This window comes from Balaenoptera musculus, chromosome 13 (assembly GCF_009873245.2).
Source record: "Balaenoptera musculus isolate JJ_BM4_2016_0621 chromosome 13, mBalMus1.pri.v3, whole genome shotgun sequence".
Lineage (NCBI taxonomy): Eukaryota > Metazoa > Chordata > Mammalia > Artiodactyla > Balaenopteridae > Balaenoptera > Balaenoptera musculus.
The window spans coordinates 51,199,872-51,486,408 of record NC_045797.1 but is presented as its reverse complement, the minus strand read 5'-3'; the positions used below and the strand labels follow the sequence as shown (position 1 = coordinate 51,486,408).

At 47.3% G+C, this 286,537-nt stretch overlaps 4 protein-coding genes and 1 long non-coding RNA gene across 9 annotated transcripts; 1 reads left to right on the top strand and 4 right to left on the bottom strand.

Annotated features, from left to right (window-relative positions):
- Positions 1–24,202: 24,202 nt before the first annotated feature.
- On the bottom strand, positions 24,203–33,763 carry MCFD2 (multiple coagulation factor deficiency 2, ER cargo receptor complex subunit). Its single transcript, XM_036873057.1, has 4 exons — positions 33,662–33,763; positions 28,043–28,203; positions 27,081–27,240; positions 24,203–25,706 (listed from the first exon to the last, which is right to left on the bottom strand). Exons 2-4 carry the CDS (start codon positions 28,189–28,191, stop codon positions 25,578–25,580), a joined length of 438 nt encoding a protein of 145 aa, XP_036728952.1. The 5' UTR covers positions 28,192–28,203; positions 33,662–33,763; the 3' UTR covers positions 24,203–25,577.
- A 35,761-nt stretch (positions 33,764–69,524) lies between these two features.
- On the top strand, positions 69,525–210,490 carry TTC7A (tetratricopeptide repeat domain 7A). Of its 5 annotated transcripts, none has more exons than XM_036873050.1 (20): positions 69,756–70,011; positions 92,022–92,185; positions 97,400–97,568; positions 111,931–112,061; positions 114,590–114,705; positions 129,040–129,118; positions 129,925–130,082; positions 130,711–130,774; positions 140,662–140,799; positions 142,395–142,478; positions 146,309–146,413; positions 155,052–155,169; positions 156,649–156,706; positions 157,894–157,966; positions 160,634–160,794; positions 173,175–173,291; positions 176,678–176,775; positions 178,497–178,631; positions 184,479–184,681; positions 198,037–200,291. In XM_036873050.1, exons 1-20 carry the CDS (start codon positions 69,828–69,830, stop codon positions 198,256–198,258), a joined length of 2,577 nt encoding a protein of 858 aa, XP_036728945.1. In that variant the 5' UTR covers positions 69,756–69,827; the 3' UTR covers positions 198,259–200,291. The 5 variants fall into 5 exon arrangements, with proteins under 5 accessions (XP_036728947.1, XP_036728945.1, XP_036728946.1 ...); XM_036873051.1 differs by lacking the exon at positions 198,037–200,291 and adding an exon at positions 209,272–210,490 and having other exon boundaries at positions 69,828–70,011; XM_036873054.1 differs by lacking the exon at positions 69,756–70,011 and adding an exon at positions 99,199–99,256 and having other exon boundaries at positions 92,046–92,185; positions 198,037–198,258.
- LOC118905965 lies at positions 143,157–144,502 on the bottom strand. The gene is made up of 3 exons (XR_005022389.1): positions 144,353–144,502; positions 143,605–143,747; positions 143,157–143,192 (listed from the first exon to the last, which is right to left on the bottom strand). It is a non-coding gene; the product is annotated as an uncharacterized LOC118905965 (long non-coding RNA).
- Positions 210,491–214,006: 3,516 nt separating the features above from the next.
- On the bottom strand, positions 214,007–253,903 carry STPG4 (sperm-tail PG-rich repeat containing 4). Its single transcript, XM_036872568.1, is given in 9 exon segments — positions 214,007–214,026; positions 214,029–214,128; positions 216,766–216,870; positions 236,387–236,441; positions 237,252–237,316; positions 250,591–250,848; positions 251,990–252,046; positions 253,106–253,125; positions 253,852–253,903. Coding segments are annotated over 9 exon segments (732 nt in total).
- Positions 253,904–258,320: 4,417 nt separating this feature from the next.
- On the bottom strand, positions 258,321–272,767 carry CALM2 (calmodulin 2). The gene is made up of 6 exons (XM_036873056.1): positions 272,415–272,767; positions 266,486–266,516; positions 260,473–260,616; positions 260,272–260,378; positions 259,718–259,853; positions 258,321–258,973 (listed from the first exon to the last, which is right to left on the bottom strand). Exons 1-6 carry the CDS (start codon positions 272,415–272,417, stop codon positions 258,945–258,947), a joined length of 450 nt encoding a protein of 149 aa, XP_036728951.1. The 5' UTR covers positions 272,418–272,767; the 3' UTR covers positions 258,321–258,944.
- Between the last annotated feature and the right edge of the window lie 13,770 nt (positions 272,768–286,537).

Genomic DNA, 286,537 nt, shown 5'->3' with positions numbered 1-286,537 from the left:
GATGGAATCGGAGATGATTTTTTTTTCTTGCTTATTTGTACTTTCTATCACAGCAATGTTTTACTTATTTAATAAAGAAACAGAAAGGGGTTTTAATTTTTTAAAAAATTCATTGTCAAGATTCTCTTGGAGAAAAGAGTCCCCTCCAGTGTTTCCCAATGTCCCCAGACACACACACACACACACACACACACACACACACACACACACACACACTATGACAACCTGGCTGTAGGCAGGAGGGAGCAGAGCATCTCAAAAACATCCTGCGACCTTCTAAGGCCATGAAGAAAGGCTGGGGCCAAGCTCACCCACAGTCAATTCTCCCACAACAGGCCACTGGCCTTTGAGGATGTCCTAGAGCTACTGCTGGCCTCTTTCTCCCCCAGGAACCTGACCTCCCCCGACTCAGGCTGGCTGTCTCTGGCATAGACCCTCAACCAGCCAGGCCCTGGGGAAACAGCTGGAACCAAATGACTCCAGCGTCTGTAGTTAAATGGCCAGATCTTCCAAAATAAGTAAAGGGAAGCTGAGGAAGACAGAACTGCCAGCATCAACGAGGGAGTCAGCTGAGGGCAGTGGAAGGGTGGGGTGGGGGTGGAGGGAGGCAGAGCCTGGGAACATATGGCTCAGGGAGAGCCAGGGCAGCAGCAGGGGCTGATCCAGGAAAAGGGTAGAAACTGGGGGACAAGATGGAGGGCAGGGCAGGGACTTCCCCCACTACACCCACATCCACACACATCTACCAGAATGCATGCTCGTTTGGGACTTCTGCAATATATTTAAGGCTTAGAGGACATGCAGTATACATTGGATGGATGGATGGATGGATGGATGGATGGATGGACGGACGGATGGATAGATGGATGGGTGGATAGGTGGATGGATGGATGGACGGATGGATAGATGGATGGATGGATAGGTGGATGGGTGGATGGATAACTGACTAAACAAAACAAAGAATGCATACATTGATGGATAACTAATAAATAGGCTTGGTTCCTTTAGAGGTCAATGATACCAAGGTGAATCAAGAGTCATAAAAATGTTCTTTCCATTAAATACCTTTCCACCTGATTTTTAACATAGCTCTACAGACTTACACATTTTAAATTCTTTTATTACTTAATATTATCTCAGAAATAGTGTTACCGTTTTTTACAATCTCATTCTGGTTATCATTTGAATGGCTGCATAATATAACATTTTACCATAATTTACTCATAATTTACTCAGCCCCAGGTCATCACTCATTTAGGACATTCTGGTGTTGCTGCATTAGAAGTAATGCTACTACAAACTTTTGGGGCCAGAGCAATTTTCTGCCTCTGAATTATTAGAGTGAATTCACAAGAATGGGATTAAGGACTCAATGAGTGTGAACATTTTTACGACTCTTGATTCACCTTGGTATCATTGACCTCTAAAGGAACCAAGCCTATTTATTAGTTATCCATCAATGTATGCATTCTTTGTTTTGTTTAGTCAGCTATCCATCCACCGATCCATCTATCCATCCATCCATCCATCCATCCAATGTTTACTGCATGTCCTCTAAGCCTTAAATATATTGCAGAAGTCCCAAACGAGCGTGCATTCTGGTAGGTGTGTGTGGATGTGGGTGTAGTGGGGGAAGTCCCTGCCCTGCCCTCCATCCTGTCCCCTGCTCCCTGGAAAAAGACCAGTAAATTCAGATTCACTGAGCTTGGAGTACCTGCTGTGTGTTGGTGCCTTCAAGGACATTTTAGGTTGATAGCAGACATGAACATAGTGTTTGCTCTGGGCCAGGAACTTTCTTTGAGAGCTTTCTTTGTGTTAACTCAATTAATCCTCTTAACAGCCCACTGAGATAGATACTATTATCCACACTTTAGAGAGTGGAACACTGAGGCCTGGAGAGTTTAGCTGGGCCCAAGACCACACGCTGGTGACCAGAGAACCAGGATTAGGAACCCTCAGCACCTCTCACACACTCTCCCTGACACGCCTGCTTCAGTCTCCTGAGATCACCATCCTAACAGTTTCAGACCTGGAGTCACAATGTAGGCATCTCTAGCTCCACTGCAGGGCTCTTTCCCTTGGCCATTTTTTTCCTGGTGAGTTGGTGCCTTTGCTGCACTGAAGCAGCAGACCCGGCCTGGACCAACCCCAGGTCCTCATGCCCCACCCTTCCTCTTCCCAGGCACTCTGCTTCCCCATCTCCAGTCCTTGGATTTCTCAGTTCAGTACCCTGACCCTGGGGAGGGGGCTCCCAATGCCAGAGTTCTCTCTCTCTGAGACTCCACTCCCAGGAGAACCCAGGGGGCGCCCTCACCCCCAAGTCCAGAGGGCAGGATCATCGCTGGGCACCAAGCCTGGGAAAATGATTGGAACAGAGGAACTAGCTCTGTGACCTGGACATGTAGCTTAGCTTCTCTGAGCCTGTTTCTTCCTCCGTCAGGAGGAAGAATGATAGCTGTTTTGTTCCTGTGTCTACTTACCACACAGCGTCCCAGGTGAGGTGAGAAGGCGGCCTGAGGAGTAACGAGGGCACTTCAGCCTGCCACTAGGGGGCTCCCGTCTCAAGGAGGGGGCGAGCCCTGCGTCTGGACTGTGGGCCCTGGAGAGAGGACGGGCTTTTTGGCAGGTAAAGGGAACGGGCCTAAAATCCCCTAACAGTATTATCCTAACCTCCAGCTGTTTGGAATTCAGCTCACAAGTATTTCGCAGCTCCTGCTGCAGGTAAAATGGTGTCTGTGTGTTTGGGGCCCTGTGGGGAAACGGAGGATGATACAAATGGAAGCAGCAGTCGGGCGGCTTAAATGAACCATTACCTGCTACGCACAGATTTTTCACATTCACTGCTTCCTTTAACCCTCACAGTTGCCCTAGGAAGTAAACACAGTCACCTCCTTTTACAGACGAGGAAGTGGAAGCCATTCCAGATTTTTCCACCCACCTTGGTATAGTCTGAGCGAACTGAGGGACGGGGTCAGGAAGAGATGCTCTCCAGGGACTCGGGTTCCGGCTGAGTCACCTGCCTGCATGTCCATTTCATATGGCCTCTCTGTTACTCACTGACCAAGAATATGACTTAATTCCCCGTGGGCGATACCACCAGGCACATAAAGAAATGGATGATGTCTGTGACCCAGAAGCTAAAAGCCTCAATTACCCTCCATGACAGGAACATGGGACATTTTTATGAAGAGAGAAATTTTTGCCTCGTAAATTGCACTTGTGAGAAATCAGCCCATGCCGCTGGTGACTCTGTCACGTCTTCCACAGCCAGAGGCAGCCTCACAGATGGCGGGGATCACCTCAGCCTCACCCCTGCTCATTAAGCCCCAGATATGTGTTTTGAGAGAGCGCTTAGGGGTCAGCCAGGGCCAGGATTAGGCCGGGATAGGCAGCCGGAATGCAGGTATATTCCCGACTCTCAATCTGGCTCTGCTGGTTGGTATCAATTGTGGGGGATGGGCATAAGGGAGGGTCTTTAAAAGGTCTTCTTGATGGTCCCACCCCGAGAGATTCTGATGTAATTGGTCTAGGGTGCAGCCTGGGCACTGGGAGCCGTAATAGCCACCCAGGTGATTCTGATATACAGCTAAGCTGAGAGCTAAATAGACCTTACCCCACCCTGCCAATCAATGAATCAAACAGCAAGCTTTTAGCAAGTGTGGGCTGGAAGGGGGACCAGAAATAGGACACCGTTTGTGCCCAGGCTCATTTACATGAAGCGTACTGCTGACTCCCCACACCCCGTAGGCAACAGAGACCCTGGGAGGATGCCTGGGTGCAGGATGTGGTACCGTGGGGAGCAGCAGCTGCACCTGATCCAAGCCCAGAAGCTGAATCTGTCTGCGGGCTCCCAACAACGCACACAACCATTGCTCCCCGCCCCATACTGTCATGACACGTGCACGCGTCCTCTCGGCCCTGCTTTCTTGCTCCTCTGACCTTCACCAAATGTCCTGAGTGCAGCACCCCCAGCTGCCTGAGGATCCCCTTTCATTCCTCTTACCAACGTTTGCTGACCACCTCGGGCACCAGGACTGCGAGGGGCAGCGGGCTGGTAGAAACAGGGACACGGGCGGCAACAAGGCTCCTTCAAGGACACAGTAGTTCTTATCTCTAACAGGTGGAATCCATTCATTTGATGCGCTGCCTCGGGCGGGGCGGGAGGTGCAAGCGGAGGCTCAGAAGATTCTCTAGCAGCTCACGTTCCTCCAATGAAATCGCAGGTGGGTTCCATAGCTTTCCACTTACTTTTGGGTATAAATAAAGTCCTATTTTCTGTAATCAAAAGCCAGTTCACTTGAATATCAAAGCCCCAAACTCTCACCCAATTTCACCAGCTCCCCTTCCCTCGGCCAGGGGATCAGCCCTGAGGTGGCTAAGGGGTCTCAGGGTCCATGCTGACACTCTGGGGGAGAGTCTGTGCGCTCTTCAGAGACTTTCCAGGGCTGGGTGGGGGGGTGTCCCCCCGAAGCTGACACGACAGCAGAAGCCCTGTTCAGCAGGGCTGTTTACTTACCCAATATTCAAACTTCTGTGGGTTGTTGATGTTTCGTTGTTTGTTTTTTTTACTTTTTAAAATTATTTTTTAATTGAAGTATAGTTGATTTACAATGTTGTGTTAATTTCTGCTGTACAGCAAAGTGATTCAGTTATACATATATATACATTATTTTTTATATTCTTTTCCATTATGGTTTGTTGATGCTGTTGTTTGTTTTCTTTTTTTTTTTTTAAAGATTTATTTATGTATTGATTGATTGATTGATTGCTACGTTGGGTCTTTGTTTCTGTGCTAGGGCTTTCGCTAGTTGTGGCAAGTGGGGGCCACTCTTCATCGCGGTGCATGGGCCTCTCACTATCCACTATCGCGGCCTCTCTTGTTGCGGAGCACAGGCTCCAGACGCGCAGGCTCAGTAGTTGTGGCTCACGGGCCCAGTTGCTCCGCGGCATGTGGGATCTTCCCAGACCAGGGCGCGAACCCGTGTCCCCTGCATTGGCAGGCAGATTCTCAACCACTGTGCCACCAGGGAAGCCCTGTTGTTTGTTTTCTAATGAAGATATTTAAGAATATGAAATTTCATCAGAGTACATCTTATTTTTGTTCATTAGCATTTATTGCTCCCCCTACCCTTCAATAATAAATAAAAGTATTTTACGTTCATTGTACTATTTCTATTGATACAACCCAGAAAAGCATTCATTAATTCATTCAACAAATATTCAGCCAGTGGCTCCTGTATCCCTAAAATCGTTCTTGCCACTATGGACACATCAAGAAATACATCAGCATGGACCCTGCATTCAGAGAGCTTACCATTCACCCAGAACTCAGAAAGTAATAATTATGATATCATCTGCTGCAGAAAGATAAAAAGCACGTCACCCTTCATCTCAAAGCCCAGAGATTTCCAGAGTTCACATTTCAGTACATGACTTTCTAGTACCAGCATTATCATTTATACACAGCATTACATTGTGAATAATTTTTCCGTATCAACAAATATTTTTCCACAAAATGATTTTAGTGTTTCAAGATGTGGATGACTCATGAATATCTTAATCATGGAATCTTTAAAGCTGAAAGAGTCCTTACCAGTCTCCTATCCTGTGGGTGTGTGAAGTGGGTGTAAAAATCAGGAAAGAGTGAGAAGTATGAATCGTAGCGGCATTTCCCTCCTAATGGCACACACATTTTTGGAAGGGAAGGGAAGAAAAGTTAAAACTCTGCATTGGCCAAACACATCATGTGCAAGATTTAGCCCCAATCCCTAAAACACCACCCCTTCACTGAGCCACAGATGAGGGCTGAGAGACCCAGAGGGCTGTGTGCCCAGGTGGCCCTGGGGTGATATGATCAGGACAGCTGATGGTCACCATCATGTTACACCATGTCCAGAAGCTAGATGGCCGGGTCCCCCCTGCTCTCTCTGGATTCCTGAATTATTTGAATAGTTGCCTCTATCTTCTCAGCAAAGCCCAAGGCTGAGGCAACCAACGTTGGAAGCAAACTATTTCCCTTTCTAAGGGAAGACATTGTGCCCCTTGCAGCCACAGGGCTGGACCCTTGAACACCTTCTGAACACGAAGGCTGAACTTGACTCAAATTCCCTTTCCTCAACCGCAGCCAAACTGCTGCTGAATTTCAACTTTATTTAAACTTTGGAAAGGTCTGGTGAGTGTCTTTAGTTGGAAGAGGTTTTTTTTTTCCTTCCTTTTAATCAGCTCATAAGTCAATAAGGAGCTCGGGCCATAAAGTTCATACTTGGAGAAACCAAAGACTAAATCACCATCTGTATTCACACCCAGGGTGGAAAGCCTCAGCTTTCAAGAATCTAGTGTTTGTCTTGGAGAAAACCAAGAGCCTAACTGCAGCCAAGGCAAAGAGAAAGGCCGCCGCTCAGCCCCGAGCTCGGCTTCTCCCTGCAGACACCGGAGCAAAGGTAGCAGAACCACAACACAGTTGAGAGACACCGTCCAGGGGAGCATCTGTTCAGGTTTGTTCATCTGAAGCTTCTGAGATGGTCTTGCGTCGCCCTCCATGTGTTTGAGTATGTGAATTCACCAAACCATCCGCTGATGGCACCTTTTGCAGCTCTGCTTGGTCATCGTTCCCAAGTGATTCCCTTGTGGGTGTTTTAGGTTTTCCAACTAAACTTTCAGCTTTGGGCAGGAACCTTGTGGGGCTCGGGGGTTTGGTTTGTTTTACTGCCACCCACCTCCCTGTCCAGCCACGGCCCTTCACACAGGCTCTGTTGTAATGCGATGGGGAAGAAAAAAAGTACGTCAAAAGTCGTGGTTCCTGTTTCACTTGCAAGCCACCTGACACAGAATCAGTCACTTCTCGGAGGCTCGGTTTCCTCATCTGAAGAATGGGGAGAGCAGTGTCTGCCCTGGGAGGCTGTGCCACATTAAATACAGTTGGTTAAACTATAAAAAGTCATATAAAGTTGATTGCTATTATCCTTACTGTTAAATGCTAGTTACCCACATGGAGATTTGAATTGTCTCATGAAGAATGTTCGTTTCACTTCATTCTCTCCCTGGTATGTTCCCAAAGAGAAAACATTATAGGAAACTTCTGGAGCAAAAGAATAAACTGCAAATTGATGGAGCCTAGCCCTGGGCGTGATGCTTTCTCATGAACTCGTTTATTCCCCCACAACCCCATGAGGGGAGAAATACAATTATCCCCGTTCAGATGGAAAGACAGGCTCACTCAGAGTGGTTTTCCATGACCTCCTCCCTCAAGGTCACCCAGCTCAGGAGAAGTTACAGAGTGTGCTGGTAAACTGGCTCTCTGAAGGAAAAAAAAAATTTAAAAAGCCTCGGCTGGTGGGTTTGCCTATTGCTCTGGTGTAAATGCTCCCACCGTGGCTGATTCCACGCTAACCGGCATGCAACAGCGTCAGCACACTCCTGGACGAGCAGCATCTGGAAGCAAACTCAGGGTTCTCGGTAAAGAACCTTTCCTGAGCCCACAACTGAGATGCTCCCCTCCAGCAAAGAATCCCCTGGCACCACGGAGGGACCAGGGATGGCTGAACCACCTGGGGCTCCACTTCCAGATCCCCCAGGGCAGGGCCTAAGGGCCTGCGTTCTAAACACAGACCTGTATGTGCACTGGAGTTTGGGTACGGCCCAGCCCTCAGCTGCCCAGAGGTGATGAGTCCAGTCACCCAAAGGCCCCTCTCACTCCTGTGCTCCAAAGGCAGCAGGGGAGCTGACATATCAGAGGAGAGAGAAGACAGCATCCTGAGTCACCTGTACTGGGATTCTGGGTCTGAGTGTCGTTTAGAGGCTGGATCATGGTGGAGAGCTGATGACTCTGTCTTTATGATTATTACTTGTTTTCACCCACTCTAAGATTTCATTGATTGTAGTCACACCATTAAGTCACACCATTATTCCATTTTCATTTACCACCAAGAAAGAAGAAGGGTTGCCAAATTCAAATATGTGAAAACACGAAGGTGTACATTTTAGAATCGATGTAATATATGTGGATGTATATACATTCGTAGGGTCTCACTTATCTTTATTTATGGCCTCAGAGATCCATCAGATTTGGTTGAATGAATCCATGCCAAGGAGCATATTGATACATACAATTTATCCATCAGTTATCAATAAATGCCGCAGGCACTTGACACTTAATTTCCACAACAATCTTATGAAATAGGCACTAGATTATCCACACTCTACAGAGAAGGTAACTGAGGCTCTGAGAGGCCACCCAACCCCTAGAATCCTGACCCCGTTCAATCCTGGCTCCTGAGAGATGTTCAAAAATGCTGTCTGAACTGACCTGTAGAGCCCTGTTCCTCAAGGCCTGACAATAAATAAAGCAGTTTGAGTTCTCTTTGGTGCTTGTGTTACTAAAGGATGAGTAACATTTCTAAAAGCAAAGTTTTCTCACCTCTGTTGGGGTTTCAGCTTTCTTAGACTTTTTTTTAAAATATATTTATTTATTTATTTATTTATGGCTGCGTTGGGGCTTCGTTGCTGCGCGCGGGCTTTCTCTAGTTGCAGCGAGTGGGGGCTACTCTTCGTTGCGGTGCGCGGGCTTCTCACTGCGGTGGCTTCTCTTGTTGTGGAGCACGGGCTCTAGGCGTGTGGGATTCAGTAGTTGTGGCGCACGGGCTTAGTTGCTCTGTGCCATGTGAGATCTTCCCGGACCAGGGCTCACACCTGTGTCCCCTGCACTGGCAGGCAGATTCTTAACCACTGCACCACCAGGGAAGTCCCTCTTAGACTTTTTGAAGAGAAGTGTGGCAGGAGGATTTTCTCAGCTTTGGTAACATCTGAGGAGCTTGCTGGAATCAAACCTTAAAGATTAAGGTTAGGATGTAAAGACCAGGGTGCAGGGGACTGACAGAGCTCCCCCCATCCCCATCTCTCCCTCAGAGTTTGGCTCTTTCAATCTATCCCGTTTTCCAAATCCAGGTTGCTTCCCATGAATCCCCATGCCTCTCCACCCTCATCCTCACAATGTGGCAACCTCTGGGGTGGCCTTGCTCCCCTGGAGAGCCATCCTGATTGGAGTGGAGGGGAAATTCCTTTTCTCCTTGGCTGAGCTGCCATAGGGTGGAGATTTTTCAGAAGACGTTTGTATTAGGAAAAGAAAGCACAGTGGCACAAAGGTTGATAAAGCCTAGATTTCATACACTGCTTTGGCCTGTTCAGAGTTTACTGGGTCCACAGCACCACCATCTCTTCTTCGCATCCAGGTCATCACTTCCATTGTTTGGGGAAAGGTTAATAATGCCTTTCCCCAAAGTAGTTCATTCTGAGCAGTTTCATTCTCTTCAAGTTCTTATTCATTTTTGAATGGATTTGTTGTTGTTTTTATAGTGTGTGTGTGTGTTGGTGGTGGTGGTGGTGGTGTGTGTGTGTGTGTTGGTGGTGGTGGTGGTGGGGTGTGTGTGTGTGGTGGTGGTGGTGGTGGTGGGGTGGTGGTGGTGGTGGTGTGTGTGTGTGTGGTGGTGGTGGTGGTGGTGGTGGGGTGTGTGTATGTGTTGGTGGTGGTGGTGTGTGTGCATGTGTGTTGGTGGTGGTGTGTGTGTGTGTGTGGTGGTGTGTGTGTGTGTGGTGGTGGTGGGGTGTGTGTGTGTGTGTTGGTGGTGGTGGTGTGTATGTGTGTGTGTGTGTGTGTGCGTATATGTTTTAGAAGAAGGGTTCTAGTGGCCATTTGATGCCGGCAGATTTGAAGAGGAGTCAGCTTATCTTTTTGCCCGTGTAAATGATTGTGTGGAACGGAAGGCAAGTCACCTCCAATTAAAAAGACCCTGTGATTCGGCTCTGCTGCTCAGGAATACACATAAGCATTTGATGTCAGCCAGCCTGCTGCTTGGATTTGAAGATTAAAAGGCTTTTGTTCCACCTTGAAGCAAACAAAGCTGCCGACCCCACAAGGAAACGTTCTGTGTTCTTGTCAAGTTCAGTGACCCAAACACAATCTACTGTAAGGTTTCTCACCAAACCTGATTCATCTAAGAATAGCATGTGTAATAGGTTTGGGGCTAGCTTGAGGTCTACTTCTTACTAGGATCATCAATGATATGTTCTTTAATGTTTTTATTTTTTAAATTATATAATGGCAATGTGACAGAGTTGTTTGTATAGAGAATATTTCATATAGACCATCATCCTTCAACTGCATCCCAGCTACTGACTTCATGTTTGCATGTCACCTTCGAGGCTTCATCCACATACATATTTTAGCTTCGTTGCAATCAGAGTCTCTTGTAACTTACATTTCCCAAATGGAGTGAACAGCCCAGTGAGAGCAGTACCGCTCAGACCAGCACTGGTTCCCACTGCTACTCTAAACCGTTCTCCAACCTCCCCGCCCAAAGACCACAGCTACTCTTTTCCTTCATTCTCAGGACATGGCCACACATCTGTGACAGGGACAGTGTATCCTGTAAATGAAGCATAGCATTAGGTCTGACACATAATAGGTGCCCAGTAAATGCTGGTAGGAATTGAATTCCCCAAGCATACCAGTCAGGTCATTTTGTACTGACCTTAGACAGTCTACCTACCTACCCACACTCTTCCACTTTTCCCCACCGCGTTCCCACTGGAGGAGCAAAATAATGCAGTGACGACTCTGTCTGGGAAATCCACATGGGTCGGGGGAGGTGAGGAGGGTAGTGACCTTGGATTTTCCAGGAGAGAAATAGAACTGACTCAAAAAATAAATAGCCCTTGGATGGGCGTCTAAGGGCTGGGAAAGGAGATTCTGTGAGATGCTGCTGCCATCTAGTGGTGCACCTGCCAATGACAAATTTTGCATCAAGAGACCTGAGGCGATCAACAGGGTAGATAACAAAAATCACAGAATCTTAAAATATAGACATTCAAAGAGTCATCACAGGCAGAGTCAATAAATGCTGATTGAGTGGTCCTTCTTGGCCCAGCCTCTGCTGTGCTTTCAAGTCGGCGTGGTGGTCCAGCAGACAAGAGAAGACAAACTTAGATCCATCGAACACAGGACCCTGCCAAGACAATGCCACGTAGAAGAGAAGCAAACCCCAGTGAAGGGCAGGCAGGCAGACGGAGAAGTGATGGGGCCTGGAATCTTACTTTAATACACATCTCTCTGGCATTTTAAAAAATACATTATTTCAATGGCTATAATTAATTTATTACATGTTACTGACCAGGTACTTTCTAGGGCAAGGGTTCTTAACCTCAGGTCCACCAACCGTCCCTAGATATACTTCAGGGGATCCATGAACTTGGGCAGGAAAAAAAGTACATCTTTATTTTCACGAAACTCAAGCTGAAACTTAGCATTTTCTTCAATTATGCATTAGGCAACAAACCGCGCTGGTGTTAGCAGAAACCGTGACTTCGTCATTCAGAGGAAATTATAAAACGTTTTCCTATCACAGTGCAGTTGTTGCAAATGTCTCAAATCACTTACTCATCACAACTTTGAAATTACTTTGATCTTACTAATGTTAATTAAGAAGCGTATATATTAAGTCGCTCACCCTTTAAAATATTTTGATATCTGTATTTCAATATAATTGGCTTCTTTGAAATCCTTTGTCTTTTTTTTTTTAATTTTATTTATTTATTTATTTATGGCTGTGTTGGGTCTTCGTTTCTGTGCGAGGGCTTTTTCCAGTTGTGGCAAGCGGGGGCCACTCTTCATCGCGGTGCGCGGGCCTCTCACTGTCGCGGCCTCTCTTGTTGCGGAGCACAGGCTCCAGATGCGCAGGCTCAGTAATTGTGGCTCACGGGCCTAGTCGCTCCGTGGCATGTGGGATCTTCCCAGACCAGGGCCCAAACCCATGTCCCCTGCATTAGCAGGAAGATTCTCAACCACTGCGTCACCAGGGAAGCCCCCTTTGTCTTTTATTTTATGCATTTGCAAACATTATTCTGTAAAGGGATCCATGGCACACAAAAGGTCAAGGTCTGCTGTTCTGGAGGCTCAGAGGAGGGACAGGTGACCACGGGCTGGACTAGTCAGCGGAGAAAGGATGAAGGTCTTCTTCAATACAAGCCTTTCCTGGGGAAGCAGAACCAGGCTTTGCCAAAATGTGAACATGGAAAAGTCTCTATGACTTCTCTTGTGTCCAGCCCAGCAAATGATCCCTTTGAAAAGAATCCAAGAAGATAACTTTGTCCTAAAGGATGAATGGCTAAAATCATTTTCATTTGGGGAGGATTTTCACTGAACGTGACTCAAAGCATCTATGAATACAGAGGACTGACTGTCTGTTGATGGAATTCAGTTGGTATGGCAAACTGGGTCAGCCTGTCCTTGAGGTACACTGTCCCCACCGACTTGTCCCTGTGCATTGGCAAGGTTCTCTTGGTCATAAACAATATAGAAACCAAGTTAGCCGGACAGAAAAAGGCAATTCAGTGGAGGCCACTGGAATTCGAGGGAGAGTGGAACCAAACTTCCCAGAGCAGCAGATACAGGGCAGCTCAGGTCTCCTGGCAAAAGGTGTCTGGGGACCTTCTCTCTAGAGCAGCTTCTCCAGTTTAAATGAGCATACGAGTCACGGGATCTGTTAAAGAGCAGACTCCGTCTCAGCTTATGTGGGGTGGGCATTCATAAAGTGCCCAGGTGATGCTGCTGGCCCATGCCACACACTGAACAGCAAGGGCCCTGCACATGCCTCCACCACTGTGCCTCCCTGCTGCTGTGTCCCTCGGTCCCAAGCATCAAGTCCCTGGGAGGGAGAATGCACTGGCCCAGCTTGAGTGGGTATCCAGGCCTAGCTCTGAAACTATGATCAGTATGGCCATACAGCCTGGGTATGTCTGCCTTCTTGGGGGGGGGGGGGAAATGTGAGAACATTCCAGAGGGAGGCACACCTGCCCGAACTATTGGCTAGAGGTCCCACCTTGAGGCAGCCCTATGGCTTCATCATCTGCCTCTTCTCCTTGCCTGCCCCATCTACACCATCTTCTTCCCATCCAGTGACCTACTTCCATAACCCAAGGATGGGTTTTGATGAAGTTGCTGTTGATGGGGCCCTGGGCTCCCATAACCCACAGGCTACACGAATGGGTACTTTCAAAACCCTTATCCCTTCAGATATGGTCCCTCCCATTCTATCTCTCACCCCAGAGAGCTCATAGAATTTAGCTATGGATGCCAGACCCTGGCCTGTGGATGACCCCCCACACGCACACACACACACACACACACACACACACACACACACACAGACACACACACACACACACACCATTTCCCACACTCTGATTCCCTGACATCTGTGAAGCTCAAGGTCTTTCCCCAAGATCTCCTCCATTTGGACACCTGTTGCATCTCTCCTCTCAGGTTCACCCACTACAGCCACACCTCCCCCCACTCCACTCCTCTTTGGCTGTACCCACAGCCAGGGACAAGGGACACTCAGCTTCTTCAGTCCTGTGGGACTCCAGCCACTTAGGTCAGCCCCTCGTACCCCCCTCCACCGAGGTGCAATGACTTCCTCACCCTTCCTCTCCCCTCCCTGGGCCTCTTAGCCTTGGCAGGAGTGACCTGTACATCCTTCCCCAGCCACCCAGTGGGAAGCAATTAGAAATTCATGGACAGAAAATGCCCAGCGCAATGTTTCTGGCAGAGCAAAGCGAATTCTCTGAAAGCCTCTGGAAAAAGGCTCTAATTGTGAGCACTGCCAGTACAGCCCCTGGGGCACTAACACCAAGTAACAGGCCTATTCTAACACTGTCTCAGAGGGCCCACGTTTAAAATTGCTCTGGTGGGGCTGAAAAGACTATGTCTTTCAACATTTTATTTTTTAATTAAACTTTTTATTTTGAGATAATTGTAGATAACTCACATGCAATTGTAAGAAATCATAGGGAGATCCTGTGTACCCTTGACCCAGTTCCCCCCAGCGGTAGCACCTTCCAAAACTATAAGGCAATATCCCAACCGGGATTTTGACACTGATACAGTCAAGATACAGAGCATTCCCATCACCACGAAGATCCCTCCAGCTGCCCTTTTATAGCCATGACCACTTCTCTCCTGCTCCCACCCCCTCCTTAATTCTTGGCAGCCACAAATCTGTTCCCCATTTCTTTAATTTTGTCGTGTCAGGAATCCTATATAAATGGAGTCATGGAGTATATAACCTTTGGGGATTGGCTTTTTTTCACTCAGCGTAATGCTCTGGAGATTCATCCGGTTTGCTGCCCGTATCAATAGTTTGTTCCTTTTGGTTGCTGAGTAGGGTCCCATGTTATGGATGTGTTATAACTTGTCCCTGTTGAGAGACCTCTCAGTTGTTTCCAGTTTTGGGCTATTATAAACAAATCTGCTCTGAACATTCACAGGTGGGTTTTTTTGCAAACATAAATGCCCAAGAATTCCATTGCTGAGTCATGGTTGTTACAGGCTTAGTTTTTTAAGAAACTGCCGGATTATTTTTCAGGGAGGCTGTATCATTTTACTTTTATCATTTTACCCGCCTGAGTGAAGTACAGAAAACTCACCTTTACGTTGTTTTGCCCTCCTGCATTTGCAATATAACAGTCTTAAATATTTTCTCTACATACATTTAGAACCACATCAGACTGTATTATAATCTCTGCTTCAACTATTAAACATAATTTAGAAAATTCGAGAACAGAAGGAAAGTCTATTGTATTTACCTATATTTTGTTTACCATGTTATTTCTTCCTGCCTGCTGTTCTAAGTTTCCTTCTTTTATTGTTCCCTTTGTGTTTAAAGAACTTCCTTTAGCAATTCTTTTAGAGTAGATCTGCTGGTGACAAAGTCTTTTTATTTTCCATTGTCTGCGAGTATCTTGGGACTTCTCCCATGGTTCAGTGGTTAAGACGCCACGCTCCCAATGCAGGGGGCCTGGGTTCGATCCCTGGTCGAGGAACTAGATCCTGCATGTCACAACTAAGAGCCCGCATGCCGCAACTAAGAGAGCCCGCATGCTGCAACTAAAAGATCCCACGTGCCGCAATGAAGATCCCGCACACAACAAAGATCCTGTGTGCTACAACTAAGACCAGTGCAGCCAAATAAATTTAAAAAAATTTTTTAAATAAAAAATAAAAAAAGAATACCTTGATTTCCCCTACATTCCTAGGGGATATTCTCACTAGATGTAGGATTCTGGATTGAGGGGTGTTTTTTTGGTTTGTTTGTTTTTACGGTACTTGAAAACTATGTGCCAGTTCCTTCTGGCTTCCATGGTTTCTGATGAGAAATGGGCTGTTATTCAAGCTGCTTTTCCCTTACAGGTAAGGTGTTGTTTCTGTCCCGCTACTTTTGAGATTTTTTTTCTTTGCCTTTAGTTCTCAGAAGTTTGACTATGATGAGTCTCAGTGTAGATTTCTTTGGGCTTATTATTCTCTTTGGTGTTTGCTCAGCTTCCTGAATCTGTAGAATTGTGTCTTTTGTCAAATGTACAAAGTTTCCAGCCACTATTTCTTTGAGTACTTTTTTAGCTTCAGTCTTCTTTTCCTCTTCTTCTGGGACTCTGGTGACAGGAAGAATGTTAGATCTTTCATGACAGTCTCACAGGTCCCTGAGGCTCTGTACACTTTTTTTTCAGTTTGTTTTCTTTCCATTACTCAGACTGGGTAACATCAATTGTTCTGTCTTCCAGTTCACTGAGTCTTTCCTCTCTCCCCTCCATTCAGCTGCCAAGCCTAGCCACTGAGGTTTCTATTTCAATTATTATATTTTTCAGTTCTTAAATTTCTATTTGGTTCTTCTTTTATAATTTTATTATTTTTTTATTTTTTAGAACTCTGGGCAATTTTATCAGCCAGCTAGTAGTTTGACAAGCAATTTTTAAAATTTTAATTTTATATTGGAGTATAGTTGATTAACAATGTTGTGTTAGTTTCAGGTATACAGCAAAGTGATTCAGTTATACATATACATGTGTGTATTCTTTTTCAAATTCTTTTCCCATTTAGGTTATTACAGAATATTGAGCAGAATTCCCTGTGCTATATAGTAGGTCCTTGTTGGTTATCTTTTTTTTTTAATTTTTTTATTTATTATTTATTTATTATTTTAATTTTTGGCTGTGTTGGGTCTTTGTTTCTGTGTGAGGGCTTTCTCCAGTTGCGGCGAGTGGGGGCCACTCTTCATCGCGGTGCGCGGGCCTCTCACTATCGCGGCCTCTCTTGTTGCGGAGCAGAGGCTCCAGACGCTCAGGCTCAGTAGTTGTGGCTCACGGGCCCAGCTGCTCCACGGCATGTGGGATCTTCCCAGACCAGGGCTCGAACCCGTGTCCCCTGCATTGGCAGGCAGATTCTCAACCACTGCGCCACCAGGGAAGCCCCTGGTTATCTATTTTAAATATAGCAGTGTGGACATGTCAGTCCCAAATTCCCAAGCTATCCCTTCCCTGCCTTCTCCCTTTGGTAACTATAAGTTCGTTCTCTAAGTCTGTGAGTCTGTTTCTGTTTTGCAAATAAGTTCATTTGTATCATTTTTTTAGATTCCGCATATAAGCAATATCATATGATATTTGTCTTTCTCTGTCTGACTTACTTCACTTAGTATGATAATCTGCAGGTCCATCCATGTTGCTGCAAATGGCATTATTTCATTCTTTTTAATGGCTGAGTAATAGTCCATTGTATATATGTGCCACATCTTCTTTATCCATTCATCTTTCAATGGACATTTAGGTTGCTTCCATGTCTTGGTGGTTGTAAACAGAGCTGCAATGAACATTGGGGTGCATGTATCCTTTTGACATTTGGTTCTTCTTTATAACTTCTGTTTCTTTGCAGAGACTTGTTTTTTCCATTTGTTTCATGCATGTTTGTGATTGTTTGTTGAAGTACTTTTTTTTTGGTATTAACATCTTTATTGGAGTATAATTGCTTTACAGTGTTGTGTTAGTTTCCGCTGTATAACAAAGTGAATCAGCTATATGCATACGTATGAAGCACTTTTAAAAATCACAACTAGTTTAAAATCTTTGTCAGATAGTTCTATCCCATCTAATTACCTAACAGCTAGTACAGATATCTAAGAGATAACATCTGTTACCTCAGTGTCAGCATCTTTTTTCCTTCAGTTTGACGTCTTCCTGGTTCTTGGTATGATGAGGGATTTTTTTAATTGACACCTGGACATTTTCCCATTATAAATGTGACTGGATCTTATTTAAACCTTGTTATCTGGTTTCCTATGATATCACTCCAGCAGGGAGCTGGCAGGGTGCTCCCTCATTACTGACAGGAGGAGGGAGAAGTCCAGGCTCCCCACTTGGCCTCTGTTGATACCCAAGGCCAGGAGCTCCTCATTCCTGCTGGGAGGGGTGGGAATTTGGGCTCCCTGCATGGTCTCCACTGATACTGTGGTGGGGGTGACCTTGTTATCACTGCGCAGTGGTGAAACCCCGGCTCTTTACTAGGCCTCCTCTGATACGCCCAGCAGGAAGGCGGATGGAACCCAGGTACGGGTGGAACTCCAGATCCTGGTTCCCTGTGTGTTCTCCACAGACCTAATGGGCAGGAGGAGGGCCTTGGTACTGCCTAGGGGGTGGGAGGAATGAAAGTCCCAGCTTCGTACTTGGGCTCCTCTGGCATCACCTCAAATACAGGAAGGAGGAGGGGCACCTCATTACAGCTGGCAAGGGAGGACATCTGGGCCCCACTCAGCCTTTGCTGGCAGGGCCACAGTTTTCCCTGGTGTTTGGCTGGAGTAGAGCAGTTACTTCTAAAAGTTTTCTGCTTTGTTAGGCTGCTCTTTTCTTCATCCTTGGCTAGAGAGAGCAGGTTTTCTTGGGGGCTTTTTTATGTCTGTGCTTTTTGGCATTTCTGGGTTGCCGGCTTCCTTAGCTACAAGTCTGGGATATATGAGGTAAAAAAATGAAAACAGAAAGACAGGGGGGCTTCCCTGGTGGCGCAGTGGTTGAGAATCTGCCTGCCAATGCAGGGGACACGGGTTCGAGCCCTGGTCTGGGAAGATCCCACATGCCACGGAGCAACTAGGCCCGTGAGCCACAATTACTGAGCCTGCGCGTCTGGAGCCTGTGCTCCGCAACAAGAGAGGCCGCGATAATGAGAGGCCTGCGCACTGTGATGAAGAGTGGCCCCCACTTGCTGCAACTAGAGAAAGCCCTCGCACAGAAACGAAGACCCAACACAGCCATAAATAAATAAAATAAATACATAAATAATTTAAAAAAAAAAGAAAGAAAGACAGAGAACTCACCACTACGTCGTTGCTGAGGCCCCAAGTCCCCTGGCCAGCCTGTCTCTTCTCTCCACCTTTCAGAGTCTTCCTATGTTTGTTTTGTGCTTAATGTCCTGATGTTTTGTTGTGCTTAGAAGAACAGGGAGAAATGCGTCTACTCCATCTTCCTGGAAGCAAAAGCCCTGTATTTTTTTTTTAACATCCAAAACGTACAGATATAATGCTCATGGTTTCTGCAACTAATTCCCTGTTGAAATGCTAGATGTTTGGTTGGGTCCTTGACATAATGGGTTCCCTCTTGATGTTGAAATGTGATTTAGCTTTTGCTTTTATTGGAGGTGCTGTGCAAGAATATTTCTGTGTCCCCCCTCAGCACCTTTAAGGGAAGCCTGGCCAACGACAAAAAGCCTTTTATCTTTTTCTCTTCAGCAGGAGTTATTGAAATCCAGAAATGAAACCAGAGAGGTTACATGGTAAACACACAATACATATACAATGAGTGAATCAACAAATGAACAAATGGTAGATACATAGCATTGGTGTAGATTGTACTATTTTGAGCAAAAATTAAAAAGCACTGATGTTTGGTCACTCTATGTTTAGGGAAACTCGTTGGGATATATTGATACTCTGGGTCTAGCTAAAGGAAATGGGCTCTTTATATACAATGGAGATTAGTATTAATTAACCCAACTCTTCTGGACCGCAATTTAGCAGTGCTTACCAAGGCTTAAAATTATTCAAACCACACTAATTCAATTTCCTCAAGAAATAATAGTAAAGATAGAAATGGCTTTAGGCACAAAGAGAGACATCGCGATGTAATTTTTAACAGCACAAATGAGAACATTCTCACTTGTTATCTAGTTCCTCAGTAGACAAATGGATTGACACCATTGTCTATCCATTCAACGGAATAACCTGCAGCTGTTAAAAGTGAAGTTTACAAGGACCGTGTCATAAGACATGAACATGCCTTTGATAAAAACATATACAAATTATATGAATACCATGATTAAAACTATGTAAAAAAAAAATACTAAGAGGAAATACACCATTGTACTGTGGCTCTATTGAATGAGACCATTTTTTTCCTCCCTCTACTATTCTGGATTTTCACATTATTTTTAATGAAAATGTATTATATTCTTATAATAAAATCCCAGCATTCTATTCCTATAGCACCAAGAGGAAGAGAGTGAACTGTGGTTGGGTACATAGTCAAGCACAGAGTAGGAAAATGAAGCTGACACATTAATACATATTAAAGCACATTAAAACATTTTAGAGCACATTATTATGAAATCAATTACCTTTGACATCCAAACTCCCCGCCCTTGAGTTCCCCCTGCTGAAGGCTTGTCCTCACAGACCATCCCTTGGACTCCCCCCACCCCGCATTCGTCCTCAATTCAGTTCCCTGGTCCCCCTGAGTCCGGACCACAGACTGGAGTGTTGCCGACCTTCCTATCGGCCCTCTCTCTCATTTCTCTAGCCTCTCTTTTGTGTCCTTGACATATTTCCATTCTCTCCTCCTGGCTGTGGGACTCGGTTACCTCACTTCTGTAGGCAGATCTGTCTTCTTGTTCAGGAAGCAGCCTCTGAGGCGCTCCGTCGACCTCCTGGCTGCAAGGCAAACACTCATGGTTCCTAGGGAACACCTTGGACAGGAGGAAATAACCCCACTGTAGATCCAGGTGTTGAGAGGTGTAAATTGGTTCAAAGAGCCCTACTGTGTGCCCTGCACAGCTGAAGATTTTTTTTCCTAAAATGGTGTCAGACTGGACCATGTCTGAAAACGATTATTTGCTCTTGGGAGGTGAGTGTGAGTGATTCCAGGAAGTCAGGGTCCAAGTTGGATGATGAGGTGCTGACAGAAAGAATACAGAACACAGCTTCCCCTCATGCTGGTAATGGAGGCCCAGATGGGAACAGGCAGGGAGCTGTGCTTTCAAATAGAGAAGTATTTAACTGTCTCAGCAGACCATGAGGCTGGGCCCCTGGCTGGTGAGGAGTGGGGAGATTTCCTTGAAAGAAGGGACAGTTCCACTGCCAACCATCCTAGGGCATGCCGTGTAGAGCTATCCACCTTCCTCTTCTAGAAATTGTATCCTGATTTCCTTCGCAGAAACACTTCCTCCTCACTGTCAGTCATTTTATGCTAGTAGGGCTCCAGCCCCTCCCCAGAAGTGCAGCTATAACCAAGGCCTGAGCCCAGCAGTCTGTCTGGCATGGGCTTGGCCTCAGTGACGGGTTCAGGGATGGGCTCAGGATAATAGTTCTGGCTGACACAGACAACGTGTGCAGGCTCCGTGCTTAGGGTTTTGCCTACGTTACCTATGTGTTACCTCAATTGCTCCCCACAAGAGCCTCATGAGCTAAAACCATCATCATCCCTGTTGTCAGATGAGGAAACGGAGGCACAGAAGCATTAAGTAACAAGCTCAAGTGACACAGCCATTAAGTGGCAAAACCAAGACTCACGGTTAGGTAGTCGGATGCCATAGTTCACGCTCCTAACACCATGCCATAGGGTCTTCTAGGTCACCGTCAGGGCACAGGTGTGCTGCAACAGAGACAGGCTTTCTTCTCTGCTGGGCTTGAAGCCGAGGAGGAGGCGGATGCTCTGGGGCTGCCGCGTGGGACCCACAGGTGAAGCACACTTCACAGGGGGCGGAGCTGAAGATGGGAGGAGAGCAGGTGCTGGTGGCCGGGGGAGCCCTGGGATTGGCCACATCTGAAGCCAGTTTAGTTAATGTGACCAACACATCCTCACATTCCCCACATCCCTCGCCCATTTTTTCCCCCTTATTCTAAATAGCTTGAGTTGGCTTTTGGTTACTTCCTCCCTGTCATATTTTCTGTTTTCTCTTTCTAAGAACTCCTATTAATTGGGTGTTGGATCTCCCCAGTAAATCCTCTTATTTTCTTATCTTTTCTCTGCTATCACCCATCTATTTGTTTTTTTGTTCTACTTCCTGGGAAATTTCCTTGACCTTAACTTTTAACCCTTTTAATGGAAAACATGGTGGGGGTGGGGGGGTGGGGCGTTTTTCACTTCTAGATTCTGTAGTATCATGTTTTTCACTTCTAGATTCCGTAGTATCACGTTTTTCACTTCTAGATTCTGTAGTATCACGTTTTTCACTTCTAGATTCTGTAGTATCACGTTTTTCACTTCTAGATGCTGTAGTATCATATTTTTCATTTCTAGATGCCGTAGTATCACATTTTTCATTTCTAGATTGTTTTTCCAATTTTTCCTTTTTCATGGCATCCTAATTATGTTTCATGGATGTGATCAAGTCTCACATCTCTGAGGACACCGATTATAATTTTTTTAATTGTCTGCTCATCCCTGCATTAATTCGGTTTCCCCAATGTTCCTTTTCTCAGTTTGTTTTGGTTACTGTCTCTCTCTGGTGTTGAAGGTTTCCCTGAACTGACTTATGATCCTAAGTAAACCATTCATATTTAAGTGTGACACTAACAAGCTGATTGGCAGCCATAGGTGTGTGGACGGGTTCCACTTGGTGGTTGTCTGCTGGGGGAGCAGGTGGCCAGCCTGATTTTTCATTAGGAACCCCAAAATGTTAGTAATTGAAGGTCTTGGTGGGGGACAGCTCAGTTTCTCAAGAGAATGAACTTGTCATTCATAGGGAATGCAAGCCTGGCTCCTGGCTGTCTGGAGCTATGTAATCATGTGCAGAAGTGCATTTCACTTCTGTTTTTAGCGTGGTCCCTCATCCCCACTCTTCTCCACTTGGCATTCCCAAGACGAGAGCATCTCTGGCTCACCTCCTTCAGAGCCAGCCTGCAGTATTCTGGGGAGGCCAAATGGGGGATGCCCAGATGAGACAGACTGGGCCTGGCCGGGTCGATCCCCTCTTCTCACAGGGTTGGAATAATCCCTGCCTGTGGCTCCCCACTTCATGTCCACCTCCCATGGTACCTCGTTCCTCTAGCCCCTGAACCTTTCTAGAATTCTAGGGGACAAAGAAGCTGCCTCCTTCAGTGCCACCCCCATTCCTTTCCTGTCAGCCTACCTACTACTCTCCGCCTGCTTTCCACCCTCACATCTGGCAAACCCAGGTCACTGAAGATGGAATTTGGTTTTTTGTTCTTATTCTTGATTTGGGACAAATTACTTGAGATGGAGATATAGATGCTTTCATTCTATCAGCTTGTAGTTGCCATTTATTTTAAAAATCCTTCTCTAGTGCTTTCTTAAAACTACACACCTCCAAAACTCTCTTGGGGAACCGCAGGTGAAAAAGCAAGTTTGGAAGCAGCTGTCCTCTGGTGGTCTCTATCCCCACAGCCCTGCACACTTGCTGGTGCCTCTCTTCTCTTTTCCAGATCTTTCTAAGGAGGGAGGCATAGCTAATGGCTTGGTGCCTTCCGTGTGCCGACTAAGGAGCTGTGGGAGGTGGTCAGTTCTCCCCTTTCTCAGGGGGATTAACTGAGGCCCAGTGAAATCAACTGTTAGGAGGCCAGGTGAGAAGAAAACTCCTTTGGTCTGATTTCTATTTCAATGCTTTTGTGTCTTTCACCATTGCATTTAATATGACCCTTCATTTCTTCTCTTCTGAGAATTCATTCACTCATTCACTCACTCATTCATTCAGCACTTAGACTGAGCAATATAAGAAGCAGAGAAGAGGGAGTTCCCTGGTGGCCTAGTAGTTAGGATTTGGCGCTTTCACTGCCGTGGCCCGGGTTCAATCGCAGTCAGGGAACTGAGATCCCACAAGCTGCGCAGTGCGGCCAAAAAATAAAAAAAAAATTAAAAATTCAGATTTAAAAAAAGACAAGCAGAGAAGACCCTTTGATGCCAGCCCCTAGGGGTCTTACACTTCTGTCCAGCCCCTCCAGCCCCACTCTTCAGTGAGAAGGGGCCCTGACTCTTCAGCCAGGCTGAGGAACAAGGGACTGACCGTGTTTAGCTCCTACTCTGTGCCAGCCACTTGCTTGATGTTTTATGTATTTTCTCTCACTTTGTTAATACTCTTAACCACTCTGTGGGTTAAGCTTCATTATAGTTTTAGATGAGAAACTGCAGTGGAGAGAACTTCAGAGCATAGCTCTGCCTGAGTCCAAGGCTTGTGCTGTTATGAGGCGGCCTCTCTCAAGTATACTTATCTTCATTTTAGAGATAAAGAAACTAAGGTGCAGAGATGTTTCTTATAAATTCTGAGAAATCCTTGAGGTGAGCTATGAGAAGGCCAACGCCTCACAAAAGGGAGAGGAGATAAAGGAGGTATGAGACGGAAGGGTAGACCATGCTCTGCCCCTGATGGTGCAGGCCCCTCTCCCACAGGGAAATTTCCTAAGAGGAGAAGTAGGCTAACAGAACCGCAGAGGCCAGCATGCAATAATTTCAAATAGCAGCCAGCTGTGGAGGAGGAAAGAGGTGTCTGGTCTGGGTGACCTTGTAAGAATCGGCTTCTTGCTCCCCAGCTGCCTCACTCCCTAGCTGCCAACAGTGTGAGGTCCTTTCAACCGCGAGCCTGCTCACTAGATCCATCCAGAAGGGCAGCTCTGGATGAAGAAGGGGTTTCAGGCAGGGGGTGGGGCAGGCAATGGTAACTTCTTCCCTTGCTCACTTTTCAACTGGCAGAACAAAGTGTCATTTCCAAAAAGCCAGGGAAGACTGTGCTTTTTGCTTGGGCCAGGGAGGCTTTCAATAACACTATCTAATTAAATTTTCTGGCAAAGAAAAACCAGTCAGTCACCAGACTCAAGGAGAAAAGCTTGTATTTTCCTAAGCTAGAGAATGCGGTCATAATCTGAACTTGGCCAGAGAAGGAAGGTCCAAAAAAGTGATTTCATTCAGAGGAAAAAATGCCTAAAAGGGGAAAGTGACTGTGAATCCTGGGAATCTACCCCTGCAGAAAGGAACAGGGTTAGCGCCGGGGAGGGCCCCAGCACCTGGGATGGAGAAGGCACGTGTAAACTTCTGCATTAAACCAACCGACCCTTCGTGTGGTAGGAGAAGCAGCCTATGTGGACAAAATCAACTGCTCTTTCTTTTGTTTCATCAGTTTTATTGGTCATATATCCAGAATTCATTATATAAATCTTTCAAAATAACTAGATATTACAAGAATAGTTTACAATTCAGCTCTGATTGCACAAATACTTGACACGAAACCATTTTTACAAATACTTATTTTTCTTATAAGAATACTTTGGTACAGAAAATAAGTCTCTATATATCTTACAGCAAATTTTATGCAGTTTTTTTCCCATTCAACCATCATTTCAGGTTTCCTATCACAGCACATGCGTCACATCCCATAAACCAAATTATAATCTGCTGCCGCTGCTTGTTTTCAATTACTATTGAAATTCATAATGTTAAGAGTTTTTAGGCTTCTTTTTCTAATCTTTCCTGATCCGAAAGAATTCATGTATTCAGGCTAGAAGAGGTAATTTAAACAACATTCCTTCTAAATCTAACTTGCATTGAGTTAATCACTGTGTTTGGTGAAGAATCTTTACACTTCTCACTTACGCTAGACCAGCTAGTAGTTCACCCCTGCTGTATCAAGCAGAAGGGATAAAGTCCTTATATTCCTAAGAGCTTCTAAACTGCAAAACAAAACCCTAGAAACAAGAGTTAAATACACATATTTAGAAAGCTGTAACATTTGCCAATGATGAGAAGTAGAGAATACTTTTAGACTCGAGGTCTCTCCTAGGTTGAAGAAGACATAAAAGAAAGCGTAAGGATGTGGCAGTAGTTTTATAAAATATTGAAAAACTGAAAAAGGTGAATCACTTAGGTCAGTGGTGTGTTGTTTCCAAAGTGCCAGGAGACACAGAATCTTAAGACTCTGTGGCTAGCTGAACTATTTGACATTCTTCGAAACAGATGCTGTGGCTTTGAAATAGCCTAATAAATACTCCCTTGGCCAGAACAAGTAATCGTTTAGGCCAGGGGAACTTTACAGAATACTGACCACGTTTCCTGAAGAGACAGGACCCACCAGGGGAAACATTTGGCATTCATTCCATTCCTTCAGTTGCTGAAAAGTGTGTCCAGTTAGCAAGAGCTTGTCTTACTCTTCAGGTAGCATGAATTAAAACCAAGAGCCTGGCAGCATTCTCCAGTCTAGTTCCTGAGTGCTCAGCTCCAATTATCCAATATTCTTAAAAGGATTCTTTAATCAAGCCCTTGTCCAATAAGAGATTTAATAGTACTTGGGGACTACAGTATGTCCCATTTCTCTGCTTTTTGATTTCTCTTGATTTCTCTTTCTCACCCCAGTGTAACAATTTGCTACAGGTTTGTACCAAAATACCGTAGCAGTATTTTGGAAATGAGTTATTTTGCATTACCGAAAGTGTTTGATCACATTATAATGATTCACATTTGCATCTAACTGGGAGGTGGCCACATCGTGTCTACTGCAGTGATTTTGCGAACTCGGCATAGTCAATGTATCCGTCATTGTTCTTGTCATCGTCTCTCAAAACACCATCTATTAAGTTGATCAGTTCATCTTCGTTCATTGGCGTCTGTTCATTCCCTTCCTACAAGGTACAAATTAGACAAGGATGAGCGGCATCTTTTACTGGAAGCGCTTGGTTAATGTCCAAAATAAAATGTCAGTAAACTCCTTCAGATGTAGTACTTCTACTTCCAGGAATCCACAAACCACATAACAGATCCAGAGTCAATTCATAATAATCCAATTTAGAAATGATTTTTGGCAGTTAAAGGACGATACAATCAAAGCAAGCCCTTGCTTATTTGTTTTAAAAATTACTTTTCATTCTTTTCTCATTACAAAAGTCATACGTGTTCATTGTAGAAAGCTGGGTCCACACAGAATTCTGAGCTTCAGAGATTCCAGGACCCGCAGCCCCATGCTAGAGAAAAGCTCACAGCCCAGGCCCTCCTGAGGGTCAGCTCTGCTAAAGTGGAAACAGTCCACGCTAGACAGCATCTCGGGGTCAGAACAAGAGGAAGAAGGCCCTGCCGACCAGTAGACCCCGTCGCCATCTTTGAGGTGAAGGCGTTTCTGCTCCCAGTGCCGAGTGCTGAGTTACTGCTGTTCACGTCCTCGGCTGATTCTTCCCCTGCCTCCTCTCCCACGTCCCCCTTCCCTCTCCTGCCGCCACCAGCATCCTCCCCTGCCAGGGCTGCTGGACCCCAGTCCCTCTGCCCGGCGTCCGCCCGTATGCCTCCCATAGCAGACCCTGCGCTCGTCACGCCAGCCTCCTGTGCGAGCCCTAGCGCTCCCTGCAGCCTTCAACGCAAACCCCGCCCGGCTCAGCCGGCAGCCGTGCGAGCACACGCCCTCCCCAACTTTGCCTCTCCTGCTCTCTAGAGATTACAGTGTGGCACAGTGGGACAGACATTAGATCTGGAGACATAAGATCTGAACTTCAGCTTCCTCACCTCTCAAACTGGGGGCAATAACAAGGCCTGCCCCTTCCTGCTCCCAGGCTACTGCAGTGATCAAACGAGATCTCTAACCTGCCGGAAAGTGCTTTGTAAACTACGAGCACCGTACTGTATCACCCAAACCCTCAATTATCACCAAATCCCTCGAGCCCTTGGTCCCCTGACTTGCCATTCTTCCCAAATGAGATAACTTCTCCCCTGTTCTGCATTTGGAATGTGGTCTGTCTTTTAGCTGGTTCTCAGATGCTGGCATGCAGCAGAAATGCCAGCGGCACTTGCTAAAGATACAAGGAAAGCTCTGGGGCTTCTGCCTCAGCCCGTCACCCTGTGTGAGAAGGACCGCTGAACAGGAAAAGAGGCAGAACAGAGGGTGAGCAGAAAAAGGAGAAGCAGCAATAGTGTTGCACAAGGACGGGGGAGGTCATCAAGTTCGGGGACTGAGTTACCGGAGGGAGGCCTTTCCGAGATGCTGTCTACTGAGCCATTGCCTGACCTACCTCCTTATGGACATGAGTGATGGCTGTGGAGAGTTCTAGGCCGTCAAGCAAATTATTGCCGTCATAATCATGCATTTTGAAATAATGGAGCTGCAGTTCTTGTGGGGACATCTCTGCCTCTGGTTTGTTGACGACACCTTCTAGATGCTCCATGATATGCCTAAAGACCAACAGTGAGACTCAGACCACTTGGTGGTGATGCTGGGATCCTACCAAAATCTTAAGGACTCTGAAATGTTCAAGATCTTAAAGTTCATCCATCCCAGAAAAACAAACATCAACAGTGGCAGACCACACTCAAGGAAGATAGATACAGGCAAGGCCCTGAAAGGAGCAGGGGAAAACAAAAATCAAATAGTTCATCTATTATGCTGGCAAGATTATGGGTGTTTTTCCTTTTTATTATTAGAATATTGTTATAGCACTTTGGGGAGCCATTAATTTTTTTTTCTTAAACCAATTTAAGGATAACAGAGTATAATGTGTGGGGCTAACTGGCCCAGGGCAAAAGTGGCAACAAATGAGTCAATGTTTGAACATGCCAATACAAAAGAAAAAGGTCTTGTCAGAAGCAAGAAACCTTAGCTCTATTTTGGACTCTGCAAGTACGTGTGTGTGTGTGTGTGTGTGTGTGTGTGTGTGTGTGTGTGTGTGTGTGTGTGTGTGTGTGTGTGTGTTTGGACTCTGCAAGTACGTGTGTATGTGTATGTGGTGAAAGAGACAGACAATGAATTCAGGCAAGTCATTTATCCCTTTTGGGCCTCAAGATCCTCCATCTGTGATATGATGGTGAAAAAAGAATACCTAACTTACAGGTGGCTATAAGGAATAAATATCATCCTTGGAAAATGTTAAGGGGTCGTACAAATAGTAGAAGGAAAGTTGGACTGCGCGTGCCTTTGCAGCTGGCTGCAGCTGCAGATGGGGAGGCCCCTGGACCACAGCCCCGGCTGAATACGTACTCTTGGTCATGCACTGTGCTCTTATCCAGGCCCACGCTGCCAGGATGGGAGAAGCTGGCCCCGGGCTCCTCGGCCCTGGCACCCAGGGCACAAAAGGCCCAGAGCAGGGCGCACAGGAAGGGGGTTCTGAGCAGCTGCAGAGATCTCATGGTCACCGGTACCTGGGAGGTGGGGAACACAGAAGATGAAGGTGAGAACACCAGAACTGAGGTTCTTTCAAGACTTGACACAGCGCACTCCTGGGAACCTGGGTGAAGAAGCAAGGCTGGGAAAGAGGAGGACTGGGCCCAGGCCAGCAGACTGCAGGATGACCTTGTGTTCTCCAGGTCCTCATCACTCAAACGGGAAGGCAGGTCCATGACATTTCCTGAAGCCCCTTTGGAATGCCAAGCAACTTGATGAGAGCTTATAGGGATTTGGAGAGTACTCCTGCCTACAAGCAGCTTACAGTCTGGTGAGAGAAATACTTCTTACTGAGAGCACGAATCAAGGCACAAAGTGAGGTGTACTAAAGAAAGATTAAACCCTCTGAGAGTTCAGAGGAAGAAGTTTCCTTTGGGCGAGGGAAAGCCAGAGAAGGTTAACAGACATGGGGATACTTCAGCAGGGCCCGGATGGATGGGCACGCAGTGGATGTGCAGGGACTGAAGGACAAAGGGAAGGTGGGAGCAGAGGGGCAGGTGCAGACAAGTGGGAGAGAAATTCCGTGTGGTTTAGTTAGGCTGGAGCTTAGAGGGTATGAAGTAGACGGAATGGGGGACAACAGGCTGCAGAGGTTGACCAGGCCGTGCTGGATGTGGCTTTGCCTGCTAGGCCAAGGGGGCTGAAGTTTCCTGGGGATAAATGGGAACCACTGAGGGTTCATGAATGGGAGACGAGATCAGAGCTTGGTTTCACATTGGCTCAGCTGGCAGCACAGTAGGGAAGGTATTAGGTGGAGTGAGTCCAGAGACGGGGGTTGAGGGAAGCAACGGGGCGGGTCAGATCAAGGCCCGCAGTGGTGGACACGGAAAAGAGGACGTTAACCCTTGCCTTGTCCACCTCCCAGGGCTGTGACAGAGGCAAGTAACTGAACCAGGTGAAAGAGCACTGGAGAGGAGAGTTCCATAGGAATTAGGTTCCATCAAGTACTTCTGGGGTTTGGCTAGACTTGGAATCGTGGTCAACAAGAAGACACAATTGGCTACACAGCAAGCTCCCTGAGGGCAGGAGTGCTTTGTTCCCACCCATATCCCCACCAAGGCTCAGGCCTTTACTAACTGCTGTTAAACAGAAAGTCCTGGTCCTTCCAGGGGCTTACAGACTGACCTCAAAAAGGAAGGTGAAGGACAGCCAGGAGACCTCCATACAACACAAAGGAAACACCTGACTCACACATTCACTTCCCTGGATAATAAAGGCCAGTGATTTCTAAGGAGCCAGCTGCAGCCAAAAAACCTAGAGCAGCGAAGAGAAAGCATAAGGTACTAGTCAGACCCTCGCACATGCCACACAGAGCTCAGCTCCGAAGCTGCCGCCATCTCCACTGAGGTGTTACAGCCCCTCTCACCCTCCCTGAAAGGCTCTGTAGGGTAGGACCCTGGGAGAATGCCATCCCCACAATGTTTAAGAAAATTTCCCAAACCCGCTTTGCTGGATATCAGCAGTATCCTCTCTAAGAAGACAATGGTCACTGGGATGTATAACTTCTACAGTGTAAAAAGAAGCATCTAGTCTCATAACTGAATAGGGACATCATAATGCAATCGTCATAATTCATAACAGAAACAGAAAAAAGATGCTCAATATATACCAAGAGAAAAAGAGCAGGCTACAAAAGTCTGTAAAGAATAATTCATTTTGGGGGAATTCCCTGGCAGTCCAGTGGTTAGGACTCAGTGCTTTCACGGCTGTGGCCCCGATTCAACCCCTGGATGGGGAACTACGATCCCACAAGCCGCGTGGTACAGTCAAAAAAAAAAAAAAAGAAGAATTCATTTTTGTAAAAACCAAAACAATGTACGTATATTTCTCATACACAGAACAATGACTAAAAACTATTAACAAAGATTATTTTCTGAATTATGAGATTAGGAGTGTTTTTTTTTTTTTTTGCCCAGGCCATGTGGGATCTTAGTTCCCCGACCAGGGATCTAACCCACGCCCCCTGCAGTGGAAGCTCAGGGTCTTAACCACTGCACCACAGGGGAAGTCCCTAGGAGTGACTTTGATTTTTCTTCTCTTTACTTTTCTATTGCTTCCAAAATTTCTACTATAAACATGTTTTGTCTTTACAAATATGTATTTAATGCAATTCATCCCATAATTTTGTTCCAGACTATATGGATGGAATAAGAAGGGGGATTCCAGTTAAATCTCATCTCTACAAAATAATTCAGGAACAGCCAGAAACTACATCCCAATCTGACCAAATAAAAGTGTCCAGACCCTGATGAGGCCACTGCCACTGTACCTGGTACCAGAAAACAAGGTCTCAAGTTACTCTCAGCAGACTGCCCCAACTAGAGCAGAACAACTTGTTCTGACCACGCACCACAGAGTTCTGGGACAAGAGGGACCAGAGAGGGAAGCCAGTTCCTCCCAAGCCTTTCAGATTCATATGCATTAGATGTCTCTTTCTCCAGCAAGCCTTCTTCAATTCCAAGTCTGGCTTAGGCGTTCCTCCCATATGCTCCTAAGTGATTCCCTTCAGAAGGGTCCTGTCCATCGCTGACAACAGCTGTGCACATGACCTTGAACATGCCTGATTACCTCTCAGTACCCCCTGCGGAACTGGGCTCTGTGAGGCCGGGGACTGCATCCACATCCCCAGCATTGGGCACAGTGCCTGCACAGAGGCTGGTGATTCTCAGCCTGTGTGCCATGGTCCTCAGGAGCTGGGGGGATTACCACCTTCACAGATAACGCTGCCAAGTTTTGATGTCAATGTAACTGAGGATGAAACTTTTTTTGGAGATATCTATCAGATAGAAGAGCTGAGTGGTCATCGGACCCATGGCACCATTTCCTATAACTATGTGGTTGGATACTTAGTATATCAGATAGGGATGGGGTAGGCGGGGGAGAGGTTCTATTCAAATAACACCAAAAAGCAACCAAGTGCTTGAGTCCAAATTACCCCCTCTTCATAGGAGACAGGATAAAGGTCAAGAACCATACATTTTGGACTTACCCCATTTTGGTCTGCCGTGGCAGGTTTCTAACCATTAGACCACAACAAGAGTCAAATCTACAAACACAGAAGAGAAACTCCCTCCTACAAGTGCTACAAGGAGCACAGGGAATCTGACTGCCACTTAACAAATTAAACTACTCACATTGAAAAGGAAATATTAGCAAGTCCCTTCCACCGAAAGAACAAGTTGCATCATCCACACTCCAACTACTTAGCTCAAGGCCATGAGCAAAGACCTTGGCAGATAAGCCCCAGGAGTTCCTGGGCTCACTGGCCTCTGAGAAATTCAAGGCTAGGCTGGAGAAAAATCCAGAGGAGAGATTTCTGAGAGAGTGGAACACAACCATTGAGACACCCTTCACAAGGAGAAGCGTCATTCCTGGGAGGAAGCGCTAGACCACTGATGGTAGGGAGCTCCCGCAGTGCCCTGACTGTAACAGGGCTTCCCTCACAGCTCCAGCAGCCTCTTCCAGTCCCAGAGCATTTGTTCCCACTGTTTCCACATGTCTGTCCTCCCTGTTCCTTCCAGGCCCAATTCAAATGTCACCTCTGTGTTCTCCCAGCCAAGACCAACTGTTCCCTCCTCTGACCTCAGTCTGCAGTCGCTCACACTCACTTGGCCTTAACATATGGTCACATATTGTGCTCCGTTTGTTTTTCTCTTTTCTCTCCCTCTCTGAGGATAGGGAACCTATTTTCTCTGTCTCTCCTTTACCCTAGTGAATTTATTTCAAAGTGCTGAGCTGACCTGGCATAGCACACCTTCACTCTGAATCAGGGCAGTGGATCCTGGAACCTAGGTGTGTTGTTCCCTATCACAGAGGATCTGACTACGCTAAAAAAAATAACTTCCCTTTGGAGCCATCCCGCCAGTGGTTTGGCCTGGCCCACGATCACTGTGTCTTACCAACACCTAAGAGTTTGCAGCGAGCCTTCCTCCCATAAAAACCACAGCAGCTGTTAGCCACTTTTCTCTCATGCTGGGGCCCTCAGCTGAGAATCAACCTCAAAGCAGCCACACATCCTGTAGCCAGAGGCGATGCCAAAGAAAAACCTGACTGGTATTTCCCCATCTAAAACTACCATGGTCCTGGAAAGCAAGAAAAGAACCAGGTTCCTAGGCAAAGAAACCTCTACATGGGTTGGGGATTGAGAACTGGTTCTGAAAAAGCAGGCATTTAATAACTTGATCTCTTTGTTCATTTGGGGAGCCCAGGGAGCTGCCATGCTTCATTTATACATTTAACTAACACTCTTTACTAACAGCTTGGTGCTGCACAAGGTTCTAAGGATAGGGCTGTGAACCAGACAGGCTCCTGTCACACAGATTACAGCCTGGTGGAAAAGAAAGACCAGTTAATGCGACAGCCCTGGGGTACCACAGAAGCCCCAACCACACCTGGGTTAATGCATGAAGGATGATTTTTTTTCAAGGTGCTAAAGGAAAGCACCTCAGGTAGAGGGAACATAATGTAACAAACACCTAAGCCTAGAAGGAACTTGATCCAATCTGGGAATAAAAAGCGTTCAATATGGTTGAAGACACAGTATAGTGGAGATGGATGAGTTAAAGTAAGAAGAGGACAGGTCACGAAGGGCCTTGTAAGCCCTGTTAAAGAGCTTATAAGAGGAATGGGAATCCACGGAAGGGCAATAAGGGAATGGGGAGAGAGGTCTGGTGACGTGATCAGATTTCTGTTTTAAGACCATCACTCTGGCTTTCCACTACATAACAAACTACAGAGGATGGAGAAGGGATACAGGGGACCAGTCAGGAGGCTACTGAGTAGTCCAGGGGATAGATGAAGGTGGCCTGAACTAGCTAGAGCAGAGGAACTGGGCGTGGAGAAGTGGGTGTATCCCAGAGAGATTTGTGATGGATTCGATGTGGGTGGGTAAAGAGTGCAGGAGGTGAGAATGACGCCCAGGTTTCTGCTTGGGCAACTGGGTGGATGGCGGGTGCCATGCCCAGACAGGGAATACTAGACGGGAATACAAGCTTCCCCCACCTCCCCACTACCTTGGCACGGCCTGGCCAAGCTCGCCCGCCCGACAGGACCTGTTTATTGTCTCCCACAGAGGGAGATGGGATACAGGAGCAGATGGAGAGCTACGACTCAGGCCCGCGCGCAGGTCCTCCAAGAGGGCAGAGATCGGCCCTGGTCGAGCCCATCAGGCTTTAAAGCCTCTACGGGCATCTGCCCCGGGGGAGAGGCTCTGCTCCTAGTCGGCTAGCTTCCCGGGCCGACTCGGGGTCCGATACCCTCACCCAGGCCGCTCCTGCCTCCCAACCTGAGCCAGAAGCCCCGAGCCCACCGAAGGGACGCCGGGATCCCGCCCCGCTGCGGACCCCTGAATGCCGCCCCACGGACTTCCTCCTCCAAGGTCGGGTCACAGGCCTCACAGGCCGCAGCCGGATTGCGGCTGCTCCCTGGTTCACTCACCCTCGCAGCCAGCAGCAGCCAAACAGCTTTCACCGGACACGAAGCCCTACGGCGTGAGCCTCGCCAGCACCCGTCCTCAGACAGCTTTTTCTTGGCCCCGCCCCACCCCCCCGTTCCGCTGTGCGCACGCGCGCCCCTTCCGCCCGCCCATTGGCGCCGCGGGCCCCGCCCCTGCCCGGCGCCTGGTAGTGTGGGCCGCTGGGGTGACTCCGCGTGTAACGGGCTCGGGCCCAGTAAGGGCTGGGCGGAGGTATTTCTTCTGCCTACCTTCCCGAGGGCGACACTCGGTTAGGCCACCCGAACCCCCAGAGTCCCCGCAGGTTGCTAGGCAACCCCGGAAGCCCCCAGGGACGTAGTAGGGCGAGGACCTAAGGTGGCGAAAGCGGATGCAGTGGGTGTCAAAACTGGCTTTCAGCTCCAACTCCACCTCCACCTCCACATTTACAGGTTCCTGGGCTCTTCTGACTGCAAGTTGGGAAGAAAGATAATAGCGTAAAGAAAAAAAATGTTGCGTGCCATTCCAGTTCTACAAGGATCAAGCCATTAGCCACTGCAATTGACCACCAACAGTGTGCCCCGAGGGGAATTCAGGATGGAGGAAAACAGGAAACTTTCTGTACTTCGGATATACTGATCCTTAGATAGGTAAGATGCATCTCTAAGGAAAAATTCCAAATAACCCCAGGAAATATGGAACTGCTGGGGGCTCAGCCAGGGACTGAAGAAGATGCGGGGACTTGGTTGAGAGGACCATGTTGGGTGTCTGGGAACTGGGAGAACAAGGCACCCGGGCTTCCTGTCTTTTTATGTGTTGGCAGAATGAAGAAAGAAACATGGATGGTGAAAACATGGTCTAGAATCAAGAACCACTTAATAGCTTAATAGCCCAGAGAAGGCACTGTTTTTCCATTGAAGTTCAGAAATCTTTATTTCCTCCCTTCCCTGACCATTGTGGCAAGAGAGCAGGGGCTTTGTAGGATAGAAGAAACCCTATTAATTCCAGGCTCCTTCCCCTTTCCTTACCCTGAAGTTTGAGTTAGTTAGATCTAGTTCATTTTTCAGCTCTCCCTCTGCCATCCGTCCATTCTTCCATTTGCTCATTTATTCATTAATTCAGTAACATTTCTTGAGTACCTCCTAGGTACTAGGCACTGCGCTAGGAGTTACCAGAGAAACAAATACAAACAAGATATGGTCTCTTCCTTCAACAAGCTCAGTGTCTGATGGATAAAGCATTCTCATTCTATTTAACCAACGCTTACACTTTTTCTATGGATCTTAGCCTATGTCCTCTGTCTCTCTCGAATCACCAGTTACTCCCCCTCTAATAGCCCATCCCCACGATCATGTAATCTTGCTCTGGTTTCTTCCCCACTACACTGCTGAAACTACAATCTCCATGCAAATTCAGTGGTGCGTCTCCTTCTCTGTTTTTACTTGCCCTCTCAGTACTGTTCCTCACAGTCAGCCATCCCCACTTTGAAACACCTTCTTCTCTTGTTTTCTGATGCCATGTACTCTTGGTCCTCCTCCTACCTCATTGACTATTCTTTCTTGGGTTCTTTTCACTGACTTCTCATCTTCTGCTCAACCTGTAAATATCAAAGTGCTTAGTGTTCTATCTTTAGTCCCCTTCTTTGTCTCCCTACCCACTCTCCTTCTGTGATTTCATCTAGTCATATAGTTTTAGCTGCCATTTGCAAGCAGATGACTCCAAAAGGTAGATCTCTAACAATGACCTCTGCCTGTAAGTCCTGACTCCTCTAAACAACTGCTTACTTGACATCTCCACACGAGTGTCTAACTGGCATCGCAAACTTAACTTGGCCCACCAAAATATTAATTTTCACTTCCAAACGTGTACCTCTCTATTTTTCCCATTTTAGTGAATATCACTGCCATCCATTTAGTTGTTCAAGCCAAATTCGAGGAGCTATCCTTTTTGCCCCCTCAATTTTATTGAGGTATAATTGACATCCAGGAAACGATCATCTGCTACCTACCTTCATTCTTGCCCCATTTTAGTCCGTGAGTCAATTGTTTAAGCCATTTATAGGTGAGCGTTCTATAACTTGTAGCTGAACCCATTCCTAACAGGCAAATAACTTGGTACCAGAAGTAGGACACAAAAAAACAGATACTAAAATGTGAAATTGGCTAACAGAAGGTTAAGGTAGCCAGTGGTAAAGACTCTATTCCAAAGAAAGTTGGTGACCAACATGTTAAGCAGCAGTTAAACTGTTGAACTGCTGTCACTTGCTGGACCTTGGGAAAAACCCACATTCCAACCAAAGTTGTATTGCAGGAGAAATCTCAGGAACAATACAGAACATTCGTGACTGTTGGCTTTTTTTTTTTTCCCTTTATTAAGTAGCTTTCAGCAAAGTCCTTCAAGAGCGTGGCAAATCCAGATTAGAGATAACTGATTGGAAAGCAGAGATGAAAGAAAATAAGGCCTTGGTGGGAAAGGAACATCTTACCTGCAGTTTACAACCTAAATTAGCTGAGTCCCACAATTTGGAGACTTGCTGGGTTGAAATAAACAACTTTATTTAAATACCCAAGCTGAAGCCAGCACAAATGGAGACAGGGAAGAGGCAGCTTTATCAGGAGAGAAGATGGAGGCCCAAGGTAGCAAAGGTGGACTATAGGTGGCTTCTCTACCTGCTTTGTTTTGAATTGTCTCCACTGCAATTAAGCACACAGATACCAGCCCCTAGAAGACTTAAATATTCTAATAGTTGGTTTTGCTTGTTTTGCAGAAAGAAACATTTGAGGTATACACAAGAAACTAATAAAAGAGAACAGAGGTAAGAATAAGACCTCATTTTATATCTTTTTGTTTGGCTTTAATTTTTTAAAAAATCAAGTAAATATATTAATTATTTGGGGGGAAAATATAATCTTTCATTAGAAAACCATTTAAAGACTCCCTAGATAAGTTTTTTTGATTGTGATTACTCATGTATGGAATTGACCAGAAGCCTAACAAATGATTGAGGGAATCATGTGTCCCTAAAATCTCAAGCCTGGTCAACATTGGTCTGTTCCTGTTTAAACAAGGGAAGGGCTGCCAGATTTCCCAACAAGAACTTAATACACTGCCACCGACTGGGGGATACTACGTATTTTCCATTCTTTTTTTCTGAAAGGAAGCATTTATTTATTTTTTCACATTGTGCATTGAATGTGTTTCCCTTATTTTTTGTTTGGTTTTGTTTTTTACATTTTATTGACACACGGTTGTTTAGAAAAAACACACTTCTGTTTCCCTTTACTCACACACACAATACTTCTGACAGCAGATGTGTGGTTTTTCCCCACACCAAGCAATTCCTTGCAACACCAGCTGAGTGTCCTACAATGCAATTCAATTCTGACACTAACTGAAGTTAGTACAGTCCCCACAGGTAAAGGGCTCAGACCCATAAGACTGCCGCCCACTTCAGATGCCAAGCACAATTAGTAGGTCCCCAGGTTACCCATGACTTTTGTCCGACTTTACAAATTGAAGGCTCCCATGACTCCCTCCGGGGATTTGATCACTTGCTAGAACAGCTCACAGAACTCAGGGAAACACTTACTTACATTTACCAGTTTATTATATAATACAGGATATCATAACGGGTACAGATGAACAGTCAGATGAAGAAATACATAGGGTGAGGTCTGGAAGGGTCCCAAGCACAGGAGCTTCTGTCCCTTTGGAGCTGGGGTGCCCCATCCTGCAGACACCTGGATGTGTTCCACCAACCCAGAAGCTCTCCGAACTCTGTACTATTGGGATTTTTATGGAGGCTTCCTCACATAGGCATAATTGATCATTAACTCAATCTCCAGTCCCTCTCCCCTCCTTGGAGGATAGTGGGTGGAGCTAAAAGCTCAAAGTGTCTAATCATGATTTGGTCTTTCTGGTGATCAGACCCATCCTGAAGCCATCCAGGGGCCCACCAAGGGTCGCCACATTAGAACAAAGGACACTCCTATCACCAAGGAAATTCCAAAGGATTTAAAAACTGTCAGGAACCAGGGTCAAAGGCCAAATATTGGAACAAAAGATGCTCCTAGTGTTCTTATCACTTATGAAATTACAAGGGTTTCAGAAGCTCTGTGCCAGGAACCAGGGGCATATATGTAAATATATGGGGTTTTTTCTATTATTTCAGAATAGTATACACAAAAGTACCCATACAGAAAAGCATACAGCTCAATAAATTTTCGGAAATTGAACACCCCCATATAACCAGCTCCCAGATCAAGAAACAGAACATTACCAACACCCTAGGAGACCCGCTTGTGCTCCCTTCCAAGCACCACCCTCTTCCTAAAAGGTAATTGCTATCCTGACTTCTAATACCACAGAGCAGTTTTACCTGTTTCTGTATTTTCTATAAATGGAATCACACAGTACATACTCTTTTATCTGTGGCTTCTTTTACTCAACATTATTTTGAGATTCATTCATAGTGTGTAGATTTAGAGCATTCATTCTCATCTCTGTATGCTATTCTCTTTTCCCTTCTACTGTCAGTGGATATCTGGGTGGTTTCCAATTTTAGGTTGTTATAAATTATGCTACTTCAACATTGTAGAACATGTCTTTTCTTGCACATCTGTTCAGGTATCTGTCAGGTATTAACCTAGGAGTAGAACTGCTGGCTCCTGGGAACGCAGATGTTCAGCTATATTAGATAGTGCCAAAAGTTTTTCCAAGTGGCTGTGTCAGTTTACACTCCAGCAAGAGTTCTATTGGTCCCCATTCTCTCCAACACTTGGTACGTCCCATCTTTCTCATTTTAGCGGAAAATGAACTTGTCTTAGCTTAAATCATCCAACCATGAGAAGCCACATCTGGACCTGAAAGGGGCCTGCACAGTACACAGAGTACCTGGACTCCCAGCTGTATGTAGGAGCTGGCTGGGACTTTAGGATTACCTCCTTTATGGAGTGAGCGCCCCGCATGTCAGATGTGTATGTGAGAAAGAGGGATGCGCATGGGTTTCAGGTAACCAAAGGGCTACACCGGGCCAACGCTGATGAGTTTGAGTTGGTGGTAGCCCAGTTTCCATTTTCAACACCCTTCTCTCTTGTCTGTCTCCACAATGAAGGCTAGAAAACGTTAAACACTCACTTCCCCATCTTTTCTGCAGCTAGATGGCCAGGTAACATAGTTCTGGGCAATGAGACAGAAGGGGAACTTGGGAAATCTTGCTTTTCTGATAAAAGAGACAAGTGACGGGTGCAGACCTTTCCCCTTCCTCCAGCCCTGAATGGGGACGTACCGTCTCAGCAGTCATCCTCAATCATGGATGGAAGTGGGAGAGAATTTAGAAAGGCTGCCCTAACGCTGTGGGCCACTGAACCAGCACCAGCAGCTGCTTACTTCCAGATATCCTGTTATGTGCAGAGAACTCCTATTTGTTTAAGCCACTCTAAGACAGTTACTTGCAATCCAAAGCATTCTTAAGTGATACAGAGGTCAAGCAAGATGTGGACTCAGATGTGAACTGGATTTATCAGTGTGAGGTCACTGGGGGCTCAGAGAGCAGTTTATGTGGAGTGCTGGGCAGCAGCCAACGTACAGGGGTGGTGAGTGGCTGGTGGGTAAGACTGGGTACAGCAAGTATGGGCAAGCCTTTCATGCTTGGCTGTGAGGGAAAAGAGAGTAGCTCTCTTTTCTGGGGACACAGCATCCAGAAGTGTTGTCTTTAAGGTGGAGGGCCTTGTGCATGTTTAAATCCTTTTGGGAAGGAGCCAGCAAAAATGAGACTGAGAAGAGCAGAATGGACAAAACTGAAAGAACAAGGTTATTGAGGAGGCAGGAGAGAATGGATACAAAGCCCAGATGGGTGTTAGCCTGAAATTTGGGAGGCATGGCTATTTTCTAGAGTGCCGTGATTGGGGGAAGGGCAGGTAGATTGAGTGGGTCAAAGTTTGAAATCATCATTGTGTAACTGGGAAAGCAAGCTGCCTAGAGGAGATAGAAGACTTCCCGGCCTGAGTTGAAGGCTCAGTTGAAATTGGAGATTGTTCACTTAGAGTGGTACGGTCTGCATAATTATTTGATTATATACAACGGTTAATGTACATTTCATGAATTTTAATTAAAATTTTTGCATCTAAGTTACACATGGATGTGGCTAGAAAAAAGTAGAATAGAAAATTGTCTAATAAAAAACCAAGTTCCTCTCTCTCAATCACCAAATCTTCCCCATCTCGCTAGCTGCTGTTTATGACCACACGAGGGTTGAGTAGGGGGATGGACTGGAGAGTGGTAAGGGGGATAAGGAAGTTGTTACTTAACTGGTACGGTAAGTCGGCTCTTCTTTCCCCACTCCATCTGACTGATGTATAATGCTGAGTGCCTTTGTGTGGCTCCCCTGCTGGACCCCTCACTGCACTCCCCCTGACATGGGCAGCACCTCTCTTTTGGAAGGCTCCTGGTCCTCTCTCAATATCTGGTTTTCCCTAGCAGTCCAACAGATACTCTTTTGGGCAGAATCCCTTTAAAAATGATCCCAAGCTGGTTCAAGGGCTTGTGACTTGGGTTAGGTTTGAGAGGAGACCAGGGTAGAGTCCCCACTTTCCCTTGGGTGTTTTCTAGGAGATGGCAAGCCCCGTGGGGCCCAGTATGGAACCTGAACAATGGAGAAGCAATTCTGAGAGTGATGTCTAGGAAGATGGGCCTGAGAGCCTCCTCAAGCCCTCTAACCCCAGCATGGTTCAGCCAAAGGAGGCAAGACTTCCAAAGCCCTCCAAGAGGGCTGGGTGTGAGAGCAAAGCACACCAGATGAGACCTGGGATGAGGAAAATGCAAAGTAGATCCACCTGACAGAGAGAGGCCATGGCAGGACTTTGGACATTAGTGGCACATGCAGAAAGCACAGGGGTGTCCTGTCCTGGGCGTATTTGCCTCCAGAGCCATTCCTCACTCTTCCCCTCTTGTGTTCTGCATCACAAGCGGGCTGACCCCAGTGGGTTGCATTTCCTAGCCTTCCCTGTCAGCTGGCTTCCTGCTGGCTCAGCTAATAGAGAGTACCAGCAAGGGATCAGAGGATGGAAGGAAGAAGCTGCCTCTCCTGGGAAGGGAGACCCAGTGAGTTTTAGGAATGCCAGGTACTCAGATTGAAATCCATCTAGATTCCCCCATTCTCATTCCCAAGGTCCCATATGTTCTTCATCAATGCCATAACTTTCTCATAAGAGACAGGATTCGTTTTGTAAACAAAAAGAACGAAGGGTGTCACTCATCATCCCCTTATACAAAGGGTTAAGTCGTAACCCACTATAATTGTCCACCAGTGGTGCGCCCTGAGCAGAATTCCCGACGGGAAAAACAGGATGAGACATTCTGTGCTTTGGATACACGGGACCCTAGATAATTAAGACGCACATATGAGGAAGAATTTCAGTGACCCCAGATTCTTGTATCTTCCCAGACATAGATATCCGTTCTTTGTCATTAGCAGTAATCTTTTACGAAAATGTATGCTTGACTATAGGTATTTCCCGGCTGAAAAATTAATATATATATATATATATATATATATATATATATACCGGCTCTTCCCTCCCTCTTCAGGGTAGTCCCCTCAGAACTACTTAGAGGCCATTTCTCAGGCTATAGTCCTCAGTAAGTTCCCTGAATAAAACCTAACTCACAACTTTTTTACGTTGTGCATTTTTTAAGTTGACAGTTTGTAAATTCATCTTACGTTATAATATAGATTACCACAGTATCAGACACTGCATCTGGATTTTAGCTGCTTATGTTCAGCAGCTCTAAGACAAAAGAGATCTTTTAGGACATTTTTAGAGGCTCTGACTCGTTTGAGGCAAGATTTTTAAATTCTGGGTGGGTGATTTTTTAAATTAATTTTTAAAAGATTCTCCATTCATTCATAATGACCCATCACTGTTCATACAGAGCATGAGTACTAGAGGGTACGTGCAGATATTCCAAGGGTGCTCAGGCACAGGTAGTTTTAGAGATTACTTTCCAGCTTGTCCGTTTTTCTATGCTCTCTACTAAAACTGACCTGCCTGATAAGGACCTGCCTTAGAACATCACGCCGTTTGTCCCTTTCACAGTCATGTTCCCTCCACCCTTTAAACAATGAAATGCCACCCTGAATCTTACTAAGATGCATTGTCCCAGGGTATAAGAACCTCAGGATAACCACAAAGGGGGCAATTCAAAATACTGATGTCAGTAAAATCTGCTTAATCAAGGCAGTGGGGTAGGGTTTTGTATTTCTCCGTCTCTTATTCATATTTCTGATAAGGGCAAAACATGGTGCTAAAAGTTTGGAATTCTGGCTTCTCTTGGGATGTTCTTTTTCAGATATACTATAAACTGGGGTGGTGGGAATGATACCCATCGGTATTTAATGACCCCACTTCTTCCATCCCTGACTATTATCAAAGAACACATAACTCCTGATGAAAATTCCCACAACTGTTGGTTTCTTAAACTTCTAAGTTTCTTTAACTTCTAAGTATATATACCTTCCTCCTAACAAGTCAAATGCATTAGCATTTTTTAACATCCCTTTTGTCTCCCTCTCCTCCCCCATCATGTTGTTCTTGTTTGGAATTTTTGACATTAGTTATTTTGGATAAACATTATCTTCTTTAGTCTTAGCTTTTTAATTTTTTTAAACAGCAATAAATTTATCAAAATATTTGATCACCCTGACATCTCATGTCTCTTGAAGGTTCTCCTGGATTTGTTTCTCTTACATAAACACTTCTTTTAAAGGTATTTTCATTGTGGATTTTTGTGTGTTAAACTTCTGAGGCCTTGTGTGCCTGAGAATGTTCTTATTACTTTCTCTCATTGAAATGAAAATTTGGCTGTATTGTATATAAAACTTCAGGTTCAGAGCTCTTTTCCTTCAGTATCTAAATAAAGAAATAAATACATTATCGTAAGAAAAGCGATCTTACGATCATCTGAAAAGATGAGGAAAAAAGGTGTTTGACAAAAGTCAATACCTGTTCATAATAAAAATGTTCTGCAAACTAGAAACAGAAAAGTAGTCTCTCAACCTGATAAAGGGCATCTATTAAAAACCCACAGTTGGGACTTCCCTGGTGGTCCAGTGGTTAAGACTCCATGTTCCCAATGCAGGGGGCCCAGGTTCGATCCCTTGTCAGGGAACTAGATTCCACATGCCACAACTGAAAAGATCCCGCATGCTGCGAGGAAGATCTCACATGCGGCAACAAAGATCCTGAGTGCTACAACTGAGACCCAGTGCAGCCAAATAAATAAATAAATATTAAAAAACAGAAACCCACAGTTAATGTTCTTGTAGCAGAAGACCGAATACTTTACCCCTAACATCAGGAACAAAGCAAGGATGTCCACCTTCAACACTTCTATCGACCATTATACTAGAGCTTTAAGCCACTGCAAAAAAAGATATAAAAGCTACACAGATTGGAAAGGAAGAAGAAAAATGGGTCTTTACTCACAGATAACATGATCATGCAGATAGAAAATCCTTCTAAAGAATCTACAAAAGAACTACTAGAACTATTAAGTAAATTTAGCAAGGCCACAGGCTTCAGGTCAATATACAATAATCAATGTTATTTCTGTATGTTAACAATGAACATGTAGAAAACGAAATTTTTAAAATACCATTTCAACAGCATCCCAAAACATAAAATACTTAGGGATAAGTCTAATTATTTTAAGCATACTTTTTAATAGTCTTGAAACTGAGGGCAGTCATCAATTAGAATCCTTGAACTATAACTTGCTTAATAAATAATAACTTGTAACCTGCCTTCACTAATCAAGCTTGCTTTAATTGTTCTTGCAAATTGCATATGCTCCAAGCTTCACTGTAGCTTGGGCAATATATCATAAGATTCCTTTAACCACCCCCTCCAGATAAAACCTCTGACATATGGGTCGCTATAGTAATGGTTTCTTATTTTATTTTTTTTTATTATTAAAAATTTTTAATTTTTTAAAATTTTGTTTCATTTTTGGTTGCATTGGGTCTTCATTGCTGCATTCGGGGTTTCTCTAGTTGCGGCGAGCGGGGGTTACTCTTGGTTGCAGTGCACAGGCTTCTGATTGCAGTGGCTTCTCTTGTTGCAGAGCATGGGCTCTAGGTGCGTGGGCTTCAGTAGTTGCAGCATGTGGGCTCAGTAGTTGTGGCTTATGGGCTCTAAAGCACAGGCTCAGTAGTTGTGGCGCATGGGCTTAGTTGCTCTGCGGCATGTGGCATCTTCCCAGACCAGGGATCGAACCTGTGTCTCCTGCATTGGCAAGCAGATTCTTAACCACTGCGCCACCAGGGAAGTCCCAGTAATGGTTTCATTTTTTTTTTAACATCTTTATTGGAGTATAATTGCTTTACAATGGTGTGTTAGTTTCTGCTTTATAACTAAGTGAATCAGTTATACATATACATATGTTCCCATATGTCTTCCCTCTTGCGTCTCCCTCCCTCCCACCCTCCCCATCCCACCCCTCTAGGTGGTCACAAAGCACCGAGCTGATCTCCCTGTGCTATGCGGCTGCTCCCCACTAGCTATCTATTTTACATTTGGTAGTGTATATATGTCCATGCCACTCTCTCACCCTGTCCGATCTTACCCCTCCCCCTCCCCATATCCTCAAGTCCATTCTCTAGTAGGTCTGTGTCTTTATTCCCGTCTTGCCACTAGGTTCTTCATGACCTTTTTTTTTTTTTTTACCTTAGATTCCATATATATGTGTTAGCATACTGTATTTGTTTTTCTCTTTCTGACTTACTTCACTCTGTATGACAGACTCTAACCCCATCCACCTCACTACAGATACCTCCATTTCGTTTCTTTTTATGGCTGAGTAATATTCCATTGTATATATGTGCCACATCTTCTTTATCCATTCGTCCGATGATGGACACTTAGGTTGCTTCCATGTCCTGGCTATTGTAAATAGAGCTGCGATGAACATTTTGGTACATGACTCTTTTTTTTTTTTAACTTTATTTATTTTTGGCTGTGTTGGGTCTTCGTTTCTGTGCAAGGGCTTTCTCTAGTTGTGGCAAGTGGGGGCCACTCTTCATCGCGGTGTGCGGGCCTCTCACTATTGCGGCCTCTCTTGTTGCGGAGCACAGGCTCCAGACGTGCAGGCTCAGTAGTTGTGGCTCACGGGCCTAGTTGCTCCGCGGCATGTGGGATCTTCCCAGACCAGGGCTCAAACCCGTGTCCCCTGCATTGGCAGGCAGATTCTCAACCACTGCGCCACCAGGGAAGCCCATGACTCTTTTTGAATTATGGTTTTCTCAGGGTATATGCCCAGTAGTGGGATTGCTGGGTCGTATGGTAGTTCTATTTTTAGTTTTTTAAGGAACCTCCATACTGTCTCCATAGTGGCTGTATCAATTTACATTCCCACCAACAGTGCAAGAGTGTTCCCTTTTCTCCACACCCTCTCCAGCATTTATTGTTTCTAGATTTTTTGATGATGGCCATTCTGACCGGTGTGAGATGATATCTCATTGTAGTTTTGATTTGCATTTCTCTAATGATTAATGATGTTGAGCATTCTTTCATGTGTCTGTTGGCAATCTGTATATCTTCTTTGGAGAAATGTCTATTTAGGTCTTCTGCCCATTTTTGGATTGGGTTGTTTGCTTTTTTTGTTATTGAGCTGCATGAGCTGCTTGTAAATCTTGGAGATTAATCCTTTGTCAGTTGCTTCATTTGCAAATATTTTCTCCCATTGTGAGGGTTGTCTTTTCATCTTGTTTATGGTTTCCTTTGCTGTGCAAAAGCTTTTAAGTTTCATTAGGTCCCATTTGTTTATTTGTGTTTTTATTTCCATTTCTCTAGGAGCTGGGTCAAAAAGGATCTTGCTGTGATGTATGTCATAGAGTGTTCTGCCTATGTTTTCCTCTAAGAGTTTGATAGTGTCTGGCCTTACATTTAGGTCTTTAATCCATTTTGAGTTTATTTTTTTGTATGGTGTTAGGGAGTGTTCTAATTTCATACTTTTACATGTACCTGTCCAGTTTTCCCAGCACCACTTATTGAAGAGGCTGTCTTTTTTCCACTGTATATGCTTGCCTCCTTTATCAAAGATAAGGTGACCATATGTGCGTGGGTTTATCTCTGGGCTTTCTATCCTGTTCCATTGATGTATGTTTCTGTTTTTGTGCCAGTACCAAACTGTCTTGATTACTGTAGCTTTGGAATATAGTCTGAAGTCAGGGAGCCTGATTCCTCCAGCTCCATTTTTCGTTCTCAAGATTGCTTTGGCTATTCGGGGTCTTTTGTGTTTCCATACAAATTGTGAAATTTTTTGTTCTAGTTCTGTGAAAAATGCCAGTGGTAGGGATTGCATTGAATCTGTAGATTGCTTTGGGTAGTAGAGTCATTTTCACAGTGTTGATTCTTCCAATCCAAGAACATGGTATATCTCTCCATCTGTTTGTATCATCTTTAATTTCTTTCATCAATGTCTTATAATTTTCTGCATACAGGTCTTTTGTCTCCTTAGGTAGGTTTATTCCTAGATATTTTATTCTTTTTGTTGCAATGGTAAATGGGAGTGTTTTCTTAATTTCACTTTCAGATTTTTCATCATTAGTGTATAGGAATGCAAGAGATTTCTGTGCATTAATTTTGTATCCTGCTAGTTTACCAAATTCATTGATTAGCTCTAGTAGTTTTCTGGTAGCATCTTTAGGATTCTCTATGTAGAGTATCATGTCATCTGCAAACAGTGACAGCTTTACTTCTTCTTTTCCGATTTGGATTCCTTTTATTTCTTTTTCTTCTCTGATTGCTGTGGCTAACACTTCCAAAACTATGTTGAATAATAGTGGTGAGAGTGGGCAACCTTGTCTTGTTCCTGATCTTAGTGGAAATGGTTTCAGTTTTTCACCATTGAGGACAATGTTGGCTGTGGGTTTGTCATATATGGCCTTTATTATGTTGAGGAAAGTTCCCTCTATGCCTACTTTCTGCAGGGCTTTTATCATAAATGGGTGTTGAATTTTGTTGAAAGCTTTCTCTGCATCTATTGAGATGATCATATGGTTTTTCTCCTTCAATTTGTTAATATGATGTATCACATTGATTGATTTGCGTATATTGAAGAATCCTTGCATTTCTGGAATAAACCCCACTTGATCATGGTGTATGATTCTTTTAATGTGCTGTTGGATTCTGTTTGCTAGTATTTTGTTGAGGATTTTTGCATCTATGTTCATCAGTGATATTGGCCTGTAGTTTTCTTTCTTTGTGACATCTTTGTCTGGTTTTGGTATCAGGGTGATGGTGGCCTCGTAGAATGAGTTGGGGAGTGTTCCTCCCTCTGCAATATTTTGGAAGAGTTTGAGAAGGATAGGTGTTAGCTCTTCTCTAAATGTTTGATAGAATTCGCCTGTGAAGCCATCTGGTCCTGGTCTTTTGTTTGTTGGAAGATTTTTAATCACAGTTTCAATTTCAGTGCTTGTGATTGGTCTGTTCATATTTTCTATTTCTTCCTGGTTCAGTCTCGGCAGGTTGTGCATTTCTAAGAATTTGTCCATTTCTTCCAGGTTGTCCATTTTATTGGCATAGAGTTGCTTGTAGTAATCTCTCATGATCGTTTGTATTTCTGCAGTGTCAGTTGTTACTTCTGCTTTTTCATTTCTAATTCTATTGATTTGAGTCTTCTCCCTTTTTCTCTTGATGAGTCTGGCTAATGGTTTATCAGTTTTGTTTATCTTTTCAAAGAACCAGCTTTTAGTTTTATTGATCTTTGCTACTGTCTCCTTCATTTCTTTTCAATTTATTTCTGATCTGATCTTTATGATTTCTTTCCTTCTGCTAGCTTTGGGGTTTTTTTGTTCTTCTTTCTCTAATTGCTTTAGGTGCAAGGTTAGGTTGTTTATTCGAGATGTTTCCTGTTTCTTGATATAGGCTTGTATTGCTGTAAACTTCCCTCTTAGCACTGCTTTTGCTGCATCCCATAGATTTTGGGTCGTCGTGTCTCCATTGTCATTTGTTTCTAGGTATTTTTTGATTTCCCCTTTGATTTCTTCAGTGATCACTTCGTTATTAAGTAGTGTATTGTGTAGCCTCCATGTGTTTGTATTTTTTACAGATCTTTTCCTGTAATTGATATCTAGTCTCATAGCGTTGTGGTCAGAAAAGATACTTGATACAATTTCAATTTTCTTAAATTTACCAAGGCTTGATTTGTGACCCACGATATGATCTATCCTGGAGAATGGTCCATGAGCACTTGAGAAAAATGTGTTTTCTGTTGTTTTTGGGTGGAATGTCCTATAAATATCAATTAAGTCCATCTTGTTTAATGTATCATTTAAAGCTTGTGTTTCCTTATTTATTTTCATTTTGGATGATCTGTCCATTGGTGAAAGTGGGTTGTTAAAGTCTCCTACTATGATTGTGTTACTGTCGATTTCCCCTTTTATGGCTGTTAGTATTTGCCTTATGTATTGAGGTGCTCCTATGTTGGGTGCATAAATATTTACAATTGTTATACCTTCTTCTTGGATCAATCCCTTGATCATTATATAGTGTCCTTCTTTGTCTCTTGTAATAGTCTTTATTTTAACGTCTATTTTATCTGATACGAGAATTGCTACTCCAGCTTTCTTTTGATTTCCATTTGCATGGAATATCTTTTTCCATCCCCTCACTTTCAGTCTGTATGTGTCCCTAGGTCTGAAGTGGGTCTCTTGTAGACAGCATATATACGGGTCTTGTTTTTGTATCCATTCAGCCAGTCTGTGTCTTTTGGTGGGAGCATTTAATCCATTTACATTTAAGGTAATTATCGATATGTATGTTCCTATTCCCATTTTCTTAAATGTTTCGGGTTTGTTATTGTAGGTGTTTTCCTTCTCTTGTGTTCTTGCCTAGAGAAGTTCCTTTAGCATTTGTTGTAAAGCTGGTTTGGTGGTGCTGAACTCTCTCAGCTTTTGCTTGTCTGTAAAGGTTTTAATTTCTCCATCAAATCTGAATGAGATCCTTGCTGGGTAGAGTAACCTTGGTTGTAGGTTTTTCTCCTTCATGACTTTAAGTATATCCTGCCACTCCCTTCTGGCTTGCAGAGTTTCTGCTGAAAGATCAGCTGTTAACCTTATGGGGATTCCCTTGTGTGTTATTTGTTGTTTTTCCCTTGCTGCTTTTAATATGTTTTCTTTATATTTAATTTTTGATAGTTTGATTAATATGTGTCTTGGCGTGTTTCTCCTGGATTTATCCTGTATGGGACTCTCTGTGCTTCCAGGACTTGATTAACTACTTCCTTTCCCATATTAGGGAAGTTTTCAACTATAATCTCTTCAAATATTTTCTCAGTCCCTTTCTTTTTCTCTTCTTCTTCTGGGACCCCTATAATTCGAATGTTGGTGCGTTTAATGTTGTCCCAGAGGTCTCTGAGACTGCTCAGTTCTTTTCATTCTTTTTTCTTTATTCTGCTCTGCAGTAGTTATTTCCCCAGTAATGGTTTCTTAAGTTGTTTTTCAGGAACATGGAGCTAGTCTTGCCCAGTTCAAATTGGTCAAGCACACTGACCATTCAACTGGGCCTGTGCAAGTGTCGGATGGATAACCTATTGTTGTCTGAGGGGCAAAAACTCCATCATCAGATCATGCTAATGCCACCATTTTCTGAACACGTGTCTCTTGAAGAAGCATGTAACTCAGATACACCTGCGCAGAACACTGATTACTTCACCTTTTTCTTATCTTCAACCCCCTTTCCCCATGCCTCAGACCACCCTGCTTCTTTATCCTGTAAATATCCCAAGCCCCTCACCTTTAGGTAGGCGGATCTGAGACTTGTTCTCCCATCTCCTCGCTTGGCTGTCTCGTGGATAAACCCTTTCTCTGCTGCAGACTTCCACGTCTCAGTGTTTGGCTTGTTGCGGAGTGGGGCAAACAAACCTGGTTTCGTAATAGTCTGGTAATTCTATTCAATATTATCTGAAGTTATTGTGGTCTCGTCCTGCTGTTGTGTTTATTCTTTTGACTCTGTGAAAGCACAGCTCAGAGACATTTAGTTATCTGCATGCAAATGATATACTTGCTTATTTTAAGGAGAATAGTCATTAGGCTGTTGTCAACAAAAAGGGCTTTATAAGAGAAAAGAAAAAACTACAGACACTCTAAGCACAGTAAGTTTTTGGATTCTTTCCATTTGATATTTGGGTTGGGGGAGGCTAATTGATTAGCTGTCATCTAGCAGAGTCTAGTCTGTGAAGTGTGCTCCTGAACGGGTTGCTTAGGGTAAACAAAGGAAATAATTTCAGCCACTGACAGATTCTTCTGACAACTGGAAGATTTTAACTGTGGAATATTCATGCCAAGCTGAGGCTACCATGTTAGGTGAGGTCCGTACCACTTCCCTCCGCAGAATTTCTCAGTTCTCACTCATGGTGATTATTTCCTCCTGCATTTTGTAATTTTAGATGATGAGCTCATCTTTAGTGGGGTTTTGTCTATGGGAATCCTGTGTGGTCCGAGTGGAGAGTATATTCCTTTCAAAGAGATTTTATATTTGCTTCTATCTGCTTGGTATCCATTTTTAAGTTAATTTTTCAACTTGTGGGCCCCTGGTTTCTATAGGTAGTATGAGATTGAGCTGAAGACCTGAGTAAGGGCAGACTATAATTTTAAATTCTCAGGGGAATTTTTTTTAACCAAATCAAGAGGCTCCACCAGGAGATTCTGTTTCCTTGTGCATTTCTGCAGTTTTGTTTCTGGTACACACTTTCACCAAAGGTACAGCCCTGCAGAGTTCTAACTTTATGTGACAGCATCAAGTCTATCTCTTCATTCTTGTTAACCCAAGGTCTCTTTTGTTGCTATATGTCCATTAAAACTCAAAGTCCTTGGATCCTGAGACCAGTAAACCCCAGGGAGGCCTCCGCCTCAGCTTATCTGACACTCTCGCTCTCCCCTACCCCACAATTTAACTCCCTCTTAATTTTGTGACCACTGAGAATGTTCCCTACTTTCTTGTGAGCTTAGCTTTCCAATTAACAGAAAGCTTAATTTATTTTACCAGCATTTTAAGGTGTTTTGAAAGAAATAGAAGTGAATACATTTATGGAATATATTCATATACATGAAGAAAAATATATTCTAGAACATATTGAATACAAATGTTTTAAATTAGAATATGTGACAGTAATATCTTGAAGACTATCCTGAATAACACATATTCCCTGTGATACTCATAAAAAATACCTTAATATTCATTGGATATTTTCAAGAGTAGTCTTAAGTTTTTGGTAAATCACACATTTGGCAAATTGGGAGTAGCTTGGACATTGAACTAACTGATCCTTCTGTGAACTGGCCTTTAGGGATCTGGGCTGCTTCCAATCAGCTTCCAGTACTTTTTTAAAGTACAGGTCAGTTCAGTACACTGCACTTGTTTTTCAGTAAAATGTTGACACGTGCCTGCTCAGAATAAATTGATTTGACTATATCAACTGACTTACTTGGTGGAAAAAGACAATTCACAAACCAGTTCCTATGCTGACTTTTCTCCTGTCTTCCCCCCAGATTCCCACCATTATGGTTTAATCTTCTCCATGTAACATTAATAATTATTTTCTTTTCTCCACCCAATATCTCACACAGTTTTAATAACAATAAATGAAGGGATAGACTAGTGAATGAAGCAGTTAATCAAATTTTTTCCTATCTACTTAGTATTTTTTTCTTCCAGTTTTATTGAGATATAATTGACATAGAGCACTGTATAAGTTTAAGGTGTACAGCATAATGATTTGGCTTACATATACCATGAAATGATTATCACTATAACTTTAGAGAACATACATCACCTCATATAGATACAAAATTAAAGAAATAAAAAATGTTTTTTCTTGTGATGAGAACTCTTAACAACTTGTCACATATAACATACAGCAGTTGTACATCACGTTGTACATTACATCCCCAGTACTTATTTATCTTATAACTGGAAGTTTGTACTTTTTGATAATCAATTTTAAAAGAATGGTAAACTTTTAAAATTTTATTTATCATAGTGACACCTGTTGTCCTATACCTGAAATTCTGATTATTATAAATATACTGAAGAATGCAATGATAGAAATAGAGAAAAGAAGGACGAGGCAAGAGAAGCATTTTAAAATGTATTAAATTGAGTATTGTACCTCGTTAAAAAAAAAAAAGACATTGTAGGAATTGAATATTGAAAGCCAAAAGAGCTGAACTGTAGGACACAGACAATATTAAAATTGAGTTCAGAGATGAATGAAAGTGAATTCTAAAACCCAGGTGGGAGGGGAAGGCTTTACAGAGCAGGTGAGTGTTGAGCTGGAGCCCCTGGGTATTGATTCAGGAAACTAGGATCCTTACAAGCCATTGGCTAAACAAACCCAATAAACTATAGGTTACAGCCTGACTATTCACATTATAAAAGTCTCCTCATATAGAGGGAATTTTCTATGATGATCATTTCTGCTTTTCTAATAATATTTAATTTTACAAAACTTCAATTGATATGTTACTTTCCAGCATCGCAGCCGCTGCATGAACGGAAGTAGTTACTTGTTCTGGAGTTTTCCCAGCCACAGTGTTTACTCCAAGCATTAGCTCAAACCCTCTGCTTAGTCATCAGTTGGTTCACTATTCTTTGTAAGTAATTAGGATAAGTGTTCTCAGGGTCAACAGTACACTCACACCACCCTTGACATGGATGAAAGGAATGTGTTAAAATTAAAGGGACTTCTTTTGACAGAGCATTCTTTTTCAGAAAAGGGTAAAGGTTTGAATCCTTCTGATCCTTCTGGAAGAATGTTAGATTTTAGGGGCTGCCTTACATCCAAAGAACCATGCAGAGTGTTTACATGAACCTCTCTATACTGATTGATGGCTCATCCTTTACTGTTTGGAGGTAGAGTCGGGGAAGAGGAGATTAAAGCAGGTCCATTTTAGATGCCATCCTTTGGGTTTATTACCAGAATTGCCAAGAGGATTTTAATAAACAACTTTCTCCCATCCAAGTTTAAGGAGAGAATTCACTGTAAAATGCTGTTGTGTACTTTGTCTTATTTTTCTTGGAAGCTCCGTATAAACTTGCTCCATATCTGCTCAAAATGCTTCAAGAAATGCTCACGGGCTTCCCTGGTGGTGCAGTGGTTAAGAATCCGCCTGCCAACGCAGGGGACATGGGTTCGTGCCCTGGTCTGGGAAGATCCCACGTGCCGCGGAGCAGCTAAGCCCGTGTGCCACAACTACTGAGCCTGCGCTCTAGAGCCTGTGAGCCACAACTGCTGAGCCCGTGTGCCACAACTACTGAGCCTGCGCTCTAGAGCCCATGCTCCGCAACAAGAGAAGCCACCGCAATGAGAAGCCTGTGCATTGCAACGAAGAGTATAGCCCCTGCTCTCCGCAACTAGAGAAAGCCCACGCACAGCAACGAAGACCCAATGCAGCCAAAAATTAAAAAAAATAAATAAAGAAAGAAATGCTCACATACTTTTTATCCTTTGTGATCAAAACCTTTCCTCTGGTGTTCTGAGTGGCTTGGCGAGGCCAATCCAGAGTCTATCAGAGGTATGTATTATCTACACCTGCAACCTATGATAGACGGAGACCACATCTATGTAAATACTGGGGATGGGGACTTCGCTGGTGGCGCAGTGAATAAGACTCCACGCTCCCAATGCAGGGAGCCTGGATTCGATCCCTGGTCAGTAAACTAGATGCCACGTGCATGCTGCAACTAAAAGTTTGCATGCCACAACTAAGGAGCCCAGGTGCCGCAATTAAGGAGCCCACCTGTTGCAACTAAGGAGCCAGCAAGCCGTAACTAAGGAGACAGCAAGCTGTAACTAAGGAGCCTGCAAGCTGCAGCAACTTAACACCAGCACAACTAAATAAATAAATACTGGGGACACAAGAAAGTGTGAACCTGGAGCAGAGCTGAAGGCACTGCAGTCTTCCTGTGGACTGGACAGCAGATGGCTGGGCAGCCCCTGGCTCTCAGAGTCAGGCAGGGTGGCTGCAGCTCCAAGGTTGGAGCCCCAGCTGCAGGAGGGAGAGGTCCCTGTGTCAGGGGGAACAGCTCCTCTACTCTGCCTATCTTCCTCTCCCTGCTGACTCAGCCGGGTTTGGGCTTGCCCAGGGCTCAGTTCATTACCTCCTTATCTTTACAACTTTAGTTCCACAGTTTACAAGCAAATTCTTTCTGGGTTTCTTAGCTGAAATCCCTGGGAAGAAGAATCTGGTTGAGGCCATTTTTTGTGTCAAGCCATCCATAACAGCTAATTGGTCCATGAGTGGCCTGGCTTCCCTTGGAGCAGGAGCCCCCTCTTCTGTCTTGTGGTCACTCGTATCTAAACTCACAAGGTTCCCTGGCATGGAATGACCTGCTTAGGCATAGTTTGGGGCTATGAATGAGTGGGGCAGATTCTCCTAGAAGGGAGGAGAGTGACTGATCAGGCCTGAAGCAGCCCTGATGGTGGCCTCTCAAAGTCCCTTGGGGAAGTGTCTCCTTCAGCCTTTACTCCTGTCAGGGCCCACCTATACCCTGGGGCCTGGGGAAGGAACAGGCATCTCACAGTCCGCTCTGGAGCCCACTTGTTTTAGCCTGGATTCTTTAAAAACTGAGCCTGGGGCAAAACTTAACTAAGATTTTATTGGGAAATCAAAATGGAAACTTGGGCAAAAAGAGCGTATTGCCTTAATAACTAGCATGTGTCATAACCTAATGCAAAATTTGCTCAACATTGTTACAAATCAAAGAAAGGCTTAATTCTTAATTTTGGCTTATTAGACTGGCAAAAATGTAAATATCCAGTGTTAGGAGGGTATAGGGAAAATGTAAGAGAGGGTGTACTCTCACAATGGAAATGCTTACTAAAAGCCTTAAAAAGGTGCATACTGTCCGACCCAGCAATTTCATTTGTAGTAGGGATTTGAAAATTTACATGATACTCCCTAGTGTGAAACACAAATGCAGCCCTTTGGTTTTCTACAACTGATCTTATTTCCTCTAAAGCAACTATCTTGATGGAAAGTGAGAGAAAACTAAATTTAGTCCACTCCACTAAATCACAGTTTAATTAAATAATGTAAGCTGTCCATTTAGATCCTCAGTCTATCCAGGGAATTGCTCAGTCTCTTAGCTTTTCTCTCTTCTCCTATTCCACTCCAAGATACTTTTAGGTATATAGGTGATGGGAGGGCTTACATATCCTTATGCTGGAAGGGAAAAGGCTCCTTGGAGTTCATGTATGTTACAATCCCATTTTAGTTACTAACAAAGAGTGCAAGTGTGTCAAAGAAAAAAAGTGTAAAGCTACATAGCAAAATCCTACCTTTGAGTTATCTCTGGGAGGTGGGATTGCCCTGGGTCACTACATTCTTTTACATTTATGTATTAGTTCAATTTTATAAGAAGCATACATTAATTTTATAATCAGAAAGAATAATCATGTTTTTGTTCCAATAAAAAACAAATAAGTACAACGAAGGATGTTAAGTGGGAAATTTTGATTGAAATGCCAAGATATGATAGTTACTGATCATCAAAGGTGTGAGTGGACCACAAAGATGCAGATCTTCAAAGGAAATTTTCAAAATCTGGTTACCTATCTCTTGGTCCTCTCATCTAGGGAATCCCTCACCCAGAAAAATGATATAGGAGAGTCAGAAGAAGAGAAGGTTGCAGGGGGGCAGATTTTGAGGGTAGGATTTCTTTGGGAAAATCTAAGGAGTCACCTGCTCCCTCCACTCCAGTCTAGTGAGAGAGGCCTCAAGGAGACTGACTACTGCAGGAGCTTGATGTGGCCTCTGTCGCCACTGCCTGGCTCTGGAAAGCTAAGCAGCCTTGGCAGACAGAAGAGGATCTGGGCATGAACTGCTCTACCCTCAGAGTACAAGTCAAAGGAGACAAGAATTCTGGGGACCAGATGAGGAGGGGGCAGAGGCAAGGTCCACCTGGGGTGAAGCCTGACCAAGAGGGTGGCCAGTCTCTCAAAAGAGACTCAGCCGTTAGAGGCCAGGAGGCAACTGCTGCAGCAGAGGCTGTGGGAAGCAGAGGAGCAGGAGGAGAGGGAGCTGGGTCTGAGGAACCCAGAAGGGGAATCTCCCAGGAGTCTCCCATGAAAGCCCCTAGGAGTCAGCTTTAAACATCTGCCAGGAATCTATGGGTCCTCAGGTGTAGAACTTATAAATCCATTCTACCAGGAACTTTCCTATCCCCCTTCCCTCTGCTCCTTTTCCAACTTCAACCTTAAAGGTTAGAAGCAGCAGCAAGATGAGGAGGAAGAGAGTACGAAAGAGAAGAAACTGAACACAGCCTCCTCCAAGGCTGCAGACCACCCACCTGCCATTGACCCTAGCTTTGTGGGAGTGGGAGAGAAATATTATCTTTGAATGAGGATTTAAACATTGATTAATTAAGTCCGCATTTGTGACTTAAAGTGACCCCTGGACTTTTACCTAAGGATGCACAGAAAAATTTATGAGCTTGACAGGATTTTTACACATGGCCAGGAAAAGACCATCCTAATCCCCACTGGAAGTGATTAGAAAGCCATGGAAGGGGACTTCCCTGGTGGCGCAGTGGTTAAGAATCTGCCTGCCAATGCAGGGGACATGCGTTCAATCCCTGGTCTGGGAAGATCCCACATGCCGCAGGGCAACTAAGCCCACGAGCCACAACTACTGAGCCCACGTGCTGCAACTACTGAAGCCCACACACCTAGAGCCCATGCTCCGCAACAAGAGAAGCCACCGCAATGAGAAGCCCATAGACCACAACGAAGAGTAGCCCCCGCTTGCTGCAATTAGAGAAAAGCCCGCGCACAGCAACAAAGACCCAAGAAGCCAAAATAAATAAATTAATTAATTTTTAAAAATGTAGACACAAACTTTAAAAAAAAAAAAAAAGCCATGGAAGGGATGGACTTGGAGGGTATTATTATGCTAAGTGAAATAAGTCAGAGAAAGACAAATACTGAATGATATCACTTATATGTGAAATCTAAAAAATAAAACAAACTAGTGAATATAACAAAGAAGAAGCAGACTCACAGATATAGAGAGCAAACTAGTGGTTACCAGTTGGGAGAGGGAAGGAGGGAGGGACAAGACAGGGTTAGAGGATGAAGAGATACAAACTATTATGTATAAAATAAATAAACTACAAGGATATATAGTACAACACAGGGAATATAGCCAATATTTTATAATAACTATAAATGGAATATAACCTTTAAAAATTGTGAATCACTATGTTGTACACCTGAAACATATAATATTGTACGTCAGCTATACCTCAAATTTTTAAAAAGTCAATGGAGGACAAAAATAAAGTAGCTTTGACGAATACAACCCACAAGTCCTGTGTGTTCAACATACTGGTTGTACAAGATTCCTTTCTTAGAAACCACTCTGCCTTGAGTTCCTAGATACACTGAAACAGTACCACTTAGATGTCAGCAAGAGTCCCTCATTTGGAGGTCTGGGTGATTCCACAGCCTGGAAAAGTTTGATCTTGTCCAATAATTTCTCTTCATTCCCAGAAATTTACTCACCTGAGATGCCCCTAGCCTCTTATTTCTGTGTCTATTTTGCTTTCCACTCTTTCCTCTCATCAGCCTGGATGCAGAAATAGCAGCTCTTAGCATTCCCTCCATAGAAGAGTCTCCTCACACAAAGAGCAGTTGTGAGTAGTGGAGACTTAACTGAAGTTTTTCCATCTCCTCAAAGTGGGGCAGTGTTTGATGGTCAAGGAGGTTTCTTTAGTAAAAGTTCAGTTGAGTTCCACAACATTTATTGAGTGACTGCTATTACCAGGTACTGTGATAAATGCTGGAGACACAGAGTAAATGATATTCTCTATCCTCAAGATACTTATAGTCTAGCTGGAGAGAGAATGTAAGAGAACATGGTAAATGCCTGTTAGAGCCCAGGTTGCCATGGCAGCACACAGTGGCGGCAGGGGCATGTAAACAAGCCTAAGGTGATTATGGGGGGAGTCAAGGAAGATGTCCCTCTGTGATAGAATAGAAGAGTGATAAAATAGCAGACTGGAAAGAGAATCAAATAAAAATTTGAGAACAAAAAAATACAATAAGAGATGTTAAAAACTCAAGGGATGGGTTCAACAACAGTTTAGACACATGAGAAGAAAGAGTCAATGAATCAGAAAACATGGTAGAGGAAACTATCTAGAATGAAGTAAAGAGAGACAACAAGAGAGAAAATACAAAAGCAAGGGTAAGAGACACAGAATACAGTGAGAAGGTCTTACTTATACCTACTTGGAGTCTACTTGGAGCTGAGAATGAGCAGAGACAGTATTTGAAGATAATAACTAAGAATTTTCCAGAACTGATAAAAGACTTCAAGCTCAGAATCAAGAAGAGCAACAAATTCCAAGATAATTTAATTAAATCTGTTCTTGGAACATTAAAATAAATCTGCAAAAAACAAAACAAAAAAATATTAAAGATAAGCAGAAGAGAAAAAATATTATTTTCAAAGGAGCAACAGACAGCTGACTTCTCAACAGCAACAATGGAAGCCAGAGAACAGTGTAATATTGTCTAAGTGATAAAAGAAAATTGCTAGTCCAAAATTCTATATCCAGCTAAACCATCCTTCAAGAATAAACATGAAAAAGTTAAAAAAAAAAAAAAAAGAATAAAGAGGAGAAGACATTTTTTTTTTTTTGGCCACACCGTGTGGCATGCGGGATCTTAGTTCCCTGACCAGGGATTGAACCTGTGGAAGTGCAGAGTCTTAACCACTGGACCACCAGGGAAGTCTGAGAAGACATTTTTAGACAAAAACTGAGTGATTTATTGACTAGCAGAAACACTCCATTAATTTTCTATTTCTGCATAACAAATTACTACAAACTTAGCAGCTTAAAACAACACCCACTTATTATCTCACAGTTCAGGGAGAAGTCCAGGATCAACTAGGTTCTCTGCTCAAAGTATCACAAGGCTGAAATCAAAATGTTGGCCAGGGCTAGTGTCTCATCTGAGGCTCAAAGTCCTCTTCCCAAGATCATGTTGTTGAAAGTGAGGTCTAAAAAAAGTCTGAGATTTGAGAGTATACAAATCATATTGTCTGATACAATGCAATTACACTAGAAAAAAATATTTTTTAACTCCACATTTACTTGAAAATTAAGAAATACTTCTTAATAACACATAGCTCAAGTAAGGTATCACAAAGGAAATTAGAAAATATTTTGAACTGAATGTTAACAAAATTTCTATGTATAAATATTTGTGGGATACAGCTGATAAGGGGAAATTTATAGCCTTAAATGAATATATTAGAAAATAAGAAAGGTTAAAAATTAATGGGCTAAGATTCTACTTCAAAAAGTTAGAAAATAAGACATGGGATACTATATTATTATTCACAAAGATTCACTCCCTCTCTCTGGGCACTGGCATCAGGTTTAGCTGTATTTCCTGCTCTGGTCAATGGAATGTGTACAGAAGTGTTACATGTCACATCTAGGCAGAATTTTTACATATGGTTCACCATCCTGTCTCTTTCCTCTGCCATAATGATTGTCAGTGCTCTAGACAGTGGCTGTTCTGCCAGCTTGAGCCACAAAGTGAAGACAATGTGGAAAAGAACCCAGCTAACCTGGATGGAACAGGCAGCATGAGTGAGAAATAAACTATGTTTTGAAAGCCCTGAGAGTTGGAGGGGATTGTTTGTTACTGCAGCCTAACTTAGCCAATCCCGACTCTTACAGAAGTACAAAAGAAACCCAAATATAGTAAAATAAATGAAAGAATAAGGATAACAGCAAAAATCAGTGAAATGGAAAATAACATGCCATAGAGAGGATCAACAAAATCAAAAGTTGGTTCTTTGAAAAGACCAATAAAATTTACAAATCCTTGCAAATTATCAAGAAAAATAAAAAAAGAAACACAAATAATCAATGCCAGGAATGAAAAGCAGATATCACTATAAATTCTATAAACATGAAAAAGATAAGAGGATTTTTATGAATAACTTTATGTCTAAAATGTGAAAAACTAGATGAATATATTTTGTAGAAAAATACAACTTATTAAATATTGATCAAAGAAGAAATAGAAATTTGAAGTCCTATAATTTTTAAATAAATTGAATCAGTATTTATAAACCTCCCCATAAATAGCTAAGGGAAGAATAATGCTTACCATATACAGACTCTTTGGGGAATACAAGAAAATGGCATACCCTCCAATTCATTTATAAGGCTAGTATAACTTTGATACCAAAGCCAATGAAGATTGTTCCATAAGAGAAAAATTAGCCAAATCTCACTCAGGAACATGGATACAAAAATCTTAACCAAAATATAGTGTTAGAAAATCAAATCAAACTATATATTAAAAGGAGGGGCTTCCCTGGTGGCACAGTGGTTGAGAATCTGCCTGCCAATGCAGGGGACACGGGTTCAAGCCCTGGTCTGGGAACATCCCACATGCCGCGGAGCAACTGGGCCCATGAGCCACAATTGCTGAGCCTGCGCGTCTGGAGCCTGTGCTCCGCAACAAGAGAGGCCACGATAGTGAGAGGCCAGCGCACCGCGATGAAGAGTGGCGCCTGCTTGCCACAACTAGAGAAAGCCCTCGCACAGAAACGAAGACCCAACACAGCCAAATAAATAAATAAATAAAATAATAATAATAATAATAATAATACTCCCTTACTCAACCTGATGTGGTCTCTCCCCGCTTGGAACCCTTAGCCATTAAAAAAAAAAAAAAGGAAAATACAACCAATGTCAGAGACAGAATGGCCCCAAAGATGTTCACATCCTTATCCTCAAAACCTGTGAATATCATCTTACATGGCAAAAGGGACTTCGTAGATGTGATTAAATTAAGGGCCATGAGCTGGGCAGATTATCTTGTAATATCCCTGTGGGCCCAATGTAATCACAGGAGTCCTTATAAGAGGAAGGCAGGAGGATCAGAGTCTGAGAGATGTGACCATGGAAGCACAGATTGGAGTGATGAGCTTTGAAGATGGAGGAAGGGGTCACCAGCCATGGAATGCAGCTGGCCTCTAGAAGCTGCTAAAGATAAGGAAACATGTTCTCCCCTTGAACCTCCAGAAGTGCAGCTCTAAGCCAACACCTTGATTTAGCCCCTAAGACCCACTCTGGCCTTCTGACCCCAAGAATTGTAAGATAACAAATGTGCTAGTTTTAAGCCACTATGTGTTTGGTAATTTGTTAAAGAAGCAATAGGAAGCTAATACTAGATTGATCTTATTCTAGAAATGCAAGGATGGTTTAACATTTGCAAATCAAAGTATTTCACCATATTAATAAATTTAAAGGAGAAAAATTATGACTATCTCAAAAAATGTAAAAAAAAGTATTTGTAAAAATCAACTTCAATCATAATTTTTTAAAAAATTCTTTTAACTAGGAATAGAAGGAACTTCCTAAATCTAATAAAGGATATCAGAAAGCAATGGAGTAATTACCATAAAAGCTAGCAGTTACCTTTACGAGGTCTGGGGTTGTGTTTGGGAAGGGATATAAAGGGGGACTTCTAGCAAGCTGGTAAAACTCTATTTCTTGACTCTAGTTGGTGGTAAACAAGAGTTTGCTTTAGTCTAGCACAGGGAATATAGTCAATATTTTATTATAACTTTAAATAGAGCATAATTATAAAAATATTGAATCACTATGTAGTATACCTGAAACTAACAATAATATTGTAAATCAACTATACTTCAATTTTTAAAAAAGGTGCTTTATAATAATTATGTTTTAGGTACTTTCCTTTAATTGTGTTATTTTTCACAATAAAAAACGTTTTTAAACAGATAGAAAAGAAAGATTTGAAAAGCAGATAGAGCAAAGCTGTTGTTTAAGGCCTAAAAGTGCTATAATCACTGAAGGGCAGACACTCAGGTTGGCCTTAGGAGTGGTGGGGCTTAAAATCAGACCAGCTAAGGTGAGCTGAAAAGGCTCTGGTTGCTGGTGGGTGAGGCTGGCTTCTCTCCCCAGAATGGCAGTAACTGGGCAGGGAACCAGTACTGACCAAGGCTAGGAGGAAGGATGGGCCCCCATTCTTGGGAGGGTACCACTGCAGCAGTCCTGCAAGATGCCACAAAAGCCACCAAAGAGAAGCAGGTGTCACCTGGGAGCCCAGGGAACAGAACAGACAGGCTGATGGGAGGGAGTTTCGTGCATGGAGGGAGGTGCTAGTATCTCAATCATGAAGTGGGTGGGTGGAGATAAGGAGACACTCCAGAGCTCTCATCTCCCAGGCCTAGGAAAACTTTTAATGTTCTAGGATTCTAAAATTAACATAACTGGGGGGAAGGGAATTGGATAAAGGTAGTCAAAAAGTACAAGTTTCCAGTTATAAGATTAATAAGTACTAGGGATGTAATGTATAATATGATAAATATAATTAACACTGCTGTATGCTATATATGAAAGTTAAGAGAGTAAATCCTAAGAGTTCTCATGAGGAAAGAAGTATTTTGTTTTCTTTTTCTTTTATTTTGTATCTCTGTGAGATGATGGATTTCATTAAACTTTGCTGTATGTAAGTCAAATCATTATGCTGTACACTTTAACTTATACAGAGCTGTACGTCACTTATATCTCAATAAAACTGGAAGGAACAAATAAAATAAAAAACATAACAAATAATTACTAATTATGCACAAGCACAAAGAATTCATGGTTTTGAAACTTGCCTTTGTTCGGCCTTTTTCCTTATCTAGTGATCACCCCCAGCTTTTCTGGCAGCTGTCAAAGGGAAAAACTGACCATACAAGCCAGCCCCTGGCAAAATTCATGTCAACATTCTAGGAGGGCTGGTTGGGCTAGCCAGTCCACAGCACTGATGATTAAGACATGAGTTACATCATGGGCCAGAAATGCTATGAGCCAATAATCATGGTAATAAGTAAAAGTTGGTTTCTGTATATAAGGATTTGGGCTATGACTACAGAAGACTGGGAAGGCAGTTGTCATTCTGCTCTACATCACATACCCTGATGACCTGGTGGATGAAGGGACTGTTGACTGTGAACTAAAGGTTTAATTCATATTCAAAGTTAGTATTTAGGGTTCCTGTTGGGAACCCCAAATGGCAAATACAATAGTGTGAAAGAAGAGGCTGGCGAGAACATCTGAAGAGGTGGGAGAACATCTCTTCATCAGGCGCTCTCTCCCTCTGGATGGCCTAACGATTCATGGCCACTGTGATAACCAGTATAAATAGGAGTGATTTCATGGGGGCAAGGGGATGTTGGAATAATCATATATAATACATCTTTGAGTCAGTGCATAGGAAGAACCAAACATCCTGACAGCTTACTGTTGACACTGACATGACTTCTCTATTGCAGGAAACTCTTGCCCGGGATAATAAAAGTTGTAACTATCATTTTTTGCAGAAATTTCAAGAAGAAAAACATTTAAATGAACTTTGCGACTTTTCAATATTTTGCATCCAACCACTCTCTAAGACTCTGAAATCCTTGCCTCAAAACCCTCCCCTTGCCCTAATAATCCTCAACTATTGTATCATGATTCTTGTCCAGTCCCTAATCAAGCCCCCTCACTGGAAGAGCTGCCTTCAAATAGACCCCAACACTTCCTAAATATCCTGACTTTGCCTCCCCATTTTAGATGGTACTCTGGCTCTGCAGAGTAGTTAGTGTTCTCCCTTCCTGTGATGAGAACTCAGCTTTACATTATCACAAAGTTGTTTTGAGGGTATTTTCAGGGAGCAACCATTCAATTATTGAGGCCCACCAAGATCCAATGGAGACCCCCTTCACCACTGCAGCACAAGACCCCTGATTCAGAAACAGTGTCCCCTCTGAGGCCTTCGATCCCCTCAGGGGTCTTTCAGGCTTCACTAGTGAGGGATGTAAGGCTTGTCCTGGGCCCAAGTTCCAATTTCTTATTTTAAGTCTCCTTTTTATTGAGCTCCCCAAATACTGAATCTATTTTGTCTCCTAGCAATAAGGAACCCTTTTCAGGAATCCTTTGATTACCTGACCATATTTGAAAATCTTTTCTCCTTGGTGCATATTCGCCTTATCACTAACCAGGCAACTATTTGTCTATGTCCGTCCTGGTCATTTATTGTTGTGCATATATTAGAATAAAGTTTATGGAGAAGAGGACAGGTGTGGGTCCCAATAAGTCCGTCCCTAAGCCAGCCCAGGGAAAAATTTTGTCTCAGGCCACTGATCAACACCTTATGAGAACTTTCCTCAGACTAGTTTTGTCTGTGAGAGTTTGGATCAGCAGAGATCTCTCCACACCCTTCATCTGCTGAGAACTGTAAGTTCAACAGAGTTGCCATTGGGTAAGGTCTAGCTGTGAGGTTGGGGGTCCCCGAGCCACAGGATACACAAGCAACTCTCCACTGACATTCCCAGTCTTAGTGTAAACCTCAGTGCATGCCTTCCTTGGACCCAACTTCTGCATCTTACCTGTATTGATGCTATTGCCCAAATTTGTGTACTTATCTTTCTAAATAGCATAATTTCACTAAGGATAATTCAGAATTACAGTGGCCACTATAAGAACTTTTGATACGAACAAAGTTATTCACTTGAGAAGTGCCTTTGAAGGAAAAGGGAACATAATTGCAAACATCCAATGGTCTTTGTTTTTTTATTAGCATGAGGAAGCATCCAAAAGAAATTGGATTCCAAAATTCCCTCCTTAACAGATTCCTTGGCCAAAGCAAAAGAAAAATATGAACAACTTAAAACTATCTGTCTTTTAGATCTCCCACAAATCACAACTCAAACACACTATTCCTCTTCCTCTATCCTACATTCTTCCATCTACTGCTGCCCCATCTCTCCCTCTGACCCCCTCTCCTTCCCTCCTAGCCGGCCAGGTACCCCAAGCCTCACTTAACCTCTTTAAGGGAAACCTCCTTCAGCATAGAGAAAAACTCTTATGATGAATTTTAAGCTCTGGTTCCATTCTCAGCTGAAAGCCATTGCCTAAGACTCTCCAAGGCCTAGATAAGATAGAACATTGCAGAGGAATTTAGAAGAGTTTGAGGGACATGTAATCCAGAGTGGCCAGATATACACCAATTAGTGCATATGTTGCAAAAAGTTCGATGAAAAAGTCAGAATGGGAAGACCTCCAATGATGACTTAAAAGACCTTGAATTGTATAGGAAGCTGAAGGGACTTAGAAACACTGCAGATGTTGGTCAAGGATTTTTGGAGGCTATCCTCTGCCTTTCCTGTGAAATTAGTGTTCTGATTCAGTTCTTCAAGCCAAAAAAAGAGAAGCCTGATGGAGACTTTAGGGATAGGTTCTTTAATACGTTGCGACAGCATTCAGTAGTAAATCTTGAAGCAGAGGTGACCCTGGCTCTCCCTCTTATCTTTTTGTGAATGGCCTGAAAGCAGAAATAGGGGATTTAATATGCAAGCAAAAAGTAGGGTGGGAAATAGGCCCATGGCCAGACCTCCAAAACCTTGAAAGAGCTCTATTTTAAAAGAGCTCTAGAACTAAGAAACTAAAGGGAAAAGAAAGAAGTTATCAATGAAGGTGTTCAATTTCCCATTCTACCTGCAAACCCACAAGGAAACATTTCTCTAAAAATTAAAAGACAGTCTTACAATTTTGATTGATATGGTCACAATAATATCAGTCTTAAACCTGAGCACTATTATACAGATCTTCCTCAACTTATAATGAGGTTACATCCCGATAAACCCATCGTAAGTTGAAAATATCCTAAGTCAAAAATGCATTTAGTAAACCTAACCTACCATCATAGCTTAGTCTTGCCACCCTTAAATGTGCTCAGAACTTACATTAATTAGCCTGCGATTGGGCAAAATCATCCAACACAAAGCCTATTTTATAATAAAGTATTGAATATCTCTTGTAATGTATTGACTACTGTACTGAAAGTGAAAAACAGAATGGTTGTGTGGGTACAGAATGGTTATGAGTGTATTGGTTGTTTCCCCTTGTGATCACGTGGCTGACTGGAAGCTGCCCTGCCCAGCATCATGAGAGAGGATCTTACCGCACTTTGCTAGCCTGGGGAAAAAGACCAAAATTCAAAATTCGAAGGGTGGTTTCCACCAAACTGGTATCACTTTCCTACCATCTTAAAGTTGGAAGAAATCAAACCATCATAAGTCAGGGACCCTCTGTACAACCCTTTCCTTGGAGTCAACAAACTACTTGGTCAGGCATCTATCTAATAATCCTAATTATCTAAAACCACACTGTCCCTAGGCCCCGGCACTTAACCATCAGCCCTGTACTTTTAACCAAGGAATGTTCTTTTCTCCTTTGTGACACTACACTCATTAACTTAATAGCAAGGGATTTACTGTGTGAATGGAATTGCCACATTAAATGCTCTCCTGACGGCCTCTTCCCTCCAGTCCCTGAGGACCTCCCTGTTCATAATGGGGTCCTGGCTAATTTGGATATTGATTTGCCAGTTCTTTTGTGTGTAAATCAAACATAGATTGAAGCTCTCTTGTGGGCAGACAATTCCACTGACATTCTACTAGAACTAAACCCATCAAGGTTCAGACTGATGCACCTAAACCTCTACCCAAGCTTGCACAATAGCCTTTAAAACAAGGCACTAAGGAAGGAATAAAACTAAAATCAAAAGCCATAAAGAGAAAGGAGTCTTCATACCTCATCCTAGTCCTTGTAATACTCCTATCCTCCCAGTCAAAAGCCCAGTGGCGGGAATACAGATTCACTTAGGTCCCTGGGGCCATAAATAAGTCACTCTCCACTTCCCTTTAGAACCAAACTCAAATACTGTTTTATACTCAAGGCCTAAGGAGACTGACCGCGTGTTCTACAATTGTAGAACTCTGTTGTGCTTTCTTTGGTGTCTCTTTAAATCAAAAGTTAATACCTGTCTTCTCCAAGGAAAATCAACAACATACTTGGACTGGTATGCCTCAGCTTCTGAGATGCCCTCCTACTTTTCACCAGTCCTCAACCAGGACCTCCAGAGCTTTAAATTGCCCTGTGACCCTATTCTTAGCCAATATGTGGATAATCTTTCTTGTTCCAAAGATGAGGCAAGCTCTAAGGCTGATTCATCTCTCTGCTTCCTCTTTTAGCTCAGGGAGGGCATATGGTTTCCAGAGAGAGGTTAACAATTTGTCAAAGGAAAGTGCACGACCTAAGACAAGATTTATTCCATGGAGGCAAATCTCTTAATCCAGAGAACCAGCTGTGCAAAAGGTACCCGGCCAACTAAGAGACAATTATGAGGATTCCTGAGTCTTACTGGCGACTGCAGGCTGTGTGTTCCCAAGTTTTCTGAAACTCCCATACCATTATTTGACTTGCCCAAGTCTCTGGTAACCAAACCTTTTCTCTGAGAACAAACATGAACTTGTTTTTTGTGAGTTCAAATGAGGTGTTCAATACCCTCCTACTTTGGGCCAAACTAAACATCATAAGCCTTTCAACCTATAAGTAAATCAGAGATCTCACTAAGCCCTTAACTTCATGAGAATAAAGACTAATAGCTTAGCCTCTCTTGCGATCCAATGGCAAGAGCTTCCCACTTTGTTGAGGGGCAGCAGCTAAACAAGTAGTCTCCTATTGGCTTGGCTTTAGAGTCTCCTTTAAACCAGATGGTCCCTCGTGCTGTACCATCTTTGTTGCTCCCTGAAAATACACACTTCTCATTAAGTTGATTTACCTCCTGCGAACTTCCTTCCTTTCTCTGAGATGCTACAAAGATTGTCAAGGTAGTGCTCTCCCTCACTCTGGTAAGCAATGAACTCAGCTTCACTTGATCAGCAAGTTATTTCGGTAGCATTTTTGAGCTGGCAAATGACAGTGGTCTTTATCAGAATGTGTCCTAAACTTTCATCTGAGAAATCCCAGATTATTAAAAAATAAAAACAACCACCACACTTTCTATTTGTCATTGATTTTGGCAAATATTACTGATTGGATCATGGTTGTTCTTTGTTCTTGTTCCTACAGCCTCTTACTCCCCTGAAAGATGTTGGTCACTAATGGGCTGGGGTCCTGTCTCTGCTGGAAAAGAGCCGTGAAGGGGTCCAGCATGTGTTCTGTGGTGCTGAGGGGCAGTTTGTCATAAGCTTTCACCATGATGCTGTGTTCCTCCTTCCCATGCCCCATGCCCACACAAATATTGATGCACCCGCGGAAGAAACAGGCAGCAATACCCCTTCAGTTAGTTCCCTGGAGTCCAGCAAACTGGGGGAGGGGTTGGCTAAGGATTGGAGAGAAAAGAGGGAGGAGAGGAGTTTTCCTTATTTTGTCAGGATTCCTCTTATCAGCTCTGCTTTTCTTTGCCTGCCCTAGGGCTGACTCTGGGGAATGCCAGATTGGGGCAAATCGCAGGGTGTCCTCAGGCCACCCTCAACCCAAAGGACACGCACACCTCTCTCCAAGTGAAATCTGGTTCTGGTGACCAGCAAGGGCAGGCAAAGGGTAACAGAAAGCCGGCTAGAGCAGCTGACAGAAGTAGGTGACAAGGAGTTTGCGTAAACTGAGTAAACTGCCAAAGCTGTCCCCACTTTCCTTCATCTATCTCCTGGTCTCTAGGAGCTCAGGACAGACCCCAGAGCAGCGGCCAAGGTGAGGAAGTGTGCCCCCCAAACAAGGAATGGAGCAGCATTTGAAACCTAGAGAAAAGGATATCCACGGCGGGGGGGGCGGGGGGGTAGGGGGGAGTTGGGGGCGACAAGGGGGGGCGGGGGCGGGGTAGGAAGGCTGCCTTCAACAGATAACCCCTTGTGGCTGCAGAGGCAAAGGGCCCAGGAGCCTGAGCTCCACTTGACAAAAACTTCCCACGGTTACAGTTGTCTAGAAGCACGAAGCAGTGAGTCTCCTGATACTTAAAAGCCTGCTCTAACTCTTCCGTATTCTGGAATCTTCGGTGTGTGCCATGCACTATGTCACTTAAATAGTTTTGTCGCTTTGGTCTCGCTGTGATTTCTTGAGTGATGGCCTCCATCCCCACATGGGACTGTACGCTGGGGTCGCCCCAGGCGGGGCCACCATAACCAGTGTCAGGCAGAGGGTGTCGTCCGCCTCTGCCCCCGAGGCCGCGCTGTAATCCTTTGAACTTCTTAGTCCCCACAGCACCGGGCTAAGTCCTAGAGCTCGGTACAGCTTTGATCACAGTCTTCAGACACCAGAATTAAGAAATATGTAAATACCAAGTTGGAGAAACAGCTTAAAAAGTTTAAGAAATCCAGAGCAACAGGATTCCGCAGAGGACAGGCCTGCCAGTTGGGGTGAGGGGAGACAGGTTGGAAAGAGGAACTCCGCTCTGAAAAAACAACGTTCAAGTCTCTCGCAGTGGAGGCGTCCCGAGAGTCGCTGTACTCCGAACCGGCGGGTTCTCCCGAGAGCCCCGCGGGTGGCGCGCAAGGCTCGCGCGGCCCAGCAGGGCGGGACCCGGGCGGCAGCCGGCGGCTCTCCAGGGAGGCTCGCTCTAGGAGTTGGGAGTGACCGGCCGGCCGGCCTCTCCCGGGATTTGTGACGTGCCGGACAGCGGTGGTGACGGGGCCACCACGTAAAGCCGGGTCGTCAGGGCGGGGGTCTCCCAGGCCAAGAGCCACGATGGGATGGGGAGGGGGTGGGGAGCGAGGCGCCCCCGAGCGCCGGGGCTCCGCGCAGCATTAAAGTGAGCGCCGAGTCGGCGGTGGCGGCGGCGGCGCGGGGCTTGCGCCTGTACGGCCGCGAGCACCCAGCACGCGCCTGGCTGCTGCAGCCGCGTTGGCGGCCCGCGCCCCCGAGGCCGCGCCACGCCCCCGCGGGGGTGGAGCCGCGGCCGGGGGCGGGTTCGCAGCTGGCGGCGCCCAGGCCTGGGGCGGGGGCTGTGGCAGCAGCTGCGGCGGCGGCGGCGGCGGCGCCAGGAGCTGCTGCAGCAGAGGCGGAGGCTGCTCCTGGACGCGTCCGGGCCGCTCAGCCGGAGCCCCAGCCCGGAGACGCCGGGCGGTGCGCTGGGTGCTGCGGCTGCTGCCCGCCGGCCGCCGCCCGGGCCCCCGCTGCCACCCGGGCCCCGGCCGCCGCTCGCGCCCGGGTCGACCCCGCCCGCGTGTGTGCCCCAGCCGGGACGCCGCCCCCGACCGAGTCTCCACTTCTCGGCCGCACCTCCCATGACAGCGCCCGCTCGAAGATGGCTGCGAAGGGCGCGCACGGCTCCCACCTGAAGATGGAGAGCGAGCTGGAGCGCTGCCGCGCCGAGGGCCACTGGGACCGCATGCTAGAGCTGGTCCGGCATATGCAGACGCTAGTCGTGCCCGGCGGCGGGGGCGGCCGGCGAGCCAGCCCGAACGCCGTGCTCACCTCTGTGGACTCCGGTGAGTGAGGGAAGGGGCCGGTTCACAAGCGCGGAGCGCGCGAAGGGCGCCTCCTCCAGGAAGTGGGCCCCGACTGCGTGGGGCCGGCGGTGGCTGCTTTCGGTATTACCCTTCCTACAGTGCTGGTCTTAGGAGCAACCAGGGTAGTAAGGAAGGTTCTTCTGCCCAAGGAGAAAACTCACATGCAGGGTGCTTTGGGGAAAAGAGAGAAACGGCTTTTGCTCTCTGCCCTTTCGGATCATGTGGGCTGCTCAGACTGCTGTGAAATGGTGGTTTCGGCACGCATCAGATTGGGGCTTAGGCCGGACTCTTGCGCCGCCCCTCCAACCCCCATTCCGGTTCTTAAACTCCGTCAGGTGAAGGCTGTGCCTGTCTCTCCTTGCCCTCCCCCTCTTTCCCCCAAGTCAAATTGACGGCGAAGCTCTGTGCACAGCCAGTATGGTTGGCGGCTTGACGAGCGCCAGGGTGGAGTGGTGGAGAAGTGGGAAAGAGGCCTGGTAAGCCTCAGTTTCTTCTTCTGAGTTCTGGCTCGGGACGCATCTAGCCCTGGCAGTCTGTGGCTTTAGCAGTAGGGCTGGTTTGGCTGGGCTGGCCTCTCGTGCTGGGGCGGGAAGGCACCCTGATGTGGCAGTGGGGGAACACCCCGCCCCAGTCTCCAACCTCAAACCTGTTCCTGGTGCCTTCAGCTCAGCCTGGAGAGCCCTCCCTGAGCCCTCTGTTTGTGCGCAGCCAACTTTAGAGCCTTTGTGGAAGGAGGCAGGGAGTAAATAAATACAGATATAAAGAGTTTTAAAGACTGCCCAGCCTGTGGAAGGCTCTGTGAGGAGACAGAATGATAACGATAATAGTAACGGTAATAGCTAACTCGCTCACTCACTGTGTGCCAGTGTACTAAGCACTGTAATCAACTCAGTTTCTCCCAACAACCCCATGAAGCAGGTACTCTTGTTTGCCACTTACAGATAAAGAAACTGAGGCACAGAGAACTTAAGTAACTTGATCATCCAGCCGATAAGTGGTGGAACCAGGATTTGAACCCAGGTTTCTGAGTACATCCTTTCAACCACTTGCACCATTACCTCCCCAAGAAGTATAACACAAAATCCCAGCTTGAAGAGTTGACAAAATGGATGGGAAGACAGAGGGGCGATCAGAGGGCAATTGTGTTAGATTATGGTGCTTAGAGGAAGAGGAGGTTTCAGGAAGCAGCAGAACTGGTACTGGCCTCTAACTGGTGTTGGGAAGGGCAGAGTATGTTTGCCCAATGAGGAGGAAGGATAGATGGACACTGAGGGGGCTAGGTGGCAGGAATGGACAGTCGGTTTGAGGCTTTGAGGTAGGTCTGAGCGTGGCAGTGAGGGGTAGTGGTCAGAGCTAAAGATTCATGTTTGGGAGAAACTGATGAGACCCCGCCTTCCAGGGAAGGACAGATAAATTTCAGGTTCCCCTCTGTCCCCCTGTGTGGGGTGATGTGGTGGGGTGGGGCTGGTGAGGGTGGAATGGAGGATGACCCATGCAGAGGGCACTGGGGCCTGGTCAAGGTGTGGGAATCTGGGTGAGGTTGGTAGCACCACAGAGAAGCATGCTGGGCCCAAGACAGGAACCGGGGCCGCCTAGAGTCTATCCAGGGCTTTACTTCCTAAGCTGTTCTTTAGAGGTCTCAAGGAGATTGAGTAATTAATTCCTTGGTATTCTAGGATAAAAGGGTTTTGGGAGCCAAAAAAGCTAAGTCATTAGACCTAACAGATTCAATGTTGTTAAACTGATCTTTTTTAACTGCAGGACTTCTCAGAGCCTTTAATATGCTCACCTGCGTTTGATGTTCAAGCCAAGGTTAGAGTATAAACACCACATTTCTCAAACTTACTTTGACCGTATTCTATGAAGGATTATTGGGAAGCACTGGTATGGCATAGTTTATAAATGGTATGGTATAGTTATAAAGTGCTTCTTCTATTTGAAAAAAACTTTTTTTGTAAACAGCCTTGTGGGGAGGGCAGGAATTATTGTCCCCATTTTAGACATCAAGGCCCAGAAAGGTCACATAATGAGTATGTGGCAGAGACTGTACCCAAACCGGAGTCCCTGACACCAAGTCTACTAGTGACAGAGGGAGGAGTGTGGAGCCTGGGTTGGCTTCACTGTGGGAACTGACCAGCACAAAGAGGGACGCTAAGGTCAGTGGGGTCTCTCCTGCCAATTTTGGGGTTTGGTCCTATGAGTGATTTTCTCCCATTGCTGTTTCCAGATACATTTATCCCAAAACGCACACATGCCTGCATGCACGTGCACACACAGACACACACAAGGAAGGAAAACAAATGACTCCCGAAGCCCAGGCTTAGGGCATGTTTTGGATTGTCTGCTATTTTGGTTCTCTCTCCACTGGGTTCCGTGATCACTGGAGGGATTAAGGGCCTGTGTTTTGAGGGGGTGTGGACACTGAGCCCCCTGCAGCCCAGGAGGGAGATTCTTAAAAGTCCCACCTGGTCTGTTAGACTCAATGACCAGAAGCTTCAACATAATTACGTAATTTGGGAGAGGTGAGGAAGGTGCTGAGGGAGGAGGATGAACCCCAGCTGAACCCTATTTTACAGACTGAGGCCCTGCTGTATCTGTGGGATTTCCCAAAGAAACGAAGAATAGCCCCCAGAACATGGGTTTCACTCCAGGGAGCAGGAGGGGAAGACCCAGCTGGAGGGGGGGACCTCTTTCTGGTCTGGTGGGAGTGAAGGATCAGGAGATGCTCCCACAGAAGGGGCCCCTACCCCCTTTTCCTGTCTGGGGAGGCTGCTCCCCACCACGTGCCCAGGGGGAAGGTGGTTACTACTGTTTGTACATTTTCTTTCAAACTCACATCCGGTTTAGATTTGGTCAGGATGGAGCAGGGGAACCCCAGAGGGTGGCTAGCTGTGATGGGTTTTGTTCATGTAAAAACAAAGAGCCCCATCCAAGTGGTTAAAAAAAAAAACCAAAAAAAACTTTATTAAGAAAAATTTCCAAAACGTCAAAAAAGTAGAGAGAAAAATGAATCCCATATACCCATCAACCAGTGTCAGTGATCACAAACTCATGAATAGTTTTGTTTGAGCTACACCCTGGGCCATTTCTCCCCCACGTTGCAATATTTCAGTATGTATTTATTAAACAAGAACTCTTTTGAAAAATAAAACTACCATATTTTTATTACAGCTCCCCCTCATCTAATTATTTAATTTTACAGTTTGTTTGCTAGAATCAGGATCCAGATAAGGCCACACATTGCATTTGGTTAATGGGTTGAATCTTTCTTTTATCCCCAACATTTTATTATGAAAATTTCAAACATACAAAAAGTTGAAAGAATTTTGCAGTAAACACCTGTATTCCCACCACCTAGATTCGAATATTCTTTTACTATACTTGCTTTAATCACATCTGCTACTCTCTCCATCCATCTGGAGTCTCTCCTAGTCTGTAGTCATCCCCTATCTTTTTTGTTTTTAATTAGTGATTTTTTTAAAAAGCTGGAGATTGTTCTGAGCATTTTTTTCAGTTGAAGTTAGTGGGAGTACGTTTGAGGCAGGTGGCCTGTCACTAGTTTTGCCCTCTTCCTCCTCTTGCCGCGGTTGGAAGGTCCCAGCCCTTTGCAGTCCTGCGAAGTGAGCAGCTGCAGAGACCACCGTGTCCCCATTTGACCCAGTAGGGAAGGGTCTGGTCTGAGCACCTGGCCTGCCAGCTGGAACCACCTTTCCTGACTGAATTGGCAGGTGGAAGAATGGGGAGCACCGCCCTGCAAATATGGGTTCCGGGGAGGAGGCCGGTATCCTTGAAGTGGGTCCCTGTGAACTGGCACGCGGCGAGAGGCCTGGAGAGGGGTGGGAGTGGAGAGGAAGCTAGCCGCCAGAGGCCTCCTAAACAAGGTGGGGAGACTGGGCGGGCCACTAAGTGGGGACTTCCTTTGGGCCTCTGCTAAGAGCAGAGAGCTGGGCTGGGCTGCCAGAATCAGGAGCCAGACTCCCAGAGTCTGTTGCACTGTCCGTGAGGAAGGCCTTCCTAATGCCCCAGCAAGGGAGAAGCTGGAACACTTTACCCAAACCAGGATAGGGAGTAGGTTTCGGACAATAAGATGATGAAGAGCAATCTGTTTTACCTTTGGAGAAGGATAGGAAAGCCTCAATCCACCTGGATTCTTATTTAACAACTGAAAACCTAGAACTTTTCATTCCAAACTACCCTTCAGTTCCATAGACTGACCAGTTGAGAAGAGTGGGATGGAAAATGTGGAGCAGGGAGGAGAGTTGGACAAGGAAGAAAAGAAAGTAAATTCCCGATATCTACTCGAGTGTCTGCTAAACGGAAAAACAGAGAGACTGAGTGGGGTGTGAAGAGGGGAGGGCAAAAAGGCTCTGGAGAAGGATCCCGAGTGTTAATCTACAAAACAGTCTGAAACTCACAAGTGTGTGACAGTGAGAACTACTCTTATTCCTGCCCTTGGAATTACGATTAGTTTTTAACCTACTGTTTACAGCTCTTAGACTGTTCTTCATTTCCAAACTGTCAGGAGCTCTGCTCTGCGTGGGATGTGGGGAAGAGAGACTGTTCTTTGGCTGTGTTATGTTATGTGGGTTGTGACCATAACAACATTGCATCTTTATTGTCATCTATAAAATGGGTATAATTTCTACCTTTCAGGGCTGTGCAGATTAAATGATACTATATAATAAAGTACCTGGTACTCAGTGGGCCATCAGCAAATACCAGCCCCCCTTTTTCAGTAAAAGGCACTTTTGAAGTTTAGAGCAGTGCTTCTCAAACGGTCTGTGGTGAAGGCTCAGTTTTATGTTCTGGTTTTATTTTTTTTAGATTCCCAATCTGTTGTGTTCTGATACTTTCTTAAAATACATAAACTGATACCTGCTCCCCCCACCACCAATTTTTTAGTATTTGATTCAACAATTATTCTGTCACATGGTTATCAACGTTTCTGAACATATACTCTAAATTTCTGCACTCACCCCGCGGGACTGGGTCACAAACACGCACAGACCCACCCCAGCCCACGGACCACACTTTGAGCAGCATGTGTTCAGAGGACATTTTGAGGAGAGGTGTGGGCCCTGGGGAGTATTTCAAGATTGAGGTTTGCCTAGAAGGAAGCTGGTTTCTCTTGGCATGAAAGGAAAGGAGCCAAGGAACCCTAGGGAGCTCTGGGCCGGGCAGTTGGGTGGCGGAGGCGGGACCCGGTGGCCGGAAGGCTGGGCTGCAGACTGGCACCCGCAGACCGCGGGGCGGGAGCTGTGCGCACCGCTGCACCTGACGGCAGAGGGGCGGGACCAGCCCGGGAGGCGGAGCCTGGGGAGGGATGAGGTTCCCTGGGAAGGAGCAGATTCATAACTCTACCTCAGGTTTTACAGATGCAAAACAGATAAGAAGGGGACAGCCAATTGCCAAGGGGCCCGCAGCTCAGGAATGCTGCTCAGGCACCCACTTCTAAGCAGCCCACTCCCCCTCCTGGCTGAGCTTTTGGAAACGTAGAAGATTCCTTCTATTCTTGGGTCGATTTAAATTTTACTTTTGACTAGGTAATATATTCACATGGGTCAACCTTCCAAAGGTACCCAAAAGTAACTAGTGAAAAGCCTCCCTCCATCTCTGCCCCCATCCCTGTAAGGCAGAAAAGTTAGCAGATGTTTGTGTTATCCTTTTATATTTTCATGCATAAACGCACAGTGGTCCACTGTGTGTGCTCTACTTTCTAATCAGTTTATCTTGAGGTTCATGTCATGACAGCCCATACAGAGCCTCCTCATTCCTTTATATGGTGGCATGGTGTCCCTTTTAATGGATATATCGTGCTTTATTTAATCAGCCTCTGTTGATGGACATAAAGTTTTCTCTGGTTTTCTGCTATTATAAACAACGCTGCAGGAATGACATTATATGTTGGTCGTTTTACACATGTTCGAGAACATCTTTAGGCATGGGATTGCTGAGTCAATGCGGATGTGCAAGAAATAATTTTGATCTATGTCGCCAAGTTGCCCTTTGTAGAGGTTCTACCAACTTCTGTCCCTCTAGTGATGGATGATAGTTTGAACCATCATTTTTGGCCATTTCCTCCTAATGTTACTTTTAGAAATCATGAGGTAGGTAGCAAAGGATGGGCTACTAGGCTGTGGCATCCTCAGAGGGAACATCTCCTGTGACTGTTCTCTGGGATCTGGGCTTCTGGGATGCTCTCTGTGGGGAATCTCCCTTATGAAGAGAGACAATTATTCAGGGACATGCAATTTTACACCTGTGGCTTTGAGTTGTGAGCAAACTGCAGTGGTCCTGAGAGTAAGGAGTGAGTGGCATTCTGAGTAGGTCTGAGAATGCCATCCTGGCAGCAGGAAGAGCACTAGAGGACGTGGGATCGAGCACATGTTCCTGGAAGCATTTTGTTTTTTTAATAAATTTATGTATTTTATTTTATTTTTGGCTGCATTTGGTCTTTGTTGCTGCACTGGCTTTCTCTAGTTGTGGCGAGCGGGGGCTACTCTTCGTTGTGGTGCGCGGGCTTCCCATCGCGGTGGCTTCTCTTGTTGCGGAGCATGGGCTCTAGGCATGCGGGCTTCAGTAGCTGTGGTGCACGGGCTTGGTAGTTGTGGCTCGTGGGTTCTAGAGCACAGGCTCAGTAGTTGTGGTGCACAGGCTTAGTTGCTCCGTGGCATGTGGGATCGTCCCAGACCAGGGCTTGAACCCATGTCCCCTGCATTGGTAAGCAGATTCTTAACCACTGTGCCACCAGGGAAGCCCCCCTGGAGGCATTTTGGATGGGCACAGAACTCCCTGAGCCTCGGGGCTTCCCCATGGGGGAGTGGAAAGGATCCCATTACTCAACAGCTATTTATTGGGTGCCTGTATTAAGTGGTCCTTGCTCTGTTCGAGGGGGACAGGCCAGGAGCCAGTCACCAAGCCCAGCCACCCAAGGCGGTCCTGAAACCACCCTCGACCTCAAACCCTGCACCCTGAGCACCTGGATCCCACCCCACTCAGGTCGCCCCTGCTGTAGGTAGCAGGGATACGGTGGCTCCAGGACTGCAGTTTTCAGTGCTGTGGGGGAGACAGCAAATTAAACCAAGCAGTGTGAAATCACTAGCCAAGGGGTGAGGTCTGTGGACGAGCTAACGTGTGCAGGAACTCCAGGAAGTGCCAAGGATTGCCGTGCTACACCAGTAAATCTGCTTCCGACCTTAACTCTCCTTGGTTGCTAGGTTATCCCTGGGTCATGCTAAACTACCTTAATAACAGAGAAAACCAATTCTGCTACATGGAAGATAGGAGCACCTGACAATGTGTTATTAAGCCACCTTGTATATTTTTCCTCTTCAGTTGTTTGGAGGGAATTCCTTCCTTGTGTAAGAACTTATCACCTTGGAGCATGGGTGTGACATTGTCCCTCATTTTTTTTTTTCCTTTTTTTAAATTTTATTTTATTTTATTTTGAATTTTATTTATTTTTTATACAGCAGGTTCTTATTAGTTATCCATTTTATACATATTAGTGTATACATGTCAATCCCAATCTCCCAATTCATCCCACCACAACCCCCCCCCCCCAACCCACCGCTTTCCTCCCTTGGTGTCCATACGTTTGTTTCTCTACATCTCTGTCTCTATTTCTGCCCTGCAAACTGGTTCATGTGTACCATTTTTCTAGATTCCACATATATGCGTTAATATACGATATCTGTTTTTCTCTTTCTGACTTACTTCACTCTGTATGACAGTCTCTAGGTCCATCCACATCTCTACAAATGACCCAGTTTCGTTCCTTTTTATGGCTGAGTAATATTCCATTGTATATACGTACCACATCTTCTTTATCCACTTGTCTGTCGATGGACACTTAGGTTGCTTCCGTGACCTGGCTATTGTAAACAGTGCTGCCATGAACACTGGGGTGCATGTGTCTTTTTGAATTATGGTTTTCTCTGGATATATGCCCAGTAGTGGGATTGCTGGGTCATATGGTAATTCTATTTTTAGTTTTTTAAGGAACCTCCATACTGTTCTCCATAGTGGCTGTATCAATTTACATTCCCAGCAACAGTGCAAGAGGGTTCCCTTTTCTCCACACCCTCTCCAGCATTTGTTGTTTGTAGATTTTCTGATGATGCCCATTCTAACTGGTGTGAGGTGATACCTCATTGTAGTTTTGATTTGCATTTCTCTAATAATTAGTGATGTTGAGTAGCTTTTCATCTGTGTCTTGGCCATCTATATGTCTTCTTTGGAGAGATGTCTGTTTAGGTCTTCTGCCCATTTTTGGATTGGGTTGTTTGTTTTTTTAATATCGAGCTGCATGAGCTATTTATATATTTTGGAGATTAACCCTTTGTCTCTTGATTCGTTTGCAAATATCTTCTCCCATTCTGAGGGTTGTCTTTTCGTCTTGTTTATAGTTTCCTTTGCTGTGCAAAACCTTTTAAGTTTCATTAGGTCCCATTTGTTTATTTTTGTTTTTATTTCCATTACTGTAGGAGGTGGGTCAAAAAATATCTTGCTGTGATTTATGTCAGAGTGTTCTTCCTATATCTTCCTCTAAGAGTTTTATAGTGTCCAGTCTTACATTTAAGTCTTTAATCCTTTTTGCATTTATTTTTGTGTATGGTGTTAGGGAGTGTTCTAATTTCATTCTTTTACATGTAGCTGTCCAGTTTTCCCAGCACCACTTATTGAAGAGGCTGTCTTTTCTCCATTGTATATCCTTGCCTCCTTTGTCATAGATTAGTTGACCATAATTCTGTGGGTCTGTCTCTGGGCTTTCTATCCTGTTCCATTGATCTATGTTTCTGTTTTTGTGCCAGTACCATATTGTCTTGATTACTGTAGCTTTGTAGTATAGTCTGAAGTCAGGGAGTCTGATTCCTCCAGCTCCGTTTTTTTCCCTCAAGATTGCTTTGGCTATTTGGGGTCTTTTGTGTCTCCATACAAAGTTTAAGATTTTTTGTTCTAGTTCTGTAAAAAATGCCACTGGTAATTTGATAGGGATTGCATTGAATCTGTAGATTGCTTTGAGTAGTATAGTCATTTTCACAATATTGATTCTTCTAATCCAAGAACATGATATATCTCTCCATCTGTTTGTGTCATCTTTGATTTCTTTCATCAGTGTCTTATAGTTTTCTGAGTACAGGTCTTTTACCTCACTAGGTAGGTTTATTCCTAGGTATTTTATTCTTTTTGTTGCAGTGGTGAGTGGGATTGTTTCCTTAATTTCTCTTTCTGATCTTTTGTTTTTAGGGTATAGGAATGCAAGAGATTTCTGTGCATTAATTTTGTATCCTGCAACTTTACCAAATTCACTGATTAGCTCTAGTAGTTTTCAGGTGGCATCTTTAGGATTCTCTATGTATAGTATCATGTCATCTCCAAACAATGACAGTTTTACTTCTTCTTTTCCAATTTGTATTCCTTTTATTTCTTTTTCGTCTCATTGCTGTGGCTAGGACTTCCAAAACTATGTTGAATAATAGTGGCGAGAGTGGACATCCTGTCTTGTTCCTGATCTTAGAGGAAATGCTTTCAGTTTTTCACCATTGCGAATGATTTTTGCTGTGGGTTTGTTGTATATGGCCTTTATTATGTTGAGGTAGGCTCCCTCTATGCCCACTTACTGGAGAGTTTTTGTCATAAATGGGTGTTGAATTTTGTCAAAAGCTTTTTATGCATTTATTGAGATGATCATATGGTTTTTATTCTTCAGTTTGTTTATATGGTGTATCACATTGATTGATTTGCGTATATTGAAGAATCCTTGCATCCTTGGGATAAATCCCACTTGATCATGGTGTGTGATCCTTTTAATGTGTTGTTGGATTCTGTTTGCTAGTATTTTGTTGAGGATTTTTGCATCTATATTCATCAGTGATATTGGTCTGTAATTTTCTTTTTTTGTAGTATCTTTGTCTGGTTTTGGTATCAGGGTGATGGTGGCCTCATAGAATGTGTTTGGGAGTGTTCCTTCCTCTGCAGTTTTTTGGAAGAGTTTGAGGAGGATGGGTGTTAGCTCTTCTCTAAATGTTTGAGAGAATTCACCTGTGAAGCCATCTGGTCCTGGACTTTAGTTTGTTGAAAGATTTTTAATCACAGTTTCAATTTCATGACTTGTGATTGGTCTGTTCGTATTTTCTATTTCTTCCTGCTTCAGTCTTGGAAGGTTATACCTTTCTAAGAATTTGTCCATTTCTTCCAGGTTGTCCATTTTATTGGCATAGAGTTGCTTGTAGTAGTCTCTTAGGATGCTTTGTATTTCTGCACTGTCTGTTGTAACTTCTCCTTTTTCATTTCTAATTTTATTGATTTGAGTCCTCTCCCTCTTTTTCTTGATGAGTCTGGCTAAAAGTTTATCAATTTTGTTTATCTTCTCCAAGAACCAGCTTTTAGTTTTATTGATCTTTGCTATTGTTTTCTTTGTTTCTATTTCATTTCTTTCTGCACTGATCTTTTTTTATTTTTTAATTAATTAATTAATTTATTTTTATTTTATGGCTGTGTTGGGTCTTCGTTTCTGTGCGAGGGCTTTCTCTAGTTGCGGCAAGTGGGGGCCACTCTTCATCGCGGTGCGCGGACCTCTCACCTTCGTGGCCTCTCTTGTTGCGGAGCACAGGCTCCAGACGCGCAGGCTCAGTAATTGTGGCTCATGGGCCTAGTTGCTCCGCCGCATGTGGGATCTTCCCAGACCAGGGCTCGAACCCGTGTCCCCTGCATTAGCAGGCAGATTCTCAACCACTGCGCCACCAGGGAAGCCCTGCTCTGATCTTTATGATTTCTTTCCTTCTACTAACTTTGGGTTTTGTTTGTTCTTCTTTCTCTAGTTCCTTTAGGTGTAAGGTTAGATTGTTTATTTGAGATTTTTCTTGTTTCTTGAGGTAGGATTGTATTGCTATAAACTTCCCACTTAAAACTGCTTTTGCTGCATCCCATAGGTTTTGGATCGTTGTGTTTCCATAGTCATTTGTCTCTAGGTATTTTTTGGTTTCCTCTGATTTCTTCAGTGATCTCTTGGTTATTTAGTAATATATTGTTTAGCCTCCCTGTGTTTGTGTTTTTTACGTTTTTTTTCCCCTTAGTTGATTTCTAATCTCATAACGTGGTGGTCGGAAAAGATGCTTGATATGATTTCAATTTTCTTAAATTTACTGAGGCTTGATTTGTGACCCAAGATGTGATCTATCCTGGAGAATGTTCTCTGTGCACTTGAGAAGAAAGTGTAATCTGCTGTTTTCGGATGGAATGTCCTATAAATATCAATTAAATCTATCTGGTCTGTTGTGTCATTTAAAGCTTGTGTTTCCTTATTAATTTTCTGTCTGGATGATCTGTCCATTGGTGTAAGTGAGGTGTTAAAGTCCCCCACTATTATTGTGTTACTGTCGATTTCCTCTTTTATAGCTGTTAGCATTTGCCTTATGTATTGTGGTGCTCCTGTGTTGGGTGCACATATGTTTATAATTGTTATATTTTCTTCTTGGATTGATCCCTTGATCATTATGTAGTGTCCTTCCTTGTCTTTTGTAACGTTCTTTATTTTAAAGTCTATTTTATCTGATATGAGTATTGCTACTCCAACTTTCTTTTGATTTCCATTTGCATGGAATATCTTTTTCCATCCCCTCACTTTCAGTCTGTATGTGTTCCTAGGTCTGAAGTGGGTGTCTTATAGACAGCATATATATGGGTCTTGTTTTTGTATCCATTCAGCGACCCTGTGTCTTTTGGTTGGAGCATTTAATCCATTCACATTTAAGGTAATTATCGATATGTATGTTACTATTAGCATTTTCTTAATTGTTTTGGGTTTGTTTTTGTAGGTCCTTTTCTTCTCTTGCATTTCCCACTTAGAGAAGTTCCTTTAGCATTTGCTGTAGAGTTTTTTTGGTGGTGCTGAATTTTCTTAGCTTTTGCTTGTCTGTAAAGCTTTTGATTTCTCCATCAAATCTGATTGAGATCCTTGCCAGGTAGAGTAATCTTGGTTGTAGGTTCTTCCCTTTCATCACTTTAGATATATCGTGCCACTCCCTTCAGTCTTGTAGAGTTTCTGCTGAAAAATCAGCTGTTAACCTTATGGGAGTTCCCTTGTATGTTATTTGTCGCTTTTCCCTTGTTGCTTTTAATAATTTTTCTTTGTCTTTAATTTTTGTCAATTTGATTACTATGTGTCTCGTCATGTTTCTCCTTGGGTTTATCTTGCTGGGACTCTCTGCACTTCCTGGACTTGGCTAGCTATTTCCTTTCCCATGTTAGGGAAGTTTTCTACTATAATCTCTTCAAATATTTTCTCAGGTCCTTTCTCGCTCTCTTCTTCTTCTGGGACCCCTATAATGTGATTGTTGTTGTGTTTAGTGTTGTCCCAGAGGTCTCTTAGGCTGTCTTCGTTTCTTTTCATTCTTTTTTCTTTTTTCTGTTCCATGGCAGTGAATTCCGCCATTCCATCTTCCAGGTCACTTATCCGTTCTTCTGCCTCAGTTACTCTGCTATTGATTCCTTCCAGTGTATTTTTCGTTTCAGTTATTGTATTGTTCATCTCTGTTCATTTTTTAATTCTTTTAGGTGTTTGTTCTTTAATTCTTCTAGGTCTTTTTTTTTTTTAAACATCTTTATTGAAGTATAATTGCTTCACAATGGTGTGTTAGTTTCTGCTTTATAACAAAGTGAATCAGCTACACATACACACACGTTCCCATATCTCCTCCCTCCCGCATCTCCCTCCCTCCCACCCTCCCCATCCCACCCCCCCAGGCGGTCACAAAGCACCGAGCTGATCTCCCTGTGCTATGCGGCTGCTTCCCACTAGCTATCTATTTTACATTTGGTAGTGTATATATGTCCATGACACTCTCTCACCCTGTCACATCTCACCCCTCCCCCTCCCCATATCCTCAAGTCCATTGTTTAGTAGGTCTGTGTCTTTATTCCCATCTTGCCACTAGGTTCTTCATGACCTTTTTTTTTTTTCCTTAGATTCCATATATATGTGTTAGCATACTGTATTTGTTTTTCTCTTTCTGACTTACTTCACTCTGTATGACAGACTCTAACTCCATCCACCTCATTACAAATACCTCCATGTCATTTCTTTTTATGGCTGAGTAATATTCCATTGTATATATGTGCCACATCTTCTTTATCCGTTCATCCGATGATGGACACTTAGGTTGCTTCCATGTTCTGGCTATTGTAAATAGAGCTGCAATGAACATTTTGGTACATGACTCTTTTTGAATTATGGTTTTCTCAGGGTATATGCCCAGTAGTGGGATTGCTGGGTCGTATGGTAGTTCTATTTGTAGTTTTTTAAGGAACCTCCATACTGTTCTCCATAGTGGCTGTATCAATTTACATTCCCACCAACAGTGCAAGAGTGTTCCCTTTTCTCCACACCCTCTCCAGCATTTATTGTTTGTAGATTTTTTGATGATGGCCATTCTGACCGGTGTGAGATGATACCTCATTGTAGTTTTGATTTGCATTTCTCTAATGATTAATGATGTTGAGCATTCTTTCATGTGTCTGTTGGCCATCTGTATATCTTCTTTGGAGAAATGTCTATTTAGGTCTTCTGCCCATTTTTGGATTGGGTTGTTTGTTTTTTTGTTATTGAGCTGCATGAGCTGCTTGTAAATCTTGGAGATTAATCCTTTGTCAGTTGCTTCATTTGCAAATATTTTCTCCCATTCTGATGGTTGTCTTTTGGTCTTGTTTATGGTTTCCTTTGCTGTGCAAAAGCTTTTAAGTTTCATTAGGTCCCATTTGTTTATTTGTATTTTTATTTCCATTTCTCTAGGAGCTGGGTCAAAAAGGATCTTGCTGTGATGTATGTCATAGAGTGTTCTGCCTATGTTTTCCTCTAAGAGTTTGATAGTGTCTGGCTTTACACTTAGGTCTTTAATCCATTTTGAGTTTATTTTTGTGTATGGTGTCAGGGAGTGTTCTAGTTTCATACTTTTACATGTACCTGTCCAATTTTCCCAGCACCACTTATTGAAGAGGCTGTCTTTTCTCCACTATATATGCTTGCCTCCTTTATCGAAGATAAGGTGACCATATGTGTGTGGGTTTATCTCTGGGCTTTCTATCCTGTTCCATTGATGTATGTTTCTGTTTTTGTGCCAGTACCAAACTGTCTTGATTACTGTAGCTTTGTAATATAGTCTGAAGTCAGGGAGCCTGATTCCTCCAGCTCCATTTTTCGTTCTCAAGATTGCTTTGGCTATTCGGGGTCTTTTGTGTCTCCATACAAATTGTGAAATTTTTTGTTCTAGTTCTGTGAAAAATGCCAGTGGTAGTTTGATAGGGATTGCATTGAATCTGTAGATTGCTTTGGGTAGTACAGTCATTTTCACAATGTTGATTCTTCCAATCCAAGAACATGGTATATCTCTCCATCTATTTGTATCATCTTTGATTTCTTTCATCACTGTCCTATAATTTTCTGCATACAGGTCTTTTGTCTCCTTAGGTAGGTTTATTCCTAGATATTTTATTCTTTTTGTTGCAATGGTAAATGGGAGTGTTTTCTTAATTTCACTTTCAGATTTTTCATCATTAGTATATAGGAATGCAAGAGATTTCTGTGCATTAATTTTGTATCCTGCTACTTTACCAAATTCATTGATTAGCTCTAGTAGTTTTCTGGTAGCAGTTTTAGGATTCTCTATGTAGAGTATCATGTCATCTGCAAACAGTGACAGCTTTACTTCTTCTTTTCCGATTTGGATTCCTTTTATTTCTTTTTCTTCTCTGATTGCTGTGGCTAACACTTCCAAAACTATGTTGAATAATAGTGGTGAGAGTGGGCAACCTTGTCTTGTTCCTGATCTTAGTGGAAATGGTTTCAGTTTTTCACCATTGAGCACAATGTTGGCTGTGGGTTTGTCATATATGGCCTTTATTATGTTGAGGAAAGTTCCCTCTATGCCTACTTTCTGCAGGACTTTTATCATAAATGGGTGTTGAATTTTGTCGAAAGCTTTCTCTGCATCTATTGAGATGATCATATGGTTTTTCTCCTTCAATTTGTTAATATGATGTATCACGTTGATTGATTTGCGTATATTGAAGAATCCTTGCATTCCTGGGATAAACCCCACTTGATCATGGTGTATGATCCTTGTAATGTGCTGTTGGATTCTGTTTGCTAGCATTTTGTTGAGGATTTTTGCATCTATGTTCATCAGTGATATTGGCCTGTAGTTTTCTTTCTTTGTGACATCTTTGTCTGGTTTTGGTATCAGGGTGATGGTGGCCTCGTAGAATGAGTTGGGGAGTGTTCCTCCCTCTGCAATATTTTGGAAGAGTTTGAGAAGGATAGGTGTTAGCTCGTCTCTAAATGTTTGATAGAATTCGCCTGTGAAGCCATCTGGTCCTGGTCTTTTGTTTGTTGGAAGATTTTTAATCACAGTTTCAATTTCAGTGCTTGTGATTGGTCTGTTCATATTTTCTATTTCTTCCTGGTTCAGTCTCGGTAGGTTGTGCATTTCTAAGAATCTGTCCATTTCTTCCAGGTTGTCCATTTTATTGGCATAGAGTTGCTTGTAGTAATCTCTCATGATCGTTTGTATTTCTGCAGTGTCAGTGGTTACTTCTCCTTTTTCATTTCTAATTCTATTGATTTGAGTCTTCTCCCTTTTTCTCTTGATGAGTCTGGCTAATGGTTTATCAATTTTGTTTATCTTCTCAAAAGAACCAGCTTTTAGTTTCATTGATTTTTGCTATTGTTTCCTTCATTTCTTTTTCATTTATTTCTGATCTGATCTTTATGATTTCTTTCCTTCTGCTAGCTTTGGGGTTTTTTTGCTCTTATTTCTCTAGTTGCTTTAGGTGCAAGGTTAGGTTGTTTATTCAAGATGTTTCCTGTTTCTTGATGTAGGCTTGTATTGCTATAAACTTCCCTCTTAGCACTGCTTTTGCTGCATCCCATAGGTTTTGGGTCATCGTGTCTCCATTGTCATTTGTTTCTAGGTATTTTTTGATTTCCCCTTTGATTTCTTCAGTGATCACTTCGTTATTAAGTAGTGTATTGTGTAGCCTCCATGTGTTTGTATTTTTTACAGATCTTTTCCTGTAATTGATATCTAGTCTCATAGCGTTGTGGCCGGAAAAGATACTTGATACGATTTCAATTTTTTTAAATTTACCAAGGCTTGATTTGTGACCCAAGATATGATCTATCTTGGAGAATGTTCCATGAGCACTTGAGAAAAATGTGTATTCTGTTGTTTTTGGGTGGAATGTCCTATAAATATCAATTAAGTCCATCTTGTTTAATGTATCATTTAAAGCTTGTGTTTCCTTATTTATTTTCATTTTGGATGATCTGTCCATTGGTGAAAGTGGGGTGTTAAAGTCCCTTACTATGATTGTGTTACTGTCAATTTCCCCTTTTATGGCTGTTAGTATTTGCCTTATGTATTGAGGTGCTCCTATGTTGGGTGCATAAATATTTACAATTGTTATACCTTCCTCTTGGATCGATTCCTTGATCATTATATAGTGTCCTTCTTTGTCTCTTGTAATAGTCTTTATTTTAAAGTCTATTTTGTCTGATATGAGAATTGCTACTCCAGCTTTCTTTTGATTTCCATTTGCATGGAATATCTTTTTCCATCCCCTCACTTTCAGTCTGTAAGTGTCTCTAGGTCTGAAGTGGGTCTCTTGTAGACAGCATATACATGGGTCTTGTTTTTGTATCCATTCAGCCAGTCTGTGTCTTTTGGTGGGAGCATTTAATCCATTTACATTTAAGGTAATTGTCGATATGTATGTTCCTATTCCCATTTTCTTAAATATTTTGGGTTTGTTATTGTAGGTGTTTTCCTTCTCTTGTGTTTCTTGCCTAGAGAAGTTCCTTTAGCATTTGTTGTAAAGCTGGTTTGGTGGTGCTGAACTCTCTCAGCTTTTGCTTGTCTGTAAAGGTTTTAATTTCTCCATCAAATCTGAATGAGATCCTTGCTGGGTAGAGTAACCTTGGTTGTAGGTTTTTCTCCTTCATGACTTTAAGTATATCCTGCCACTCCCTTCTGGCTTGCAGAGTTTCTGCTGAAAGATCAGCTGTTAACCTTATGGGGATTCCCTTGTGTGTTATTTGTTGTTTTTCCCTTGCTGCTTTTAATATGTTTTCTTTATATTTAATTTTTGATAGTTTGATTAATATGTGTCTTGGCGTGTTTCTCCTTGGATTTATCCTGTATGGGACTCTCTGTGCTTCCAGGACTTGATTAACTATTTCCTTTCCCATATTAGGGAAGTTTTCAACTAGAATCTCTTCAAATATTTTCTCAGTCCCTTTCTTTTTCTCTTCTTCTTCTGGGACCCCTATAATTCGAATGTTGGTGCGTTTAATGTTGTCCCAGAGGTCTCTGAGCCTGTCCTCAGTTCTTTTCATTCTTTTTTCTTTATTCTGTTCCGCAGCAGTTAATTCCACCATTCTGTCTTCCAGGTCACTTATCCGTTCTTCTGCCTCAGTTATTCTGCTATTGATCCCGTCTAGAGTATTTTTAATTTCATTTATTGTGTTTTTCATCATTGCTTGGTTCCTCTTTAGTTCTTCTACGTCCTTGTTAAATGTTTCTTGCATTTTGTCTATTCTATTTCCAAGATTTTGGATCATCTTTACTATCATTATTCTGAATTCTTTTTCAGGTAGACTGCCTATTTCCTCTTCATTTGTTAGGTCTGGTGTGTTTTGACCCTGCTCCTTCACCTGCTGTGTGGTTTTTTGTCTTCTCATTTTGCTTATCTTACTGTGTTTGGGGTCTCCTTTTCACAGGCTGCAGGTTCGTAGTTCCCGTTGTTTTTGGTATCTGTCCCCAGTGGCTAAGGTTGGTTCAGTGGGTTGTGTAGGCTTCCTGGTGGAGGGGACTAGTGCCTGTGTTCTGGTGGATGAGGCTGGATCTTGTCTCTCTGGTGGGCACGTCCATGTCTGGTGGTGTGTTTTGGGGTGTCTGTGGCCTTATTATGTTTTTAGGCAGCCTCTCTGCTAATGGATGGGGCTGTGTTCCTGTCTTGCTAGTTGTTTGGCATAGGGTGTCCAGCTTTGTAGCTTGCTGGTCGTTGAGTGAAGCTGGCTCTTGATGTTGAGATGGAGATCTCTGAGAGATTTATCGCCGTTTGGAATTACGTGGAGCTGGGAGGTCTCTTGTGGACCAGTGTCCTGAAGTTGGCTCTCCCACCTCAGAGGCACAGCCCTGATGCCTGGCTGGAGCACCAAGAGCCTTTCATCCACACGGCTCAGAATAAAAGGGAGAAAAAAATAGAAAGAAAGAAAGAAAGAGGATAAAATAAAATAAAATAAAGCTATTATAATAAAAAATAAGGAAAAAAATTTTTCAGAATAAATGTATTCAGAAAAAAAAATTTTTTTTAATTTTTAAAAATAGATTTATTAATTTTTTATAGTAAAAAATAAGAGGAAAAAATATTAAGAAAAAATTTATTAAGAAAATTTTTTTTTTAATTTTTAAAATAAAAAATATGAAAAAACTTATTAAAAATTTTTTTTAATTTCTAAAAATAGAAAATAAGGAAAAAATTATTAAGAAAACATTTATTAGGAAAAAAAATTTTTTTAAGGAAAAAAAGAAAAAAAAAAAGAAAAAAAAAAAACACGGACGGACCTTACCCTAGGACTAATGGTGAAAGCAAAGCTATACAGACAAAATCTCACCCAGAAGCATACACATATACACTCACAAAAAAAGGAAAAGGGGAAAAATTAATATATCCTGCTCCCAAAGTCCACCTCTTGAATTTGGGATGATTCGTTGTCTATTCAGGTATTCAACAGATGCAGGCACATCAAGTTGTTTGTGGAGCTTTAATCCGCTGCTTCTGAGGCTGCTGGGAGAGATTTCCCTTTCTCTTCTTAGTTCGTACAACTCCTGGCGTTCAGCTTTGGATTTGGACCCGCCTCTGCATGTAGGTCGCCTGAAGGCATCTGTTCCCCGCCCAGACAGAACGGGGTTAAAGGAGCAGCTGCTTCAGGGGCTCTGGCTCACTCAGGCCAGGGGGAGGGAGGGGTACAGAGGAGGCGGGGCGAGCCTGCGGCGGCAGAGGCCGGCGTGGCCGGCGTGACGTTGCAGCAGCCCGAGGCACGCCGTGCGTTCTCCCGGGGAAGTTGTCCCTGGATCACGGGACCCTGGCAGTGGCGAGCTGCACAGGCTCCCGGGAGGGGCGGTGTGGAGAGTGACCTGTGCTCGCACACAGGCTTCTTGGTGGCGGCAGCAGCAGCCTTAGCGTCTCCTGCCCGTCTCTGGGGTCCGCGCTGATAACCGTGGCTCGTGCCCATCTCTGGGGTCCGCGCTGATAGCCGCGGCTCGCGCCCGTCTCTGGAGTTCGTTTAGGCGGCGCTCTGAATCCCCTCTCCTTGCGCGCCGCGAAACAAAGAGGCAAGAAATAGTCTCTTGCCTCTTCGGCAGCTGCAGACTTTTTCCCGGACTCCCTCCCGGCTAGCACCGAAGCCCGAGCCTCAGCTCCCAGTCCCCGCCCGCCCCGGCAGGTGAGCAGACAAGCCTCTTGGGCTGGTGAGCGCTGCTCGGCGCCGAGCCTCTGTGCGGGAATCTCTCCGTTTTTCCCTCTGCGCCCCTGTTGCTGTGGGATCCGCGCTGATAGCCGCGGCTTGCACCCGTCTCTGGAGTTCGTTTAGGCAGCGCTCTGAACCCCCTCTCTTTTCGCGCCGCGAAACAGAGAGGCAAGAAAAAGTCTCTTGCCTCTTCGGCAGCTGCAGACTTTTTCCTGGACTCCTTCCCGGCTAGCACCGAATCCCAAGCCTCAGCTCCCAGCCCCCGCCTGCCCCGGGGGCTGAGCAGACAAGCCTCTCGGGCTGGTGAGTGCTACTCAGCACCGATCCTCCGTGCGGGAATCTCTCCACTTTGCCCTCCGCACCCCTGTGGCTGCGCTCTCCTCCGTGGCTCCGAAGCTTCCCCCCTCTGCCACCCGCAGTCTCTGCCCGCGAAGGGGCTTCCTAGTGTGTGGAAACCTTTCCTCCTTCACAGCTCCCTCCCACTGGTGCAGGTCCCGTCCCTATTCTTTTGTCTCTGTTATTTCTTTTTTCTTTTGCCCTACCCAAGTACGTGGGGAGTTTCTTGCCTTTTGGGAGGTCTGACGTCTTCTGCCAGCGTTCAGTGGGTGTTCTGTAGGAGCAGTTCTACGTGTAGATGTATTTCTACTGTATCTGTGGGAAGGAAGGTGATCTCCGCGTCTTACTCTTCCGCCATCTTGCCCCTCCTCCTCTTCTAGGTCTTTGTTAAATATTTCTTGCATCTTCTCAATCTTTGCCTCCATTCTTTTTCCAAGGTCCTGGATAATCTTCTCTGTCATTATTTTGAACTCTCTTTCTGGAAGGTTGCCTATTTCAACTTCATTCAGTTGTTTTTCTGGGGTTTTATCTTGTCCCTTCATCTGGTACATAGTCCTCTGCCTTTTCATTTTGTTTGTCTTTCTGTGAATGTGGTTTTCGTTCCACAGGCTGCAGGATTGTAGTTCTTCTTGCTTCTGTTGTCTGCCCTCTGGTGGATGAGGCTATCTAAGAGCCTTGTGCAAGCTTCCTGATGGGAGGGACTGGTGGTGGGTAGAGCTGGGTGTTGCTCTGGTGGGCAGAGCTCAGTAAAACTTTAATCCGCCCATCTGGTGATGGGTGGGGCTGAGTTCCCTCTCTGTTGGTTTTTTTTTTTTTTTAAATGGTAAGTTTTATTATTTATTTATTTAAAGTATTTGTTTATTTATTTATGGCTGTGTTGGGTCTTCGTTTCTGTGCGAGGGCTTTCTCTAGTTGCGGCAAGCGGGGGCCACTCTTCATCTCGGTGTGCGGGCCTCTCATTATCGCGGCCTCTCTTGTTTTGGAGCACAGGCTCCAGATGCGCAGGCTCAGTAATTGTGGCTCACGGGCCCAACTGCTTCGTGGCATGTGGGATCTTCCCAGATCAGGGCTCGAACCCGTGTCCCCTGCATTGGCGGGGAGATTCTCAACCACTGCGCCAGCAGGGAAGCCCTCTGTTGGTTTTTTGGCATGAGGTGACCCAGCACTGCAGCCTACCTGCTTTTTTGTGGGGCTAATGGTGGACTCTGGGAGGGCTCACGCCAAGGAGTACTTCCCAGAACTTCTGCTGCCAGTGTCCTTGTCCCCATGGTGAGCCACAGCCACTCCCTGCATCTGCAGGAGACCCTCCAACACTAGCAGGTAGGTCTGGTTCAGTCGCCAATAGGGTCACTGCTCCTTCCCCTGGGCCCCGATGTGCACACTACTTTGTGTGTGCCCTCCAAAAGTGGAGTCTCCCCTTCCCCCAGTCCTGTCGAAGTCCCGCAATCAAATCCTGCCAGCCTTCAAAGTCTGATTTTCTGGGAATTCCTCCTCCCGTTGCCGGACCCCCAGGTTGGGAAGCCTGACGTGGGGCTCAGAACCTTCACTCCAATGGGTGGACCTCTGTGGTATAATTGTTTTCCAGTTTGTGGGTCACCCACCCAGCAGCCGTGGGATTTGATTTTATTGTGATTGTACCCCTCCTACCATCTCATTGTGGCTTCTCTGCTGTTCTTTGATGTGGGGCATCATTTTTGGTGGGTTCCAGCATCCTCCTGTCAATGATTATTCAGCAGTTAGCTGTGATTCTGGTGCTCTCGCAAGAAGGAGTGAGAGCACATCCTTCCACTCCGCTATCTTGAACCAATCTCTGTCCCGCATTTTAAATTCTGAAATTCTGGGCTTGTTCCAAGTCCTGGGAACTTCACCTCCTCAAACACTGAACTCCAGAAAATAAACCCAAGGGGGCAGTTTGTGCTGTGACCGTGGTAGAATGTGTGTTTTTTCTTTAAAGGCTGTTTAAGTGCATAGAAACTATGTCTTTATTTTCTCAGATCCAAGCCATTCAACTGCTAAGTTGGGGGTGGTTGGGTGGGTACAGGGGCGTGTACCAGTCTTCACATTTGCCATGTTCAGGGGACTACTGTCCTCACGTAGCCACTCTGATCCCTGCCCTGTTTTCCAGATGGCTTTGGAAAATTGCTCCTGGCCGAGGCCCTCCTGGAGCAGTGTTTGAAAGAGAACCACGCCAAGATAAAAGACTCTATCCCTCTGCTGGAGAAGAGTGAGCCGAAGATGAACGAAGCCAGAAACTATCTGAGCAGTATCCTTAATCACGGGAGGCTGCCGGTAAGTTGTAGACCCCCCACCCACCCAGTCTGGAGCTGTCTCTCCTCTCTCCTGCCTCGTCTCTGCTGTGAGGACCTCCTGGGGTCATTTGGTCACCTGAGCAGCAAGTGTCCCTTAAGGGTTGGCCTGCCCTGTTCAGTACAGTAGCCACTAGCCACATGGCTTGTCCAAACTGTGCTGTGCTGTGAGTGTGAAACACACACTGGATTTCGAAGACTTATTACAAAACACGGAATATAAAAAAGCATCAATTCTTTATATTGATTACATATTCAAATGATAATATTTAGAATATATTAAATAAAATGTATTATTAAAATTAATTTTACCTATTTTTACCTTTTTTAACGTGACTAGAAATGTTTACTAGAAAAATCTAAATTACACTTGTGGCTTGCACTTGTGGCCGAAGTTATATATTTCTATTACACAGCGTTTGGTTGATCTAGTTTGTGCCTGGTCCTTTGACTTCTTTGAGGATCTCAGGGAAATAAAACCTCAGTGAATGTATGATCTAGTTGGAAACAGGCAAACATTCTGAGTTGGCTAGCAACGGAAGCACTCCATAACATGGCAAGCCAGTTCGAGTCCACGTGCATTTATTGAGCAACTACTATATGCAAGGCACTGAGGGGCAGTATAGAGGGAAATATAGTCACAGCTCTCTTTAGACCCTTTACTGCTCAAAGCATGGTCCACCCACCCGCAGTATGGGCATCATCTGAGAGCTGGTTAAGAATGCAAAACCTGATTCAGAACCTGCATTTTAACAAGCTCTCTTGGTGATTCTCAGGCACTTTCAAGTTTGAAACTGTTCTCAATTACCATGTATCCTGAACTATAATAGAAGTATGGGTGTGTCATTAGAGACCCAAAGGGGAAATGATTTTTCAAGAGATGTTCCAAAGTAATATATTTCCTGACTTAAATATTTTATTGCAACCTACTATGTGCAAGGCATTGTGTTATGTACTTTGAGGGCAATAAAGATGAGTCCAGCATGGACCCTGCCCTCAGGGAGGTTGCAAGGCTACTGGGAAGATAGTCCTATTAAAAAATTATTCAAGGTGTACTGTGACACATGCTACAGGAGTAGCATACATGGGGAGGCAAGTCTGAGGGGGACACTCCCTGGGGTGAGGTGGGGAGTCAACTCAGGATTATGGTAGTGCTGGAATTGGACCCATCTGAGGGCTGGACCTTGAAGGAGGTGAGGATATGGACATACACAGATAAGACAAGGCATTCCAAGCTACGGAAGCAGTGTATAATCAAAGAGCTCCTCTTAGAAGAATTTCCTTAAAGTATGTCAGTTAGCAAGAGTGTAAGGGACTGGTGTGTAATTGGTGTAAAGGGACATTAGGGTGAGAGAGCGGGACTGGAACAGCAGGCCAAGAAGTGGGGGGCGTTTTCTGTAAGCAGTGTGGGGAGACTATACTGGAAGTTTAAGGTAACTGCGTTTAGACTCCTTGACAGGGATTATTGTAGCTCTGGGAGGTTTTGTCTCGGATTAAAATAGCTGCTTGACCCTGAGCCTGTCCCCTGATATCCTGGGCCCTCCAGTTCCTCATCTGCCAATCAAAATGGTTAGACTTGATTGATGGGTCTCAAGCTTTTCCCACCAAGACCCTTTTAATTTTTTTCTTTCCAGTAGACTCTATTATATATTTTAAAATTCTTTTTAAAATAAAAATGACTTGGGCTTATTGTAAAAAAAATTCGCTATATAAATAAAGTGTTTGAATAATAAATACATCCTTGTTTCCACCCCTACCCCCATGCCCACTTCCGTCCCCAGAGTTGAGCGCTGGTCACCATTTGGTGTGAATCCCATATGCTTTCTTTGTGCGTTAACAAACACACATACACATGTGTGGAGCTTTCTTTTCTTATTAGTCATAGGATTCGTATTTGTGAAGTTGCTCTTTTGCACTGAAAACTTTCACTTGAAGCTTTCTGCATGCCAGTACCTCATTCTTTGTATTGGCTGAATGGTATCCACGTGTATTATTGTGAAAACTATTTTGTCTACCATATCACATTTATTAAGTACAAATTTTACCATGCTTGGGAGTTTCCTGGTGGCCTAGCGGTTAGGATTCTGGGCTTTCACTGCTGTGGCCCGGGTTCAGTCCCTGGTCAGGGAACTGAGATCCCGCAAGCTGCGCGGTGTGACCAAAAAAATTAAATTAAAAATTTAAAAATGGCTAGCAGTTAATTAAAAAAATTTACCATGCTTTATTTATCAAAGACATATATAGGCACCAATGAAATCGAGAAATTCACTGTTTTCCGAGCCAAGGCCAAAAACTTGCTGTTGATCAGGCAAAATAAAATATTAAAAATAGTTTGTGGGATTCTCTATCTTACCCCAAAGGCCAGGCTGGGGGGATTCTCTTTCCTGGCAGCAGATGAAATCTCAGGTGGATTCCCCTGCATCCTGAGTAGCTCTGATGGGATGAGGAGGAGACGTGGGTCCTGGGGCACCTCCTCAGGGTAGTTTGGAACTTTCTACTCTTAGTCACCTCTGAGATCCTATACAGCTCAGTGCTTTGGAGGCTGGTGAAAATGAGCCGTTTGTCCTAACTTCTGTTATCCAGTGAGTGCCAGGCTTTGCACCCTCTCACTGGTGCCTCTCTGTAACCTTCTGCAATGGTATTTACTATTATCCCCATTTTCCAGATGAAGAAACTGAGACCTAGGAGAGGTTAGTCACTTAGCCAAGGACCACAGTGCAGGTCTTGAACGCAGGCCTATTTGCCTCTGCTCCCAAGTTCTCATGCTGTTTGCCATTTCCTGGTGCTGTCTCCATAGTGCTGGAGTAGAAATGAAATAATGACTGAGAAACCTGAGCTAACGGTGGTGGTGATGTTGCCACTTCTGCTTTTGCAGGTTTCATTTTGCATCTGTGAAGTATTTCCTCATCTCTTCTTCCTCTTACCTGAGTATCCACATGAGGTCATTCTTCCCTATTTATTGACAGAGACAATGAGGCACAAAAAGACTAGATGACACGCCTGACCCACCCAGCAGAGGGACTACTCCCCAGACCCAGTGACTTCCTGCATAGCATCCTTCCACGGGGCCCGGGCTCTGTGGTTCCCTGACTGTTGGATTGACAGGCCAGGTTCAAATTCAGAGGCATGGGTCCTGCTGAGTGTAGCCAACTTTTCATTCTGCCAAGTAAGGACATTAAAAAAGACCCAAAACACAACAACAAAACCATACCATCTTCTATAACCATCACTCCATAAAAGAAAAAACAACACTGAAACACAAGACAGATGTGCTTAAGAATTAAGGGTAACGTTTTAAATAGTATAACTTTAGCTTTAGAAACATTCACCACATTGTCCTTAATTTTCTGCCAGCTTGGTGGAAGCTCTGTTGTCAACTGTCTTTGATCCACCAGGAACCACTCTGAGCTACACCCTGTCATCTTGCCCTGAAACGTGTCCTGAGCTTAGCTGCCCTTTTCCCCCTTTATAGTAGGACAGGATAATAATAATAATTACTCATGGCCTGTGTTTATCTAGCTCCTTTCTAAAGAAAAGTTCAAAGCTGTTTTCTGGACTTTGCCCTATTAATGCTCTTGGCATTGCTGTGCTGGGAGTTGAGGGGTGGCTGTTATTTTCTCACCCTCAGCAATGGGGAAAACCAGGCCAGAGCAGGGAGGAAATGTGCCTGTGGCTTGAGACCAGGGGAGCAGGGATGGCAGAGCTGTTACTCAGCTTGAGGGACTGTGGGCCACATGCCTCTGGGGGTGTGTGATCTGTGGCCCTGGCCCAGGGTGTAGGCAGCCTATTTGGGGAGACTAGCAAATCCCCTTGAAAAATTCAGCCTTTGAGAGTTAATCACTAGTCAACAGGTCAGGCATGCAGGGGCCCAGTGGGTCCACTTGGTAGAGACGTTGTAGGAGGTCAGCAGAAGGGAGCTCTCTGGTAGTCAGGGAGGCTTCTAGGAGGAGGTGGGCCTGTGCAAGGCTTCGAAGGATGGAGGAGGATCTGGATAGACCGAGGGGAAGGGAAGACTGTTCTAGATGGAGGCTTGTGTGAGCAAAGGAAGAACGTGTATTTCCAAAAACCGAAGACCAGTGAGGAAGGAGAATTTGGCTTTGCCGTGTTCCATTTCTCTTCGTTGGCTTCTGAGAGGGCAGTAGATGACGAGGAGTGGTGGACGCCTGCCCTGGGGTCACAGGTTCCCCAGACTCTGCTCTCCCTGCAGGGAATCAGGGGCAACACCTTCCTGTTGGTGACAGAGGCCGGGGTGCTGACCAGCACTGCACCTCCTGGGAGCTCTGTGGACAGAATTGATGCTGTGTGGCAGGGGTGGTGCCCAGAGCCTGGCCAAGAGGGTGGTGGGTCGGCTGAGCACAGACATGGAGGTGGAGTGGCCTCAGAAGGTGGGAGCTCTGGGCCCGCGTCCAAGGCCAGGACTCTCAGGCAGGGCTGACCACACGTCCTTGGGCTCTGAGGGAGGCCCTAAGAGTCCTTGTATGGGGTGGAGATTTGGGCGTAAGCAGCACTTGATCAAGTAGGGGAAAGAAAACCGGTTTGAATGCAGGCACTTGATTCTGATAAGATGAGGGCAGTGGCCTCATGGGCCTTCATTCTCCCCCTGTCTTCTGTCCACGCTGCTGCTGTGGCCGTCTCCCCGCAGGGGTTCTGCTGCTTTGAGTGTGGGCTTCAGCTGCCTCACCTGCAGGACTCTTTCCAAGGCCTTTTACCTAGTTATATATTTGTACATATATGCATATATAGAGGAGCCCCCCAGTTATATAAGCTTTAGGCCCCGCAAAACTTGGCTGGGCCCCTGACTGCCCACTTGTGTTAAGAACAAGTGCCTGAACTGAGTGCCAGCCTTGGGCCGAAGCTTCTGGGAGCTTCAGGAGAGAGGAGTCAGGGCCAATCTGCAAGCTGCCCGCAGTCTAGTTGGGGGCATAAGGTACACGCACATGAAACAATTAGGGACTCGTATAAGAATGTCACTAAGAGCCACAGCATAGGCCACGGACTGCAGGTGTGCAGAGAGGGGAGCTACCCACATGTGTTTGAGGGTCGGGAACGCTTCCTGGAAGAGGAGGGGAGTTCTGAGCAGGATCGTAGGCAAACCCTCATGGCTCGGTGAGGAGAGCGTTCATTCTCAGGTCCCCGGTGGGGGTGGGGCCGGGGTCTCTGGGGCAGGACCCTGCTGACGTGGTCCTTGGCCTTTCAGCCACAGTACATGTGTGAGGCCATGCTGATCCTGGGCAAGCTGCATTACGTGGAGGGCTCGTACCGAGATGCCATCAGCATGTACGCGCGGGCCGGGATTGATGACATGTCCATGGAGAATAAGCCCCTGTATCAGATGCGGCTGCTGGCGGAGGCCTTTGTCATCAAAGGTAGGTGTGAGCACCGGCCGGGTCTCCCCAGCATTGTGCGCAGCTCGTTACACTCTGGCCCCCATGTGCCGGGAGCGGGTGGCAGCTGCAGGGCAGCAGTGCTGTGTTGAGGGTGGGCCTGCAGGGCAGCGTTTAAGACACTTAATCCCCGGGAGTGCCCAGGCACTGACCAGCCAGGTGGATGCCAGGGTAACCAGCCACATCAGCACATGCCGGCTGACGGCAGGCGCTGGGCCGGATGTCAGGTCGGAAGACTCAGGTTCCTGCCCTGGCTCTGTCGACAGATAGTCACCTGACTGTGTGCCCTTGGGCATATAGCTCTTCACCTTTCTTGGCCTCAGTGGATTTACCTGAAAGACAGGGTCGTAATACCTGCCCTCACAGGGTTACCACGAACAAGAGGAATCAGTTGTGTAACCAGGGTGAGAAAGGCTTTAAAAGCGTGCCACCCGTCATTAGAGTGGCACTAGTGACTGGCGTTGGCTACAGATCAGGTGCTCGATGGCACAGAGCAGCCTGGCTCTCCTCAGGTATTTGCTGGGCACCTGCAGTGAGCGGCCCAGGGAGGCAATGCTGGGATCCTGTGATGGGCAGGTCAGGGCCAGTTTCCAGGGCGAGTGATGCTGTGGTGGGGAGCCAGGCACACAGGGTCAGTGATGTAGGAATTTCATCATGGGCGCTGTGGATGCCCACCTGGGGAAAGAGTGCCCTTGAACTGACCCTGAAGGTGTTACATGGCAGTAAAAGCCCTCCCCCAGACTTTGTGCTTCAGGCTCCTTCTTCCCTGGGTCCTTGAATCCTGGGATCACAGAGCCTGAGTGGTGGCTCTTGGTGGCAGTGAGGTCCCAGGAGCCCCTCTGTCCACACTGTTGCCAGGAATCTTGGATGTTTGATCATCTCTTTATTCCAGCACAAACCAACCCCCAGAGAAAAGTCTAGAAACACATGTGACCCTGTGGGGATTTGGTGTCTGGCATTGGTAAAGTATTTGTCACCTTCTTTTCTCTTATAGATGGGGACATTCTCCCATCTTATATACAGGGAAACTGAGGCCCAGAGAGGGGATGTACCTTACCTGGAGTTACCCAGAGATTTATGGTGGATCCAGGATTGGAACCTCCACTCTCTGACATTGGCCTTGGACTATGAGTCCCCACTCCCACGCCTCTGTGTCCTTTGGGTCCTGGGAGATTGACTATGACATCTGCGCAGGGCACAGCCTCCTTTAACCATGGCCGATGGGGCTTCTTGAGAGCTGTTTGTCCACCTGTGGGTCCCTGGGTCCCTTTCCCCATTGAGAGACTGTTCACACAATCCCAGGAAATCTGCTGAGATCTTCCCCCAGACAGACCTGGTGCCAGCCTGTGGGAGGCAGGTGCCCATCTGGGACAGTCCAGTGTGTGGGGTCTTCTCCCTTTGCTCTCTCATACCCTGCTCTGTGCCCCCGGTACAGGCTGGTCTTGGGGGTGATCTTCATTTGGCATTTGGGTCTTTCTGGCCTGTTGGAAACCACTTATGCCATGGACTCCTGAACCTAACACCCTTTCTTAGGGCTCCTTTCCGGCACTTTTTCCTGTAGACCTGGCTCGGTACCTACTGCTTCCTGTCTCCTGCTCTCTACTCTTTCCAGCACGCCTCCAGCTTCTTGGGGGAACACAGGCCCGGTGGTCACAGGTGCTGCAGGGGAGGTAAGGAGCTGGGTGTCCCTGGCGTGGGCTGCTTCCCTGCCCCCCACTGACTGTGCTAGGCTTCCCACTTGCTTGCCTCCTCTCTGCCCGTCCTCCCTGTCCTGTCGCAATGCCTGCGCCCTGCTGCTCAGCATGCTGAGGTTCATCTGACCCTGTGTGTGCTTGAGACTGTGCACGTGGCCTCCAGGGTGTGCATGGTGTTGATTTTCCTGGGTTTGGCGGTACCTGTTGCGGCTCCCAATGCAGAGAGTAGGGGATGGGGATGGCTGGTCATTGGTCCTGACTTCATTTATGAGCATGGGGCTTGTCTTAGTCTGCTAGGTTGCCATAACAAAATATCATAGACTGGGTGGCTTAAACAATAGGAATTTATTTCTCACAGTTCTAGAGGCTGGGAAATCCAAGATCCATGTACCAGCAGTGTTGGTGTCTGGTGAGGGCTCTCTTCTTGGGTTGCAGATGGCCGCCTTCTTGCTATGTCCTCACGTGACCTTTCCTCCATGGGTGCTCATGGAGAGATCCCTCTCTCTTTGCCTTCTTATAAAGCCACTAATCCCATCATGAAGTCCCCACCCTCATGACCTCATCTAACCCTAATTACCTTCCAAAGGCACCACCTCCAAATACCATCACATTTCGGGTTAAAGCTACAACATATGAATTTGAGGGGACACAGACATTCAGGCCATAAGAAGAATGGTGGCAGCAGCATGCCACAGAGTTCACAGAATAATAATATATATTTATTAAACATTCCATGCCAGGTATGCCCTCATTCAATCCACACAGTAACCCCCCCTCCCTGAGTAGATGTTCTCTTCATTCCCATGTTATAGCCCAGGAGTTACGAGTAGAGAGGTGAAGGGACTCTTGTGGATTTCACTGGAATTGGCAGAGCCAGGATTTGAACCCAGGCAGCCAGAGCTTGTAAACACCCCTTGATGGTGCTGCTCAGAATTCTAGACTGAAAGGAAACATAGAAATTATCTAGGTCAATTCTCAGGTTACAGATGAGAAAACTGAGGCTGGTGAAAGTGAAGTGTCAGTTAGTTTGTGTGTGAACCAGAATGCCCTGCCACCAGGCTGCCTCTTTTCAGGCTCTGTCAGATGCCAGGCGGCCTCCTGCGGGAGCCTGATATGCCCTCTCCCCAGCACTCGGCCTGGCTAGGCCATTACATCTCAGCTCATTTATCATCTTGCATTGTATTCTGCTCCATGGTTCCACTTGGTACCTTCCAGTGGGGCAGGGAGTTGAGCTCTCAGGCACACCTGGTTGGCGGGAGGAGGGCGGGGCAGTGTGTCATGGTGGGAGGGGCCTGAGCAGCCAGGCCTGGAGGCTCAGTGGGGGCGTGTGTATGGGTGTCTCAAGAGCAGACTCTGGGTCTCTTCACCCACAAAAGACATACTCAGTGCACCTGCTTTCCCCTTCAGAGCAGAGGGACTTGGCAGGATGTCCTCTGGCAGGTCACTCACAAGGACGTGGCCTTGCTCTGAAGTCGGGGGGACATGGATTAGACCAGAAGATGCTTTCTGATTCCCGGGGAAGGCTTCAGACACTGTCCCAGGAGCTTGAGAGAAGGGGGCAGTTGAAGCAGTCGTGGGTTTCTCTTGCTTGAAGTGCAGAAACATGACGTGCACATATGTATATATTGCTTGGTGGGAGGTGGGTGATATGTGACCCTCCAACGTCTCCAAGGGGAAAAAGGTTATTGTCCTTGTCAAGTTTGTTTAGAAACAATATGAACACCACAGATTTTTCACTAAGATAGAAAAATAAAATAGCTTCACTTCCCTGTCTGAGCGAACTGTCCCCCAACATCACAGCTGGGCTCAGACTGACCTGGTCCTGCCAGGAGCGGAGGCCTGGATTTTAGGGCCTCATGTTGGCCCCCGGGAGGTGGGCTGGGCCCTGTTGGGGCCTCTGGCTTTGGAGGAAGAACTCCCTCTCCCCAGGTCCTGCTTCTAGCCCCTCCTGGCTGCCAGGTTAATGGGTCTGGCCTGCCCTGTGGCCAGCTGCTCCCAAGTCACCTGCCGGCCCTGGCAGGGCTGAGGGCCCTTCCCCTGCCTAGCACAATCCCCCATTTGGTCCCTCCTCCCCCAGTGTTCCAAGCTCCTCTGGTATACCTGACTTCGATGGTATACCCAGAAACTTGAGGCGTGGACCCTTCCCCTCTGGAACCTGAGCATATGATTGTCGGGGGCGGGGACATGGCAAGGGTGCAGGATTATCACATGTGCACCACCCAGGAGTCTAGAAATGTAGACTCTCAGGCCCCTCACCAGATGTATTGAATCAGAATTTACATTTTAACAGCATTCCCAGGTGACGTGTATGCACCTTACAGCTTAAGAAACACTGCCCTGGAACTCTTGTTTAATAAATATTGATATTTGTTGGCTGGTGGGTTAACTTTCAGTTGATCTCTGTAGAATGGGAGGGAGTTGTTATATGCCCACTGTATAGATGGGGAAACTGAGACTTGCCCACGATCGTGCAGCCTGTGAATAGCAGAGCTTGGTCTGGTGGCCAGTGGTTGTCTCCCAAGCCTGAGTCCTGCCTATGACAGAGGACCCCTCCAGAGGGTTACCTCCAAGATGCATTCGCACAGACAGAGGAGGGTATGGGACGTCCAGGAGCCCTGAGAAAGGAGAGGTAGGTTCCGGGCACTTACTGCAGAGCCTGGGGGCTGGCCAGGATGGATGATGCCTTTGGGCACTGTAATTCTGCCCCTGAGGGTAGCCCAGAGGGGGCCCTAAGTGGGCCTTGGGGACATGGGGGACTCTAGCAAGGTTAGACCCACAGCAGGGTTCTTTGGGGGGTCCTGGAGGAATCAGGCCTTTCCCAGGCCGCAGCCTTAGCTCCCGATGGGGTCCGGTTTTCCTGCCCCTTCCAGCACTACCTTCAGCAGGAGCAGAGAACTCCCAACTCCGATTGTCTGATTTGATTCTCAGCCGTCTCTGTTTTTGTCCACAGGCAAAAAGGGCCTGTTTGCAAAGCTGTGTCATTCCGAACGGCTGCCGGGAGTGCAGCTTGCCCCTTTCTGTAGGCCTTACTGTGGGCCCCAACACAGGCTAATTACCCTGAAATGCTCTACCAGATATCCTAAAGCTCCAGCCTTCATGGCCCAAGGTCTCGCCTCAAGACAAAATAGGCTGCATTTCAACTGGCATTGCTGCCGCCTTGTATCTGGAATTCCAGTTTCTTAGCTGAGAAATGGCAAAATCCTCACTCCCATACCTGACCTCAGCTCAGCCAGTCCTGCACTTCAGGAATTGTTCCTCTGACATCATGCTTCTAGGGATTGGTTTCTGTATAATCAGACCTACGGTTGTAATGACAAAAATGCAACCCCAACTAGTTGGAAAAGCAACAACCAAAAGGGGGAGGGACTGAAGATGTATGGGCCTATGTAACTAGTAGGTCGTTGGGGGCAGATAGCATCAAACATAGCTGGATCCAGGGACTCCACGTGTTGTGGTCCTTCTCAACAGCTCCAGGTTTACGTGGTCCTGCAGCCTAAACTCACAACCTCAGGAGGAGAGAATGCCTTGGGGAAGGTTCTCATTGACCTGGTTTGGTCTCATGCCCACCCTGGAACCAATTTCAGTGACCAGCATTTAGGTGGCTGGTTTGGTGCCCGTAGTGGGATTTCCCCACTTAAATCTTGTGGACTGAGTTGGAAGAATGGTTCCTCAAAGGAAAATCAGGGTGCTGTTACCAAAGTAGGTGAAAGGTATGGAGGGCAGAACCCCAGAGCTCAGGCAGAATTGACTCTGCTCGGGTTACACCAGTAGTGACCAGGTGAGGATTTGAACTTGGCTCTCTCTGATTCTGGCTTTGGGGCTCGTCCCTAATGCCCAGGGAGTACTTGTTTGACTGACACACTCTGTTCCAGAGAGGGAAGTGAGTGAGACCCAGCTAGCTGTGGGGCCTTCCCATGTGAGCTGGGAGGTGAGGCTGAACCTTAGGAGGAATCAGCTGCAGATGAGTGGAAGAGGTGCCTTCCAGGTAAAGGAAAAATCCAGAGAGAGGCCCCTGGGAAATGGAGGTGGCTTGTTTGGAGTGGGGTGTTGTCATACCTTTTTGGAGCTAAGAGAGGTTGTGCATGGGAGGACTGGGAAATGAGGGGGCATTGAGAGCCCAGCAGGAAGGCTCAGGGTCTCCCTTTTGCTGGTGTTCCAGAACTTTGGCCTTAGGTAGCCATACCATGAAGTGTGGCCCAGCCTGTTTCCCGTAAAGTCAGCTCACCTGTTGGTCAACACGCTGTCTGGGTCCATCTGGAGCGGAGCGCTCTGGGCCCTAGACTAGGCAAAGCCGTTGTAGATCCAGGTGACAAACTGTCCTCTTTTCTGTTGGTTTGAGTTCTAAGGGGTAGCCCCAGCTATGACGGATGTGCAGGATGCTTCAGGGACTGTTCTTTCGACATGTCAAGCCTCACCCAGTTCAGCCCCCAAAAGCGCCAGTGTCATTGTTCACCTCTCAGAGGGCCGTTCTGTGGCAAACGGCTTCTTTCTCTCCTCCGGCCTGTGTTGCTTCCCTTTCTCTGGCGCTCGCTCAATGTGGTAATGATGTGGAGAATGACCCCTCCATTTCTCCAGCCATGAGTCCTGCCCTGAGCCCTAAAGACCTAGTCGTTGCTGCCTAATTTGGGGCTTGTTGTGTCTGTGGGCCCCTTGAAAACCAGCGCTGCCCTGTGTTTCAGCCTAGCAAACCCCTTTGCCCCTTGTTCACAGCCCAGCACCAGCAAGGCCACTCTGGGCAGGCTTGCCTGCTGGCCGACCGATAGAAGACCTGCCTGGCTATGAAGGAAAATACCCCCGGTTCACCCAAAATACGGCAGTGAGATGCTAAATTGTGAAGGTGCTGTGAAAAGTAAAAATGTAAAAAACATTAGGCAGCTGTGAGAATTATGATCTGCAAATTCTCTTCTCCTCACCCCTCAAGATTTTTTTTTTCTTTTTTTCTGTTCTTTCAGCCTCTGAAACCCCCAGCTCCTCTGCTCTCACCTGGGATTTTATGGCTTTAGTAAAACTTTCAAAAATAAAAGAACACCAGGCTGCTCCTAGGGCAGGACATGGTGGGATATTGGTTTGGGTTTTTTTTTTTCAGTCCTGGTATGGCAGGAATTAACTGTTTATTTTGGCTTCCTTCTCAAAGGGGTGTGGGCCGTCTGCCTTGTGGGGAAGCAGGTCAGCACTTTTGGTTCTGCTGCCCTGGCCCCAGACTATGGTCCACGGAGTGAGAGGCTGGCCTCCAGATGGAGAGGAATGAGCAGATGAGGGTGTCTTGGAAGGAGGCTGGGTGTGTTAATTGTGTGCTTACCAAGCCTTCATTGAGGTTCTGCCTGGGCTGCGAGATACGAAACAGGGCAGGAGGGTAAGTGGACTCATGGAGGGAGACCATGGGGAGTTGGAGTGCTTTCCCTGAATCTTCTCCTGGCAGACCTTTCCTCCATCGTTGAAGGTCACCCCAGAGAGTAGTCGGTGGAGGTGTGGAGTATGGACAGGGTTTTGAGGGGTGTATTTGAGAAACCAGCACCGACACAAGGGCCCATCCCTGCCAGGTTAGACAGCTATAATTCAGCCATTGGATACACATGTGAAAGGCAGGCCCCCGTGCGCTGGCCAGAAGCCTGAGATGTGGGAACCCCTGGTGGGTTACCGAGGGTAAGGAAAGACGCATGGAGTCTGGGCCGAGAGAACGGACAGTGTTGAAGCCAGAAGACCTGGATCTAGTTGGCACTTTGAGCTGAGGGGTGTTGGAAGGAATATCTTCTCCCTGAATTAGATTTCTCGTTTGTCATTCTAGGGAAAGGCTAAACCCCTACATAAGAGGTCATTTTGAGCATCACTTGAAACGTTTTCTGAGAGCGTACTTTCTGTTCTTTAGAAGATCCATCTAATTTAATTTTCACACCTACCCTATGAGGTGGGCATTGTTAGTGATCTTATTTTGTCTTTGGGGAAACTGAGACTAAGATCTCTCTAAACATTTTGAGGTATATCCTTCCAGTCTTTTTTCCTATTAAGTTTTTATGTTTTAAATGAAAATAAGTTCATACAATCATATATTTTATACGCTTGTTTTTTAAAGTTAATATTTTACGAAATAGTTTCTAGTATACATCTACATCGCTACATAAAGTAGCTTTATAGCATTTCATTGTAAGAATCTACTGTAGTTTAGCAAACTTGTCTCCTGTTATTGAACCTGTAGGTTAAATCTCATTTTTTTTTTTTTTTTTTTCCATTATAAACAATACTGCACTGGATATCCTTGAAGCTCAACTTCTGCATTTTTTGCGTACATTATTTTTTTAAGGATAAATTTCTAGAAGTAGAGTTACTGGATTGAAATGTGTACACTTTTCAGAAACTTTGATACAAGGAGTCAAATTGTCTGCTTTTTTTTTTTTCAATTGGTAAAATGTAACATAAAATTTAACATCTTAACCATTAAGAATTTTTTTAGCTGCAGTGAAATACACATAACAAAAGTTATTATCCTAAAAATTTTTAAGTGTACAGTTCAGTAGTGTTAAGTACATTCATGTTGTTGTGCAACCAATCTCCAGAACACTTTATCTTGCAAAATTGAAACTCTGCACCCAGTAAACAGTTTTCCATTCTCCTCCCCCAGCCCCTGGCAGTCACCATTCTATTTTCTGTCTCTATGAGTTTGACTACTCTAGGTACCTCACAGAAGTGGAATCATACAGACTTTGTCTTTTGTGACTGGTTTATTTCACTTAGCATAATGTCCTTAAGGTTCATCCATGTTGTTGCATATGGCAGGATTTCCTTCTTTTTTAAGGCTGAATAATATTCCATTGTGTGTATATACTACAATTTTTTTTTTTTAAATAATGGTTTCTTCTTTTTTTTTTGGTTGCATTGGGTCTTCGTTGCTGCGCGCGGGCTTTCTCTAGTTGCGGCGAGCAGGGGCTACTCTTCGTTGTGGTGAGCAGGCTTCTCATTGTGGTGGCTTCTCTTGTTGTGGAGCACAGGCTCTAGGCATGTGGGCTCAGTAGTTGCAGCTCGCGGGCTCTAGAGCGCAGGCTCAGTAGTTGTGGCGCACAGGCTTAGTTGCTCCGCAGCATGTGGGATCTTCCCAGACCAGGGAATTGAACCCATGTCCCTTGCATTGGCAGGCGGATTCTTAACCACTGTGCCACGAGGGAAGTCCTATCCTACATTTTCTTTATCTATTCATCCATCAATGGACACTTGGGTTGCTTCTACCTTTTTGCTGCTGTGAATCATGCTGCTATGATCATGGGTGTAGTACACATATCTCTTCTAGACCCTCTTTTCAATTCTTTTGCATATATACCCAGAAGTAGAGTTGTTGGATCATATGGTAATTCTGTTTTTAATCTTCTGAGGAATGGCCAGACTGTTTTCCACAGCAGCTGTACCATTCTATATTCCCATAGTTGCCCACTTTTGAGTGTGATTTATAAGGGTTCTTCCCAACCTGGCCTTGAGGCTTCCTCCCTGAAGGCTGAAGCAATGACTCGCATTTCTTCCTCCCCCCCCATCCTCCACCCCCACAGGGCCTACACCTCTCGGTTGCCCTGTGCTTTTGGACCAGCTGGGTAGGCAGGAGGGAGGGGGTCCACCCATCTGGAAAATTCCATTACAGGGAAGGCATCGTGCTCTCCATCTCCGCATCCAGGGCCCAGGGCTCCAAGGGCGGGGCTTCTTGGAAGGGCTGCTGTTTGGGATGTGATGAGTCACTGAGACCGATGAGGCCCGGACCAGCCTGGGTGTTGAGCTGTGCCAGGGTCAGTTTGCCTCCAAACCGGAAGTTCAAAGTCAATGAAAAAGCAAGCGCTCCTCTTGAAAGGGGACCTCCCCTGGCTCGCAGGACTGGGTGTTTTCACATAAAGGCCCCGCTGCCAGTGGGAATCAGGAGGCAGTGCCCGTGCTTCCTGTCAGCCTCTGGCTTCCTGCCCGCTCAACAGGGCTGGGATCCACTGGGATCCTTTGGGGGCGGGCTCAGAAGCAGCCCGTCTCCATCTTGGACCTAGTGTTGTGGTCTGGCCACTTGTGCAGAAACACACAGGGCAGAAGATGAAGGAACCCGAGGGTTGGAATCCCCGGTAGGTTTCCCATCAGATGTTTGTGACAGGAAAATGGCTCGTCATATGACTCAAAGAGCAAATACAAGGCGAAGAAGCCTCTTTTTTTTTTTTTATAAATTTATTTATTTTTGGCTGCTACTCTTCGTTGCGGTGCACAGGCTTCTCATTGCAGTGGCTTCTCTTGTTGCAGAGCGCAGGCTCTAGGCGCACAGGCTTCAGTAGTTGTGGCATGTGGGCTTCAGTAGTTGTGGCTCATGGACTCTAGAGCACAGGCTCAGTAGTTGTGGCGCACGGGCCTAGTTGCTCCACGGCATGTGGGATCTTCCCGGACCAGGGCTCGAACCCGTGTCCCCTGCATTGGCAGGCGGACAGAGAAGCCTCTTTTTATGGGCAGAGCTGGGTGACTGGAGCGTGACCCTCACTAGGAAGAGCCGTCGCCGGCTCCAGGAAGCTTTTTGGTCCGCTGTATGTTAGAAGTTTTTTCACAGACCACTACCTCAGTGACTGGAGCCCCTTTACTTTGATCTTCATTAGTTCTCTGGAATCATAATTGCTTCCTTTCAAAAAGGAATATATTTATTATTTTTAGATATATTTTTACACAGTACATAGATCTTAAGTGTGTAATTTGATGAGTTTATCAAGTATAGATACCCGTGTAACCAACACCGCAATAAAGACAAAGAACATTTCCATCACCCCAGAAAATGCCCTCAGGTCCTTTGCCAACTGATCCCCTCCCCAAACCCACCCCAGGCAATGACTGGTTGGTTTCTGTTAATATAGATTATAATTTTGCCCTTGTTTTGAATGTCATATAACGGAAATCATATGGCCTGTACTTTTTGATATCTAGCTTCTTCTGCACAATATAAGTTCTGAGAGATTCACCCGTGTTGTATGTATCAAGAGTGTGTCCTTTTCTTTATTTCTGAGTAGTATTCCATTGTATAAATATGCCACGGTTTGTTTATGAATTCCGCAAGAACCATTTCTTAGATGGAGAGGGAGAAACCCCACCGGCCTCTACACTCGGCATGAGTGAATGTGTGTGTTCCCCTGTGTGTCCATCCACTCACTAAGCACCAGGCCTTGCTCTCGCTGGGTGCAAAGATCAACCAGAAATGGGCAGAGAGCATGGTCACAATGTAGGGGAAAGGCATACGCAGAGGAGGCGCAGCTAAAACGTCCTGCTGGCTCTGAAGTCGGGAGACTTAAGAAGCCTTCGGAGAAGAGGTGGTTTGCTGTGAGCTTTCAAGGAGGATGGGATTTAGAATTCTCAGAGAAGCCTGGTGGAGAGGCCCCTGCTGGGCGCAGAAGGAACAAACGGAGCGCGGGGAATGTGGCGGCCCCACAGACAGACACTGCTGAATTCACCGCTTTGCCGTGGTCAGCCCACCGGAGGCTTGGGACTGGCAGCCTGAACCTGGTCCATCCCAGTCCTGGGCCCACAGGTGGGGCAGGAGGGAACCCAGCCAGCAGCACGTCTCTGGGGGGGTGGGGAGGAGCCCAAGGATGTGTTAAAACAGACCCTCTCTGTGTCTTCTGGAGTTGGCTGTGCCCTCCTGCCATTTCCACTTGGCTTCCAGGCCAGGCCCTGAGCAGTTTCTATGTCCCACTGTCCTGTAGGGTACACGGGGGCCATGGGTCTGGAGAGGAGTGGCTGGGCCGGCGCCGGCAGTGAGCAGGGGGGACCAGCCTTCTCCTGCCTTCTTGCCACGTCTTCTCCAGTGCGCCCTCTGTTCCTCCTCCCCCTTAGTCCCTTCCTGGTCATGAGTCATTTGGCAGGAGGCACGTTGACACTTGGTGACCCGGGTAACTGAGTCTTTGTGTTGAGCAAGGGCCTTCACGGTCTGTGCCCACCTTTCCCCAGGCCGAGGCATCCCGACCTTTGGACCCATTCACACCCCAGTCTGGCAGAGGGCAAGGTCACTGAAACCATATGAGTTGGGAATCTAGCCAAGAACAGCAGTATTTCTTTACCTTGTGTTTGTAGAGTACTTTGTACTTTGTCAGACACCATCAGGCTTGTCGTTTCTTCAGCCAGCCAGTGCTTGCTGAGTGCCTCCTGTGTGCCAGGTTATAGAAAGGTGAACGTGTTAAGGTTGATGCCTTTAAGGAGCCTATAGTCTGGCTGAGCAAACACGTGAACAAATAAGTATAACAAAATGGTGGGGCAGGAATACGTAAAGTGTAGATCAGGGCCCGAGGAGAGAATGGTTGGTTATACCAGGGTGTATCGGGGGGGCTCCATAGAGGAGGGGGCACTCAGTGGCAGAAGGTGAGCTGTAATTTTGGGTGGCCTCTGGGGGGTGGGGTGGAGGGCGCATTCCAGGCAAGAGGAGCGACCTGAGCACAGTCAGCATTTGGGAGCAGGAGGCCGGGTGTGGGTGCAGCAGGTATGGTGTCGTAGTCAGCTTAGGCTGCTAGAACAGAGCACCACAGGTTGGGTGGCTTATACCCAACAGACACTTATTTCTCACAGTCCTGGAGGCTAGAAGTCTGAGATCAAGGCACCAGCATGGTCAGGTTCTGGTGAGAGCCCTCTTTCAGGTTGCAGGCTGCCAACTTCTTGCTGTGTGCTCACATGACGGAAGGGGCTCTCTTTTATAAGGACACTAATCCCTATCATGAGGGCTCCACCCTCAGGACATAATCACCTCCCCAAGGCCCCGCCTCCTAATACCATCACCTTGGGCATTAGGTTTTCAACATATGACTTTATGACTTTCAAGGGGACACAAACATTTGATCTATAACATGATGAGAGACAAGGCTGGGGAGATGACAGGGATGGATCTTGGAGGGCATGGTATGTAATGTCAGGAGTTTGGACCTCACCCTGTAGCAATGGGGACCCCAGTGGAGGGTTTTAAGCAGTGGAGTTTTAGAAGGATCACCCTGGGATCCTTGAGCAGGGTGGATGAGAGTGAGACTGGAGGCAGGGAGGCTAGCTAGGAGGCCAAGGTGGTCATCCACTCAAGAGATAAAGCCTAAAATAAGGAGATAAGAGAAGGGAAGGGGAGGGGAGGCTTGAAATGTTAAGGGCTTGGTCATCAGTTGGATATTGGGGCCAAAGGGCAGGAGAGAGTAGAGGATTCTTTTTTTGGACCTTCCTTCAGTCACTTCATCTTGAGTACCTACTACATATAAAGTACTGTGTGGGCACAAAGATGAGAAAGATCTGGGTTCTGCCCACCGAGAACCGCAGTCTAGGACAGTGCTGTCTAGTCAGGACTGTGAGTTGCACGTGACAGCAACACAATTTAAGTGGACTTTGACCCCACCCCTCCCTGAGAAAATGGGGGAAAGGGTTTATTGGTGCATATACTGGAAAGTTTCAGGGGGTAGTGCTTCAGGCAAGGTGTTAAAACAGTGTCTTTAGGAGTCTGCCCTTTTCCATCAAGTCTCATCTCTGTTCTGTGTAGACTTCGTTTGTTTTTTTTTCATGACTAAGAGTTTATTCAATCTTTTTCCTGTCTCAAAAAAAAAAAAGCAAAAGACAAAAAACCCAGACATAAATATAGTTGTTTCCCTTTACAGCTTTCCCTTCTTGGTTTCTTATAGTTTCGGGTTTTTTTCTTTTTTTGCTTTAGAGCTATGCTTTTATATTTAAAATTTTTTCAATTTTGGTAAAAAACACAAAGCATAAAATATACTACTTTAACCATTTTCAAGTGTACAATCATGTTAATGACATTCACGTTATGCAGCTTCATTTTAAGGCAGCCTTTCCCTAACATTTCCAGGCTGGCCTCTTAACAGCTTAACAAGCCCAGTGGAAGGGGTAAGAATTCTGGGATTGGGTCTTCTCGGCCCAGATCAGGCCACGTGCACACCCTTAGCCAATCACTGTGGCCCTGATGATGGGTCAGCCTGGATCACGTGCCTGCCTTTGGGGTGGGGCGGGGTCTCGGCCCTGTGAACCAGAGGGCCTGAGCGAGGCTGCACGATGGGTGCTCAAAGGGAAGGAGAGGTGCTGCTGTGGAAAGAATGGGAAATGGATGCCAGGGACGCAAAAACAGCAAATTCCACTGCAGGCACATAGGACCCAAGCGCCTGACTTAGGTGAGGTAGAAGCTGTTTGGTTCCACGGGAGGGGTGCATATAAATGCTGTGTAATCAAGTCATCTACCACGTGCTAGGGACTGTGGCAGTCCAAACAGGCTCATTTTGCCCCCATTGAACTACTGGGGGAGAGAAGAGCTAGATGTAAATAACTACTCCATGATGTAAACATGGTGAGTGCCTGGGGAAGGGTCTCTTCTAGCAACTGGGAGGAGGGGTCAGGATTGCTTCCAGCAGGCACTGCCTGGAAGGCCAGGCAGGAGTTGGGCATGGGGGTGCCACCAGTGTGGTTCCCCACGTGGGGCATGGGTGCCTGCTGTCCACTGCTTGATCCCAGCCGCTGCTAATACCATCCTTGCTTTAGCCCCCTCCTTCCCCTCCCAGGACCTCCGCCTCCCACTGGCTGCTCCAGAGTCTCCTCGGATGAGCCCACCCTGGGCCCCTGGGAGGGGCCTGGAATTGGGACCCCCTCCCCACTGCCGAGAAGGGCAGGTCCGAGGTGCTCCCCTCCTCCCACAGGCCTCTCCCTGGAACGCCTACCCAACTCCATCGCTTCCCGCCACCGCCTGACCGAGAGGGAGGAGGAAGTGATCACCTGTTTCGAGAGGGCCTCCTGGATCGCTCAGGTGTTCCTGCAGGAATTGGAGAAGGTGAGCTGGAAATAATAGCCCCATGGTCATCACTGCCCTCTATTGAGCACCTGTATCTATGCAACCCCCCTCACCCCACTAAAACCGTAGGTCCCGCTTGTGCAAATTAGAAAAGAGGACCCTCCACCTGCCCTGAAGATGCTCTGCTTTATCCATTGGAAAACTCACTATAGTATCCTGATTCTATAAGCATGAGACTCTCTACTGCCAGAAAAGAGTTTTAATAAACAGAAGAGTCCATGCCACCTGCGAGCGGCTGGGAACCTCCTTGGGGAGCTCAGCTTGTACGACCAAATATGTGACAGCCCTGTTGTGTTCATTAACTTGTTTACTCCTCACAGCAGCTCTCTGAAGTGGGTATTACATTCATCCCTGTTTAACACATGAGGTTTAGAGAGATTAAGTCATTTGCCCACGACTCTTCCCTTGGAAGGGTACAGTCAGGCCGGTCCTTGTAGACACTCTTCCCAGCTCTCAGGTGCTCCGGAAGCTCCCTACTGGACCCTTTAGGGAGGAGGAGGCCCATTCTTAAAGCCTTGCAGAGGCTGGCAGAGCTGGCCACAGGGGTCTGGAAATTCTCAGGCCTACTTATCTCCCAGCTTCTGCTTCGGGGGGCCTGAACGAACTGTCAACAGGACAGCAGTTCCAGGTGTTAGCAGCATACTGTGATGTTACCCCAGTTCTTCCCTTCTGGGGACTCCTGGTTTAATGGGGGGGGTACGAACAGCCATATTCAACAAAGATACTTACAGTTACTGCATCCCTGTTTTCATGTCAGGCACTACTTTGAGTACTTTACAGTTGTTCTCTAATTTAACCTTCAAATAGTAACCACCTGCAACAGGTTAGGATTGTTATTCCCATTTTGTAGGTGAGGAAACTCAGGTGTGGAGAGTTAAATAGCTTCCCGGAGCTCAGACAGTCCATAAGTGGCGTTGGCAGGGTTTGGACCCTGTATGACTTGTGACTTTGGGGTGGTGCTTAAGCCTTCTGTTTAGTAGATGTTTAGTAGATGCTAGATGGCAGGCTCTATGGCAGAGGAGATTTAGGATTGGCATCCAGACAGAGGAGGTGGGCACGAGCTGAGAGACTCAGCACCTAGGAGATATTTGAACCTCACCTACTTTGGCAAATGCCAAAATATCAACCCAGCACCTGTTTTTGTGACGGGCCATTTTGGAGGCGTCCTCCTCAGGCCAGGTCAGCTCCCATGGAGCAGGATTCTCAGCCTCAGGACTTCTGACGTTTGGGGCCAGATAATTCTTCATTGTGGGGCTGCCCTGTGTAGAATGTCCAGCAGCACTCCCGGCCTCTACCTGTGGGCTGCCAGCAGCCAACCCCCCTCCAACTGTGACAACCAAAAGTGTCTCCAGATATTGCCAAATGTCTCAGGGGCAAAATTGCCCCCTTGTCGAGAGTCACCGTCCTAGAGTCCCTCTGCTTGGGCGGACTTCAGCGGGAAAGAAGTGATTGGGCAGCTCAGCAGAAACAGGACTCGAGTGTACTCCCTGGCAGAGGTCCACGTGGAGACTTGAGTTGACCTCTGCCAAGGTCACATGCAATGTTTCAGGAGCTCTTCATGTTTGAATTACATATAGTTTGGAGGAAGCTTTCATGAAAAAGTGAAAGTCACCCATTCAGTCAGAAGCCTGGGTTTTGGACTCTTAAAAGGGGATTAAGGTGACGAGCTGGAATGGTGTCCAGGGCTGGAACCAGCGCCCCAGGGACACGGGGTGGACAAATGGGCCCCGATAGCTGGTTATCTCGGGTCGAGGGAGGGCAGGCCATAGAACCCTGTGCACCCGGTGCGCTGCAAAGCTGGACGTCCCTCCTAAGACCCAGCGCCAACCTCTGAGGAACTAAGAATCTCTCTAAAACGTATTTCAGTTTCTGAAACATAAGGTGGATGGCTCGTTGATTTTTTTTTTCCCCCTCATATCAGAGAGAGAGGTAGCATAGTGAAGGCAGGCCCATCTCGGTGGGGCTGGGTGACCCTCTCTGAGCTGAGGCTTAAGCGACAGCTCAGTTAATAACAATTGTTCCTCAGCTTTCCCACGAACTAGGGGTCAGCTGTTGGGCTGTTCTGAGGTTACATGGTTATGTGACAGGGACAGTGCAGTGTCTGGCGTCTGGTAGGCACTCGAGTGTTGAAAGAATGCACCAGTAAGTAGTAGAAAGAGCCTGGAATGTGTAGCTGGCCAGACTTGAGTTTGACGTCCAGGCCCAGGCCAGCTTTGTGTCCTCGGGCACTTTCTGAGCCTCAATTTCCTCATCTATAAGGTGCAGATAAAACCAGCCTTGTAGGGCTGTTATGGGCATCCAGCATTTGCACGGAGAGAGTGCTTTGACCTATTTTGAATTAAAGCACGTTAGGTTGAGTTTGGTCTGAGTATTGCCCTACGTGCCCCTATGGTGGCTGGGGGCTTGGGCGGCGATGGGGCCGCCACCTCTGCCTGGGCTGACCCTGGCCCTGGCCTCTCGGCCTCGGAACTTGCAGACAGCGGCTCTCTCTGTGTTCCCCTTCCCAGATCACAAGTAACACCACATCCCGGCACCTGAAAGTATCTCACCCGGTCGACTACGAGCTCACCTACTTCCTGGAAGCTGCACTCCAGAGCGCTTACGTGACAAACCTGAAGAAGGGGTAGGTCGCTGGCAGCTGAGCGGGACCCGGACATTTCTTTCAGGCCTGGGAGCTGCTGACATTGGTCAGGCCTCCCTCTTCTCTGGGCTGTGTGTGTGCGGACTCCCTGGAGAGGACGATGGGGGCTGGCTTGTTCCCATCTTGTCAGACTGAGCTTGCCCAGGCCCTCGGGGGAAGGGCCGAGCTTCAGGAAGCTGCTGAAGCAATAAAGCCTGCACATGTTGGGGGTGGTCATCTTTAGAAGGGGGAGTTCTGGGAGCCCGATGATGGTGTGGGAAGAGTGAAGGACAGTGAGCTGGGCGGTCTGGAGGTGGTCACTGTCGCCTGAAGTGTCAGCTAAAGTCATTTTGCTTCTCTGAGCCTCATTCTCCCCAAAATTTAATGGAAAAGGTGATTCCTGATTATTCCAACTTTCAAGGGGCTGTGAGATCCGAGGGGAAGTGTGGTGGAAGTAAAGGCCTGGCATCATTTTGGGGGTGCGACTGCCCTGCTGGTGAGGTGGCAGGAAGCTCGTTCTCCTGTGCATTAACTGGAGGGTCCTGGGACCCAAGAACATGGTGCCCAGAACCCCTTTCTTAGTCTTTTGCTCCTTGGGGTTAAGCAAGGCACCCTCCCTCTGTGAAGAGTCCGGTGGATGCTTCCATCTGGGTGGGAGGGGCTGGTAGTGTTTTGTGGGTGCGTTGGGTGGTGGTGGAGATGGAGGGAGAAGCAACAGGACCAGGAGGGTGTGTTGCTGGCAACCATAGCTCTCTGGCGGTTCTGCAGGGCTGAATGCCTCCACCAGGCTGGAGACTAGCAGGTGGGGGCCTGGGTTTCCCGTGCCTCATCGGCTCCCTCCTCAGCATCATTACTACCCTCTGCAGACACCGTGGGCTGGGGCCGTGAGGCCATCCGGGCGAGCGGAGGGACTCACGTGTGCCGAGTGCAGCCAGTCACCGTGGAGGCTGGGCACACGTCTCGCCCCTCTCGAGCCTCCCAGGTGGAGGTGGGCCAGCCACACAGGTGTTCCCTCCTCCCCACAGGTGAGGAAACGGAGGGTCAGGATCACAGAGCTTTCTTTGCTCTGAGGTGGAAGAGCCACTTTGCGCTAGAGTCCTTTGAAGCCCCTATTTTGTCTTTGGTATGATTTATTTTGTTAAATTTCACTTTATTCATCCTTTTCATTTAACATTTTTTGGAATAGATGATTCTTGCACAGGATACCAAATTTAAAAGGTACAGAAGACTAGACAATAAAAAGTTTCCCTTCCATCTCCATCCCCTGCCTCCTGGTTCCTCTGTAGGCAGTGTTCCTAGGCTCCTGTATCATTCCATGATAGTTAGCAGCATACACAAGCGATTATACGCACATATTATTTTCTTCCTTTTTTAAATGCATATTCTCCCCTTTGCCTTTTTTCATTCAAAATATATCTCTTGGAGATGGTTCCACATCAGAGCTGCCTTTTCTTTGCACTGCTGCATAGTGTTTGTAGTATCGTATAGTACAGATCTCTTACAACTTGTTTACTCAGTTCCCAACCGAGGAACAGATAGGTCACTTCCAGACTTGGGCTCTTTTCAGCGTATGCCAGAGTCCAGAACAGAACCATACCTATGCATTGTTTCAGTGGGAATCTGTCTGTAGGGTGGATTCCGAGACAGGAAAGTTCTGGGTCAAAAGGTATGAACGCTGGTCATTTGGGTAGAGGTTGCCAACTTGGACATCATAGAGGTTGTTTCAGTTTCTGTGCCACCAAGATGTGGGACAGAGGCTGCTTCGTAAGCCCTCACAACATAGTGCAAGCTTTTTTTTTTAAGTTTTTATTGAAATATAGCTGATCTACAGTGTTGTGTTAGTTTCAGGTATACAGCAAAGTGATTCAGTCATACATGTATGTGTGTGTGTATATATATATGTCCTTTTTAAGATTCTTTTCCATTATAGGTTATTACGAGATATTGAGTGTAGTTCCCTGTGTTATACAGTAGGTCCTTGTTGTTTAGCTATTTTATATATAGTAGCGTGTATCTGCTAATCCCAAACTCCTAGTTTAGCCCTGCTGCACCTTCCCCCTTTGGTAACCATAAGTTTGTTTTCTATGTCTGTGAGTCTATTTCTGTTTTATAAATAATTCCTTTGTATCATTTTTTTAGATTCCACATATAAATGATATCATATGATATTTGTCTTTGACTTACTTCACTTAATATGATAATCTCTAGGTCCATCCATGTTGCTGCAAATGGCATTATTTCATTCTTTTTTATGGCTGAATAGTATTCCATTGTGTATATATGCCACATCTTCTTTATCCATTCATCTGTCGATGGACATTTAGGTTGTTTCCACATCTTGGCTATTGTAAATAGCGCTGCAATGACCATTGGGGTGCGTGTATCTGTCTGAATTATAGTTTTCTCCAGACACATGCCCAGGAGTGGAATCACTGGATCATATGGTAACTCTGTTTTTAGTTGTTTAAAGAACTTTCATACTGTTCTCCATAGTGGCTGTACCAGTTTACATTCCTTCCAACAGTGTAGGAGGATTAGTGCAAGCTTTTTGACGTTTTATTAGGCTTGATTGGTGAAATATGCTATCTCTGCATCATTATTGTTGGCGGGGGAGATGATATTTATCTATTCACCTTTCCAGTGTTGGTACTTGGAAGGTAATTACTTCTTTTGTTTTTTAAAATAATTTCTGTTGAAGTATATTTGATTTATAATGTTGGCAGTTTCAGGTGTACAGGAAAGTGATTCAGTTATATATATATATATATGTATACGTACATATATATATATATCCTTTTTCAGATTCTTACAAGTGATTGGGTATATAGGTCCCTGTGCTATACAGTAGGTCCTTATTGGTTCAGCGTCATTTTAAATTTGCACTTTTCTTAGGAGTGAGGTTCATTAGATTTTTATGTTTTAATTGTTTGCACCTTTAAAAATGCATAATTTATTTAAAAAAATTTTTAATTGAAGTATAGTTGATTTACAATGTTTTAGTTTCAGGTGTACAGCAAAGTGATTCAGATATATATATATATGTGTATTCTTTTTCAGGTTCTTTTCCCCTTATAGGTTAATACAGAATATTGAGTATAGTTTCCTGTGCTATACAGTAGATCCTTGTTGGTTATCTATTTTATGTATAGTAGTGTGTATATTTTAGTCCCAAACTCCTAATTTACCCCTCCCTCCCCAAAATGCATAATTCATTGATCCCTCCCTCCCTCCTAGTTTATGTAAGTAATATAATTATAATGTTTATGGTGGAAAACTTGGAAAATACATAAAAATAGAAAACAGGCAAGTTTAAAAATCACATATTCAATCTTTAGATCAGGGGCTGGCAGATTATGACCTTCTGGCCAGTCACCCGCTTTTGTGAAGTTTTTTGGAACACAGCTTGCTGTTGGTTTAGGTATCTTCTATATCTATGGCTGCTTTAGAGCAACAACTGCAGAGTTATATGACTCCAAGCCTAAAATGTTTACTGTCTGGCTCTTTACAGAAAAAAATTTGCTGGCCCCGTATTCTAGGTAATCACTATTAACATTTTTTTTTAATAAATTTATTTATTTATTTTTTATTTTTGGCTATGTTGGGTCTTTGTTGCTGCACGCAGGCTTTCTCTAGTTGTGCTGAGCAGGGGCTACTCTTCGTTGTGGTGCGCGGGCTTCTCATAGCAGTGGCTTCTCTTGTTGCTGAGCACAGGCTCTAGGCATGCGGGCTTCAGTAGTTGTGGCACGTGGGCTCAGTAGTTGTGGCTCGCGGGCTCTAGAGCGCAGGCTCGGTAGTTGTGGCGCACAGGCTTAGTTGCTCCGCGGCATGTGGGATCCTCCCAGACCAGGGCTCGAACCCGTGTCTCCTGCGTTGGCAGGCGGATTCTTAACCACTGCGCCACCAGGGAAGCCCCCCACTATTAACATTTTGATGTATGTCTTTTCACATTTTTCTATGTACAGATATTCAGGTATATTTTTTTCTTTTCTTTTTTAAACAACAACAAAATAGTATCTTATAGTACTGCTGCTTTGTAGCCTGCTTTTTCCACTCAGGGCTTGGTTGGGAGCCTCTTTTGTGTTCCTGCTAATCTCTCTTCTGCATGAAGTCGCTCCCTGTGGCATCAGGGGAAGGTGCCAAGCCCACGCCTGCAGGTGGGCTTAGGGCTTGGTGGGCTGTGTGGATGGGACAGTCATCCTTGAGCTGGGCCCCGAGGGAGGGGAGATTCCCAGAGACAGGAGGAGTCTGGGTGGGGCAGAAGAGGTAGGATGAGGCTGAGGATTCCAGGATGGGGAACTTGGGAGGGTCCAAGGCCAAATACACTTGGGAAACATTGGGTTAAAGACTTCTCAGACCCTTTAGGAATTCCAAGGAGCATGGTTGCAGATAGTCAATTTTCAGGAGGAGGCAAAGACATGTAAAGTTTTCAGTTTCGTTTGACATGGAGCCCTTGTTTGGGGTGGGTCTCTGGGGACCGCTCTTTAGGAACCAGCGCTCTGGGACTCCAAGGGGAACAGCTGGACTGAAACGCAGTTTCTGGCCCAGGCAGCTTTTCCATCCAGCAGGCATCCCTGTCCCATCAGAGCTACATCCCATTCGGGGTGTTGGAAGCCCCCCGAGCTTCAGCCCTCAATGCCTGGAAGAGAAGGAAGTGGAGTCTTTGCCCAGAATGCAGAGCAGGCCATGGTGAGGCCACTCCCAGGAAGCAGAGGTGGCTGAGATGGCTGGGGGTGGGCGTGGGCCTGGGGGGAGGCAGTCCTGCCTCAGCTGGAACCCGGCCTGGAGGAGGCCTGTGTCCTCCTCGCTCACCACCCTGCCCTCGTGTTAGAGGAGGCGGGGTGCCGCACGAATCCTGTCCTCCAGATGGTAAGAGCAGGGAGAAGGTCCCGGCCAGGAAACAGGCTCTCTCCCTGCTCTCTCCTCATACGTGAACAGCCACCAGAGCACCTGATTTGTCACAGCTGCTTAGAAAATCTAAGGCAGTATTATCATTTATTTGTATTATTATTTTTTTGAGGCAGTCCACAGCTGGATGGGCTGCTGCCTCAAGCTTAAAGTTTACACTTTAAAAAAAAAAAATTTCTGTAGTGCCAGGCCAGGGAGGCAGTGGTGTCCCGTTTGGGACATGAGGATCGGGAGGCCCAGAGAGCCAAGGTGGTTTACCTCCCAAGGGTGGGACTGGCCTGGGAGCCCTGGGTGCCTCCGACCAACCACTCTGTGGCCAGGGAGGTGGGACGGGGGGGGGGGGAGTCACCGGGACACGCACACTGCCTCTGCTCTAGCTCCACCATGGCTTGTTTGTTCCTATTCAGTTACTGAATTTCAGTTTCAGTGACATGGTGGCCTAGCAGGCTGGTTCCTGTTTTTACTTCCCAGGCAGCTGCCACCCAGCTGCTTCTCTTTAGCTGGAGACTGTCATCGCCCTGTTTTTGCAAATAAAGTTTTTTTGGCACATAGCCACACCCATTCATTTACATACTGTCTCACCCTCAGAGCGGAGAAGTTGGGATTGAGATCAGATGGCTAATCCTGAAATATTTACTCCCTGATCCTTTAAAGAAAAGAGTTTGCTGATGCCTGCTCTCCGTTTAAGAGGTTCTCCCTCCCAAGGCCTCTTGCAGAAGAGGTGCTCTTCTTCCATATGGGAGTCCCATGGAGTAGATTTTGTGGGGAGGGGACAGTTCTAATTTTAGTGTTCTGTGTCCTTCATTCATTCATTTAACAAATATTTGTTATACTAATATGTGCCACCTATTAAGAGCTGAATTTGTGCCAGGCACTTAAGTGCTTTGCTGGCATGTGTCTTTAGTCTTTCCAGGAGCCCTCTGAGGTAGGTGCTGTTGTTAGCACCCCCATTTTACAGATGGGAAAACTGAGGCACAGAGAACATAAGTGACTTGTCCTGGACAGAACCAGGGTTGTGTGTGCCGGTACTGTCTGACACCATTAACCACCAGTCTACACTGCCCACAGCAGAAACCCAGCAGTTAAGACCCTGCTGCCGCCCCCGAGGTGCTCACAGCCTAGCGTTTGTTCCCCCGAGTCTGCCTCTACTTGGTATGCGTGGTCCCAGCTTCTGGTTTGAAGAGTTGGTGGGCGTCAGGGCAGGGCTGGGGAGTAGAGGCCACTCAGTGATCCTGAGCAAGTTCCTCCTCTACTCCCCACCCCCACCTCTAATGGGGGGTGTCTGTTTGTCCTGCATCCCAGGGTGTGAGGGTCCAAGAGGAGGGAGGGAACGAAAAGACACTGGAGTACGGAATTCAGAGCCCTGTTAACTCCCTCTCTGCTGAGGTCCCCCCACCTCCACCCCTCAGGGCTGCCTGCTCCCTTCCCCACACCAGCTTCTTTGCAGATATGAATGAGGTCAAGGTGAGCGTCCAGGACAGCCGCTCCCTTCCCCACACCAGCTTCTCTGCAGATATGATGAGGTCAAGGTGAACGTCCAGGACAGCCAGGAGGGAAAGAGGGAGAGAGCCAGCAGTTATCAAGCACATGCTGTGTGCTAGGCTGGACCACATGCTCTGTGTACAACACTCTGTGAAGGAGGTCATGTGACCCCAGCCCACTAGTGAGGGGCTGGGGCTCAGAGAAGGTTGAGTCACTTGCCCAACCTCACCCACTGGGATTCCAGCTTTAGATCTGAGCGGCCTGGAAACCCATGCCGTTTCCAGTTTTGGGGGTGTCAAAGGGCAGCCTGGGCACCTGTGGGGTGTGTGGAAGGACAGGGCCCCAGTGATGGGGCTGATCCTTGATGTGCTGAGTTACGGCTTTCCTTCCTTCTCTGGGACCCTGAGTCACATTCTCAGAGGGTGGGCCTGCTTCCTGCCCTGTCTTTGTTCTGCACACTCAGGGTGTGTGTGTGTGTGCGTGTGCGTGTGCGTGTGCACGCGCGCGTGCCGGTTGTGGGCAGAGGCATTAACCAACCGTCATCCCTCCAGGAAAGCCCAAGTAATTTTAGTTAGTTTTCTGTTGCTCTCACTTTGTTCCCCTGTCTTTGTCCTCTTCTTCCTGAAGCACAAATTTCAGTCCTTAAAGCTGATGCTGACTCCCTCCCCACCCCCGCCCTTTATTCCCAAATAAAGAGGAATGGAAACTGGATCATCATTTCTTTCCAAGCAAACAGTCCAAATATTTGAAAGCCTGAGTGTGAGGAGTAGTTCCCAGGACACGTGGGAACAACTCAGCCCCTCTCTCAGTTTCCTGTGAACACATCCAGCCCAGCGGTGGCCCTGGAATGTGACATATATAAAGTAGCCCTGGGTGCCTGGGTAGGCTTTAAGTAATTTCTTTACACCTTTCCTCTTGATAGTAGCTAATGTTGAATACTTACTGCATGTCAGGCAGAATGCTAATGCCTTTACGTGTAATCCTGTGAAGTTGGAACTAGTAATATCCCCATTTTCCTGAAGGAGAGGTTAAGTAACTTGCCCAAGGTCACAAGGCTAACAGGTGGTATTGCCAGGAGCCTGGTGCTGAACTGTGTCTGCCCAACCCCACAGCCTGAGGCCATGCTCATTACATAGTCCCGGGCCCAGGATACCACCCACCCACAGTAGGTCTGCATCCGTGAGCTCCTGTAATTATGTATCATGGTCTTCAGGTCAAAGTTACATCTTCCTGGGTGAGTCACCGGTTCCAGTATTTTTCTTATACATTTGTCATTATTAGGAAGTTAAAAAAAAAAAGTCACCTTAGCCCAGGGTTTCTCAGCCTCAGCACTGCTGACGTTTTGAGCCAGATCTCCTTTGTTGTGGGAGCCTGTCCTGTACACTGTAGGTTTTAGCAGCAACCCTGGCCTCCACCAGTAGATGCCAGTAGAACCCCCCACCCCGCAAGTGTGACAACCAAAAATGTCTCCAGACACTGAAAAGTGGCCTGGGCTGGGGGTAGGGGGCAAAATCGCCCCCACTTGAGAACCACTGTCTTAGCCCAAGGCGTGAGAGGCAGGAGGTCAGGGGGAGATTGGGACGCAGACGCCTGATATTGGGTCACCTTCTCCAGGGCAGCTCCGGAGAGTCTTTTAAAGGGCTCCAGAGCCACTTCCTGCAGGTTAAACTCACCCGCACTTGCCTGGGCTCTTGCGGTGTTTGGGAAGGGTTGGGGAGAAACCCTTCCCTGTGTTCAGAGAGGTCACAGCCCAGTAGGGGGGACGGCGCCAAGGTGGAAAAGCCCAGCAGCTCATTTCCCAGCTGGCCTCCGAGAGCCCATGGAGTGATGAGGACCCTCTTCACGGAGCTCACGTCCCAGTGGGGAAATGACGGTGTGGGATCCAGATGTTGACGATGGACAGCGCTCTGTACGAAAGGAAAGGAAGGCAGAGAGGTGCGAGTGCTGCCTGGGGCAGGGTGGGCTCTAGAGAGACATTCCATCCTGAGGGGCCAGGTGGAACGGAGCCCCCGGGGCTCAGGCGCTGCTGGGTGTTAGAAGAGGTTCCTTAGGGCCTGGCGAACAGGAAGAGGTGGTGGGATCTGCTTCACAGATTCTGGGCTCTAACCTGAGAGCCTGAGCTCATTCCCGTGTGGGCATGGGGTGGACCCAGGTTCCAGAGGGCCCAGCGGAGCCCTTGCTGAGAATGGGGTGCTCAGCCCCAGGGGCCAGGTGGCCACAAGCAGTGCTCTTCCCAGGGTCCAACTTGTCCCTCCAGTTGAGGGTTTGACATAATTTACAGGGTGTGGTGTTCTCCACTGTGTAATGTGGGTGATGTTTTCTCAGCCTCCAGACAGTGCTTCTCCTTTAATTCTGAGCTTCGGTGAGGCCTGGGCCTCCCTTATGCTGCCCACTTACTCATTCAGTGTCTGAGGGACATTCATTTTTCCCAAGGGCCTTGCCCTATTGATCCAGCAGTTAATTCCCCCAGCTGACTCCTGCCCCTTGCTCTGCCTAATTGACCTGGGATTGAAAGTGCTGGCCTGAAAGTCAGGAGTTGGGAGGCCCCTACCTGGAGTCCGCTTCCCCTCACTGCCACCAGAGGGCAGCCGTGGACTCTGGTTGGAGCCTCGCCCCGGGCAGTTCTGTGGATGCCCCTGCCAGGAGGCAGCTTTCTGTTGGGCTGGGGGGTTAATGGCTGCTGGGCCCAGGGTCTTGGCTGTGGGGGAGGCTTGGTTCTCCTTTGCACGAAGCAGCCCAGGGGTGAGGCAGCAGGGAACACCTGGGGGTGGTGCAATGCCAGGGAATCTGTTGATGACCCTGACCTCACTAGGACCGGGTCTCTGAGTATCTCCTGAGAAAAGAATGTGAGCTGGGGCTTCCCTGGTGGCACAGTGGTTAAGAATCCACATGCCAGTGCAGGGGACACGGGTTCGAGCCCTGGTCCGGGAAGATCCCACATGCCGCGGAGCAACTAAGCCCGTGGGCCACGACTACTGAGCCTGCGCTCTAGAGCCCGCAAGCCACAACTACTGAGCCCACGTGCTGCAACTACTGAAGCCCGCATGCCTAGAGCCCGTGCTCAGCAACAAGAGAAGCCACCGCAATGAGAAGCCTGCGTGCCCCAACTAGAGAAAGCCCGCGCACAGCAACGAAGACCCAACACAGCCAAAAATAAATTTAAAAAAAAAAAAAAAAAGGACGTGAGCCAACTTGGCTCCTTCCCCCACAGCAAGCAAGAGGCCATTTCTCTTTGGGGTGGTTTTTTCTCTTCTCCCTTGACCTACAGAGCCCATTCTTGGTTCAGGGCTGAGAGTGAGCTTGGGCCATGTGTGTTGAACCAGGTGGGCTGCATGTTTTGTGCACGCTCTTAAAAAAATTGTTTTTAATCACTAAAGCAATATATGCTCATTGTACCAAAACCAAACAGTAGAGAAGAGTGTTTTCTGAGGGAGTTGCCCAGGGCTTGGCAGGTTGTGCGGCCTTATGAAGACACTCTCCCTTTCTGCTGTGTGTGTGTGTGTGTGTGTGTGTGTGTGTGTGTGTATGTAGGCACCTTAGAAAACCTGCTGTTGGGTATGACCCCGTAAGGGGTGTGTTCAGTCAGTAGTAATTTTGTATTCTTAGCAACCACCCAGTATCTGCAGCGCTGGGGGAGGGCACAAGACAGAAGGCTCTCAGGGGCATTCAGGGGCCAGAATCACCCAACAGTGAAGCCCAGGAGAGCCTCCTGGTGGTCACAGAAGAGACCTCTGGGCACAGGAAGACCTCTGAGGCCCATCGGAGAGAGCACATCCTTCCAGCGTCTCTTAATGCACAGCCTTTATTTATTGTCAGCACCCACCGCCCATACCCCACCTCACTAGAAAGCTCCCCTCTCCTGGATGTCTTCAGTGTCCTGCAAAGGAAGTGTCACAGCCTTTTTCTGGGGCTGGGAGTGAAGAGGGAGCTATCAGTTTCACATTTGAAACTGATAATGTGAGTCTGTGGCAAGAAGGAATAGCTTCATAACCATTTGAACTTCACCTGACCTTGTCTCCTGATTCAACCCTCTAGCTGTTGGGATCTGCCAACTGGCTGAGCATTTCTGGGTCTTTGACCGGAAACCTCTCATACACAATTAGCAATGCCAGCCCTGAAACGGGGACTTCTGGCCAGTGTCGTACGTACCAGAGCCTGTTTAGGTTCCATTCAGTGAAAAATTCCTTGCATTTTCTCATTCTCTGTTTCAAATCCAACAAAATCCCCACCCCCCCCAAAGTTTGTTGAGCACCTACTGTATGCAAAATATTTTGCTAAGCTCTTGAATAAACCATGAGCGTGTCTAATTTTACAGACCGTGAGCTCCTTATGTGCAGGGCTGTGAATAAGCTATTCATTCACTCATTCGGTCTCTTAATTCTTTCTCTCTGCATTAGTTGGATCCTTGTTGAGAACAGGACACTTGGTGTACAGTATCCAGGCACTTAGTATACAGTAGGCACTTTGTAAAGACTTAGTTGAGGGAGTCCTGGAGTTCAAATAGCCAGGAAAGGAAAGTAACTGCAGCGCTGGGGGAGGACTGTGCCATTGTCTTTGTCAAGGGTTTTGTTAGTTAAAAGGGAGTGAAATCTGAACCCCTTGATACCTTCAGTGAACCCACCTCTCCCCTTGGGTGAGTGATGGCCTGAAAAGGCAGGCATCTTCCAGGTTTTAATTTTGTGATTGGAAAATGAGGATTTATTTATTCCACAATGATTTCTTTTCTTTTTTTTTAATAAATTTATTTATTTATTTATTTTTGGCTGTGTTGGGTCTTCGTTGCTGTGCGTGAGGTTTCTCTAGTTGTGCTGAGCGGGGGGCTACTCTTTGTTGCGGTGTGCAGGCTTCTCATTGCGGTGGCTTCTCTTGTTGCGGAGCACGGGCTCTAGGCGCGCAGGCTTCAGTGGTTGTGGCACGTGGGCTCAGTAGTTGTGGCTCGCGGGCTCTAGAGCACAGGCTCAGTAGTTGTGGCGCATGGGCTTAGTTGCTCTGCGGCATGTGGGATCTTCCCGGACCAGGGCTTGAACCCGTGTCCCCTGCATTGGCAGGTGGATTCTTAACCACTGTGCCACCAGGGAAGTTCCCACAATGATTTCTTGAGTGCCTTCTATATTCCAAGCATTGTGCTGGTACCCAGGAATGTGAAGCTCCCCTCACCAACCTCATTAGAAGTTGCAACGACTGGATAAGATGAAGTGCTTTAGAAGAATCTGCCCCACTGCCTACTGCTGACCAGGGGCCTAGGGGAGCTTGCCGCCTCCTTGCGTGGCTCCCCTGGAGGCCCCCCTAAGATGAGCTGTTTCCCTTGACCCATCCCTGCATGCACATATCCACTTTCTCTGCTCCTGGCCAGCCAGAGTTTACTTGAGTTGGAATCCATGACCTCCTGGCTTCTCCACATGCAGCCTGATTCTGGGCCAGGGTTTGTTTGAGGCCCTGTTTGGATATTATTAAAAGTGGCAGCTTTGCTCAGAAAGGTCAGTGTGAGAGACCAGAACAAAAAGATCTTTCAAGCTGGCCTGTCACAGGGCTCAGAAAAGCCCCAGCTCTACTTGGCACTGGCAGTTTAGACCCGGGACAGGATTACTCAAGCTGGTGGGAGAAACCCCATCTAGTTTCCCATTTCCCAGAGGGCTGAGCTGAGGCGGACGGGCATTCCCGACATTTCAGAACAGGTTGGCACCAGCCAGGAGCCCAGATCTCTCCCTGTCTAGCACTGGCCACTGGAACCTATGTTGGTTTTTCTCTTTACCTGCATTCAGTAAAAACTGGGATTTACCCAAAAGATGCCTAAAGGTGATTATTTGCTTTGCTAAAGAATTCCTGGGAGCTTATTTAGATGCCAGAGTCCCTTATAGATTTGAAAATAGTAAAAATATACAACTTTGGAGGCACAAGATCTTGTTAAAATTGCAGTTCTCATTCCTAAATTGAGTGTGTATTGGGGGAGGAACCTGAAACAAAACAACTAGTATACCAAGTCCATGATTTCAGGTATGCTTGATTAAGGTGAGATATCTACTGAAGTAAAAAGAAAGAAGATATAAAGAAAAGTATTACACAAAATAATAACACTGATGGTGTACAGCTAATAGCAAAAATTGTAGATGTGGTATGCAGATGACAGAAGTCTGGGAGATGCTGATTGCAACTGAAGACCTGATTTTATAGAGGAGAGGGCCGTGCATAGCCCACAGGGGTGAGCTCTGCCCTCAGTAGCACTGCCCAGGCATGAACCATCTCTAAGGACCCTGTGGAGCCCTGTGCTGCTTGCCCCTCCTGGTTCTTCAGAAGCTCTAGGCAGACTAGGGAAGATCGTTGTGACTCTGACTCTATCCCCCAGGTCTTTGTCTCCATTCTCAGCCTTACAAACAGGAATCTGAGTTCATAGTGTTGGTTGTTTGCACATTTGGGGCTTGCTTGTATGAAACCAGAGGTTCCCAGAAGGCAAGGAATTCATCTCCTGTCCTTTTATGCCTCCAAGCTTCAGAGCCCCCAGGAATCTATTTCATGCATGAAAGCTGCAGGAGGGGCTCACCTGACTTCCCCAGCTGCCACCTTTGGCGTTTCACCCTCTGTGATCTTTCATTTCTAAATTTGCTGGCCTGGGAGCCTCTGCTTTCCCTTGCGAGCTATTGATCTAGGGAACCCCCCGGAACAAGTGAGGACGGCAGTCCTCAGACATTTGCTGAGCACACATGCCTGGGCTGAGCTTCAGGAACAAGACTGCCCTCAGGGGGTGCACAGTGGGAAAGGGGTTACCTGTAAATGGAAAATGACTGCAATGCCATGCTTGCTTCAAAAGAGGAGTTAACACGGGGCAAAAGCTATGCAGTCAGGAGGGGTGGGTGTGGGGAGGGGCCCAGGGAAGGCTGCAAGGAGGAAGTGATGTTGGAAAGTGATGTGTAAAAACACAGGTTTTTTTAAGGATGAGTAGGGAAAGGGCTCTTTAAGGCAGTAGGGGAAGCCTGTTCCAAGACTTGACATAGCGAACTGTGGACGGTTGTTCAGAAAGGACTTGAGTGGTGGGAGATGAGATGGGAGAGAGGCAAGGGGCAGACAGCCCTGGGACACCGTACTGAGGGCCTAGACTGAATTCTGTAAGCCTGGGGGCACCGACAAAAGGCCAACATGGGAAGGAACAAGATGACTTTTGCATGTCAGTAGAGCCCTCAAGGGGCAGTGGGAGTGGTTTTTCAAACTCAGGCCACACCCATCAGTGGGTTGCAAGATCTGTTTGGTGGGCTGCCGCCAGCATTTTTAAAATGGGGAAGTAGTGGGAGACGTAAAATAGAAAATATCAGAGTGGATTGCATTGCACATAGTAGAGATAGGTAATATATCAGGAAACTTAACTTCAGTTTTATGTAAGCAGTGTGTGCATATATACAGGGTTGCAATGTCAGGTGTATTTCTTACTATGGATCACACTTTAAAAAGCTTGCAAATGACTTTAAGGCACAGAGGGCTGACTGGAGGGGGTGAGGCCAGCTGTCACTGTCATCTAGGCCCCAGGTGATGCAGGCCAGGCTACGGCCCTGGTGCTAGGGATTGAGAGGTGAGGATGGATTTCAGTGTAGACCGGATGTGACAGATGAAGATGGAGAATTTGAGGTTGACTGAAGTCAGAAAGTCTGGCACCAGCCCAAAGCACTTGGGCCAAGATAACATCTTGTTTGAAATACTCGATCTTGGTCTCTTTCTGGTGGTAAACTGGAGGCCTGGGTTTCTAGAGGGCTACGGTGGAGAAGGATCCTTTCTATTCTTTGATCACTGATGTCCTGGGCCTCTAGGATCCTGGTGTTAACAATTCTGACCTTTCATACCAATTATTGGATGTTTTTCAAATAACACTCAAATGGGCAGGCTCCTAGTGTCTGCAGGTTTGATGAGGATGTCTTTGTGGGAACTAGGCTGGTAATGACCCTGCTTCTACTGTCTTCCCGCTAGGAACATCGTGAAAGGCATGAGAGAACTCCGGGAGGTCCTACGCACTGTGGAGACCAAAGCAACTCAGAACTTCAAAGTGGTAATGGAGGAGGCCCCAGGGCTGGGTGCTGGCTGTGGCTGGTTTGTTCAGGGGTTGATTTCAGTGGGAGGCAGCAGAAATCCTAGCAGGCAGCCTCTGAATCAGGGATAACAATATGTCGAGTGCTTCTCCTCTCCCTATCATGCTCATGGCAGACATTGCTAGTCAATCTCAGCATTCTTTTCCTCCAAGCCTGGGACACACCCTCAGCATCCTTCTCATCGCAGCACTGCACATAGCCCCTCATGTTAGATCAATGCTGAAACCTCCTGTCATCCCTTCCTAGCAAGGTGGTGTGCTAATTCTTAGGGACTTGTTTATGATCTTAATAAATAACCTTGGCTTGCTTTCCTGCCCCAATTCAGGCCTACCTTCTTAGGCTTCTACCCCTAATCAGAGCCACAGCTGCTTCTCACTCTAGACTTTTCGGTCAAATATCAGAAAGGTATCTGGTGGAGAGAGCTGCTTGCGCTGAGGGCTTTATGCTCTGCAAGGGCTGTGAATACTCAGAGCCGTGCTGGGCTCCATGGGGCCAGGAGGAGGAGGAAATGTACCTCTTGTCTAGGAGAAGAGAGAGGACAAAAGATGAAGTCGGAGCCATCACAGGCCAACAGAAGGGGTGGGGCAGCTCAGTGCTGGAGGCACAGAGAAGCAAGGGGGCTCCTTGGGGCACAGTGGTGGACCTCCTGGAGGGGCAGCAATTTGCAAGCAGGCAGATTTGGCTGGATGGTGAGTGGAGGGCATGGCAGGCCGCGGCCGGGCAGAGCCAGCACGTGCCTGCATCTGAGTTCCTCCCTCTCTGCCAGATGGCAGCCAAGCACCTGGCAGGGGTCCTGCTGCACTCCCTGAGCGAGGAATGCTACTGGAGCCCCCTGTCCCACCCGCTGCCCGAGTTCATGAGCAAGGAGGAGAATTCCTTCATCACGCAGGCCCTGCGGAAACCTCAACTCTACGAAGGAGACAAGTAAGCCTATCTGCTCTGGGGACCACGCCAGGCTCAGGCCACCGTCCCCAGGGTTCGGTCCCCACTGGTGGCCTCTCTCTCTGCCCCATGCTCTCCTGCAGCCGCCACCCAGCTCCCTGCCAGGCAGGCTCTTCAGAAGCAGCAGGAGCCAAATAGACTAGAAAAGGCAGCTCTCGGGGTGGGGGGTTGAGGGGGCGTCCTCTAAGGCACCCAAAGGCCAAACAAATTATTTGGCGGGCGGGGGGGAGGGGGGTACCTGCCTTCCTAATGGTCTCAATGCACCGTCTGTCGTGTTTGTGCCAGTAATCGAAGGTGGGGTCTGTGAGCTTCTTTCTCGCTCTTGTCAGCTGCTGGCCCCAGCCGCTTCATGCAGTGCTGGGGCTGGAAGGGGCAACCCCCTCAAGAGCATCGCAGTATTTCCAGCCCTCGCCCACCATAGGCTTTCAGATCCATGACTCTGGGGCATGATAAAGAGCTGCAGGTGGGATCCTGTGCCTGTGAATTATGCAAGAGAAGGTCACCTTACCAGGGCTGGTGCTGACTCCGGGGCAGAAGGGCCGGCGTGGCAGGCCAGCCGTGCAGCTTCGGGGGGCCGTGCTGGAGCCAGGCTGCCATTTGTGTCTTGCAGCCTCTACTGCCCGAAGGATAACATTGAGGAGGCCCTGCTGCTGCTACTCATCAGCGAATCCATGGTGAGCTCAAGGCCTCTGGCCCGTGGAATAAAGCCGTGGGGCTTGGGCGCAGGCCACCAGGTCCTGGCCGAGCTCAGCCCCCGGGGATGTCCCTGAAGCAGGCTTCTTGGATCTGTTCCCCCCTCAGAGGGTACGGCTCCCTCGTGAGATTTAGGTGTGGAGTACAAGGCTGCATTCGGGGGCCTGGGTCCTACCCCTAAACGAGTAGGGACTGGGCGAGTTAACAAATTCCCACCTCCTGCTTCTGGAATTACAAAAGCAAGTCAACAGAAGGTTGCATGAACACTTCTGTGCTGGGTCGGTGATGATGGAAGGGAGTGGAAGGAACGTGTATTTTCACGGCAGGAGGCCTGGATTCAGGTTCCGGCCCTGCCACTCAGTAGCTGAGGGCCCTGGGCAGATCATCTAAGCTCTGTGAGCCTCAGCTCCCACCTCTAAGGTGATAGTAACTCACAGAGGTGAGGTGCCTATACAAGGGATCCACTCATTCATGCCACTCTTAATACAGAGTGTCATCCACTTTGTGCCAGGCCCTGTTCTAGACGCCAGAGAAGCAGCAGCAAACAAAATGGAGAAAACTCCCTGCCCTCATGGAGCTTACATTCTAGTGAGGGAGGTGGGCAATAAATGAATTAACTACTCAACTACCCAGGGTTGTGATGTCTAAGTGCTGTGGAGAAATAAGGCGGAGGGGGTAAGGTGTGCCAGATAGAGCACACGTGAAATGCTCTCTAGATTTTTTTCACAAGACCCGCTTCTCCTGCCCCGGGCAAAAAAACACACACACACACACACACACACGTGCCGTGGAGGCTCAGCGTTGGGGAGAGGTGTGTTGGGTGGTCTGGGAGGTGGTGAGATGAAGGATGGGGTGGTCCAAGGGGGCTGAAGGAAGGGTGGGCAAGAGCAGCAAAGCCAGGTGTCCTCTGACTGAGGGGCCCCTCAGAGCTTATGAGCTGGGGACCCCCGGGTTGAGAGCTAGGTTTTTTAAAATGATGCACCTGAGAGCAGTGTGTGAAAGTGGAGTTTAAGGAACTGGGTCCCCAAATAGCCAGAAACAAATGTCCCTTTGGAAACCTGGGACTGTGTGATGCCAGGGTTTGTTTAGAGACCTCTGGTCAGTGGGTTGCCTCTGGCTGAGCAGGTCCCCCAGCAAGTAGACAGGAAGAGGGACACTGGACTCGGGGGTGAGAGAGTGTATCCTTCCCCAGCCAGGCGGGGTCCATTCGGATCCAAGATTGCCGGGGAAGGGGCGTGGATATTTGGATCCCGAGGACAAACTGGCCGGGACATGGTCCTGAAAGGTTTGCACGGTGCGTGCTTGTGTGGAGGTTAGGTGGTTGCTGCTGGATGGGGACATACAGCTGGTTAGCCCAATGTGGAGGTAGAGGTACCAAGTGCCAGATCTGATTTTCATGGGAGAACAGTGTACTTCTCACAGACTGAACCCCAGTTTTTAATTATGGAACCTCAGCCATAGACCGGTATCCTCTCCCTGCCCCCTTCACACACCTCAGCCATCTCAGCACCTACACCATCAGGTGTGACTGCACAGAACTCACCTGTCTCGGGAAACACAGGTCATTATTGTCACTTTCCTATGCTGAGGGTTACAGTGTTGTCTGCAGGTGGGAAGTAAAAAGGTGAAAATGGGAACGTTTCTTAGGTCCTTTCTCTGCCAGATTCCAAGCTGATTATCTCATCTAGGTAGGCATTGTGTTGAGCGGTTTGAAAAATAACAGTTTCATATGATTCAGTCTAATACTAATATGTTCCCATCTTACAGATGAGAAAAGTAAGGTCCAAGACAGGTACATGTCTTGGTCAAGGTCTCATACTAATAATCCTTGCAGCCATGATTCAAATCACGTCTGTGATTCACCGACTGCTCTAAGTCTTGGTTTTCTCATCTGTCAAAGGGTCAAGGGGGTAACTTTGAGGATCAAGTGCGACAGAGCTTGGCGAGGGCTTTGTAAACAAGGAAGGCCTTGGCTGTCTGTGTGAGAATGGTCAGCATTTTTCTCCCTGGCAGGGATAGAGGCTGGGCTCTGTCTCCCTAAGTATTTTTTGTGGCCATTGCTTGATCCGGGTGCCCAGCACCAGAGCTGAGATGCCTTTCCATTAAAGTTATTCCCCCCAAACCCTCAAGCTGCCCGTATATCTCAAAGTAGAGGATGGCCTTTTACTAAAAGGTGACCCATACTCGGAGCCAAGGTGGTTTCCCTCTAAGCAGCTCTTTCAAGAGGATATGTGGCCGGCTGGCCTCCACCGGCGACTCGGGGGATCCAGGCCGGCTGGCCAGGCAGGTGTCGTGGGAATTCCCTGTGGCCTGCACAGCAGCAGAAGTGCTCGGATGCCGAGTGTGCTGTAGCTGGGAGGAGGCACTCTTCCAGGGCTGGCTGGCTGGTTTCCTCCTGCTCACACCCAGCCTGTCACACATCTAGAAGCTCCAGATATTTGGGGGAGGATGTCGGCGATGGACATAGCTTTGGTGTCTCATCTATTGAGGGTTTTCCACCTGGGATCTGGATCTGGCCACTGTGGCTCTGCGCGGTTTTTCAGAGTGACCAGACCGCCTCTGACTTCTCACTTGCCCTTATTTTACCCCCTCCTTTCCTGCAGGTCACATTCTCCATCAGATGTGGGCGCCAGGCTCCTGCTCTGACCCTTCACCTGACCCCTGAGGCTCAGCCTGGCCTCCATGTACCAGCAGGGTTTTCCTCATCTCCCTTTAATGCTGGCTGGGTTTGGCTACAGATGATAGGGAGAAACTTATAGAAGCAGCAGCTGCCTTGGCTGCTCCTTGGGTTCTCCTAATCCCTGCAGAATTCTTTATGCGGCAGTAACAGCTATTGCAGCACAACCAGCCCAGGAGGCATAATCATCAGAGCTCTCCACTTCCAGGGCCGCCAGAGCTAGTTGCTCCAGGAAAGGGTGTTTGCAGGTTTCCTGAGCACGTCCACCCCTATTTTGCGGTTTGGAACTCAGAGAAGTAGGCTGCATGGGGTCTGGGTGTGGGGTTGGTACCTGAAGTATGGTTTTTGTTTCGGGCTGAGTGTGGTCAGAATGAATAGGGCAGCCCTTGTCTTTCAAGAGGTAAATAGAAACCTTACTAATGCTTTCAGAGAAACGCAAGGGACATGAGTTATAACTGGCTAAAGGAGATTTGTGTTTTGGACTCAGTTTTGAGTTTTCAGGACCAAAAGGACACTTAAAAATGCCCATCCACCTACCCATCCACCCACCCACCTGCTCATCTCTCCACCATCCAGTCTTGTTTGAGCAGCGACAGTGTGCTGGGCTGTGCTCAGCACTGGGGGTAGAATGAGGAATAGTTAAATCACAGCGCTTGTCCCAGGCGTCCTCCTACCCAGTGGAACATGTGTCTGGAGACACGGAGGAAATCCTCGTCCCCAAACCAGAAGGAATTATCTCAGTCTGCTGAACCTCAAATGCATATTCTAGTTTTTTTTTTTAAACATCTTTATTGGAATATAATTGCTCTACAATGGTGTGTTCGTTTCTGCTGTATAACAAAGTGAATCAGCTATACGTATACATACATCCCCATATGCCCTCCCTCTTGCGTCTCCCTCCCACACTCCCTATCCCACCCCTCTAGGTGGTCACAAAGCACCGAGCTGATCTCCCTGTGCTATGCAGCTGCTTCCCACTAGCTATCTGTTTTACATTTGGTAGTGTATATATGTCCATGCCCCTCTCTGACTTCGTCCCAGCTTACCCTTCCCCCTCCCCGTGTCCTCAAGTCCATTCTCTACATCTGTGTCTTTAGTCCTGTCCTGCCCCTAGGTTCTTCAGAAACTTTTTTTTTTTTTTAGATTCTATATATATGTGTTAGCATATGGTATTTGTTTTTCTCTTTCTGACTAGTTTTTGAAAGAACCATGAGTCAAAATCAGCCTGATTTTCTCAGTTGGGGAACCAGGAGGTACAGGACTCTGCCATTTCTCAAATCTTGATCTAAGGCATAAAAATATGTGTTAGAGCAAACTGAATCCTCGAGCCCCTGTTTCGTTCAGCTGGGGGAGAAGCTGCTGCTGGTGTCAGGCTTTCGGGAGCTGAAAGGACACAGAGGCTTGGGCTGAGAGAGGGTGGGGGGATGGGTAAGCCCGTGGGGCCTGGGATCCTGCAGGTTAACAAAATAACTGCCATCCGTGCCCAACATCAGGCATCCAGCGATTTGAATCTTGAATTGGCCATTCACAACCTGTGTAGCCTGGGCAAGTCTCTTACCTCCCTGATCCTCAGTTTTCTGTAAAATGGGGCTAATAAGGTCTCTCTTGCAGGAATTGGGTGGATGAAGTAAGAAAATGAGCACGAAGGTGGCTGGTACATTGTGGGTGTTGAACATGTATTCGTTTTATCCTGATGACTACCTGCTTCTGAGTCATTAATTTTAGAAAACATTTAGATTCAGGTCTGGTTGGTAGAAAAATTGGTTTGAGGACACTGTTTAGTTAAAAAAAAAAAAAAAAACAAAAACGCTTCTTGGGCTTGATTCCATTTGGGACTCAGCAGATGAGCACAGATTGTTCCAGCTTCTGGCGCCTGGTTTGCTCTGACACGAGGCCCTGCTGTGCTGCAGGCTGCAAGCGGAAAGGGTCTGTTAATGCTGCCAGCTCAGAACCCTTGGAGCAGTGGAGGTGGGAGAGCCTCGCGCCCTCGTTGGCAGGAAGGTTTCTGCTGTAGGAGCCCGATGCGCAGGAGCGTGGGCTGGCGGGGGCCTGGCCGGGGTCGCTGTGTAGATGGGACACGGCACAGAGCATGTTATTTCTTGGCTCTGTGGACTGGCGGCTCGAGAGCCGGTGGTGATGGTGTCTGCCGGTGGGGGTGACAGCACGAGCAGAACGTGACAGCGTCCTCCAGGGAGGACGGGGCAGGGGCCAGGCACTGATGCCACCAGGAGACTCCTTTCTGGGGTGATTGTTGAGGGAGGTGAGCAGCGGGCCCTGAGGCTGGGTCCTTGGCCAGCAGAGAGGTTGTCCCTGAGAACAGGGGTGACGTGGTCCAAGGAGCTTGTTCTCTGCAGAGAAGCAGCACCTGAGGCCTGACTGAGAAAGTCCAGCCTGTGTTTCGCTTTGGTGCTTCCCTAAGCAGAGACATCTGAGGGCCTCTGATGGCATGGGCGGGGCTAGTGGACACTTCCTTGGAAGCACCTGGAGGCAGGGGAAGAGCCAGGAGTGAAGTCAGAATGTCTAGGTTCTAATCTGGGTCCTAAACCCCCTATCTGTATGCCTTGAGGAGCCTCCCTGGTCTCTCTGGGCCTCAGTTTTCTCATCTGTAAAATAGGACAATAGAACGGGAGATGGTTGTTGTCAGCATTATGAGATACCACTTACAAAGTGCTCTACAAGTTAGTTCCCTTTCCTTCTCCTACCCTGCTTGTGTCCAGGATCAGAGGAGAAACAGGGCTGGGCAAAGTGAAGGTCAGTGCTGTCTGTGGCCCTGCAGCCAGCAGAGGGTGGGGACCAGGGCTGGCAGAGGAGCCCACGAGGCAGCAGGTGCTCAGGGCAGCAGAAGCCATCCTGGACTGGCTATCGGAGGTTCAGCCTTAATTCCTGGAGACCCCGCACACGTTAGTACACCCTCTGGGGCTCAGTTTCCCTGCCTGCAAAGGGGACAGCAGCAGTTTCATCCTGCCCCTCCGTGGGGTTACTGTGAGATCATGGCAGTGATAATTAAGTTCCTAAAGTGCATGGCACACACATGAGGGATGGCTATTTGAACAAGAACCATCTTGCCTGAGGTGTCACGTGGGCTGCCCCACCTCGGGGAATGGCGTTGCCCTTGTGGGCATTTTCTTAAGGCCCCATATTTGCTTCATGGATACGTGTCCAAAGACCACAAGTGGGTCACACTGGATGATGGGGGAGTGGAGAGGACCACGTTTCTTTGGCTTTTCCTCTTCTGACCTGCTGGAGGCCTGGAGTGAACGTCCCTTAGTCTGGGGAGACTGCCCCTGGGAGGACAGCAGAGGGTCCAAGGCTAGGAGCTTGTCTCAGGGACAGCTGCTGAGCCCTGCCTGGGATTAAATTCATGGATTAAATAAGAGTAGGGCACCCCCAGAGGTGGGGGGCCTGGGGGTTTTGCAGGGGAAAACAGGAGAATAGCCTGCCATTATCCCAAAACCAGTAAGGAGTATGGTGGTGAGAAGACCATTTAGTTTCTGCATAATTCATGTCTCTCACTGCATCTGATCTGGAGGATTTCCATGTGAGGACATTTAAATGGTGGAAGGGAAAGAGTGTGACTGGGACTAGTTCAAGGCAGGCTGCTGATGGAACTGGGAGCATTGTGTGGCCTGAGGGAGGTGAGTGCAGCAGAGGAGGGAATGGGACACCTGGGGTGCCCTGGGCGGGGACTTGAAGCCCCCAGAGGGTCTGAGGCCCTGTGCACTGAGGCCTGCTCTGGCCCCTGAGCTGCACGTGAATTCCTACCCTGTTGCCAGCCCCCCGAGGCTTCCTTTTTTTCTGCCCCAGTTCTCCCCAGCCCACCCTGTTGCATGGTTACGTGCACACGCTGCCCAGCTGCCCTGCAAGCACTGGAGCATTTCACTGCAGCCCTGCCCCAAAGCCATAGCAACCACTCGGCAAACTTCTGCTTTTGGCTTTCCTTTGGGGACCCACGCTTCCCTCTTGGCACAAGTGCCAAGTCCTGAGGACCCCCGAGAAGATGCCTTCCCCGCTGTCTGTGTGTTGGGGGGCGGTCCCCAGGCAGAGGAGATGCTGCTGTGAGCCCCTCTTCTGTTCCTGTCCTTCTGACCTAATGCTTGCTCAGAGCTGGAAATCCATGCCTCCCTCCCACCAGGCACACACATTCAGAGACACTGTTCTCTTAAAGGTCAAGGTCTAGGGCAACAGGAGGAAGTTTCCACACCAGGCCCAGAAATCCTTCTCTTTCTAATGTCACTTGAGAGTGCTGTGTGCGGGCCTGTGCTGGGGCTGGGAGGCTCGAGATGAGCGAGACGCATCCCTGCCCTGAGAACCCATGAGCCAGTGGGCTGTGCGGGGGCCCGGGTGTGTTCCCAGGGTTGGGAGAGGACGAGGTGGGGGGCCAGCCTCGCCTGCTGAGGTAAGTCGGGGACAGTGGCAGAAGGAAGGGATCCTTGAATTGAGTTTGAGGAGCCAGAAGGCATCCACATTGACAGACGGAACAAAGATGGGCCTTGGTGAGGAGAGGGAGCTGCAGGGAAGGACTTGGGAGCTAGCGGAGAGAAGCTGGCCAGGTGGGCAGGGTCTCATGGCAGCCACAGAAAGGAGGGGAGTTGGGAGTTGGGGTCTGGCAGGGGCTGCACCTGGAGGATAGGCCGACCAGAGCTCACTGCTCACCATCCCCTGCATGAGACTAGTCTGCATGGGTGGCTTCCCGATCCTGGATGTGTCCTGCAGGAAGGCCACCCCTGCAGGCAGCCTTCCATCAGGACCTCTCTCTCCCACCAGAGTTCTAGGTCAGATCCACTCACTGTGTTTGTTGCGCACTGCTGCTGTGTCCCGTTTCCATAGCCCCTCCCTGAGTGCAGGGACTGTGTCTCCCATCCTCTCATTCCCTGACCTCCTGCCCCCGACCCCACCCCCATTGCCGCCTGGTGGGGGCCGCCTCTCCGGGGCCCACCCAGGGCGGCGAGAGCTGGGGCGCTGCTGGAGGTGGAGGAGTGGGGAGGTCCACGGCCAGGCGCAGAGCGAGTTTTGTGCTCCTCAGTGAAACAGTTCCTGCCATGGCTCTCCTTAGAATCTCTTCTCTCTTCCTGTTGGTGCCTGTGTGGGTGGATATCGCCAGGAAGGAGGGGGATTTCTCTGGCACTTTCCGTCTCCATTCCTCTCCCTTAACCCTTTGGCACCTGACCGTCAGCTCTTGTTTACCAGGCTGGCACTGGTGCTCAGCCTTTCTGGGGCTATCCTGGCATCCCCGGCACCCTCTCCTGGGGCAGGTCCATGCCCATCGGGGCGGTGGGCAGCCCTTGCCTATTGTGCCTGGAGGGGCAGTCATCAGGACCCCTGGCCACCGGCCTCCCTTACTGAAATGCCCCCCTGGGTGAGTCACGTCCTTGGGTCTTATAGGCATTTTGGCTTCTAGAAGCCTCTATGGGAATGCGCTTCAGGCCTGCACGGTAGGACACGTCCAGAGCCTACAGTCCAAAGGCTGTTGAGCTTCTGCCTCTGCAGTCATCACCCTTGGGAGCCTCAGCCCCTGACCTGGAGGAGGGGATAGTAGTCCTGCCCGGAAGAAGGTTGTGAGGACCACCTGTGGACGCATTGTTTGAACCTGACCAGTGGGGATCTGGGTTTTAAGAGTCAGCAGGTCCCTTTTATTCTGTCAAAAAGGCCAAGTTCTTGGATCTGCAGTCCTTTGTGGGGAAGTAGCGGAGGGCGAGTCCCAACTCATGGAAGGAGGTTCAGCCTCTTCTATAGACGGAGGGGGACGCTGGGAAGAGACCCCTTTGGCAGAGGGGAGAAGAGGCAGGAGAGGGGAGGATGCTGGGAGCAGCCAGTGGGGGCATCTGGCCAGAACCCAGCTTTGCTTCATCTCACGCACAGCCGTGTGTGTGTGTGTGTGTGTGTGTGTGTGTGTGTGTGTGTAGGAGACATGGGGGGCCCAGAGCATCCCCAGCCTGGTCCCCGCCCTGCGGGGGGTCCCCATGACTCCTGTTTATCTACTCCCGAGCCTGAGTGCTGTCCCCAGGGTGTGAGTGTACAAGAGAGGGTGGGACCACAGGCCACAGAACAAGAGGGTCCCCAGTTCCTGATGGGGAGATTTCACCCTGATGGGGTGATACAGAGTTCCCCACTTCAGATCGTACAGAATCGCCCACTCCTAAAGCACGTTTTCCCTCGCCCCTCCCCTCCCTGAGCAGCAAACCCCGCCCCGCCCAGGCAGCTGTGAGCTACTGGACTCCTGAGTGCCAGATGCCAAGCACAGAGACCCCGGGTTTTGAGGAGGGACAGAGAGGAGAGTTCCGTAGTCAGAAGGAGTCAGGGATAGGTCTGGGCTGGACGCAGGGGTGATGGGAAGGAAGTATGGGGTTCCTTATCAGAGGGACTTGGGGGGCCTGCAGAGGAAGAGAAGAGGGCACGGAGGGGCCACAGCCCAAACTCCTGTCCTGTGAGTCAAGCTGCAGAGCCGCCCACCTGATCTAGTCAGTTCCAGATACTATCTGAAGCTCTTTCTGTGAGTGGACGGTTACAAACACACAAGGAGCTGTCCCCCAGAACAGCTGGCCTGTATCCTCAATAATGCCAGTATCCTGGAGCCAGGCAAGGGCTGCAGGACTCTTCCCATGAAAGGAGGCACGAGAGACATGGCACCAATCCTGGATTGGATCCTGCCACGATGACTCTACCGGAAAGGCCATCCATGGGACAGGCGGCGAAATCTGGATATGAGCTGGTATTAGAGAATAGAAATAACGGTGTTCCACTTCCTGAATTTGGCATTTCTGTTGTGGTTATAGAAAGAATGTTCTCTTTTGTTTAGGGGTGAAGGGCCAAGTTGCCTTAACTGACAACTATTACTACTACCATTATCATTATTAGAGAGACAAAGCCAGTGTGGTCAATGTTAACAATTGGGTTTACTGCTGTGGTACTATTCTTGTGGCTTTTCTGTAGATTTGACTGTTTGCAGAATAAAACACTGAAGATCAGGAGCATGGGCCCTCAGGACTGCTGTCTCACCCCAGCCTGGCCTGTGGGTGGAGGGTTTGCTCTCTGTCTTGGGGGTGGGGAAAGGCTCTGGCTGGTTGTAGGAGTGTGGCCTGGGTCAGCGGCGAAAGGGCGACGGTCACTGGGCCTCAGAGGCAGGGGCCCTGTGGGGACAGGCACCTGCTCATTTTCTGTCCTTGCTCTTTCCTAAACCGTGTCTCCCCACAGGCTACTCGGGATGTGGTGCTGAGCCGGGCACCGGAGCAGCAGGAGGACCGGGCAGTGAGCCTGCAGAGCGCTGCGGCCATCTACGACCTGCTGAGCATCACGCTGGGCAGGAGGGGCCAGTACGTCATGCTCTCCGAGGTACCGCCTCCTCCGCTGCCCCTCCCCTGCCTCCACCAAGGGGTACAGCTCTGTTCTTGGGAGACCCAGCTGGGGACTGTCTTATTTCCAGTGCCGAGAGGGCTGCCCTTCACTGGCAGGGTGGTTTTTGTTTGTTTGTTTTACAGATATTTTCATGTGTTTTTTCTTGTGAAAGAACGCATGGTGTCGTATAGAGAAGCACAAGAGGAAAATTATCCACCCCTCAGGTTCCCCCAGAGGTGATGCTGGTGTTTTGTGACTACCTGTCCTGACAGGGTTCTGAGCTGGGTGTGGTCGGGAGCCTGGATCCCCCTCCCACCCTGGCTAGACAGAGCGTGCCCACTGTATTGGGCAAACACTGCCGGGGCAGCGCTCCATGGGCTGGGCCCAGAGGGTGGTCCCTCTCCAGGATGTGGGGACCAGGAGCACAGAGCTGCCGCTCTCTCCTGCCCCCTCCCCACAGTGCGAATGGCTTGTGCACATTTTTGAGCTTTCAGATCCAGGCTGGGATCAAGTGTGGCTCGGGGGCCCTCGGCTCCTTGTACAGGTGGCCCTCTTGGTGGCAGATTCTCTTTGCATATGTTTGGGAGGGCTCCCGAGAGGAGGGGCGGTCACTCCTGCTGAGCCCTTGCTCACGCCGAGGCACCGTGCGAGGTGCTTCCAGAAGATACCTTCTTTAACGTGGGGGGATAAGTGGCCTCTCAAGTTCACCAGTGAGGAAGGCGAGGCCCAGAGAGGTGGGTTTCTGCCCAGGATGGTGCAGGGGGCGCAGTTGAGCCAGCACGGGGGGGACCCAGGCCACCAAGCTCTGAAAGTACCTGCTGTGTGGTCCTGTACCCCTTACCACTGTCCCCCACCCGCCTGACCATGGCCGCACAGTGAATCCTGGCCTCAAATGCTGGCTTCTGCCTCTGTCACCTGGAACCACTTCTGATGGTGACTGTCAGATCTCACAGGCAGCGCCTGACTTGGAGTGGCCCAGGATCAGAGTGGCCAGGGAGCAGACGGTTTTTCTCGGTGGTCGTAGAGAAGAGCAGAAGGAAGCCTGTACACTTGGGCAACGTTTTATGCATGGGCTTTGGAGTCAGTACGTCTGCCACTGACTGGCCCTATGACTGTGGCAAGTCATTTGCTAAGCTTCAGCTTCTTCATCCGTGAAGTGGGGGTAATTAGAGAACCCGCTTCACTGGGTTGTTGGGAAGAGTAAATGAGTTAATACATGTAGAAAGCTGAGTATGGTGCCAGGCACAATAGTGAGAAGAATTGTCAGCTGTTATTATTTTTATTGGATGTTTACATTTTGAAAGCCCTTTAACAAATCTCATTTGCTTTTCACCATCGCCCTTGTGAGGTGTTCACATGATATGGAGGTGGGAACCGAGGGCCAGAGAGGGTGAGAGACTCGCACAAGGTCACACAGCATGCGAGTGGCAGAGACAGGTTACCCCTGGAGTTTTCCGACAGGAACCAAGTATGAGCTCTGGCGACCTCCTGCGGGAAGCGATTTGGGCAGAGATTCCCCTGGAAGGGTATGGGGTGGGCCGGTGTGGGGAGGACCCCTGGAGGGGAAGTACTGACCGTCTCCCTCTCCCCAGTGCCTGGAGCGAGCCATGAAGTTTGCATTTGGAGAATTTCACCTTTGGTACCAAGTGGCCCTCTCCATGGTGGCTTGTGGGAAGGTAAGACCCAGGGTGCGCTGGGGGTTGTACACTCACCCTTGGCGGGGGAGGGTGGTCTGCTCTCCTCTAGTCCCTCCCAGAGGTGAGTGGAGGGCAGGGCAGTGATTCAGAAATATTGTCCAGCAGCTGATTTTAATCTCCAGGGAATGAGGGGCATGAAGGGTCACACACAGACCCCTGTGTGAATCTGGTGCCTACCTGTGAGTTACGACTGTGCCAGGTAGGCAGGTGTGTATGTGGATGCTTTTCTCTGAGTATATGTGCACGCCTGGGGCATCGTAGCATTTCCGCCTGTGAGTTGGTTGATGTGACTGCCTGAGGCAGGCGTGGACATGGGTTCCAGGCGAGGGGAACGTTGTTCCATTTGGGCCGCAGCTCTCTTCCTGCCCAGGAGGGAGCGTGGCATCAGGAAAGGACATCCGGAACTCACCTAGGAGGGAGCAGGGCCCCCGTCCCCTGAGGGAGTGTGGAGGGAGCGCTGCGAGGAGAGGAGGATGTGGCAGGGGGTGGTCAGGAGGAGCCCTGCTCAGCGCGGGGCTGACCTTATTCCAGTTTCCAGAGCTGCGTTTGCTCTCCGCCCGCCAAGCCCTGCCCCAGCACCCACTGGTTTTCCCTCCCATGAGAATCACACTTACATAAGCCGCTATTCTCAGCAGTGACATGAAAGGAAAACCTTTCCGGAGCTGGGCACTGAGGGTGTTGGGGCCGAGGATGCTACGAAGGCAGGAAGTAAGGAGGCATGAGCTGACAGATGGTTCCAAGAGCTGTAACACCCGGAGCCCACTTGTGGGGCTGAGGGGATTCCTCCCTGCCCGCCCGCCCCGCCCCGTCTGCGCCACCTGCCATTTTTAGCCCCGCAGCCATCTCTGAGGAGGGCCCTGCCGGCCTTGCCAGCAGCTCCTCCGTGAATGGAGGGTGGCCAGGTCCTGGCAGGAAAGGGCAAGAAGGGCAGGTGCTGCAGCCTGACAGGTGGGAAGGGCCCGGAGAGGTGAAGCGGAGAATCAAGTGGGAGCCTTCTCTGCACCCCCCTTACTTTGCCAGGCATTTGTCTTCCCAAACCTCTTCCCCTTCCCCCATCACATTGGCCACCTCCCCGAGCATCCTGAAGTCATATGACATGACGTACCCTGGCTCTGCACTCTGCAGGGTCTTGTCGAGGCTCAGAGTTCAGAACACAGATAGGGCGAGGCCGTCGGGGTGGCGAGGTGCTGGAGCTCATGTGGAGCCTGGGCAGACGGCTCGCAGTGGCTTGCGACAGCTTCTTCCCACCTCCAGGGAACAGAGAAAGAGCCTCTAGTCTTGTAATAGTGAGTATGGTCCAAGAGGCCCAGGGCCAGGTTCTCACCCTTTTGTGGGTCATGGACCCCTTTGAGATGCTGAGGAAAGTGGTGACCCCTCCTCAGAAGAGTGCACTGCGCTCAGAAGTTAGCTTTAATTTCTGGGGGTGCTCCTGGAAGCCACCCCCCCCCCCAGTCTCAGGAAAAGATGTCACATTACAGGGTCTTCAACCTCCTTACTGAGAAGAGCCAGGCTCAGAGAGGTCCAGACGCAGCCTGGCATACCCCAAGATCCGGGGAGCTGGTGTCCTGGCCCGGCTCCTTCCCAGACCAGCAAGGTGCATACAAGAATGGCCTTACAGGCAGGAAGTTGGGGTGATCAGTGAGTTCCTCATGCGTGAGGCCCCACAGGCTGGGTTACACCCACCCCTGCATTCAGTGCAGCAGGAGATTGTTCTGGAAGAGCACTCTCCGCCCCCCGCCCCTCAGGAACCCCGCGCACCAGATCAGTCTGCCAGGTTGGCTCAGGCAGCCCTCGGAAGCGTGGCCAGACCTCGCCTGTGCCAAGAGCCTAAGGTGGGAATCAAGGTTCTGTACCTGCGATTGTGTGCAGAAGGTGAGGCGGAGCGGATATCAATATATCTGGCACCTCCACCAGCAGGAAGAGAGGAGGAGTTCCGTGGCATGATTTAGGTCACTCCTCTTGGTCTCCTCGGCAATCTCAGTGGCTGCGTTGCTAGGTAACCAGAATGACAAAAAAAGAAAAAAAGAGCCGGCAGCTCTGACTGCGGAGTCCTCAGATGGCTCCTTAAATAGCAGTGTTTTGTGGTCTGGGTAGGGGTGGGACGTGGAGGGTCAGGGTTAGAGAAGCCCGTGCTTCAGGGATGCAGAGGTCAGCAGCCAGGGAGGGGGCAGGCCTGCTGGAGTGTGTGGGCAGAGGGGGCCGCGCTGAGGGAGCTGGGAGTGACCTTCAGAGGAGAGGGTCTCCGGAGAGGGGGACGGCCTGGCAGCTCTTGCAGAGACCCTCACCGGCCTCCCTCACCCCGGCCCAGGCCGAGTCCCTCCCTCCCCCGCAGCCTACCAGCCTCCCAGCCTCCCAGCTGGTCATATGCTAACACCCTCTTGGTCTCATACCCTCTTCTTTCATGAGACAGCAGTGTGGTGGGGACTTTGTCCTCTCTCCCCAAGCCTTCCTGTGGGCACCTGACAGGCAAGAGCCGTGGCCTCTTCCCCCTCCGTGCAGTGACCCCGCATGCCCCACCCCCATGCTTGGGGCTGAGAAAAGCTCTCCTTTCTCAGGGGGGAAAGGAAAGGGAGCTAGAGAAAGGCAGGGGTCCAGAGTGGACACAGGCCAGTGGGGCCCCAGGTCTGCATCAGTCAGTCTCCGCACTGTGCCGTGGACAGGAGAGTCCTCTAGATCCCCCGTTTCCCCAGCGGGGCCTGGAGTGGCCGGGGAGGATGGGAGCTAACTAACAGTGGGGAGCTTGGCCCACTGAAGGGCCCAGCTTGTGGGAATTGTACTAACGCACACTCGCCCCGTGTGTGTGTGTGTGTGTGTGTGTGTGTGTGTGTAGAGCAGGGAGAGAGAGGCCTCCTCTCTGGCCAAGGTAGCCACCAGAGAGGCAGCATAGGGCAGTGGTTACAAGCTTAGAGCCAGACTGCTCAAACCCCAGCTCAGCCACTTAGGGGCAGTGTGGCTTCAAACACACTATTTAACTTCTCTGCATTTCAGTTTCCTCATCTGTAAATAGGGACATAGCAACCTACCTCATAGGAGAGCTGTGAAGAGCAAATGACTTCATATTTATAAAGCAGTTAGAACAGGGGTCAGCAAACTTTCTGTAAAGCGTCAGAGAGTAAACATTTTTGACTTTGTGGGCCAAACAATCTCTGTGGGAACTACTCCACTCTGCCTTTGCGTCACGAAAGCAGCCATAGGCAATATCCACATGAATGGACGTGGCCAAGTTCCAATAAAACTTTATTTACAAAAGCAGGCAGAGGGCCAGATTTGGCCTGTGGGCTGGGTTTTGCAGACCTTCCGCACTTGGCCATCCTCAGCACGTCTAGTGTGGCCCCATCTCCATGGCTTCTCTCCTGCTTCTTCTCTGCCAACCTTTATGCTCCCCCCACTCCCCACCACTGGTCCTGCCTCCAGTCCCCATGTGGGTTTATCCTCATCTTGCCACCTATAAACTGAGGGTGTTGAACTCAGGGGTCTGAGAGAATTCCTTCTACCTCTAAAATTTCTGTGGTTCACATTTGAATTCCTTTTGAAGAGCTTCCCTCTGTTGTCACCTTAGCTCTTACCACATCACTTTTGGGCAAGGGTCACAGCCTTCATTTTCCATATGAGGAAACTGAGACCCGGGAGGGACTTGCCTGCCACCACCGCCTGGGCTCCTCCCGCTGGGCCTCTTCCTGGCTTGGGAGGAACAGGGCGCAGAGCCGGGGCTGGCTGTTTGGGAGCTGCCCCCACTGTGGGCATGAGGCACCCAGTCTGCCGCAGCCCAGGGCTGCGAGTGACCGTGTTGCCCACCCTTTCTCCCACAGTCATCCTATGCCGTGTCGCTGCTGCGGGAGTGCGTGAAGCTGCGGCCCTCGGACCCCACGGTGCCCCTGATGGCCGCCAAGCTCTGCATAGGGTCCCTGCACTGGGTGAGTGAGCTACGGGGTCAGGGCCCAGGTCCTGGCGGCTTCCTGTGAGAGGATGGTGGCAGGTGGGCTCCAGGTGATCGTGTGCGCATCTCGCTGTGTGTATAAGGGGTGGGGGAGCATGGGGAGCTTCGAGGCGGACAGGCCTGGAGGGGAGAGGCGGGTGGAGAATGGCTTCTGAGAAAACTCCAGCCTCCATCCCCAACTCAGGATGGTGTCAGGTTTGTGGTTCAGCCTTGAATGTCTCCAGGGAGCCAAATGTGGAGTCAAAAGTTGGGGTGCCCCCCACCTGCCCAGCAGCAGGGGCAGTTGGCAGGACCGTGGAGTTACCTGGGCCAGCGCACCATTTGGAGTCAGAACCAGCTCTGGGCCAATGGGAAGGTGGCCTCTCTGTCAGCCCCCTCCTTCCTCTGGGCTCCAGCCCCCTGGTCCATGCCTTGTGCTCAGCTGCCTGCTTACCACTCTGCTGAGGCGGCTGAACTAAAGATGAGCTCAACGTGTGCTCTCTGCCCAGCAGCACTTTAGCTCGAGGAGGTCAGCAGGGGGAGTGAGCGAAGAGCCCTCGGCCAGGAACCCAGAGCCCCAGGCCTCGCTTTGGTGCTCCCCTCCGCCAGGCTCCCTGGGCTGCTGCTTCCAGCCTGGGGGGTCTAGCGGCGGGGCTCTGCACGGGTGTCTCCTCTCACTGGGAGCTCCCTTGCCTACATTCCTGGCTTCCTCAGGTCCACATCAGCCTCCTGATGTCAGGGGAGGTCCTATTTCCACCCTCTTGAGTGACATAGAACAGTGCAGCATCTCTCCCATGTGTTGGCTGTCAGCCCCACCCACACCTCCTCTCTTCAGGCTACATAAGCGCAGTTCCTTCATTGGCCCAGCGTCTCCCAAAGGGGGAGCTTCTCCCATACATGGTCCTCCCCTTCCTGATGTCGTGACACCCCAGCCTACCCTCGCTGTCGGGTGCCCAGCTTGTTCCAAGGCAAAGGGGCCAGGCTCCAGGTGCCTACAGCAGGCACTTCAGAATTAGTAGACTCTCCAACTCCTCCAGTCCTGGGAAGGAAGACTCCGCCGGGTATCCTGAGGACCCTCTCCGAGGGGTCCCTGCCTCACCGCCCAGCGGGCCTCATCCCCCCTCTGCTGCAGGGACTGACTCCCTCACACGATTGGTGGAGGGGGGAGGAAGCAGCACCTTTCCCTCTGTTCCCTGGTCCTCAGGTTCCCATGTATGATATGCACACATGGCCCTGCCTTGGCCCCAAACGACTGTGGATGCTGGGGGAGGGAAAAGCATGGCTTTTGGCCCCAGGCTTTATGATGTTTTTCTGTAAGACTGATCTATAATAGGCTCTAGGCATTTGGAAGAGTCATCGTGATGAGGTGGGTAAGAGTTTCACTGTTGCTCATATGTGGCGTAAATGACATAAAGTATGGAGAGGCTGGACAGGTCAGGGAGGCTTCCAGGAGGAGGAGGCCATGGACTGGGGTCCGAGGTGGGCCAGTGGCGGGCCCTTCCATCACAGCTTGCTTTCCTCAGCCGCATGATTAGTGGGGAAACTCATCCCCCAAGTGTTTTTAGGGAGACTGTTAGCATCTTACACCCTAGAGGGTAGGGTGCCGTTGAGATGTGGGTGCCGGCAGAGTGGGGACCCAGTCTGAGTGCATTGCAGCAGTGGGTGGTGGCGTGAGCCGGAGGATGCAGAGGGTGGGCTCGCTGACCCGTGGCTCACACCCCTGTGTGTTCCCAGGGCTCCTGAGAGGGGCCTCAAGTGCATCCCTGGGATGAAGCCCAAATACCCGCCTCGCCAAGGGTGGGGCGGGGAGGGCATCTGTGCTCCCAAGGGCTGCCAGCTCTGAGTTGGCTGTGGGTCCACCCAGCCAATGGCCGCCCTTGCTGGGAAACCCTAAATGTAGGTCTTCCCGCAGCAGAGGAGCTGTTTCCCTCAGCAGCGTAATTACAGTGATTATGTGCATTCAGATTACATGGTAATAAAATTAGGATCCAATCAGTCCAAATTGAAAACAGATGAGTTAGGAGCAAAGTAATCAATGACAACATAAATAGAAAAGCCCAAAAGGAAACTTAAACATGCAGACTTGACATCAGAATTGGGGAGGAGGGTGAGTCGTTTAACCTCAGCGGAGAAGTTTATTTGGGTTTGGGGGCTGGTTTGAGCCAGGGTTTAAATCGGGTACAGGCTAGAGCGTGGTCCTGCTGGAGGGCTGGGGGGTGGGCTCCAAGCAGCCTTCCCTGCCCTGGAACAAAACCTTCTGTACCTCCCTACCTGCCTTGGACACTTAGCACAAGGCATTGCACTTTTTGTTGCATGTGTGTTTCTTGAAGGCAGGAACTCACTCTCTTCTTTCTTGAAACCCTGGCCCAGAGTTAATGCCTAGTGCTTACTGGATGGGTCCTACTTGCCAATGAGCGCAGTCACTTGTCGGGGAATTCTGCCTTGTTTGGTACTTGCCTTTCTATCTAAACGGGGAGCTTCTTCACTTACTGTTTCTCACACCCTCAGCCCTTCTCTCCCACAAAGAACCCTGCACATAGTAGGTGTTCAGAAATACAGAATGACACCTGCTTCAGCAGTCCACGAGGGACAGGTGTGGGAAGTGTACATCTGGCTCACGGTTCTCCCTGGCTCCCTGGGTTGGCGCTGGGCTGAGAGCAGGCTGTAGGTGGCCCGGGGCAGTCTGTTCTCCTAGGAGGCCAGGAGAGGGGCAGCCCAGCACTTTCTGTCCTCAAGGCCGCGAGCAGGAAGAATGGGTCTGACAGGCGGGCAGAGGGGTGCTGGTGCTTATAATGGGGCACAGATCCTGAAAGGCGACTGATGCCACCTCCGCCTGCTGCCTTCGCAGCTGTCCTGGCTCACCTCAGCCCCCAGCAGGCCCAGCCATTGCCCAGCCAAGCCCCATGAGCAGGGGCCCGAGATCTGGGGATAAACAGTTTGGCCCGGGTTGCAGGAAGGGAGGCTGAAGCTGGGGCACTGAAAAAACGAGTTGTGCTGGGTGAAAGCGGACCAGGTGGCCGTGTGCCCAGAGGTGGAGCACCTGCTGTCCCTGTGTCCTGTGCTTATGCCCAGAGCCAGTGTAGGATGCGCCAGACTGGGTCTGGGTCTGAGATCAAGGTTGCCCCTGGGTGAGGGTGGGTGAGGAGGGGCCTGGGCAGAGGTGCCTGCATGGGCCCATGCTGGCTGCCCTGGGGTTGAGAGCACTGGCCCCGCTGCTTAGCCTGAGGCTCGCCTCGGTGGGGGAGGGCGTCCCAGGCTCTGACCCAGTGACAGCAGTGGGGCAGCCTCCTGCCTCAGCATGGCCAGCGTCTTGCTGGAGTCTCCAGTCAGTTATTTGGGGCAGGAGAAAAGGGAGCTGTAAATATTTTTTCATATCCCTCCAAACACAGTTAGTTCAAATTCATTTAATTAAAAAAGTTAAAACCTTTCTAGGAGGATAGGAGATGGGGGTGTGCATGTGTGTCACACACAGAAGGAGAGGAGGTTGTGGAATGGAAAAGCAGGCCATGCTCATCTTTGGAAAGGTCTGAGGTGCTGTCCCTCGGCCTCTTCCCCTAAGCGGGTGGGATGGGATGGTGGAAAGAGTGCAGGCTTTGGAGGCTGAGAGGATAGGGTTCAGATTCCTAGCTGTGTGACTTTGGGTGAGTAATTTACCCTCTCTGTGCCTCATCAGTAACCTGGAAACAGTCACATCCACCGTTACAGGGTGGCTCTGACTGCCAGAGCTGAGCAGTGTCCCTGCTTATTTAGCATGTGGGAGGTACCTGGTAAATGGCAGCCATCCCTGTGACAGCCCCTTCAAAATAGCAGACTCTCAGAAAGGATGCGCCTCTGTGTTTTTGCCTTCATTTTTGAGATTCAGGGATGGGGAGGGCCAGGAAGATGGATTAAGTGTTCAGGAGGCCAGAAAGAATGCCAGCTCTCCTGCCACAAGCTTGTGGAAATTAGGAAGAGTACCTGTTCCTTCCAGGAAGAAGAAAGTGCATTTTCAGTAGAGCAGATAACAACAGGTCCGGGATCCTATGGGAAGCAACTAAGGAGAAACTGGAGGTGCTGTTTAAGCAGAGCTCTGGGGGCTCAGAAATGACCTTTCTCTGGTTCCCAGGGAGGGAAGAAGAGGTGAAGATTCCAGGGGTACGAGCTCTTTGGCCCACTGCGAGACGAACCAGGCAGCCTGAGCAGGAGCAGAGCGTACGAGCCAGGAGCCTGTTGGTGTGGGGACCAAACGAGGAGAATTGGAGAGGTGCAGGAACTTGGAAAGGCATGGGAACGCTTTCCGTACTTACAGAAAGCAAAAGCAAAGGGTCAAAACGTTACATCCTTCGATGCATCCTTTTCCCAAAGGGACAGAGAGGAGAAAAATGAAGACCCACAGAAGGCAACCATGAATCAGGCAGCTCAGAAAGATCCAAATGTAGACTCAGAAGACCTGGGTTGGAAATTCAGTTCTCTCACTTACCAGCCAGGTGACCTTGGATAGGTCCCCTAAGCACCCTGTGCCTCAGAACCTCAGCTGTAAGACACCCATTCCATCAAGTGGCTGCCGTGCTACGACACGCCAGGTAGGCACCCAACTGCTCTAGAATTGCAAGGGAGGAAGAGGGAGAGGATCTCCACCTGGGTTTTGCGACAAAGTTACATGGCCTCCACAGGAAAGGAGGTATTAAAAAGCAGTGTAGGAGGAGAATGGTTGAAAGCTTTGGAAACCCCTCACCCTAGAAGTATCTTGATGAGCAAGGAGGTCCCAGTGCTGTAACCCGAGCAAATCTTGCAGAAGCAGCGGCACAACTCCAGAGCCATTAGCTGTTAACTTTGGAGGCCACAGGAGGAAGTATGTGGAGATTGGAAAGGGCAGGTGAGGTACTAGACGGCTGGGTGGTTGTAGATGGGCAGGCGCTGGGTGGATCAATCAGCAATTTACTTTTCACATTGTAGGTTGAGACTCATTAGTGGATTGTGAAATAGAACTTTTTCAAAAAAGAAATAGATAATCAGAGAATAGCATAGAAAATATCCGAGTGTATTACCCCCAGTAGAGGTGAGTATTGTGACAGGGTAGGTGGGTGGTTACACGTGTGTGTGTCCCAGACCACGGGACAGAGAGGTTGACCGACCTGGCACAGCTGACTGCACAGGGAGACCCCGCTGTCCTTGTGTAGAGTTGCTCCTTATCTGAGACGAAGGGTCAGGACAGAGACAAAAGGCAGACAGTGGTGCCCCCTCTCTGGATTCCAGGAGGGTCTTTGATGCCACTTCCTAATTTGTCAGTGAGCTCATGTAGCCCTAGGGGACAGGGACTCTATTCAGATGGCACTCGCCACGTGTACTAGGCTGAGACTTAAAAAAATTCTGGAAGATTAACTATAGATCTAAAATCACAACCAATAGTAATAATAGTAGTTTATGTTTATTCAAGCACTGTTCTGAGCATTCATTGTGTCTTTATCTCATTCAGTCCTCCCCGCAACCCTGTGAGACACACGCCCGTTATCCTCATTTTACAGAAGAGGGAACTGAGGCACAGCAAAGTGAAGTGACTTGCCCAAGGTCACACAGTAAATAGCCACGCCAGGATTTGAGCCCAGGAAGCCTGGCCCCAGAGCTTGTGTTCTAAGCTGCTAGGCCGTCCTGCTCTCTGCATGGAAAATTTACCCATGGGCATGGTGCTGACTCTGGATTTAGGTGGGATTATCATACTTCAGAACAAAGGTGGCAAAGCCATATTTTCAAGGGCTTTAGGATTCCCACTCCTGTCTTAGATGAACGGGAATTGTGCGTTATGTATATATTTTTTAATATATATTTTATATTTGACCCCCAAACATATTGGGGTTTTTTGTTGATTTTTAATGCGACATTTTTCCATTTTGCTAGCTAGTTAGAGCACCCATGTATAAATATATTAATACTGTATGTTATCATATTGTATATTATCATATTTAATAGAATTGATAATACTTCTTTTCGTTCATAATCACATGACTCCACATGCAAAAAACTCTTTTGTGGTAGGTAAGAGAAATCAAAACGGTGTCGGCCATGTAAGAAAATGGTACATTGAAGCCTTGTGGGTTTGATTTGAGACAGATGCTGACACCACACTTAAAGACCATTTTAAACTATGTGGGCAAGCCTGGCAAGTACTGGCCAAGGACAGCTACTAACCTGGGGTCAGAGTGGACCACAAGTTGGACAAGCTAAGGATGTACGTTGTCACTTTGTAAAGCTAAAGGATGGTGAGCTTTATTAATCCAGAATATGATATATATAAATTGGAGAGTAACTTTTCCCTGTTTGCCAATAATTGCCGAGCTTTGTTCTTGGCACCCTCTCTACATGGGTTGCAGGAGATAGAAGCTGGCATTTGCTGAGGAGAAGGACATGGCCGTGAGAAGAGTGTATACACATGGAGTGCAAGAGGTTTCTGAATTCTATTTATAATTCGTACTTGGTGGTTTATAAAAAAGCTCGCTCCTGTTTGAATGGGGCATAATGATGCCTAAAGACAGTGTGGGAGACCAGCCGCACCAGCAGTAGGGATATTAACAGGGAGGCAAGATGCTGTGCTCACTTACCCTTCCCTTGGTGCCTCCTGCCCGCCCTCTGCCACGAGGCCTCCTTGGACAACCCCAGCCAGGAGGTTGCCTGCTCTTGGAGCCCCCATGGCCCCAGGCCAGCACCATACAGTGGAGCCTTAATTAAGAGCCACCTTGTCCTGTGGGGTCTCTCCCTCCTTAGGGATTCCGTGCGTGCTCATCCGGGCATCCTGCCCCCGTGTCATTGGGCCTCCCCAGCCAGGCCCAGCATAGAGCCTGGTGCTGCAGAAGCCTCAGTGGAGGTTTGTAGGGAGGAGTAGTTACACTGGGGGAGGGGGTCCAGCTCCCCATTTTGTAGATGAGGCCCTTTGGGACACAGAAATGAAGTGACTTGCTCAAGGCCCCATGTCTGTCGGGCCGAGCCTGTGTTGCGGGGCTTATCCTGTGCTTTTCGCTCAGCCTGGCTCTGACTTCAGGGCCCCGCAGCTCTCCTGAGTCCTGCTGGGCCACGTGCTCCGGGGAACAGATCTCTGCATCTACAGACTTGGGTCCACCCGGCCAGCCGACACTGGGCAGCAGGCAGCTGTGGGGTTTACTGAGCTGCTGCCTCCCCCGAAGCCCAAGACCTCAGGCCTGATGGTGTTACAGGCCCAGCTCCCCAGACGCCCATGTCCTTTCGGTGACCAGCCCACCAACCTGGAGGTGGCCCACTACCCAGGCCGGCAGCTTGAGCTCTACCACAGTGGGGCTAGAGAGCTGCCATTGTCGGCATTTGTCAGGGATGGTGGCCGGGCTGCTGGGATTCAGCCCCCCTCCCACCATCTCTCTCTGGGCTGTCACCTCACCTGCTCTGCCTCTCTTGTAGTTTGAGGTTTTTTATCCCCTCTGTTCAGTGGGTTCTCTGCTCCATCAGCCTTTTTCCTGCACATAGCTCACCATGGCTGTGCCCAAATGGTGAACTCAGCCCAACTCGCCTCCCCACGGCTAATGGCCTCTATCTCAGGGTCCTCTCATACTCCAAGGAGGGAGAGTCCACCAGTGCCCCCAGCTGTGGCCAGTGGTGAGGCCACAAGATGCACAGAGCTGTCCCTCTCCTGCTGGGTGGGGTGGCCTGAGCAGGGACGGGAGCAGAGTGCGGGCTCACTGGCTGGGGTGCCAGAACCCAGCTTCACTTTGTGGGCCCCTCCGGATGGAGGAGGGGAGATGTTCCACACAAGGGGGCCCTGACGCCTGGGCGGCAGTGGGGCTGTGGGTATGAATCATTCAGCCCCTTGGTTGGGGGCGGTACCAGTTGTTCTTGGTGACACTGCCACAGCAGGCACACGGGCAGATGACATGCCTGGGTGGGTAGGAGGGAGGGGACCTCTGGGAGGCCTGTGGGCCCTGAGTGGGCACAGCTGAGGCCCCCAGCTGTTCCCTGCCTCCCAACAGGCCTGCCTGCCGTGGGTGCCCCAGAGGGCTGCCTGCGTGCCCCTCTCTCCGTGTCACATGTTGTGTGTGATGTGTGCACACGTGACCTGCGCCAGTTGGTCCCTTTCCAACTGGAACAGTCCCTCCTGCTCTCAGGACAAAAACAACCCCAGGCCTTTTTCCCCTGAAAAGTTAGAGCTCCCGGTGTCAGGGAGCAAGGCCACAGCCGGAGCCAGCGTGGTGGCCTGCCCGCTCTGCAGGGTTTGCGGTGTCCCAGAGGCCCAGTCCCCGAGCCCTGCCTTCCCCCCGCTCCCGGCTTCCCTCTCTCTGCCAAGTGGGGCAGGGACAGACACGGGCAGAGTGAGGAAAGGAGCTGGCACAGACTGGCCTACTCCTGGGTCCAGGCTCTCAGAAGAGCAGCTGTCGGGGAGCTGGATCCTTAGAGCAAGGGAAGCTTTCCCTGTGAGAGGTGGCGTCCCGTGATCTTGAGCACAAGGCCTCTGGGTGGGGGAAAAGGTCCAGGTTGTTGCTTGTGGAAGAAACAGCTCTCCTTCCATTCAGTGACTGTGTGGCCTCAGGAAGGCGCCTGGCCTTTGTGGTCGGGCACGAGGAATTGCAGTTCTGAGGGTCCTGGGCTGGCGACTATGAATGGCGGTCCTCCTCGGTGACCTGCGCCTCTCCTCTTTGCAGCTGAAGGAGGCGCAGTGCTTCGCCATGATGGTGATCCAGCTCGGAGAGGAAGCCGGGGAGTTCCTCTCCAAGGGCTACCTGGCATTGGGTCTCACCTACAGCCTGCAGGCCACCGACGGTGAGTGCTGGGGCCTAGGAGCCTCTGCTCGGGGTGACTCAGGCCTCCTAATGGCCCCCCGGCACAGCCCACGCTGACCTCTGCCCCTGGAACTCCTGTGGCGCTTGCCGTCTGTGATGCGCCACCAGCCCTTGACCGCACAGTGTCTTCTTTCTGGTTCACCTTAACCGTCAGCACCACTGTCATCTTCTGGGGTCTTTGAAATCCCCCCAGTGCATGGCATAGAGCTGGGTCCACAGCAGGCGTTTACTGAATACTTGTGCTTGGTGCATGGGTTTGCCGCCTGGAGTCTGGCGTTCTGTCCCGAACCCCGCCGGCTCAGCCGTGTGTTCCCCCAGGGATTGGCAGCCACCTACTTCTGTATCCTTGCAGCCTGAGGGAAAGGGAGTGATAGGCCCCCACCCAGACCAAACCCGGAATACTAATCAGCCCCAACCCGCACCGCCTGAATGCCAGCCCCTGGGAGCAGGCTTCAGAGGCCCCACACAACGAGAGGTAAGAACAGCTGGCACTTGCACCACGAGGGGAGGAAGAGGGGTGAGATCCTGGTGCCGTGCCGGCTCCTTGTTCTCGAGTGACGGTAGTCACTGTCTCTTCAAGGTATCGGTGAGGCTCTGATAAGGAACCCGGGTGTCCCTACACACTGGTCAAGTGAGGGAGTCATCAGTCCCTCAGAGTCCAGAGACCCTCCACGTGCCTTTAATCCTCTAGAAGCAGGCTGCTTTATAAGCTGGGGACCCCTGACATCCATCCATGCCAGCAGCATCTTGACCTGGTCTGGTTGGAGCCTGACAACAGTCATTTTAAAGCTTCCCAAGGGTTCAGTGTGCTGCTAAGGCTTCGAATGCCTGTGCTACCGCATTTAAAGATGATATAATTTACCAGAAAGGTGCCCGGTTTGGGTTAAGTCGAGAAGCCTCATGGGGAAAGTATAATAGAGGTTTCTGGTGGCCTCGTGGGAGGGGAGTTAGTGTTCAGTGGGTACAGACAGTCTGTTAGGGACGATAAGAAAGATCTGGAGACGGATGGTGGTGATGGTGGCACGACATGGCGAACGTACTTAATGCCACGGAATCGTCCACTTGAAATTGGTTGAAATGGTTAGAAAAGAAGAAGCCTCATCAGTGAGGAAGCCCAGGGAGGCATGTGGCCAGGACAGAGGTGGTAACTTTTCCCTAGAGGCTTGGGCCTTTGGAAGGGTCAGTGTGGCCCAGGTGGCCCTTGCCAAAGGAGTACAAGGATCTATTGTGTCAAGAATCATGCCAGGAGGCTAGGACCAGGGCGACACCTGCACCCCTTCCCCCAGTAACCAGAGCAGAGGGTGGCAGCATTCCGGAGCTGCTTGAGTGCGAGCATTTGCCAGACGGGGTCCCGGTGGGGGCTCTCCCTGCAGAGCTCTGTGCCCTGGGTGGGACAGAGCTGGGTCGGCCCCCCCTCCAGCAGCCCCTCATGGCTTCGTCTCCATCCTGTCTCCTGCAGCGACTCTGAAATCCAAGCAAGATGAATTGCACCGGAAAGCACTGGAGACGCTGGAGAGGTGAGGGAGGCCCGAATGGCTGCGTTGGCTCGAGGTGGCTCGTTCTCATGTTCTCTCAGGAGACCCTCTGGTGTAGACAGAGCAAAGGTTTCTGTCCCCATGTTGTTGACCAGCAAACCGAGGCTCTGAGAGCTCACACAGGAAGCAGGGACAGGCCTTTGGGGTTGGGTGGGCGGGTTGAGCCCTTCCACAGGAGTAGAGCTCCCCCCAGGCTCAGCTCCCGTCCTGCTGAGCTCAGGGGACGTGAGCTATAGCAGGAAAGCACCTTGCACAGTGACCTACAAGTATAGCAGGGACTCAGAGTGTTTGCCTCCTGCCAGCCCCTCTGCAACCTGAGGGCTGTGAGGACGCCTACCCCAAGTCCTCACAGATTTCCTGGGAGCCCAGAGTCCAGGAGGGAGGGAGGAAGGGGAGGGAGGGGGAGGCAGAGAAGCCCCTCCCCCAGCAGCAGCCCTTCCTCCCTCCCCAGGCCCATCCTGGCTGAGCCCCCTCTCCACCACAGCCTGGGGACCCACCTGAGCATCCCTCCCCTTCCTTCCTCTGGCCCATCACAGGGCACTTCCCCATGAGCCCTGCGTGTCTTGCTCCCTCAGAGCACGGATGGCGGCTGCTGGGTAGGGGCCTGCCCTGGACTCCTTATGCCAGCTTCCTGGGAGCTCCCCTCTGGGGCAGGCTGTTCTCAAGCCCAGGGAGGAAGGAGAGGCCCATCCTGGCAAACCCCCTCTGAACTCCCAGGATCAGGGGACATCTCCTTCCCTCCCCCGCTGGCTCTTCATTCCCAGCGCTTCTTGCGCAGAGAGGCCATCCCAGCCCCACGTCCTCCGGGAACTGTTCCCTTCTGTCCCGCGGCGGAGAGGGCAGACTTCAGGCTCTGTACCAGGCCACAGCTGGGTCAACAGCTGCCCGGAGGAGAGGGGCTTCCCCCACCCACCAGTCCTGTCCTCCCAGACGGCCCCCACCTCAGCCAGAGCCAGCCCTCTCGGCACCCACTGCCCCTGCCTTGGGCTGCCCGTGGGCTTTCTGCCCCAGCCATCGTCTCCCGCGGGGCACCCTCCAAAGCGGGCCCAGGCAGAATCTCCAACATTTGGCCCTGCAGCACCCAGCACAGGGCAGGCATGCTGGAGACCCACGTCACACGCTGGTTGTCGACCTTGATGGCTGACTTGCTGCTCCCTTGCCCCATACAGAGCCCAGCAGCTGGCGCCCGGTGACCCCCAGGTCATCCTCTATGTCTCCCTGCAGCTGGCCCTCGTCCGCCAGGTGAGTCCTCACAATTCTAACACCCAGGTCTCTGGGGGCTGCTGATCTTCTCCTGGCCCCACTGCCTTTATCAGCTGTGTGACCCTTTGCAAGTGACTTGACCTCTCTGAGCCTCTATTTCCTTGTCTGCTATGTCAGCACCTTCATACTCCACCTCAGAGGGGCCTAGTAAGGATTAAGTCAGCTAATGTGGTAAAGCCCCTGGCCCATGGTGGGCCCACAGGAAGGGGTTATTCTCTGCCCTCACTCCTCCTACAATATGTCCGTCTCCTGAGAAGTTGACAGGTGACCACAATAAACATTTGCTTGTGTCCTCACCTTCTGTTGAGCTTTCCCCAGGGGTCTGGAGGAGTAGAGTGATTGGCGTGTGGAGCTGTTTCTGTGTGACCCAAAGCTTTCCTCCAACCCTGTGGACGCCACCGGCAGGCTCGGCCTCCGGGGGCTGACGGGGGCCTGCTGTCCGCCAACCACCTTCGACCTACATGGCTCTCCGGGCCGACCCACCTTCCTTCTCCAAGCTGAGCTGTTGGTGCTGAGAGGACACTGGTCTGTCCAGGGAGTGAGGCCGGGCAACCCACCCAGCCAGTTGCCTTTCAGAAACGAGCAAGAGCTCCCGTCGCCCAGGCCCCTCAGAGTCTCTGCTTTCACGTGTGCCCCTCAGGCTGGTGCTCTGTGTGAAGCAGGACCTCTCGGTGGCTTTGATCGGGTGAGCGTGGACGCTGGGCCACTCGGGAACTGCAGACAAGCCAGCAGGGACCCGGGCTGGGCTCCAGACTGTTGGAGAGGAGTCTGCAGAGCCCCCATCTGCTCGCGGTCAGGTGACAGGCAGCCTGGCTGACGAGGGTGCTGCCGTACCCCCACTGGCCTGGGCGAGCCCTGCATCTGATGAGGAGGGTGCCGGTGGCCCCATTTGACACCTGAGGCGCTGAAGCTCTCCTGAGCTCAGGAACTGGGCACTGGCCAGGCCAGCACAGTGTCTGCTCCAGAGCCCACTCTGACCCAGTGAAGCAACCCCATGGGGCTCTAAGTATCCTGTTCCCCTGTCCCATTTGGAGACTGGGCACTTGGAGCCTTGTCCACCGGCCTGGTGGGTGGTTTTACTGGTCGATGTCAACTTCTAGCCCCTGGTCTCATCTTCAGGGAGCTGTGTTTCCAGCCCCTCTCCCCCTGTGCCCCTGGCTCCTGACTTCCAGGTCCTGGAGGAGGCACTTCGTACCTCTCTGCTGCTCTCTCCAGAAACATCGGTCTGCTCTAGTGCTCCCAGGAGCATGGACGCAAAGATACCCGAGACCAGTTTATTTTTAGCCCTCTGTAAAAGAACCGGTGCTTTCCTTGCCAATCAAGTTCCTGATAAACCTTTGGTGATGCATGTTTTAATACCTTTAAGTATTCAGCCGCCTCTGATGAATGGCGTCTGTCCTCCCAGAGAGATGGCTGGGCCAGGCCAGTGGAGCCTGGCACCCATTGTCCTTGGGGACCCAGATCTTGGTAACCTCAGGGGGTTGAAGGTCCCTGAACGAACCCTAAGCTAGTCCTGTCTGCCTGGGTCTCTGAGCTCCTCTGGCCCATCCTGCCCAGAGCATGCATGGCTGCTCAAGTTGTGAGGGCCGAGGATTTGGACACCCAGCCCAGAATAACGGGGCAGGAGCAGCCTTGGGGAGGCACGGGCAAGCCAGGCCAGGAGCCACGCTGACCTTAGCTTCCTCCTTTACTTTCCATGACCTTTCCACAAGGGGAGGTCCCCGTGGGAGGACTCTGGGCCTGGCAGTAGTGCCCACAGCCTGTGCAGAAGCCGGATGGAGACCAGGCACGTGCCAGGGACCAGAGGCCCCAGCTGACCTGTGTCCTGTAGGCCCCTCAAGGAGCATTGGAGACCGGGGTCTGAGGTTTGGTGAAGAACAAGACTTTCTGAAAAGGGCTCCTGAGGTTCCTGGGAGGATGGGGTCCTGGTGTGGACAGAGTCCCTCAGGACTGGAAGAAAGGATCTTACCTGTTCATTAGCTGCCTGGGCTTTGGGGGCTTGAAGAGGGAAACTCACGTTTTCAAACGTGTTCGATACTCAGCAGGACATTTTTCCTACGTCGTCTCACCCTCTCAGCCACTGTTATAGGTATGACCGTTATCCTCATCTTGCAGCGTAAGGACTGCAGCTCAGACAGGCCAAGTCCCCTGCCCTGGGCGCCAGCTAGGAAGTGGCAGAGCTGGGGTCCATGCCCCCATCTGACCCCAGAGCCTAAGCTCTCGCCACTGTGAGCCTCTGAGTAGGAGGCAGCATTTGTCTGTCAGCCCCCATCACTGCGTGAACAGGTTCGGAGAAGAGTTCCGTAGCTAGTGGGCCGGGTGGCCTCTCCTCCCAGCCCCACTCCTCCGGTTTAGTTGGTGCTTCCCGGCCGATCCTTCGTGGTACGCTGTGAACCTGCCCCTCTTTTCCCTCTTGCGTGGGGACAGCACTAGCTTCCAGGGCCTGACTTTGGACAGCAGATCCCTCTTGGCCATGTGATTTGGGGGTGGGGGGGATGTTTTCTCATCAGAGCCCCTGCCTGCCCCACAGTGCCTGGGGTCTCACTTGAGTCTGCTGCACCCTTGTTGGCTGGCATCTGGCCCCAGAGTCCGGGGAGAGGTGTGGGCCTTGGGGAAGGTCGCTCAGCTGGCAGTTTTCTCCGGCAGATCTCCAGCGCCATGGAGCAGCTGCAGGAGGCCCTGAAAGTGTGCAAGGATGACGCCAATGCCCTCCACCTGCTGGCGCTCCTTTTCTCCGCCCAGAAACACTATCAGCATGCCCTGGACGTCATCAACATGGCCATCACGGAGTATCCCGAGAACTTCAAGTGAGTTCCCCATGGACACTGCTGGGCTGGCGGGCTGGTCGTGCACACGCTGAGCGTCAGGGCGGGGTGGGGACCTGTGGGGGCGGAGCCTGGCTCTGGCATTCTGTTCTGGCCAGGTGTGAGCAGAGGGCACACACCTGGTGTGGGGTGCGAGGGCAGCTCCACGTAGCCTGTTGTTTGTATTCGGGAGACAGCCCTGGCTCTTGGTCTCCACCCTGCATTTGAGAGATTATTAAAACTGAAATCAGCTCACTTTAAAAGACAGGTCGCTTAGGGAATACTACACGTAGATAAAACAACCTGTGCGGACAAGGGATTAGTTAGCTAATCCCAAATATAATACAGCAAGACCTACCGTGTAGAAGTTTATTTTTTACTTTTATACAAATACACGAAGGACAAGGGTCCTCCTCTTCCAGTACCAGTTACCTGGCTTTTTTCCAAGCTCCATCCTCATGCCTATCTGGTAGGGTCTGACGCACGGTCTCCTGCCAGCCATGTGTGTGCACATATGTGTGTATGAGTGTGCCTCTGTGTGTGTGCGTTTATTGTCGGTTACGCTTCGGTGGAAACAGAAACTGTCACGATGAGAGGGTTAGAATCCTAGAGTGGGGAGGGGTCGCCTCACCCAGCCCCTGGGTCAGAGTGCATGTCACAGAAGAAACAAGAGGCTGGGCCAGGCATCAGACACTGTCCTTTTTCTGAGTGAAATCTTGCATGCAGGTGGAAACCGTGAACAGATGGGAGCAGAGCTGTGCTGTGGAAGCCAGGGAAGGGGGCCCACATGCTGGCCCCTCGGTGCCCCCAGCCCAGTGCAGGATCCTCCCGTGCCAGCATCTCCCACCTGACTGCATGAGTTGAGTGGGGGGTGGAAAATCCACCTGCCACCCAGCCCTGTGGAGTGACCCTAGGGTGTGACCATGGCTCTTTGCAAATAAGTCCATACTTTTCCCCATGGATGAGACCCCTGGATTAGCAGGAAATGTCGCTGAGTCCATTACTGGTCAGGGATCACTGAAGAATGTCATTGCTCTTCAACTGAAAGTGCATCCTGCTTCTGCAGCTGCGCCCTGCATTGGGAACAAGCTGTGTGTGGCTCCAGTTAATTAAACCCCTGATCCAGTAAATATCACTGCAGCCAAACAAAAAACTCAGCCCCCTTCGCCCTGACCTCAGCGTCCTCAACAAGGTCTGTATTGCAGGCACTTAAAGGCCCCTGGTCTGGGTCTGTCTGCCACCCAGTGCCTCGCTGGTCCCAGGTGGCTGAGACCTTGTAGAGGCTCCTCCTTTCTGCAGAGACTGCCTTAGTGTAGGAGAGGCTGGCAGGCTGGTGTCAGGGGTGTGGGAGGCCTGGCCCAGGGGGATGCTGGTGGGTGGAATAGACCCCTTTCCTCTTGCGCTTGTGCCCTTATGGGAGCCACAGCAGGTCCCTGGCTGTCACCTGTGGTGCCTCCAGCAGCTTGCCCCTGCATCTTCTCAGCTGCTGAAAGACTGACATCTGTCCTGCCTCCAAGGACTATTGTGAGACTCAGACAAGAAAAGATCTCACAGTCAATTTACAACTGGCTTCAAGGACAGCAGTGGGGGCGGGTCTGGAAGATGGTCCACAGTGTAAGGCTGGGACCTGGGACCCGAGGGAGGCAAGTGCCCGCAGTGGGCCAGGAGGTGGGGGAGGGCGTCCTGCACATGAGGGCAGGGGAAGCTGTGAAAAGGTGTTCAAGCTCCTTAGCTGCACAGGAGGTTGCCATTCCTGGGGGGCAGACTCAAGACTCCAGGAGAAAAACCCAGCTTTCATGGAGTTGACTTTTGAAAATCTTCCTGAATTCAGGGATTAGAAAGCAAAGCAAAGAGGATCTTGATTTCCAAGCTGTGGGGTGACCTTTAGTTAATGGAGCTTGAGTTTAAAAAGGCAGAAACGTGGTGAGGCAGAGACTGATGGGCCTGCGGGGACAGTGGGAACCTGGCATGGTGGGAACCAGACACCTGAGCAGCTTCCTGAAATCCTGAGGGCTTCCGACGGAGCCCTGGACACATGTGCTGGCCTGGCCATTGCTGGCCACTTTGCCGGGGGCCTCAAGGGGGCAGCAGGCTCCGTATTTGCACCTGGGTTCCAAGCCAGGCCAGGCCTCGGAATGCAAGAGATCCCCAGAGCAAGCTTGGAGATGCCTTTGCTGGTCCCTTCTCCAGTCCTGGGATTGGGAGGCTCAGCCGGGAGGGTCACGGGGAACAGGCCACTGCTAAGCTTGGTCCCTGAAGCCATGGGCTCCGTGGGGTGCTGGTTTTAGGTAGCAGATTCCTTGTGCTTTAGTCAGGCCGCTTGTAGGGGAGGTCGCCATAGTAACCAAACAACATTCCTGGGCTAATGATGGGAGCTTTCCAATAACCAGCCTGTCAGTCACTGCTCCCACCCCAGACCTGGCAGCCTGCCAGACCGGTTTTGAAAGCCCAGGCTATCGGGCTGACAGAAGAGGAGCAAACTGGTTTGCCCTTCCCTTCCCCTCCCCTCCCCTCGGTGGCAGGGCCGCCTCCTCCCACCCCTCTTGGGTTTCTGGCCAGCCCAGCCCAGGTCCTGGGGGCCTTGGAAGGTCCTGGGGGAAGGGGTGTCGGAGCCCTAGGGAGCTCTCCCCAGAGCAGGAGCTATATGGCCCTCTTGACAAGCCAGAGCTCACCACTTGTAAGCAAATGGAACTGGTCACAGCATCTCCCCCAGGAAACCTGGGCTGTTTTGGAAAATGTTTGAGCTGATAAACTAGGCATTAGCTGGGGCCAGACTGACTGAATCCGGCTAAGGCCAAGTTGGCCTCGAGGGTACCGCTCTGATCTCTCCCTGGCCTGCCTCACCTTTTTCTCAGGTTGCGTGTGATAAATTTCTAGTGGTGCATTCCACCGATCAGAAGGGATCAGAGTCCTGGGGCTTCTGTTAATGTCTCTGACTTAAACCCAGCGTGTTTATTGGATGGTTCTTATTAGGAACTTGGAGTAGATCAAAGGGACGCTTAAAATACCAGCACTCCAGTGAGGGGGTTGGAATCAAAGGTATTAGCACAAACATAGTTTATCACTTTGCCAGGTTCATGAAACATTTTTGGCTGCCACATCTCCTGATGAGGACAGGAGCCATGGGGTAAACTTGCAGGCCATGTGGTGGAGGGAAGTGTTAAACCAGGCATAATCACTGGCACCGGCACACTCTTCCCCAAAGGTCAGTTCCTCATCGGTGAAGCTAGCCTGACATTCAGCGTTTCCCTTCGCTGGTGGTTCTTTGCAGCCCTCCTGAGACCTCGCTCCACGTGACACTGCGGTCAGAGGGTCTTCAGTCTCCCTGTAGCCTCTGTTCACACTCCAACTAGCAGGGTAGATGGTCTAGGTTATTTTGTTTGGGGAAGAGGAAGGAAAGGAAGGAAGACAGATATTTGCAGGTTTTTCCAAAAGGAATTCTTTGTTTTAAAGCCGTTTTAGCTCTTCGCTCCCTGATCCTCACGCCTATCAACATTTTCTGGTGGCAGGCACTGTGGCCTGGGGCCCTTGGCTTTCAAGCAAGAGTGGCCCAGCCTTTCTGCCCCCGGGAGAGGGCTCAGGAGGCGAATTCGTGCCCATGAAGTAGGGCTGGCCTCCCCTCTGCAGTGGGTGGTCTTCAGGTCCCCAGGTCTGCTCACTGGGCAGAGATTATAGACCAAGACCAAGGTGTTTGCTTCTTGGTGTCTTATACCTGGCTGGGAGCCAACTTTTGTTCCATCTAAGGACCTGCTTTCTGGAAGTTCTTCCACCCCAAAATGGTTATGGAATGGCTCTGTGTGGTTTGTGTTCATATCTTTCAAGGTCAAGAATTTGTGTTTGGAGAGTCACCTGGGGGTAACTGGAGGTGACCTGCAGCTGAGGGAAGCTGGGCCAGCCATTGGTCAGCACAGATAAGGCCGGGGGTGCCATGGGCACAGGCAGCTGTTCTGCGGGTGGGCCAGAGCTTTTGAAGCAACGAGGTGCTAACTCCTGGATGTGGAAGCTTATGGGCTGTCGATTTTAAACGTCGGATCACATTGAATGAATTCATTCAGAGGTAGAGGATCAGTGTGAACCTTAAAAGACTGGGGGACATGAGTCAGTGTAATCCTCCAGAACCAAGGAAAAATTACTGGTTTTTTAGGGCTAAGAAAAGCTGCCGTAAGTGTCCCTTGCAAGTTAGGGATTAGTCTATGGGAAGATTATAAAGATGGGCCTAACTGTGGCCCTCTCCCTTTTAGGGAGGTCCCTCCTGTTAGAGCTTTAAAATAATATCCTCAAAGAGCGAGTGTGTGAGCTTAGTCAGTTAATTGCCCTGGTGGAGTCTCTCCCAGAGGCGTGGCATTTAGAGGAGCCTGAGACCTGTGACCTGGCCAGGGTGAGAGCCAGGTGATTACAGCCCTTGCAGGCGAGGGAGTGGCTGGTTCCTACTCACATACGGGCTGCTCCTCCCCTTCTCCCTGCCGCCCACCCTGGGCTGCGGATGGGGCCTCTGAGCCCCACCTCCAGGCCTTCAGGCCTGTCCCTGACAGTCCAGCCCCAAGAAGTACCCTCCTTACGTCGCCTTGCTTGCAAATCCTGCCCATCCTCAGAGACTCCCCTTGGGCTCCACTTTAGGCCTTGAAGCTCCTGTACTCAGAGCTGAACCACTCAACTGAGTATCTGATTCTCTTCTTCTGTTTCGTTTCCTAATTGCCTTGGATGTGTTTCTTGAGCTTCCCCGAGAGTGTGGAAGCACCTTTGGGGCAGAGATTATGGCCTGTCCTCTGCCTCCCCTTCCTCCCTGTAGGGAACCCACAGCTGGACACCCAGCACACCACTAGACCCCCCCGATGGGTAGACCGTAGGAGTTGTTTTGTTCGTTGTTCTGGAAGGAGGGAAGGGAACACATGGGGATGTTGGCTCTTACAGCCCTCAGAGCGCTCTCATACCCCTTCACCCTGTTTTGTCGTTGCTTTGGTTTGATTTGTTTCCTTTCTGGGCTTTACAGCCCTCCTACTCTAAAGGTAAAGAAACTAACGGGAGAGTTAGATGGTCTCTCAAGGTCAGAAAGCTGATGAGTGGCAAAGCAGGAACTAGAACCCAAGGCAGCTGATTGACTGAACAACCCTGGTACGCTTGAACCCCAAGTGCTTCAATAATAACAAAATAACAACACACCCAGTGCTTGCTCTGTGCCAGGCACTGCTCTAAGCACTTTTCGTGCATTAACTCATTTAATCCCCTCAGCAACTGTGGGAGGTGTAGGAACTATTGTTACTCCCACTTTCCAGATGAGGAAACAGAGGCACAGAGGGCTTAAGTAAGCAACTGTACGTAATAGGGGCTAGGTAAGTAGTAATGACAGGTCATAGTGGACTGAACCATTTATGAAGTGCTAGGCCTTTTATGTGCATTGTTTCCTCATAACAGCCCCCAGGGTGTAGTGATACTGTCATTCCCATTTTACAGATAAGAAACTGAAGCTCTGAGAAGTTGAAATGACTGGCCAGAGGGTACATGGCTACAAGAAGGGAAGCTGGGATTTGAACTTGGGTCATCAGACTTGGGCCCCGTTTTCCGGGACAAGACCCACTTCCTGTAGAAGCCCACGCTGCATGCAGGCTCTGGCCTCCTGGCTGAGGAGTTAGACTTTCCAGAGGCGTGGCCGCCTGACTCAGAGAACAGCCTGCTTTTTCCACTCAATTATGTGTTTTCTATAAAAATAGAACTCTTCATTAAAACAATGCAGCACAGCCATCAGCTGGAATTACTAATTACTGTCCTTTAAAGAGATAATACCCCCTTTTGTGCATTCACCATACCTGCCGCCACCCTCTCCCCCACTACAGAGGGCCAGGAGCCAGAAGCCAGGGCCCCGGAACGCACACATGGGGCAGTGGGACCAGAGGAGAGAGTTTCTGCAGGATGCTCTGCAGCTTTGTTTCCTTGGTTCCTGGTCATGGGGACCCTACAGCTTTCCAGGCCTCGGTGAGTCCTCGTGACTCAACTTTCTTCTTCTGTTGTCCAACAAAGATGTGTTGAGTGACATTAGGTGAGGCACTGGGGAGACAGAGATGAGAAAGACGTGGTTCTGCCCCGAGCGTAGGGTCTGGTAGGAAAGACCGGTAATGATGGAGCGGTCTCAGGATGAGGGCTGACCTTTCTTGAGGGGTGGCTGTGCACCGGGGCCGGCTGCCTTGACAGTTTCTGTTGCCCTTAGTCCTCCCAACAGCCCTCCTTGGTGGTGCCGTTACTGTCCCTGCTTTACCAGCATCCGGTAGAGCTCAGAGAGGTGAAGGCACCTGCTAGGAAGCAGCAGGACCTGGAGGTGTACCTGCATTGCCTGATGCCAGAGGCTGTGTTTCAGCACGACATCCTCCTGTTTGCTGGGGAGTGAGTCAGGGGCCAGAGGTGGTTCCCTCAGGTACACAGCAGGTACTGTGTTCGTGTTTATTGCACATGCTGAGTAAATTTTATAGGGAACTTCTTTCAAGGAACATGAAAGTAAAAACGTGGGCCCATTGTGCGTGCCTCCCACACAGCCCATGTCCTTCCCTGCAGCCAGCTCTGCTCCGCCAGCATCCCCCTGCCACCGAGAGTGGGGTGCTGGGGTGAGCAGCAGGGAGGGAACACCAGGGAAGATGGTTGGAGGCCCTGGGGGAGGGGGATGGACGAGATGACCTCTGACCCCAGGACAGTGCTTGCTTAGCCAGAACTGCCATCACAAACATATCCCCCATTTACAAAATAATTCTTTTTTTAAAAAAAAAGGTTTTGGAAAGGCTCATGCTCACCCAGTTCTGAGGAGGCCCACCCTGAGATGGTTCCTCTTCACAGCAGTGGAAAGAAATGATTTGTCCTAGCCTCAAATGGGAATAGCTCCAAGTCTTAATCCTTTTGACAAATAATTAGCAGGCTGATCCTGGCCCAGGAGTTCAAGCCAGGCAGGGCCTGGGAGGAGAGAGAGGAGGCGGGGCGCTAGGCCCACCCGAGCTTTCCCCTGGGAACCTCCATCATCAGCCCTTGGCCAGAGCGATCACGAAGATTGGCAAAGCCAGTGACCTGTGGCGACACCCAGAGACGCTGACCTCGCTGGTGTCTCTCTTCCCCCACTGGAGGAGGGCTGGCCCAGATGCAGACAGACAGACTGACTGACTGCAGGGCTGAGATCGTTCACGGTTCAGCAGGGGCTGGCTCTGTTCAGGTCCGATGGGCACCTGTCTTTGGCCCCAGGTGCTGACCCATATAGGTGACTCGGAAGGTGGCCGGTGTGGGCTGCCAAGGCTCCAGTGGCCGTGAGGGAGGGTGTGCGCTCTTAGAGGGTGGGCCCGCGGCTACCCTGGGCCTCCTTGCTAGGAACAGGGTGCACATGCCTCAGCCTTTGGAGTGCGCAGAGTTCCAGGACCCGGGACTCTCCTCCCAGCAGCCTCACCCCTGCAGCGGGGACAGAGGGCATGGCGTTTACACTGACGCTTGCTCCTTCGCCTTCCCCAGAGAGAACTCTCACTTTCACATCTGCCTTCAGATGCAATGGCAGCGCGCGTTTGGCCTTAAAAGACCTCAGTGTTTATTCTACATCTTAAAAAACAGGAAGGTGCTTGCAAGACAAGGTCACGGCCGAGGTTCATTCACCCTGACCGGGTTGGCTGTGGCTCTGTCCCTCCCCTCTGATCCTCTTCCTTTCTCATGCCCATCTTTGGTCCCAGGAGCCACCTGGAGCCAAAGGTGCCACCTGCCTTGCTGAACAGGCCATGAAGCTCTGGGGTTTTCTGAGAGCCTTCAGAGACACCTGGCCTGGACACTGCTTTTGGGGGTCTGCTAGGCCTGCATTTTTAAAGGAATCCCTTCCCTGAGCCTTGGGCAGGCCTGTGCTTAAGGACTTAGTACAGCTGTGGGTTTCTCAGCTGCTGCTTCTGGGTCATCACAGTTCATCCTGCAGGAGTCCCTGGGGCAGACAGGGCAAAGAGACTCCACTCCTATTTCACAGGTTTGGAACCTGTGACATGCCCAGCTGGGTAGCAGCAAAGCTGGGACTTTGGCTCGGGTTTCTCACTCCTGGGCCAGTGTCTGTCTACCGAGTGACGTTACAGTGCAGGGTCAGGACAGCAATGTGGCCATTCCTCTTCCGGAATGGCTTTTGTCAGGTCGTTGGAGGGCTGCAAGATTCCAATACCCCAGCCTTCCTGTCTCAGAGACTCTCCTCAGTTGTGCTTTTGGCCCTGCCTGGGTGACTGTCCTCTGGAATGAAGACCCCCAGTCACATGGAGCCAGACGCTTTCATGTCACGTCCAGAACTCCCTGTTCCTCCCCAGGCCCTGGGAAACTTTGCTTCTGGACAGCTTAAAGTGGAATCAGCCAGCACTTTGCTTGTGGGCTGCGTGAGTCCAGCCCTCTCTGCAGTTCTGAGGCATCAGTGAGCAGATTGCTCGCCTGCCTCCTAGCCAGGAGCCAGCAGCAGGACGTGGGGCTGCCACAAGCCGGCTCTGATTCACCATGGATTGCGAGGCGCAGAGCGTGGCTGGAGGGTTGTAACAACACGCATTTTCATAGTGTTAAGCTAAGTGGACACCATGTGCTCAGCTCTGTGCCAGGCACTGGGGAGGCGAGGAGGGCACTGACATGGAGGGAGGCAGGGTCCTGTCCTGCAGGCAGTCGTCATCCAGGTGGGGACACATGGCAGGACACAGGACAAGATAAATGGTAGTTTTACCATCTATAGGCAGGACTGGCTGCAGATTGTTTCTAGAGTATTTGAATATTTCAGTGCTTGATATGAGTTTATCTTCATTGTTAAAAGCATAAGCCTATGTGGCAAAAAAGAAAAAAGTGTGTATACACACACACACATACATACATATATGAGAGAGAGTAATTAAGTGCTAACTGAAGATTGTCCTGAGCGTTCAGAGAAGGGCAGAGGTGGCCACGCTTCTTGGAGGAGGACTGGAACCGTTGGATTAAAATTGTGGGATTTCTTTTAAGTCTCAGAATCCTTTCTTCCGATGACATTTTAGACTCATTCAGCATATAAAACAGGTATGCCAGGGGCTGGGCTGTTTGAAGGGAGGGGGGAGCCCGGACTCGCCCCCTCTGTTCCCCAGCCCTCACTGCAGCGGCCTCCGCACGGCCCCATCCACGAAGCACGGTGCTCTGATGAGGCTTTGGCCTGTTGGTGTGGACCCCACCAGCCACAGTGGCACCCTAGGGCACTGCCAGCCTCCTCGTACCATTGTGTGAAGAACTGGGCCACCCATCCTGGCAGACGGGATGGAGAGGGAGCCCTGTGCTCCAGCAGGACCAGTGGTTTGGTTGTCTCAGAAGAGTGGCAAGGAGCGGGGTTGTTTGCTGATCCCCGTTGCCAGGCGGAAAGAGTTCAGTGGTGAGTTAGAGGCGTGGCCGCTGTGTGTGGATGACTACGTCCCCACGATGTAGTAAAGGCCATGGCGGGTGGGGCGGGGTGCAGCCCCCGTGGGGACGCACAGAAGGTCAGAGGGTGACATCTGGTTAGGAGTTGGCCGGATGTCAGAGAGGAAGGGTGAGCCCCAGCAGGGACGACAGTGTGGAACAAAGGCTGTCCTGCACTGCAGTGAGCCGCTTATGCCCTGTGAGCAGCCCACAGGTACCCAAGGTCATGGGGAGAGGTGGCAGGGATGGAAGGTGGCACGGACAGTCAGGGCAGGGCCCCTTGTTGAGGAAGACAGTTCTGGCAGCGCTGAACTGCGAAACCAAGGAAATCTCAGGAGCTAATCTGGAGCCTCCCAGGATCTGGGAGTGAGGGATCCAACCGGAGGGTGACTGTTGGAGTGCTTGCCCCAGCCCGGAAAGGATGTGGTTGGGTTGAGAAATTCCGCTCTGGGTCACTCATGCTAATGGAATGTCAGAGTCTGCATTGGTAGAAGTCACTGTAATGCCAGCTCAGCTTTCAGCCACTTCTGTTCCGGGCATACGATGTGGTCAGGTCTCCCACGGACCCCTGCAGTAGGGGGAAGGGCTGGGGCGGAGAGGGGCGAGCTGCAGAGGAGGCCTGTCTGGGGAGATTTGGGAGCAGGGGAATGCTGCAGGGTTGGTCTGCCCAGGGACGGCTCCCAGTGGCCCTGCCCCGAGGAGGTGCAGCCTTGGAGTGGACTAAGCCTGGGTGTCCCGACCGTCCAGGGAGAGGAGCTTTCACTCGCACCAACACCTGTTCCAGCCGCAGGCCCTCCCCCTCCCCCATGCTTCTCTTCCCTCCCCCAGCTCCCAACCATATCCCACCCCACCCTCCTCTTCATCAAACACCAGCCCCGGCAAGACCCCTCATCTGTTCTTTCCTTGCACTGAGTCTGATCCAAAAATACAGCCCTGGATTCTCTGGGCAATTTGTCATTTTTAGCACTGATTGTCACCTTGAAGGCAGAAATTGTGTCTTCTATTTCATGTTCCTGAAGCAGAGGCTCCTAATACTTGTGGAGTGTTGGACCTTTTGAGAGTCCGGGAAAGGGGAGTGGGGATGGCAGGACCAGGGTCCCCAGCAGCTCCCACCGGGGTACTGAGACCACGTTCCTGACCAGACCCGTGCAGTCTGCAGTGTGGGGACCACGCTTTCTGCCCTCTGGACCTCGTAGGCCTGCCGGGCGATTCGTTAGTAAATGTTCTAAGGAGGGCGCAGGGCATCCTGAGAGTCTGGGAAGGCTTCCTGGGGGAGGTGGGATTTACAGTTGAGCTTGGGGGAAGGGATGAAAAAGGAGAGGAGAGGCCATGTGGTGGTAGTGGGGACGACCCTGTGAGCAGGGGCGGAGGAGGGACATGGATTTTTGAGGGAAAGTGAGGAAGAAAAATAATCCTTGCCCAGAACCCAAACCCTCTCCACTGAAAAGAGGCAAATTCCACCCTTTTTATTCTCCACCAAGTCACAATCCGAGAACAACAAGGTGGGAGAAGAAAGGCATGGAGTGAAGCCATCGAAGTCCTTTGTGAGGCTGGAGGCCCAGGACTCAGTCAAGCAGGGGAGGCCAGGGCCCTGACTGAGGGGGAAGGTCAGAGGGAGAAGCCCCCAGATGGAGGCCTGGCCTCCCAGTGTGGGGCCTGCCCTCTGCTGCAGTCTCGGTCATGGGGCTGCACCCTATCTCCACGCAGGACTCAGCTTCCGTGATCCACGGGGGCCTGTGTGCCACCCTCAGGAGGGCCGGCAGCACCACCAGGCAGCAATCAAATTCAGGGCCTGGTACTCGGGTTTGCCCAAAAGCAGTGCCGTGAACGGAAGGGCGTCACTGCTCACCACCCACTGAGAACCAGGAGTCACAGCCTTGTTTGGGCCTCAGTGGCTCGGCCAGGTTCTCCGCAGGCTGCCAGGCAGCTGGTGCGCGTCAGTGTGGCCGGCAGTACCCGTGGTAAAAAGATGGCAGTACTTCCACATGTGTGGGTAAACAGCCACTGCCTTGACCCTCCCCAGGACCCCAGACTCCCCAGCAGTTAAAGATCTATCACTTGGCACCACAGGGCATCCAGACCCCGTCCTGGTCATGCTGAGCCAGTGTTCTGCCGGTCTGTCTGTGTCCTGGGCAGAGGGAGGCAGCCAGCCAGCCCTGTGTCCCGCCTCCCGGTGGGCCAGCACTGTCCCTCTCTTCCCAGCCCCTCTCAGGGCCACATCCCCACTGTTCTTACCCCAGAGGATTTCAGGGTTGGGGGTTGAGAGAGATTCTGAGGTTGTTCCTAAACGGTGACGGAATAAGACTTCATGTCACTTTCATCCTATTGAATGTATAAGGAGGGCTGGCAATTTTTGGCTATCCAGGGAAGAATCCTTTGACAGAGTAAAACCTGACCCTCATCAGGTATACAGGGTCAGGATACAATTTGCATTCAATTAGGAGATATTAACTGAGCACCTGTTGCCTGCTGGTGAGGCGGAAAGCAGAACCCTGACCTTCTGTGACCTTTTCACCAGTTCCTTGCTTAGCCTCATTCCTTGAGTCAAAGTTTGCTTCTGGGTCTGTCTCTTATATAAGGCCCCATCGTGGGCCTGGCGGGCCATATAAGTAAAAAGATAGGCACGTGTTCAGTGAGGATGCTGCAGAGCCGAGGGTGTGGAGGGAGAGGAGGGGCAAAGAAAGCAAGACCGTAACCACCCTGGACAGTGCTTCAGAGGGTGGGCGGGATAGTACACCATCAGGGGACAAGCGTGAGCGACGGGGACACTGGTGAATGCAGAAGAGTGCTCTGCGCTTTGGTAGAGAGGATGGAGAAGCTGAGGCACAGAGAGAACACGTGGTCCAGGGGTACAGCTGAGGCCACTGTGCTTGTGGGCACTCTGCCTTCTGAGGGCTGGGGAGGTGGGCATAATCCCTTGGGGTTCCACCCTGGGAGGAAAGCCAGGGGAAGGGGGCCCCCTCAGGCATTCTAACTGCCGTGCTCTCTCCCCACAGCCTGATGTTCACCAAGGTGAAGCTGGAGCAGATACTGAAAGGCCCAGAGGAAGCCCTTGTGACCTGCAGACAGATGCTGCGGCTGTGGCAGACCCTGTACAGCTTCTCCCAGCTGGGGTGAGTGGCGGGTCCCTCCAGATGGAGTTGGGAGGCGGTGGTTGCCAAGGCAACAGCACACAGCTGAGTGGCCATGATGCCTGGTGGGTGGAGGTGCTGAGGATGTTTGAATGAGGGAATGGGACTTACTGCTTCTGGGACCTTTTACATCCCTGCTCTAATTTTAACCTTTTGACAATCCTCTCTAAAGTACAGAAAGAGGCTGTTTAGGAAACTAAAGTTCAGAGGGGTAAGAAGGAAGAGAAATCATTATTAAGCATCTCCCCCATCAGCTGCTTTTATCTTATCCACTGTCAGATTGTACCTCACCCCAGGGGGTAAACTGGGACTCAGAGACCTTATATAACATGCCAGAGCCACTCTCCTGTAAATGGTAGTGGTGGAGCTTGAACCTGGATCTCCTGAGCCCCAGCCTGTGGAGCCTGTCACTTCTTTCCTGGTTCCATTTGGAAGCTGGGAGAGGAGGGGAGGAGGAAGCCGAGTTCTAAAAGGGCCCCCACTCCTCCCCACTCACCCACTGTCCCCACACATCCCATCTCCTTCTCCAGTTCCCAGCCCAAGCTCTGGGATTCTCCTGGGCCAGAGCAGGGCACTCTTGTCCAGGCTGAATCTGCAGAAAGTCTTTGCTCAGACCTACTGGGACACCTGGGCTCAGCCTATACAGCCCAAAGCAGAAATGGGCCTCATTTCCGAGTGGGGCGGTGCACTGCCCCTTCCCGGCGCCCTGGTACCACCTCCTCCCCTTGTCTGGCTGTGTCATCTCCTCAAGGGACCCCACTCTGGTAGGTTTATGTAGTTTCACAGGGACTCTGGCAGCCCAGCAGCCTCTTACAATCCCCAGAGGAATATCTCTACAGGTGCAATTTACAGAGGAGGCCCCAGGATAATCTGATGGAGTAAAATCCTTGGGCAGGGTAGGGTCGGCCCTCTCTTTGCAGGCCTTTGGGCTTGGGGGATTCCAGGGCCCAGCAGGACCGGTGGGTGGAAGCTGCCAGCAGGTGGCTCTGGGGTGAGGGACTTTTCAGAAGGAAAATGGGGAACCACCTGGCAGCTGGGTGCTGTGAGGGTGAGGGCCAGACTCTGGTGTGAGGGGTGCCCGCATTTGGATGCCCCTCGCTCTGCCACTCACTGGCTGTGACAGGTCCCGCTGGCAGAGAGCGCCTCTTAGCCGGGTGGCCGGTTGCCTGCTCATCCAGGCGATCATGATGGGGTCCCTCTGAGCTGCAGCCTCGTCTCCAGCGTGTAGGGCTTAGCCTGTGCCACCCCTGCGGGAGCAGCAGAGCTGTGGAGCTGTCAGGTGCTCTCCAGGGTGGGGCGGTCGGGTTTGCCTTGGGGTCTTTTCAAGTCACCACCCGCAGCCTCATCTCTGGGGAACCCCCCGGCAAACACCCGCCGGCCCCACCAACCCAGGGCGGAGCAGAGCTCAGCCTGGCCAGCTACCTGTAGGCAAATTGTGGGGACCAAAGGGTTGGATCCAATCCCCTCCTGGCTTGCCCAAGAAGAGGGAGCATTCCTTCTGAACCTGGAGCCACAGAGCAGAAACTAGGGCTTGTAAAATCTGGGTTGGGGCAATCAAGGATCAAGGCCAGAATCCACAGCCCGAAGGTCTGGCCTGCCCCGCCCCACCCTGCCGGCTCCACCTCCCGCTCTGGTCCCTGGCCTCCTTCCTCTGCTCTGCCTGGGGCCAGCCCACACGGCCCCTCCAGGAGCCTCCAGTGCCCGGCCTCTGATGCCCCAGCGCAGCCCTCTCTCCATCTGGGTCTTTGTTAAACGCTCAACTTGGACTGTCTCCTTCCATCTGGCTGTCAGGTTCTTCAGGGTAGGGGCCTAGGACTAGGAGGCAAGAGGTCCCCAAGATGAGCTCTTTCTGGAGCCCTAAGAGAGCCCGCTTCAGGACGAGAAGCTGTGTCTGTGCATCCGCTCCAGGCCAGCACAGGCTGGGCACCTGCCCACGTTCTCATTTAGTCCTCACAACGACCTTGTGAGGTGGACATTCTCATGCTCATTAACTCCACAAAATAACTGTGATCATCTCAAGAAGAGAGGACTAAGATCTAGAAAGGTTAAGTAGCTTTGCCGAGGGTCACATAGCTAAGGAGGGCAGCCCCGTGGCTCTCCCCCAGTGTCCTTGGCTTTTTTGCACTGCACTCAGGTGCCTCCCGGGAATGAGAAGGGGGTGTGAGAGGTGGGAACCAGCCCAACCAACTGTGTTTTTGTGGATGGTTTCCTCTAATGCCTACAAAGATGGCTGTGCACCCAAAGAACCAAGTTCAACGTGAACCGGAGTTGGGATGGCAAGGATACCCCAGCCCTGGCATTATTTGTGGGACCATCGTCTTGGTGCCCCTCTGAAGGGAGGAGGCCTCTGGCCCCCAGCTGGGCCTGCCTTCTCCTCTCCTGCCCTTTCTGCCGCAGTCCTCTAAGCTTCCCCAGCCAGCAGGTTCAAGGCCACAGACACCCCCCGCAGCAGTGGGCAGGGGCTGCCTGGGGGCTATGTGTGCCCCAGGATGGGCACAGCCAGTTGTGCTGCCTTTCTGAGCTGGTGGTCCCCCCGCATCCCACTCTTGAGAAAAGAGGAGCCTCCCTAGCCCTGTGGGAGCTGCAGGGACCTGGGGAACTGGGGGGGCTTGTTTATCTCCCACCCTCGGGCCCCCTCTGGCTCTTCCGGGGCCACCCTGGCAGCCCCGGGGAGGGGGAACCTGAGGCAGGGAGTGGCATCTGGGCCTTCCTTCCCTGGAAGGTGGGGGGCTGCAAAACCAGGCTTCCGTTGGAAGCCAGTCCACAGTGCCCGCTCTGTGCCTGGCTCTCTGCTAGACGTTGAGAGGGCAACGAAAAGTAGAAGAGGGAATAGATGGATGGGAGAGGTTCTCATCCTCGGCGTACGTGGTGCTGGGATCCACGCTGATGGAGAGCAGGGAGGGAAGGCAGCGTGAGGGCAGCGGAGCCACAGGAGGCCTCTAGGTGGATGTGGGCCCTCGGGCTGGGTTCTAAACAATGCGGGGTTTGGGTGGACCGAGAAGAACGGCGAGAACCTGCTTGGTGGCAGCAGCATGAGTAAGCATGTAGCTTTGGAAACAAAATGTGGCAGCGTTAGGGACTAGTGAGGAGGCTGACGGCCCCACAGGCACACAGCGGGCACCCTGTGTGTGTGTGTGATCAGGACTAATATGTCAGTTTAGCATCTGGGGTGAGCCAGATTCTAGAATCCCAAGCCTGAGCTCCAGTCTGGCCTGCTGCTCTGGTTGTCTCCATCCTTCCTAGTGGTCTTTGGCTCTGTTCTCGGGCCTGAACTCTCAGCCCCAGAGCCTGCCTGGCATAAGGCTCCCCTCATTCTCCATGCCAGCCCCCTCCGCCTCACTGGGGCCTGGCCCTCTCTTACCTTCCAGAGGCCTGGAAAAGGATGGCAGCCTCGGCGAGGGCCTCACACTGAAGAAGCAGAGTGGCATGCACTTGACTCTGCCCGATGCCCACGATGCAGACTCCGGTAAGAATGTGCCCTGTGGGCAGCCGTCCACGTGAGCCCACAGCTCTCTCTCCCAGCCTGAGCATCTGCCCGCCTGGTCAAACCCACCCCACCTCCTGCCGGCCGCTGTGCTGAGGGGCCTGTGCTAAGGAGCCGACCTCGGGCCTCTTTAGGGCCCATCTTGGCCGGATGGCTGTTGACCCTGGGGCAGGAAGTGGGCAGCCGGCGTAGGCGAGGGAAGGACCCCACCCCCTGTGTGGGGAGTGAAGAGAGTCGGGGAGACTGGGGTGGAGAGGTGGCTGTGGAGCACGGAAACTGTTTCGCCTTAGGCTACAGCTCAAGGCCAAGGTCTGCTGTGATAATGTCCACAGTAGATCCATCAAGTAGAAAGGAAGGGCTGAGCTTCTGTTTACAACTGCAAACCCAAAGCTGACTGCTTTTCCTGGAAAAACTCATCCTGACATCCACGACTTGTGAAATTCAAACAAGTTCAGGATCTGCAAACTGACATGTTTTAACCCAGGACCTGATTAAAGCAAACACCTTCCTCAAAAACACAAGCAGAATTAGTCACGGGAATGGAAGCATGAGGGAGTTGTATTTGGTGGCATTGCTCATCTTTTCCACTTCTGTGGCCGTGAACCAAGTTGCGCCTTCATTGTCAAGTGATGGAGCTGATTTCCGAAGCCCCGCCCAGCACCTGACTTGAGAGGCAGGTCTGAGGATTGCTGGGCTGGACGTGGAGCTGCAGACTCCGAGGAGGCAATGGTGACGGAGAGTGTAGCTCCCTTGCAATTAGAGAGGGAAGAACCCTGGACAAGGTTATTAGGACTCTATATACACAGCCTTATAAACTGAAATCATCTGTGGTTTGCCCTGAGGTCTCCTGAGTTTATTGGAGCCTTTACTGCCTCTGAGAGAGAGGGAAAAAAGTGCTCGCATTTCACCTGCATGTGCATTGTAAATGTCAACGCCTTATATATCCTGAACAGGGACCCATGTCACTCAGAACTGCCACATGGAGAAGTTCTCCAGAGGGCACAGGGTCTGGCCTGAGCTGCTACCCAAGGATCCTTCACAGCCCCACCACCAATGGGACCTTCCTATAAAGAAATAATAGGCACTTGTGAAAACAGAAAGTAAAAATGTAAAAGGAAGAAAGGAAAAGTCATCCGTCAGTTCATCACTCAGACCTTAATAAATGGCCTTTCAGACTTTCAGAAACATGTCCATATTTTCTTGTTTGTGAAAATGTGATCATACTCTTTTGCAATCTGCTTCTTTTTACCAAACTGTGTAATGTCAGCCTCTTTCTGCATCGATACCCATATTTATACATCATTATTTTAATGACTGCATAGTCTTGTATGGTTATACTCTCACTTATTTTTAATCAATCCCAGTTGGCGGACAGTCAGGCCATTTCTGTATTCGGTATCCCAGGCAGTGGTAGAATGCCCGCAGTTGCCGACATTCATGGTGTTCTTCCCTAGTGATTAACTCCTAGAAGTGGGCTCACCGCCTGATTGCCCCTCAGAAAGCTCCTCTCTCCGGCCTGGGTGAGGGTAGGAGGTGGGCCCCTCCTAGTGGGTCTGTGCGCTGTTTTGCGGCTGCTGGGCCAGGCTGCCCTGCCCTGACTTGGCGTGCCCTGTCGGTCCTGAGGGGCTGCGCAGCCTCTGTCCTGGGGCCTGCAGTGGGGCACTCGGACTCTGTGGCTCAGCCCCTCCCACCTTGCTCTGCAGGTTCTCGGCGGGCATCGTCCATCGCGGCCTCCCGGTTGGAGGAGGCCATGTCGGAGCTGACCGTGCCCAGCTCGGTTCTGAAGCAGGGCCCCATGCAGCTGTGGACCACGCTGGAACAGATCTGGCTCCAGGCTGGTGAGTGTCCCCAGCCCCAGTGGCACCCACCCCCCTGCCTGCGGGCCACCAGGGCCCCCTCTGGCTCCTCCGGGTCCGCCCTGGCAGCCGAAGGTTGGGGAGCTGTGTCCTGAGGAAAGCTAGTTAGGACTCAAACCCCCGAGAACTCACGGGAGAGCTAGAGCAGAGGTGAGGTGTGCTGGCCCCAAGAAAGCGAGGCCTGGTGGTCAAGTTCGTTGAAGGCAGAGGGCTGGGTACCCTAGGGTTGCCATTCGGGTGACAATCTCTCTTGACAGCTAGTGGGCACCGTTGCCACCATGGAGTTTGAGGGTCTGTTAGTACTGGGGAGGCCGGCGGCTTCAGAGTTGCACGGCTTACTTACTGCCTGTCCTGATCTAAAATGAGCTAGTGTGTGTCAAGCAGTTAGCACATAGTAGGTGCTCGGTAAATGGTTCTGGGCTTCTGTCCTGTCCACTATAATGACGGTAGAGGCGGAGGCAGCGTGGTACCCCCAGCGGTGAGGTTCCTTGATGTTTGGCTAAGGGATGCTGAGGAGTGACTCGCTGAAGTGATAGAAAATTTAATCCCACAGTGGTGTGAGAGGTGGATTAGAGTGAAAAAAGAGAGAATCAAGGCCGGAGATGTACCTGAATGAGATAAAATGGCAGCAGCAAAAGAAAGAAGAAGGCGGTAGGATAAGTGGAATCCTAAAAATGCACCAGGCCAACATGCTCCCTTGACCCCGGAGTGAAGCTCCTCACCTTTTACTGATTACCCTCCTATCTGCGCCCTCTCCAGCAAGGGGGTGGTGCCGATAGCCCCGAGGGGAGATGGAGAAGAGGCAAAGTAGATATTCCGTTCCTGGGACCTGCGGATTTTGCAAGTCAGAGTTAGAATGTGCTTGTTGATTGAGGATCTAAGGTTCCCCGCTGCATGGATTTCACATATGGACACATTAGTATGCAGGACGCCCCCGCTCTCCCCTCCACAGGCTCTAAATATGGGGGGAAAAGTTGGACCAGGATTCACAGAAAGACTAGACCGGAAAGCACGTTAATAATGCAAATATTGCCCCAGTTAGCACATCAGGCTCCCTTAAGATGCTAGGGATATGGGGCTGTGCTCCACCGTCAGCTTGTTACATCTGAAGTAGGAAGAGGAACTTTGAAAAATCCAGAGGGATAACAAACAAGGCCCTAGTCTGGTTCAAGATAAATTGCATCCCAGTCTGTTTTGGCAGTAAGTTCCATCATTAACCCAGTCTTAGGCTGGGAAATGTTATATCCTTCATCTCCCAACTGTCCTCCTCCTCCCCTCCCTCTTCAAGCCTCTTTCCCATTCCAGTCTGATGTGAGAAGCCTCACGGAGGGTTTCCGCCTGAGAGATGAGTTTCAAAAATGTTGCCTCTTTGGCAGTGGGTTTGTGTGAAAATGGGAGAGGCACCCGGCCCCATAGATGCTCCAGGATCTTGAGTGTCAAGAGATGCCTTCCAGAAGGGCAGGATGGCCCACCTTTCTCTCTCACTGCAGCTCATGTCTCTGGGAGCTAACAACGTGCTAGAGAGAGGGAAATAGGTGTAGGGAGAGTTCCCCTGCCCTGGAGGTCCAGGGGCTCACAGGCGGCCGTGGGCTTTCCCTGGGTCAGGGGAAGTTAGCTCGAGTCCCAGCTCCCAGATGGCAGATCCACCCTGTCTGGGCTGCCCTGGCTCTTTAGGTGTCCCCGAAGGTGGCAGCTACGCCTGCTGTCGGCTGGGCAGACTGGGGACCTGTGGTAGGGCAGTCAGGGCTGTGTCTGAAGAGCGTATTTATTATAAAGATATAGTTGAGACAGAAGCTACGTCTGAGCCTTGGTCCGACAGGCTCCTCTCATTCTTCTGTTTCCTTCTTTCCTCCTCCTTTCTTCCCTTATCATCCTCCACTCTCCGTTCTTTCCCAGCCCCCTGCCCTTCTCCCTCCGGCCTTCTGTGCCTGCTTCCCGTGTCCTCTTTTCCTTTGCTCCTGGTTGTCCTTCTTCCCTCCCCTCTGCCCGTCAACCCCTCCTCCTGAGTCCATGAGGAGAGCTCTCCCGGGACAGGGAGTCGGGAGCCCAGGCCCGTACAGCCCTGACACCCGTGTGGCCTGAGGAAAACGGTGCCCCTCTCTGCATCCCAGGGATGGAGGGTCTCAGACCAACCCGAAAAGTCCCTTCAGACCTTTGGATCCTCTGTGTTACTCTCCGGGCTGGTCTCCCTTCCGGCCCCCTGCTGTTCTCTCTCATTCTTCCTCCCCCACCCTTCCTTCTCCTTTTTCCTGGGCATCCATATGTCCTGAGGGTTTGCTCCATGGGGGACTGCTTATTTCCTTTAGGGGACAGTTTTGGGGACCCCCCCTGGGGCTCAAGGTGTATTCTTTTTAGGGTCTAACCTTCCCTCCTGCCCTGGGGGCCCCTGCCCTTTTAGCTCGGGTGGTCCCCCCTCCTTTCTGGGGCCTCACGGAGGGCCTCTAGGAAGCGCGTCTCACCTGGCGAGGCCCCTACAAGGCCTTAAGCGTGGCCCTGGGCCCTCCCTCACCCTGCTCCTCAGCTCAGCGGCAGCCGAGCAAGGCCTTCCTTCCTGCAAAGAGGGCTTGGCACTGGCAAGATGGGCAGGAAGACTGGAGCCAGCTCTGGGTGCAGGGTTAGATCAGGATGCCTCAGAAAAAAATAATAAAAGGGACTGTTGCAAAGCTCCAGGGAACAGATGTTTTCCATTTGGAGCCTGCTGAGAGAAAGCACAGAGGAGGGTGGGTGGAGAGAGGTGGAAGGAAGAAGAAAAGCCGAGACAGACAGACAGATAGGAGAGGAGGTCAGGAGCAGGCAGAGAGGGAGATGAGAGAAGTGAAAATCAGAAGGGAGGGGGAGAGAGAAGGAACCAAGGGGATCAGAGAGGGGCCTCTGACACGGAGGGGGCAGCAAGGCCCCTGTTTGCTGGAGTGGTGACCTCGACTATGAGAATTCAAGGAAAATCCAGTAACACTGGTTGCTCATCCAGCCCTGGCCAGGGGAGGCCGGGATGGGTGTGGGCACCTCGGGGCCCTGGCAGCCAGGACTGGGAGGTAGAGGATCGGGCAGTGGGTGGGCACCGTGCCACGTGGCTCCTGCTGCGGCCGAGGCCGGCTGTCTGGGGAGCACCATGTTGGGTAAAACAACTGCCCAGGGACGCTGAGGCTAGGAAAAAGGGGTGCATTGCAGCCCCCAGACCTATGGGTCTGTGTGTAGGTCAGGGACCCCGCCCTGGAGGCTGGGCCTGCCAGGGGCTATCTGTAAGGCGGCCAGGAGCCCTCAGGAGACCTCACTTCTCTGGCTCTGTTCTGTGTCTGTTCCTGCCTAACTGGTAATGAAGTCCATCGGAGCAAAGCAGTCCTACCTATTTTTCAGGGTATGTTCTCTGGTGTGGGCCCAGGACAAGGCCCAGGGCCCCGAGGAAGAAAGAAGGTGGAGATCCCTGTAATTGAAATCTGTTGATGTGAAGGCACTGTGAGGGGTTCCCAAGGGAGGGACCAGGGCCAGCCTCCAGAGATGGGACTCAGGAGACAGGGCAGCAAGTTGTAAACAGCTTAATGAGGCGGGCCAGGACCAGGTGGGCAGGTGGGCAGGTGGGCCAGGCCTGGGGAGTGTCTGCTGGGACAAGGTCCAGGGGAGTGGAGAGCCGGCCTCTGAGCTCAGCTCCTGGCAATGGAGGGAGCAGCCCCAGGGGCTGGTGCAGGACAGGCCTCCCCACGCCCAGCACTCAAACGCCACACACTTCCTTCTGCTTCTCCCTTCTCCTCTGTGACCCTGAAAAGTCCTGCCACAGTGGGGCCCAGCCCTCCAGGTCAGCACAGCCTCCCTTCTCCTCTCTGCCAGTCCAAGTGTCCCTGTGCCTTCAGGCCCCAGCTCAGATGCCGCCTCCCCCAGGAAGACTTCCCTGACCACACCAGCACAGCTAGCCTGACCCCATCTGAGCGCCCAGAACACTCAGCGATGGCACTTGTCACTCCACTGCCCTCGGTCACTCCAGTGGTTTGGTGGCTCAGCTGCTCTGCTTTCCCCCCCTCTCCTCTTTCTCCTTCTCATGGGAGGGCCAGGCACAGTCAGTCCTCAGCAGCTGGACATTGGACATACGTATGAAGGCAGCCGGCGGAGAGCCCCAGGCGGCAGCTCCGGAAGGAAACACAACAGCAGAGCAAAGGAGAGCGAGGCTGAGATAGCCAGCCCTCCCTGCCGGGCCCCGGGTTCGAAGCCCACCCCTCCTGGCCTGGCCTTCCAAGTTTTCCACCGTGGGAATCTCCAATTCAGGCCGTCTCTGAGGACAAGAGCCTGTGCTTCTCTCGCACCTTATCATGGGAACCTGGCTCCTCTGAGTTTAATTAATTCTCTGATTCTCCCAAATTCTCAACTCCAGAGGAGAAAAAGAGTACCCTGCTCAGAATGCCTTCTGCAGCATTCAAGCTACTTTGATTACAGTGGACCTTAGGCCACATTCATGCTGAGTGCCCACTGTGCTTGTGCTACAGTCAAGGCCTTAGGCCTGTTTCCTGCTTCTTGTTGGAACCAGAAGACGGGCTGCCTGGGCCCAGGTCTTCCACCTTTTCTGGGAGCTTTCTTTGGGGAGTCTGTTATCCGCCCCCAGCCCCCAGACCTAATGTGAACTCGTGTAACCTCAGCTCTCGGCCTGTGCTGGGAACAGCTCTTGGCAAAGCCCCCAGCCCAGCTCTGCTTGCCCTTCTGTGCTCCCTCCCATCTGTGTGGGGCAGCCGAGCCCGCGTTGCCACGAGACGAAGGCTGAGTGGGCTGCAAGGCACCTCCGATGCTCCGCGCTTCTGAGGGTGCCTCCGGTGGGTGTGTACCTGTGCAGCGTGGGTTTGAAATGCACGTCTGTGTGGGTGGGCCCGCAATTGGAGAAACTGCCCTATTTTCTACTGATCTGGGGAAAGAAGGCAAACTGGTTGTGGAGCGGATCTTCCCCACCTGTTGTTTGAAAGGCGTGTGCGTCCCTGATTCCTCTCCATGTGACAGAAAGTCCCGAGTTTGGCGGGAGGCCAGGAGCTGCCCCTTCCAACCGAGGGACTGGGGTGAGGCCCTCCCTCTCTCAGCCTGGTGTGTCAGCCTGGGGCGCGGGAGAGTCTCTCTCCCAGACTCCTGAGGATTAAATGAGAAAAGATGCTTGCTTAGCCCACAGTCAGCTCTCAGTAAGTGCAGGCGGGTTTGTAGCTCCTCAGTGTGAGCCCCAACCCTGCCCTCTGCGGGCGCTCCCTGGGCCGCCTTCCTCCCACCCCTCCTTGGTAGCATCACTTGGCTGTCCTCGTCCTGATCACGCAGGTGGATTAGCTCTTTAGTCAGCCGCCCTCCCTGGAAAGCGACCTCATCTGCCTCCCGCCCCCTGTTCCCAGATACGTGATGAATAGGTGAAGTGACGGGACAGAAGAGTCACCCAAGCAAACGCTTAGCTGCAGGGGACCCCACTCATGTCCCCACTGCCAGGCTCTGAAGTCAGACAGCCCAGCGCAAACCCTGGCTCCATCGCTTACTCTCCCTGTGGCCTTACGCGAGTTCCTTACCCTCTCTGTGCCCGTCTCCTCCTCCCTGAAGTGGGTAATAGAAGTGCGTTGTTCACATAGGGTTTTTGAGTGTTGGTGGAGTCGATCTGCGTGCAGCACAGAGCATGAACTTGACACAGAGTGAGCACCCAGAAACCGCGGCCTGGTGCTACCGCCGCACCCCAGAGCAAGCCAGTCCCGTGCTGTGTCTCGGTGGGATGGTTTCCATCACCCAAGACCAGTTCCTAAACTCCGGGGGCTGACGGTCGGATGCGGGAGGGGGCCGCTGCCTCTGACTTTTCCCACCGCCTCACCTGCCCTTCTGGTTTCACAGCCGAGCTGTTCATGGAGCAGCGGCACCTCAAGGAAGCAGGCTTCTGCATCCAGGAGGCAGCGGGCCTCTTCCCCACGTCACACTCAGTGCTCTACATGCGGGGCCGGCTGGCCGAGATGAAGGGCAGCTTGGAGGAGGCCAAGCAGCTGTACAAGGAGGCGCTCACAGTGAACCCCGACGGCGTGCGCATCATGCATAGCCTGGTGAGTCAGCCCCGCACCCGCTCCGAAGGCCTCAGGGCCCCCCTCCCCACCCCGCAGCCTCCACTGCCTACAGTGCCCTGCTGCCACTGTCACCTGCTGTCCAGGGGGAGGTGGCTTCCTTCCTGCTCTGTTGGGAGAACAGAGACCATTCTCTGTTCTTGTAGAGACAGGCCATCCCCCTTCAATCAGAGCCTGCCTAAGGGGATGAGGAGGATTGGTTGATTCTTTGTGACTCCCTTTTGCTGTGTTTCTGTAAGGCGATCGAGCCTCAAAGGTTTTCACTGGTACTCATCAGGTCCCTGCCCTGGAGACTCTAGGCAGATACCAAAATGCTTTTTTTCGGGGGTCCTCAGGCCCTCCCTGATCACGGGGCTGCCTTGCCCATTTGAGAGGAGCTCCATGCCTCCTTGTGGGATTCAGGCGATGTTTTGGGGTGGGCTGTCATGTCAGGCCTGACTCAAGCACACATTGAGAATGGCCTCGGGGTGCTAAGAGGGGCCGGCAGCCCCTAATCCTAGGACATGGAGCCCAGGACTTGGGTGCCCAGGGCTCAATGACTCTCCTGTGAGAAGGTTCAGAGGCTGGGAGCAGGATGCTGGTGCTTTTGTCCTGGCCTTGCTATTCTCTTCCTGGGTGATCGTGGGCAAGTCAGCCCCTTCTTGGAACCTCAGTTTTACTTAACCTGTGCAATGGGGATTGTCTGGTCCAGGAAGCATCTCTCTAACAGGTGGTATAGCATACCCTAGGGAAGACTGTTTTTCCTTGCCTTCCTTACCTGCTTTCAGAGAGCAGGTATCAGGATAAATGTAGTGATTGAAAGTGTACAGGCCTGCATATGCACAGTGATTTCTGAAGTATAATTTAGGAGCCCACAGCAACACAGTCTTTCCCAGTCTCAGGGTCTGGGTTCCACCTCAGATGTCTCACTTTGAGAGCTCTCTGAGGAGAATGGCCGTGAGGGTATCTCTGATGTCTGCCCCATGGAGAACACAGAAGCATCAGGAGCATGGCTCCAGGTGGCTGAAGGATTATCATTGACAAAAGGGGTCTGATTTGTTCGTGAGTAGAAGCTACGAGGAGTTAGATGTCAGCTCAGTGTCAGGAAAAACGATTTAACTCTTGGCATAGTCCAAGCACAGACTCATGAATCAGCTGGTGAGGATGTTGCCCAGAGAATGTAAATATCACATGCGGGAGGAGCTGGACCAGGTCATCTTTATAAGGTCCTTGCTAACCCCGAGAGTCCTTGAAAACAGACTAGAACAGAGATTCCCATCTCAGCCTGATCTCTTAAAGGATTTCTAGCTCAGGCCCATGTAGCAACATCTTGGCCTGGTCCAGGTTCCCTCCACATGGCGCCATGTTGCCTTCCTGTCGGCTCAGCAAATGTTTGTTTTTTGCAAGGCACATCCTCCTTCCTCCTGCAATTCAGACATTAGCTCCTCTGATAAATGCCTCCCCGGAGGTCACATCCAGGAACTTGATTAGGGATCTGGGAGGGGGGATGTGGGCTCTGTCGATAGGCCTGCAGCCAGGCAGACGGCTGCCTTTCCCTGTGCTCGTGGATATGAGCCTGCCGTCTCGGTCTCGAAAACCCGACCAAATCCAATAACAAGTACAATTTTTTTTTTTCTTTTTTTTTTAAAACCATGGAGGTGCCACAGGAGCCCTTCCTTGGCTGCTTGTCTCAGGACTGTTTTTTTTTTTTTTTTTTTTAATTTATTTATTTATGGCTGTGTTGGGTCTTCGTTTCTGTGCGAGGGCTTTCTCTAGTTGCGGCAAGCGGGGGCCACTCCTCATCGCGATGCGCGGGCCTCTCACTGTTGCGGCCTCTCTTGTTGAGGAGCACAGGCTTCAGACGCGCAGGCTCAGTAATTGTGGCTCACGGGCCCAGTTGCTCCGCGGCATGTGGGATCTTCCCAGACCAGGGCTCGAACCCGTGTCCCCTGCATTGGCAGCAGACTCTCAACCACTGCGCCACCAGGGAAGCCCACAAGTACAATTTTGAAGCAACATGTACCATTTTTCATTTATGCTTATTATTGTTTGTAGCTATTTTCCTGAAACTGAAGCAGTTTGCAAGGGTGGGTTTCCATGGTAACTGAATAAGTTGTCCAGAGTGGCTCCCTACAGATGTTTCTGAAAAGGTCCCTTTTCTCTTCCTGGGGTGCCTTGCTGATTTGATATCATTGGAGAAAGGACTGCCCACTGTTAAATTTCAAGCAACCAGAGGGGCAGTCGGCTCCAGCGTGGGCAGCCCATCCCCTTTCCACACTCTGTGTTCCTGCCAGCATCCCACACATATGCATAAAGAATAGCAAATTTCAAGCCTGGGGAAGATTTACTAAGCACTGTTTTCCCAAAGACATGCGAACACTTTGGCTTGTTGGACGCCAGTGTTCCCTGAGCTAAGTGTCTTCCCTGTACAGTCCTCAGACTCAGGACATCTGGAATCTAATCCCGGCTCTGGCCCTAATTCACTTGGGTGATTTAGGAAAAGACACACTTAACTTCCATGCTCCTGACGTCTCCTTTTATAAATGAATAATGAGCTTCATCATTACTAGACCGGTGTTGTTCTAATCAAATGAGGTGACGCATGTGAGAGTGCTTCTGAAAGTCTGCAGCGCAATATCAGAAAAGACAGAACACAACACATGCCACACTCTCCAGTCCCTTGCCCGTGACAGACGTCGCTTATCCGTCACAGCATTTTTTCCCACTGAGCACAGATGGGATCTTGGGATCTTTTTCACCATGGTACTGCATGATGGGAGTCACTCCCCATCGGTCTAAGTCAGCTTGGCACTTATGTAAGGGATTCACAAATCCCTTAGATTTGATGTGAATCCCTTAGATTCACAAATCTAAAAATAGTAGCGAATAAGAGAGACACAGCAGTTGTCTCAGCGTGAGGTTGGTGCATGCTTGGAGAATTATCCAGAAAAAGGACTATGGAGGGGAACTGGTACACACCCCGCCCCCCATTGGAGTCATTGCCAAGGCAGGTTCCCAGGGAGGACATCCTGGCCTTGCCATGCCACTGTGGCTCTTTGAGGACATCGGCCTCTGCTAGGTACAAGGGGAAGGAGACACAGCCCTCCCCTGAGAGCATGGCCACCCATAGCCTGGTCTGGAAGAGCTCTGGGTTCCTCAGTGAGCCCCCTGATTTAGTGGCTGAGTCCCACGCTCCGAGTTCCGGAGAGAGGAGGGCAGAGATGCACTCAGTGAGCTGTGTTGCGTGCCCGGTTCTGCCCTGCAGTTCCTGGGCAGGGTGGTCCAACACCAGGAGGCCGGCCTTGTGGCCTCTCCCGGGCTTTGTACATGGACAGGAGATTTGGAGACAGGCTGGAGAAAGCCTCTGGGAGGGGAGGGCTGTTGTTTTCAGGAGCTGGGGTTCAGGCTTCCAAGAACTTGAACTTTGGCCCAGAAGCATATTCTCCGCTCTTCCTGTCCTGCTGCCCTCCCGGCCCTGGATGTGATGGGGACGTTTCCATGGTTCCAGCTCCACCCTGGGCTCAGCTCAGGCTTTTCCACCCAGATCAGGCAGGATCTGGGCTAATCCACCTGCGTGATCAGGACGAGGAAAGAGCACCTCTTCGGCAGTGCTGTGCCAGCAGAGAGTTCCCGCCGCGCGCACAGCAGTGTCCCTGAGGAGTCTGTGCCCTCAAGCCCTGATCCCGCAGGCTGCCGCCTCCACCAGGCTCGGGGATGGCCAGGTGGCTTTGGGAGACTGCCAGGTGCGGAAGGAGAAAGACGTGCTCTCTGCCAATGGAAATTCCCAGTGAAATCCCAGGAGCAGGTCCTTACGGTCTCTGCCAGCTCCGTCTCAGCCTCCCCTCCAGGTAGCCGGAAAAACCCCACTCACTCAGCCTGGCTGCTCAGAACTTAATTTACTGGCAGAGAATCTAGTTAGGAAGGGGAAACCTGAACTTTACCTGCCTGTCCCTGAGGAAACCTGAGAAAGGAAGCAGGGTCCTTCCCAAGATCAGCAGAGGAGTTGTCCCTAGGGTGACACTGTTTTTCAGAGAAGGATCCATGGGCTTGGCCGAGAGGGGACCTCCAAGGGAGCAGGGATGCTTAGGGAAGGCAAGGAGCCCAGGAGTGACTGATGGAGTCATCAAGTCCCTGAGAACCCTCCCAAGAGGGGGCTCCTTGGAGGTCACCTGACCTTAATGGCAGGAGGGTCACTAGCCCTGGCCACAGACTGCCTCACTCTCCCTGCCCTCCACTTGGCTGAGCCGGGACTGTGGATGCTTTGGTGCCGCCTGTCTCACTGCAAGGGATAGCTTGAAAGCCTCAGCCCGGAGTGGGCAGGCGTGGCTGTGTCCCTGCCATCTGTGTTTGTGGTGGTTGGCGCCCCGCCCTCCTCTCCCAGGGACAGATCCTGGGAGATAGTGGTTTCCTGGCCCCTCTCTGGGCAGGCTTCCCTGCTCTTCACTGGCCTCTGCCCCTGGCCATGCTTTCTTCTTGGGACAGAGCCCTAGCGCCTGCTGCCCCCTCTCCCCAGAACCCTTTCCACCTCGGACACCCCAGCAGTAGGGGGAGACAGCCCTGTGTAAGCTTTGGCTCCTGTCGTGTTAATTCCCAGAGATGTGATTTCTGAAGCAATCCTGGCTGCATGACCCGGCCTATCCTCTCTCCAGATGCCCCTGGAAAGACAGGAAGACAGTGTTTCTGTCATCTCTTGCCCTCTGATGAGAGCTGGTGATGAATTATTCCCCTGCATTCGTTCCCTCTGATGAGAGCTGGTGATGAATTATTCCCCTGCATTCGTTCCCTCTGATGAGAGCTGGTGATGAATTATTCCCCTGCATTCGTTCCCTCTGGCTCCCAGCATTGTTGTCTTTAAGTGGACTTGGGGCACGGCCATGGCGTGCGGCCACCCCCAGTTGGCCCCAGAGCTTCTTGCCTCCCTCTCTCCAGGCTGGGGTGTGCCACTTCACGACTTAAGCCCCAGAAGCTCCCTCCCACCATCCCTCTCCCTCCCCAAGGCGGGGCCTGAGTCAGCAAGGACCAGGGCTCTGCCCCACCCAAACCTGAGGTTCTGGGTTGGGCCTTTTGCAGGTGCTCCAGGAATCTAACCTGGAAGGCTGTGCTCTCTAAGGTCAAAGAGGTGAACTCTGGCAGCACAGAGCTCCACCCACCCTCCCCTGACTGGTCCTATCCCCAATCCCGGAGGGTAGGACCAGACAGGAGAGGTCTGAGACATGCAATCAGCCCTGCCAGCCTTCAAGTTATGGGGGCACTTGGAGATTACTTCCCCTCGCCGGTTCAGTTTCTCTTCTATCAATCAGATGGGGATAATAATTCAGGCCCTTGTGACCTGAAGGGGTAGTTTTAGGGGACTAGCCGAGAGCTGTGAAAAGATAAGTCAACACTGGGTATTTTTGCCACCATTCACGTGGAAGACCACGTGGCCTGAGCTTGAGCCCCACCTTTGACTGGGCTGCTTGACCTCACTGCCATGGGACAAGGGTCATTGGCCCAAATTTCCTTGTGCTGTTGGGTGGCCCGTGGTGCCAGCAGAGCTGCCTGCGGGGTTGCCTCTGGGGCTGGTTGGCTGGGATGGTTTTTAAGCCCCCAGTATCATGTCTGGAGGTTGAAGCACAGCATTCGAGTATGACTGACCTGGACTTGAGTTCCACTTTGCCTACACTCACCATTTAATCTTGGCCAAGTTCAACCTCCCAGAACCTCAGTGTCCCCCTCTGTAACATGGGACTTGTGATGCCAAGCACCTAGGGCTCTTGTTAGGATTAGGTTAAAGAATTCTGTAAGTTAATGGCCCAGTAGACAGGGTTACTTTTACCTTTTTCTTTTTTGATTATTTTTTAATTTATTTTTTATATTGGAGTATGTTTGATTTACAGTGTTCTGTTACTTTCAGGTGTACAGCAAAGTGATTCAGTTATACATATACATATATCCACTCTTTTTCAGATTCTTTTCACATTTAGGTTATTACGGCGTATTGAGTAGATTTCCCTGTGCTATACAGTAGGTCCTTGTTGAATATCTGTTTTATATATTATAGTATGTATATGTTAATCCAAACTTTCTAATTTATCCCTCCCCCCGACCTTTCCCCATTGGTAACCATAAGTTTGTTTTTTTGTTTTTTAAAATTTATTTATTTGTTTATTTATTTTTGGCTGTGTTGGATCTTCGTTTCTGTGCGGGGGCTTTCTCTAGTTGCGGCGAGCGGGGGCCACTCTTCATCGCGGTGCGCGGGCCTCTCACTATCGCGGCCTCTCTTGTTGCGGAGCACAAGCTCCAGACGCGCAGGCTCAGTAGTTATGGCTCACGGGCCTAGTCGCTCCGCGGCATGTGGGATCTTCCCAGACCAGGGCTCGAACCCATGTCCCCTGCATTAGCAGGCAGATTCTCAACCACTGCGCCACCAGGGAAGCCCCATAAGTTTGTTTTTTAAGTCTATGTTTTGTAAATAAATTCATTTGCATCATTTTTTCAGATCGCACATGTAAGTGGTATCATATGATATTTGTCTTTCTCTGCCTGACTTAGTTCACTTAGTATGATCATCTCCAGGTCCATCCATGTTGCTGCAAATGGCATTATTTCATTCTTTTTTATGGCTGAGTAAATAGTCCATTGTGTATATGTACCACATGTTCTTTATCCATTCCTCTGTTGATGGACATTTAGGTTGCTTACATGTCTTGGCTATTGTAAATCGTGCTGCAGTGAACATTGGGGTGCATGTATCTTTTCAAATTATGGTTTTCTCTAGATATACGCCCAGGAGTGGGATTGCTGGATCATATGGTAATTCTATTTTTAGTTTTTTAAGGAACCTCCATACTGTTCTCCATAGTGGCTGCACCAATTTACATTCCCACCAACAGTGCAAGAGGGTTCCCTTTTCTCCGCACCCTCTCCAGCATTTATTGTTTGTAGATTTTTTTGATGATGGCCATTCTGACCGGTGTGAGGTGATAATTCATTGTAGTTTTGATTTGCATTTCTCTAATAATTAACGATGTTGAGTGTCTTTTCTTGTGCTTTTTGGCCATCTGTATGTCTTCTTTGGAGAAATGTCTTTTTAGATCTTTTGCCCATTTCTTGATTGGGTTGTTTTTTTGCTGTTGAGCTGCACGAGCTATTTGTATATTTTGGAGATTAATCCCTGTCAGTCGCATCATTTGCAAATATTTTCTCCCATTCTGTGGATTGTCTTTTCGTTGTGCTTATGGTTTCCTTTGCTGTGCGAAAGCTTTTACTTTTACCTTTTTCATTTCAAAGTGTGGCTCCCAGGCCAGGTTCAGATGCTCTTGGTTTGCAGAGGGAAGGAGATGCCCAGAGCCGAGCCCCAGACGCTCATCGTAGCCAAGCCTCTCCGTCCTCTGAGTCCACCAAGCGACTCTGACCAAGGCACAGAGGTCTGGGACATCAGCCCCAGCTGCCCTGCGGATGGGACAAGACTGTGCACAGTGTGAGGCCAGGCTGACCTTGGCTGAGAGCGAGGGCAGCCGGCCCAGTGAGCTAGAGTCTGCGTTGATGGACGAGGGGGATTTGAGACCCCCTCTTGCCGTCGCATATGTCGGGTGAGACTCTGCAGCTAAAGGGGCATGCTGGGCCCTGAGGCTGCTGGAGAGGAAGAGCAGGGAAGGCCAGGCTCCGGGAGGCCCTACGCTCGGGCCCGTAGTCTTGTTAGGCTGGTTCAGCCGCTGCTTCCTGACTTGAAGGAGGAAAGGTGTCCTGAGCAGCTGAGAAGTGAAACTCGGCACCCGGCCTTCTGGAGTTTCCCTGACGCTGGATGAGGCGGGCAGTACATAGAACAGCAAGGTCTCTGGTTCCAGGGGCCCATGCCTCCGCATCCAGGACAGCCCACCTGCCCTAGACTTCTCCTTCCTTGTTGGCTTCCTGAGCCGTGGCAGAGGGCTGAGAGGGTCCAGGCAGCCTGAGGCAACGGGAGGACCTGGAAGTCTTGCGCGCACGTGTGTGTGTGTGTGTGTGTAGAAGCTGAGTTCTTACACACACACAGCCCCTCGTCAGCGGAGTCGTGTGTGTGTGTGTGTAGAAGCTGAGTTCTTGCACACACACACAGCCCCTCGTCAGCAGAGTCTCCCCAGCTCCGGTGGGGCAGGAATATTGCTTCTCTGTGGCAGGAAAATAGGAATGTCTTCTTGGCCCTGTGACCTCCTAGTGCAGTGGTTTTATTGTGAGCTCTCTTCCTGGTCCCTCTGCAGTGCTGCCTGAGGTCTGCATTCCCTGATGGGGAAGTGGAGAAGGGAGGAGGGATGGGAGGTGCCAGGGCGTGTCCCCTCAGCCTGGGCCTCCTGTGTCCAGCGGCCACCCCCAGCCCGACTCATGCCCGTGCTGGCACAGCCCCAGCACTCACCCTGAGCCCACGCCCTGGGCTCACGCCCTGGGCTCGTGGAGGCGGGTCCCCCTGCCTCTGACCCAGGACTTTAGGCAAACCTTAGGCCGGTGTGTGGACTCCAAGTCCACACCAACCCTGATGAGGAAGTGGACAGGAAGCTTTCTGGCAGTGTCACAGACTCAGCTCAGAGCCAGGGTTAAGCACTGCTGGCTTAATTTAACCCCAGAATCAGTGGTCGGAAAGACAGACATGTCTGGAGGGTGTAGCAGGGTTCAGGCCTTTCCCCTTGTGCAGAAGGCCAGCACACCCCACAAATAGGCCATCACCACCCCCTTCGGCTCTGGTTCCTGCTTAGGGAGGAGCATCTGCCATGGGGTCCCCTTCTCGCTGCCCATCACAGGGTGTTCCCTTCTAGAACCCAAAGTCCAGAGGCCTCGCTGCAGCTTCCTGACCTGGCCCTGTGGGCCTGGCCGTGCTCCAGGGTGGGCAGAGCCCCCAGCCAGCCCAGAGCCTGAAACCAACCCGAAAAGGCCCAGCCCCCCGCCTAGAAGTGGGACTGGCAAGGCCCCCTCCCCCGCAGGCTGTGCCCGCCCTCTGACCAAGCTGGTGCTTGTCCTTGAGCCTGGCTGTGGCCCTCTGAAGACAGACACCACCCCCAGCCGAGGGGCCCGCTGGTGTTCACGACATCTCACCTGCGGAGGCCCCAGGAGGAGGAAGGGACAGGCGTGAGTTCTGGCATGTGAAGAGCACAGCCACCTCTGCTGCCCCAGAAGCCCCCTAGCTAGGCTGGGCTCTCAGTGAGTCTGGGGGCTCTCTCAGCCGAGGCCTCGTCCTGTGAGAGCCCAGGGGAGCTCTGGGTGGGAGCTCATCAGCCAGGCGTCGGGTGCATCTAGAAGGAGTCATACCCTTCCCCCCAGCAAGGAGGTAGGACCAGCCTGTGGGCCTGGAGCTGCCACAGCTCCAGGCGGGATGTGGTGATGTGTGGGCTAGGTTGTCAGCCAGGACGGATTCCTCATTCCCAGTGCGGTTGGACGACAGGTAGGGGCTGACACACCTGGGAGGATCCGGGAGCGCATGGAGAGAGCCTGAGCTCGGCTGGAACGTGGGCCTCCCTGAAGGGTGTGTCAGCCCGCCCCCCCATCCCCGCCCTGGGGTGGGTGAAGGGAGGGAGCCTTGGAGCAGCCTCAGAGGTTGTCCCGCCATGGACTCCTTCCTGCAGCCCCATGGTCCCCAAGCAGGGGGCTCCAGGGACCCGGAGGCTCCAGCAGCCTCCAGCTGATTCCCGGCTTCCCAGCTGGAAAGGCTGTTATAGAATCCCAGGAATGTGCCTTGAGCTCAGAAAGAAAATTCCCAAAATAACTTCTATAAATACTTGAGGGTAGGGGTGGGGAGGGAGCCCTCAGCCTGGCCTGCAGCTGGCCTAGCACTCGGGGCTGCTTCCCAGGGCCGCCCTCCCCCCAGAGAAGAAAAGGGCTCACACAGCCGCGACCTTCCTGCCGCCCCTCCCCTCTGGGGGACAGCGTCAGGCACTGAATTAACCGGTTGAGATGGTGTGCAGTGGTAATTCTCCAAAAGGCAGGCAGGACCCCCGCTCCCCTTCATCCCCATCCCGGGCTGCGGCTCCTGACCCCAACCTGTACTTCCCCAGAGAACCTGGGTTCCTAACAGGGAGAGTCCCTTCGAGGTCTCCATACAAACTGGAGACCAGACCCTAGCCAGGGAGGCGGCCCTCAGGCTGCCTGCCTTTGTGGCCCTAAGCAGGTCACTAAGTATGCATAAAGGCCTCTGGTGTGCCTGGCTTTGCATCCGGGACCACCCCCATCCCCCCAAACTCTTTTGAGCTGCTGTCCTGTGGGAAATCACGGAGCAGGCAGGAGCTGGGGACCCTGTCTCTCTCAGCCTAAGGGGGTGGGGTCAGGGATGGCATTCGAGAGCTACAGTGAGGAGCATAGTCTCAAGGCGGTGGTGTGGCAGCAGGTGCTGTCCTTAGGCAAGAAAGACTTCCTAGAGGAGCAGGGTCCCCGGTGGATGAGATGAGGCCAGCTGCTCCCTCCTTCCTGGATCTCAGGAAGAGGGAATGGATGACCTCGGGAATTTCTGGGGACTTGCCCCATAGCCCTGCCCCTCCCTGAGCGCCACCACCATCAGCGACTCGCACTTCATTCTAATCCCTGTGTGGGCAGCACTGCGGCGATGGCATCTCCCAGGTCAAGCGTCAGAAGCTGAGAGTCACTTAGCAGGTCTGGTCTCCTCTCTCGGCGCAGGGAGGGAAGGAGTCAGCCGGGATGGAATTGAGACACCAGTTCTGTGTTCCCACCATCTCCCTGGAGACCTGTTCTCTGGGCAGCTGGGGGTGGGGTGACTGATGGCGGGCCCTCGGCTCAGCGCCGGGCTGTGGGAGAGCAGGTGAGACCTCACATCCTCCTGGGGCAGGGCCCCGCCCAGTTGTCAGGCAGCAAACAGCTCCGAGTTGCTACCAAACATGAACCTAACGAGCTGGTGTCTTGGGCAGGTGGCAGCAGATCCTGTTACAGGCCCTGGGCCTCCAGACCCCACCCTGACCCCGGTGTCTCCTTTCAGGCTCTCAGGTCAGCACCCCAGGTTTGGGGGGATGTGATCCAACCCCACGCCAGCCCACAGTCTTCCCTCACAGGGAGCCTTGCCCCCCAGAGAAATCCGCTCTTCTGTGCCCTCCCTGCCCCTCTACCCAGGACCCTCTGTTCATCCTGGGGACACTTCCATTTGCTGTCAGCCCACCATGCACCCTGCTATATAATTTCAAATTCATCCTTGCAGAATCCTCACAATAGCCTACGAGGTAGGACTGTTCTATCCCCTGGTTTACAGATGAGGACACAGCAGCTCAAAGAAAATGGGCCACTTGCCCATGGTCATGGCACTTGTCAGTGGCACAGCTGGGATTCCAACCCGGCCAGGTCTTCCAGCTGTGCAGCCCTGGGCTTTTCCCCTCTACATAGAACATACAGAGGAGCCTGCCACAAACCTCCTAAACCACGAGTAAAACCAACATACATACACACACACACACACACACACACATATATACACACCCTGTTCAGCCTGCAGACACATCTGGCCCCTTCCCAAACACCTACACACTTCTTCAGATCAGGGATTTTCAAACTTGTTTTTAGCTATAAAGCCCTCTTTTCCAACAAAAATCTCACATGGAAGCTCAATATAGAAAGCTTGGTGTGTAAAAGCCACTGTGGCCCCGTCCCCGCCCTGGGTGGCCCCGCTGGCCTTCCCCATCTGTCCTCTGTTGCTCCCCCATGGGCAGCACTCACAGGGCTCAAACCTTCCATTTTTGGTGCTTAATTTTGGTGTCTGGCGGCCTGTCGTCTCGCCTTTCTGCCCTCCTCCTTGTGGGCCCTGTTCCATCATGAGCTGCTCAGGGTCCAGCTCCCAGGCCATGTGGACAGAGCAGCTTGGCCTGGAGCCCTGCTGGCCATACTGGACACTGCCCACTGGTCCTGGGCAGCCCTGAGTCAGCACTGCACCCATCTGGCCAGATCCAGGAGCCCTGCCTGAGGCTCTACCCTGCCCCTGGTTCCCCTGTCCTCCCCCCATCCCTGTGGTCCCCTGGGGACAGCTTCGCCCTCGGTTGAAGAGCTCCCCTTCCTTTCCCTCCCCCTGGCCACCAGACCGCCAGCCAGCGCCTTCAGAGGGGGAGGCTTTTCCTAGGGCTTCCTGAGCACCATCTTTCACTCTTGCCTAATTGGTCGTATTCCAAGCCCTCGGAAGACTTTATAAAATCAGCCATGTGCATCTTCCCCAGTGGGTCTCCATAGCAACGGAGGGCCTAACTCTGGGGAGTGTGGTGAGGAGGAAAATGTTCCAGCTAAAAATGTACATGGCCGTCAGTGGGCGGGCACCCGAGAGGGGGCTCCAGGCACACAGAAGGCAGCTCCCCACCCCCATCTCGGCCCCCGCCTGTCCAGGAAGTTGCTGTTGTTTGGGCTTTACCTCATGTCTGAATGAGAGGATGGCCCCCTGTGCTGCTATCCTGTGGCACCTTTGAGGGCTGGGACACAGATTGGTGGGATGGTGCAAAGCAGTCTTTCTGGGACTGGAGGTCGAAAGAGGACCCTGGCCCTGCCCCCTGCTCACCACCCTGGCCTCCCCGCCTCCCCACACCCCTCCCAGTGTGGGTGGACGTAGAGGGGGACAAGGTGCCAGTTTTACTTCCCAACTCTGTGACAGTTCCTGTCACTTCCTCTCTCTCTCCAAACAACAGGGCCAAGCTTCCCAGGCAGCCCTGATTCCCCGCCCAGAGGCCCTCCTTTCACCCAGCATCTGTCCCCGGTTCCCCGGCCATCTGACTCTCCTCCTGTGACCCTCACCTGCCTGGCCAGGCTGGGGTGGGCTTTAGGTCCCAGGAAGACAGGCTACTGTTGCAGGCACAGGAGCTGTGCGTTCACCCACAGGCTTGAGGTCCTCCCCAGGCCTGTAGCGCACACTCCCTGGTCTCACAGGTCCCTGGGGAGAAGGGCAGCGCCACAGTGCAGCACGGGGCCTGGGGGTAACAGATCCGTTGACTGAGAGCTCACGCACGTCAGGCACTGTTCAAGTGCTTTGCCTATACTGTCGTGTAAACTTCACAACAACCCTAGAGGTGGGCACAGTGGTCTTTCCCATTTACAGATGAGGAAACTGAGGGCCAGAGAGGGGTGACTTGCCCGGGATCCCTCAGCTGTAATGGGGAGACTCAAAGCCAGGTCTGCTGACCTTAAAGCCCATCCCCTGGGGCAAGGAGGATCAGAGCTGCCGCAGTGGGTGACCCGGGAGGCCGGGCCGGAAGCAAGGCTGGGACGGACATAGGGAGGGTTTGCATGGGTCAAGGGCACGGTCACTTGACAGTACCCGAGCCCGAGATGCAGAGCCCTCTCTGGCTCGTGGCCGCGCCGCTTCCACTCCTTACCCTGATGGCTGGGATGCCCCTGCCCCGGGACAGCCTCTCTCACCCCGCCCTGTGCTTGCTCCCCAGGGTGCGACGCTGAGTCAGCTGGGCCATAAGAGCCTGGCCCAGAAGGTGCTACGGGACGCCGTGGAGAGGCAGAGCACCTGCCATGAGGCATGGCAGGGCCTGGGCGAGGTGCTGCAGGCCCAGGGCCAGAGCGAGGCCGCCGTCGACTGCTTTCTCACCGCCCTCGAACTGGAGGCCAGCAGCCCAGTGCTGCCCTTCTCCATCATCCCCAGAGAGCTCTGACACGGCCTCGCAGCTTCTGGGAGGGAGGGAGCTGCCCAGCGGGCAGGCGGGCAGCAGGGAGCGTGGGTCAGGGGAGGTACGGGGCCTCAGGGAAATCCATCTCTAGGGAACATGTTGCAGGCTGCAGCCCTAGTTCTCCTTGCCTCCCCCCACCCCCCCCCACCCCTGCTTTCCCTCCAGGGCCAGCTGGGACTGAGAGCTGCTCATCTGGAGCAGGGTGGACCAGATCTGCATCAAAAACAAATCCCTTGTTCCTTGGACTCAGACTTCATGGAGTTTATGAGCAAGGAAGTAGCTGGGAGGCCACATCAACACGGGGGACGCTCCCCAGTGTATCTGTGCATCATCTAAATGTGCAGTAAGGGTCTGTGAGGCTTGGGTACCTCCCCCCACCCGTCTAAAAGCCCCTGTACTGTACCTGCCACCCTCCTTCAATATCTCTGACCCTGGATTTCCCGGCTTTACACAAGCTTTAGTCTCGAACCTCAGCTCTCTGCTCCCCACGCCAAAGATGAACCCCATGAGCTGCCCTTTGGCTGGGCCGAGAGGGTTCTCCTGGGTTCCTTCCTTGGCCCCTCGGGAGGCAGTCTGCTTGAACCCTAAGTGACTTAGAGTCATGGTGACTGGACTTGTTCCCCAAGAGCGCTAGTTGGGGAGCCTCATACCTGTACTTCACCACCTGCCCTCACCAGGCCTCTGTGCCTGGGGGAGCCCCATGGCCCTGGCCTCACACCCCACTCTCAGGTCGTGCCCAGGGCAGTCATGGCTTGAAGAATCTGCTGGCAAGCGGGAAGAGGATGGACCTCTCCCAGGTTCAAGTTAGTGGACAGTGCCTGGCCTTGCCCCTCTTTGCTTGGGCCCGCCTATACTCTTCCCCTCTGTTGCCAAGTGCCTTTGGGGCCTCTGGTGTCTGGCCAGGGGCACTGAGTTCTGGCCCTAACTAAACTTCCATTTCTGCCCACCTCCACCGCTCTAGAAACAGGCCTCGGCCACCTCCTCAGGCCCCGGGCTGTAGCCCCTAGGATACAAACATGGCTGCTGGACTCAGCCCTTCCTTGCATCAACACCTCATCGCTTCACGCCTTACCTTTCTGGGCAATGGGTACAGTATAGATCCCTGTAGGGGTTATAATGTGGAGATTGGCAATCTCTAGGACTGCCCTTAACACCGCTCACCATCCACAGCCCATTTTCACCTCAGGCCCTCTTGGGTGACCCAAGCCCCGCCCTGGCCATTTGGTTCCCCCTGCCTGGGGCCAAACAGGGACTGTAATTAGAGACCCAAGGAAGGGCCGGAGCCTAGCCCCTCCCTGGTTGTGCAGGCCTCTGTGTATGTGACACCCGTCTCTACCGGGGTCCTGGGGGTGCTGGTGGGTGGGTGTCTTCCCTGCTGGCTCCCCTAGCCCTGCTGCGTGATGCTCTTGGAACTATCCCCAGGAAGGCAGCCCCCACGGGCCTATCAGGGAACTCCTTTCTTATCTGCACTTTGGGTTTCAGTTTTAAAGCCCCGTGTGGTACATCTCTCACTTGAAGGTGTGTGGAAAGGTCGGGTGAGGCTGCCCTGGTTTGTCAGAGCCTGGTCTGTTCCTCAGAGGCGAGGCGAGAGGCTGTTGGAGACCCACCCTCCTCCCAGCCCTGGCTCAGCACTACACACCCCCAGGTGCTACCAGGGAGAGCCTGTGCCTCTAGCCTTCCCATGCCAGGCCAAGGGACACTGTAAGGACACCAGATCCTTCATCCCGCCTGGTTGAAGGATCTCTATATGTGTATGTATGTGTATAAATATATATATGATAGAGATCTATTTTTATTCTGGAATTCTGTTAGAAAAAAAAAAAGAAAAAGCGAATGCTGTTGGTTTACATTGGGATGCCCAAAGATGTTGGTAGTGAGTCCTTGGTAAGGAAAGGCAAAGGCAACAAATGCATTTTGACTTGAAGCATTCCTTATAGGAAGCCTCAGCGGGGCCGGGCAAGTTGCTTGACAATTCAAAACAAAGGTCTTGAATAAAGAGGCCCATGAAGGGAAAGCAGGTTTGTGTGAAGCAGTGTGTTCATTTATCTACCAGGTACCCATGGGACAGGCCTTGAGGGAGCCCTGGAGAAGAGGCAGAGGCCTGAGAGGTCATGAAGGCCAGGGCGGGGACGCACAGGTGGGGAGGGCAGTGGGAGGGAGGGGCCCACTGAGGAGATTGTGATGAGGGCTTGGGGAGGGTGCTAAAGCCTTGCGGAGGCATGGCCAAAGCCTGGAGGGGGGTGGGAGGCAGCAGAGGGGTCTAGGCAGGGCTGGAGACCCCTGCTGCCTCCAGAGCCTGGCTGGGAGAAGCCAGGGCCAGACTTGCCACCTGAACAGGAGAGACTGCCCCAAGGGCACTGCCAATGGAGCATCTTCAGCACCTGGGGGAAAGCGCCAGGGGAGGGGTGTGTGGTGAGAATACAGGCCACATCCAGATCCGCCACCTGCTCTGAAAAGTCCATACCGCTATCCTCCTAATAGAAGTTATGCCACATACAAATACACTATATATGTTATAAAATGTGTATCAAAGGATGACATCAGTTTACACAGAAGCCCTGTTTTCTTCGTGCACCCCAAGGGATTATCGGATGGACCCCCAAGGCTGCACCCACACAGTCTGAAGACAGCTGCCCTTAAGGCTTCCCCTCGAACTCGGGGGCTGGCTTAGAGCTGCCCGCTCAGCACCCTGGCCACCTCCACCCTGATCCTCAGCCCTATTACCGGGGTTACGGTTTTGCTGTTCTAGTGAGGAAGAGCCCTTCTTGGAGCTCCTGGGTGCCCAGCTTTGATTTCCCTGTGATACTTTTTGGAAAACACGTTTAGTCTTTAGTGGTTTAACAATTAGTATCAGATTACTTGTCACACACCCTCACCCGCCAGCTCACGGCCCCTTGGGGTGAGAATTAAAGGCTGCTTTAGGCTATAGATGGTGTCACTTGTCTGCCAGCCTGGGAGAAAGGCCTAGAAAAGCTCATCCTACAAGGATGAGACTGGAGGGAATCTGGAGGGAGAGAGGGGCAGGGAGGGGCGGCCTTCCTGTCCCTGAGGAGGGCTTTGCTGAGCTGACCTCAGGTTGGTCAGATGTTGGAAAGTCAGGCAGTGGTGGAGACCCAGGCACTTCCTGACCTCCAGTTCCCCATCTGCAGACCCCTCATTCACAATCGAGCCCTCCCTGTAGAGGGAGGGAGCCAGCCCCGTGTCCAACCCATTGTACCAAAACAAGGGCTGGAGTTTGGGGCTAAGACTCGGTTGCACTGTCACCCCCATGGACCTCCAGCCCACAGCCCTGCAGTATTAATAGTGTTTATCTGCAGGCACAGGTATGAATGGAATTTCAGCCACCACCCCCAGACTCCTACCAAAGTACTCACTGTTGCATTCACACCCCCCCGACCCGAGCGCTCAGATGTCACTGTGCAAATATTTCTTGGCCTGGTTTTCGGGAAGCATCCAGCTAAACAAATATCCCCCAGCCCGTGCTGCCAGCTCTTGATGACAAGCCACAGTCAACAAGCCTCACACATAAGTGACCTGTGGGACCAACCCACGTGGTGCAGACTTGGATTCTGGAAGCTAGGGAGGTCCTACTGGGAAAGTATCCCATGCCAGAAACTCCTTCGAATTTTCATCAAGCTCTCTCAGTTGCAAAAAGCAGAGACCCACTGAAGGTAGCCCCAGGAAAGAGACAAGGGGGGTTCCCTGGAGCCCTAGGGCAGGGACTGCAGTGCACAGATACGGGGCCGAGGCAGCCATGCATCTTTGGTGATGGAGTCAGCACCCAGACTGAGCTCGAAGGCCACTCTACCACTGGCTGGCCCTGTGCCCTTGAGCAAGTCACCTACCCTCTCTGTGCCTGTCTCCTCATCTGTAAAGTAAGAATAATCCTGGAATAGTGCCTGCTTTGTGGACTGTCATGATGATTAAGTGAGAAAAAACATGGAAAGAGCCTAGAACAGTGCCTGGCCCATAATAACCACTGGATACCTGTGTGATGATTTTCTCTGCCCCGCCTCCTCCCTCCTCCTCTCCCTGCTGGCTGACCTTGCTCACTCAGAGATGCCCCCATGGGACTACGTTCAATCTACATACCCTGGCAGGCCTTCCACCTCCAGTGCTGCAGCAACCCCCCTCTGTGCATCTGAGCTTAGATTCTTGGATGAGAGGATCCCACTGGTCCCACTCATTTTTCCGTGGGTCCCTAAGAACAACCAGCTGTGACCAGGGGATGGGCCTCAGGACACAAAATATGGCTGCTTGAGCAGCTGGAGTTCCGGGTGAGCAGTAACGGGCCCCTTCTGAGACCCTGCATCAGCCCATCATTCCCTCAAGCCCTGCCCTCCTGGGCACTCGGTACAATGCAGGTCCCCCCGGAGGAGGAAGACAACAGAACTCACACCCCCTTGAACACCCACCCCACCCCGTCCCTATCATTGTCACTTTATGGTACATCATGGGGGCTCCTGTCCTGACTCTTCTCTTGATGACAGTGACAATCCTAACATTCTCCCTGCACTATACTAGGCATAAGGCACTTTGCTTATCGGTGGACTCCCTCTCCGACATTGCTCCTTTGGTAGTCAACAACCTAGGGAAGTGGGTTTTGTCCCCATGAAAGGTGACATGGAGATCATGGCACCTCCACTCACAGCTAGGAATATGGCAAAGCTGAGAGTAAGGTCCTCGCCCACAGAGCCAGCACCGGCTCACCAGACGATGGGAGAGAGGCAGGCAGTGCCCGTCACTGAGGCAGCCGAATGACCCCTCTGGGATCCATGGAAACGTGCATCACCAGGAATCCTCCAGCAGGGGAGAACGGCCAATGCTCAGGGCTGCCTGCCACCCTTGCCCCTTGTGCAGCCGGAGAGGAGGTTCCTTAAACAGAGACCACTCAATAAGCTGCAAAGTCCCCCAAAGAGCAAGAGGGTTCTCAAGATGCCAGGCAACCCAGAAACAAGAAAAGGTCACCATGGGAGCTGTGCGCTGGGCCATGTGATCACACTGTCCTGCCCACCAGCTGACTGGGCCATGGGTGGTTTCTAGAACCAAAGTTCCTCCTCTGTGCACTGGCCCACAGCCTATGAGGTGGCCTGGGCACCCCACACAGAGACCCCCAGACTGGTGGTGACCGTCCCTGCTCTCTCACACTCTCACTCATTCTCTTCCCCCCTTAACTGTCTCTTTGGAATTTGGCAAGAAGTCAGTCATTGTGGGCCTCTTTTAAAAACATATTTTTTTTACGAACCATTTGAGAATAGGTTGCATAAATCATGCCCCTTTACCCCTTAATAATTCAGTGTGTTTTCGCTAAGAACAAAGGTCCTTGTCTTACATAACCACAGCACAGTTCACAAATGAGGGAATTTAACCCCGACACAGTATTTTTCTCTCCTCTCCCGTCCATATGCCAGTTTGTCACCACTGTTCCTTGTAGCACTGTCTTCCCCTGGCCGGGGGTCACATATTCCACTTAGTTGTCACATCTCTTTAGTCTCCTTTAATGTGGAACGGTCCCTCCACCTCTCTTTGCCTTGCATGACATTGACAGTGCTGAAGGCTGCAGAGGGTCTGGCCTCTGCGGTGTGAGTTGGGACAGAGAAAGAAGCAGTTGGTGGTGGGAGCAGAGGCTGAAAAGCGCCAGAAGCCAAGGGCCAGAGGCAAGAAGGAAGAACGGCTGGGCAAGAAGAGAAAAATGCAGAGCAGGTGAATCTCCATAAAGATGGAGCTCTCCAACCAAAAGAAACGGATGCCCATTTTCAAGGGGGCAAAAGATGATGGACTCAAGAGAGCTCCATTCTATCCCAGACGACCTTTCCAGCTCCTGCAACCTGAAGTCAAGACTCCCATCTGAATCCTTTCCTCGGTCCTTGCAATGACCCCCTGATGACTTAGGGACCTCGAGTGTGTTTGTTCCTGGTGGCCCTGCCCATCCCCAGAGAGGCACACTCTCCCTCCCCAGGTCTCCTCTCAGTGTGCACCTGGAGACCAGCCTTTGGGGGCAGAGGGGTGCATGCCAGGGCACCCGCCTATGGGGGGAGGGGCTCCGACCCGAAGCAAAGGGGCACCGGTGGGCATGGCGAAAGCCCATATCAGGGGAGGGAAGGCAGTGCAGGAAGGTGAGGTGACCTGCCCGAGGCCCCCAGCCACCAGGGCAGTGAGTGATCAACACTCGGGCGGTCTGCGTGCGAGAACCTCTGTCTACGGCATTCTTCCTGGGACACCCGCCAACCAGAGGAGGCACGTGTACGCTGAAACGGGGATCAGAGCAGGCATAGGGACACTGTCACAAAGCCTAACTGGCCTCAGGTGTCAGCTCTGACACCTGAGATGGGTGCCTTCTCTGTGCGGAGGTCAGAGCATAGGTGGCTTCCCCAGCTCCCCGTCCCCGGGTTTCAGCAGCTGGGGCAGGCTCTGTAACTGACTGCGAGCTCCATGGCCTCAGCTTGGGCCCAGAAGGAGGCCGCTGCAAGCTCCCTCTCACCTGTCTCGTGCCCAGGAGCCCACAGCTCACTCCCCGACCCCCAACAAGGCCCCCGGCTCACTGGCTGTGAGTGGGGCCCCCTACATCGCTCACACCCGCACCCCTGAGAGCACCCCGCCAAGGGTGCAGGGGTTGTGACGGCCTGGCCCAGTGCAGGCTGGCGTGAGCGCACAGAGGGCCCCGGCAGTTGCTAGCCTGGGGCCAGGCACTCTCGTCCATTCAGACAGCATCTCCTCTGAGCTGGGAACACCCCATCCTGGGCCCTCGCCCTACCTGTGAGGGTGTCTCCTGTGCCCACAATGACCCACGCTTTCCCACATCCACTCCACTCCTACTGGGCCTCTTCCCAGAATTCACCTTGTGCCCCTTCTTCTTCAAGACCCAGTTCCCACACCTTCCAGAAGTTTCTCTCCCTCCCTCCCTCCCCCCCTGCACCTCTCACCACTCACCTCATGGGACCCTTATGCTTTGTCAGAACACCCAGGCCGGCACACAGGCCCTGGGGGTTCTGCTTCCCGGGTGTGGCCCCCACATCCCACACACCTGGGCTCAGCCACACCTACACGTGCCCTCAGGAGCGGGACACCGGCTGGCCTTTAGGGGGGCTCTCCTGCCAGTGGGAGGCTTGGGGTACAAATGTGGAGTGAGGCCACCTTGGCCCCACCCACCGGCTGACCTTAGCCTTCCCTTGCCCAGCACACACACACCATCCCAGCGCTTCACCCTGGGGGTGCCTGGGACAGGGCTCCAAAGAGAAACCTTAGCCCTCCTGAGTCTGTTATGGCTGTTCAAGGACCTACAGTTGGTCTCAATCCATTATATTTTCTTAATAGAGTTACATGTATGTTTAATCCCATTCTAGAAATTATTTTAGGAATACTCATGCATCTTTGCCATTAGGATCTTCATCTGCACTATAGATATGTGGGTCATTAAACACAACTTTCCAGAAGATTCATTTTCATTTCCATATAAGATAGGGCACATTTAAATTTTTGGAATAATGTGGCTACTGGAGATTTTAACTGGAGCCATAAGTACCATATGTAAAACATTAGGAGCATTCTCCCCCCACCCAACCCCATTCCCCAGAATGTAACTTTTAATGCAACTGCTTTTTTACTTTTTTTATTTTTTATTTTTTTAACTTTTGGCTGCTCCTCACAGCTTGCGGGATCTTAGTTCCCCGACCAGGGAATGAACCTGGACCCACGGCAGTGAAAGTGCTGAGTCCTAACCACTGGACCACCAGGGAACTCCCAACGTTACTGCTTTTTAAGTGATCTTCAATCTTAAGGTCAAACCTCCAGGAATGATTTCTAAAATCAGTGCTAAGGGACTTTCCTGGTGGCACAGTGGTTAAGAATCCGCCTGCCAATGCAGGGGACACAGGTTCAATCCCTGGTCCGGGAAGATCCCACATGCCACGGAGCAACTAAGCCCGTGCGCCGCCAACTACTGAAGGCTTCGTGCCCTAGAGCCCACGCTCTGCAACAAGAGAAGCCACCACAATGAGAAGCCCGTGCACCTCAACGAAGAGTAGCCCCCGCTCGCCACAACTAGAGAAAGCCCTCGCGCAGCAACGAAGACCCAGTGCAGCCAAAAAATTAAATTAAATTAAATTAAAAATTTTTTAAAAAATCAGTACTAAGTTTCTTTCCCTCCTCTTTTTAAAAACTTATTTCATCAGGTGACTTTTGTCAGCATCAAACACCAAAAATGACTGATGATATTCAGGCTAACAGCCCTTCCCTAGACAATTCTTTGTGGTTCAAAATAATCAAAGGAACTTCCATAATATAAAAGATTTTATGAAACACAAAAGACTCCAAATAGCCAAAACAATCTTGAGAAAGAAGAACAAAACTGGAGGTATCACACTCCCTGACTTTCAGACTATACTACAAAGCTACAGTAATCGAAACAGTATGGTACTGGCACAGAAACAGACACATAGATCAATGGAACAAAACAGACAGCCCATTAATAAATCCACGAACTTATGGTCAATTAATCTATGACAAAGGAGGCAAGAATATACAATGGGGGCTTCCCTGGTGGCGCGGTGGTTGAGAATCTGCCTGCTAATGCAGGGGGCACGGGTTCGAGCCCTGGTCTGGGAAGATCCCACATGCCACGGAGCAACTAGGCCCGTGAGCCACAACTACTGAGCCTGCGCGTCTGGAGCCTGTGCTCCGCAACAAGAGAGCCCGCGACAGTGAGAGGCCCGCGCACCGCGATGAAGAGTGACCCCCGCTCGCCGCAACTAGAGAAAGCCCTCGCACAGAAGCGAAGACCCAACACAGCCAAAAATAAATAAATAAATTAATTAATTAATTATTTATTTAAAAAAAAAAAAAAAGAATATACAATGGGGAAAAGACCATCTCTTCAGTAAGTGGTGCGGGGAAAACTAGACAGCTACATGTAAAAGAATGAAATTAGAACACTTTTCCCACATCATATACAAAAATAAACTCCAAATGGATTAAAGACCTAAAGGTAACACCAGAAACCATAAAACTCCCAGAAGAAAACATAAGCAGAACACTCTTTGACATAAATCATACCAATATTTTTTTGGATCTGTCTCCTAAGCCAAAAGAAATAAAAGCAAAAATAAACAAATGGGACCTAATTAAACGTAAAAGCTTTTGCACAGCAAAGGAAACCTATGACAAAACAAAAAGACAACCTACTGAATGGGAGAAAATATTTGCAAATGATATGACCAATAAGGGGTTAATATCCAAACTATATAAACAGCACATACAACTCAACATCAAAAAAACAAACAACTTGATTAAGAAATGGGGAGAAAACCTTAATAGACATTTCTCCAAAGAAGACACACAAATGGCCAACAGGCACATGAAAAGATGCTCAACATCGTTAATCATCAGAGAAATGCAAATTAAAACCACAATGAGATATCACATCTGTCAGAAATGGCTACCATCAAAAAGAACACAAATAACAAATGTTGGCAAGGATGTAGAGAAATGGGAATGCTCCTACACTGTTGGTGGGAATGTAAACTGGTGCAGCCACTGTGGAAAACAGTATGGAGGCTTCTCAAAAAGCTAAAAATAGAACTACCACATGACTCAGCAATTCACCTTCTGCATATATATCCAAAAAGAAAAAAAACAAAACAAAAACCAAAAACACTAATTCAGAAAGATACATGCACCCCAATGTTCATAGCATTATTTACAAGTGCCAAGATAGGGAAGCAACCTAAGTGTCCATCAACAGATGAAAGGATAAAGAAGATGTGGCACATATATACACAATAGAATACTACTCGGCCATAAAAAAGTGAAATTTTGCCATTTGCAACAACATGGATGGACCTGGAGGGTATTATGCTCAGTGAAATATGTCAGACAGAGAAAGACAAATACTGTATGATAATATCACTTATATGTGGAATCCAAAAACTAATACAAACTAGTGCATATAACAAAAAAATAAACAGATTTACAGATACAGAGAATGAACTAGTGGTTACCAGTGAGGAGAGGAAAGGGGCAAGATAGGCATAGAGGATTAAGAGGTACAAACTACCATGTATAAAATAAATAAGCTACAAGCATATATAGTACAACACAGGGAATATAGCCGATATTTTATAATAACTATAAATGGAGTATAATCTTTAAAATTGTAAATCATTATGTTTTACACCTGAAACTTACATAATGTTGTATCAACTATACCTCAGTAAAATATAGTATTCAGTGAGCATCTACTATGTGCTAACACTGTACTAGGCACTGGGAAATTCACCGATGCCCCAGTAGATCCCAACTCTATGATCTCAGAGCCCACAATCCAACACTGGCCTCAGGCAAGGATCTGGGGACTACTGGAGCCCTTAGGAGAAGCACCAACCAGCTTGGGGAAGACTGGGGAAGGTGAAGATAGCACATGAAGGGCCAGGGGAGAGTAGCATTTCAGGCAAAAGGATGCCTCACATCCTATCCCAGCTACAAGTTAGATAGATGGTGTGGAATACTGAATAACGCCCTCCCGAAGGTGTCCATGTCTAATCCCCAGAACCTGTGAGTATGTTCTTTCACATGGTAAAGGGACTTTGCAAACATGATTAAGTTAAGGGTCTTGAGATGGGGAGAGTATCCAGGTGGGCCCAATATAATCACAAGGATCCTTACAAGAGGAGAGGAAAACAGGGGGGTCAGAGTCAGGAGTGGATGTGATTGTGGGAGCAGGAGTTTGGAGTGATTTGAGGAAGCGGCCATGAGCAACAGAATGCAGGTGGTCTCCAGAAGCTAAAAAAGAGAAGAAAATATTCTCCTCTCAGAGCTTCCAGAAAGAGACTCCTTCTGGAACCAGCCTGCCAACACCTTGACTTTAGCCCAGTGAGACTGATTTGGGGACCCCTGATCTCCTGAACTGTAAGAGAATAAATTTGTGTTGTTTTAAGCACCAAAGTCTATGGAAATTTGTTACAGCAGCCATGGGAAACTAACACAGATGGTCTGTTTCCACAGTGAGCTACCCCCGGCACACAGGTTCTCTGCAGTCCAGCTCCCCTGCCCAGCCCAGGACGGGTTGGGGATTAGAAGCTTCAACAGCTGTGACCCTGCCTGGCGTGTTTCCAAGCGTCCCCTCTGGTCCTGATGAATAAGAGAAGCTCCAGCAACTTCCTTTCTCCATGATGGCCCTCAGTTACCATGCAGGACCTCTGAGCTCTGGGACTTCAGAAAGGGGGTGAGGGGACAAAGGCCGGCCCTCATCAAGCCCAGAGCTCTGCTTGTGACCTGCACGCCTCCAGTGCACTGCCTTGCCATCCAACCCTGCCCCCTCCCAGGTTGCTCAGTTCCCTGGCTCCTCCCCCCCCCCCCGCCCCCCCGAGCCCACTCTGGTGACCAGAGATGCAGTGTCACTAGGCCTGAGCTCCCTTCCTGCCTACACTTCTCAGGGACTAAGCCACACTCAGACCCAAAGCAGCCACATTGCCACCTCCCTCCGCTGATGGATGGGCCTCTCTGAGCCCCCACCTCTCTTCAAAAGGGTGACACACTTTTCTGGGCTCCGATAGAGCTAAGGGTGTTGTCAACAAGGCAACGCGAAGCACCTGCTGAGACATCCTCCACGCGTCCACCCCCTGGGCCTCCCCTTCCTCTGGCTCCTCCTCCTTCTATCCCCCACCCTCTCGCCTACTCGCCACCCCCAACATGCAGGCCTCCGTCAGCCTTGGCCCCTCCTGCCATCCAGAGTTGCCCCTTCTCTGGGGAGACGGTAGGGCGAGCTGGGCCAGGGTCTGGGTCTCTGGCACTGGCCCCCACAGGCCTACCCGGTCCCTGCGGCCTTGAATCTGGTACCCAAACCCCTCCCTTCGGGCCTGGCAGGCTCTGTATGCCTGCAGCCCCGCCCTTGGCCAAAACCAAAGATCTGTGAGAAGCCCAGCCAAGAGTCAGGCCGGCGAGAGGTGCCTGAGTTCAGGGCCCTGCTGACCTCTCTACGCAGAATGACCTCCACCGGTAACGTTCCAGGAACTTACTTCACTCAGACCATCCGGCCCGGCGCCATCCTCTTTCCTTAGGACTCAGCCAGATGCTAACGCGGACCAACCTCTTCTTAACTGGAGCATGACTTCCTAGGGCAATGGCCAAGTCTTCTTAAACCTTCAGGGGTGGGGGGAACTACCTGTGGCCCCGCCCAGAGTTATTGGTGATTGGTGCCTTCACACCATCTCAGCAGCGGTTCTCAACCTTGGTTGATCATTGCAATCACCTGGGGGGGGGGGGCGGGGATGGGGAGGCACATTAAAAAAATACTGGGCCTGAGTCCTACCCAAGAGAGTTTGATGTGATCTGTTTGGGAGCTGCCAGGCACTGAGCTTTGTGAAGTCTCCCCCGGGGATTCTAAAATGCAGCTTAGAACAACTGATTCTCAACTTGTAGAATGTGTTTTCAAGATAATAGGACTTTCAAAGTAATCCTAGCCGCAGGGACGGGAGTCCAGGCAGCTGTGTGCTGCTTCGAGGCAGGTGGTACCGAGCAGGTGAGAGGTGATGCTGGAGGCCGGGCTGGTCACCTGAGCAACCTATGGCCCTAGGTCTCCAGGTCTGCAAGGTGTCCCCTGTAGGTCCAGAAAGCAATGGGGGTGGGGGTGCCAGTGGGGGTGAGGAAGGAGGGAAAGAGATGCGGGGGGGAGGACAAGCTGTCCCCACGAGTGCTGCGACTTGTGACATGCTCTGACTTAACGCGGAGGGAATTTCACATGGCAACAGCAGAAGATATTTGCAGCCAAGAAAACCATTCGCTTTGGTTGAAGCCAAATTCAGAGGGCAGTTGGAGTGTGGGTGGGGGAGGGGAGAGGAACAGCAGGATACTCAGGGAAGCCAGGGCCGGGATCTCGAGAAGCCAGTGTCACAGTGGTCCACGGGGGATGGAGGAGGGACCCTTCAAGGAAGGCCCCTCGGGACGTAGGATAAACACCACATTCCCTTCCATCTGCCAGCTCTTGGCTTTTCTCAGTCAGTTTGGACCTGTCACTGGATGCATACAACAGCCGTAGCTGCTAGGTGTTTATATCCCAATCTCAAAGCTCAAGCTCAAAGTCAACCCCCGTCTGTCCAGTCTCTGCATGTTGGAAAGGACAGAAGGAGGCCCTGCTCTTCCAGCATTGTCCCAGTTTTTAGGCTTGTGGTAGGAAAAAGCCATCCAGAATCCCTCTGGTCTGTTTAGGAAAGCCTCTCCCTACCTGTATGAGATTCTATAAAAAATGCTGGAATATGTCAAAGAAGAGAAGCAAATCACTGCTCTCCTGGCCGCCTGGTGCCTGCCAACCCCTCTGCTAGCACCTAGGGAAACGCCTCTGTCACATCACCACTGAGGAGACACAGAGCAGGGGGAGGCTGCATTATGGGCAGGTGGCAAGGCTGGACAGGAGGACAGGGCTGGGGTACCCCCAGCTCCAGAGAGAAGAGAGAAGTCACAGGAGCCAAGGGCAAAGTTAGTGCCTGGACTGGAAACTCAAGGGTGGCCCTGCGGAGTGTTCTCCAGCGGTTCCACCTCCAGGTGATGTCTCTGCAGGCCTCCCAAGCCCCCTTCTTGCAGGCCAGGCAGGAGACGCCCTCTCCTTCTTATTCTGAAAGGGTCTTCATTCTCTTCTAGAACACAGGGGAGCTGCCCTCCACCCCGGCACAGCTGGCCCCTGCAGCTATGTCTGCACCAAGGGTCTAGGCCCTCCTGGCCACAGCTGGAGGGCCCAAGGGTGGACCCCTGACCCAAGCTGGCCAACTGGATTCTCTCTCCTGGGAACCTGATACTGGAACCAGGAGGGGCTGCTTACGTTCTTTAGGGCGTGGGCTCAGGAAGTGATGCGAGGAGAAGGCTGCATTAGACCCTAAGCCTGGGAAGAGGCTGGCCTGAGGGAGAAGCAGAGGGGAGACAGAGGGAGAGAGAGGCGGTTCCTGCCCGCCCCTGGTTCACACTGCTGTCGGGGAGATACCCCACATACCTGCAACACAAGCTCCCTCCTGCCCTTGCCAGTGTGAGGGGTTCCCCTATCCTTCCACCCACGAGCCCCAAAACAGACGTGACCGACTCTCGCCTCCCTCTCTCTAGAACTGCTGCCCTGAGCGCCAGGCACAACCTGACACACTGCTTCCTAGAGAAACATGCTCTGTCAGAACTGCCAGCGTTACCTTCTCATCCTGCAGGGGCCTTTGACCCACTTGGAGAATAAAATTGGGAACTATCTGCCCTGCTGCCATCTGCAGATCAGAGTGGGACAGGAGCTGCCACCCCTGAGGCATCTGCCTCATCTTCCAAGGGGCCGTTTTCTGCTCTGAAGGAACACAGTGCAGGGAGTTTCTTCCACAAATGAGAGACGCGGATAAACCCAGGGAGATGATGACCTCCCCTTCCTTGTGCCCAACGCCTACTTTATAATGGTGTTTATATGACTAGAGAAGAGAGCTGGGTTTTTTTTTAATATAATAAAATATAGGGATTTATATTAGGTTTTCTTCTTCTTCTTTCTTTTAGTTAAAAAGAAAAAGATTCCTTCTTATTATTGATTAATGACTCTAGTCTGCCCATGCTTCACGAGACCCTGGCTGTCCAGCATAGGGTCCGTCTGGCTGGAGCTCCCAGAGCAGGACTGACTGCTTGGCCTGTGGTCTGGGGGTTGCCCAAGCCCCCTCCCGCCCCCATCTGCACCCTCCACTCTAGTTGGGCCAGGCTCCCTCTGTTCCCCCCCAGCAAATGTTTCTTCCTGTTTTTCGCCCAAACGGGGTTACTCGCCCTCCATCTTCCTCCCTCTCCTCTCTGCCTATCTCGGCCTCCTGGTCCCTTGGGTACCAGCCAAGCTGCCTCCTGCACCCGCCCGTCCTTCCCCGCTTGGGCCGTGCTGCCCTGTCCCTGCTCTGAGTGCCTGTTGTGGCCTTTGTTGTCAGAATTTGCTCCTCCACACACCGGGCGTGGTGATCTCACAGTTTCCCGAGACTAGGGCATGTCTTGCTGGTGGAACTGCCATCCACATGACGGCCACCCCTGAGCTGCACACACAAGGTGACCGGAAGGAGGCTCTTGGCATGGTTTTCAAAGCCTTCCTCAAGCCGGGAACTCTTCCAAACTACCTTTCTGGCCTTGTCTCCCCTCCAACCCTCCCTAAACTCGGTCACATGCCTTGTTCATCTTTGTTTCAACCTCCACTCCCTAACCCCAGCACAGCACCTGGCACGGAGCAGATCCTCAAAATATTTCTGTTGACTTGAAACCACAAATGCTCGTCGGGTTGAATCAATATTGTTCTCTTCAGGGAGTTGAGAAAGAGAAAGAACCATCTGTTGGGATCCCGTCAAGCTCGGGTTGGCCTTGGCTGAATGCCGACCCCCCAAGAAAGTCTCCATGAGTCTGTGAGGCATGATAACCCCAGTGCACTGGAGACCCAGCTAGAGAGCAAGGTCGCACAGAGCCCACCTGACATATCAGGGCCTGTCCAGGTGCTGTGAGAGCAGCTCAGGGGCACAGCCTCTGGGGATACACCCTCTGACAATACACAGAGGGAACATATAACTGATTGTTCAAACCAGGAAACTTCTGCACGTGAACTGGACATTTTGCTGGGACTATTCCAGATAAGCGGGCCGGGTGGTCCCCCCAGGCCATCGATTATGGTCTGTGGTCAAACCCTCCTAAAGAAGAGACAAAATAGAGTTTTCTAAACATAAGAACTTACTAAAACTCGAAGTCGCTTAGGGCCAAGATGGGTTTATTTTAAAAGCCAATTGTGTTGTTGAAGAAAAGGCTATGTTCTCGGCCCATTTTGGCTATGGTCCGGGGCTGCTTGGGGAATTGGGCTGAAGATGTGTATGCTCCTGGGCCTGGTGTTTTCTGAAAACACAACAGCAAACAGGGAGTGATGAGATAGTGACACCAGAACCTGAAGTCTCCTGAGCCTGGCTGTGGGCTCAGACGTGGCTGGCAAATCCCCACGGAGGGAGATGAGGGCCACAGTGGCCTGGGCTGGGGCCTATGCAGCCTGGAATTGGAGCCTGTCCTTGGGGCTGAGACCTGATCCTGTCCACGGCTCTCCCCAAGGCTGCAGAGGTGCTGAGAGAAGAGAGGCTAAGCAAGTGACAGTCCAGGGGAGGCGGGCTCACATCCCACCCACACCTCAGGGCACGCTTTCTCCAGGGCACCCCCTGTCCCTGGGGATGCCAGCGTCTCCCCCCACCCCTCTGCCCTCAATGACTTCAGTCTAGTGGTAATGGGTTGGAGAGGATGGATTCTGAACCTGGGTGGTTGACCTCAAAAGCCCAGACTCGTGTGTTTCCATCGTTTTCCCCAGTATAATAGAGTAAGGTGCTTCACTACCAGGGGCTGTGGACCTCGGGCTCAGAGGGATGTATTCTCAAGGGACTGACGAGTTCTAATTTTGAAAAGCCATGTTTTCATTTTGATGAAATTCTTGAAAAATTATTTAGCCAATTATTTAAACAAAGCTTCTCTTCTGTAGTGATAAGATATAAATGAATGTCATTCTCATAGACGAAGACTTTGATTTCTGAGGTCAGTGCTGCCCAGGCTGAGGTGCACCCACATATTCCTGAATGCCCCAATATTTTATCTTAGAGACACACTGGTGTCTCTGGGTATCGTTAAGGGAAGGGTTTTAACGTCAGACGGGGCTGGGTTTGAGTCCTAGTCCCACCACCGATGGCTCAATATGACCCCGGGCCACGTGCTTCCCACACCTCACCCAGCAAATGAGGTTCTGAGGTTCACTGGGGGCCCCCAGGGACAGACAGCACCACCAGGCTGGCAGCAAGTACTGCTCCACACGCTGGCTACCACCGCTATTATTATCCCCTATCATCACCTACTTGTCATTGCCATCCTTCCTTGCAGTTTGCTATCTCTTCAGGAAACAGTGAGAGTGGAAACAGGATTACTAGAGCGTCAGCCCAGAGTGGATGAGATCAGCTGCCTGCAGAAGCTGCTTTAAACGACAGGATGTTTCCCTTGCCAAAAGCAGAGGAGCAGCCTGGAAATCTAATCAACTCCTGGCCAGACGTCAAAGGAAGCTGAAGCCTTTATTAGCGCTCTTAATGAGGAAGCAGCATGCGTGTGGAGTACTGGAAGGCCAGTCCCCAAACAGGGGGTTCGTGGGCCCGGGCCTCGCAAGGCCACTCCTCAAGAGGCTACTGCTCGCGGTTCTCAGACCTTGAGAACATCCGGCTCCGTCCCCCAGCCCCGATTCCACTGTCACCAAGCAAATTTCTGATTGTCGTCGGCTTCCTTCCGAGTTTCCTACAAGGGGAGACGCTCCACAGAGCAGCGGCCCCAGACACCAGCCCCCTTGCTGGACACTTGTAAATGAATACCACACCTTCCGGCTTCTCCGTCAGTCTCCTTGGAGTTTGGTTAGCATGACTCCAACTTCCTGAGGAAGCTCAGCCCTGTGACCTCTGACAAAAATCTGTGTTTGGATCATGATAATGCCACTAGGGTGTGAGGATCCGCTGAAGGGATCCACTAGCCTCCTGCCGTCGGTCTGTTTTTAATATTATTGGTGGGGCCTCCCCAGTATTCCTCCAGAGAAAGACCACACTGCTGCCACACTGTAGCACCGCAGCTGGCAGCTCTGCAGCGAGATGGCCTGGGACAACCCAGGGGGTGCTGGGGGAGGCGACCTGCAGGCAGCTGTCTCCTGCCCACTGCCCCAGCTCCTCCCACCCTCCTTGTTCTCCCCCCACCCCGGGATGGTGCCGTTTGCTTATGAGCAGAATTCGTGTTTCTGTCTTCCTAACCATCTCCAATAAGGCTACAAACCACTGAGTTTGGGGGACTTTCAGACTGAGGTGCTGGCTGGGAACAACAAGGCCAAGGGAATTCACACTTTTAGCGTTAAACAAACAACAGCCCTAGCCACTTTCATAAGCTCCATGTTATGCTTTTGCCATCTTTCTTGGTCTTCTCTAGGCCTCCAGAGGCTCTCGCACACTCCCAGAATCCACCTTCTTTGTGTATCTCCATGAACTTGAGCCTCTTCCCTGTCTGTCCCGCGTCCTTGGGGGCAGGATGATGGCTCAGGCCTTAATGGTCCCCTTTGGTTCAATCATAATGTTTCTGCTGTGATTTTTTGCTCCCAGAAGACACATACACGAAGAATGGCAGTTCTGGATGGGCGGGGGCAGCCTGTGCCCACTGCTGGCTTCAATTCATTAAAGGAGTTTCCCCCCAGAGCATCCAGGACATAACACCAATGGCTAATTACTGTGCTGGCTGTTCTCATCTGGACCCATAATTCAGCCACGGGCTTCAGGTCTGGAGTCACTCTGAGCCTAAAGCTGGCCGAGGGCTTGCCGAGTGAGCTCTATGCCCTTTGCTGCCTTGATAAGCAATTTTAGTGTATATATACTAGAATTGTATATAACTCTGCTACCCCCATCCGACCCCCAATGCCCACTCCCCACCCACCCACCAGCCACAAAACCTACAACCACATCTGTCTTTTAGGATACTTACTGAACAGGCAGGCAAGAATCGAGGTACTCTGGATTGAAAACAGGAAGTAACAGAACTTACTGAAGGTATTTTCAAGTTATAATGACCTGGTCCTGGGCCTTCACGCTGTAGAAAAAAAAATTTTTTTAAGTGTTTCATAAATAGTGATATCAGATATATTTTGATGCTATATTTGCCTTTTATGAATAAGCATATGAATCAGTGTGATAGGGTAGAAAAATCCCTGGATTGGGGCTCGGAAGATCTTATTAAGGTGTGTCCTGGCACAAGCCACTGTGAATGGGAATAATATCTACTTTACCTGCCTCATGGATGACTGTGAAGACTGGAGTTAGGTGACCTGTGAAAGTCTCCCCTGTCCCTGCCTGGATGCCTTCCCCTCCCCCAGGCCCCCTGCCCACCCCTGCAGGCCCCGCTCCATTCTTGTCCCTCTGTTGACGGTGACTTGCTGCTCTGAGCTGTTAGCTTTATAAAACATACTTATTCTTTCATATAAATGCAGTATATGTTCTCTTAGTCCAAAAAAAAAAAAAAAGTATTCGCAGCAATTCACTGACCTAAGTATTGATACAATGCTATGAGGTTAACAGAAATGCATGAACACAATTTTAAAAAGACAAACACCTCAAAAGAAAAGTTAGCAAAAGGCAATTCACAAAGAGGAAATGCAGTGAGGAAATCGGGGGCTGGGGCGGGCTTTAAGGTCATTAATAACCAAATAAGGTGTAATTAAAACAAAGAGATACTTTTGTGGGGGCCAGGAAAGAAAGAGAGGGAGGGAGGGAGGAAGGAAGAGAGGGAAGGAGGAAGGGAGGGAGGGAAGAAGGGAAGGAGGGAGGAAAACTTTATCCACAGCATGGACACTCCTATGACTCTGGTGGAAGTATTATTAATTTGATTAGCCTTTCTGAAGCACAATTTGGCAAGCTATGAAACAGCTTAAAAACAGATATACCTATCCAAAGGGAGAGAAAGAAGAAAGGAGTCTGGTTACAAGATTGTTGCAGGAACCCAGAAGACAAATGATGAGTCCTGAGCCCAGGTATGGCAGGAAAATGAACACAGCCCAAACAGCACAGTAGATAACACAGACAAAATGTTAACCTTTTTTTCTTTTCTAGCAATTCACTTCTTTTCCTCTCCCATTTTCAAATACCTGTGCTATTTGACAGAAAAGAGTCTTTCTGGCATGATGTCTTGGATCTGTTTCTAAACAACACAGGAACTAGGGGAAGTGGGTGGGGTATGGACTGGCCAGGAGCTGGTCATTTTCGAATGGGTACCTGGGGGTTCTGTCTATGTGGTATATATTTTTAAACTTTCTACAGTACAAAGTTAAAGACAATATATATTTATCATTTTGACCCAGCAATTCCATTTTTAGGAATTCTTCCTAAGAAAACAATTGAGAATGTATGCAAATATTTGGCCACAGAGACATTCACTATAACATTGTTTCTAAAAGTTGAAAACTGGAAATAAATGGAATGACCAGTGACGTGTGCCTGGTTAAATAAATTGTGATTCTTCCATCCAGCCATCCAGGTTGATGAATTTTTAGGGACATAAACACTATTCCCAAATATTGTTAAGTGAACAATGCAAGCTTTAAAAAATGTGCATAAAAAAACTGGGAAGGGAATGTTCACTGACAGTAGTTTTCTCCAGGTGGTGGCATGTTGAGTAAAAAGAAACTTTTTTTTTTTTTGCTTACTGTCAGTTTCTAATTTTTCTATGATGGACTTAAGTACTCTTGAAATATGAAAAAAAATTATACCTAATATATAGATAAATGAATATGGAAATTGGGTAAGTGAAAAAGGGGGTAGGGAAAAAAATAAAATGAACAGTAAGGTTAGAACAGAAATGTTCCTGTAAGATCCTGTAACACATGAGGCTGAGCCACAAGGTAGCTCAATGGCTTTGGCTGAACAAGCACCAACTGCAGCCCCTCCTCAGGATTTAAGAACAAGGCTTTCAAAACCCTGTTCTCCTTTGGGTGGCACAGCAGCATAATTAGAGCTGCCATTCTCAATTATCCACCACGAACGAAGTCTGTTATTATCAGCCAAGCACAAATCTGATAATCAAGGGATGCGCCTCATCATTTTACAATTCATGGCAGAGAGACGAAAATAGCAATGTTTTCAACCTGATGCATCCATGGGACAAAGATCGCTGTCAGGGCAAGGCTCTCCGTACGACGTGACCAAGCTCTGCACTCCCACTGGAGAAGTCCAAGCTACCATAAGAACACAGGCATAGAAAGTCGGGGAAATCTGGACAGGAACGGTTTGCACAAAGTCCCTTTGGTTTGGCCATAAGAAATGCAAGCTCTCAAGCCAAAGTGGTAGCTGGGGCAAAAGACACTGCTGAGGGTGCCACCACTGACTCTATGCTTACGACAGCCTAGCTGTCTGCGGGATGGCTAAGAAACGCTGTGACCTGCACCCTTTCCCCCCAAGCCTCATGTGGCTTTCACTTCTAAGCTTCCAAGTCATGAGCTGCTTGGGAGGCCAGGTGCCAGGCCTGGTGAAGCCCTGATGTGGGCCTATGCCATCCAGCAGCCTCCCTGTGTGTGCCTGGTCATCTGAATCAAAGGGCCTGAGACTTAGGGAAGAAAGAAATTACTAAATGCTATTTGCCCCCCATGTGTTACATGGGATCTTTTAAGTGGGGAACATTAAGGAAGTGGATATGGGCTCAAGTTCATATTCCAGAAGCCACAGGAATCCTGCTCTAAGTGAGAAGTAATGGTCAGGCCAGGGACCTGCAATGGGAGGGAAGCAGCTCCAGCAGAGTCCCTGATTCTGCCCTAACCGAGGATGGCAAGTGGGCAGAGCTGAAAGGAGGGAAGGGGACTTGGTCCAGGATGCCTCTGAATGTGTGTTGAGAAATGGACCCGGTTCAACGAGAGGCGGGTTTAAAACAAGGAGGACAGGGAGGGGTAATATAGGGATAGGAGATTAAAAGGTATAAACTATTATGTATAAAATAAGCTACAAGGATATATTGTGCCACACAGGGAATATGACCAATATTTTATAATAACTACCCTTTAAAAATTGTAAATCACTATATTGTACATCTGTAACTTATATAATATTGTACATCAACTATATATCGATTTAAAAAAAGAAAGAGAAGGACATTTAACTGTGTCCTACTCCTCCCTGAAGTTGGGGATTCTGCTCTCTGGTTTGCTGGCGATCTCTGAGCATGGTCCAGAACTTTGGACCACGTTACGTACGATGTGTGGGTGAAGGGTGGCACCCAGGTTCATCAGGCAGTACTAAGCACCTCTTGCACAAATTGGATGGACCATTTCTTAAACCTTCCTATCATCAGGGCCATGCTTTGGCAACTCTGGGTTTCCCAAACTAAACTTTTCAAAGACCGTTGACATCTGGTGCCAAGGGAGAACAGAATTATCACCTTCCTAGAATCCCAGAACCTGCTTCCAAAAGAAACGACAGGAACCTTTTATAGTTCCCATTCCTCGATTCGGGGCATGATTACATCTCAACCCTCCTGGTAAGATGATCATATCTTTCTCTTGCCTTTGAAAAAGTCTTATCTAATTGAGTTTCTACTCGAGGACAATCTTAACCTTAAGGGATTACACAGTATTTTATGTATGATAGTATTTTATGATGAATAAAATACTATCATCGACCTAGAGGAGTTTATGGTCCAGTGAGGGACACAGGCAAACAGAAACACCAAAAAAGAATAAATGAAGATGTGAGGAGCTAGGATGGTGCTGAGTGAGGGCAGAGCTACCTGCATGGCTTCAAGATTGCAAACCAGGCCCTTGGTGCACCTGGCCTGTGCTAGGTAAGTTTGATCTCAGTGGGATGTTACAAAGAGCAGGGGCTTTCCACTCACTGCAAAGGACTCGGAATGCATGGGTCTCACTCATTTTTCTGGAGTGCTCCTGGGACCGTGTCGTACCAGGAAGACATAGCATAGCCTCCACCTTGGCCTTCTTGACCTATTTGGTTCCAACCCCTAATGTGCAATACTGCTCAGTACCGTTGTAGGCCTTGGGTAAAAGCCTTGCCACCCCCTCACCTGCCACTGATCACACCCCTCCTCCAGGGCTGAGAGGATGGGACTGGCTTATCTACACAACACCGCTCAGGAATTGAGAGGCGCCAGGTGCCTCTGAAAGACTGTGTGAGAGTAGATGAAATTATCCCACGATTTTGTGTGTTGAATTATGTTCTCCCAAATCCATAAATCCTATGAGTTTTTGGTGTGTTGAATTACGTTGAATGTTGAATGGTGTTCCCCCCAAATTCTTAAGACCAGTGGATTTGGAATTCCCAGTACCTCACAGTGTGACCTTACTTGGAAATAAGGTCACTCCAGATGTAGTAAGTTAAGATGAGGTCATTAGGATAGGCCCTAATCCAATATGAATGGTATCCTTTAAAAGGGGGGAATTTTGGGCACAGAGACACACAGACGGGGAAAACATCACGTGAAGATGAAGGCAGAGATCTACAAACCAAGGAATGCCAAAGATGGCCAGGAGACCACAGGAAGCTATGAGAGCGGCATGGAACTGACTTTCCCTCACTCGAAAGGAACCAAAACTGCTGGCACCTTGATCTTGGACTTCTAGCCTCTAGAACAGAGACAATAAATTTCTGTTGTTTAAGCCACCTCAGTCCTTTATTATGGCAGCCCTAGCAAATGAATACGTAAGTGTTCAGTTCATTTCTTCATTCAAACAATATACAATGTGCCAGACACTGTGCCGGGAGTTGGGAATACAGTGGTATATGATTGTCTCCCAATCTCTGTTCTCCTAATTCCTTAGTATTAGGACAATTTTAAACTGGGCACATGTCCACCCAGAATAAAGACTGAATATCCCAGCCTCCCTTGCAGCTAGGTGTGGCCACATAGCTGATTTCTGGCCAATAGGATGGAGGTAGAAGATGTGTATGCAAATTCTAAGGAGCATCCTAAAGGAGGGGGCAGCTCATCCATCTTCCCTGCCCTCCTGCCTGCTAGCTGGTCCCATGTTCTCAGCTCTCTGGGACCATGGGTGTGGAAGCAATGCTTAGCAGAGCAGCACACAGAAATCTGATGCTGCAGAATTACCACACCAGCCCTAAACTGCCTACTGCAGGTACTTTATATAAGAGAGAAATAAGTTCCTATCTTGTTTCTAATATCGTTACCTGTGGGCTCTGTTAGTGGCAGCAGAACTCAGTCTTAACTGACAAGGTAGGCATGTTTCCTACTCTCATGGGGTTTACATTCCACTAGGGAATGTCTGCCTTACAAAAATATGATGAATGTGTGGAGTATCACACAGAGGACATATATGGTGCCATGAGAGCATGTAAGAGGGTAAACTGATCTGGCCTGAGGGGCCTGAGAAGCTCTTTAAAGAAGTGCATTTGAGCTAAGACCAAAAGAACAGGGAGGAGGAGGAGTTTGCAGGGCAAAAAGTCTGGAGGAAGGGTCTGTGTAAGAAGAAGTAATGGGAAGGATTAGGGAACATCAAAAGGGGCAGGGCCTCAGGGCAAGCCTGAAAGGAGGATATTGTTTATTCTAACCCTGTTGGGACAAATTCACGGCCTCACAGGAATAAAATAAAAAGTGCATAGGCTCCTGTCAAAAAATAGGGTTAGGGACCTGAAATTCACCTGGCTTGTGACAGTTACCACTTTGTTGTTTTTTCACATGTGTATTAACACTAAGAATGGTTTTATGATTTAATTGCAGATGTAAACTGTCAAATGTCACCTATGTATGTCCAATCTACGAGTCCTCAGTTTCCTGAAGGCTTCTCGTTTGCAGGCAGGTGTGCCGGTCACCCAGGGCATCTCTCCAGCCTGGTCTGAAGCAGACTCAGCAGGCAGTCTCCACCACTGCCCACCGCAAGCTCCCAAGGACCTTCTGCACGGCCAGAGGGCTACCCCATCCCTGCCACCATCTCTAGCTCCCAGCCTTCATTCACATACCCTCTCATTTGATGCTCACAACAGCCCCATGGAGGAAGTGCTATTACCTCCATTGAACAGACAAATAAGTGAGGCTCAGTGGGGTTAGAAACAAATGACTTAGCACCTCAGCTGCAGAAGCCAGAACCAGTGACTGACCTTGCTTCTCAGCACTGGGAGGTATCAGTACTTAGTTCTAAGCTATTTTCCTTTAAAAATCATAAAGCTAAAGGGAACCTAGAAAGAGCACACAGTCCGTCCCTACTGATCCTAGGCGCAAACAACTTACAACGAATCATACTTGAAAAGAGAAAAGGTCAGAGATAAAATGTATGGCCCCAAGTGTCTATATATACACATGTAAAACATAAGAAATATGCAACATAAACTGAAATGACTAGACATGGTGGTAAAAATGATCTCCCCCAAATTTGGTGTGGTGGATGGGTGTGATAGCTGGACCACGCTGCCCAAAATAAAACAGATGCCCCAGCAAGGAGGGTGGAACCCTGTGTGGTGGTGGGCAAAGAGAGGAGCTAGAGCTGCCTCTGTGGGAATTCAGGAGGAGGCGTGTGGCAGGGTGTATCCAACTTGGGAAATTCTAGAATTCTGTAACTATCGATCTACAGGTTCAGAGAAAGGAGACATGCCTGCTGGTGGGTGGGGTAGCAACAAACCTGGCAGGGGCCAAAAGTTATTCACATTTGAAATTAAGAATTGATGATACCTCTGAAGCTCTGTACTTCTTAAAAACCCTAGTAGTTATATTTGAAAGGTTATATCTTTCCAAAAACGTTACCTACAAGTGAACTCATCTTTGAGGAGACTGACCCTGGGACCTGTTTTACTCATCTAAACTTTCAGATTCCATTCAGTCAGATGTCCATTTGGCTTTTTTTCAATGTGACCATGTTTACTAATTCCGTGCTCCTCACGGAATTTTAAACTAGCAGCTTAGTTTTTAACTGAAGTAATTCCTTAAATGCAGAAATAACTGAAATGATTCAGCGTTCTTTCATAACGCTAGTTTTAATGCAGGGAGTATGCCATGGATCTGCTATCACCTTTACAAACTTCTATCAAATGTGACTAAAACAGATAAATCACATAACGCTCATTTGTGTCTGTACAGACTCTTCCCTGTTTATCTGATCCTTTCCTTATTTTTTATAGGCTTGTCTGGTTTTAAGAAATACAGAAACATCTTGAAACACTTCTGATATCAAATAAAAGAAACCCATTTTTTCATTTGACATTGTAAGATTTTATTCCTACTGTCAGGAAAGATGCGTGTGTCTCATTTTTTCACTTTATGTACAACTGCGAGAAGTAATCACTGAAAAGAAACTGCTCAGCGAATCACTGTTGGAAGCCCCAAATCATATGAATGACTGGGTCCTAATTAAGTAGCAGTAATGGCACTATTTTTTTTTTTAATGGCACTATTTTTATTAAAGTAACAAAATATTTTTATGTTGACCATTTCCATGGCTCTTTTCTTCAAACTATCATTTTTCTGACTTTTAAAAATTATATTTTGAAAAATTATAAAAGTAATGCAAAAGAGAGAAAGGAAGCAAACAACCACCCTTAATTACTTACAACACCTCAGCATAGAAACTAAAAGCATTTTGGTGCATTTCCTGTTTTTTCATACACATAATTTTTTTACATTATTTTAATCATGATAGACATACCAATTTGTATCCTGCATTTTTTCACTATGCATTAGATCACAAATATTTTTGGTACTATTTTATAAATTTTAACAATAATTGTTTTAATAGCTGTAAAATATTCCTTTGTGTAGGTATGTAATATTCTTTTTAAATTACATCTTTCTCCTGAACACAAGATTGTTGCTATTGTTATCTTGCTATTATAAATAATCCCTTGATGATATTCTTTGTATAGATTAATATTACTGTATATAAATTATTACTTTATGAGGGTTTTCACACAATGGAATTAGTGGGCTAACAGAAACAGTTTTAATAGCTCAATACATACTCCCACCAGCAAGAGACACGAAAAGCACTGATGTTATGGTCCACATGCCAAGTAGATATTGGGGAAAAAAGATTTAGAAAAACAAAAATCTTCCTTACTCCTCCTTACCTTAATGGGAGTATTAAATAAAGTCATCAGTGTCCCCTATATGTTCAAAGAAGTTGTGCAGAATATCTGCTATCCTTAATGCCCGAATTTTGAAATGCATTCAGGGGGGAAAAAAATTCATGCAGTTTTTTTGTAGGTCAAGAGATTGAGTCATTTATATATTTATTTATTTTTTTTGGCTGCATTGGGTCTTCGTTGCTACACACGGGCTTTCTCTAGTTGCGGTGAGCGGGGGCTACTCTGTTGCGGTGCGTGGGCTTCTCGTTGCGGTGGCTTCTCTTGCTGTGGAGCACAGGCTCTAGGCACGCGGGCTTGAGTCATTTATAAAAGCTAAAATTAAAGGGAGGAATGAGGGGAGGAGAAACCACAAATGACAAGTTTTACTTTGTCCACTTTGCTTGGATAAGAATGACTGGGGTTTGTTGCAGTTTGTTTTCTACTCTTTAAAAAAAATCCTGCTATGAGGGAACTGTGCCTTTGGGTCTGGGGATTTGAGGGGCTTGGTCATTATTATCAAAGTGCTAAAAGGGAATGGTGGCTGGTAGAATTTTCCAATACAATTTTTTTCTGTGGGTACAAAAGGGCCCTTTTTACTTTTGGTAGAACATATCTTCTGGTGTCTATCCCAAACTGCTCACATAAACACTCCTCACTGTCTTTCCTATGGACAAAACAATTATGCTGATCCATAATCAATTATTATTATTATTTCAACAATAACTGAAATAGCCAATAAGTGTACAACCTTACACTGGTAATCTGAAGATTAGAAACCATCTTCCAACCAGACAAATCCCTTCCCAGCTGCTTCTCCTGAGAAGTCCCTACACCTTGGGACAAAGTGTAATTCATCAATGGAATCCTTGACATAAACAAGAAGGCTGCATTTTTTTAACAAGTGATAATGGCTCATCCACATGGAGGGGCCTTCAGGCACATAAGACCCTAGAGGATTTTCAAATTCAAAGTTACTGTACTTTTTACAACTAAAAAATGGTGTAGTAATCTGCCATGCCTTCACATGGTCATCCACTCATTTTTTGATAGGCTGCTCCTGGAGATTCTAGGCATAAATGATTAACACACTTCAATGAGCTAGTTTTCACAGATGATGGAAAGAAAGAAGGAAGAGATACACACCTGTACGTATCCATCTTTTATAACCTGCCTCGTTCCCTAAAGGGTTTAAAGTGACTTGGTGAATGTCTATAGGTTGTCGTACTCTATTGCACCTGATCTACAGGTCAGATTTCTGGTGATCGTAGGTTTCATGTATACCAACAGTGAGGCAACCTGTCCTAAATCAACAGGGCTCAAGTGACACTGTGACCTTACACAAAATGCATTTCAGAAGAATAAGAGTGACAAGTTGGTTAGAAAAAACCAAAATGCCAAAAAAAACCCAAAGAAAATTAAAGTGACGTCATGTCTCTGGAGGGAATTTTTTAAGTGGTGGAAAGGATACAAAGAAAAGGAATGGAAAATTGGAAATTTGGAAAAGGAAAGGATACATAGGTTTCATTCAACACATTTTTGGCGCACTGTCCTAGGTGCTGGGGGCATTGATGAATAAGACAGCCCCTTCTTTCATGGATCTTACATTCCAGAAGGTGATTACAAACTCTCTAATTTGATGACATAAACATTTTACATTTCAGGGACTTCCCTGGTGGTCCAGTGGTTAAGACTTCGCCTTCCAATGCAGGAGGTGTGGGTTCCATCCCTGGTCAGGGAGCTAAGATCCCACGTGCCTCGCAGCCAAAAAACCAAAACATAAAACAGAAGAAATGTTGTAACAAATTCAATGAAGACTTTAAAAATGGTCCACATCAAAAAAACTTAAAAAAAAAAATTTTACATTTTAAACTTCTGTATATAAAAAAACACAAAGTAAAAGGCAAAAATCCCTGAAAAACTTCCACAAATAGAAGTGTTAATATCTCTTCACTATAGAGTTTTTACGAATCAACAAAAAAGAATGTTAAAGCTCCACCCAATAGATAACTGGGTAAAGAATGTGGCCAGAAAGTATGCAAGAAGGGCCACAAGGAACTGGCTAACAAATAACTAGAATGTGTAGCCTCCGATCCTACAGATTAAAATAATGAGATATCATTCTTTTACCATCAAATTAACAATGATAAACAAGATTTATAAAAATTTTGTGAAATAGGCACTGTTTTTTTTTTTTTTGGCCGAGCTCTGTGGAACAAGGGATCTTAGTTCCCCTGCATTGGGAACACAGCGTCTCAACCACTGGACCACCAGGGAAGTCCCGGTACTCTCCTTTTTTTAATCTATCTATCTGTCTACCTATCTATCTATCTATCTATCTATCTATCTATCTATCTATCTATCTATCTATTTTTGGCTGCGTTGGGTCTTCATTTCTGCGTGCGGGCTTTTCCCTAGTTGTGGAGAGCAGGGGCTACTCTTTGTTGCAGTGTGGTGGCTTCTCTTGTTGAGGAGCATGGGCTCTAGGCACGTGGGCTTCAGTAGTTGTGGCATGCGGGCTCAGTAGTTGTGGCTCACGGACTCTAGAGTACAGACTCAGTAGTTGTGGCACACGGGCTTAGCTGCTCCGCAGCATGTGGAATCTTCCCAGACCAGGGTCTGAATCCATGTCCCCTGCACTGGCAGGCAGATTCTTAACCACTGCGCCACCTGGGAAGTCCCCTGGTACTCTCTTGATTGTCGGTGGAGATATAAATTAATGTAATACTTCTTTAAACAGATCAAGAACCTGTATATAATCTCTACTCTAGTAAATCTTATTTGTGATGATCTATAAAAAATGATTCCTAAGTTTAGAAAAGACTTTATGCGTTGTCTTATCATAGCATTAGTCTTTCGATATATGTGTTCAGCACCATTGTCCTTGCATAACAAAGCTGTGAATGTAGACAGAATTTGTCATAGCACAAAAGAATTCTCCAAAGAGCTGCCCACTAATAAAATTATATCCTATTCAAATATCCCTCCCTGCTTAACACTAGCATCCACCACTGCAGACAGGTGAGGTTCTTTGTGAGTCAGTTTCTCTCCCTCATTAAATGATATTCAACCACACACTGCAAATAAAACGCAAATCCACTTCACATGAAAATGCAAATTTTACCAAATAATGCAAAATTTCGTGAAGTTGATGTAAGTAATGAAGTGCCTAAATCACAGGAACAGTCTTTGATTGACCAATGAGGATCCAGCAAAGTTAGATCAGTTAAAAAGAAAGAAGAGAAGCTGGACAAGGATTGTGACATTATTGGCACTTCAGTAAAGAATGATTTACAATATCAAAGAAGACACCCTTGGGAAAACTGATGAACCTTCAAATATTTTTTTCTAAAATTTGTTCTTTATGATTTCATTAGAATGTCAAATATGAAATGAAGGATGTCACTATACTATCATAAAATATTGTCAGAAAAAATAAACTAAAATCAACACAATTTCCCTTTTTAATATGATTTAGTACATAGTTGCAGTTATATTTTCATAATTTTTAGTTTAACTCCTTTTTTAATCGAAGTATGATTTATTTACAATGTTGTGTTAATTTCTGCTGTACAGCAAAGTGATTCAGTTATATATACATATATACATTCTTTTTAAAATTATTTTCCATTATGGTTTATCACAGGATATTGAATATAGTTCCCTGTGCTCTACAGTAGGACCTTGTTGTTTATCCATTTTATATATATAATACTTTGCATCTGCTAACCCCAAACTCTCAATCCATCCTGCCCCCACTGCCCCCCCCTTGACAACCAACAGCCTGTTCTCTATGTCTGTGAGTCTGTTTCTGTTTCATAGATAGGTTCATTTAGTTTAACTCTTTTTCAGTAAAATTCAGTAACTTTATTGATTACTCTGAAATTTTGATTCCATTTAAAGTAGGTTCACCTTAATAGGTCTTTTTTGTGGGTTAAGTTATACTTAGATAATGAAGACTCCTGTGTAAGGAATAATTGAAAACGAGGTTAATCATCAACAGGAGAATGGGTGAATAAACTGAGATGTGATAACTTTATTATTTACCCAGTAAAAAGAAAGTTTAACAGGATTTCTAATAACATGAAAGTGGAACATACGCTAATTGAAAAAAAGGATATAAAATTGTAGTGTACCATAATCACAAGTATGTTTTTAAAACTGCACAGAAAAAAAAGGGAGAAAATTACTTAACATTATTGGTTGCTTACGAGTAATAGGAAATTTTAAAAATATAATTTTCTATATTTTCCAAATTTTATTCATTCATTTTTATTCTAACTTAAATTTTAAAATATATTTTTACTTAAATTTTAAGATATTTTATTAAATTTATAGATAAAAATAGTTTTAAAAATCAACTGGAACCAAAAAACCTTATAATGAAAAACAGAAGTCTTTGGTCTCATCCCTCTCCAATTTCATTCCCTAATGGGTTTTGTTTTTAAGAGTGTATAACATGCAGCACAGGATGGTGAACATAGTTCCTTCACTGAAATGATATTATTCTGAATCTTTTAGGCAACTAGCACTCTTAGAAACATCTTTTCCACATATGTCTTAGGCACACGTGTCTGAGCAGGCTCTAGAGAGCCTAAGACAGCTATTTTTAACTCTTAGTTGTTCTTCTGGAAGTTATTTCCTTATCACTAAGTAATATGTTCATATTGTTATTCCTTAATTTATATTTTAGAAATTATCTCTTGGTGATGTCCTCGAATAAATGAAGATATGGCTCTCTTGCTCTATCCACTATTCCTCTCTCCCTATCCACTCAAAGTAGCATTTTAAATCACTAACCAATGTTTACTAAATAAATATTATTTCTTGCAGAGTCAAGTTATATAATATGATTTCTTGTCTTGCACCGTCTTTTGTTTTACCTGGAGTTAATTAGTGCCTTGTTTTTTCACTTGCACACTTTGCTATACATACTTTCTTAAATTTTCCCATTACATCAGCTGTTCGTGAGTCCCTTTTTCCTTGGAAACATTCCTTCTGGAGTTCTTTAGTTTCTTTCTCAAATGTGGATTGGTTTCTCTCTCAGCCTGCTATACAGTCGTCCACCTGGGACATCTTTTAACTACTTTCCCGAATTGAATCCACTTTCTCCTGGATCCCATCCCTTCCTCTTTCTGTATTACTCCTTTGTTTTGCTGTATTTTATCACCAATGGCATCTTTAAAAAGGGTATCTTGGAGGTAATTCTTATGAATTTTTGCATGTTTGAAAATGTCCTTTAGGAATTTAGGATTAACATATATACACTATAAAATAGATATATAACCAGCAAGAACCTACTGTATAGCACAGAAAACTATACTCAATGTCTTGTAATAACCTAAAATGGAAAAGAATCTGAAAAAGAATATATATATGTATATATATGTGTGTAGGTATAACTGAATCACTTTGCTGTACACCTGAAACTAATACAACATGGTAAATAAACCATACTTCAGTAAGAAATCTTTTAGGGCTTCCCTGGTGGCACAGTGGTTAAGAATCCACCTGCCAATGCAGGGAACACGGGTTTGAGCCCTGGTCCAGGAAGATCCCACGTGCTGCGAAGCAACTAAGCCCATGCGCCACAACTACTGAACCTGCGCCCTAGAGCCCGCAAGCTACAACTACTGAAGCCCGCGTGCCTAGAGCCTGTGCTCCGCAACAAGAGAAGGCACCGCATTGAGAAGCCCGCGCACTGCAACGAAGAGTAGCCCCCGCTCCCCGCAACTGGAGAAAGCCCACTCACAGCAACGGAGACCCAACGCAGCCAAAAAATTAAATAAATAAATTTATTAAAATAAAAAGTTAAAAAAAGAAAAGAAAAGCCAGTGTAGCAAGGCTCTCAGCAGGAGCCTAAGCTGCGGCCCTCCATCGTAAGGATCTTCGATGATCAAGACCCAGTAGGCAGGCTGGCAGGTGGGCCTCACAGGAGAGAGAACTCATCCCACTGCAAACGGGGTCAAGCAGGCCAACCCGGCCCCATGAATAAGCCTCAGTCATCAGTGGGGAGTTGTGACTCCAGAGACGGTACAATGTCTGCCACTTGGATTTGACCCCAGATCAGCTCTACACATCTAAAGACATTAAGCAAGTCACTTGGTCAAGCTCACTCATGGGGCAGCTCAGGTTCTGAGTCACCATAGACTGGGTCTAAGTCTTGGCTCTACCTTGGGCCACTGACTTCCATTTCCTAACCTATCAAAGAGAGATGATAAATAGCACCCTCCCCACATTGCAGTGAGGATGAAATGATATGGGGTATGTCAGTCACCGAGCACTGTGCCTGGCACCAGAAAACCAGTGAATGATGGCCATCACCATCATCAAAACTGACCCCAACAGAGTAGTTAAGTTTCTTCTAGTTCTAAGAGTCCTTGACAGTTCTATGACTATGATGTTAATATCTAGAACAAGGAAACTGAATGATAAAAGTGATCAAATCGGTTTCCAGATAAAGGCCTAAGGATTAATGCATTTATCTCTGGAAGGTCTGGGATGATGTTCTCCTAGCAAGCATCATTTCTTCACCACACTCACACTGCATGCCACTATTTCCCACCGTTGGGATCAAAGCCATTTGCTCTCTGCAGTTTACAAGTTTATGGATCTAACAAACCCGCAAGTCTGCTCTGGGAGTGTGTGTTTAGGACTGAAATGAATCACAGCCCTGAGCTATTTCTTTGTCTTGGAACATTTTCCATGAAAGTATTCTTTTCACTTTGTTGAAGGACAGGATGTTCCAAATTGTGAATCACTTTTATTTATAAAATGGGATGAATGAGGTGACATCAATGAAAACGGCAGAATAAGGATATCCGAAAAACTCCTCCTCCATAAAGCAATGAGAACAAAGGCAAAAGCTGTCAGAATCAACTGCTTTGTGCTATTTCACATACCAGGCTGCTTATCCTTCAGGATGCCTAACCTGAACTAAAACCAAATTAATTTTAACTGAGTCTGTTTACTAATAGTAAATAAATCATTATTAACTCATGGCATTCATTTAAAGCACGCATTTCAAAGGAAATACAGTATCAGCCAGTGGGGGAAAAAAAAAACTGATGTCTTGACTGCTTGCTGCCAAAGCCAGCAGAACACATGCATTTATCTCCATTCCTCCCCGATCAAACAAAAAAGGCACAACTATCTCCCCCCAGACATATACACCTGTACACACACAACTGTACGCACACACACAGAACCAAGAGAAGAGACAACAGCCAACAGAGATCATGCGTTTGGGGAAGATGTGGAACGGCGTGGAGGAATGGTCCCTGAGGTGGCAGCGTGGAGAAAGCTAAAGCCCAGTGTGTGGAGGGGACCTGCTGATGAGAAGTGGGCTGATTTGCTCCCCAGAATCCAAGAAAAGCTCAGGAATTTCAGGCTTTAGACACCTGTGAGGCGGAGGTGAGGGTAAGGCTGCAAGCAGGAAGATTGACTGAGTGTCTTTTCCCCAGGTCCCTACCTACCTACTCCCAGCAGTCAGGTAGCTACCCTTCCCTCATCCCTGTAGGAGACAGAGGTTTTCGTTTCCAGGGAGACTGAGCCAGAGATCTGGACCCAGGAGCCCCAGGCACTGTTAGGACAGGGGCTTTTACTGAAAACAGGAATTAAGAGAACTTCTAGACATACAGATGGCCAACAAGCACATGAAAAGATGTTCAGCATCGCTGCAAATCAAAACTACAATGAGGTATCACCTCACACTGGTCGGAATAACCATGATCAAAAAGTCTACAAATAATAAATGCTGGAGAGGATGTGGAGAAAAGGGAATCCTCCTACACCGTCGGTAGGAATGTAAGTTGGTGCAGCCACTATGGAGAACAGTATGGAGGTTCCTTAAAAAACTAAAAATAGAGTTACCATACCATCCAGCAACCTCATCCCTGAGCACATACCTGGAAAACATGAAAACTCTAATTTGAAAGATATATGCACCCCAATTTTCATAGCAGCACTATTTACAACAACCAAACATGGAGACAACTCAAATGCCCATCAACAGATGAATGGACAAAGTAGATGTGGTATGTATATATACAATGGAATATTACTCAGCCATAAAAAAGAATGAAATATTCCCATCTGCAGCAAAATGGATGGACCTAGAGATTATCATACTAAGTGAAGTCAGAAGGAGAAAGACAAATACCATACGATATCGCTCACATGTAGAATCTAAAAAATAATGTAAGGGAATCTATATACAAAACAGGAATAGACATAGAAAACAAACTTATGGTTACCAAAGGTGGAGGGGAGGATAAAGTAGGAGTATGGGATTAATAGATATAAACTACTACACATAAAACAGATAAGCAACAAGGATTTACTGTATAGCACAGGGACTATATTCAATATCTTGTAATAGCCTGTAACTGAAAATAATCTGAAAAATATATATATATAAAACAGAATCACTTTGCTGTACACCTGAAACTAACAAAATATTGTAAATCAACTATACTTCAATTAAAAAAGAGAGAGAGAGAACTTCTGCATAACGAATGGTGAGACACCACCACCCCAGCCCAGCCCGTTCCCCCACTCAGTAACCAGAACACTGGCAACTAGCTTATAGCCTAGGCAGGAGGCTGAGGAGTCATTCTGAAGCAACTGACAAGTTCAAAAGAGAAAGCCTAACAGATACAAACATTTATGAGCTACAGAGGGGAAAAGCCAGTCCTCATCTTATCAGTCTACTGTGAAATCCACCTGGAAATAATCCCCACCTGTATTAGTTTCCTGTGGCTGCTATAACAAATTACCAGAAATTTAGTGGCTTAAAACAACAGAATTGGGCTTCCCTGGTGGCGCAGTGGTTGAGAATCTGCCTGCCAATGCAGGGACACAGGTTCGAGCCCTGTCTGGGAAGATCCCACATGCCGTGGAGCAACTAGGCCTGTGAGCCACAATTACTGAGCCTGCGCGTCTGGAGCCTGTGCTCCACAACAAGAGAAGCCGTGAGAGTGAGAGGCCCGCGCGCTGCGGTGAAGAGGGGCCCCCACTTGCCGCAACTAGAGAAAGCCCTCGCACAGAAACGAAGACCCAACACAGCCATAAAAAAAACAAAAAAAAAAAACCCAGAATTTTACTCTCTCATAGTCCTAGAGGCCAGAAGTCCCAGATCAATTTCACTGAGCTGAAATCAAGGTGTCGGGAGGCCTGTGGTCCCTCTGGAGACTGTTGGAATCCATTCCCTGCCTCTTCCAGCTTCTGGTGGTGCCGCCTTCCTTGGCTTTTGGCCGCATCACTCAAATCTCCACCTCCCTGGTCACATTGCTTTCTCCTCCTTTCTTAAATTTCCCTCTGCCTCCGTTTTATAAGGACATTTGTGATTGCATTTAGGGCCCACTGGATAATCCAGGATAATTTTTCCACTTCAAGATCCCTAACATACTCACATCTGCAAAGTTTTTGCCATCTGGTAACATTTATAGGTTCTGGGCATTAGGACGTGGGCAAATCTTTGTGGTCTATTATTTAGCCCACCACACCACCCACATACAGAAGGCTTTCAATTAGCTTTTTAGTTTCTCACACTTAAGTGTTAGTGAATAAAAATTTTTTCACCTTTATTGGATATCTGAATTTCTTATTTTATGAATTGTCTATTCACTGCCTTCATCCGTTTTACTTTTCTATTGGTGTTTTTCCTATAAATCATTAAGAGAATTTTAGATAAGGCCATTAACCGTTTATCTGCCATGTATGTTGAAAATACTTTTCCTAATTCACATTTGCCTATTAACTTTGTTTACAGTTTATTCCCTGATGTACAAAAAATTCAAAATGCTATGTAATCAAATCTAAGACTTCTTTTCCTTTGCAATTCATCCACTGCTGTTATCTCAGAAAATCAGCCTTATCCTAAAATTAGATATATGCTAATATATTTTCTCCTGGTTTTATAGTCTCAAAAGTATTTAATTCTTTAATCAATATGGAATTTATTATAATATGTGGTATGAAGAGTCCAATATTTACAAGTTAATTAATCAATTGTCTAGCACAAAATAGCTCTTCCTTTCCCTACTGATTTGTCATACCATCTTTATCAAATATAAAAATTTTACATATTCTAGAGTCTGTTTTTGAGCTCTGTTCAGTTGTCTCAACTCCTCTTTCATATGCTCGCTGTATCTTTTCCCCCTCAAGTTTCTAGTTACAAATAAATAATCATAGTCCATCAAAACACCCCAGAATAACTTCATATTTTCTCATTCTTTCTTTTTTTATATTTTGGCATCCTACTGATTAGTTACTTATCTAAAAGAGTTCATTTTTATCAAATACATGTACATGTATTTGAAAATTTTTAGAAAACAGGAAAGCATTTTCACCTTTTTTAAAGGAAAGAAACTAGGACTACTTTTCTTTCTTGCTGTTCATACAGTGATATATTGAATACCTTTGATGATTTAAATAATTAATTAATTCAACAAACACTATGTGCAAGCCATTTTCCTAGGCACTAGGTATACAGGACAAAAACAGACAAAAATCCCCACCTTCGTGAAGCTTACATTCTGGTGGGGGAGACAGATAAAAACAGGATACGTAAATTTTTAAATGTAATGTATCAGACAGTGATGAGTGCTATGGAGAAAAATAAACCAAGAAAGAGGGACAGGAAATTCTGAACAGGTGACTAGAGATGACCTCAATAAGAAGGTCAGGGGCTTTCCTGGTGGCGCAGTGGTTGAGAGTCTGCCTGCCAATGCAGGGGACACGGGTTCGAGCCCTGGTCTGGGAAGATCCCACATGCCACAGAGCGACTAGGCCCTTGAGCCACAATTACTGAGCCTGCGCGTCTGGAGCCTGTGCTCCACAACAAGAGAGGCCGCGATAATGAGAGGCCCGCGCACCGCGATGAAGAGTGGCCCCCACTTGCCGCAACTGGAGAAAGCCCTCGCGCAGAAACAAAGACCCAATACAGCCATAAATAAATAAATAAATAAATAAATAAAAATTAAAAAAAAAAAAAAATAAGAAGGTCATATGACTCAAGACCTAAAGAAAGTAAAGGAGTCTTTACTTTTCTTCTATAACTTGACACAAATGGGTTACTTATTGAAATCCCCAGTGTATCTTTAGATATATTTTAAGTATATCTTTTTTTAAAATTTATTTATTTTTGGCTGTGTTGGGTCTTCGTTGCTGCACACAGGCTTCTCATTTCAGTGGCTTCTCTTGTTGCGGAGCAAGGGCTCTAGGTGCATGGGCTTCGGTAGTTGTGGCTCATGGGCTCTACAGCGCAGGCTCAGTAGTTGTGGCACATGGGCTTAGTTGTTCCACGGCATGTGGGATCTTCCCGGACCAGGGCTTGAACCCGTGTCCCCCTGCATTGGCAGGCGGATTCTTAACCACTGCACCACCAGGGAAGCTCTTAAGTATATCTTAAATCAACTACATTAATCACTCATTGCTTTTCTACTACGATGAGTGAAATGTTAATCTTGATATATCAAAAAGGAATCATGGCATATTTTAAACATCAAATTCATCATGAGTTAATTGTCTACCAACATACTTACAGGAGTGAAGCAGCCTGTTGGAAACCTTTGAACTGTAGAACGAAATACAAAGCTCCTATATTAAAAAAACAAAAAAAGATATGATCTTCTAAATCTATTTTTTTTTTAATGTGAGGCTCTTTAACATATTCCCTGACTCTCATTAAATATTTAAAAATGCTAATCTGGGGACTTCCCTGGTGGCGAAGTGGATAGGACTCCGTCCTCCCAGTGCAGGGGGCCCGGGTTCAATCCCTGGTCAGGGAACTAGATCCCACATGCATGCCACAACTAAGAGTTCGCATGCCACAACAAGGAGCCCACGTGTTACAACTAAGGAGCCCACCAGTCACAACTAAGGAGCCCACCTGCCTCAACTAAGGAGCCCATGTGCTGCAACTGAGGAGCCGGTGAGCCGCAACTAAGACCCAGCGCAACAAAATAAATAAATAATAAATATTTTTTAAAAATGTTAATCTAATATGATGGGCATAAATGAGGTTTAAAAGTCATTAGTGTTGGGACTTCCCTGGTGGTGCAGTGGTTAAGAATCCATCTGCCAGTGCAGGGGACACAGGTTAGATCCCTGGTCCTGGAATATCACACATGCCGCGGAGCAACTAAGCCTGAGCGCCACAACTATTGAAGCCCGCGTGCCCTAGAGCCCACGCACCACAACTACTGAGCCCACGTGCTGCCACTACTGAAGCCCATGCGCCTAGAGCCCGGGCTCCACAAGAGAAGCCACCACAATGAGAAGCCCGTGCACAGCAACAAAGACCCAATGCAGCCAAAAAAAAAAAAGTCATTAGTGTTGGTGGTTAAGTATGTAAATAGAAAGGCATGAGTGAAATTAGTAAAAGCAATTTAATAAGTATATAATTACCTGGAAGCATGCTTGGGAACTGGTGCAGGAAGTAGCTCGTATTGTCCTGGCGAAAGCTGAACTGACTACACAGAATGGACAAGGACACCAATAATAGATTAATACAGGTCTCAAACTCACTTTATTATCTATCATTCATAATCCTTTACTTTATTACCATACAACATTACATAATTTATTTTCTATTTTAAGAGTGGAAAAGGTACACTTTCAAAGGTAGAGCTTCAAAACACTCAACAGATATTCACTTTTCATGGTGAATATTATGACAGTATGCCTACAGTGGTATGGAGAAAAATGCTGTACAATTAATCATATTTTAAATGTGCTAGATTCAACAAATCCAATTGACCACCAGTTAGTGAGCCTGCTCTGTTGGTAAAGAACTGTGCTAGGTATGGTGGGGAATACAGGAGTGTTCTCATAATACATAAACAATGCTTATATAAAACACTATAATCGACACTAAAAGAAAGATTGGAGATGTCGGGGATAGGGAGAGATTAACCCAACTGGGTGACCAAGAGCTAACATCACATACTCAATGGTGAAAAGCTAAAAGCATTTCCTCTAAGGTCAGGAACAGGACAAGGGTGCCTATGTCTCCATTCCTATTCAACATAGTACTGGAAGTCCTAGCCAGAGTAATTAGGCAAGAAAAAGAAATAAAAGGCAACCAAATTGGAAAGGAAGAAGTAAAACTGTCCCTGTTTGCAGATGACATAATCTTATATATAAAAAACTCTGAAGACTCCACCAAAAAACTGTTTGAACTAATAAGCAAATTCAGTAAAGTTGCAGGATACAAAAACAACATACAAAAATCAGTTGAAAAAAAAATCAGTTGAGTTTCTATACACTAACAATGAAGTTTCTGAAAAAGAAATTAAGAAAACAATCTCATTTACAATAGCACCAAAACATAAAATACTTAGGAATAAATTTAACTAAGGAGATGGAAGATCTGTACACTGAAAACTATAAGACACTGATGAAAGAAACTGAAGAAGACACAAATAAATGGAAAGATATCCCATGTTTATGGATTAGAAGAATTAATATTGTTAAAATATCCATATTATCCAAAGCAATCTACAGGTTCAGTGTAATTTCTATCAAAATCCCAGTAGCATTTTTTCAAAGATATAGAAGAAACGATCCTAAATTCAGTATGGAACCACAAACGGCCCCACCAGATAGTCAAAGCAATCTTGAGAAAGAAGAACAAAGCTGGAGGGATCACACTTCCTGATTTCAAACTATATTACAGAGCTACAGTAATCAAAACAGTATGATACCAGAATAAAAACAGACACATAGACTAATGGAAGAAAATAGAGAGCCCAGAAATAAATCCACACAGAAACAGTCAACTAATCTTTGACAAGGGCACCAAGAATACACAATAGGGAAAGGATAGTCCCTTCAATAAATGGTATTGGGGAGACTGGATATCCACATGCAAAAGAACAAAACTAAACCCTATCTTATGCACAAATACTAACTCAAAATGATTGAATACTTAAACATAACATATGAAATGATGAAACACCTAAAAGAAAACATACAGAAAAATCTCCTTGACATTGGTCTTGGCAATGATTTTTTTAGATATGACACCAAAAGTACAGGCAACAAAAGCAAAAATAAACAAGTGGGACTACATCAAAGTATAGCCAAGGAAACAATCAATAAAATGCAAAGGCAACCTAAGGAATGGGAGAAAATATTTGCAAACCATATATCTGATAAGGTGTTCATATCTAAAATATATAAGGAACTCATACAACTCAATAGCAAAAAGACAAGTAATCAAATTTAAAAACAGGCAAAAGATCTGAATAGACACTTTGCCATAGAAGACAGACAAATGACCAACAAGTACATGGAAAGGTGCTCAACATCACTAATCATCAGGGAAATGAAAATCAAAACCACAATGAGATATCACCTCACACCAGTTAGAATGGCTATTATCAAAAAGACAAGAAATAACTAGTGTTGGTGAGGATGTGGAGAAAAGGGAACCCTTGTGCACTTTGGTGGGAATATAAAATTGTATAGTCATTATGGAAAACAGTATGGAGGCTCCTCAAAAAATAAAAACAGAACTACCATATGATCTAGCAATCCCACTTCTGGGTATATATCTGAAGGAAACAAAATCAATATTTGGAAGAGGTACCTGCAGTCCCATGTTCACTGCAGCATTATTCACAATAACCGAGCTATGGAAATAACCTAGGTGCCCATCCATGGGTGAATGGATAATGAAAATGTGATATATATTCCCTTAATGCATATACTATATTGGAATGTTGTTCAGCCATAAAAAAGAAGGCGAGCCTACCACTTGCAACAACATGGATGAACCTGGAGAATATTATGCCAAGTTGAATAAGCCAGAGAAAGACAAATACCGTTTTGTAACACTTATATGTGCAATCTAAAAGGGCTGTACTCATAGAAACAGAGAGTAAAATGGTGGTTCCCAGATTGGTAGGTGGGGGAAATGGGGAGATGTTGGTCAAAAGGTACAAACTTTTAAGATGAATAAGTTCTGGAGATAAAATGTAGAGCATGGTGACTATAGTTAATAATATTGTATTGTATACTTGAAAACTGCTAAGAGAGAAGATCTTACGTGCTTTGTGGTTTTGTTTTTTTGTTTTTCTTTTAATTATTTGGCTGTGTCTCATGGCATGTGGGATCTTAGTTCTGCAACCAGGGATCGAACCCACACAGTAGAAGTGTGGAGTCTTAACCACTGGACTGCCAGGGAAGTCCCCATTCTTATGTGCTCTTATCACACACACACACACACACACAATGGTAACCGTGTGAGGTGATGGATGTGCTAATTAACTTGATTGTGGTAATCATTTCACAATATGTGTGTGTGTGTGTATATATATAAAACAAATCATCATGTTGTACACCTTAAATATATTCGATTTTATTTGTCAATTACACCTCAATAAAGCTGGGGGGAAATAAATAAATAAATCCAACTGGGGGATCTAAAGATGGTAAAGACAGTGAGATTTGAGTGGGGTTTTAAGGAAGGTAACACTTCCTTGAGGGAGGCAAGAGAGGGATTCTAAGAAGGAGGAACACCATAGAATCCTTCCATTTTGGGAAGGATTCTCCCCAGGATTCGGTAATATAACTCCTCCCTGCCAGCTCCTTGAACATAGGAAGTTCTGGAGGTCCAGTCAGTCTTCCCCTGGCTTCTCATTCTCTTTCCTTCCCTCCCTCCCTTCCTTCACACATCCCACTCTCTGTGCTTACCAGTTCCTGACACTCCCTTATTTCCCTTACCTCAGGGCTAATATCCACAGACCCAAGGATAGTGGACCCACCCAGGTAGTTTGCAATGTTTCACAACGGGCAGAGAGACAGTCTCTTCTACGGTGGATTTTTCAGTCCGTTAGAAATCCTAACAGGATACACATAAGATGAATGTAGCCAAAAGACTGTCAGGTACAATATTTTTAGGTACTACTGGTGGAAATTTCATCCAGTGTGTCTTCTTCTCTGAGAAATTGTCTCTTGCTTCACATGGAAGTATCAGTGACTCACCACCCAGACATCTTTATGGTCTGAGAAATAGACAACATTGGACTTTCTCCAAAATATGCCTGCCTAATGGTACCAATGATGTTGTTTTTACCAGCACCCTGTAATTTTCATCAGCTCCAGAAACTATGTGAGTCCCAGTCCCTGAGATGTCTTCTGTATCCGTCTTTCAGATTCACTTTCATTTACCATTCTCTTCACAAATTTACTCGTGACAATCATTGCTCTGCCTTGCAGTTGCTCTATGAGAGTTCATCCTCAAATAATATCTGCTAAATGAGCCAACTTTGAGCACCATTTTATTTTCATTTTAATTGCATGATGAATTGTTCCATCTTATGTATGCTTTGCTCTTCATTATTCTAACACTTAAGTCTTCGGATCCCTGAAGTATTACCTGCCAGCCCCCTCCTAGGCACAAAGTTTCTCTCTGTTGATACCTTGCTCAATGAAAAACCATCCTGTTGAAAATTCATTCCTTCAGCCATTATTTTACCATGGAGCACTTTGCAAATAAACATGTCTTCAGAGATACTTGATCACAGCTATGAACACAGCTAACAAAAACCAATGAAATGGTTAGATTTTTTCAACCATCATCTCCCAATCAGCTGTTCAAGGATGTCTTTTGAACACATTGAAATGGATCCTTGGATTCATTCTCTGAGTTAATAGGGGTGCCTTTCCATCCTGCCTACCTCCTTTTAACCTAAAACAGATATTGGGAGGTGGAGGGGGCAGAATCACCACATTTGTTTCTTTTCACATAAGTTTCATCTTCTAAGACAATGCTAAAGCTAACCTAGACAGAAGTTTGAAGAAATTTTAAATTTTGTTTAATTGTGCTTTTCATTGAAATGTCTCCAGCCTAGGAAGTGAATAAGTTTTAAAATGGAAAATGAAAAGAAATAAGAGCAAAAATATTAGTTGGAAAAATTTTTGATTTCTACAAATGAACATGATTGAAAAGACTATTACTTGCACACTGAAAACAAGTCAAATCTATAGAAAGAAAAAAAAAATTAAAGGTAAGTCTCTTTGCCCCCTACCTAACCTCTGCTTCCTAAATGGAAACCACTGTTAATGACTGCTTAAGTATCACCCAAGAAAACAATATGCATTTAACATCGTATATAGAATTGTTTTTATTTTTACAAATGGGATTATGCTATAAATATTGGTCTGTTCCTTGAGTTTTTTCATTTAATAATATATCTTGGAGATGCTTCCATATCAACACAGATAGATATACCTTATTATTTTTAATGGTAGCACAGCATTGTATGGATGTACCATTATATAACTAGCCCTCTAGTTAGATAAATTTATGAACAATGCTGCAGTATTTTATATAAATACCTCAGTGTACTTTAATAAGACTATTTGTAGGAACTACTGAGCTCGTGTGCCTCAACGAGAGAGCCTGTGTGCCGCAAACTATAGAGCCCAGGTGTGCCTGGAGCCGGTGCGCCACAACTAGAGAGAGAGAAAAAAAAACCCACACCACAACTAGAGAGAAGACTGCACACCACAACTAGAGAAGCTCGCACGTAGCAGCGAAGGATCCCACATGCTGCAACTAAGACCTGACACACCCAAAAAAATAAAGAAATTAAATAAATAAAATAAATATATTTTTTAAAAAGACCATTTTTAGGGTAAATTCCTGACAGTGGAATGGTCCCTATGTGCATTTAAAATATGAACAAGAATTGACAAACCATCCTCCAAAATACTTGCAACAATTTGTATGCATACAGAATATCTCTTTCTGTACTCCCTTTGCCAATATAATGGGTATCATCCAACTTAAATTGTTGATCATTCGACAGGCAAAAAATTGTGTCTACCTGCTTTTGTTCTTTTGTAATTATTTAATAATTAGTGGAAGCCAAGCATCACTTTATGTTTTTTAGCAACTGGTATATCTCTTTGTGAATTGCTAGCTCGTATATCTGTTCATTTTTATTTGCATTTCTCTGATCATTAGCAATGTTGAGCACCTTTTCATGTGCCTGCTGGCCATCTGTATGTCTTCTTTGGAAAAATGTCTATTCAGGTCTTCTACTATTTTTAATTGTCTTGGTTTTGGGTTTTTTTTTTTTTTATTGAGTTGTGTGAACTGTTTATTTATTTTGTATATTAACACCTTCCTTATTGGTCATATCATTTGTAAATATTTTCTCCCATTTAGTAGGTTGTCTTTTCATTTTGTTGATGGTTTCCTTTGCTGTGCAAAAGCTTTTAAATTTAATTAGGTCCCATTTGTTTATTTTTGCTTTAGTTTCCTTTGCCTGAAGAGACATATCCAAAAAAATATTGCAGCAATTTATGTCAGAGAGTGTTCTGCCTATGTTTTGTTCTAGAAGCTTTATAGTTTCTGGTCTTACATTTAGGTCTTTAATCCACTGAGTTTATTTTTGTATATGATGTGGGAAAATGTTCTAATTTCATTCTTTCACATGTAGCTGCCCAGTTTTCCTAGCAGCACTTACTGACAAGACAGTCTTTTCCCCATTGTATATTCTTCCCTCCTTTGTCGTAGCTTAACTGACCGTAAGTGCGTGGGTTTGCTTCTGGGCTCTCTATTCTGTTCCATTAATCTATGTGTCTGTTTTTGTGCCAGTACCATGCTGTTTTGATCACTATAGCTTTGTAGTATAGTCTGAAGTCAGGGAGAGTCATAATTCCGGCTTTGTTCTTTTATCTCAAGATTGCTTTGGCTATTCAGGGTCTTCTGTGGTTCCATATAAATTTTAGGATTATTTGTTCTAGTTATATGAAAAATGTCATGGGTATTTTCATAGGGATTACATTAAATCTGTAGATTTCTTTGGGAAGTATGGACGTTTTAACCATACTAACTCTTCCAAGCCATGAACGTGAAATATCTTTCCATCTCTTTGTATCACTTTCAATTTCCTTCATCAGTATTTTATAGTTTTCAGAGTATAGGCCTTTCACCTCCTTGGTTAAGTTTATTCCTGAGTATTTTATGCTTTTTGCTGTGATTTTAATTGAGATTGTCTTCTTGCTTTCTCTTTCTGACAGTTCATTATTAGAGTATAGAAAAGCAACAGATTTCTGTATATTAATCTTGTGCCCTGCAACTTCACCAAATTCATTTATTAGTTCTAATAGTTTTTTTTTTTGGTGTCTTTGCTCATTTTTAAACCAGAATGTCCATTTCAATTGCGTTATAAGAGAGCATGACTCATTTTTACCCTTTGATGCAAGAGTGTTGAAGCCATGCAGTTAGTGGTCAGTGTTTCTTGAAACTCCCTTGCAGCTTCACTCCCTGATAGCACTCTACTCTTCTGCATTGGCTGACCTTGGCCAGTACTGACTCATTGCCTACAGACTGGGGCAGAGTCACCATCTTCTCCTTGCCCCCTTCATTGTAGGGAAACTCTGGCACAGACTTATTTAACTTTGGGTTGCTCTGAAACTCCCCTACCATGTTGATTTCAAGCTTAGGCTTTAAATTTTCCCATTTAAATCACTGGATCCAGGTTTCCAGTTGAAAACATAAACAGTGCATTTTTTTTTTTTTTTTTTTTTTTTTTTTTTTTTTTAAATTTATTTATCAGTAATAGTGGCTCACGGGCTTAGTTGCTCCGTGGCATGTGGGATCTTCCCAGACCAGGGCCCGAACCCGTGTCTCCTGCATTGGCAGGCGGATTCTCAACCACTGCGCCACCAGGGAAGCCCAACAGTGCATTTTAAATGGTCCTGGACTGATACTCTGCAAGGTGGAGTGGCACTGGGGCACAATTTTTTTGTGGGGCATTTTGGCAATGCATCTCAAAAGACTTAGACATCTACATGCCCTTTCCTCAACAACTCCACTCTCTGACTAAAAGCAGGAAATGACTGAATATGCAGTATTAGTATTAGGTTATGTCCTTACAGTAGAATACTATGCAGCTATTTAAAATGATGTAGAGAATACATGATGGTGTGGAAAAGATTCACAATATACTTCCAAGGGAAAAAAAGAGTTCTGCTTTCTGCTAATGGCAGCCTAGGTTATTTGGATGATGAAACTACCCACTGCAGACAACTACTAGAAATGAGAGTTGAAATATTAATAATAGACAAGAGCTTTTAAAAAGATATGAAATTGATGACAATAAGGAATATAAACCCCCCCAAACCAAGAGATAGCAAGAAACCAGACAGGCAAATGGCCCAGTTTTGCTCAGAGGATGTATGCTGGTCCAGACTAAACTCAGCAGAGGAACAGAGCTGGGTTTGAGTGAACTTCAGAGCCCTAGAAGGATCCAGAGGCCAAAGCCTGGACCATCAATGTTGTTGATTTAATGGAAGTCCTACCAACAGGAATTGGAGGCCCTAAAAGGGGACTTCCTGAAAGCAAACCTACCACCTCACCCTAATGCCAGGGACTGCAAAAAGAGTTGTCCTGGTGCTAAGGAGAATTGGGAGAGGGGGAAGAAACACATCCTTGAGAGACTGTAACCGTGGGCTGGTTCCTTTCATGGATTCAGTCCAAATGCCCATCACTAGAGTGATCCAAGATTACATAAGCAGTGTATTTCAAGTGGCACCAAACTGGTAGCTCCCTTAAGTATTAGCAGAACCAAAAGCAAACCTCCTCTGAAGGAAAAAGGCTTTCATCTTAGGGAATTCATGAAAACAACCTTTCAGTGGGAACGAGCAACACACAGTCAAAGATAATCACACATCCAAGGAACCAAAATGAGTAAGGCCGAGTCAGATTTCAGAAATGTAAGCAATCATTAATTCATTCATGCATTCAACAAATATTAACCATCAGACACTGTTCTAGAGGCAAAGATGTAACAGTGAACAAAGCGGATAAGTATTCATGTCCTCATGAAGCTTCACTCTCACGGAAGGAGGCGGACAACAAATAATAAATGCAAAGTGCAAATAAATTATATAGTATCCTGAGGGCTCTAGGTGCTATGGAAACAATGAAAGAGCAGGGTAGGAAGGTCAGGAGTGTCAGGTGGCCAATTTAAATGAGGCTCATTGAGAAGGTGACACTTGAACAAAGACTTGAAGGAGAGGTGGTAAGCCATGCAGATATCTGGGATAAGAGCATATGAAGGAAGATCCAGTGCAAAGACCCTGAGGTCAGAGTGGGAGTAGCAAATTCAAGAAGCAGCCAGGATGAGGTCAGTGGGGCAGGATGAGAGTGAGGGGAGACACAAGAGGTGAGGTCACAAATGAAGCCTATCCACCATCAACCTGTTGGCCCTGAAAACAGCCACTCAGAGATCACACCGACTATCACAAAGCCTGAACCCAGAGGTTCTCAATCAGGAGTGTTTTTTTGGTTTTTGGTTGCCCACTTCCTCAGGGGACATTTGGGCAATGTCTGGAGACAGTTTCAGTTGTTACAACTTGGAGGGGGGATTGCTAATTGGCATCTAATTATCCTGAAATGCTGCTAAACATCCTACAAAGCACAGAACCGCCCCCTACCACAAAGAATTATCCTGACCCAAGAGTCAATAGTGCCAAGGGTGAGAAACCCTAAATTTGACATAAAATGGAGAAGTCAAAAAGGCAGTTGGAGGACTTCCCTGGTGGTCCAGTGGTTAAGAATCCGCCTTCCAATGCAGGGGATGTGGGTTCGATCCCTGGTCGGGGAACAAGATCCCACATGCTGCCGGGCAACTAAGCCCACACACCGCAACTACAGAGCCCACGTGCTCTGGAGACCGCGAGCCGCAACTAAGACCCAACGTAGCCCAAAATAAAATAAATAAACAAATAAATAAATATTAAAAAAAAAAAAAAAAAGGCAGTTGGATATACAAGTCTGGAGTTCAACAGAGAAGGCTGGGCAGGAGATATACATTCGGAAATCACAAACAAATAACTGGTGTTCAAAGCCTTGAGACTGAATCAGATCAGCAGGGAGTGAGTGTAGATGGGGAAGAGGTGTTGTGTGCCTGGCGCTCCAACAGGAAGAGGGCAGGGAAGAGGGGCTGAACCGGCCAAAAGGCTGAGAAGAGGAAAACAGGAATGAGGATTGAGGAGGAGGTGTCAGGGGTTTGGAAAGAGGGGAGATGTGAGAGAGAGCTACCCAGGAGAATGGGAGAGTAAACAGACTAGGGAAGTCCATTCTGGGCCCACAGGAAGTGAAGAATTTAAAATGAGACTAGTCATTTGGCTACAAAGATGCAGGTTCAAAGTTCGAAGAGAGATTTGACCAGGGTTGTGGCTTTGCCAAACAAGTAAGATGAGCCATCAGGGGCCAGGGAATTGAGGGCGTGTGCAGGGAGTAACTCTAATGATTAACTTAAGCTTTGAAAGGAAGGAAAGCACTGAAAGTTGAGAGGCAGTGAAAGGTGGTAGTATAAGCAGATAGGGTAGGGAGTCCCCAGAGAAAGAGAACCAGGCATGGCTTTCCTGACATAAGAGAAGCCATTTTTGGCCTAAGCCATTTTGTGATCTAAGCCTGGCCTCGGGTAATTAATGATCTTAAGGGAAGTGAGGAAATGCAGGAACAGAGGAAAAGCAGTCAAGGAACAATAGGTCAGCGATAAAACAGAGTCCCAGTTCCTCCTCAAGGGATATATGTAACAATTTGATACGCATCTTTGAGTTCTGCAGGAACTAAGGCCTCCACCCAGGTGGGGGATAGAAGGATGATGCTGATCCTCCTGACTTCAATCAACCAAAGCTTGGACTCTGTCGACCTTTGCCCTGATCCTACGCTGAATCCTCCTCTGCTCAAGTCCCCTCATGAATATGCATGTACCTTTAGCTTTAGACTTCCCCAATTTTGCTGTTGGGGAGACACTGCTTTGGGAAAGATACCTGTTTTCTCCTAACTCGCTGCAAGTAATAAATCCTTCCTCCTCCCACTCTTTGGCTTAGTTGTATCTTTTGGTTCGACACCCACAAGGAGGCAAACTCATTTTTCAGGCAACAGTGGGATCAATGGATTGTAGACTGGGTGGGAACAGAAGAATTGTTGAGATTGGGATACTAGAGTGGGTAAGGCAGAAGACCACAGGAGACTGATCAGAGTGGGATGCATGCAACTGAAATTAAGGAGGGTTGAAATGAATGGTCTTGAAAAAAATTTAAGGAGTGAGGGCGGAAGTGCAGGAGAGTTCAAGAAACTGAGAAGCCAGATTGTTGGAAAATCATCATCTATGTGTGTACTGAAATTATGACAGGAGTAGTGGAAAGAGTGACAGGGTGCAAAGGGAGCTAAAATCATCCAGAAATAAGGTGCAGTAACACAGGGGTTACTGGGATGACTGCAACAGTGGGAAAAAGCAGGTCATAAAATTATATAATGGAGAGAAAAGGTCCCACTTCTGTACATATATTCTAAAATAAAAACATTACTTCTCTAATAAGAAAAAAAGTACTGTAAAATTTGTAGGTCTATATCAAATACTCTTTGGAAAGAGCCAGATATAGATGAGTATACACACATACACATTCAAATGTGAACATAAATATATCTATGCACATATGATTCTTTGATATAGATTCTCCTCTTGAGTTACATGCTTCAGAATAAAGGTGTTAAAAATAGTAAAAACTTTCTTACAAATGAAGAACAGCACTAACAAAGTATAATGTGAATATTCCATTAAAAATTATGACACTTGAGAATGCTGTTCTATCTTAATAAATAACAATAATGTATACTGTATCTACCTCGAATTCCAATTATTATTTTACTGAGTTCTGCTATTAAAAAAACAGAATTATGAATTTTTTTCTCCTACTTCACTTCATACAAACACTTTAATGCAAGCAGGATCATATGCCTAGATTCAAAAGACAGAACTATAAAGTTTCTAGAAGAAAGCATAGGAGAATATGTGTACAGCCTTAGAGTAGGCAGGGATTTCTTTTTTTTTTAATTAATTTTTATTGGAGTATAGTTGCTTTACCAGAATTATGAATTTTATTGGTGACTAAACAGGGTTACATCTGAATAGCTCTCCTCTCGTGAATATATTATTATATGCCTTTGAAACAGAAAATTAGGAAAACATTTAATTCTTCCAGTTTCTGGAGCTCAAGCCTTTGTGGGAGGTAGGGAGAGAGAGGAGAAAGAAAGGAAAGAAACAGGAAAAGTGTGTTTTCAGAAGGTTTTTATCCATCCCTCTGGGTAAGCCACACTCTTTTGGTCTTTTAAAGCTTTAAATTTTGCCTAATACCAACCATCTATGTTTTCTCCTTTCAGCAGTGGGCCTGGGCCTACCCTTAGAAACCTCTAAAAGCCAGAAGAGAGGAAGCAGAAGAGAAGTAAATGGTGAGGGAGGCTAACGAAGAATGATTTTGTATTGGAGGTAGCCAGAACGATTTCACATGTTGCCTGGTTACCTGATACCAAGTCATAAAAGTCTAATTTAGTGTTTGTATTCATCCACTGAACCAAACGGGATAAGATTTATCCCATGAACATTTATCATCCTGTCCTGTTTCAAAGCTATAATTTGCAAAGCTGCAGGAAGGGTTCACAGTTGGATACGACATGTGCTCGTCCTGCTGAAGATTTCTTGTCCACCCTACTAACCACACCCCTTCCATTTAATTCAACCTCCTGTGGCAATGCATCTTCTCAGGTTATCACCATATTATTCTGATAAGGTGGTGAAGACTGATACTATTATTAGCTCCTTTATAAATGGGAGATATTAAGGCCCAAAGTCCCAAATAACAAAGTCCAAGTCCCAACTCTGGCCCTCGGGCAGGCCCCAGACAGTGCTCTGCCCCTCCCGTGAAACGCCTCCCTCAGATTCCACCCCCTGAAACACTGCCCCTCATTCAAGGCCAGAGGCGCAAGGTAGACTGGAAAAAGCATCAAACTGGGGCTCAGAAGCCCTCCGTTAAAAGTACTGCCTCCCCTCTTTATTAGCTATGTGCCTCAGAACCAGTTACTTTGTCTCTATTCACCTCAGTTTTCTCATCTGTAAAATGGGGATTAACATCCGTTTTGCCTATCTCAGAATGCCTGTGACGAACTACTAGGAGAATATATGTGGAAACTCACAGCAAACTGTTAAGAACCACACGAATGTCATATGTTATCCAAGGTCCAGTTTGAGTCCTACTCAATCCAGGGAGCCTTCCAGACTTTCAATCCCACCCCCTGGCATTTCCTCTTACACTATTTATCTCAGCACTTGATCTATGGGCTCTTGTGTTGTTATTTAAATATTTCCAAGTCAGGAACATCTTCCCTCAGAAGAGCCTAGCCCAGGGCTATAAGCAAGCAGTTCTCTGAATTCTCAATGTGATGCATGAACTGGTGGAGCTGAGAGTTCACCCTGACCCTCCTGGTACCAGGGTGCTCATTTCTACAAGAAATTCTTGCAAAAGCTTCCCTATGGTGTATAGTTAAACTCACGCTCTAATAAGAGGACTACTGACTGAAAGGCAAAGTTTTCTCTTTAAAAGAAGAGGGCACACCATGTCAACTGCTTGAAGAGACCAGAAGCATGGCCCCATCACAGATAAGACCCCAAGTCAGGGGAATCCTGCCAACAGTTCCCAGCGAGGGAAAAAAAATTTCCCCATGTACTCACTTTAGGTTGAGGAGGTCTCACAGGGATACACCTTGCTGGATATATTTGCAAATGAGAAAGCCCTTTGTTTGATTTCTGGACGAAATAAGGCATTCTACAGGTTTTCAGTTTCTCCTGGGGAAGATACACTCTAAGTATAGAGAATATTTTCCTCGGGGCCTCTTGGTAGCTTTCCCATACAAAGGCAGCTGCTATTAGTGCTTTACCTGATCTCTGTAAACCAGCGTGCTGGGGTTTGACCGTGGTTTGTCCTTAAACGAGTAGGTGGCCACTTGCTTCTTTAACAAGTCCAAGAAGTCAGGAGGCATGTACTGGGGAAGGTCATTTAGTACCAGATCGTTTCTTTGCAGAAGAGGTGGTTTTTTCCTTCCTTCATTTTTAAAACTGTATGTTGCTATCACTGGATTTAATAGAGATTCTTCAATAAAAGTTTTCAAGTGGTAAGTGCCAGGATTAGGAGTGTTCTGTGGAGAATTGACATCATTTTTAAAGACAGTGTGTAAACTGGTTAACATCTCTTGAAGCATCATTCTTGCAAAGGTCACTCCTAAGTAGCATTTCTCTTTGTTCTACAGTTTAATAAGATTCTATCAAATAGAGTAAACACTCCCCCCAGAACAATATTTCAAGACAATCATGATGATTTCCTTTCTGAGACAATTGCTAAATTATAGCAAATGGGTTATGGCCATAGTTGAAGTTTTAACTTTTTAAAAAGTAGCTTCAGAGATACTTAAACTTGAGATTCAATTTGACTGTAAATGTCAGGCCTCTCATGAGACCCCCTCAGGATAAGCTTTGTGACTAAACAGAAGTTATCCTACTTCTGCTTAGTAGATACCACGTGTTTCTTTCTAGTCCTCAAGTGGGAAGCTAAAGGATAATAACACGAGACTGAGGATGAACTGGCAGAATACATGGCCTAATTAGTCCCATAAGAGGTTTGGTACTTTCAAATCACAACCACAGTATGGCTGAATGGCCAGACCTGACAGTTTAGTTGCTGCTGCTTTTGTGGCCATCTTCCCACTGAGCACTGAGCTAAGTTCTACCATTAAAATTAGTTCAATTCCAAGGAGGTTTTGGCTCCTGAGCCCCTCTGTTATAGAAAGGTGTGAACAGAAAATATTTCTGCCATATAGAAACAATGTATCTTGAGAGGCAGATCTTCCAGTCATCTTTCTTTCGTATATTATGGTCTTGTTTTCATACATTGACCATGTTAACAAAAGTTATCATAGACTCTTACTTTTTATCTAAGTAAGATAAAAACCAAAATCAAACACATTTCCAGAATGCATGCTTTTTCTTCCTTGTGTAATCTCACCAAGGTCATAAACTAGGTTGACTTTATCAAGAGATCCTGTAAAACACCTGGATTCCTAGAGTTGTTTTACTTCCAAGTTTTTACAGCATTCAAAATTTAAAGTTAGTTTCTCAGTCATATGCTGATACTAAAATTATAAATATGAAATAGGCCCATGTAGATTTGAACAACCATTGTTTTCTTAAAATTAAGTATTAGTGACTTAATCAGGTTAGACTGATTATAATACCAATAAGAATGAGAATACTTTGACTAGGAAAGGATGAAAATATACATACTGTTAATGCTATTCTCCACCATCCTTCTCTTTCAAAAGATGCCTTCCGGCTTGGTTTCTATTAATAAACATAAAATGTGCGTATTCATTTTAGAAGTGATCCCTGGAAGTTAAATATCACTTATAAAACATGTACTTGAAGAAATGGATACCAGTACCAAACTGGTCAGCCTGAATTAAAATAAAAGCTACATAATGATAAATTTTGCCTGTAATATTTCCTTAAATTACTATTTTATGACCTTAAGTGCTTTTTAAACATCTAAATTCCCTTTGGGTAAATTAGAGTAATAAACATCCCCATCTCACAGAGATGTCATGAGAATAATTAGAGGTGACAAAATTTGGTGCTCTTAGGAAAAGAGTTGTATAAACCCAAAATTGTGTTAGTATAATTGTTATTAAGATTTATGGCTCAGGGAGCTCAAGGTAAAAATGTATAGTCATCAAATTAATGGGATATTGGGATACAAATTCCTGGCGATATGGCAAATGTTGAACACTGCCATTTCCTGGATTTACATATGCTATGACTTGGGCTTGAACTCCAGCTCAGCCATTGGCTAGGAGCACTAGGCAAGTTAACCCTCATGAACCTCAGCTTCCTCTTAGGAATACAAAAAAAGGCACCAGGCCTGGCATGAAAATAAGGCATTGTAAAACCTGTACCCACAACCAGGGCTCAATAAGTGGCAGCTTTTATTTTTAACATCTCATCTGTCAAGTTATGAAGCTGATTATTTTGATAGTCTTCAGTTTCCAAGCACGCTCTTGTCTTCCATAGTAAGTACTTTACACCCACTTATTATCCCATATTTGTTTCAGCTTCACTGTCAACAGAACACGGTTGTTTAGTTTTTTCCTTTTGTGCTATTTCCAGTAGGTAAAATCATTAAAATATTGAGTTCTACTTTCATTTAGAATACTTTTGTTATTACTATGAAATACAGGTTATCTCAAGCAACAAGGCATTAAAAATAATAAACAATCTAATCAGTCAACGGAGATAATTAATTATTCCTGTCTAGCAACTTATATCCACTTACAAGTACCCTTGGGCTTTAGTTTTACTATGAAATATAGGCATTTCTCTAAAAAAGCATTGTTTCATACGCACTGCTAAGTCTGAATTTCTTCCTATACATTCCCTTTATTAGATTTATGTTGAATCTTCTCTGTTGCACATTTATAGTCACAGAAATCAAACTTCTTCAGGTAGGTCGAGACAGGCCTCCACCTCTACCTAGGACCACGGAAATGAGGTGGGAAGAAGGGAGAAGTAAACATGATACATCTAAAGGAAGGTAATTGGCGGCTGCTGTTCTGTTTTGCCCAAAACAGGTGATCTCAACTTCACCTATCTCCCACTTCCAATTCACTTCAGGGGTGAATCATTTTACACAAGACGGGCTAGACATCCCTTGCCCAAATTTATTTAAAAACTAAACAAAGATACTTTCAAATATTTTATAAATACTAAAGTAGGAAGCAGGGCAAAAACGTGTCCAATAGACTAAGGAAGGAAAAACGCATTCTCTCGGCAGACAGAGGGGAAAGTGAAAGAAATCTAATTACCCTATTAAAACAGTTGTCCAGTGCAATTAGCAGTAGGTAAGAGGGGGAAAAAACAACACAGAAAACAAAGGGCGAATGGGAAGGATAGGGGAGAGCGAGGGAAGAGGAGAGCAAACGAAGTGGCATTCAAATACCGATCGGGAAGAAAGGACGGCAGGTGCAGACGTGAAGGTAGGGAGAAGCGGAGGGGCGCCAGAGCCCGGGATTAGAGAGAGGTGGGACTTGGGGCGGAGCTCGGCGAGGGAAACGTTGTTGTGGAGGTGGGAGGGCAGGGAAAGAAGGCGGTACCGAGGCCGCCCCGCCTCGCTTCTTCCCTTACTGCGGCGGAGGCGATGGCCATGATTGGCTGGTCCATTGCTGCCGCCTCGCTCCCTAGGCCGAGGCTGGCGTCTGGTTGCCAGGAGGCGCCTCAGTCCGCCGGCTCCTGAGCGTGCGCAGGGCACCCGCCAGGTTCGTCTCCCGATGTGGGGGAAGGGAGGCGGGCACACGCTTGGAGGGCCCGCAGCAAGCCTCACGCAGAGGAAATGGGTCGAGACTGTCAGGCACATGCGTGGTAAGGAAACCTAGAGAGCGCGGGAGTCGCCAAGAGAGCCCTCGGCAAGTATCTGCGCCAAGGGAGACCTGCAAAGGCTAAAGCGCCCCAGGATCTCCATCAGCCCTTTCCCAAATCACCTCATGCTTGATACGCATACTTAAGATTTAAGGCAAAAATCAACCTCAGCACCCACTTTATTCATTTTTTGAATTTTTTTTATACAGCAGGTTATTATCTATTTTATACATATTAGTGTATACATGTCAATCCCAATCTCCCAATTCATCCCACCACCACCTCCACCCCTCCACCACTTTCCCCCCTTGGATAGCACCCACTTCCTAAGATTGTTTCTAAACTCCTCCAGATGGAAGTTCTGGGGGTGTCACTTTTGAAAAGTGGAGTGAGTACTAAACACAACAAGCTGTAAAACCACGGATTACCCTTTACCATCCGTATGGACCCTCTTCATTTTCAACCTCTTGGCTGTAGCTTCTCAACCTATAAACATTACCATCTTTAAAAACAAACGTCCCCTTAAGCTTAACAGTTCCATTTTATGGAGTATCTGCTGTGTTCCAGATATTTCACATATATTTAATCCTCAAAACGACCCTGTGAAGTAGGTATTAATTCCATTTATGAACAAGGAAACAAGCTTCCTTGGACAGTTTAGCACAGCTTACTCTGCATCACACAGAAGTGGCAGAGCCAGGGTTCAAATCCAGGAGTCACTCCAGTGCCCCATTGTCCACTACACCACGGAGTTTCTACTTCCGTTCACAAACTTTCAAGAGTAATGTGGATTCAATTCTTTCCTCACCCCCACCCCCATACTTTCCTAAAACCATCTTAATCTGACATGTGCAGGCAACTTTCAGTTAAACTTGCATTTAGTAACTAAGCCAGCCAGTTATCTAGTTGCCAAATCCAATGGGGATTTTTCAGGCTCTTAGCAAACTTGACCTCTATTTGTCATCACTGCATTGATTATTCCTCTCCCTGGCTGCATTTGCTGATTTATTGTGCCTCTTTGTCTATAAGGAGGTGATAATATATTGGTACATGGGGTGATTAGCTTGAGTGAAATGTCTGGAACCACATCTGGCACAATGCATTCAAAACATATAATCACTGCCTTTAGGACAAAAGCAAAATTTACAAATTTACAATCCAGTCTCACCTCATTAGAACCTCATGATTTGATGTATACTTGCAAATCCCAAACATGCCATCTTCACACTTCTATTGTCTCTTCTACTGTCTCATATGCTAGCCCTTTTGCTTGAAATGCTATTCTCTTCTTCGATGGCCTGGCAAACCTCAAGGGTCAGCTCCTCTAAGTCCTCCTAGGCCTAATCCCTCATACCCCAAAAGACCCTGTTCCTCTCTTTACTGCAGGACTCATTGTGACAAATCATGTCTCCCCTAATTTTAAACATATCCAGAACACAGGTTTTTGTCTTAATTCTCAGCCCTTTGAACACAGGAAGAATTGAATATTTGTTAAGTTTTCCTTTTATAAATAAAACCAGAGGATGGACTACAGAAGTGGTTTTCAAAAACTAATGTGCATACAGATACCAGGAAATAATGTTAAAATAAAGATTCTGATTGAGATTCTAGGGCAGGGCCTAACCTTCCGCATCTCTAACAAGCTCTCACAGGTGACTCTGTGGGTGACTTTTTGAGTAGCAAGACACAGGAGGACGCCATTAAATTTCTCTTGAAATACTGGGATTCTGAATTCATTTAACACAGCCTTAAAAATAGCAGGAAAAACGGGGAGGGGAGGAGCCAGGCACCAGGTTTGAAATCAAAAACTGAAATAGTAAGACCAAGAGACAAGTAAAAAACAAAACTTTCACAAAACTGATACAGCCAGTCCGTCACTGTGCCTCATTTCATTTTTTTATTTTGGCTCAGCCTGTAAAACTGGCTCAGCAGACTAGGGACTGGTACCCTAGAGACTGAATATGATGAAAGGTACAGAGAAGTCCAGAAACCCATGCAAGGTGTGAAATATAAGGAAACACCTAGATGAGAAAATAGTTTTGGGTATCGCAAAAATAGAAACAGCATGGGTAAATGATTTCAAGGACTTTACCAATAAAACAGACTAAATATGTAGAATAAACAAAGTGTCCCCTTAAGAAAACACTGTCTTGCATAATATCACTGAGAAAAGTTTAAGATTTATTTTCAGGTTATCATTACAGCAGTTTTAAAGGGAGGAACCATTTCTCTTTGCAAATACGAGACTACGCTTCTTAGAGATCAACAGTGCCTCTGCTACACATCAGATTTTTAATAAAAATTCTAGGTAAAATACTTCATATTCTACATATTCCAGGATCACTTTTAACTGCAACAGTGATAGTTTAGGTTAGAATCATCTGAAAGCAAACATGCTACAGACAGTATTTGGAAAAAGAATCATCAATTACCATGATGCTGCTAATATAAAACAGGTAATACGGGTACGATGTGAAGATAAGGTTTTAAAATTATAGTCCTGATTTGAGTAAGATTATGTAATGCTTACTGTGTGATTTTCATGAAGATTACAAGAATATAAAATCAGTAACATGACACACGAAAGTACCCCAAAAACGTGTTTTTCCCTTCCACCTTGTTATCAACTTTACTTCAAACTATTGGAACTGGAAAAGCACCAATATTAACTTTGCCCAATTCCCTCATTTTACAAGGATCATAACTGATTTAACAGCATAGATTGAACACTTAATGCAAATACCAGGAACTATGCTAAGTGCTTTACCTAACATTATTATAAAAACAAAGTTAGAAACCAGCTGGGTAAACTACACCCATTCTACAGGTAAGATAACCGAGGCTCAGGTAATACTGACCTCTTCAAAGTTATACAGAGCAATGATCTGAATACTGTTGCAATAAAACTCCGAAGCCCATGTTTAATATTCAAGATTATTGTGCCTCAACAGCTAGACACATGAATCTTCTCCCACCTTTGACTAAACTCTTACATCCAATGAAGCTCTTCCTAATTAGTACTGCCTGCCTAACATGTAATAATACCCTGTTAGGATGATCAATTCCTGTTAACTTCCTTCATCCTACCTAAAACATACTTAATTCTTTTCCTTCACTGACCATCAAGTTCTCCGTTTTCCTGTAGAACTAATAATAGTGATATTAAAATAGTCAAAGATGCACAGTAAACAAATTGCGCCCCTGGGAAATTAAAAACCTTGTGGCTGTAATAATCAAGTAACTATTATACTTAAATGTTTTAATCTTGGCTCTGCTTTGCTATGCAATCTTTCCTTAAGTATTTAAAAGGTAGTTAGAAAAACAGAAACCCTGATAACCACCTTTTGAGTAGTTTATAGAGAAAGCAATAGTTTAGAAGCAAGCAAATACTAAAACAAGGTTTAGTTACTGTCAATCCACTACTAAAGATACCTTATTTGTAAAGTATGTTGCAGATAGGCAGGCACAACTGAAAATCTCTGTTTTCTGGTAGGAGAATTAAAAAGCACTGAGTAAAACATTAAAAAATAGAGGCAAGGGGCTTCCCTGGTGGCGCAGTGGTTGAGAATCTGCCTGCCAATGCAGGGGACACGGGTTCGAGCCCTGGTCTGGGAAGATCCCACATGCCGCGGAGCGACTGGGCCCGTGAGCCACAATTACTGAGCCTGCGCGTCTGGAGCCTCTGCTCCGCAACAAGAGAGGCCGTGATAGTGAGAGGCCCGCGCACCGCGATGAACAGTGGCCCCCACTTGCCGCAACTAGAGAAAGCCCTCGCACAGAAACGAAGACCCAACACAGCCAAAAATAAAAATAAATAAATAAATAAAAAACAGAGGCAAAACATAATGACCCACCCCCCATTTGGATTTTTTGTGTTTTTAAACACATTTAAAAAAATCACTGCATGGCTGAAGTCTATATGGATAAACAAATGCCAAAGTTGAAAAATATATTAAAAAGGTAGGCAGCAACACTGAACACCTACCTTATGCCAGTCCCTATGCTAGGTACACTTACAAAATGTTTCTTAATCTTTCACTTAAACCTTTTGAAGGAAGTATTATAATTTAAAAACCAAACAGTCTAAAGTAGTCAAAAAAATTACTTATCTAAACTTAAATTATACCAAGTAGAAACCACCTCCCCACTTGATTCTCAAAATTATTTAACTTCAAGTTAATTAAATGACTCAGATTCAGAGCAACAGTTGGGTAAATTGTAATTTTTTTTATTGGAAAACAAATATACAACTTGGAATGGATTTGAGGCAAATTGTGCCATAAGCAGATTTTCTTTAAGTGGCTAAAACAAAGTTTAAAAAGCAAGTAACAATAAAAGAAAATGTTTCTGGTACAGGACCAGCAGTACAAAAAAATAGTGTACGAGTACCTGGATAAAACACCCGTTTTGCAATAGTGCAACTTTTAAGTACATATTGTTGACTGTCCATAGTCCACGCAGAGTTACAACTCCACACTTCAACAACAACATGCTGACAGTTCCTAAAGAAAACTACTTAAAAAAAAAGGCATAACCCAGATGTTCCCTCATTTGACCAACTCCATCTAAGTTTAGATGTGCAGAAGGGCTTATTAGATATATCCAGAGTAAGCCACATGCAACATGTTATTTGATCAATTTTTCTAAAATAAGGTTTCAGGACAATGACAGTAAGATAAGGGAAGAAAACATGGAGGAATGAAGTCCTAATTACTATACATGCATATTTTTTTTGACAATAGGGGGAAACCTTTTACAGATAAGTTACAAACAAAGAAAAGGCAAATAAACAATTTTGTACAAGAAATTTAACACATTCTGTACAATGTCTTCACTTTGCTGTCATCATTTGTACAAACTCTGAAAAAGAAGTACACAAAAATGTTAAGTCAATGGCAAAAGTCTGACAAAACCAATCACATTTACTCAATCACTGAGCAGTCTCCATTCCCCTTTCTTTCCTCAAAATTATCATAACGTACAGAGGAAAGCTAGTTTACTGCCGAGGCTGGACCTTCATAAACCAAAATTATTTATGATTATTAATGTATAAACCAAATTAATGCTTTAGATAAGCTATTACAAATAAAAAGCATTCTTGCTTAGTTCAATATCATATATCATACTTCTGAACTGAAGCATGTACAATTTTAGACTTAAAGCTAATTAGAGGGAAGGAGAATCCAATGAAAGAAAGTCACCTTAATTTTGAGGATCTTGAAATAAGTTTGAAGAAGCTTTTCACACTGTTCCACAATTGTTAACAAAAATTGTTTTATCATAGTTTGGAGTGCAGTGCTTCTCAAACTTTAATGTGCATTATGAAATCACCCAGGAATCTTATTAAAATGTAGATTCTAAGTAAAAGGGTAGGATCTGATAATAAATAGTTCTAAAAAGTTCTCAGGTGACAATGATGTTGCCTAATCTGTACACAACACTCTGAATAGCAAAAGGTTGGTAAATATCAGTAACTGTTTTAGCATCTCCATTTCTGGGGGGGGGGGGGGGGAGAGTCAGTAATTTTGACCTATCAGATACCTAACAAGAACCTCTACCTTTAAGTCAAAGCACAGAATAAGGCAGTGACAGTGAAAGACTTACCTTCATAGTTTACTTGACCATCACCATCAATATCTGCTTCCCTGATCATTTCATCAACCTCTTCATCTGTTAACTTCTCTCCAAGGTTTGTCATCACATGGCGGAGCTCTGCTGCACTAATATAGCCATTACCATCCTACAAAAAAATTTAGTAAAATGTCTAAGCAAAATTATAGACGTAACGAGTTAGAATAGAAGTTTATTAAACTTCACATTAGGGAGCAAAATATACTTTAGTAATCTATACAAACTAAAGAGAGTTTACAAATAGCTGACCTCTATATTAAATGTCACTGAGAGTCAAGCAGGATATCCTATATTGAAATCACAATTTCTTGGTTCCAAAGTCAAGTGATGCCTCTTTCGCCACAAAACTAATGCAATATATATGTTATAAGGAAACCTCCATCTACACTGAATTCTTAAAAAGCTTTTGCTTGATATTAAAGTATGTTGGTAAATCATCAGAAAAACAAGTCTTAACAGATTAAGAGGTCCTGGTATCTTTTTATCCTCAAATTAAAATTGAACAAATCCAGTCTTTGGATACTTACCTTATCAAACACACGGAATGCTTCTCTAATTTCTTCTTCACTGTCTGTGTCTTTCATTTTTCTTGCCATCATTGTCAGAAATTCCGGGAAGTCAATTGTGCCATTACCTGAAATGGTTTGTTTAGTTGAAACATTACAACAGAACTTAAATGCCACTTCTTCAACTCCCCCTTCCCAAACCCTAAAACTAAAAAGACTTACCATCAGCATCCACCTCATTAATCATGTCCTGTAACTCTGCTTCTGTGGGATTCTGCCCAAGAGACCTCATTACAGTTCCCAACTCCTTTGTTGTTATAGTTCCATCACCATCCTTGTCAAATAGTGAAAAAGCTTCTTTGAATTCTGTTTGAAAGAGAGACCACAATCCAAATGTACAGGTTAACAATAAAAAAGTAACCTCCTAAATGAAATGTTATTAATCAACCGTCAAAGCAAACATATATATAGAGACAGGACCTGAAATGGGATTTTGATTCCTGAAGGATTAGGGGGGGGAAACCTTGTGGTATTTCAAACATTTTTAGCTAATCATATGCTCATATATTGATCTACCTGAGCGTTTTTTTCATCTAAAATCTTACAGGGAACTCCAAAATCTAGTCCAGATAAAAGTCAAATTATTGTTGAAAGAGGAAAACACTCAAAGCCCCAGATGACTGCCTTCTCTATTTTCTGTTGAAGCTGCTCTGTGGAACACAATTCAAAATTACAGATCTAACCTACACTCAGAATAGAAAAGGAAAACTACTGTTACCAAATACATACTTCTATATAGCAACTGTACTACTTACAGTAATACCCAAAGTTAAAATTAAGTCTATTTAATCACCTACTAAATTAAAAACAAAAAACTTTAAACTTCAGAACAACCTGCAATAGGCTAGCTTCCTTTTCTGGAAGACAGAAGGGGCTATCACCAAATAATCTATAATGATGTTAACAATGGGATGATCAAGATATGAATGGCCAGTTTTAACTAAGTGCTGTATCACTGAAAACAAAATTTAGACCTTTCTTCAGAATATAAAATCCCAAGCTTATAATAGAGATATATTATCGCCTAAAATCTTTTAGATCTTCTTGTGAAATTATGTTGCTTTCAATTCACCACTAGATTACATGGAAAGCTACTGGAGCAACAGTCCAGAATACCTGAATACAGAGAAACTAAATCAGAGATTTAATTTGGTAGTGCAAGGGCATATAAATGAGCTAGTTAACAAAGCTAGCAAAGATATTAGGCCCAGTCAGCAAGCAAACACAGAAGCATACAGCACAGAAACTAAAAGCGGACTTTGGAACTCAACTGCCTGGGCTAAAAAATTCCAGCTCTGCTACTTACTAGTAATGTAAATAACCTTGGGCAGATTTTCTGCCTCAGCTTTCTCATGTGTGTTAAGTGGGGATAACTGTACCTACTTCCTAAATTTAAGAATTAGTATAGGTAAAGCACTTAGAACTATGCCTGGCAAATAACTACTTAATAAATGTCAAGAAAAAGATGGTCTCATTTTCCTGCAGCATCCACAACTACACTGGAAAACTCTCAAACTTCTCTTGGCTTTCACAACAGTAATTTACCTTCTACCTCCTACTGCCTTGCTCTATTTGGGTCTTACAAGGGTCTTGCTCCTATTTGTCTCTTACATATAGATGTGACCAATTTTCTAATCCTTTTTTCTCTCCTTGGCCATTTCATCTATGCCCACCAATAACGAAGACTTCACATCTTTAGTCCACTCATCTCTCTCAACATAATATTTTTATTTCTCACTCCTACAGGACATCTTCCCTGGCTGACCTCAAGGAAGACAATGAAAATCAATTCTATACTCCTCAGCAACCCTAAGAATGCAAACAAAAACCACCTTAATTCTTTTTCCCTGAAACCTGTCAAGGCCTGCTGAATTCTATTTAAATACTGCCTGATTCTTTGCTCATCTCTACAGCCAACATTTTGGCTAATGACCCTATCATCTTTTATCTGGACTATCACAATAGCCTCCAAATGGATTCTTTATTTAAAATTATCCACACAACTACCCGAGTCCTATTACCTTTTTGGATTATCACATTATTTTCTTCTGCTTTGATTCTTTTAATTGCTTAGCTTTAGACCAGGTATCACTGACTAGTTATAGTTTGCTACACTCAGTAAGTAGTAAGTGCCACTTACTACTACTGAGTGCTAAACATTCCACTCCATTTAAATATTACTTGTCTTCAGAGGAACTCACCTGATATCAGAAGCTTAGTACCAAACTACTGACTGATCTTATGAAAATATGCAGTACTAACCTAGACCAACCCAATGACAAAAATAAATCAGAGTCCTACAAACAGCAGAATTTGATGAAAACATTTCCATTTTACACTCAGGTTTTTTAAAAAAACAGGATGTACAAATACTGTCTAGAAATATATAAACTATTAGGTTTGGAACACAGTAGCATCTATCACCTGATAACTTAGGCTCCAAGAAAATTAAAGTACTTAGATTTGTATTTATTTACATTACATTCTCTGCTATAATACAGTTATCGTGTGACACCACCATTATGTACAAAAATTCCCAGTATAACTAGCCATAATCATTTTACTAAACGATTTAACTTAAACGACAAATTCTGAAAGATGCATGCTATAAGTTTATGTATGTGTGTTCTAAATTTCAAGAAGTTTAAACATCTAATAACTCTTAAAATATTTGCTGGAATAAGTGAAAAGCAGAAAATAAAACCATTTCTATGCTGTAACTAGTGTTTACTTCATGCATACAAAAAGGAATAAAAATACTTTGAAGGTCAAGGTTTATTCCAAATCTCTATTTGTATTTTTACACTAAAGAGGCAGAAACACCTGCAAAAACTTAAAATAAGAATAAACTGAAAAGTACAATTTTATTCCACCTGCTTCTATAGCTCACCACCTGTGCTTCAGAACAGTTTAATCTTAATATATAGAAGCATATCATTCTAAACAGTATTTCCCAGGAATGAGTTGAATATAAACCTAGGAGTCAAAACCTCAATATACGATAAGAAAACAACAGGTCCTGAATGTCACAGAACAGCTATCTTCAACATAATTGATGGAACCTCCCAAAATTCATTCTAGTTATACCCAAGTTGAAACTTTCAGAAATCATAATATTACTTGTTTTATTTGTTCATTAGCAACCCCAGGATACCTTTCTAAATATTTTTACATAAATTTATAATTCTATTAAAACAGGTCATCATGAAACAATCACAAGAAAAATCAAATGCCTGTTTATCAATTTCTATTTATTTATAAAATTCTGAACTTATTAATCCTTTAAAGGCCATGTACCAGACCTTTATTGTTGAGTAAGATTAGTACCTTTTTATCAAATAAGTTTTATCCCTACACTGAACTTTAAAAGTTTAATGGTTTAGGCATAAATTTCTTTAAAGAAAAAAAATTATTTTACATTTTTTCTTTAAATATTAAATACCAACAACTAATGACATCATGGCAGAGTCATCAACAAAACTAACTTGTTAGTGATGTCACACTAGACTGTTCTGGATTGCTCTTTAAGACCAGGGTAACGTAAACAACTCTAGAAACTTCACCTAAACAATAAGCATACTTTTTTCTAGACTAAGTTATTTGTTAGAGGAATTTCAAACCTGAAGTAGTAATGATTATCAGATGAAGATAAAAAGTACCTTAGTATACTCAACCTTGCATTATATGTATGAAGCTTGTTAGCACAAGTAGAACTAAGACTCTAAGATATTACTGGTTACCAGCAATTACAATTTACCAGATTAAAAAAATTTTTTGCCTTCACCTCAAAGGTAGACATTGAGAGGGACTTTGGGAGGAGACAGAATAATTCTTAGGAATAGGGTAGGTACTGTTCTAGAACATACATGTGTGGCACACCTCTTTGAAAATTTATCTATTCAAGAAATATTTATTCAAAGTTTAAGGGAATTTAATAAAACTGTAAATGGCAAAAAAAAAAAAAAAAAAGAAATATTTATTCAGTCCTTACTGTGTGGGAGGTACTGGGGATACAGAGGAAATAAAAAGGTCCGTGATTTCACAGGATTTTTATTTTAATAGCATAAAAGCTTTGGCTCCTCTACCTAAAAGGTTCACTAAAACCTAAGGTCCAAGAACAGCTTTATTAAAAGCCTAGGAAAAGGCAGAGTATGGAAAGAACCTAAAATAGATTTTCCTACCACTCTCACTAGAAATTTAATTGTATGATAGGAACCAATGAAAAGACAGAATTTATCTTAAAGACAATGTTCCATGAACTACAAGTATTCTTTACAAAAATGCAATCAGCCAGAGGACTGAGCCTCTTATATTTAACAGACACAAACTACTTTTTAAAAGAGTTGCATGTGGGCTTCCCTGGTGGCGCAGTGGTTGGGAATCTGCCTGCCAATGCGGGGGACACGGGTTCAAGCCCTGGTCTGGGAGGATCCCACGTGCCGCGGAGCGGCTGGGTCCGTGAGCCACGGCTGCTGAGCCTGCGCGTCTGGAGCCTGTGCTCCGCAGCGGGAGAGGCCGCGATAGTGAGAGGCCCGCGCACCGCCATGAAGAGTGGCCCAGAGTGGCCCCCGCTTGCCGCAACTAGAGGAAGCCCTCGCACAGAGACGAAGACCCAACACAGCCAAAAATAATAAAATAAAAATAAATAAATAAATTTAAAAAAAAAAAAAAAAAGAAAAAAGAGTTGCATGTGTGTTTGGGAGAGGAGTAATGAGCATCAACTATGTGACTGGCACCTTGAGTAATACATTTTCTATCCTGAAGTGAACACGCTGCGCCATGCAGAACTACCTGACTGGGACTACGGAGAAATGAAAGGCAAAGACAGGTGTATTAGAGAAGGTAAGAACTTAAGAGTGGAAATAATACCCCAAGTCATTTCCTCAAGACATTATATAGAAAACTACTCCAGAATAATTTACATTTCATCAATACACTTATAAATGAAGAAAGAAATTATTTCCAAAGCTGTGCTTGACTACTTCAACACACCCTATACATGCAAATTTACCAACCCTAAAAAGCAAATTCCCAGTTTAAGTCAAATGCACAGTAAGAAATAAAAATAAAACCTGCTTAAATTGGTCCTTAATGCTAATAGGTTTCTACTTTACACAGTGCTAGCAAATACTATTTTGTGATGAGTATTTGAGGAGACTAATGATTTCTGGCTCCACCAAATTTGGGTATGAGGGGTGGAGCTTACTTTAAATGGGCTACATAGCTCAGTTCCAACTGGGTTTCTTAGTTTACTCTAGCATTTTAAAAAAAAAATAAAAAAGCTTTAGTGATTTTGAGCTCTTGAAATTCCTTGCCTACCAGGAAAACTATGGCAATCAAAACTGCTTGATGCTTTTGTTAATAAGTCTATAAATCAAAGTCAAGGAATAGAGTTTGAAAAGCATTTCAACACTGCAACCAAAAAGCAAAACACCATTTATTAAGTTTCCCCAACATTTTGATGTTAACTAGCCATCTCAAAGTAGTAGAATAAAATCAAAAGTACTAATGGTTCGGCGTATTGACAACATCTCATCAAGTTTTATGTAGCAATTTCACATACTTCCATAGCAAATCAAAGGATACAAAACTTACAACTGATTTCAACAGCTATCACTGCTTTTTAAGAAAAAATTCAAATTACTACATCTGTAAAGTAGAATGCTAACTTTTGGATCTAAGTTTTTCACTAGAGAAATGGTTATTCCCTGAATGACCATATATGCAATTCTAAGGTTAAAATATTAGCTACTTTAAACCAGGGTAAATTCAACATTCATTTTCTGATTTTACATTTCTAGTTACCTATTAACTACTATTTGGCCTCTTTTCCTATGGAGACTGATATGACGCTGAAGTGTTAAAACCTGCCCAGAATTCATGTTTTACAGCAACATAATCTTTAAGAAAAACAAAGACCACCCCTACCAGGCTCAAAAGTATATCCACATAACCTAAAAACATGTCTTTAATTACATTTAGCCCCACACATCTTTCATAGTCAAGTTTACTTTCTCACTTGCCAGAGTAGGTTCAATTACTGTATTACACTCATTTGTTACCATCTACTACACAGATCAAAGTTAATTCTGTCATACAAGTACCTTATTTTGAGAACAGCGAATCAATTTATAATAAAATCCAGTGGGTATAATCTAGCAAAGTTATTTCTCACCTGCAATCTGCTCTTCAGTCAGCTGGTCAGCCTACAAAGAGATCAAAGAAATAGTTAAGTGGCTTGAGAGTATGTAGTTTAACACTTACAGAAACAAGTTTAAAAACATTCAAGGTGGGACTTCCCTGGCGGTGCAGTGGTTAAGAATCCACCTGCCAACGCAGGGGACAAGGGTTCGACCCCTGGTCCAGGAAGATCCCACATGCTGCGGAGCAACTAAGCCCGTGTGCCACAACTATTGAGCCCACGTGCTGCAACTACTAAAGCCCGCGTGCCTATAGCCCGTGCTCCACAACAAGCTGCCACAATGAGAAGCACGCGCAGCGCAACGAAGAGTAGCCTGTGCTCGCCACAACTAGAGAATGCCCGCATGCAGCAACGAAGACCCAACCCAGCCATAAATAAATAAATAAAAATTAAAAACAAAAAAAACATTCAAGGTTCACCCTGTTCCATAAACTTTACTTAGTTCAACATTCCTTAGTACCAAACACAGGTGGGCAGAAAATGCACACATCTTATCTTCAAAGCTAAGCTAACTCGCCCCCAAGTTTAAGATACGAAAATATTTCAGAATACGTTTGAAAGTCTAATTTTACACAAGTTTTTAAAAAGCAAATCTAGCATACTAGAAAGTTTAATTGGAATTGGTATTCTTCTAAAGCAAGGATAGATCCAATAGAAATGTTTCCTTTTTCAAAATTAAGATATCTAAACTTAAGCTCACCTCCTCAGGTAAATACAAACCATTAATACCAGAAATCTCCATTGAATCAAAAATAATGAACAAGGACTACATTTAAAATTCCCCTGTAAGTGGCTAAATACTTCACTTGGACATATATGTGATTTTCAAAACTTCAACAACAACAAAAAAATTACTAAGCAAAACTATCAAAAAGACAAAAATCCAAGCTGTCCTGGTTGGAGCAACATGAAAGGTACCAGTTTTTACTCCTCCTCACCTGCCATGCAACTGTAGAGAATCCAGGATTCTGAATATTTGAAGTACATTACTTACAAAATGTTAAGTCCAGCTACTTATTTTCTCTTTATGTTTGAAATTCCAAAGTGAGCATAAGATTTGTGATGTTTTTAGCAAATGGAGTAAAGTTACTTGTTTTTACTTAAAAAAACACACATTCAGGCACCTGCTATATGTTGTTTTTATTCAATCTTCACAACAACCCTTAATGGTATTAATAATATCATTAATACCCTATCTCACAGATGGGGAGAGAGGCTCAGGTTAAATTTCAGCGAGCGCGAGTACAAAACTACTAACTAGTAGAGTCCGAATTAAACACTAAGGTGTCAGACATATCCAATACCTTCAATTTTAAATTCAGAGCACACCATAATATTATAAAGACATTTGCAAAATAACAAGCCTCCTTGTTCTTCATGTGGCCTTCATCCTTGGACATTTCATTGCTTATTGGTACATATATCCAGAGGCACTGACAAGAAATAGCCTCCTATCTAATATTCCTACCTACAGAAGTCAAGTGTACTATGATTAATCCATTCAGTTATTGGTATGAGAAGAAGAATAAACCCTGCCTGGTTTCCTTCATTTTAAATGAACACACCCCTGGAAAGGATAAAACCTTAATATAGGATAGCATCACATTTTTTTCTCTAGGAGACAGCATGAGAACATTTGAGAAGAAACCAGAAGAGGAGAAGTTTCTTTCCCTGATAAACAGTTTTGATTTGACCTTGATGCAAACTCAACTCGTTGCTTTAGAAAAAAGAAAAGAAAAAAAGCCAATAGTCTAGTAACTTAAAATTGAAGAGCCAATAATTAAGCTCAAATGCAGAAGTTTATACAATAAAAATTATCTACTTTTATCCTTACAAATCCCAATCCTCCAAGTATTTGGTATAAAATCAGTCGATTGTTTTCTCTAGGGATAAGATTTAAAACCCAGTAAATCCACTGAGTTAATTTTTACTTTGTTAGAGACTATAGATGATTTACTTGTAGTCTCATTCCATTCTGCTAGACGTCTATCATTTTTGAAAGAAGGGCAACATGGCATGGTGGAAGAAAAAAGCATGGTGCTTTGAGTCATCGCTGGGCTAGTATCCCAGCTCTGCCACTCAATAGCTGTGACCTTGGACATGTTACTCAACCTCTCATTGTCAACTTCACCTGTGACACAGAATATTAATACCTACCTTGCAGTGTTATTGTGCACAGTAAGTGAGAAGCTATGTAAAGGGCTAGCCCAAAGAGTTCAGTGATAACTATTTTATATAAATTAATTAACCAAAGAACCTACAATGTAATGTTAAACACCAACCTGACTAGTTCAACTTCCACACAGAAGGGAGACAGGTGGGGCATTATCAAGCCCTTTACAGCGAACTCACCACATTCCACGTTAACTTTAAGATGAGAAAATCTACTTCCACAAACTGAAACCACAAGTTGCAAGCCCAGGGACAGATGTGGCAGGACACATCAGTTTAGGACTAGTTAAGCCAAATGTGTGGAAGACACTGCAGCATGTGCGAAAGCTGAAGGAATGACTGCTATGTGCAGAAACAACAGGGATTTTTCTCTCGACAAGTTGTGCGGGAAGAGATTTTGAGAAGACTCATTTGTACGAAAGCTGAGAAGGCCTCAGGAAGAAAACTTTAAAATTAACCAATTTTGCTCGAAAAGTCAAAATTTTAATGGCCCCACACCATCCTGTCTGCGATCTCAGTAAAGATCACAAATGAGCTTCAAGGAATAAACAGGACACTAAGTCACATAGCCTGAAAGTGCTAGATATTGCTTGCAATGTTTCAGGAAACTTAAAGACAATTTTTTTGTATTTACTACTAACCCAGAGTTCAAGGTTTTAAAATAACCTTTATCAGCAACATTCAGATTAAAGCCTACTAAAAGCAAAAACACAAAGCTCCCTAGCACTGTAATTTGTAAGCCTTCTCCAATGAAATACAAATAAATTTGGTTCTTATTTCTGTCTATGGAGAGAGTCATTTTCTTGGTAGAAGAACTAAAAGAATTATACTTTTGGGAAAACTCAAGCTCATCAAAATGTGTGTTTGTCTCAGTAAATAACTCACTAGAGAGATGACTAGTTCTTACTCCTTTGTTTCTACAAATATTGATGTAATTTTTCTTTCTTTCTTCCTATTGCTCTTGTCAACTCTAGAGAAAGCTCCCAGGCACCAGTACACTCTCAGGTTCCACCTCAGACCTACTGGACTAGAATCTGCATTTTGGAGACATGCAGGTGATTTGTCAACACTGATAAAAACACTACTAATCTAGACTACATGTGTGACCTTAAGGAAATTACATACCTATTAAACATTTCCAAAATGGCATTCAAAAGTAGGTATGGATACCCTTGGAGCATATCTAGTGAAGGGTGGTATAAAAATAATCCAAAATTCATCTGAGTAAGTGTATCAGTCCATAGGCTTGAAATGAAACAAACTTCCACCCTTCATTGATTCCTGTTTACTCCAAGTGCTACTTAGATACAACAAAGGCTTCATAAGTAAAAATTTTTCTACCATTTCAGAAATCAGGGTATTTGTTTTATCTATATCAAAAGCAATCTCTAAATTATTTCAGTAGAGTTTAAGATACCTTTCATTCTGATAGAACAGCACTTATACAGCATCTTGGTCCAAAAGAGAAAACACTAGAAGATATTACTTCTTAAAAATTACCTTTACTAAAGGCCTAATTTGACCATTCTAGCTGAATCTAGAACTTTCTATATTTTAATAGAGCCTTGGTGAATTTCTTCAGTCTAGTAGAAACAGATCTTTTTGCTGTTCGATGGGATATTTATTTAGACTGAAGTGACCAAATTTTCTACCTCTTCACATCTTTTACTTATCACCCCAGCCTCAAGTCTTCTTAACGCAATCAATCTCCCTTCAATGAGCATGCATCGACTATATGTAAACCCAAGAGCCATGTGAGCAAACTTATTCCACTTCCACATCAAATACATGTTCATTCTCTGACTTTACAGAGTCCTAATTTTAAATCATCAGGTCTTATAATTATAAAATTACCTGAGGACAATTCCCAAATTAGTTAACAATGACTGTCAATTTAACTAACTGAAACCCCCCCAAACATCAATGATGTGAACAGTAACTACAAAAGCCTACCCTTGGCAAAGGACCCCGAAGGGTAGATACAAACTCTATGCCTCACCAAGAAACTCCATTTGAGCTCTTGATTCAATTATCAGACTGATCAGGAAGAAACCTTACCTTTCATATGAGAAATTAAAAAAAAAAAAATTTACCCCACAATTTTGAATCTTAATTACATGCCTATAGTGTACACCCTGTTTCACCTAAAAGTAAACTCAACCAGCACATTCAAATTTAGAATTTAGAATATCAAGATGGAAGAGTACATCAAACAAATGCGAACTCCTCTCCCCACACCCATACATGCTGGAGGTTTCAGTTGGCAAGGATTCCCAACTCCTGTTTAAGATGTCACCTTGCCTCCCGGACACACCCATCTCCCGTAATCACTTGGCAGAAGAAACGACAAAATAAGTATTGCAAATTACCGCCCTCATTAGTTTTTTTTTTTTATTATTAAACAGGAAAGAACTGGAGTTCCGGTCTCTAGTGACAGGAACATGCTTTTAAAAATTCCCTGTCCCCCTTCTTTCACGACGGTCTTTGACAGCCATTACTGTACAAATGAACTAAACTGCACGTTAAGATATCTGGCACTTTCTCTACGGAAATACCAGTTATTTTCAAGGGGGTTGGAGCGGGGCAACACTGTGTGTGGTAGTGGTTCTTTAACATTACGGCGTGCACGTGAGCACTCAAGAGGAGGACTGTGGCCCTTCTCAAAGGCATCCTTCCATTTGTTACAGGAGAGTAAGACCGACTTTCACAACAGAACGACAGTCACCCGGAGCTGGCTTTCGGTAGGTGAACAGGAAATGCCTTTCAGACCCCCCAGCTGGAGCCTCTGGCTTTCTCTAACGAGATGAATAGTGGGAGGCTGCGCCTGACTTCAGATATACAGCCATTTCCTTCAACGACAAAACCACTTCAAAAATTTTTTTTTATTTTAAATGTCCAGCCTGGGAGGTGGAATTAGGTCTCAAGGCGCAGAGGGAGCAAAAAGATCAGGAATCACCGAGCTTCCTTCGCGCCGCCAGAGGGGGATGGGAACCGGCCGAGGCTGCCCTCCCCAACCTATGCCGGAACGGCCGGCCTCGCAGTGCCGCGGGCCGCCCAGACCTCCGCAGTCCTGCAGGTGCCAGCGCAGCAGCTGAGGCGCGAGCCTAGCCGGGCGGGCGGCGGCCCCAGCCCCGCGCCCGCCCCGCCCCGCCCCCGGCCGCTCCCAGCGCCGCGCGGGCTCGGCCCACACAGCGCGCCCGCCCCTCGCCCCCTCCCGGCCCGACCCGCGGGGCTGCGGGCTGACGGCCTCGCGCGCTCCCGCCCGCCCCCTCGGCGCAAGGCGGCCGCGCGCGGACAAAAGCGCTTCCTGGCGTCCGCACCAACCGTCCGTTGGGCTTTTGAATCCGGCCCCGGGCTGACCTTTCGAGATGCCCGACCCAAAGCTTCTGCGCTCCTGCTCCCCCCCGCCCTTCCACTCTCGCCTCCCCCGGGGGCCGACCTGCCCCCCGCCCGGGCTCCATCCTCATCCAGCCCCTGAGGGGCTCCGCAGCGCCGGGGGCGGTGCGCCCGGCCCCCAGTACACTAGGGGACACCTCCCTGAGGAGACTGGGGGGGTGGGGAAGCACCTGCGACACAACGGCCGCGGGCGCCCCCAGCCTCATGTGCGCCATCCCCCTGGCGAAAACCACTCCTGGAGAGTGTGAGGGTGGCAAGTTCCCTTTCTTTCGTCAATTCGCTTCAGCCTCTTCCCCCCACAGGCCGAGCGCCGGCAGCTTAGCGACGCACTCACCATGCTGCAAGCGCTACCGGTCTCCGGGACTCGACTACACAACCACTCAGCTCGCTCGCTCCACTCGGACTAATTCTCCTCCTCCGCCCCCAGCGCCTCATAAACACCTCCCTCCGCCAGATCCCTCCGCCGCACGCCAGATAACGGAACATCACAAACGAGTCCCGGCCAACCCCCTCCACTCCAACTCCTCTCGAGACCCCTTTATCCACAGTTGTGTGGTCAACGATACAAGAGCTAAAGGGAGGGGGGCGAACGGATGGCGTAAGTGGGTTTCGCTTCGCAGCGAGCCGTTGAAGGGCCGGTGGAGTCGCGCCTGAGCGGCGCTACTTTGCGGCGCGGAAGAGCATCGTGGTAGCGACGCGTAACGTGACGATCGTTGAACCGGCCTCTGATTGGCTGGTTCGTACCTGCAATGCGTCACTGGGGCTCGCTGCCACAGCCGCCGGGACGCGGTGTGGTTTCTGCCGTTGGTGCCGTTGCTGCCCTGGCCGCACTGTCTTGGCAACTGCGCCAGGCGGCGGAGTCGCTTGCTTTGCGCTTGGCTGGAGAGTCTTCCTCCTCCACCCATCCTTTCTCTCCACAGTCGTACGCACATTTTCCCGCCCCTGGTATAGGGGTCTACGAAAACGCCGATTAAGAATGAAGCTGAAAGACCCAGTGAAACCCCTACCCCGCGCTCTTTTTCTCAGCTTCGGTTATTGGCCTCGTGGCGGCCACACGCTTACCATTTTACTCCCTCACATAATCCGAATATCTGAGTAAGGACGAACGCACCTGCTCAGCTGACTAATCTGAAAGGGTCTTCCGTTTATACTTCCCCTTCGCCGCGTTTGTCTGGGGTAATTTACCGGGGGAAAAAAAAAAATCACTGAAAAAGCGCAGTATCCCGGATTCTGTGGGATTAGTCACTCCCAATAGCCCCTTGATGTTGTGGAATAATAGGGTTCTGGCTTGGAATGAGACCTGGGTATGAGTATCGCTTGGGCCACTTTCTTAGATGTACGACCTTGGATGAGCTATTTAATCTTTAGCCTCATTTGTGAAATGGAGGTTATAATACCTATATTGAAAGATTATTGTAAGAATTAGAATCATATAGAGACTGGCGTTCGGGTAAAATGTTAAAGTACCTGGCACAGGGTAGGCACCCAACAAGTGGTTACTATAATAAAACCATAATACATATGGTCACAATGAATTTCATAATGAATTTGCCCCTTTGGGTCGCTAACCTCTCAGATTTAAATGAACATTTCTAAAGCCACATAAAAGTTAGCTCTTTGGAACTGGCACCCTTGTGCACTGTTGGTGAGAGTGTAAAATGGTACAGCCACTGTGGGAAATAGTATGGTAGTTCCTTAAAAAATTAAAAATAGAATTACCATATGATCCAGCAAGTCTGCTTCTTGGTATATACCCGAAAGAACTGAAAGCAGGATCTTGAAGAGATATTGGTACACCCATGTTCATGGCACTCTTCACGATAGCTAAAATGTGGAAGCAACCTAAGTGTCCATCAGTGGATGAATGGATAAGCAAAATGTGGTATACGTTTGTTGTTACATACAATGGAATATTACTCAGCCTTAAAAATTCTGTGATATGCCACAACATGGATGAACCTTGAGGACATTATGCTAAGTGAAATAAGTCACACAAAAAAACGAATACAGTATGATTCCATTTATATGAGGTATTTAGAATAGTCAAAATCACAGAAACAGAAAGTAGAATGTTGGTTGTCAGGGAAAGGGGGAATGGGGAGTTATTGTTTAGCGGGTATAGATAAGAGTTTCAGTTTGACAAGATGAAAAGAGTTGTGGGGATGAATGCTGGTGATGGTTGCACAACATTAGGTATTCAGTACCACTGAACCCTACACTTTAAAATGGTTAAGATGGTAAATTTTATGTGCATTTTATCACACATGAAATTTTTTTTTAATTTTTGAACTTTTTTATTTGGAAAACTTTAGACATAAGCTATATACAAGTGGAGAGAAAAATATAACCATCACTTAACCAAGTAGCCATCACTCAGCTTTACCAGTTAAGCAGCATTCTGTCATTCTTGTTTCATATATTTCCCCCCATTAAAAAAAAAAAAATTAACTCCTTGGTCCCACCCAAAATAAGCAAGGGTGTGCATAACCTGCAATATTTAACAAATGAATAGCAATAGTTTACCTACTGTGTAAACTCATTCGAATATAATGTAATTGTTACCTTAGAGGGGGCTTAGAAGGCACAGAGGAGAGGACCTTTGCTCACCACAGAGGTTCCAAAGAGGGTTCCCAAAGAACATGACTCCTAAATTGAGTCTGACATGATAATGAGCTAGGAAAAAGTGGAAAGCCAGGGAGGAAGAGAGAAGCAAGTTTAGATGAAAGAAAGAACAGAGCAAAAGGTCCAGAGGCATGCAATTGCATGGCACAATGGAGGAGTGTCAGTGGTTACCAGGACCAGCCGATCTCAGGAGAGGGTGCTGGGAAGTTAGAAAGGAACTAAGGGTCATGCTCAAACTGCAGTTCCTCAAGAAGGTTGGTAGAACCACTGTCCAGAAAGAATCCTCTTAGGCCACATCAAGGCTTTAGAATTTTCCAGTAAAAAGCACAGCCATGTGGACCCTTGAAACCTAGTGAACAGCATTTTCAGCAAGCCAAGGTAAAATCTGCCTACTGAGAAGGATCCTTCCAGAACACCTTCCTGCCCAGCAAGACCAAGATATTCTCTAACAGCTTATCTGCACCCACTTGGAAAGACTCAGTGGAATTTAACCTGCTTTAAACAATTTAGGCATTTTCTCAAGCCATCTAAAGTATTTCCTTTACTAGGCCGGAGATGGATTCTCTTTCTTTCAGTCATACAAATCAGACACAAAGTAAGTGCTCTTTCAGTTAGTACTGGCCACCCTGTGACCTTCCTTTCAGATGAATGACTGTTCAGTAAAAACTCAGGACCCCCATGCTTCTATTGTCCTTGCTAATGTGATATAATGATTCCACAGGGTGAGAGGGTGGGCTTAATTAAGTTACCCCACAAATGAAATACACTGTACCATTGAGAATGTTACTTAACAGTGGGTACCTGTGCTTCAGAGTTGAGCTGAAAACAGAGCCCTAAGGCCACCATTCCATTACTCTCCATTGTGGTAGCGCCCAAGTCTTTCCAAGATTTTCCTCAGAAATTTGTCCCTGATTCTTCCTCAGATGGAAGGGCTATCAACAATTTTTTACCCCATCAGTATGCAGTGCTTTTACATATAAAATTTTTAATGATGGGAAATTGAATGACAAAACGAATAATCACTTCTTCTAGAAAATGAATTTTTAAAAGGATTGATGCATAACGTATAACAAGTTTGAGTATAATATACAGGTGCATGCTTAGAGACGTATGTATTGAATCAAGGAGCTTTTAAACAAATATTTGGTAATGAAATATGTCTGTTAAAGAGAACACAGAAAAGTTCTTTCTGGTTTCTTAGGTTGAATTTCAGTAAGGCCTCTCTTGCAGAAACTTCCTTGCTGACCTCTCCAATAAGAGAAAGAAAATGAGAAAAAAAGTCAAAACGTACATTTAAAGCCATTGTGGTTTTTGTGTATTTGAGCCTGTTCCAAATCAATTTATTTGTAGAGAATTTGTCTTCCACAAGATGACATACAGTACAGCCTGACTTTGGCAACTTCCAGCTGAGAAGCAAAGTTGGTGACCACCATTACATCAAGGCCTAAGAGATGGTTGGTTGTTTATTTTCCTCTCCTGTCTGGTGGGATATTACAGCTTTCTACCTTTGTCTGTCCTGGGAAAATGAGAATGAACTTCCTCTCCAGGCCTCAGTTCCTCAATTTGCAGAATAGAGATAACACAAGCCCCATCCTTTGACACTTCCTTCCCATAGTTTCTCTCCTCCAGCCAGCTGTGCTATGAACAAGGGCAGAGGACAGTCACAGTTGCATTCTTGATTGTAGGCCCTATGTGATTCTCGACAGGTGAAAGAATTAAGCCCTAAATGCCCTAAGGCACCAACAGTATGCATCAACTTCTCTCCTATGCATGTAGAATGGAACTTGTTACGTGCCAACCTGGAGAGAATTCAGAAAATAGTACTCAAATGATCTTCTTGTTCTGTGGTTCAGATAAGGAGCCCTGGTTGAGAAAGTTAAGCTATCCCCTTCCAGGACTATGGGGAAAAACAGAGCTGGGACAGGAATCCAACCAGATCATGAGAATGTCTCGCCCACAGCATCCTCAGTATGATGAGGAGTGAAGAGTATAGGGAAAGCACTGAATCCTCCAGACTTACTGAATGGGCTTATGCTCATATACGTGTGGGAAAAGTTGAGGGTCATTAACTTTGATATTGACACTCTGCCATTCATTCATTTATTCATTTAAAAAAATTGAGATGTCAATTTAGGGTGACTAACCATATAGGTTTGCCTAGGATTAAGGGGTGTCCTGGGACACAGGACTTACAGTGCTAAAACCACACAGTCCCAGGCAAACCAGGATGGTTGGTCACCCTAAAAACCACGACCACTCATTCAATAAATACCAGCAGCCTATTATGTGCTGTAAATGTGCAATGAGAAGAATGAGCTATGATAAGAATGACTCTGGGAGCACATAGGAGGACAACCTCATGGACGAGAGGAAGACTTCCTAGAGAATGTGATCCATAGGAATTTGGGTTAAGGGGGAGAAAGAGGAAAAGGTGTTTGAAGCAGAGAGAAGAAGCACAAACGAACAGAGACATCGTCACTACCATCATCACCTCTGTCATCATCATGACATTCACAGCCACTGGTGATTTGATGCTCCCCATGGGCCAGGCCCTGTGCTGATCACTTTATGTACACTGTCCACATTATTGACCATTCCATTCCTCTTGAAACACTCTTCTTGCTTGGCTTCTGGAATATTACCCTAGTATTTCTCCTACCTCTGTGGTAGTTTCTCTGCAGCCTCCTTGGCTGGCTCGTTCACCTATTGCTTAAAAGATGGCATGCCTCCAGGTTTAGGCCGTGGCTCTCTTCTCTTGTGAATTTTGACACCCGCTCTGGCCCCCTCCCCACTCCCACAGCAGCGGCTCTGTGCTGATCACCCCCGAATGTGGATGGCCCGAGGTAAAATCTCTTCTCAAATCCTGGTCAGTATTTTCAGCTGCTCAGGCCCACCCTAACATTTGTGGACTCAGCCAAGAGTACAAACGGAGGCTTATACAGCATATGTTAAATGTGTTAGTTATAAATCAAGCTAACAAATAAAATATGTTCTATCCTCCTACCCTGACAAATAAACTTTCATAATAACCCAAAGGCTGTGGTTAACTGTAGAACTTCAGATTTCCACACCAGATCATGAAGCGTGAGGACGCCACCTTCTAACCCACAGCCCACCGTTTCTCCTCTCACTGTCAGCCCCAACATACACTCCAAGGGGGCTGGTATCCATATGTGCACTCGCTCTGGTCCTTGTAACCAAGTCCATCAACAGCCCCCAAAATAGCTGCTTTTCGACCATCCCTCAGGGACTAGGGGCGTGCCCCCTATAGACACAGTCTGCTCCCTGGCGCGTAGACCTGAGAAAGAAGCCAGAACAGGCCCTGGAAGCAGGCTCTGTGCTACCTGAGCAAGGAATTCTGTGATCCTGGGGACCTAGAGGAGTCTTGAGTAGGAGGGAGTATGGACTCTGGGTAGGGAGGTCCCCTTGGCCCTGTATGGAGGTGTGCATCTGGAAGAGGGCCAGAGCAGGGCCCTGTAAAGTGAGGCTAGGACACGGTCCTCTCTTGCAGTCCTGAAAATGTCTACTGGCAACTCCTCCTGGAGGCCCTCAGGCCCTAAAACATCACATCAAACACTGAACCCATCATCCTTTCACCCAGATCTGCTTTCCTTTATTCTGGCCTCATTGAAAAGTGCCTCCCTCCACCCTGTCACCTAAGCCACACTACTTGCAGATACCTGTGTCTTTGCTCCTGCTGTTCCCTCTGCCTGGAATGTCTTTCTTCCCTTTCCCACTGCTTGCTGCACATTCACTTATACTTGGCCCAAGCATCATATCCCCTGTAATGTCTTCCTAACCCCACCAGCCCTCTCTTCTTGGTCCAAAGAGAAAGAATCACTCTCTCTCAAAAATACCCTTATAACACTTTATGGTACTATTTCCTTACAGGTTAGTTGCCCCAACTGGACTGAGTTCCTTCAGGGACTTTAACTATCTTAGTACCCTCACCACCTTGCGTGGTACTGGGACATAGTTGATGCTTAGTAAATTTGTTGAATGAATAGGTGGATGACAGACAAAGATATTATTGTTTTGTATATGCTTTTTTCACGTGGCTTTCATAACACTCAGAAGATTTTTACAAAGTATGAGTTGTCTTACGAATACTGAAATCTCTTTTATAAAAGAAAGTAGCCAGAGGATAATTCTGATCTTCTTATGTAAGTTAAATCAAATTGAAAATGCTAAATATGTTCTTAGTCAAATGTAATTTTCATCTTCCTTGGAATTTTTTGGATTCATTATACAATAGTTGTTTATACAATTTTTGGATTGTATTTTTTTCTCATCTTATTTAGAGAATTTATGGTTTAGACTATATTAGCTTGATGAAATTAAGAATTAAAGCAATTAATCACCACATAATTAAGCTAAAAAAAATTGTGCTTTCAACTTCGAATGGTTTCACAGAAAAGAAGTAATTGATGTTGTGGTTCACATCGTGTTGGCAGTGTGGGAGCCTCCATGGATGTTTGAATTCTCTACAATGGTACCTCAAATTTTAATTTCATTTTCTTCATGCTAGCTTGGTTTTTTATTATCCTTTGTCTGGTTTACCAGGTAAAAATCAGGATTCCCATTCTCAAGACTGGGAAGTTGGCATTGTTGGGGGTCCTCTCTTCCTTTCTCATTGTTTTCCATTCCCCATCTGACTAGCCAATATTTCTAGGTTCTGCTCACGGAACTTGGAGTAAACCTTTGTCTGCTTTGAAAAAAGATTTTTCAATATTCTAAACTAAACTTGGTGAGATGTTTTCCCTAAGTGACTCCCTTCTGCCTGAGAAAAAGGGAGTCACTCAGGGAAAACATCTCCTTTATCTTACTGCCACATTCTCATGTTCACTGGGTCCAAAGTGAAGTAAGTCACAGCCCCTGCCATTCATGTGGAGGCTGGGGAAGATATAGATGTACCCCTATTACAACAACAGGATTGATCAGAAATAAAAGAGCTTCTGTTTTTCCAGATGTAAGCTTTTTTTCTAACTGCCAAATATTGCCTCAGAAATTTGGTTCTCAATTTATTTTTTAAACTTTGGACAGAAAAGTTGAAAGAATAATACAATAAACCATTCATATACTATCCACTTAGATTCAACAATGGCTAACATTTGCCATATTTGCTTTCTCCTTCTCAGTCTCTGTCTCTCTACGCACGCATGCATACACACGTAAGCGCGTGCATACACACACACACACACAAACGTGCAATTTTTTTGGATGAACCATTTGAAAGTAAGTTATGGACATTATACTTCAGCCCTAAATTTCAGCATATTTCTCCTAAGGATATTCTCCTACAAAACCACAACACCATTACCACATTTTTTAAAAATTCCTTAATTTTATCTTTGATCCAGTCTATGCTTGAATTTCCCTAATTGTCCCTAAAATGTTTTTTATAGCTGTTTTATTTTTCCTGACTAGATCTGACAAGGATTGCACTTTGCAAGCTCATGTCTCTTTAGACTCTTTTAATTCTTTTAATCTAGATCAGTTTCCCCACCTTTGTTTGTTTGTTCATGACATTGATATTTTGAAGAATCCCTTACAGTTTTCTTTCACAATGTCCACACTCTAGATTAGTCTGATTGTTTCCTTCTAGTGTCATTTAACTTGTTCCTCTAAAGGCTTCACAGTTTCAGGATGAAGACTTCTGGCAAAAATACTTCACAGGTAATATTGTGTATTTCATACTGCATCATCTCAAGAGCACATAATAGCCATTGTTCCACTCTTAGTGATTATAAATTTGATCACTTAGTTAATATGTCATCTAAAGAAGATGTGGTACATATATACAATGGAATATTACTCATCCATAAAAAGGAATGAAATTGGGTCATTTGTTGAGACGTGGATGGATCTAGAGACTGTCATACAGAGTGAAGTAAGTCAGAAAGAGAAAAACAAATATCGTATGTTAACACATATATGTGGAACCTAGAAAAATGGTTCAGATGAACCAGTTTGCAGGGCAGAAATTGAGACACAGATGTAGAGAACAAACGTATGGACACCAAGGGGTGAAGCAGCGGGATGTTGGGGATGGTGGTGTGATGAATTGGGCGATTGGGATTGACATGTATACTCTGATGTGTATAGAATTGATGACTAATAAGAACCTGCTGTATAAAAAAATAAATAAGATAAAATTCAAAAATTAAAAAAAAAAAAGATGTCATCTACCAGACCTCATCGTTGTAAGGGGACATTTTCCATTTTTAATCAATAAGTAATCTGTGGGACAATACTCTGCCACCATGTAAATATCCTATTTCCCAACAGCTCTTCACCTAGTGATTTTATCATCCATTGATGGTCCTTGCTTAATAATATAAATACATTGCAGGTTGTAAAATGGTTTTTCTAATTCTTTGACCCCTTTGATACGTATTAGCTGGCATTCTTTTTGTAAGGAAGTACTTTCCTCTCCCCTTCTTTCCTTTTCTGAGTATTCCTATTAACTGGTGTATTTTTTTAAAATTGAGTGTAAATGTTATCAATTACATGCATTTTACTTTTTTGTGCTCAAGGTGTCCCAAATTTGGCCAGCATGCACTGTTCATGCCAGCTCCTGTGTCCTTTTGACACATCTCCATCAGTTTTTGAGTAGTTTCTTGCTTTCTGGCACAAAATATTCCAGGTTTACCTTGTACTTTCTCTGCTCAGAACTGGAATCAGCTATTTTATTCAAGGATCCTCAGAGATTCTAAATGCATCCTTTCTTGTTTTTCATTCCAAACTTTTAAAAAGTCATCATTCTGTATTTGTTGCACTCAGCCAATCAGTAAACACTTCAATGGCTCTCCCTAGGTCCTCAGAAGTTTTCCTTCTCATTTCAGCCCTTATCCTGGACCCTTGCTCTCAGTGCTGTCTCTGTTCAGCTTTTAGAGTCTCCTTCAGTCCTCTCCCGAGGTGTCTTATCGGTGGGTGTAAAAAGTGAGCATTGAGTCAAACTGGAAAATGGATAATCTCCAAATGCCATCAGGAAGCTGCAGGTGAAAGCTTAAACAAGCAGGGCCTGGGCAAGAGAAAAGCACAGACCCTCAACCAGCAGGATGCAGCAGCAACTTCCCTTGACAGAGAGGCCACGTCTTCCAGAAGCCCCTGCTCTCATCCTCACACCTGTTTGCTTCCAAGAAGACAGCGAGGACTGGGGGAGGGCAGAAGCTCTGCTTTAATCTCAGAGTTCAATGCTTGGGGTAGGGTGACCTCAAGATCAGGAGAGAAAAAGGAAGGCAGCTACTGCCCTAGGTCCCCAAAGGTCACTCCAATATTCATATGAACCCATAAGACTATCATTTTGGCTATTTGTATAGAAAACTCCTTTGTTAATTTTTCTCTTGTGTTCATGTTTAAGTTTCTGTATTTGAAAATATTCTATCTGGACTTCCTATAGTTTTTAGTATCAATAGTAAATAAAACTAGAATACTAGTATGTACCAGTGATTCCTAGTTATCTTCATCTTATTAAAACTCTTAGCTGTGGATCAAAGGTCTCCTTCAGCTGTGCCTTTCTGTGGCATTATCTTCCAGCAAGCCCTGCATTATGCTTTCCTTGCCCCAGCAAGTGCCTCCTGGCTATTCCCTCTTCTGCCTCTGAGTCATTTGACATCATATAGAGGGCCCATCACTGCACAGGGACTCTGGAGGTAGGGATTTGTATCGAAGTCACCACAAACCAGCTCTGTAATCTTGGGGTAAGTTCATAACCTCTCTGGGCCTCAGATTGCAAACAGTCATGTAATCTTTTGATTCTAAGGTTCCTTTTAGTAAGGGCGGGGTGGGGGGCAAAGGAGAGGGAGAGAGACATCCTAGAAATCTTTTTTCTCAAATTATACATTGTTTGAGTGAGAAGTGATTTCAGAGGTCATTTAATGTAACTTTCTAATGAGGAAATTAAGGCCCTAAAAATGAGGTGATTTGCCCAAGGTCCTGCTTCTAGTTGAAGGAAGAGCCAGGTCTAAAACCCAGTTTCCCTGATTCCCAATCTAGTCCCTTATATACTATACACGGCTGGCTCCCATCTCCATCCTCTTTAAAATTCTGCTAACCCTCTAATCCAGCCATTGTAACTCCTATCTCCCACCCTCCTCACCTTTCTGTCTGTGTTTTTGTCCCTTCTGATTATAATAGTAGCTAATATTTTTCAAACGCTATATTCTAGGTTCTGTGCTAAGCATTTTACAGTGTATCACTTTTAATCCTCATGGCAAACTTTCAGGGTCAGTTCTACAACCATCCAAGTTTATAGATGGAATAGCTGAAGCTTAAAGGATTTACATAATTTTCCCAGTCACACAAGCTGGTAGATCTCAGAATTAGATTTCTAACGCATCTCTATCTGGCCTCCAGATCTATTCACAGCACTTTTCTGTCTGTGAATACAGTGTTCAGTCATTCATCCATTCATTATCCGGGTTCTTACTAAGTACCTACTAGTGCTCAGCACTGTTCTGGGCACTATGTGAAATAAGAAATGGAAGACCCTGTTCTAACTGGAGATACAAAATCTATAAACATAAACAACTAGAATACAATTCAAGGCAACGCACATTTTATAGGAATTCCAAATAGTTCTTTTTTATGTCAATATCCTAAAAACTTTCTGAAGGCAGGGTTTCAGTCTATGGTTTCTAGAATACAGTGGGCTCCAGATGGATAAAGGGAATAATCTCTTGTCAGACAGAAAATAGAGGCTGGGGCTGAAAAAGCAGGTTTACTGCTAAGAGTCAAACCTAAGTCCTGCGTTCATATAGAATTTGCCGATCCTCTAAAATTGTGTCAACAAACTATCAGCAACAAGAAAAGTTGAGTATCTACTATATGCTAGGTATAATCATGGGCACCTGTAAGATAAAAAGACAAGGAAGACAACGGGAACACTCAGACCAATCAGAGTAAAGCCAGACTGGGGTGCGTGTAGTGCCTTATCGCTGATGTGACCAGAAGAGGCTTTAGGATTATCTAAAGCATCTTGGGGAAAGAGAATTATCTTCCAAGGAGAAGTGGAAAATGACAAACTTAGTAATTGGGGGGTTTAAGAAGAGGAGAGGAAGTTTGGGGTTTGAAGTGAGGACTTAGTAAGCCAGGCAGTCCTCCAGGCTTCTCACCACCCTCTGCATCCAGGGGCAGGCTCCCTTAAGATGGGAATTTGATTTGCTTTCATGGCACTAATCTGTACTGACTCACTCCTAGGTCGCCACACACTTATGAATGAATAGTTTAACTATGTGTATTCCTTTGCTAGACTTTGGAATTATTGAGTCAACTTAAAATCTTAAAGCCAATACATTTAAAAATCAGTTTGGCCTGTGGCCCGATTTAGTTTGATCTGAGACACCCAAGTCTCTTCACCAGAGAGTGCGTTAAAGTTGTTGAATTATGGAATGAACATGCTACTGTCACTAACAGTGGAATCATTTCTTCCAAAACTGATGTTGGGTGATGACTTCCTCTCCACTGGAACTTTGTATCCTTCAATCTGGAGTTTTATGATGTAGTAAAATAGCAACAACAGAAACAAAGGGAGTTTCCTGGAGAGAGGTAGAATCTTCCCTCTTTGGGCAATTAGCTTTTTTAGCCCTATAGACAATAGCTTTAATACATTAAAATATGCCAACTGGCCTCCAGAAAATGAAAATGAATGGCCTCCCAAGGTCCTCCCCAGTCTCAGCATTCTGAGATACTGTACTTCATGTAGATACTAATTCCCCTTTCAGTGTTTTCATTAGTCTAGTAGGGCTGTGAAAGTTACAATCCCTTTGTGAAAAGATTGAAATTGAACAGGTTTTTACACTATGGCTCGCTTCTGGAGGGCCATCTTCCCAGAGGCTCCAGCTCTCCTGACAGGCTGCCTCTCTCTACAAGGGTCCACTCTATGTAACTTTCTGAATTGCACATGCAAACATTTCCCCTGACTTTGAGGGCAGTGTGTTGGTAATTCTGTGGTATGCAATGATCTAATACCCAGGGCGTCTGTTACCATGCGACCAAAGCTGAGGTCAATTATGGTTCCCCATCAGTGACCCAGAGCAGCTCTCATGCCTTTCACTGCAGTCTATTTCGAAGAGCAGACACTTTAACATTTTTAAAGGGAACCAGAATTATCATTCAGATGATTAACTGCCACACAGACAGGCATTCTCTTATGATTCATTGAAGTGCAGGTCTTAAGAGGTTATGCATTCCGTCCCAGTGTATTAAAGAGAGTGAAGACAAATAGATCAGAGCAAATCAAATGTTGCACATCAGAGATGCCAAGCTCAACAGAATAATCTTCTAATGTTAATATATGGGCTGTATAACGCCACTGGGCAAAAACATGTTTTATTCAGGAAAACAACAAATCAAGTAATCTCTCTATAGAAAGCCATTTACAGGTCATTTGGAAATTGAATCCATAATCTTTCATAAAGCCTGTTTATACCAACGATGATGGAGTCTCAAATAAATAAAACTGAAAGCAATGATAAATAAGCTTCCTAGCGTTTATATGTTTATTACATTGTAATCATTCAAACCCGCTGAAGTCAAATTTGTTTCGCCAATTTCCTAAATTCAATCCAGTGAGCTCCTTGTCCTTACACAAAACCAATTCATATTGTCAAGTGACAGCAAGAAAAATTAATATTATGCTGGTTTTTACCATCCAAAGGGATTTTACTAAATGTAAGTAATAATACAAGCTTTTACCATCCAGAAATCTATTATTTAGATGTAAATTCTAGCCACATGCTCTGATACCCTTAAAATGGCAATGAAATAAAAGCTGACCCGGGGGAATATGTCATACCCAACATGTGAAAAAGATCCCTAGGGCCTTACTCAGGAAATAAAGAGCTGTGCTAGAATTTTATTGAAAAATCGTGATGACAAAGGCCTTTCCATTTAAAAATCACAGTTCATCAACATCATTGAATCAATGGCTGGAAATGAATGGAGAGGGTCTCATTTTGCTCTCTGCTTGGTGCCCAGCTTTGGGTAATGCATTCGTATCACCAGCTACAAATCAGGTCAGGAGACTTCTCAGAAAATTCCCTAGGATGACAGGGTTCCTGCTCGGCAGAGGCCCAAGCCGGGCTGAAGCTTCCCTCCTGCTGCTGGCTGTAGACCTACTTCTCACTGATCCACTGTCAGTCTCTGGAATGCCGGCTTCCCCCAGAAAATCCAAAATGCCTTCCTTCCTAGGAGCTCAAACACAAGCAGTCTTCCATGGCACTGGGGCTGCGAAGGCCTCAAAACATTTATTCCTCCTAAGTCGGCCTTATTAAGGTATTTCTCTTAACTAGGATTTTCGGATAGAGGTTGCTATCTGAAATGAGACAAAGGAGACCTGGGGCTGCATAAGGCAGGTCTGAGACAGGCTCTCTAGAAGCCAGGCACCTCAGTCCACTCCGCCTGGTTTGCAGTTGAGGGAAGGGAGGGATGCTGATTCCTTGCGGGGGGGGAGGGGAATGTGGGAAGAAAGGTAATCAGTGCACGTGAACTGCAGAGCTGCCTAGAGCCAAGAAAGGAGCATTCTCCCCTTCCCAATCACAGGGCAAATATTTACCGAGCCGGACTCCGCGCGTGCGTAGCACTGCAGGCAGCTGAGGAAGGGCCTCGCAGGCCTCAGGTTAGGGCTTCGGAGGTCTCCAGTTTCACTTAGCTAGTCCGGCTGGGGAAGGGGAACGGAAGAAAGGATCTCAGAGGCAGGAAGACCTGGTTTGAATGCTCTGGCACCACATAACTGTGGTTGCCTTTGCTTGAGTCACTGACTCTCTGAGCTTCCGTTTCCTCATTGCACAGCGAAGGCTACGAGCATCTATGCTGCGGGGTGACTGTGAGACT

What these genes read in the sequence shown, in the direction of transcription:
- CALM2 (XM_036873056.1), bottom strand. An exon ending in GACTGAAGAGCAGATTGCAG is followed by an intron (nt 260,617 to 266,485) that starts GTGAGAAATAAC and finishes TCTTTCAAACAG; the next exon opens with AATTCAAAGAAGCTTTTTCA. An exon ending in CATTCCGTGTGTTTGATAAG is followed by an intron (nt 259,854 to 260,271) that starts GTAAGTATCCAA and finishes ATTTTTTTGTAG; the next exon opens with GATGGTAATGGCTATATTAG.
- MCFD2 (XM_036873057.1), bottom strand. Translation starts at nt 28,191, where the DNA reads ATGAGATCTCTGCAGCTGCTCAGAACCCCCTTCCTGTGCGCCCTGCTC. An exon ending in AGCACAGTGCATGACCAAGA is followed by an intron (nt 27,241 to 28,042) that starts GTACGTATTCAG and finishes GTTGGTCTTTAG; the next exon opens with GCATATCATGGAGCATCTAG. An exon ending in TCACTCATGTCCATAAGGAG is followed by an intron (nt 25,707 to 27,080) that starts GTAGGTCAGGCA and finishes TGTACCTTGTAG; the next exon opens with GAAGGGAATGAACAGACGCC.
- TTC7A (XM_036873050.1), top strand. Translation starts at nt 69,828, where the DNA reads ATGGCTGCGAAGGGCGCGCACGGCTCCCACCTGAAGATGGAGAGCGAG. An exon ending in GTGACAAACCTGAAGAAGGG is followed by an intron (nt 114,706 to 129,039) that starts GTAGGTCGCTGG and finishes TCTTCCCGCTAG; the next exon opens with GAACATCGTGAAAGGCATGA. An exon ending in TACTCATCAGCGAATCCATG is followed by an intron (nt 130,775 to 140,661) that starts GTGAGCTCAAGG and finishes GTCTCCCCACAG; the next exon opens with GCTACTCGGGATGTGGTGCT.